The sequence below is a fragment of the Lissotriton helveticus genome, chromosome 5_1 (genome assembly GCF_964261635.1).
Source record: "Lissotriton helveticus chromosome 5_1, aLisHel1.1, whole genome shotgun sequence".
In the NCBI taxonomy this organism is placed as follows: Eukaryota; Metazoa; Chordata; class Amphibia; order Caudata; family Salamandridae; genus Lissotriton; species Lissotriton helveticus.
The window spans coordinates 1,265,177,346-1,265,449,201 of record NC_136065.1 but is presented as its reverse complement, the minus strand read 5'-3'; the positions used below and the strand labels follow the sequence as shown (position 1 = coordinate 1,265,449,201).

Below are 271,856 nucleotides of genomic sequence, written 5' to 3'. Positions count from 1 at the left end.
TTATTCCTGCAACAGTTCTCTCTTGTAACGTAACTGGTTCTATTGTACAGTGCTCTGACACCTTCGGGTAAAGTCCGCGCTTTATAAAAATGCATTAAATAAAAAAAAAAAAAAATATAAATAAAGTGGGATGAAAAAACCGGGGGGGTCTCTCAAAGGGGCGTGGCCAATGCAATAAAGAGTGTGGCTTAAAAACTGGTAAACTAAAAATCTGTGTTTGTTTACCATTACCATAGTGTGCCGCCCGACTTGTATTTTGCTGTTTCTATCACTGCACCCAGATATATGTTACAACAAATAAAATCATACCTACAAGAAGTCAGGACTGATGGCTTTGTCAATGGTTGTTAGTTACATAAAATAAATAAGCAGCAACTATGGCTTGTATATAATATTGAACAAGCTTTGGCATAGCCAATAGGTCTCGCCTTTGGGACCGTATAAGTGTTTAGCCATGCAACGGTTGATGTTGTTGCACCAAGGATATTGTGCTGCATAACAAAATACTTATAAGGTCCCAAAGGCGAGACCTATTGGCTATGCCAACGTTTGTATTAATTTTGCACCGCATCTGCCAATAGCATTAGGAAAGCCAATAGGACTGAAGTAGCAAAGGAAAAAGATGTGACTGATTGACTTTGCCAGTGCTTGTTTTACAAGTCCATGTTGTCCGAGTGAGACTGGAACATGAAGCACTGAGGAGTTATCCTTGGCGGGTCCAAGGTACATAGATATGAGCCACATTCCGCAGTTGTCCCGGGAGGAGCCGGAATTGATGTGTGTAAGTAAGAGCACACAATCAATCAATCAATCAAAGCATTTATAAAGCGCGCTACTCACCCATGAGGGTCTCAAGGCGCTAGGGGGGGGCGCTGCTACTTCTCGAATAGCCAGGTCTTGAGGTGCTTCCTGAAGCAGAGATGGTGCTGGGTCAGTCGTAGGTGAGTGGGGAGGGAGATCCAGGCCTTCGCTGCCAGGTAGGAGAATGATCTTCCTCCGGAGGTGGGTCTGCGAATTCATGGGACGATGGCGAGGGCGAGGCTGGTGGAGCGAAGCTGGCGGTTGGGGGTGTAGAACCAGAGTCGGCTGTTGAGGTAGTCGGGGCCCATGTTGTGGAGCGCTTTCTGTGCGTGGGTGAGCAGTCTGAACGTGATCCTTTTGTTGACGGGGAGCCAGTGAGGTTTCTTAGGTGGGAGGATATGTGGCTGTGGCGAGGGATGTTGAGGATGAGACGGGCGGAGGCGTTTTGTATGCGCTGGAGCAGAGTCTGAAGTTTGGCGGTGGTTCCTGCGTATAGGGCGTTCCCGTTGTCCAGTCGGCTGGTGACAAGGGCCTGGGTGACTGTTCTTCTGGTTTCGGTGGGGATCCATCGGAAGATCTTTCGGAGCATTCGCAGGGTGTTGAAGCATGAGGATGAGACGGCGTTTACTTGTTTGGTCATCGAGAGGGAGGTGTCCAGGTTGAAACCCAGATTGCGTGCGTGGTCCGTGGGTGTTGGTGCGGTTCCCAGCGCCGAGGGCCACCATGAGTCATCCCAGGCAGATGGGGATTGTCCGAGGATGAGACCTCCGTCTTGTCTGAGTTGAGCTTGAGACGGCTGCGCTTCATCCAGTCTGCTACCTCTTTCATTCCTTCCTGGAAGTTGGTTTTGGCGGTGGCTGGATCCTTGGTGAGGGAGAGTATCAGCTGGGTGTCGTCGGCGTAGGAGATGATGTTGATGTTGTGTTTTCGTGCGATTGTGGCGAGGGGGCTCATGTAGATATTGAAGAGTGTTGGACTGAGTGAAGATCCTTGAGGTACGCCACAGATGATCTCGGTGGCCGCGGACCGGAAGGGAGGGAGGCGGACTTTTTGGGTTCTGTCGGAGAGGAACGAGGTGATCCATTCCAGGGCCTTTCCTTGGATTCCAGTGTTGCTGAGGCAGTGTATTAGGGTGTGGTGGCATACGGTGTCAAAGGCTGCTGAGAGGTCCAGAAGGATGAGGGCGGCTGTTTCTCCATTGTCTATCAGGGTTCTGATCTCGTCGGTGGCTGCGATGAGGGCGGTCTCGGTGCTGTGGTTGGCTCGGAATCCGGACTGGGAGGGGTCGAGCGGGTTGTTGTCCTCGTTGAAAGCAGTCAGCTGTTTGTTGACGGTCTTCTTGATGACTTTAGCCGGGAAGAGGAGAAGAGATATGGGACGGAAGTTCTTGAGGTCCTTGGGGTCTGCTGTGGGTTTCTTCAGGGGGGCGTTGATCTCTGCGTGCTTCCAGCTCTCAGGGAAGGTTGCTGACGTGAAGGAGCTGTTTATGACATTCCGCAGGCGGGGTGCGATGGTGGTGCCGGCTTTGTTGAAGATGTGATGGGATAACAAGAACCCTGTAACTAATACAGGTAGGGGCCCCCTGAGACGAATACAGGGCAGACCAGCAGGGGAAAGAGACCAACAACTAGTAAAGAAAAGTCTGCCCTATGTACTTTAATTAAAGGCTCATAAAGAGTCCAAGGATTTCACTCGACACAACTTTGAGCTCACCACAATTCAAGTCCGCATCACATGATTAACCAGCCAGGAAATGGAAAAATATATCAATTTCTTTTCTTTTTCAGGATATATAAATTTCTCAGAAGATATACAAAAACATCATCATCAATACATAAACAAATGACAGTAATTCAATCACATAGACATAGATGAAATGCCCCACAGCACCCATTCATCTTTCATTCATCATCACAGAATCGCTCCTCTTACATATCCTCACACATTCCATAATCACATCCAGTTTAAAACCAATTCATACAACAACCTCAGTACACATCGTACACTAATACACTGAGGGCGTCCTGCGGTGTCCTCTCAGCGAATTGCTGGGGAACTAAGATGGTAATAGCAGGACGGGAAGTAACCACGCCGACGCGCGCTTCGGTGCAAGGCCCGATCTACGGCCGCACCTTCATCAGGGCATGTATACAACGGGAAACAAGGGGGCAACACAGTATCAGGACAGCGGCCACTCTCATATACGGGAGGCACGTGACTCTGTCTGACGCACTTCTTACATCAATGTTATAGGAGTCGCGTTATTTTCAACGGTGACACACCTGTTAACAGGGACACACCCGATCAACTCCAAGTGGGAGAGGATCTTAAAAACCGGTGAATGTAAGCTAACTCTTAACTTCGAATTTAGGCTGGAGACAGCTTCCTACGCACAGACTCGGGGCACGGACTGGATTCCGGGATCGGCCGCAACGGCAGCAAGCAGTGAGCGGGGCTCCGGGTAAGGTCGTTCACGGCTTCGGGTAGATTAAACCGATATCAGTGGACATCATATGTTCGGGCGCTTGAAGGCTCTTGAGACCAAAAGGCTCCCTCCTAGGCTTCTCAACAATACGTCCGGGCGCGGACACGGGAGTGCAGCTGTTCGCTTGCATTAAGAGCCTTTTTTACGCCTCCAGCTGGTATGAAAAGACGTGGCTGGATGAGGTCCCAGAGTTAAGGTGTCCAACATTGGTGCAGTGACTAAATGGTGAGCCCTGACGAATCTGCCAGAAGTTGTGAAGGCAGTGAAACATGTTGGCTGCAGGTATTGGTATGCATAATTAAGCTACCAGCCTTTTTAGTTCATCAGAACACACCTCATTTAAGAATAAAAGTGCGTGACAGGTGTGTCTGTTGATTTTAATCACGTTGTGTGTCACTTTAGGGAGTGAATGTTATTGCTCCTGTACTTTCTACTTTACACTCCTAGTTGGGTTATTTTTGGACACTCCTTGCTTTCTTGTTTTTTTTTTAATTGAATGACTACCAATGATGAGAAAGGGAGCATAATTTGGTAACATCTGCCATTTGCCCCAAGGGTGGTGCGCCCGTGAGGTGTCATTCTTTTCTTCACACATTTTTTCACAGATATCAAGTGTGGGTGGATGTACTGTCTCAGTGAAGCAGTCATCGTTTAGTGCTCTGTGCGACTGTTTCTTTGAATTCCACCAGGAAATTCTCTTATTTTTACAATCTGGACGAAACACATATAACACACCCAGCTATACATAGAGGGGTTGAGGTACTGGATTGTGACACTGCACCTTTCCAGTGCATGTAAAGAAAAAGAGTGATATTAAGTATTAGAGTGTTATTAATCGTCCTGGGTACAGGTTTCTTTTATTGATACTTGTTGAGTGGGGGGCTACCCTGGCGTTACCCTTCTTTCCCCCTTGGCTCCTTTGTGGATTAGAAGATGTGATGGGGGCATGGGTCGGTGGGGGAGCCGGAGTGGATGGTGCTCATGATGTGGATGGTGTCTTCACTGCTGATGGGGGTCCAGGAGTTGATGGTGATGCTGGGGGTCGCTGGTTTGGTGTCCGGAAGTGGAGTTTGGGGTCCGAAGCTGTCGTGTATGTCTGTGATTTTTCAGTGGAAGAACGTGGCGAGGGAGTCGCAGAGGTCTTGCGAAGGGGTGAGGTCGTTGTTGCTGGCGTTGGGGTTGGAGTGCTCTTTTACGATGCCGAAGAGTTCCTTGCTGTTATGGGTGTTGTTGTCCAGTCGCTCTTTGAATGATGTCCTCTTGGTGGTCTGGATCTGCTGATGGTATTCGCGGGTGGCGGCTTTGAGGGTTGTCAGGTTTTCAGTCGCCCGTTCTTGGCGCCAGGTCTTCTCGAGTATTCGGCAGGATCCCTTTGCGGCTTTGAGGGCGTCTGTGAACCAAGAGGGTCTTCTGGTGGTGGTCTTGCTGTTGAGGTTTTTCAATGGAGCGAGGTTATCAGCGTAATTGGTGATCCACTGTGCGAGGTTGAGCGCTGCGTCATTGGTGTCTGGTATGTTAGTGTTGGCAGGATGGGTTCTGGCTCAGTGACGTGGTGAGCTTGTCATCGGTGATTTTGCTCCAGCATCTGCGGGGGATCCGATGCGTGTTGTGGTGAGATGTAATCTTCTTGAAAGTGAAGTGTATGCAGCTCTGGTCGGTCCAGTGTAGTCCTGTGGAGCGGTTGAAGGCGACGTGGTTACTGGCGGAGAAGATGGCGTCGAGGGTGTGGCCAGCGAGGTGTGTGGGGGTGTCCACCAGTTGCTTGAGTCCGAGGTTGGCGAGGTTGTCGAGCATGGTGGTGGTAGCGTTGTCGTTGCTATCCTCCAGGCGGCAGTTCAGATCACCTAGGAAGATGTATTCTGGTGAGGCTAGGGCGTACGGTCTGATGAGGTCGGCGATGGTTTCACTGAATTGTGTGCGTGGGCCCGGGGGTCTGTAGATGAGTGTTCCTCGGAAGGTGGTCTGGGGGTCGATGTAGATCTGGAAGTGTAGGTGCTCGACGGAGGAGATGGTGTCTTCGGCGTTGGTCGTGACGCTGATGGTGTTCCTGTAGATGATGGCGATCCCTCCTCCTGTTTTGTTGATGCGGTCCTTCCGGGTGATTTTGTAGCCGTCCGGGATGGCTATGGCGATGTCGGGGGCTGAGGAGGCGTTCATCCAGGTTTCCGTGAGGAAGGCGACATCAGGTGTTGTTGTCTCGAGAAGGTCCCAGAGTTCGATGGCGTGCTTGTGGACGGAGCGGGTGTTGAGGAGGATGCACTTGAGGTGGTTGTTGTTGCTGTTTGCTTCGGTGGGCGGGGTACGGGGTCTGAGGCAGGTGAATTTGCAGGCTTAACAGGTGAAGGGTACGTGGGTGCGTCTAGGGGTGGCTTGGTAGCAGGCGGGCGGTCGTTCGGTGTTGAGTGCGTTGAGGGCGGCGCTGTCGTATGTCAGTCGGTTGGTCTGTGTCCGGCGGGGTGTAGGGGTTCTGGCGCTGGGCGTGGTCCAGGCGCGAACAGGCGTAGACGGGCTTGCCTTTGGCACACCTTCGGTGCGCCATCGGCGCGCGCCTCCGCTGCGCTTCCGCGCGGTCTCCTTCATATATAGCGAAGTGGGAGGGAGGAGCAGCTGGGAGGCAAGAGCAGGGCGGCGAATGGGCATAGGGGAAGTGGGTACAGAAGGAAAAAGGGGTGGGGCCGCAGGGGAGCAGTGGCGGGGAGCGAGGGGGCACAAAGCGGGAAAAATACAATCACGGGCATAGCGAAATGAAAATAAGAAACAGGCAGAGCAACAGTGGGCACAAACAGATGCAGGGGCACAGAACAGCAAACACAAAATACTTATGGTGCAGGGGCAGCGTCAAACTAGCGGAAGCAGCGGTGAAGTCCCCGGAACACACAGGGAGCCGTGCGGTGCGTGGAGCGGCCGGCCCTGCGAGCAGGGTCAGAGGATCATGTAATCCCTGGCTGCATAGGCTGGCTATGCAGCCAGGGATTACATGATCGGCCGCTGTAATTCTTAATGTTGCTTGTACAGCGGGGCCATGGATGTAAATTCCATTCCACTTGCACAAAATTCCAAACGAAAGTGCGTGCGAGCGTGCGTGCGTGTGTGCTTGCGTGTATTTGTTAATCCCGTTTGGCAGGCGTTTGCTGTCTCTGTGCCCTGCTTCGTTTGAATCTAATTGATATGAAAGTAAAATTAAGACCACGCTTCTCTGCCTTTCCTGGAAGTCCTCACCACAAGGTGGAAAGTCACTAATCCCCGGCATACCTCAGTCCTGCCGTCATGAGCAGGTGCGTGCTGGAACCCCGGGGCTCACAGGGAGTGGTGAGGGAGAGCACACTGTTGTCTGAGTGGAGTGGTGTGGCTCACTGGTTAGAGGCGGCAGACCCGAAGCCAAGAACGGCCCGGGACCAGGGTTCAATTCCTGGCGCGGCAGGGTCGTGGTCTAGAGTCAGCGGGCTCGACAATTCTCGCCTCGGTGCCTACTCTAACCAGGGATCACACTCGGCAACTCTGGGCATTAAGCTTGCCTCATCTCTACAATGGCCCCCCACAGACGCCGGGAATGCCTGGTTTCACCTTGGAGATACCCAGAAGGGACCATCTCACAGGGAAAGCCAGGACGGGTTCCCCAGCGGTCTCCAGCGCCGGGACGCTTACGGGCAGCTGTGCGCTTTACAAGTCCAACACATTTACATTACATTGACATTTACACATAGGGAGTGAGTGAGGAAGAACAGCTTTGTGGCACCCAGGAGGAGTACAGGCGTCTCTAGCAAGCCATGCTTGTGTATGTACACGCCTTTGCCCATGCTTAATTTGTGCCGGTGGTGGGCCACCTGCAGTCATGTCTAGGGATCAGGGAGTATTTATTGTTATCATACCTGGTTCCAGAGCAAGAGAGAGGAAGACATATAAGGGAGAAAGAAGACAGAAGAGTACGATAGAAAGACAGGGACGGGGGGGGGGTTAGTGGAGGGGGCAGAAGGGGTGACAAGGGCCTGCAGGAAGCAGACGTGCAAGGTTGTGGAATTTCACAGCATCCCAGAAGAAACACCTTGGAATCCTGCATGGGGTTATTTATTCATTTACAATGCAAGTTCAGTCTCAGCAAAAATGAAAGGTTGGAATGTTCTAATTATGCCAGGAAAAATCACTGGCAAAATTGACTGATGGACTGTGCCAGTGGCTGTTTTACAAGTCCATGTTGTCCGAGTGACAGTGGAGACATGTAGCAGCGTTTGCCTTGCCGGGTTCAAGGTATATAAATATGAGCCACATTCCGCAGTTGTCTCGGGAGGAGCCGGGAGTGACATGTGTAAGGAAGAGCACACGGTTGTCTGAGAAAGAGCCGGGCCTCACAGGGAGTGGTGAGGGAGAGCACACTGTTGTCTGAGGCAGAGCTGGGCCTCATAGGGAGTGAGTGAGGAAGAGCAGCTTTGAGGCACCCAGGAGGAGTACAGGCGTCTCTAGCCAGCCATGCTTGTGTATGTACACCCCTTTGCCCATGCTTAATTTGTGCCGGTGGTGGGCCACCCGCGCTCATTTTTAGGGATCAGGGAGTATTTATCATTATCATACCTGGTTCCAGAGCAAGAGAGAGAAAGACATATAAGGGAGAAAGAAGACAGAAAGTACGATAGAAAAATAGGGACGGGAGGGAGCAGAAGGGGTGACAAGGGCCTGCAGCAAGCAGACGTGCAAGGTTGTGGAATTCCACACCACCCCTGCAGAAACACTTTGGAATCCTGCTTGGGTTTATTTATTTATTTACAATGCAAGGTCAGTCTCAGCAAAAATAAAAGGTTAGAATGTTCTGCTTACGCCAGGAAAACGCACTGGCAAAATCTGTACGGGGAAACGAGACTGGACGAATTCGAACTATTTAATAATAACCCAGTGCGCAGAGTTCAATACCGCATGTTTTGTTATATTATGATAACATAAATTTCTAAAGCGCACAGTCACCAGGAGGTTTCATGGCGCTGATCTTGGGCAGTGTCAAGACGGAGGCGGATTACACATGGGCTTGCTCAAACAGCCAGGTCTTTAGCGCCTTTCTGAACCCCAACAGGTTGTCACACATCCGGATCACTACTGTTAGGGAGTGCCAGAATTTAGGGGCAAGATAGGAAAACCTACACCCTCCCTGGCGTTTGAGCTTAAAGGCAGGGGTAGTCAGTAGCTGAAGATGGGCTGACCGCAAATTGCGGAGTGGGGCATGCCTTACAATCATGCAGCTGATGAATTTGGGGCTCCTGCCGTGCAAGGCTTTAAAAATTACGCACCCTGTCTTGAAAGCTGCTCGTTGGTCAAAAGGTAGCCAGTGAAGTTTGGATAGCAAGGGTCTGGCAGATTCCCATCTAGGTTGTTTGTGGATTAGTCTTGCAGCCTGGTTCTGTACCATTTGGAGGAGTTTGAGTAAGAACAGTGGTAGGCCGAGGTAGATGGAATTGGAGAAGTCGAGACAAGAGAGTACCAGGGCTATCACAATCTGTATGAGGACTGAGTGGGTCAGCAGGTGGGCAATCTTCCTGATTTTGTGCAGTTGGAAAAAACAGGTAGCGATCACTGCCCCTACTTGTCCTCTGAGCGAGAGATCTGCATTTATAGTGACCCCAAGGCCTTTCACGGAGTGGGAGGGAGTGGGGGGGATCCTAATTTCGCTGGCCAGTACTGTGGGCCCCAGGAAATCTCGCTCTTCCCTGGCAGGACTAGTTCATTCTTGCCCGGGTTAAGTTTAAGATGGTTAAGGTCCATCCAGCGCTGGATGTGGAGCATACTGGCTTGAAATTCATGGACAGAGTCTGGAGAGTTGTCCAAGGTGAAAATAAGCAGAAGATCGTCAGCATAGTTGAAGGTAGTTACCTTCCTGTCTTTTAAGGAGTGGATCAGGGGCAGGAGGTAAATATTAAACAAGTGTGGAGATAGGGACGAGCAATGTGGGTCCCCGCACCTGGTGGCGATCTTCGGGGCAGTAAAAGGGGCGAGCCGTAGTGCTTGGGTTCGACCTTCAAGAAAGGACTTGATCCAGTTGTAGGTGGAACCACGTATGCCGGCCTGTTCAACACGGTCCATCCGAATTTTATCGTCGACCGTGTCAAATGCAGCATGCAGGTCCAAGAGCACCAAGGCCTGAGAGGCGCCCTTGTCTGCATTTGCTCTCAAAATGTCCAGTACCGCGAGGATTGCTGACTCAGTCAAGTGAGCGGGCTGAAAACTAGCTTGGCGAGGCTCTAGGTGTTCTGACTGTTCGATAAAATTGGATAGGCACCTGAAAACATGAGCCTCTAGAATCTTGGCCAGGAAGGGGAGGAGAGAAATGGGCCGGTAATTAGAAGGATTCAGGGGGTCAGCCCCAGGTTTCTTTAATAAAGAAAACACTATTGCCTTCTTAAAGGCACTGGGGACCTTACCCTGAGAAAGAGACTTATTTAAGAAGGGTAGCACTCTATGTGGTAGGACGGAGAAGGTGTCCCTCAGGATATGAGGGGGCAGCAGTTGTTAGGGGAGCCGGATTTGACACGGGTCAATAGGTCTGATAGAATCTAAGGGCATATGACAGTGAAGTGATCCATAGTAGTTGTATTAGTTGTTAGGTAGTCCAGGGGCTCCGTACTAAAGGTGGTGGGAATACTAGCTTTAATAAAACTGGAGATTTTATCCAAGAAAAATTCATTCAAGGAGTTACATAACTCTTGGGTAGGTGTCTGTTTGGGGAGTATTCTCTCAGCGTTGCAAAGGTCATTGACTAATATGAAGATTTCCTTCGACTTATTATGGGCGCTTAATATTCTGGCCGAGAAGTAGGCCGTTTGGCTTCCAAAATGGCATTTTTATACTCTTTACGAGCTAGTGAGAACTGGAGTTTATCTTCAGGTTAATATCTTAGCCTCCATTTTCTTTCTTTTTGACGGAGCTCACCCAGAAGTTGCAAGCAGTGGCATTGTAAGGGCGCCTCTGCCCTAGTGCGAGCAATGATAACAATGGTGCCCTGGGTCATGAGTAAACAAGCGGTCTTCACTTTTCAAGCACAGCACTCATGCTTGTGGCGTCATCCACCTAGCGGGAGCGAGCAGCAGCCACAGTTTGTAATTAACGTGGCCGCGCCGCTGCTCGCTTCTGCAAGGTGGATGCCGCCACAAGTGCAGTGCTTGAAAAGTGAAGACCGATGGCTAAAGGCCCTCTCCTACAGCAGCGCATGCGCGCTGCCTAGACGAGACCTAAAAAGCTTCCGCAAGCCCAGGCGACACCACGACAATGTTGCTGCTCCTGCGTTTCAAAAAGAGAAGGGAAATCCAGAGTGAAATGACTCTCTTTAAAGGATTTCCCTTCCCCTACAACGCTCACCTGGCTCATCAGGCATGAGAAGTGAGCAGTATGAGCACAAGCACATCGATGTGCCTGCTGTCACTGCAGTCTGGGAAAAAACGGACCGCCTGTGCCAAGGCAGTGAACAGAGCCCAATAGAGACCCGTTTCGAGGCCCCTATAAAAGAACTGCAGCTGTTCAGTACCGGTGGGACCCAGCCCAATTAAAATTCCTGCTGGTAACTACTGAATGAAGGTTAAAGCTAAAATCTAGGTGTAAGCCATTACCTTTCCTCTATGGGTTGCCTTAAAACTTTGCCTGTCTGTGAGCAGGTTTAAGGGAGCAGTGCTTCTGACAATATAGCATAGGTACCATACATGCCAGTATTTCGAAACAGAAAAGAGAGGTAGTAAATAAAAATCCTGGAATTTATTTTCACCATTTGCTAACATTAAAACTAAGGCAATTTTAGGCAGAGACAGCTCAAAATGTATCCATATTTTTAACTCAAAAAATGGCGAGTCTCCCGCCTGAATTGGGTGTCTTGACATGTATGGCCGTTGTTCCCAAGGGGCCAAAAGGTGTGGTGTATACATACCAATCCTCCGGATTCCGGAGGGAGACTGCTGATGTGAAGGGTAGTCCTTCGCATTCCAATTCTTGCATGCAGAAAGCTGACATGAAGTTTTGAAAACGACCACAAAAAAAAATGTGCATGCCTGTGTAGCATCGTGCTACTAGTAAATACAGACACTGGTGAGGTTACAACTGGAGCTTTATTCAATACATCCAGTGCCTTCCCTGTCCCTACACTAACTGCCCCTTTCCTGTCCTGTCCCCTCCTCTTCCCCTCTGCCCACCTAACTCCGCCCATCCCAACTACTAGACTGCTAACTCTATTACATCTCCCCCTTTCTTAATAAAGCAACAAGTGAAAAAAACTAGAGATTAGTCCATCTCTGCAATCAGTCTCTTGGGGGGCCGCACGTGACGGCGGGGTCTCGCTGGTGTGGACACGCCAGCTTCAGGTGAGGGCTCTTCGGCAGATGAGGGTCCGGTGTCGGGTGCGACAGTCTCAGGATTGTCTCTGTTTTCAAGTGTGGGGACCACAGGTATATTTCCATGGGTTTCAGGAGAACACTTCTTGAAATGAGAAGCGTTGCGGGTGACTCTTCGTGTTTCGGATTCGGCCGTCACCATGGTGCCCTTTTGTTGGGTAATCGTTAGTGGCTCATCTTTGAAGCGACAATCAGTCTTTTGACGTTGCTCCTGCTTGACAACAACTCTGTCACCTTCGTTCAGGGAGGGGGACCGGGCCCTTCGCTTGCGGTCCGCATACTCCTTCATCTTGTCCTTGCGGTGTCGATCCGTTATGGCCATGTCTCGGCGTTGTTGATCTGACAGGGGTTTTCTCAAGGCTCCGTCCCATGTGGGGATCCGATTTCTCATTGTCCTCCCAAGCATGAGAGTCGCAGGGCATTGGCCCGTTGTAGAGTGGGGGGTGGTCCGATAGGCACTAAGGACCTCGTTCAAGGCTGACTGAAGATCTTTCCTTTCAGCGGTGGCTTGTTGGAATGTCCTCTTGATGGTGGACATGAATCTTTCCACAGTGCCGTTGGCCTGAGGCCAGAGTGGCGTGACTTTGCGATGTTGAAAGTCCATGTGTTTCGCAAAGTCGCTGAACTCATGACCGTTGAATGGGGGCCCATTGTCCGTCTTGATGATCCTGGGGACACCCCAAGTCGCGAAGACCTCTTCAAGTACCTTAAGGGTGCATGTGGCATTGGTTGATGATATGAACTGGGCCACTGGGAATCTGGAGTATTCATCCAGGATGACAACGACATACTTCCCAGATTGCAGGGGGCCATAAAAGTCCATGGCAACTTCTTGCCATACCCCATCAGGCAACGGGGTCATCTGTAGAGGAGCAGGCGGATTGCTGTGGCTGGTCAATTGACATGGGTGGCAGTCTTTCAAGGTGTCCTCGACCATCTGGTCGAGAGCTGGGAACCAGACACGTTCTCTCAGTGCTCTTTTGGTGGAGACGACTCCTCGATGGCCTTCGTGGGCCAAATCGATTACTCCTTGTCTCAGGGTCGTTGGTATGACTAGTCTGTGATCCCTGAGGAGGAGGTCGTCACTGGTTACCGATAGTTCGTCGGAGACATGCCGGAAGGCTTGTAGTTCTTTCCTGACAGCAGGACTTTCTTCTTCCTCCTGCGGGTGATATCTCCACCTATTGGTTCGGGTGCGCTCAATCACTGTTTGTAAGGTGCTGTCGTGGCTGGTCGCTTCCCGAATGGCGTGCATGGGGATGGCTGGTGGACGAGCATGGTTGGTCACAAAGTGAATGTATTCCTCCGCAATAGAAGGCACAGTCTCTGATGAGTCTCGGGGGTGGCGAGACATATAATCGGCCGGATTCTCATCCTTCCCCGGTTTGTGAATGATGGAGAATGTGTACTCTTGCAGCCGCAAGCCCCATCTCTCAATCCTAGGAGGCATTTTGCACTTGGGATTGCCATAAATCGTGACGAGGGCTTGATGGTCAGTTATGAGCGTGAAATGTTTCCCATAAATGAAAATGTGAAAATGTTCGCACGCCCACACAACGGCCAGGCTCTCCTTTTCCGGTTGGGAGTACCGTTTCTCGGGGTCTGTTAAGCTCCTGCTGGCATAGGCAATGATTCGTCTCTGATCCGACTCATGGTCGTACTGTGCCAGGATGGCCCCTAAACCCACCGGGCTTGCGTCCACAGTGATCTCTGTCTTTCTCCCCGGATTGAAGTAGGAGAGGCACTTGGCTGATTCCACAGCGTGTTTGATGTCCTTGAAGGCACGCTCGCACTCCGGAGTCCACACAAATTGTGCACCAGCTTTCGTGAGAAGCCTCAGGGGGTGACTCACCGTGGCGTAGTCACGAATGTAGCGGGCGCAGTAGCTGGCCATCCCGAGAAATGAACGCAAGTCGTTGACATCTGCCGGACTCTTGGTGTTGTTGAGCGTGGCGATTTTGTCTGGGTCCGGTTTCATGCCACTCGCAGAGAAGATGTGTCCGAAAAACTTCAGGGTTGACTGATGAAACTCACACTTCTCTTTGTTGAGAGTCAACCCGGCCTCCATCAGAGCGAGGCAGACACGATCGAGGGCGGTGTCATGTTCCTGCGTGTTTGAGCCGTAGACCAGGATGTCGTCGCTGTAGTTAAGCGCGTTGGGGATGTGGTGGATGACAAGACGTATGGCCTCCTGGAAGATCTCGGCGGCCGAGGAGACGCCAAAGCTGAGGCGTTTGTAGCGGAAGAGACCAAGGTGAGTGGCAAAGGTCGTGATGGGGCGGGACCTGTCGTCAAGCTCGAGCTGATGGTAGCCCTTGTTCAGGTCCAGTTTCGAGAACACGGTCGCCCCGTTAAGAGCTGCGATCATGTCACTCAGGAGCGGGCCTGGGTGCCGCTCCCGCTCAATTGCTTGGTTTGGCAGGCGCATGTCCACGCAGAGACGGACATTGTTCTGTGAGCCTTTCTTGGGGACAATCACCACCGGGGACACCCATGGGGTGGGGCCCGCCGTGCGCTCAATGATATCTGCGTCTAAGAGCTCCTGCAGTTCACGCTCGACAGCGGATTGCAAGTGGAACGGCACTCTTCTCGGGTGTTGGGCCACTGGTTTGATCTTCTCGTTGATATGCAGGTGGATCTGACGGCCCTTCAGCTTCCCCAGGCCTCGGAAGAGGGAAGGGAACTTTCCGGCGCAGTCCGAGATGTCATGGACGTTGAAAAGGATGTGCACCAGCTGAAGACGTTCCGCCGTGGGGAGGCTCAGCAGACAGTCAGCTTCAGGGCCCTTGATCACGTGGATAACTGCTGGGATGGAGAGGTCGCCATATGTTAGGGTGGTGTCAAATTTGCCCAAACATTGGAGAGGTTTCTTTGCCATCCAGGTGTAAACGCGGACAGGTGCGAAGTGCAAACGTGGTTTGGGGTCCATGCGGTCATGTTCAGCAACAGATATGTAGTTAAGTGATGCCCCGCTGTCCATCATGAACTTAGCTGCATGATTTCCCACTTTGATGTTAAGGCGTGGATAACGTTTGAACTGATCGTGGTCAGCAAAGTTGACATACTCGGTGGTGTAGGATGAGTGCCTGGAGGAGGACGATCTTGAGTCTCTTGAGGGGGAACGACGGTCCCATCGGGAGCGCCGAGAGTCATGACTCGAATGTGAGGACGTGGGAGATCCAGGAGGTTCTTCCCGAACTGCTCTGATGTGATGACGTTTGGCCTCCGAGCGTGAGGGCCGCTGCGATCCTTCCCGTCTGCCGCCATCATTGTGTTTTCCTTTGTGGTAATCCCCACACATGGCCTCAAAGTGGTTGGACCGTCCACATTTCCGGCACCGCTGGCCCATGGCAGGGCAGGAGTCAATGTGAGGATAATCGTACCCGCACCTGAAACATCGCCTCGTGCGTTCAGGTCGGCGATCTCTCCTGTCAGATTCCTTTCTTCTGTAGTCCGGGCGTCGCCTGGGTGAGTACTTGGAGCGCCTCGAACTGTCTCGCGGGTGACGCCGTCCGCTGTCGCGCCGATCCTGACGTCCCTGCCGTCTCTCAGTGATGCGGTTGGCGTGCTCACGGCTGGTACTCGGCCCTGTTTCAATTTCCGCCGCATTCTCTTCGGCCTGGTCGTACAGTCGGGAGTTTTCTTCGATTTCTGCAAGTTCTTGAGGCTTTCTCAGCAGTCGCCGTCTCAGGGACTCTGAGTGGCACCCCGTGATTATCTGAGATTTGATGGCTGCATCCGGCGAGAAGTTGGTAAAATCACAATGTAGGGACTGCCTCCGCAGCCGATGTATGAAGGAGCTCAGTGGTTCTTCTTTACCTTGGCGCTGCTGGTGGAATTTATGCCTCTCATAGTCGACGTTTCTTTTATGCAGAAAACGATTGTTCAGAACAGTTCTCACTTTATCATATGTGTCACCATCTGTGGCTGGAATCTCTCGTACAATCTTGCTTATTTCACGCCCCCCTAGATTGCGAAGGGCTATGATCTTATCCTTGTCTGGTTCAATTTTGGACCCCTCGATGTAGTCCTCGAAGTCCTCGAGCCATTCTTGCCATTTTAGTCCCATGCTGCTTCCTGTTGTGACTGACAATGGCTCCGGGGCGCGCAGGTGGGTGCCTCCCGTGACATCCTTCTGCGCGCGAGGGTTAGACATCGTGGCACTGAGCTTTGACGCTTGCGTCAGCCTCTTGCGTCAGCGACTGACGTGCGTTTCCAAGTTTTTTTTTTGTCACTTGCAGTTAGCAATGCTTGTTTGTTCCTTGCGACTGTCAATGCTTGTTTTCTCTCTCTTCTTCTTTTCACTGCTTCCAATGCTTGTTTTCCTTTGTTCTATATATTTTGTTTGCTGCCTGACTTCAAAATGGCCGCCTCCACTTTGCACAGGGAGGCTGTCCCAATGGTCGCCTGACTCCAAGATGGCCGCCGTGGTTGTCTGCAGGCACTACTTTCTCTCTCTGCACTCAACTCCTCTTCTACACACAGGGCTCACCGGCGATGATCTTCAGGGGCAGCACCCTCCTGATTCAGCTCCCTCTGGTCACTGCTGCAGGCAGGTGAGGTTGGGGTGGGCTCCCTCCTTATTTTGCAGGGTCCTCGGCGTCAGCATGCCAAACCTCACGCATCCGGCGTGAGGTTTTCAATGTCGGGACTCCCGCGGTCATTCAGCTCACCGCGCTCGGCAGCGCTTGATGGCAGACTCTCGTGGGGGTGATCCAGGCTGGAATTCACCACTCTCTGGCCACAGCAGGTGTCAGGTGAGGTTGGGGTAGGCTCCCAACTCACTTCCTCGGTTCCCGCTCTTCAGCGCCGATCGCGTGCTAAACCTCACGCATCGGGCGGGACTCGCGCTTTCGGCGCGAAAGGCTTCACACAGCAGCGGATTCTTCTTCTCAGCGCTGCAGGGGACAGGGTGCTCTGATGGGGTTCTGCAGGCTTCAGTTATGCAGATCCCACCCTCGTCGCCAGCTGTAGCATCGTGCTACTAGTAAATACAGACACTGGTGAGGTTACAACTGGAGCTTTATTCAATACATCCAGTGCCTTCCCTGTCCCTACACTAACTGCCCCTTTCCTGTCCTGTCCCCTCCTCTTCCCCTCTGCCCACCTAACTCCGCCCATCCCAACTACTAGACTGCTAACTCTATTACAGCCTGTCACGCACACTCCAAGATCCCCCTCCAAGAATGACCACTGACATCCAAAGTAAACACTTTCATTCTTGGAGGAGGAGATTAAAGCATGTGACAGGCTTCAACATTTTATTTTTGGCAGTTTTACATAAGGGAAACAAAAACAGAGTTTAGAACTCTGTATTTGTTTGCGCTATGTTATTAATCTGCCAAAAATGAAATGCTGATTGTCGGCACCATACATACCAGTAGATCCAAATGAGACAGATTGTCTCTCCTTAAACGTCAGTTGTGAAAAAAAATGCTTCTCCAGACTATTTTATTTTAAAAACCCCTACTTGCCTGCTCTAAAATCTTGACATGTATGGTGGTGTGACCAAAGGGTGAACTGATGCCAGTAAAGAGGAGTGGGGAAGGTGATAGGTGTAGGCAGAGTGAAGCATGTATATAATGTCGACTTTGAGTCGTTGAGTTACTTTGAAGGTTCAGTCCATACTGCCGTCAAAATTAAATCCCTGTTATCTAGAAGAGATACTGATTTGACACTACTGCCTTATGCCGTTTTGCGAGTTGCTGTCCCTCTACTGCACACTAGAAGGCTTCTTTGCTTGCCTTACTATTGCTCCCTTTGGCGAATCAAGAGTACAAAAGATGTAACTTGCTTTTTGAATTATAATAAATTAGAACCTTTGGCCTCTATATCTCATTATGCCTTGAATCTAATATCTGTAAACATTAGGAAAGCTGAAAAATTGGCTTTGTTAAGATAACATGCTATAAAAAAATCCTTGTCAAAGAACCCCCAGCAGGACGTGCAGTTCACTGAGGTGGGCAGATACTGATACCCAACCTCCGCTGCTAGACATGGTACAGTGGAATAGGTTTAGAAATGGCACTAGAAGGCTTGATGTTTAATTCTTGCTTTATCATTTAGCCAAAATATGCTGGTTGTAATCTATATTTAAAGTCTAAGCAGGTTCCACAACACAGTAGCATTTCGTTAGTCAGAGTAGTCCCCGATCCTCACCATCAGAATAACTCAAACTCTTGTAGATGCGCAATGGAATCTATGGAAAGAGAAGGCATTTTTTTTTTATTAATCCCAGCTTCCCCTTGTGACATAGTATGATCTTTGTCTATCACTTTTGAACATATTTCTCAGCTTCTTTTTGTCTTTTTTTTCTAAGTATTAGATAAGACGTCAGGACTGTAACCCAACAATAATTTGATTTTACCCATGGAGGAAAGAACACCCAGTCTCACACTATACTCACTAAATGTGATGCAGTGTTTAGGTTATGGACCTTGAAACAAGAAATCCAGCACTGTGGTGTTGGCGTTTCTACTTCACCAAATTTAATACTGGAATAACAAGTATTTTAATGTCCCAAGGCTTTTGACTACGGGTGTAGGGGGAGGATGTGCACCAAGATTCTCAAGCCAGCAAAGTTCCAGGCAGTGAGAAGAGTTGTTACTGACAACTAATACCTCTGTTTCTTCAGTTTCATTTCAGGCAGCTGGCAGATATCCAGTCTGTTACCTGTTTCTAGCAGGCATTTAATTAGTCAAACTCTCCACAGGGTTCGCAACAGTTGTTAAATGATTTGATTTAATTTTGCGAGGAGGAGGGGCTTGAGCTGAATAACTCAAAAACAAAATGTATGACTTTTAGCTCAACCCGTAAAAAAAAGTGGGACGGCTACAAATGCATGTTGGCTCCAGCCAAATTGAACACGTGTCCAGCTTTGACTACCTGGGTATAAGATTATCACCTTAGCTAAATTGGGATTTGAAAATTCAAAAAGCATATGTATCTTTTTTTTTCATGGCAAGCTGCTAACCAAGCGGAAATCCAATGGAAGACCCTAGGAGGGTTTGCTTTGGCTCTTAGGCTCTATAATGTGAAGGTACTGGGTGCGGTTCTCTATTGTGTGGAAATCTGGGGCTGTGCCCATACCAGGTGTGATATCTTCTGTTATAGGGGAACCCTGGCTTTGCCACCCACCCCCTCCCCTGCGTGTGTAGTGGTTCACACCACTGTGACCTGCTGTTAGAATGTCACAGTGGCGAATGTTCTGAGGCGAGCTCCGAGTGAGACAGAGTGAAGGTTCTGAGACGAACAGATGTGGCTGGTGTGCTTACGCTGTGATAGCATCAGTGCTTGACCCTGTATGACAGAGACAGGATCAGTGCTTCCTTGTCCTAATAACTCCCTTTTGGCCATCCCAAGCATGGTTCCCCACCACTCTAGAACTAGTTTGCAACCCTTACTTCTTAATTCTTACCCTAGAGAATCTTCTTGCAGACGTAGACGGAGAAGTTCAACCCCTAATTCAGAACAGAAATTTAACCCTTCTTGCCTGGAGAGTGTCAGGAGATCCAATGATATCTCAGGACTTTCGGCGACGGCTGCAACTCTCCTCAAGAGAGTCTTGGGCCACAGGCACTCACTACAGATATAACATATGGAGAATCTGGGTACGTTGGTGCCTGGAAAGGAACCTGGATTCCTTGGAAGCACCTATTGTTGACATAGTTAACTTCCTTGTTAAACAATTTGATAAAGGCCTCAGCTATAGAACTATCAATTGCTATAGATAGGCTATTTCTGCTGGTCATGTCCTTGTCAATGGTAAAATGGTAGGTAAAAATGTCATTGTTTGTAGAGTGATGAAAAGCATTCGTTTAAGAAGACCTCCTAAACCTAAATATGAAAGTCTGTGTGATGTCAAACTAATCCTTGATCTTTTCAATAACTGGTCTGTTAATACTCTCCTAAAAAAAAACTTTCCATTAAGCTGGCTACTCTACTATGCCTAATCTCATGCAGAAGGGTCTCGGATGTCAAAGCCCTGGAGATTATGAATAGATATTTTAACATGTTCGGGGTCAAATTTGAGATTTATAGAAGAACAAAGACTATGTCGGATTCAATCTTTTACCCACGTTTTGATTTATGTCCAAAACTTTGCGTTGTGGACTGCATGAGAGAGTATGATCGCTGATTGTTTGCTCTTCGCCCTCCGGATGTTAACCAATTACTTATATCCTTTTTTAAACCCCACAAAGGCATAACCTCGACCTCTATTGCTAGATGGGTTAAGACTGTTATGAGATTAGCAGGTATTGACTTACAGAAATTTCAAGCTCACTCCCTTAGAGGGGTGCTATGGCCAGTAAATCTCTCTGGTCTGCTGGTAAGCTGGACGACATTCGCAAAGCTGCTGACTGGTCAAATGCTAGCACCTATGCAGGTCATTATTGCAAGCCTATTGAACATATGTCTGATGTTGTCTTACAAAGCTACCAACATGCATAATGTAGCCTCTGTTCTTGTAATGAAATTGCGATTCTCATACTAACATGACTATAGAATCTGGATTTCATTAAAGACACGGAGTCTGACATTATCCCTCCCACACCACCCCTTGGTGGTCTTACAATGATTTAATGCTGTTTTTGTTACAGATTATTACTGTGCTTTTTTATTATCAGTACTTGTTTCCTCTCTCGTTCCTTTTAGCTTGATAAGCTTGACACTATTTTTTTACATTCAAGAGATATTTACTTCTTTCTCTTTTCAGGTAACGCTCTTTAACTGTGTGTCTGGCCTTTGGTTTTACCTTCTTTCTTCCTTCTCCTTCATCCTGCTCATCAGAAGATCGTTTTGATATTTCAAGTTTCATGAACTTATTTTCCTCCACATTTAAAAGAGGCAGATTATTGATGCCTAATGCCTTTCATGTGTTGCTATTGTTCTATTCTGGAACCTTTTAATATTGTGATGTAAGCGGCTGCTTGGACTGCATTAAAGGAATAATGCATAATGTCAGCCTCCGTGTCTTTAATGAAATCCAGATTCTCTAGTCATGTTAGTATGAGAATCGCAATTTGCATATGGCTGCGTCCTAACTGGAATGGCATGGTGAGCAAAAAAACGATGGATTTAGGCCCAGATCTCTTTACTGGCGAAAATGTAGGACTTTGTTCTGCATTCTGTCCATCAATTGTTCTTTTTGCATTTGTCACCTCGAGTTGGTCTGGTATGCCCAGACGTGGGTCCCGTGCTCTCCATGCCACTGGGGTCAAGCTATCCTGGCTGATGAGGGCTGAAAGCCCGAAACCGGTCCTAGGATGCTTGTTTCCAGTCTAGGGAGGACCAGGCCTGGCAGTTCGGACTGGACTGTTCCCATTGGGAACAGGTTCAAGACTGATTTGCATATGGCTGGGTCCAAACTGGAATGGCATGGTGAGCAAAAAAACTGATGGATTTAGGCCCAGATCTCTGCACTGGGGTGAATGTATGATATTGTTCTGCATTCTGTCCATCAAGTCTTCTTTTTGCATTTGTCACCTCGAGTTGGACTGGTATGCCCAGACATGGGTCCCGTGCTCTCCATGCCACTGGAGTCAAGCTATCCTGGCTGATGAGGGCTGAAAGCCCGAAACCAGTCCTAGGATGCTTGTTTCCAGTCCAGGGAGGACCTGGCAGATTGGGCTGGAATGTTCCCATTGGGCGCAGGGTCAAGACTGATTTGCATATGGCTGAGTCCAAACTGGAATGGCATGGTGAGCAAAAAAACGATGGATTTAGGCCCAGATCTCTGTACTGGGTGAATGTAGACATTGTTCTGCATTTTGTCCATCAATTGTGTGTCTTTTGCTATTGAAATAAATTCTCAACAAAGTCCACCCAAGCCTGGTGGGGCAGCTTCTAGCTGTCCCTGAACTTCAACTTGTAATTCTCATGGACAAGCCCATATTTTCTGACAAGGGCCTCCTCCTTTAGAGGACAATAAATCATGTCAGGCTTCCCCAGGACCTCATACAACTTGTCTATATCATTCCCCACCACAAGCTAGGTACCAGGTCTTGAGATATGTGGATTCTCTTTTCTCCATGGGACACTGGGATATCGCTGCCACCAGAGATGATGGGCCCAGTGAGTTATTTAGCTCTTTCTTATCCGTCTCATTAGTCAGTAAAAGATTATTCTCCTCCAAGGCCTTTCTGCCTCAGCCTTTTTCTCAGACACGTTTTTTTTGCTTCAGTTTTTTCCTTGGCTAAGGCTTTCTCTACCTCAGCATTTGTTTTCCTCCAGGGCCTGCTTTCTCTCCTCCTTGGCAGCCTCCAGTTTCAATTTGGCCAGCTGAAACTTTAGCTCCCCCAGCCCTTCTGAGCTCCAGTTTCTCAGGAGACACATTGTTGAAGGCTACACTGCTCCTGTCAGGAGACCTTGCTCTTGTGGGTAAGGGGTCCTCCTCCCCAGGTTGCTGCAACTCAGGACCGGTGCCCAGGCCTATTCCTTCCTCCTCCTCCATGCCCATATTTATCGCCTCAGGGTCATCCTCTCCATCTGTTTCAGCCTCCATCATTCTGACTCCCTCAAAGACTATGAGGGCTATTTGAAAGTCCATCTTGGTGGACCTTTTGCCCCCATTCCGCCCCTCTCCTTGCAAAGATTCTTCAGTTTCGTCACCCGTAAGATGTCAATGTTGGCTAAATCACAAACTAAGGAAAGTTACAAAAAAGATTCAACTCTGATTCCAGGTTATTTTGGGGGATTTTTAGCTTTGCACAAATTACTGAGTGGCACTACGCAAACACAAGTTCTGTATCCCACCATTGAATACTAACGTAATAAATCAGGTTATTGGTTGAGAGAGGTGAAAGCTCCACTCAGCCAACAACCACAATCCTTTTCAGGGTAAACCACAAAAGAATCACCAAACTGACCTGTGCTTAGCTTTCAGGTAGCTTGGCAGAAAAGCAGTCAGGCTTAACCTAGAGCAATGTTTAAAGTATTTATGCAGCACACAAACAGCATAAAAGTGAAGACAGTGAAAAATCCCAAACCATTTTCAAGCAATAAAGTACATTTTAATGAACAAAATGAAACCAGATAAAACAGTCAGGCTTAACCTAGAACAATGTTTAAAGTATTTATGCAGCACACAAACAGCATAAAAGTGAAAACTGTGAAAAATCCCAAACCAACTTCAAGCAATAAAGTACATTTTAATGAATAAAATGATACCAGATCAATCAGTAGAATCAGAGATATTAAATTGTTTCATGAAAACAGCGTTAAGAAGCAGAAAGCGCTACTTGCAATTATCTGGACACCAGGAACTAGAAGAAAGTAATTAGTTCAAGCTGACTGGGATGGAGTGCGGGCTGGGTACAGAGACCAGGTTGGTCCCAATGACAATTACCATCTCTAGTCCTGGTGCATTCTGTAGGAGGCCGCAAGGAGAAAGCGGTCAGCGTGAAGAGCAGGTTGAACGTCGCTAACAGTCGTCAATGTAGTAGGAATAGGCAGTAGTCAGTATTCGCCGCAGGTGGCAGTCTTGGCAAGAACTGGCCCATTTGTGGTCTCAAAGAGCCCAAACATCTAGGTTTTCACCTTTTCTTCTTGGAGGAGCTCTCATTGATGTCAGAAGAGGGTCTAGTACCAGGGTGGGGGTGAAGGGGTGGGGTGACGGACCTCTTCGGGATCAGGACTCATTCCTGCCGAGGCCTGCAGCAGGGCTCAGGCAGGTCCCGTTCCAGCTGGGCAGTTGCAGGGAGGCCAATGGAAGTTTGTAGTGTCCCTTTGGCTCACACAGAAGGCCACCAAATCAACCCTTGGAGTCACTCTGAGTATCCTGGGGCCAAGACAAGCAGGTCCTGTCTTCCTTCCTCAGACAGCAGGACACCAAGGAAGTTCATCAAGCAGCACCGCAGCCCTTCTTCTGAATTTTCAGCAGGTCCAGGAGCGAGCTGGTTTGGGTCTGGAGTGTGGCACTTTTTATCGCCAGTGCCAGCCTGTGTGTGAGGGGCAACCCCTAGCCCCCTCCGAAATAAGTTCTGTCCAGTCCCCCTGCCCTTCCTAATATTGGCTCCTATTTGTCTGGGGTTACAAAAGTAGAGGCAAGTCTGGTTCCTTTGTGTGTGCTACAATGATGGCGCTTTGAAATGTAATCAGGGCTAGGTTCAATTCCTTTCCCTGCCATCCTGCCAGAATGCCCATCTCGTTCCCACCTACGCCACTTTGCCCAATGTTCAGAAGGAATCAACAACCCACCATAGGAGAACCATCCAAGGTCATGTGACCCCATTACCTAGCACAAAGGAGCAGTTGGTTTGGACACTAAATTTCTAAAAGAGGCATTTTTAGAATTGTAACTTAAAAATTTACTTTACCATTAAAGAGAGTTTTAATTTACAATTAAAAAGGGTCCAAGAAGTACTTCTCTATTTGCTCACAATCTGAAGTTAGCACTTTATTAAATGTAATAGGTAACCCAGTGTTTGTCAAAGGGGGAAAAAGGACTTTAAGAGTTTTCACTGCCAGTACATCTACAACTTAATCCCACATGTCCTACTTTTTAATTACTGTGCACTCTGCCCCATGGAGATTTTGAGGGCTACCTAAGGCGTGACTTGTAAGTATTAAAAAGAAAAGATTAGGCATGGAAAGGTGCATTTTGCCAAGTTAAAATGGCACTTTACATCTGCACTACAGGCTGCAATAGCTATCCCGAGCCATGTTTTAAAGTTCTGCTTTAGTGGGTGGCATAATGAGAGCTGCAGGCCCACTAATAGCATTTAATTTACAGGCCCTGGGTAACTGTGGTACAATTTTCTAGAGATGTACAAGTACATTAAGTGTACTCAATCAGGTGTATTGATTGAATGATTGATTGATTGATTGTGGGTTTCTAAAGCGCTAGAATCGACTCCCGAAGGAGTATCTCTGCGCTGTAGACCGCTGGGGAACCCGTCCTGGCTTTCCCTGTGAGATGGTCCCTACTGGGTATCTCCAAGGTGAAACCAGGCATCCCCGGCGTATACAATTGTTAGAATATTTTAGGGAGAGAGCACAAGCACTTTACCACTGATTAGCAGGGAGAATGTGCACAGAGTCCTAATGCCAATAAAAACGAAGTCAGCAACATAAGGCAACAATGTGGGAGAGACCTTATCAAGAGGCCTAGAATCCCACCTTCAGCATTTCTCATCCACGTGCGCTTGGCAGCCTGTCCATCTTTTTCAACTCTCACCTGACCAATCCATCAGAACACTGTAGTCCAGACTTTCCTATAATCATCAGAAATTAATGTATGGCCTTTCCTTTTTGACTTTGCCACGTCGGTACTCTCAGGCTTCCGTCTTTGTTTAATCTTTCACAACACTGAGCTCAGGGTCCAAAATATATGCTACAAGCCATGGAAGTTTATGGAGGAAAGCACGCTTGGTTAGGTGCAAGCTGACTGACCCCCACTGCAATAGAATACAGAGCTCATGTGAGCTGGCAGGGCCACTATGACAATATACACAGCTGCAGTGTGTTTGCCTGCACTAATGTTTCTTGTGATTAGAAAAGGAAATAATGAGGCACTCAGATATATATACTTTTGTTGTTAATGTTCCTTTAGTGCAAAGTATGCAGTAGTGTAATAATGTGAATGATATAGTGTGCTCCAACATTGTTTCCACTGTTGTCCTACAGGTGCCAGCCTGGTCCACACTCCACTGATTTACCACATAGAGGTTCAGATTCCAGAGGTGAAGCACACTGACCACACCTTGGATGCAATGATTGCGTTGTTTATTTGCGTACCCAACATTGAAGTGTATAGGTTGTGACATGATTTGTCATCTGGAGCTCCACTCAATGGCGTCTCCTCGCAATGTTGGGAATGCAAATAAATAACGCAATCATTGTGCCCATCATTACAGCTTGTTTAGGGGACCGCCCCAAGTAGAGATGTACATCATATGCGGGATGGATCATTTTGAACATTTTTGCTCAATATCTGTGCTTAAACCTTCAGTCTCAGTAGTAGATTTAGTTAAAGTAGAGAGGAGGTTCTTGGTTCTGAAGAATGCCACAGACACCTTATTAAAGAATCATGGAGGCAGAAACATGTTGCCCTCATGTAGTGGGTAGAACTATTCCTCACTCAGTTTTAACTCTTACCACTGGAACATTTAATAAAATCATGTATTCCACCCATGAGGTAGTTTTAATTGAACTACACCATCCCCTCTGCATGTAGACACTTTATGTTAGGTTCTACTAGCAATACATACATTAATTAACATAAATCCCCCCTGGCTCCCCCTACATTAGCTACATTAGTTGGGTAGTAGCTTACACCCCATCCATTTGGAAGGGTATCAGGAAGGAGCCGATGATCCAGGATGCCACCCACTGGGTGGGTCAGGGCTTTCGTCCTTAAACAGAAAAAGCTCCCACAAGTGAAGTTCCTTATTTCCAGTGTTTATGTCTTACATACTTCTCAAATAAAGGGAGCAAGAAAGAGGATCAACAAGGCTCGTCCTCCTTCCAAAGTGTGAATGAAAAACAGAGGGCCAATTGCTTCCAAAAAGACAACCCGCAAGAGGGAAGAAAATGATAGGTTTTCTTGTAAAATCCTCACCCACCAGGGTTACCCTTTGGTGGCATGCTTCATCATCGTGTCCATCCCGCTCCGCTGCGGAACAAGGCGTGCTGCGACCTATGTGAAATATATGGGCGATGCTCAAATAGGTTGTAAGGAGGAGGTGAAACTTTGGAGTGAGTGTGATTACAAGTTTCCCTCATAACCGGAAAACCCATGATGCGGCAATTTCACATCTTTTATAGTTACAGACAATAATCACCAAGTAGGTGCAGTATAAACAAAACTATTACAATTTAGCATGCAGTGTATATGCGACTAGCTTTAAAAGAGTGGAAGAAGGGAGTTGATTTCCATTGGTCCTGAAGAAAAGCCTTCGGGGTACGCCTTGAAACATGTTGAGCTCATAAAGAGGCAGGCACATTATAGCCTTTCCTTTCAATGTTATCCCATTGTTTTTAACCAATACCGACTAGAGGCCAGAATAAAGAGTGGTTTACCTACTAGGCAGGTATTTTAAATCTCACTTTCCCACTCCCTTTGTTCTCTACCATTTTGATACACTTAAAGTGCTCCCATGTATCTCGTGGTCACAGCACACCCCGTTCCGCAGCGGAATGGGATGAACCCAATGATGAAGCATGCCACCAAGGGGTAACCCTGGTGAGGGAGGGTTTTATAGGCAAACCTATCATTTTATTCCCTCTTGGAGGAATGTCTTTTTGGAAACAATTGGGCTCTCTGTTTTTCATTATGTCCTACATTCGACATAAGGTCAGTTCTGTGTGTTCTTGTTGTAAATACTAAGCTAGACATCAAAATGGTAGAAGTTTCATAAATATGTTTTATGTATATATATATATATATATATATATATATATATATATATATATATATATATATGTAGTGCTTAGAACACACCCCTGACTCCCGTTGGTAACACTGATTGTACAAGTAGGCATAGGGCGGCTCTCAAGAATGATCCAACGGTCTTTGGCTGTTTGTCCTGGTATGTGGCTGGCCTTTCTAATACATTGTGGAATGATGACAGGCTTGTGATAGAAAAAGGGCTCCACTGTCATTTGTTTGCAAGAAACCTGGGCCAGGGAAGCCGTTTACATAGATGGCTTCGTCTCTTTCCACACCGCTGCCGGACATGCTCTGGGCGGTCACCATAAAGGGGACCTACTGACACTAGTAGCCACCACCCTAGGAAATAAGGTATCTAAGACAGCCCTCTGTTCCAATTTATTAACATCACACTTGAGCCAAATGTCACATATGTTATTTTTAACTTTTACCACAATAATTTTCTGCACACAAACACTGAAATAGCAGCGAGGCTGGAGTACTCTTAAAGTGAATGTTAGGAACATCAAGACCGACTATATTATATTTTGGGGAGGGGATTTTAATTGTAGATTGTGCCCCTTATCTCAGACATCTGCTTGTAGCTTGGGTGTTGGGAGTTTGGAAGAAAGATGCCACTTCGAACACAACCCATGTGGCGATATTTTTAATACTATACTGTCAATATATTCTCTTCTTTTAACCACTGATTTTCTACGGAGTATATACCAGACCAAATTACATACATGGGCCGATGCCAAGGCAGCCTCATTGATTTTATTGCTATTTTTGACTATTTTAAACCACAGTTAGTTAGAAGAATGTTTCAGTGGCCACTTTCCATTATGTTATGTTATGTTATGTTATAGTTATTTATTGTGCGCACAGCTGCTCCAGCAAAGGAGCGTCCTGGCGCCCGACAAGGTAAAACATAACACTACTAAAAACAGGAACTGAAAAGAACAACTAAGGGGCAAAGCTAAAACAAGAAGGTTTTAATGGCTTTTCGAAACTGCATGAGATCCTCCAACAAACGAATCTCCACCGGGAGAGAGTTCCATAGCCGCGGTTTTCACACGAAAGGATCGGCCACCGGCACGACAAAGCTTAAACCGGGGGACTACGGCAAGGGCCTGGCCCAAGGATCGGAGAGAGCGTGTCGGGACATAAAAGGACAAAAGATTGGACAGGATCTGAGGGGCAGTGTCTTTCAGGATTTTAAAGGCCAAACATAGGACCTTAAAATGAATTCTCATCCTCACCGGTAACCAATGCAAGGAGCGAAGAGCGTTGGAAATGGGACAAAATCTGGGCAAGCCAACTATCGCTCTAGCTGCGGCATTTTGGACACGCTGCAGGCGGGTGAATTCTGCCTGGTTGGCCCCCACCAGGAGGGAGCTGGCGTAATCAAGCCGGGAGATTACCGTAGCCTGAATCACCAGCTGCCTGGTCGGGGCATCAAAAAATTTAAGAACAGGTCTTAAGCCCCGAAGAACGCCAAAACAGCAGGCCGCGGTTTTCTTGGTATGGCCAACAAAGTTAAGGCTAGAGTCCAGCCAGACTCCCAAGTTTCTTAGTTCCGAGACCGGAGTCGGAGATGGTCCCAGCTCCGAGGGTCACCACCTGTCCCCCCAAAGCTCCGCTCTCTTACCGACAATCATAATTTCTGTCTTTGTTGCGTTAAGCTGGAGACAGTTCGCCGTCATCCAGTTGGCCACCGCCTTCAGTCCATTCTGAAACCTAGGGGCATCAAGCTCCGCATCCCCACTGAGAGTAACCGCCAGCTGAGTGTCGTCGGCATACGAGACCATAATCAGGCCCCACTGCCTTGCGACCTCAGCCAGCGGTCTCAGGTAAAGGTTAAACAACGTGGGACTCAGCGAGGATCCCTGCGGAACCCCCATGGCCAGAGGCTGGAATTTGGACTGAAAGGGTGGGATGGCCACGCAGAAAGAACGATTGTCGAGAAAGGAGCGAAACCACTGCAGAGCCTGTCCCCCAACACCAATCTCCTCCAACCGGTGCAGCAGAATGCTGTGAGAGACGGTGTCAAAGGCGGCGCTGAGGTCTAATAATACCAGCGCCGCCGTCTGACCAGCATCCAACACCGCACGCAGGTGTTCCACCATAGCAAGAAGGGCCGTCTCCGTGCTGTGCCCAGCATGGAAGCCATTCTGCGTGGAATCTAGGACATTGGCCCGAGCAAGGTGGTCTGACAGGGCCAGATTGACATGGGCCTCCGCAACCTTCGCCGGCCAAGGGAGTAATGAAATAGGGCAGTAGCTCTCGGGTTTCGAAGGGTCCAACGAGGGCTTCTTCAGAATTGGAGAAACCACCGCCTGCTTACATTTAGTTGGAACCACACCCGAGGCCAGCGAGAGGTTAATTAGGGAACACACCGTAGAGCGCCCCAAAAAAGACTGGTCTCTAAAAAGAGCAGGTCTTACTGGATCCGAAGGAGAGCCAGACTTAATTTGCAAAGCAAATTTATTGAACCCCCCCGAAAGTAACGGGGGAAAAGAGTGCAGGATGGTGTGACCTTGAGCGCCGTCTAGGTCTCCCGGAGCAGGCCCCATACTAGGGAAGGCCTGGTAAATAACCTGGACCTTCTCCAGAAAGAAGGAAGCCAGAGCCTCACAATGGGAGATGGAACCGGTTACCAGGGAGGAAGTCCTTTTCGCCATAAGATCTTTAACGGCTTTAAATATAGTCTTAGACGGATTCGAGCTGTTGCGGAATTCCAAAGCATAGAATGCCGCACGAGCTCTGCAGATAGCTCGATAGTAGATCTTGACGGAAGCAACATATGCGGCTTTCATATCAGCCTTATAAGACTTCCGCCACGCTCTTTCCGCCCGTCTACATATACCCTTCATGGCACGTAGTGCACTATCATACCAGGGACTCGACTCTCTAGAGCTTAATTTGCTCGAGACGATAGGGATCAGAGAGTCCAGCGCCCTGGAAATCCATCTACAAAACTGATCGTAGCCCGTTTCCACGTTGTCCAGAGGGCCTAACGGCTCTTCCTCTAGGATGCGATGCAAGTCGTCCAGCCTGAGTTTGTTCCAGTGCCGCCTAGGGACCCGTCTGACCGATGGAGTGGGAGGGGCCTCAGGCAGAGGGTACCGAATGGACACAAGAAAATGATCCGTCCACCCTAATGGGGAGATGGACAGAACACTAGCCTCGACCAAGTTGGTAAAAAGGGGTCTAAAGTGTGGCCCCCTACATGGGTAGGCTGAGATACCTGTTGGGAAAGCTGAAGGGCCTCTAGATCAGCTAAAATACTACTCACCGCCGGGATGGTCTGAATATCGAAATGAAGGTTCAGGTCATCCAAGATGGAAAAGTTAGCACAGCCCATAACTAGGGCACTAACGGCATCTGGGAAGGCGTCTCTGAACACTACATCGCTACCCGGAGGTCGGTAGACAACCATCCCAGAGAGCGTAAATTGGGGGCTGATTAAGATCTTAAAAGAGGCACTTTCGCAACCAGCGATGTTAAGGCCATTCCAATTGCAGGTAAAACAGGACCTAACTATGAGGGCAATGCCACCACCTCTAGTAGGCCGATTCAAAGTGTACATAGAGTACTCAGGGGGACAGGCTAGGTTGATAATAGCCACATCCGCCTCCTGAAGCCAGGTTTCTGTGATGGCAAATATGTCAGGAGACTCATCCTTAATGAGGTCATAGATGGCTTGGTGATGTTTTACCACAGATCTAGCATTCAAATTCAACACCCGAAGAGTGCACACAGAGCCATTGCTCCGGGGGACAGATGGAATGTCCCTCTGGCGAATAGGCACAGGGGGGTCGAGCATCCACCTCTTGCAGGTACATTGGTAAGGACCGCAAAGAGGATGGATAGGTGCTAGCTCACATCTCGGGACGGCCTGCCCGATAGACCAGAGACTCTCTCTAGAGTAGGTGAGCATCGCGATACACGAGGGAAATCTTACCTCAAACGGTTCACTGGCCCACAGCGCCCCGCGCGGTCTTAGCGCGGACGTGCGCAGACGGGCAGGACTCTGGCACGACTAAGGGTAAGCGAAGGCGCTCCCGCTGCGCTAGGCAGGGAGCTTTAAGTAGGCGTCCCACTCAGGCTTCTGCGCACTCGAGCGCTCGCTGAAGATGGCGCTCAACAACTACCCCACTCCAAGATGGCGGCTAGTGAGTGAGCCTACCCCAGGAACCGGACCCGCTCGAGCAGCGGTGAGCTCCAATTAAGGTGCAGGTAAGAGGACTCTAAAAACCAGGGCTAACGACAAAACTAAAAAAAAAAAGTAAATACAAAACAGGTTGTTTTAAAAAACGCTATTCAGTAAAGAGAGCGCGAAGCGCTAGCAGCAATATCGTTTCTTGTCAGGGCTAACCCTGAAGCAGCTCGCCTTAAGTAGGCGTCCCACTCAGGCTTCTGCGCACTCGAGCGCTCGCTGAAGATGGCGCTCAACAACTACCCCACTCCAAGATGGCGGCTAGCTGTAATTCATAATAAGAAACCCAGTGAGATATCAAAATTACATCCTATATCACATCATAACAATAAGGGAATATTACGCAAATGGTCAACTATAAACACAGATGTCATCTTGGAACAGATAATGTCTAATGACAGGGCTTGAATAGAGGAGTGTCTGAAGAGCACTATTAGTCCAAATTGTATGCTTGCGGCCCTTGCTGACAGAATTGGGTCAATTAATGTAGCAGTGCAGGGGGATGGGAGTTCAACATCAGGAAGTGCCTCCAGATGGTTTGACAACAATTGCACACAGACACACAGTAATCTTATAGTGGCCCTGAAACAAAAGCAGAGGGACACTATGCTAGTCCGAAGCTGTGTACTTATATAAACAAGCATGTGCCAGTCGCAAATTGACCATTAGACAGGAAGCCTGGGAGAAACTCCCAAAAAAGCCAGTGTTAACAAAGACTCAAGACTTCTCTGGGAGATTGTAAATGCCCCCTTCTTTCAGGAGAGTCATAATAGCTTATTGACGTTATTACCCCAGAGAAATGGGTCGAGCATTTTTCTATAGTATATAGAAGTTGAGGGGATCGTCTACTGGATTATCTGTGTTTGTGGCTATTTCCTAGATACAATCGTGGGGGGTATGGCACTACCAACTTACGAGGAAGTCAGAAAAGCCCCATGTCAAACCGTTGCCAATAAAGTAGCGGGACCAGATGGTTTCCCGGCCGATCTCTTCCTGGCTAACCTTGCTCTGGGCTACAGTTTAAACTAACATTTTGAGTTGTGTGGCTCATCTAGGCCCCCCAAAATCCTGGGCCAATGTGACAGTAGCTACCGTCTTTAAGAAAGGGGACAGGGCGGATCCTAAGTGTTATCACCCAATCTCGCTGATTGACTGCACTTGTAAGATAATGGGCAGGGTTTTACTGGATCGACTAGAAAACCTGGGTAACAGAGAGAGGGAAACTCTCTGATATCCAATATGGCTTCAGAAGAGGCCTGGGAACGGTCAAGCAGTGTCTTAACCTACACTTGCTCATAAGCAAATACACGTTAGCCAAAAGTGGATCACTCTACCTGGGATTTCTGGGCTTAACATCCGCATTGGACTGGGCAGACAGAGGGAAACTGTGGACAAAATTGCTAGCTATGGGTTTAGACCCACCTCTAGTTCATTTTTAGCACAAAATCACCAAGATGTAACCTGCAGAGTTAGATACGGAGTGGATGGGGAACTTTCCTGCCCTATCAAAATGGATTGTGGAGTACGACAGGGGTGTGTATTAGCCACTTTTTTATTCTACCTATAATGATCAAGAGAATCACCTTGGTAAAGGGGAGGCTGATGTTCCGAGAGTTGGCTCTAGAAATTTGCCAACATTACTTTATGCTGATGATTCTGTTTTGAAAACCAGAACTGGTGTGGTTTTGCAATTTTTTTTAAGCAGTTTTAATAATTTTATGAGCGATCTTGGACTAAAGACCAATACGGCGAAGTCCTATGTTATGGTTGCTGGGCGCACCCTTCGTCTATTAAAATCCTGTTGTATTAATAGCAATAAATTACTCTATGTGCCAAACGTATCTAGGTATACCTTTTGATGAGAGGAACATGGTGGTGTCACCTTATGAACATCAAGATGAGCTGCTTTGATCGAAAGGCAGAGGCACTATTCAGGTTCGCTAAGAAGCTGGGCTATAAGCAGATAGACTCCTTAATTACCATCTATAAGGGCCGCTGCAGTGCTGTTATTCTGTATGGGGCAGGAGTGTGGGGCACCTGCTATTCAATGTGTTTACAGACAGCAGAAAATCTTTTCCTTAGACGTCTTTTGGTGGTTCCTAGCAGCCTACCAATTGATTTATGCCACACGGAATTAGGTTTAATTCCATTATCGCATTGTGTAAAAAAGCTCCGCTAATGCTGTGGCACTCAGTGTGGGCCAAAGAAGAGCCCGCTGTTAACCGTGCAATAATACTAGATTGTCTCAGCCTAGAATGCAGGCAGGAGATCCCATGGCCTTGCTACATCAAGAAACTGTTAGAACAAGTATGAAGAGGAGAATGTTTTAGAACTCCGGAATCAATAGCAAATATTTCAAAATATCAATTGAAACAGGATTTGTTATCCATGTTAAAACTGGAAAATGACCGTACAGAGTTGGGTAAGAAGAAAGTTCAGGAGTACATGCCACTGGTTTGCAGTGAAAATATAGAGCCTTATTTATTGTTCCCTCTAAGCCACACTGTAAGATTTGATTTGGTTAGATTTACGTTAAGCATAGCTCACTTTTTGGTTTCTTATCCCCGTAAGATGTATTGTGATGCTGAGCTCCAACTATGCCCGGGTGACTTTGGGTCGAAACAAAATATGGTGCATTTCCTATTTTTCTGCCAGCTGTATTCGGACCACGGAGAGCTTTCATTATCCCACTATTAAAGGCCTTGAATATAAGGAAATGTATACCTGCTCTGTATTATCTACAGCTTTTGAAAACAGATAAATATGTCAGATGGTTTATAATTTTATCCCTTCTACGGTTTGCTTACGTAATTTAGTGGGAAAATGATTCATGCGCTGTTCTGCTTTGATAATGAACAATACTTTTTTATGTATAATGTATTTTATTTGGGTTTTTAACTGTGTGGTAATGGGCTCAAATGATGCTTATTGACTTATGGTGACTTTTTTTTTTTTTTGTTCAAATCTGTTTGTATTGTGAACACAGCGATAAGCCTACAACCCCTTATCGAGGCCGGCCGCGCATATGCAAGTCTGTAGATGTAGTTGACCAGGGGAGATGAGATCCTTAACACAGCGCCCTGCCTACAACCCCCGGGGGGGCCGGCCGCGTGGCTTAGGGGACAATATAGCAGAAGGTGGTCATGTGCTGGCAACGCGCCGCTGTACGGGGGGGGGGCGCGTATGGGGGGGAGAGCAGTGGTGTCACATTTTCAAAGGCCCAACAGGGGCCAAACTGTCCCAAAGGGGGGCGGAAGCCAGAGTGGCAAGCAAGAAAGAAGAAAAAGTCGGAAGTAGAAGAGCAGCGGTGTGGCGGAGAGGGGTTAGGGGGGCATAGCTACGATCGCCTACAAGAGGCGTAGAGCGCGAACCAGCACTGGGAGGGGCAACTAAGGGCCTAGTCTGCTTGGGTCAGCAGGAATGAGGGCGTCCTCGAACAATTGCAGAGCGCGGAGCCTGGGGGGCATGTGGCGGGCATAACTGATGGAGCACAGGTGACGCACGAGGGGTTCCCACACTGCCTTGAATCGCACCCCCCTTGATTGTATCCGCGCCGTGAGCAGCTCCATGGTCAGGACCTGCCAGAGGCGCACGAACCAGGAAGCGATCGGCGGTGCTTCAGCCCGCTTCCAGTACAGAGCAATGAGTTGTTTGGCAGCGCCTAACATGTGGAGGGTGAGGATCCAATCGCTGCGCGTGAGTGCTCTGAGTGTGGGGGGTCGGACGCCCAGCAGGAGTGTGCAAACCTCTTCAGGGAGGGGAAAACCCAACACCTTCTTAATGTGGCTAAGGACCTCCTTCCAAAAGACAGCCAGGGCAGGGCACGACCACCAGATGTGTATGAAGTCACCAGTCGCAGTGCTACACCTCCAGCACAGCGGTGAGGAGGCGGGGAACATTTTGTGGAGGCGCAGGGGGGTGTAGTACCATTGCGTTAGCATCTTGTACGCATTTTCCCTCTGCGGGATACTGCGGTAGATTTTGGGAATGTCACTCCAGAGCCTAGACCATTGAGATGGCGTGAGTTCAGTGCCAGTCGCCGTCTGCCACTGCCCCTGGTAGGGATGCGCGGGAGGGGTGAGAGGGTGCTGCAGGATATTGTAGATTTGGGAGATAAGCCGTTTCAGTCCCCCGAGGGAGCGCGCCAGCTTCTCAAACGGAGTAAACTCCCTGGAGGCAGCCTGGGACATGTCGTCTCCCGAGATCCAATGGCGCAGCTGCGCATATTGTAAGCCAGCGGTTAGGGGGAGGTTAAATTCTTCCCTGCAGTCCAGCCATGATTTAGGGGATCCACCAAGAAAGAGGTCCCCTGCAACCCTGCAGTCTCCCTGCGTCCAGCTCTCGAAGGCTCGGGTCCGGGCAGCAGGGGGAAAATGCGGGTTACCAGCAATGGGGGTATGCGGAGAGGGGAACGTGGTTAAACCCTTGGACACTGCCACTCGGTCCCATACCTCAAGCACCGTCCTCGTGGGGACCGCCATATACGCACTCCTGGAGCGCGCTACCCGCGGTAACCAGGGCAAGTCCCATATGGTGCGCCCCGTGACCACTCGGTCCATGTGGAACCAGTGTTTGTCGCTTTCGCGTGCACCCCATTCGATCACAAACCGGAGATGCGCCGCCCAATAGTAGTGGAGGAGATTCGGGCAGGCGAGGCCACCCCTGTCTCTCGGTTCCATGAGGACTTTTTGCGAAAAACGAGGCCGCTTACCTCCCCATATGAAGGACGTGAGGTCGCGCTGGAGGTTCCTGATGCAGTGGATCGGGATCGGAGTGGGGAGGCACTGGAAAACATAGAGAATGCGGGGAAGGACCGACATCTTGACCGCATTGAGCCGCCCCAGCCAGGATATCATCAGGGGCTTCCATTTCCGCAGGTCTGCCAGGACTTCTTTGCGGCAAGAGGCCCAGTTTCTGGGGGACCACGAGTCGAGGTGAGGCGTGATGTCAAGACCCAGGTATGTAATGTGATCATCCGCCCAGCGGTAGGGTGCGATCTCCTTCAGGAAGGAAACCTCCTCCTCGGGGATGGTGAGGTTGAGAGCCCAAGATTTGGTGTGATTAATTTTAAGGCCGGACGCCTGCTCAAACAGTGAGAGGGCGTCGTGCACTGCTGGGAGGGAGATCCGAGGGTTCGTAAGGGTAAGGATCAGATCGTCCGCGAATAACGCTACCTTGTTGGTGCGTCCCCCGTGAGGGACACCGTGAATGTCGGGAGCGCGTCTAATCAGCTCCGCCAGCGGTTCTACCGCTAAAGCGAACAGGAGCGGCGAGAGCGGGCATCCCTGGCGTGTTCCCCTGTGGATTGAAAGCGGTGGCGTCAGTTGGCCATTGACCCGTATTCTGGCCTGTGGTCCGAGGTAAGGGGCCATGCACCTGGAGATCATGGTAGGGCCAAGACCCAGTTTCCTGAGAACCGCCCGCAGGAAGGTCCAGTCGACCCGGTCGAAGGCCTTTTCCGCGTCCAGGGAGAGGAGGCAGGCCGGGATTTTCCAATGGTGCACCTTTCCCACCAAGTGCGCCAGCCTGCGGACATTATCAGCCCCCTGTCGATCTCGAATAAAACCCACCTGGTCTGGGTTCACCAATCCCGGCATAAGCGGGTCCAGCCGTTTGGCCAGGATCTTAGTGTAGATCTTGAGATCGGTGTTAAGGAGGGCGATGGGGCGGTAGGAGGCGCAGAGGCCGGGATCCTTCCCGGGCTTGGGGATCAGGGCTATTTCCGCCAGACCCATATCGGGGGACGGTCCAGTGTCGTCAGAGAAGGAGCCGTAGAGCCGCAACAAATGCGGGCGGAGCTGGGTCAGGAACAGTCTATAGAAGGCCAATGGCAGGCCGTCCGGCCCCGGGGTTTTCCCCACAGGGAGGTCCTTGACAGCTTCCGTTATTTCCTCTTCCAGCAGGGGACCCTCCAGCGAAGCGGCGCACGCCGGGGACAGTGGAGACCCCTCGAAGTCCGCGAGGACGGCCTCCCGTGCCTCCGCAGAGGTGGGCTCCTCAGCATACAGAGAGGAGTAGTAATCGACAAAGGCAGCCTGCTTGGCCCTCTCGGAGGTGACACTAGTGCCATCCTGCCGCTTGACATTGGCGATGTGGGCCCGAGCGGCACGCGCCCTCAGCCTGCCGGCTAGTAGGCGACCTACCTTGTCCCCCCCCTCGTAGTACCGCTGCTTGAGCGCTAGCAGGGAGTGCTCTGCCTTGTTGGTGCGCAGGGCGCGGAGTTGTCCCCTGAGGTTGGCGAGAGTCCTCTTTGACGCCCGCGAGGGGGTGTCCCGGTCCCGGGCCTCTGCCAGTTTGATCTCGGAAGCCGGGTCGGTCTCCACCTTGAACGCCTCCCTCCGCCGTGCCACCGCCAGGGAGGTGATGTGGCCCCGAATGGTGGCCTTGAAGGCATCCCAGATCGTGTGGAAGGGCAGGTCGGGGGTGTCATTGACGGCAAAATACGAGTCTATGGCGTCACGGATGCTAGCGGCGTCGTCTGGGTCCCGAAGGACCCTCGGCGGGAGCACCCACCTGCGTTCACAAGTGGCGCGGGCCAGGGGATCCTGGAGCAGGAGTTCCACATGGGCGTGGTCCGACAGGGAAATGTCGGATATAGCGGCTGCTAAGGAGTCGCGAGCTAAGTCAAGGGAAGTGAAGAGGTAGTCGATCCGGGAGTACGTCCGGTGGGAGTGCGAGTAGAAGGAGTAATCCCGGGTCCCCGGGTTGTGATAGCGCCACACATCCACGAGTCCCAGGTCGAGAAGTTGCGTCCTAAGGGTAGAGGACATCGCTCCCGCACCGTTGAAGGGGGCCCCCGCACGGTCTAGCTCCGGGTCCCAAACAAGATTGAAATCCCCGCCCAAGATCACATTGGCCTCGCCCGGCGGGAACTGATCCCGCAGAAGTGCCTGGAGGTATTTGTCCTGCGACTGGTTGGGCGCATACACACAGCCTAGAGTGAACCGCGCACAGCCCATCTGTACCGAGGCTCGGAGGAACCGCCCGTCAGCGCTCCCGAAGGGTCTCACGGGTCCCCGCCGGATGCCAGCCCTGCAGAGAATTGCCACCCCCGCTGTCTTGGTGTCAGAGGATGCCCAGAACTGTGTGGGGTATCTAGGGTGCGCCATGCGTTTGATGTCCCCCCTGAGAAGGTGTGTCTCCTGGAGGAGGATAATGTCAGGGGAGTGGTGTAGGAGGTAGCGCCATACTTGCTTCCGCTTATTAGGGGAGTTGAGCCCTTTGACGTTGAGGGAGAGGACCTTCAGGGGTGTAGGAATGTTCGCTGTCATAGCACTAAGGGGGAGTGAAGTCGCGCAGGCCCCAGCTTAGCAGACACCCCCGCGGAGAGAGCAGCGGCATCCTCGTCCCGCCCCCAGCGCGCCAATCCCCGCAAGACCCACCATGCCGCCCCTCCGTAAGCGCAGAGGGAGAGTAGTAAGAGAGGGCAGTGTGAAGGAGAAGTAGGAGAAGGAAAGAGAGAAAAAAGAAAGGAGTCACAGGGAAGAAACAGAACCAGAACAGGCCAACAGGGCCAATACACAATGTCCCAGGTACCGGACATCCTCTACCCGAGGGTTTGGATGAACTCAGGAATGTCACTTCCTACAGGACAAAGGGGGGGGTGAAGATGCGGGTAGATGGAATGAAGTTGAGTCATCTCAGAGTCCGTGCATCCCGCTGCCTCAAGGTAGTCCGGAGGGGAGTCGAGCCGTGGGGTGTACATGGTCTATGCAGATGCCTATAGAGCGCTGGGGCTCAGTGGTGCGGCTCATGACTTGGTAAAGGTAGGGGGCATCGTCCAGCCCGGTAGTACCCCACTAGTGAGAAGGGGGGGCCCTACCCCCAAGAACAGTGGGGTGAAGTCACCATAGTGCAGGAGGACAGACCAAAGTGTCCAGGGGGGAAGGGCGTGTTTAGGGCAGCTCGGGTCACCGTAGCGATGGTCAGCTGTCTTCCGGGGTTGAGGGGCGACCCCCACCTTCAGAGCCAGAGGCGACAGGCTGGGAGGACTGCTCCTCGCGATCGCCCTCAAGAGAGCGGATGTGCGCTATGATGTCCTGCTTGGTCTGGGAGGCAGATAGAGCGTCCACCGGGGGCGACCGTCTACGTTTGCGCACAGTGGACAATTCTGGACGCGGAGGTGCCTTCTCCGAGTGGGAGGGGCGAGTCGGGCTGTGGTCCGGGGATTCCGGCATGCCTAGCAGTTGTGCCGCTTCACGATAGGACCTGAGGGCCCTGCGTTTGCCCTCCCACCTGAAGATGAGTGCAAAGGGATGTCCCCACTGGTAGGAGATGTTGAGGGCCCGGAGTCTCTCGGTGACCGGGCGGAAGACCTTCCTTCTATGGAGCGTGGTTGGGGCTAAGTCCTGGTAAATCTGGATCTTGTGGCCCTCATACCGCAGGTCCGGGTTGTCCCTAGCCGCCTTCAAGATGGCCTCCTTCTCGGTGAAGTAATGGAGTCTGGCGACGATGTCGGGCAGGAGGCCCGCTTTACCTCCCGCTCCAAAGACTCGGTGAGCGCGGTCGAGGCGCGGCGGGGGGGCGTCTTCCTCACCCCTCACCGCTTGCAAGAGTAGGGCCACGTAGGCCATGGTATCAGTCTCCTCTTCTCCGAGTGGCACACCCCGGATGCGGAGGTTGTTGCGGCGCCCCCTGTTTTCCAGGTCCTCCTGCTTGATCTGGAGCTGGATATGTTGCTCTTCAAGGGTCGCCACTCTCTGCCAGATCAGCTCCAGGTCCTCGGTGCGGGAGTCGACCGTCTTTTCCAGGCCGTCGACCCGGTCGCCAAGGTCGGTGACTTCCCTGCGCAGTTCTTTGACGCACGTATGGACCTCCGTCCTGAGGGATCCAATTTCCGTCTTCAAATCGGCCATGAAGGAGGACATGAAGGCCTGGGTCACCGGTGGAGAGTCGGCCGGCGGCGGGGGATTCCCCCCTGCCGGTGCGGGGCCCCCAGAAGAGGACGGCGAGCCCGTCTTGCCCCACATAGAGGCCACTGATGTACCCCTTGTTGTCGTTGGCGGGGGTTCCGGTTTGTTCCCCCTGCCGCGGGTCATGGTCCACGTAGGGCGTCGAGGGATTGCGGAGGACAGGGGCAGCTGATGCTCGTATCCCTCGTACCTTGGCGGAGTAGAGTCGAGTAGCCCGAGCCGCTCGTTCAGGGGGCAAGGCCACGTGGTAGAAGATGGCGATGGGGGGTGTAGGCTCTACAAGCCCGAGGCGGGGTCAGAGCATGCTGCTGAAGGCCGGGGTGCTGGAGTGCTGCTGGTGCAAGGAGGGGGTGAGTCCTCTGGGCAGGCAGGGCAGTGCGCAGGTAGGGAGCCGTCCGCAACAGGCGTCTCAGGGCTCAGGGCTCACAGGCGGAAGGTCCCCGATAGCTTGGGGCGGGATGCGACCACCCGCTCCCACCTGGTGAAGGGTCTGCTCCCAGCACAATGTTCAGGTGGCCCCCCAGTCGTGGCCCACGAGCGACCAGGAGGGTCCCCTTAAGTGTCCCAGCAACAGCAGGCCCAAGGCTGGGGTAGCCGGTGTTGGCGCTGGCGTTGGCTATGGCGGGGGCCCCCCGGAGTCTCCGCAAGCCAAGCGGGGGGATTGCCCCGATGGTAGATCGCTAGGCCCAGCAAGGCCTCAGGGGCGGATCAGTGAGTGGTTGGATCCTGCAGTGCCGGGGTCCTCCGAGGCCGGTCTCACCCACACATGGGCCCCGGTCAGCCCCTCAGCCCGCCGGGATGTCTAGGGCAGCAGGGGGCACTCAAGCGGGGGCCACCTGCGCCAGGGAGCCGGCCCTCTGCCTCCAGGAGCGCCGCCGCCGGGGGTCAGCCAGGGGAGGTAAGCGGCGGGCAGACCCGCGCCCGGGCCTCACCAATGTCGGGCCCCTCCAGGAAGAGACAGGGGGAGGGGGGATGGCGCGCCGCTGCTCACCGGGGTGTCCCGCGTCGGCTGTGTCGCTGCCAGGCCTCTCAAGCAGGGGGCCTCCGAAGATCTCCGCAGCCCAGGCCCGCCGCCTCCACCAAAGCCGGGGCCTCGCGCGTGTGCGGCGTCCAGGCAGCCGCCGCGTTCCCCGCCGGGGGTAGCCCGGCCCCAGCTCCAGTCGCCTCGGTGCGCAGGGCGGTAGCAGGAAGGTCCGCCAGGGGAGGATGGCCTCAGGCGGGGTCAGGGAAGCTCCGATGCCACACTCGGACTGCCCCGCAGGTCCACTCCGCAGGAGCCGGCCAGGACGTCTCGGCAGCAGACCTGCAGTCAAGATGGCGGCCAGGGAGTCGATCACGGCGGGCCCGGGGCTTCAGCTCCAGTCGCCTCGGTGCTTAGAGCGGCAACAGACAGGTCCGCCAGGGAGGTATGGCCTCAGGTGAAGTCAGGGAGGCTTCGATGTCGCATTCGGACCGCCACGCAGGTCCACTCCGCAGGAGCCGGCCAGGACGTCTCGGCAGCGGACCTCAAGATGGCGGCCAGGGAGCCGATTGCGGCGGGCCCGGGGCTCCGGTCACCGTCCACACGAACTTGCCCAGCCGCGGAATGTCACCAGAAAAGATCGTTGGCAGTGCCAGCAATGGTTGGAGGGTCCCCAGGGACAGAAACCCCCCGGTATCCGCTGAAACAGGCTCAAGTAGGCAGCGGGGCAACGGAGCTCGCACGAGATGCGACTGTTCACATCGCTGTCTCGGCCACGCCCCCTATGGTGACTTTTTGATAAGTTGAACGGGATTGATATATGTTGTTCATTTGATATGGATTTTATTAAGACTCATTGACTTAATCTGTATGCACTTTGGCACTTATCTTCTGTAAAGTTATCATGAATTGTTCTTTGTCTTAACTATACACAGTGACTAGTTATGATTTTAATTGTATTTTAATTCCATGCTTTACTCTTTTATGGTTAAGGAAATAACCGAATAAAGGAATTTGATGATATAGTGCTTAGAATCAAGCCTTTTAAGCTCACAGTCACAAAATGCTAGGGATGTAGGTTGGTATGGTAGAAAGATAAACACTTTGGAGCCTATTCACAAACTGAATTTTAAAGTGCATTTTGGAGTGCTACAATTGTCTTTAAAACAAACTAGTAAAATGCTATTCACAAACCTAGATGCAGAGCTTAATCCTCTGCTCCTCTTATTTTTTTCTGTGCGGGGACAACGCCACAATTGCAGATTCTCTGCACACGTAAGTGTACATTTTAGAAGTAAATGAGGGAGTGGCAGAGGGATTGGTATGGAAATGAGAAATACTACTGAAGGGGAAGGGTTTAGTAAAGAAAAAGGAGAGGTTAAAGGAGGGTCACCAAGGGGTTGAAGGAGGGATTGTACCCACTCACAAAAGAGTAAGCCCATTGCTATACAAACTGCACTTCCAAAGTTACTAAAGCGGAAAATAGACCCAAAACAATAGTAAATTACTCCAACTCAGAGCTGAAGTAAGTCCAGCACCACACATGGCCAATCAATGGTACTGAAACACCCTCCAACAGAAAATAATGGGATGTAAGGTGACTGACTCAAAATAACACCAAAAGTAAACGCCACAACTGCAGAGAGTCCCTGTGGTAAAATATAGGCAAAAGTAAAAAAAAGATTATTTAACTTGGAAAATGTTTGTAAAAATATTTTATTTTAAATATTAATGTAAAATAATTTTGTATATTTATTTAAACTGAGGAAATAACGAAAAAACACAAATTTGATTATTTTAACTATATTTCATTATATTATAATTATTTTTTTCACGTTTAAATTAAAAATAAATTCCAACCTAAAGCAAACGAAATATGCATTAATATTCATTAAAAATTATGTATAAAAGTAATTTCATTATTTTAATAACATTTATTGCATTCATTTTAATTTGTAAATAGTAACTTATTGTAGAATTAAATTACAAATATGTACTATTTATATTTATTTTTTAACAATCAGTTACATGTATTGATGGTTTTAACTATTCTAAATAATTTTAATTAAATTATTTCTATGGATTTTACATTTAAATACCTACCTCCATTTTCTAATTGGTGGGGACGGGGGGGGGGGGGGGGGGGGGGGGTTGTTGCAGTACCAGTGCCTGGACAAGTGTGATGCTGGACTTACTATGTTTTTTTAGTGGTAACTAACACTCAGAAATGTGACTCCACCACCTTTGTTAGGAGTTAGAAAGGTGTAAGTCCACACTTTGAAGTAACTTTCCACTCGGATCCTGTGAATAGCCAAAACTAGTACAGCTACTCCAAAGTGTAGGAGTAAAGTTTCACGTGTACATTAAGCAGTAGTGTAACTTACATTTGAATAGCTCGATACATTCAAAAACAGTATCAAATATACCATTAATTTGTGCATACAACAGAACAGGACACAGGACAGAATCAATGAGTTCAGAGTGCTTATATTCTAAATAAGGCCGAATGTTGCGCTTCCTTATTAAAAAAACTACCGATCCCATGTTATTTTATGCACATTTTTCATAACAATTTCAAACATCAAGATAGAGCCTCAGAATTCTAAGATATAACTTCATCCCTATTTTTAGTGCAAGTTTTCTTTTTAGTGATGATATCCCCTTAGGGATGCTACGACTATCATGACTATTTTGTGAAAGATTGGTGTTTTCAGTCGAGGTTACATTTTTGCATACATGCAATGACAATGATTCAATTCACTCTGTCTGCGGACGTCCCTCGGAGTGAAACAAGTCATTTCTTGTGACCACAGATTTTTCACATTAAGACATTAGATGGTTGGTTTGTAGGTTAATTCGTCATGTTGGGTTCCTTGCAGTGATAATGTTCTGAAGAGGAGTAGTTTGAAACGTTACCAGATGCGTTCTCTGGTGCCTGCTGAGGTTTTGTTGAAAACTGAACCGTTTCTTGCACTCCATACATTGATAAGGTCTCTCCCCCGTGTGAGTTCTTTGGTGTCGAATAAGATGGTGCCTCAGACTGAAATTATGCCCACACACCATGCAGTGATAAGGTCGCTCTCCCGAATGGGTTCTGTGGTGTCTTGTAAGCTCAGACCTTGTTTTGAAGAATTTCCCACAGTGAAGACATGCATAAGGCCTGTAATTCATACGGGCATTTGGCTGATGAGTGAGAAGATTTTCATGCCACAAATTTCTCTCAAAAGCGTTGTATTCGTTCGAGCCCTGAATGCTGGAGGTACTTTGTTGGAATAGGGAGTGTTTTGGACGCATGGAAACATTCTGGCAGTGAGCGGTTTTCCCGCTTGCCAGGTCACGATTGCCTCTTAACCACAAGTGACTTCTGGAACGTGTTCTTTCCACGATGCTTCTGTGAAACTTTCCTTGAGTTGCCTCGTGCAAAACGTTCCCTTCTCTTCTTATTTTAGTGTCTGCTACTGAGGAACCCGGTGTTATTTTCCTGTTCCTGCTTTCTTTGCCTAGTGGATTAAAAGTAAATGTATTACATTTTTGACACGTAAAAGAAAGAATATAAAAGCCCTGTTTATATTATCAGGCCCTCTGCTCTAGAAAGACCAACCTGGTAGAACACAATAACATCCTGACTTAGTCATGAGGCCTGGTGAGTTACACAGCCTGAACACTCTACAAGGCGGAATTTGTCTGTTTTAGACTAGTGCAAAGCAGTTTGGTAGCAGTTACAAAATTCAGAAATTAAGCATCCACATAATTAGAGATGCATTAGTACCTCAGTGTAAAGCCATTCATCAAATTAAAAGCTATCGAATAAGACCAAGAAGTGGTGAAAAGAACTGGTACAAATGAAAAGCCAGTGATAAACACTTAGAATAATACCAACTATGTCAAGGATAAAATCCAATACATACTGACACAGTTCAGACAGTGGGTGTTACCATTAAATGTCCAGACACTACTGCACACTCAGATGGTGCATTTGAAGCAGACTCTAATGGTGTGAGGGGGTAATGTCTTATTACTTACCGGTAATCTTCATTACCCCGATTAGGGTCCTCCCCGTCCCAATCCTTACCACGTGAGGCAGTCCTGCCTCCACCCAGCCAATCAAAACGCCAGAATCCAAAGGTCGAAGGTGACATAAGCCCCTCCCACCCACCGCCATGCCTGTTATCAACAAGACTCAGACACAAACACAGCGGGAGGGAGGGAGGGAAGAGGACTGGGACGGGGAGGACCCTAATCGAGGTAAGGAAGATTACCGGTAAGTAATAAGACATTACCCCCTCATGGGTCCTCCCCGTCCCAGTCCTTACCACGTGAGGAACTCACAAGCAGAGAACCAAGAAGAAAAAATGCAGGACACCAGGGATCCATGCTAAAGTACAAAACTTTAAACAACAAAGCATCAACGAACAGCAGCGTACAAGACGCCAACAGAAATCGTCAGAAGAGGCAAGAAAAACATCAAGCCGAGAATGTCGCACAAAAGTGTGACGGGACCGCCAAAAGGCCGCCCCACAAAGCACCAGGATAGAGACCCCGCCGCATCAGCACAGGAAGCAGACATAGAACCCACAGGAGACAAACAGGGCAGGAGAAACCCGAGACTGTAGCGAACAGAGGAGGCAAAACAGAAGAGCCCCGCGAACACCCAAAGAAGGGGAACAGGAGAAACCCCCACAGCAGGCAAAACAGGAAGCAACACCTCCAGCCGCAAAAGGAAACACGAAGAAACAGGCAGAAAAGCCCGATCTAAGCCGCAAAACAACTCAAACCTGCAGAAACTGCAAAGAAGGAAACAAAACGAGCAAGGCACCCAACCCACCCAACCGACAAGCGGAAGAGAAGGCCAGCAAAAAAGCCACCGCAGTGGACAACCACAACAAGTCCGCCACTAACAAGGACATGAAAGGGGCAACCGCAGACCATGCAAAACAGCAGGCAAGGCCCAAAGAAGAAACAAGCACAGGAGAGCCCGGACAACGAAGCAAAAGCTCCGAAGAAGCCGACTCACCAAAGGGCAACAACCACCGAAGAAGCCCCAAGGCCCCGACAAGCACAAACCGCCGTCAACGAGCAGACAAAGCGGAAGGGGAAAAATCCCAACAACAAACCCAAGCTGGAGAAACCAGCACAGAAACAGGAACCCCAGCACGGATTCCGACCAAGAAAAGAGCACCAGGAAACAAAAGAGCCCCAAAGTGCATCACAGCTCCAAAGAGCGGAAGGCCAACGCGACCAACACATGCCACAGGCCACCACAGAAGAACAGCCCAAATACGCTAAAGACAGCCGCTCAAGAGACAGGCAGTCAGAAGCAAGTGCCAAAGACAGGGCAAAGACAGCTGCGGACCCAGAAGCAGAGCCGGAGGCAAGGGAGGCTGGCCGAATCCGACTCCCACCAGCAACAGCAGGAGCGGAAACCAAAAACAGCCAGGCCAACCCAACAACACCGACACCCCCCAAACCTCCGCAGAACGCCCGGGAGGAGAAAAACGGGAGGGAAGGTATACAGAAAACCCGAAGGCCAAGGAAACGAGAGAGCAACCCCCGAGGACACACCACCCCGGAACAAAAACCGGGGGAGAAGAGCAACAGGAGGGGAAGCAAAAATGACCAAACCAAGAGTCCCAAACCAAAGACAAAAGGACCCGGAACAGAGGAACAGACAGAGGGAATGCTACACGAAGCAGCAAGACATCCCAGTGCAGGGCCATTCCAAGCACCAGCGCACAGTCCCAAGCACCCACGCAATGTCCCAACAAAAGGACATGTCCTGTCGAAACGAGCACCAGACAGCACCAAACAGAGGACGGCAGGAAGCGGCCCAAGCCACCAACAGAAGGCACAACCAGAGTACCAACCCAATAAAGAAAACAACCCCCGTAACAGGGATGCCTCTCAAGTCCCTCCGAAAGACAACAGAGAAGTCGCCGCCCAGACACAAGACAGGGAAGCTCGCAGGAACAGAGACACGTACCGGGACCCCCCAAGAAGGCCCAAAAAACAACAAGCCCCCGGAGCGCCAGCCCGAACAACAGACAAGCCGGCCACCAAGGACCCCAACGGGGTCCCCAACCCAGGGACAGGCATCCAAGGACAACAAGAGGAGAGAGGGAAGCAGAAATGCACCCCCCACACCAGGTCGGGAGAGCAAAGCCACCAGACCAGGGGAGAGAGGAACCAGAGCCCCGTAACCTGCAAGAAAAAGGACCCAACGAGTCAACAGAAGAAACACCAAGGACACGAGGTGCACAAGAGCCCAAGGAACCACAGCAGAGGAGGCAACCACCATCCGCCGGACACAAAACCAACCCCGAGCCAGGGCAGGAGGGAGACCCAGTAGGACCCGCAGAAGATCCAACAGGACAGAGAACAGATCCGGAAATACGGAACGCCTCACGAAATGCGTGTCACCCTAGCGCAGGGGCCACGACAACCCCCACCAGTAACGCTCAACAGAAAGCACATGAGCCGCTGAAGCGAGCACTGAGAAACAGCCCCCAGCAAAGCGTCAAACCGGTCCCGAGGAACTGAAGCCCCCGAACAGGAACCAGATGAGGAACGGCCAGACCCTATACGACCCCAGAAACCGGAACCAGGCCAGCAAACCCCCACAGCAGGAGCCAGCGCCGTGGAAAAAACCAGAGAAGCATGAGAGAGACCGAAAGGAAACACCTGAAAACAGGAAACGGAACTCAACCACCGCAAACCTCTGAGCAGCCGGATGGAGGGGAACGAGAAAAACAGGCGACTCCCACACCTAGGGAAGCCAAAATCACCCACCAAGAAGAGGGTAAAACCGGGCCGCAAGGGGCACAACCGAAAGGGACACAGCCGCACCAACCCGACCAAAGCCCCGGGAGGCAGAACCGAACAGAAAGACCAACGGGAGCCAGGACCAGGAACAGAGAGAAAGAGGACCCCCGGCCCCACACCGTCACCGAAACCAGCACCACAGAGCGTAGCGACAAAAAATAGGCCGACGCCAAAGAAGACGGCAGAACGCACCACAGTGCCAACGGACAATGAAGCGACCGTGAAAACAGCCGAAAAGGGGATAGGCGACCCACAAGCAGGTCAACACCAGGAGCGGAACACATAGCCTGAAGAGGAAGAGAAGCAACCACCAGGCCACGGAGACTCTTCCTGGGCACAACATATCCGACAGACACTCAGGGGCAGCAGCAGGCGCCGCAGAGGCAGGGAACCAAACGAAGTGCAAAAAATGCAGGCATAGGACCAAGGCACCAGGGGAATGGCAAAGCACAAAAACGCAGGCCAGAGAGAAATCTCACAAGCCCCCGCCGCCCCGGTAGCCGAGGACAAGGCCCAACCAACCGGGACTGGAAGGAGGGACCCCCAAGAAAAGAACCTGCGAAGCACAGACCGAAAAAGAGCAAGCATACACCCCAAAAAGGAGAAGCAGCATACGAACTCATGAGAGCGGAATCCACCAACCGCCCAACCTGGACCTCCAGGGAAGAAGCCTCCGAAGACAGAGGGAGAAGGTGCAATAAAGAAGAAAAATGGAGGATACCAGGTGACAAAGACCGCCAGGCGAAATCGTGTCCCCAGAAAGAGAGGAACACCCTGCATGGCAATGCCAAGTCACACCGCAGCCAGTACAGCCAACCGGACAGCACGAAATGGCCGGTAAAAAACGGGAATAAACCCCGCCGGAGCAAATGAATCAGGGAGAAAGTCCATCCCCGAAAGTATACCCCAACAGGGAAAAATGTCCACGATCCCACCAACAATAGAAGATGGCAAAGCCGCATGCACCAGCAGCGCAGACAGCGCAAAACAGTTCAAGAAAAACTGCAAAAGACGCTACGTGGACAAAGAGAATGCAAATTTCCAAAGCACAGCACGAAAATGAACATCCCAAGCCACATTGACAGCATCGGCAGGACTTGAACCCTCAGCACATGATAGCCTGTGACACCAGAGGCAGATGACATACCAATGAGCAACAGCTCCGTGGATGCACCGGAGAGGAAGTCCCCTCAAATATGGCGAGCAAAGGAGTAAACCCCATAAATGGAACGCCTCACGATATTGCATGTCATCCATGCGCAGGGGCAAGCCAATCTTCCCTGTAATGTTCCAAGTATAGTATAAGTGCTGCCGAAGCGAGCACCAGGAAAACACCCAACACACCAATAAAGGAAGTGCCCAGCAACCTCCAGGAAACACTGCCCCAAACAGTAATCACGTATGTGAGATCAGAAATTAAATAAAAAAGGGCAGCCCTGCAGTCTCCACCCACAGCCACATATGAAGAACATGGCTGCAGGGGCCGGACGCTGCACTAAAGCACCAGCGCTGGAACGACCTGGGGCCAGAACACCAGGAGGGCTCCCCGCCCCAGCCCAGCACATGAACGGGGAGCATCCTGACCCCAGAACAGGAGCGTGGCCGGCCGGAGGACCGGAGCGGCCACGCCGGTAAAAACATGAAAAGACCATAAACAGAAGCATTTAAAAATGCAAAAGAAACACTCACGGCACCGCCAAACCATCCAGAAGGAAACACGAACAAAGGCAGGAACCGGGAGCACCAGCGTTCCGACAGCCGTCGGAGCAGAAAAAAACAGGCATGGCGGTGGGTGGGAGGGGCTTATGTCACCTTCGACCTTTGGATTCTGGCGTTTTGATTGGCTGGGTGGAGGCAGGACTGCCTCACGTGGTAAGGACTGGGACGGGGAGGACCCATGAGGGGGTAATGACTCCAGGCTCGATTTGCAGAATGCACCTTTTTCACTCCTACGTAGTAGTACAACTAAGGGAGAGATTCTCAGAGTGAAAAATCAATAAAACCTTGCACCACTGTGGCTGTCTTACCACTACATTCCAAAACACGTTAACTTGGTTTCATTACATTTTATAATTGTGTTTGTTTGTATTTATTTTAAGTAACAATGCATGTGCTTGGATAAGTCATTTCACTCATACGAAAGCTTTGGTTGTGAATATTCAGTCAGGACACACCTACACATTTGTCCATTTGTTAACTATTCTTCTTAATGCTTTTATACCAGTCTTTAATGTGCGTCTCTTTATAAATTACATTACATATCACTGCATAGTTCTGCAGACAATGGCGTTACTCAAAAAGATGGGCCATCCTCAGAATGTTATGAAGAGCTTTCATGTCTCCAATATCTCAAAAATGCTAATAGGTTTTAGGCTGAACGGAGGCAGGCTGAAGGGGTGGTGGCCCCCCATCCGCCGCCTGATCAGGTCTCAGGCTTCCCACCTACCTGGACTGGACCTTTAACCAATCAATGAAGGCCCTTTCAGACCCTGCTCTCCACTACATCAGCAACCGCTGCTCTTGCCCGCGATCTCCTCTCTCCTCCTCTGCTTTTTCACTTTCTCCTTCTTTTTCACACTCACATCCTTGTTCTCAGCACTTCTGTGTCTTTTTTTCCCTTTCTCTCTCTCTCAATCAATGCCATTTCCTCTCTCTCAATCACTTCTTGTGTTTCCCATCCTTTTGCTTTATTTTCCCACAGTTTATGTCATCATCTTGCTCTGTTACCTCGTGTCTGGCTGCTTTGACTTTTTTCACTCTTTTACTCATTACCCTTTTCGCTTGCTCATTCACTTCCTTTTTTGTCATTTTTTTTTGGTCTGTCTCCTTGTGCTTGGTTGCTTTGCCCTTTTTCACTCTCTTGCCTCTGTATTGTTACCTGTTTGTGCTCAACATATTTTCCCCCTTCTTACCCTTCGGCCCCTTCCGCCGTTTACCTGCTTCCCCTCCTTCCACCCACTAACTGCTCTCCTGCGCATCTTCCCACCTCTTCTTTCTGCCATAGAAAATCCCGCCCGCACTCCTCCCCTCTTCCAGCACCTATTTAATGGAGGTCGCACAAAGCCGCCAGAGGTGTGCCAAAGGCAAACCCGTCCTAGCCTGGACTGTGCTCAGCGCCATGACCCCTGGTCCTTCAACCCCCCCAGGGCTACACCATGCCGAGCTATGCACCCTCGACCCTGGATGCCCCAACGATTGCTGCTGCTGCACTGATCCATACTCCTTGACCACTGGTTCAAGGCCAGCACTCTCCCCAGCAGCTCCACGTGTCTGCCGGTCTCCAGCCTCCAGCTCTATGCCCTCCGTTCAGGGTTCAAACCAGCAGCCCATCCCTGCGCCGATGCTCCACCACTGCAGTTCGCCCGTTTGTCTGCTAGAGCCCCTCGTCCCTCATCGTTGCCATTGCCCTTGTGTGCCTGTATTCTGTGCCTGTACTTTGTTTATTTGTATTTTCCTGTTTCACTTTAGTGTTAGTGTGATTCTTGTTTCTTTTAGCCTCCCTGTGTGCTTGCGTTGTTTTTCCTGCCGCTGCTGCCCCTGCGGCCCGGACCCGCGACCCGGCCTGCTGCCGTCCCCCTACCTCTGCTCCCGCCTCCCTCCCCTTCATATGGCAACCGCTGCGGGAGAAGGCGTGTGACTTCTTGACCACTGGTTCAAGGTCAGCACTCTCCTCAGCAGCTCCACCTGTCTGCCCGTCCACAGCCTCCAGCTCTGTGCCCTTTGTTTCGGGTTCAAGCCAGCAGTCCGTCCCTGCGCCGCTGCTCCACCGCTGCAGTTCGCCCGTTTGTCTGCTAGAGGCCCCTCCTGTCCCTCATCGTTGCCGTTGCCCTGGTGTGTCTGTATTCTGTGCCTGTACTTTGTTTATTTGTATTTTCCTGTTTCTCTTTAGTGTTAGTGTGATTCTTGTTTCTTTTAGCCTCCCTGTGTGCTTGGTTGTTTTTCCCACCGCTGCTGCCTGTGGCCCCGCCTCCCAATACGGCCCGCTCCCACCCCCCTACCTCTGCTCCCGCCCCCCTCAACTTCATATGGCGACTCGTTGCCGTTGCCCTGGTGTGCATGTATTCTGTGACTGTACTTTGTTTATTTGTATTTTCCTGTTTCGCTTTAGTGTTAGTTGGATTCTTGTTTCTTTTAGCCTCCCTGTGTGCTTGGTTGGTTTTCCCACCGCTGCTGCCCCTGTGGCCCCGCCTCCCGATCCGGCCCGCTCTCACCTCCCTACCTTTGCTCCTGCCCCCCTCAAAGTCATATGGCGACGGCTGCGCGGTCGTGCCACGCCAATGGGGCGTCTAATGCAAGACCGTCTGTGCCCGTCCGCCCCTCATCCGCACCTAGCGCCAGGCACACTGGCCCCTGCGAGCACCACAACACCCAACACTGCTAGAACGGCAACACCCTCCAAGCACTCAACGTCGGCTGACCCGCCAACTGCTTCAAGGCCACCTCGAAGCTCACTCACGGACCTTTCAACTGCCGAAACTGCAGCTACACTAGCCAGCACACACCTACAAGTCCTGCCCACTCCACCAAAGCAGGCCACAACAATCTCAGATGCATACTACTCAACACCCGCTCAGTCCACAAGCATGCTGTCGAACTCTTGGACCTTCCCGATTCATCCCCCCGGACGTCGCCTTCCTGACAGAGACCTGGATGAACGCCTCCTCGGCGCCCGACATAACCATAGCCATCCCGGACGGCTACAAGATCACCCACAGGGACCGAAACAACAAACCAGGAGGAGGAATCGCCATCATCCACAGGAAGACCATCAGAATTTCGACCAACACCAAAGACTCCCTCAGCATAGCCGAACACCTACACTTTCAGATCCACGTTGATCACAACACCACCCTCAGAGGAACCCTTGTCTACAGACCCCTGGGACCCCGACAACAGTTCAGCGACTCCATCGCCGACCTCATCAGCACGCATGCCCTCGACCCCACAGACTACATCCTCCTTGGAGACCTGAACTTCCACCTCGAGAACGCCAACAACAGCAACTCCACAACCCTGATCGCCAACCTCGGACTCAAACAGCTCATCCTGACACCCACCCACTCTGCCAGACACATGCCCGACCCCATCTTCTCCGCCAGCAACCATGTCACCTTCTACCATACCACCGAACTCCACTGGACCGACCACCACTGCATCCACTTCTCCTTCGAGAAACACACCGCGCACAACCAACCGTAACAAATCCCACACCGCAGCTGGAACAAAGTCACCAAAGACCAGCTCCTCACCACCCTCGCCCGAGACCCCATCCGAGCCCTCTGACACCAATGCAGCTGCCCACAACTTCAGACAATGGACCAATGACTGCGCCAACACCCTTGCCCCGATCAGGAAACCCTCTAACAGGCGCACCAACAGGAGAGCCATCTGGTTCACCGCCGAACTCCAGACTTCCAAGCAAACATGCTGAAGATTCGAGAAGCAGTGGTGCCGAGACCAGACATCAGACAACCACGCAGCCCTCAAAAACACCAGACGCAAGCACCACCAACTCATCTGATCCGCCAAAAGGACCTCCTTCAAGGAATGCATCAACAACAACGCACACAACAGCAAAGAGCTCTTCAACATCGTGAAAGAACTTGCCACCCCCAGCTCCAGCCACAATGACATCATGCCGTCGCAAGAAGTCTGCAACTACCTGGCCACCTCCTTCCACCGCAAGATCACAGACATCCACGACAGCTTCGACACCCAGACACCGATAACAGAAACCGACACCCCCAACTCAACGCCCACCAAACACACCGACCTCCTGCTCTCCTGGAACAACGCCAACAACGAAGACACCACCAAAATCATTAACAACATCCACTCCGGCTCACCTTCTGACCCCTGCCCCCACTACATCTTCAACAAAGCAAGCGCCATCATCGCACCTCCACTCTGAAAGATCATCAACAGCTCCTTCAAGATCGCCACTTTCCCGGAGAGCTGGAAACACGCCAAGATCAACGCCCTACTCAAGAAACCCCAAGGCGGACCCAAAGGACCTCAAGAACTTTCGTCCCATCTCCCTGCTCCCATTCCCGGCAAACGTCATTGAGAAAACTGCCAACAGACAACTGACCCACTTCCTAGAGAAGAACAACATCCTGGACTCCTCCCAAACGGGTTTCCGCAGTAATCACAGCACCAAAACCACCCTCATCGCTGCCACGGACTACATCAGGACCCTGCTGGACAACGGCAAAACAGTGCCCCTCATCCTCCTGGACCTTTCCTACACCGTCTGCCTCCCCACCCTGCGCCCGCGCCTTCACAAAGCAGGGGTCCGTGACAAAACCCTGAACTGGATCACCTCCTTCCTTACCGGCAGAACCCAGAGAGTCCGCCTCCCCCTTTCCGATCCGAAGCCACCACGATCACCTGCGGCGTAACCCAAGGATCATCCCTCAGCCCGAGCCTTTTCAACATCTACATGGCACCACTCACCTACATTGTCTTAGCGCACCACCTCAACATCATCTCGTACGCAGACGACACCCAGCTGACCCTCTCCCTCACCAAGGACCAGGCCATCGCCAAATCCAACCTCCATGAGGGAATGAAGGCCGTCGCAGAGTGAATGATGACCAGCCGTTTGAAACTGAACTCTGACAAGACTGAGGTCCTCATCCTCGGCTCCACTCCCTCCGCATGGGATGACTCCTGGTGGCCAGCCACACTAGCTAGGAGCCGCCCTGACACCCATCAATCACGCACGCAACCCGGGGTTCATCCTGGACTCAACGCTCTCAATGACCCAGCAAGTCAACGCTGTCTCCTCCTCCTGCTTCAACACCCTCCGCATGCACCGCAAGATCTACAGATGGATCCCCACCAAAACCAGAAGGACGGGCACCCAAGCCCTCGTCAGCAGCAGGCTGGACTACGGAAACGCCCTCTACGCAGGAACCACGGCCAAACTCCAGAAAAGACTCCAATGCATACAAAACACCTCCGCACGCATCATCCTTAGAATCCCTTGCCACAGCCATATCACCGCCCACCTGAGAGACCTGCACTGGCTCCTGGTCAACAAGAGAATCACCTTCAAGCTCTTCACCCACGCTCACCAACGCCAGACCAGCATATCTCAACAAACGACTCATCTTCTACACTCTGAACTGCCAGCTTCGCTCTGCTGATCTCGCCCTCGCCACCGTCCCATGCATCCGCCGAACGACCACCGGCGGCAGATCAATCTCCCACCTCGCCGCCAAGACATGGAACACCCTCCCCATCCACCTGCGACTAAACCAGAACTGCCGACCTTCAGGAGACTCCTCAAGACCTGGCTGGTCGATCAGTAGCTGTTTCATCCCCCACCCCCTGTAGCGCCTTGAGACCCTCACAGGTGAGTAGTGCGCTCTACAAATGCTTGATTGATTAGGAGCATTTCCCTGTACTCACTGCCAATTCACCTAGCACTGCACGCACGCCAGCACACCACCAGCACTGCAGACTGATCCAGCACAAAAACACCAGCTCACATGCTCAACCCAACATCCTCGCCCAACATCGCCACCACAGTACTTGAAGGATATAAGATCACTCACCATGACCAAACCAAGAAGCCACAACACCAGATGTCTTCACCTCAGCCATGGAACACCCAAACTACAAGCTCCAAACGGACGACAAGACTACCATCAGGGGCACCCTTGTCTACAGATCCCGGGACCATGCCCAAGCTTCTGCAACTTCATCACTGACCTCATAGCCCCACCTTGCCAACAGCTAAATATTCCTCAGTGACTTCAATTTTCACCTAGACGACCACAAAACCACCACTAACCATCTCAACAACATGAGCAACATCGGCCTCACACAATTCATCCATGATTCCACACACACCGCAGGTCACAAGTTAGACCCAATCTTCACCTCCAGCGACTGCATCAAGTACATCCACGTCACCAAACTCACCTGGACCGACCACAACATTGTCCACTTCAACGTTACCAGACCACTGACCTCCTCCACCACTCTTGTTGAAATTGGCAATGTATATACACATAAGCGGCGTTCATTTGTGTTCACTGTACCTCTTGTCGTAAGCAGAATGGACATTGCAAAACACTGACTGTGTTATCCCGCCAGCATAGACCCATGCACACATATATACAACAGCCATTTCAGGTACCGTGGTCTCTCTGTTTGCGATCGATCACCAGCGCCCTTCCCTGACCCTGCAAGCTTCCCCCATGCACCCTGACCGCCCCCGCTCTCACATGCACAAGTCATGAGCCCTCCCCTCCCGCATGACTCTGTCTCTGAGAATCACACCCCGCGCCTGACCAACACCTCCTTTCCCTCCATGAATACCCCTCCTTTGATGACCCCGACCTCTGAGCCAGATTGTCTACACGGACCGCTGGTCATCCCTTGGCCTGAGGATACAGTTTATTGCCCACTACTGTATGCACTCGCCTCTCTTGAAAGGAGCCACTATTGATCATGACCACCCCACCCCCTGAGATTCGATCAGGAGCACACATTCCAAAGGAATCAGCAGAACACTCAGCTGCGTGACAGCCCCCTCCTATTGTATGGAGGATAAGGGTCCCTACTGTAGCCACGTGTTGGAATATCTTCATACTTCACAATGTCTTGATTGTAATGAAGGATGTCTGTGTGCCATAAACCTGTGTATAAAAGACGAAGCCTCAGAGAAACTTGTTAGAGCACCTCCTGAAGACACTATGAGAGTGTCCGAAATGACATGCTCTCCTCATGAGAAATAAAACTCTGTTCTTGTTTTCCTGCCTTCAGCGCCCGTCTCTTTATTTGGTAATTATTCAAGATGGGAACTAAGAGTCGCCCTGCACCAGCAGCCTGGGCACCAGGTGCGATATGGGCTGACTTTTCCACAATCTGCCCAGCACCACACCCCCATCGCAGCTGGAGAACAATCTCAGAGGTCAAATGTATTTACGCTCTCAACACCACTCACATTGCCTCCTTCAGCAACCTGGACCAAAATGTTAGAAATGGATCACAAACTGTGCCAACATTATCAACCCCATCAACAACAAAACATACAAAAGGTCCACCAAGAAGGCAAGCTGGTACACCGAAGAGCTCGGAACTGCTAACCGCCATTGTAAACAACTTGAAAGGAGATGGCGCATGAGTAAGGGCACCACCAACAGGACCTTCTTCAAGGCAGTCCTCAATCTCTACCACCAACAGTCACAAGAGTCTAAGAAAATAGCTCTAGCTTCATGCATTGAATCAAACTCTTCAACATCGTCAAGGAATTCTCAAATCCCTCTGCTACAACATCATCACCATCTAATAGGAACTCTGTGGCAACCTCCCGAATTATTTTTACCACAACAAGATCACCAAAATCTACAGGAACTTCAAACCCCAGCTCAAACCCACTGGCTTCTTCAACCAACACAACTGCCTAGCAACCATGGCAGACAATTGACTGATCACATGGAACCAACTTGCCACCCAGGACATCACTTCCATAATGAACTTGGTACACACGGGGGCCCCACTGACCTGTGTGCACACTACATCTTCAAACTAAGTGGAGCCAGGATCAACCTTAAACTCACCACCCTGTTCAACATCTTGATGGCCACAGCCACCTTCCCTGAGGATTGGAAGCATGTAGAGGTCGTGACCTAGTAAAGAATACTAAAGAAACCATCAGCCGACCTCAGCGAACTCAACAACTACCAACTTGTCTCCCTGCTCCCATTCCTGGCTAAAGTCTTCAAAAAAGCCATCAACTGACAACTTACCTCGCATCTGGAATGGAACCATCAACTCAACTCTACCCAATCCAGATTCCACAGCAACCACAGCACCAAAACAGCCCTAATTACAGCCACCGACAACATCCGAACCCTCCTCGACCAGGGAGACATGGCTGCACTAATCCTCATGCACCTATTGGTGGCGTTCAACTCATTGTCTCACTGCACAAGACTGCCCAACATCGGCATCCAAGGATCCACTCTCAGATGGATCGCCTCCTTCCACACCGGAAGAACACAAAAAGTTTGCATACCACCATTCGCATCCAAACCCAAAAAACCATCTGTAGAGGACCTCAAGGATCATCGCTCAATCCCACTCTCTTCAACACGTACATGACTCCTCTGGACAACATCGTCAGAGACCATGGTCTCAACATCATATCCTACGCCGACAACAAGCAACTCATCCTCTCCCTCTCAAAATTTCCACCAAAACCAGAACCTACTTCCACAACTGCATGACCAGCATTGCCAATTGGATGCTGGACAACTGCTTGAAGCTCAAGACGAACCAGACAGAGGTTCTGATCTTCGGCAACAATAACCCCCCATCAAAATGTCCCCTTGTAGCCTACAGAAATCAGACCAACACCAACCCCAACTCCAAACAACCATGCTAGAAATCTAGGCATCATCCTGGACAACAAACTAACCATGACGTCTCAGGTCAACTCCGTCTTCTCCTGCTTCTTCATCCTATGAATGCTGTGCAGGATCTTTAAATGGTTACCCCAGAGCTCAAGACACACCATCACTCAAGCCCTCAACTCCAACTGACTAGATTATGGCAGCGCTCTACGCAGCGATCACAGCCCACCTTCTCTAAAGGTTTCATACCGAAACACAACGCCGTAGCCAGACTGGTCCTCGACCACCCACAACAAACTCACATCACTTCTTACCTCAGAGTTCTCCACTGGCTCCCAGTTCAGAAGAGATGCCAGTCAAACTACTGATCCACACATATAAGGCCCTAAACAACTGTGGACCTGCCAACATGAACCACAACCTAAACGTTCACCAGACACCCCAGCTTTGCTTCCCTCTCATTCACCAGATGTAGCGGAAGCGGAGGTCGATTTCTCCTACTTAGCAGAGACGATATGGACTGAACTCCCCCCTACATCTCTGTACCTTCCCGCCTCTATCAGAGTTCCAAAAGTCACTAACCACCTGGCTCTTCTACTGAACAACTGGACCCTGCCAGAGCCTAGATACCCCTTTGGGTGACAAGCTGCGCTCTACAAATCGACTCAATGATTGATTCATTGATTGTGTTACGCCCTTGACTGCAGATGACTAGACAGCTATTCAACACATCCTTTCCCTTCTCTGATATCAAATCCATTGCGGAGCACTAAGTGCTGTCCAAGTTAAAAGGACAATTTTACATAGACACTTTCTTTGCATGTAATGACTGTTACTGTAGCAGGCATTATATTTTACTGTTTACTTCTATTTTATTAAATACTCAGATCAACACTGGATGCCTCAGAAATGATAAAGATATTTTATTGAAAAGGAGGAAATAACAGTATTGCCAGATTGCATGTTCTCCCGTTGCTTATTCAGACATTTAGTTTAGTATTTTGTTTCACCTATAGAGGGGAGGAGATGTTGCCTAATTGCCAGAACCGTTGAATTTAGAACTGGGGAACCAGGCTTGAGCCCCGGCATCAGCTCAACATCCTGTTATTCGGAGGAAATAACCTAATCTTCCATAAAATAACTCATACAAACAAATTGAAGACAACCCTGTGTAATATAATGTGGTGCTCATGTAAAGCGCTCGAATGCCCTTGGGCCAAGTTCTTGCTATAAACAAAAGATACCTCAGTCCGGGTTAAAGTCATTCCTAGATGATCCTAATGGGCCAACACAGCCCTACATATACCCAATGACCAGAGGCTCCTAATTGATGATGGAACTGAAAGAGGAATTGTTGTCTCTGTACAGACATCACACACATGCGTTTCCCATTATCAAGGTTCCAAGTACCTGCTGTTTTCCCCCGATGCTCTGTAGCCTCATGGAAATATGTTCTCTCTTCCGGCTCAACATGTGCAAAGGCTGGAACATAGGAGAACATGTGATGATGGTAAGTGTAAATTCTCTCCTTCTTGAAAATGATTGAAGGCAACAAATGTCAGTTTAAACACAGAACATCAGCACATCAGGAACGTACAATGTGGCATTTAAATTTGGTGAAATAAGAGCAATATGTATGAGTTCCACCTTACAGTGCTAATATTTGACACTGCAGGGGTTGCCAAACAGGACATTTCAAACTGTGTGCACTATTTACATACACATGGTCATTCAATAAAATGGCAAAGTGCCAGAACACAGGTTCAGTACTGATCAAGGTGAATTATGGTTTCAGTTTATACATACTGTATACATCATTATGACATTTTGAGTAAATAAATGTAAGCTTACTAGATCGAAATCTAGAAAATTCTGTGTGTAAAACAGAATGCAAACTCCACCAGCAAAAGAAACAAAATAGTTACTTGCCTGTAGGAGTGGTTTTGCAGTTTGAAGAGTTTTCTAGATTCATACGCTATGCATTATTTTCCCACCTTGTGGTCGGGTCTCGAATAAACTATTTTTTTCTTTTTTTGTTGAATGGGTGTCCCTGTCAAATATTTGATATTTTGTTCTCCCCCTGCTTGACGTTAAATGTAAGCCCTGGATGTCCCTCTGTGTGGTCACCATCTCAGGTTCTTTTAAGGGGAAGAGGGAACTCATTGAATTTCACTCAGCAGAATTCCACGGACTTTCCTAAAAACTCTACGAGATTCCACAGAAGTCTATGAGAGATTGAATTTTGGCACGTCATGCTGATTTTTAGCACCAGGAGCTTGTTCTGAAGTTTAAAATCAGCGTGAACTGTACCGCTCGAGTAGATTTTCTACTCGAGTGCCAGCTTTCTCACCACAAGGAGCAGCTCTCTCAAAATGAACAGTAGCGAGCTGCAGCGACCATCATGTTGAGAACTCTCACCAGGAGGCGTTGTAGCATTTGAACATATCGCTAAGGGGTGCAAATTCTTGCTTGTGCTTGCCAAAGTAATGTTGGCGAGCCGTGCGCGAGGAAAAGCTCTGCCATGCGGCAGTTGGTGGTATTTTGTCAGAACTCCGTGCCACAAGCAGATCAAGCAAAACTCCACGAACTCTACCAGTGGAGCGGAATTGTTTGCACACCCCTAGTTTTTTCCCCTCTTTGGCAATCCTCTGTTGGGACTTTTTCAGCTTTCTTCTTTCACAAATATCTCTCATCTTTTTGGAGAGAGGGAGGGTTGCTTGTGAATTCAGAAAAGTCTTCCAGTTGCAAAACTACTCCTACAGTTAAGTAACCACTTTGTTTTGCAGCATGAATCTTTTCTAGATTCCCATGCTAGGCTTTAATTTGTAGCAGTCTTTACTTCTCAGGAGGCTGGGTTACAATTGATTTGTATTTGCAAACAGATGGTGGAGTACTTTTTCTCCCACCTGTGCTTCTTTGTTTGCTTAGATATCTACACGGTAGTGTTTAGTACAGGTGTAAGTGGAGGACCATGTGGCCGCCCTGCATACATCCGTAATGGAAACATTAGCCATGAAGACGATTTTTGCTCCGTTGTTTCTTGTGGAGTGTGCCTGTTTTGTGCCTTCCATTATAACTACTGCTGTGATATGGCATCTTTGGATTGTGTGGATTATCTATCTTGCTATATAGTCCCCTTGCTTACTGGAGGCCCTTTTGTGGCTGGTGCAAAAGAAACAACTTTTGGTTTCCTTTCTTGATAGTTCTTTGTTTACCAAATGTAATACAGGACTACTCTTCTGATTTCAAATGTGCGAAGAACTCTTTCTGCTCGAGATTTTGGTTGCTGGAAATAATTTGGTATCTGGATTGTTGATTGACATGGAAGGGTGGGACCACGTTTGGAAGGAAATGTGAGTTTCTTTGCATTACCACTCTGTCTTTGTGGAATTGTAGGTAAGGCTCTTGCTTTGAAACTGTTTGAACTTCACTCACTCCTCATTAAGGCATGATAGCTACCAAGAAATCAGTCTTCAATGTCAAAAATGTTAGTCCTGCATTGTGATAAGGCTCAGAGGCCTGTTGCATGAGTTGGGTAAGCACTAGATTAAGGTGTTACATTGGTGTGGGTGCTGACCTTACTGGCGCCAATATCTTTACACCATCCGGAAAGCTTTGAATTACTGGTGCTTGGAAGAAACTGCTGCCTATTACATCTTTTGAGTAACCTACTATGGCGCTCAAATGTACCTTAGGTGAAGAGGTGGAGAGCCTTCCCTCGATTAGATAAGAAATGAATTTTAGTACGATAGTGTCCTGTGCCAAGCTAACTTTGGGTACACCCCTGCTGCACTGCTGTCTGAATGTGATCCATTTAGCAGTGTTAGTATCACCATGTACATGGTCTTCTAGCTTCCGTTAAAACCTCCGTGGTTCTATCAGAGAAAAGTAAGTGTCCAAACCCAATGTCCCCAGGGGCTATGCTACCAAGCTACATGAGTATGTGTGCTTCAGATGGAACACTTGTTCACCTTGCAACGTTAGCAGGTCATACTGTGCTGGCAGTGGTAGTACCTTGCCCTGCGCAATCTCCACGAGGTCAGAGGTCCAAGTCTGTTTTGCCCTGTGAGAGCAGATTAAAATCAGTGTCATGGTCGTTTGTTTGCATCTCTTTATCACTAATGGTATCAACGGTACAAAAAATAAAACAATTTCCCTGACCATTCTATCGATATAGCATTCCCCGGTGACTGGTGGTTTGGGAACCTATCTACAAAGCTTTGGCATTTCGTGTTTTCCTGAGTCACAAAGAGGTCTATTAGTGGTATCCCCACCTTCTGAATACCAGATTTTACCATAGGTTTGCCCGCCTCTGTGTTCAGTACTCCTGGTACACTGGTCACCAGTGTGATTTGCCTATTGATGGCACATGTGCAAATCTCCTGTGCTAGTATTGACAGTTCATGTGACCCTGTCCTCTGCTGTGGTGAAAAATGGTTGTTGCGTTTTCCATTTGGACTTTTACAGTTCTTCCCTTTATCTGTGTTTGAAAAGCTTTCAAATCTAAAAATACTAACTTGAGTTCTAACACGTACGTTGTTTACTGCTTCTTACAGGCTCCAATGGCTTCTAATCTTTAGATTGCCTGTATGGGCCCTGCGCCCTGTGCGTGAGGCGTCTGTTGTGATGGTTACAAGGGGAGTTGGGTGTTTGAACGGTCTGCCTGTCATAACGTTTATCTTGCTCCCCCAATGCAATTGTCTGTCAACTATGTCCTCTACAACGACTAATTCCCCCAAGTCCCTGCTGCCTGTTACCATTGTCTTGTTAGACACCCCTGTAGTGGTCTTATGTGCAGTCTTGCATTGATAATTATTGGTATGCAGGAGGCCATCATGCTATACGTAGTTTCCACTGCCCTTACTGTTAGAGCTTGCCCCTTCTGGTAAAAGCAAACGTGTTCTATGAAGGCCAGGATTCTTTTCAACTGTATGCTTTTGCCACTCTTGAGTTTAACCTTACTCCCATGAGGATTTTATTTTCGTTCTGTTGGGTGGGGAAAACGTTTTGATGTTTATAGAGAAAACTAAATGGTGTCAAGTTTGTAAGGCAGTGTTTATACTGTGCTGACATTTTTTTAAAACTATTTTGCAGTTACCAACCATTTATCTAAATAGGAGTATACATGAAACCCTTTTCTCGTTGGGAGAACTTAGAAGCCGCTACTGCAGCCAAACATTTTGCAAACACCCTGAGAGCAGATTTTATTTTAAACAGTAAAACTCTGAATTCTTAATGTACCTTGCCAATGATGAACCGAAGAAATCTATTTTGTCCACTGTTGATCAGCACATATAGGTAGCCTTGAGGTCTACCTTTTGCATGTAGTCTCCATTCCACCGGCATGCAATGACTTCTTGCAAAGTTCTTATTTTGATTCTTTGAGTCTTGCTATACTTCTTTAAGACCCTCAGGTCTAACATAGATCTCAGAGTCTTGTCTGACTTTCCCATTCACTAATTGCACAATAGATTTTCCACATCCTGTTTGAAGTGACTGTAATCCTCGCTGTTGATTGTCCTTGGTTTTGGTTGGAGTTTGGTGGGCGTTTTAATGATTCAGTACATGTGTTGGATAATGTTCTGAATATCAATGTTGGAGGTTATGGGACTCTATTGATGCAAGAAACCTCTGATTCTACCCCTCACTGGTGTTAGATGTAGCGGGGCCTTTGATGTAAAGTCACTTGTGATACAGTCCTTAAGGTTGACCCTCTACCCCTTGCACTCCCACGAAGGGGCTGCCTTGGTGGTTGGTGTTTTGCCTCTTCACTGGAGTAGTGTGAGAGAAGGTCTGTGCATTAAAGACAAGCACATGTCATTGGCTGAACCCCTCCCCTTGTTTGGGTTGTTTTCCTTGGAATTGGTGCTCCCCTAAGAGGACCTTTGAACTGAAGGGCTCCAGTGGAATTTGCGGTAGAATTTCTTCCTTCAGAGCCTAATCCACTACACTTCCAAACAGAGTGTCTCCAGAGAAGGGCATTCTGATAACTTATTGCTTGATGTAAGTTTATATAATACACTCCATATGTAAATTAAATTAGGTAGCATTAACCAATGACTTCATGGGAAATAGTGGAAAGTGCTCTGTCAATGAACACTCTGTGCAAATCACAAAACATAGCTGCTTCCCGAAACTGGAAGATGCCCCTCTATGCCCAACCTTGCAGCTCCTCTGAGCCTCAACTTGAATTTAACATTTATGACAAATTGGTAATTTCGTTAATTCCTTATTTCCTTTTTGCTTGTTGTCAGTCCATTTAATAACAAAATAGTATGCGCACGTGCGCCATTGATGCATCGGAATTTAATTTCCACAAAGACAAAGAATATCACAACAGTCCATTATTAAATGTTACAATTCAATAAGTCCCCAATGCATTTTGGGCTATACTATCCGTTCACCAGGGGAACTGAATACAAACAAAACAAAAATGATAGTTAAACACACAATCAGCCAAACCACATTTGCGCTGAGCATATGCTTACAACGATAAAGTGCTAGGTCGCTCTCAGTAGATCTTGTCACCAAATGCCAACCATTAAAATGCTTCATGAAACCCTACCAACAGTACACCACATTGACTACGGCTTTAACTGAATGATGCTATGAGACCACAATACAACGCTTAGGTTGTCAACTTTACTGAGCATCAAGAGGGACTCTGTGCAATACAGATCCCGCATTATATGCCACATAGACGTTTATCACCATGCTCCACCAATTTTTAAAAAGTCATGCATCCCATTATTTGTTGCACTCACCTAAATATGTGATTGAACCACTTCTCTCAATGATTAAACAGAAGTGCTCAATGCCCCCACCCAACACCAACTGTCAAACCAGGTGTTTAACACCATAAATCTGTTCCCAAGAACGTACTTAAAGTCAAAGTAAGCACCAACATGGCCGCCATATTAGATGGTGAACTACAGCATATTCATTGGTCATTTCCTTACCCAGTGCAGAGCTAGAAGCCTATTGTGAGTTGATCAATGCTCAACCCAAAAGCCTAATAAAAAGTCAGAAACCAAACCATACAACGTCAAAATTATTAATTCAAAACCTTATCAGATTAAGTAATGCAAACTTGAACAAAATATCACTGAGGACCCGAGTCAAATTGTAATCAATATAAGTATACCATTACATATTGTTGTAGCGTTCTCCCCAGTCTAGGAGCATGCAACAGACCACGCCACACACTGAGCTCGTTTGCACGTCTTTATTCTCCAGCATGCAACATTTAACTGAACGCACTGGGTCACAGACTTCATTAATCACATCCAGTCAAACCCACAAGATTCCGAATACTGGTTAGGAGTCTGCCAAGGACCTCTAGAGTCCCCTTTGTTAAATAAAAAGTACGAACAAAATATATACACATTATAACTCCTAGATGATGCATTCAGATGCTCGCACCCGCCTTCCAGATCTAGTTGTACGAGATGGAGGAATGGCACCTTCATCTGGCATCTCTGGAGAAGAGTCCGATGCTTGACTTGGGCACTTAGGTAGTCTTGCCACACTCATGAGGTCTGGATCCGAAGAACATCGAGGAAAAGGCTTAAAGCGTAACAAGTCTTTGGTTATGGACTTTCCAGGCCGTTGGGCATGTACCATATGTCTGCTTGCCACATTTCTTAGCAGTTCAGCCTCAAACGAAGCATCAGTCTTGTGTTTCCGCTTTTGCTTGACAAGAACTCGGTCTTGTTTCTTGAAGACAGTGTCTCTAATGCATTGGCGCTTATCGGCGTAAGCCTTCATTTTGCATTTGCAAGAGGTGATGGTGAGACGAATCTTGTGACGGTCTATTGGCCAACTGATGGTGTATTGTGGTATCTTTGCTCCAAGAGCTCTCCCAAACACTAAGGTGGCATAACTTTCTCCCGTCGTGGAATGGTAGGCACAGAGGGCTGGACATAAAGATGACTTCAAATTGATGCCTTCCAACGCAGCACGCTGAAACACCCTTTTCAAAGTGTTCATAAATTGTTGAACAACTTCATTTGCCTGTGGCCAGAGGTTTAGTTTTCTGATGCTTGATGTTCAAGCAATTGAGAAGGTCTTTGCACTCTCTGATATTGAAGGGGGGCCCATTGTCAGATTTGAGAGTGGAGGTGTTAGAAATGGGGTTTCTGGTTGGCTAGGGTATACACCTAAGCCAGGCAGAACCCAGCACTCTAGTCACAGTAAGGGAGTTACATACCCAAGATAGCCCCTGCTCAGCCTCTTGGTAGCTTGGCAGAACAGTCAGGCCTATCCCAGAGGCAAAGTGTAAAGCGTTTGCGCAACACACACACACACACCTGTGACACACTAGGCATACCACAAAAAGAGACTCCACACAAACTTATATAACAATATCCTTGGTATTGTACATAAAACACATTATCCCACAATCACATAAATCACTTTTCCAACCAGGCGATTGTCATGACATCACAGTTAGTGCACTCACATAAATACTTCTAAATTGCACTTGTCATAAAACCACCACTACTGCACATATAACATATACTCTGAAATGATACTCATTATCCTGTCGTGGTAAGGCATAAAACGACCTGTACCTGGGAACATGAAATGCAGCATGTAAGGGCACATAGAGCACCACTACTGTCCACACAAAACACCACTACAATATGCATTGATTATTGCAAGGCATGTCTTTTATACAAGAATCACAATGCTTCAATAAATATTGAAACTACATTTCTTCTGTACTTCTTTGGGTATGCATGAGTAACCCAATGAAAAGGTTTTAGATCTTTTACCACAATTTCTTTGGGGAGTCGGGGTTATCATGCTTTGAGGTTGCACATTACATTTGTTACCTTGTCAGGTTAGGGGTACAGATGGTGCACTGTGAGCTAGCAGGAGTTAGGCCAACACATTCTAAGGGTGTGCGTGGAATCAGTCTCACATAGTTCTGAAGTTTATGTTGTCCAACAAACGCACAGTTTTACTTAGGAAAGTAAAAGATGTATGAAAAAAGTCTGTCTTTAAGGTTTTGTGTTGCATTTAAATGCAAATATCGATTTCTGATGGAAAATTGTATCATTATTCAAAAAATTCAAATGTTTATAAATGTCTAGTTGGAGCATACTCGTTTTGGTGCCCTGTACACTAGTATAAATTGCATAACTTGCTTTCCTGCTTTCAGTTTTCCAGTACGCGAGGTGACAGTGGAATGCTACCGCTAGATATTTCAGCAGAGGTAAGATGAACTATTTAGCTTCTTTCAGCATAAGAATTTACATTCTTTTAGGACTGGCCTAACATCTGGTTATATATTACTTCCCTAGCCTACTGTAGTAACCCCTCAATCTCAAGCATGACTATATATTCAATTTGCCCTTTCCTGATTCACTGACTCTGGTAAGTGGGCCTTTATTAGTGATTTCAATGAATTGATGTATTTAACTATTCTACAATTAATCTTAATCCTATTTCTTACATTTTCTCATATCACCAGTTTATTGTGAACTATTAGCATAAACTGACTAGTAACAGCTACATGTGAGTATACCTTAAATCCATCCTTGGTATCTCTCCATAATAAATGAGAATAAGGAGTAGTAGATCTCTTTCTTTAAGTTTTTCTATATGAATACTTATTGTATAACACCTTTTCAACACCTTCACCACGCGTGTGCAATGCAATATGTGTGCATCCCACTTAATTACACGGGCACCTATAACAACATACAGGCATACTTTCATTAATTTTATTAATTGTTTCTTTGTTGTTATAGTTGTTTAAATAGTTATTCATTACTGTAAGTCATCAAGAAAGCCCATTATCATTTATGGTTCAGAGGATTGTCTCATATACCTGTGAAATTAGACACCGAAACGTTGACGTGCCACTTCTCTCATGTTAATAATTCGAGCCCTGAATTAATGGATTTGTACAAAGGACTTATTCCAGTCATCAAGAGAGTGGACTTAACAAGCATCAATCTATGATATTTTAATGGTTTTATGATTGAGTGTACATTATTATTGTATGCTGGGTTTTCGAGTCTTAATGTACACCACAACTCTGACTTATTCACGTACAAATTATATAAATATTTTGGTTGAATTTCTTTGCATACTCCAGTTGTTCCTTTCCTGCACTGATTGACTTGATTTATCAAGTTCATATGTATTTTGATGAATTCCTTTTGACAACCAGTTAATTTATGCCCAAATAATGTCGTAAGCTATCTCCTTGTGCCCTCGGCCTGGTTGCCCCCACGCTCCCCGCCTGCTGCCTGCCTCCTAACTGCTGCCTGACTGCTGCCTGCTGACGCCACTCCAGCCCGGCGCCCCAGCCGCCGCAGGGCCGCCCGCCTCGATCGCCACTCCAGCCCGGCGCCCCAGCCGCCGCAGGGCCGCCCGACTCTATTTTCGCGCCGGTTTTTGCCGCGACCCCGCCCCCCCGCCTGCTGATAGGACAACGCGCTCCCCGCCTCACAGCTGACCCGCCCTCATGGATCCCTTCTTATGACGCCCCCTCAGCGACCGCGCAGCGGGAGCACCGAATGAGCGCCGAAGGTGCGCCAAAGGTAAGCCCGTCTGCGCCCGTCCGCGCCTGGCCCGCGCCCAGTGCCAGGACCCCTGGCCCCCGCAGTTCCCAGCCCACCCGCCGGACGTACGACGCCGCCACCCTCAACGCACTCAACACCGGCCGATTTCCAGGATGCTACCGAGCCACCCCGAGACGCACCCACGGACCCTTCTGCTGTACCGCCTGCAAGTTCATCTGCATCCGGACCTGCCTCGCACCAGCACCCGCCAAGACGAACACCAGCAGCAACCACCTCAAGTGCATCCTGCTCAACACCCGCTCAGTCCACAGACACGCCATCGAACTCTGGAACCTCATCGACACCACTGCTCCTGACGTTGCCTTCCTCACGGAGACCTGGATGAACGCCTCCTCAGCGCCCGACATCGCCATCGCCATCCCAGAGGGCTACAAGATCACCCGGAGGGACCGCACCGCCAACCAGACAGGAGGAGGCATCGCCATCATCCACAGGGACACCATCCGCATCACGACCTTCACCGACGACATCCTGACTACCGCCGAACACCTACACTTCCAGATCCACACCGACCCGAAGACCACCCTCAGAGGCACCCTGATCTACCGACCCCCGGGACCACGCACCCAATTCAGCGAGGACATCGCCGACTTCGTCAGCCCGCATGCCCTCCCCTCCGCTGACTACATCCTCCTGGGGGACCTCAACTTCCACCTGGAGAACAACAACGACCGCAACACCACCACCCTGCTGGACAACCTCGCAAACCTCGGACTCAAGCAGCTGGTGACCACCCCCACCCACTACGCCGGACACACACTCGACCCAGTCTTCTCATCCAGCAAAGACATCGCCTTCAGCCACGCCACAGGACTCCACTGGACGGACCACAGCTGCGTCCACTTCACCTTCAGAAGAACGACGACCCACCACCACCAGCAACAGGTCGCCCGCAGAAGCTGGAGCAAGATCACAGCCGACCAGCTCGCCGCTTCCCTGAGCCAGCACCCTCCCGCCAGCTCAGCGAACCCCAGCCAGGCCGCCAACAACCTCACGAAGTGGATCAGCAACTGCGCGGATGAACTCGCCCCACTGAGGACCCCGCCCAGCAGACCCGGCAGCAAGAAGGCCCCGTGGTTCACCGACGAACTCAAGAGCTCCAAGAAGAACTGCCGAGCCCTCGAGAAAGCCTGGAGAAGGGAGCCAACACCGGACAACATGACCACCCTCAAGCTTGCCACCCGGAAGCATCACCAACTGATCCGCGACACCAAGAAAACCGCATTCAAGGACCGGCTGGATAACAACGCACACAACAGCAAGGAACTCTTCAACATCGTGAAAGAGCTCTCCAACCCCAACGCCGGAAACAACGACATCACCCCATCGCAAGAACTCTGCAACTCCCTCGCCTCCTACTTCCACAACAAGATCGCGGACATACACAACAGCTTCAACACCCAACCGACGAACGCCACGTCCAACTCGACCGAACCACCGCCCCCCACCACCACCCTCCGCGCCTGGACTCCGATCTGCACCGAAGAAACCGTCCGCATGATGAACTCCATCCACTCCGGATCTCCGACCGACCCCTGCCCTCACCACGTCTTCAACAAGGCCGACGCCGTCATCGCACCCCACCTGCGTGACATCATCAACACCTCCTTCACCACCGCCACCTTCCCTGAGAGCTGGAAGCATGCCGAACTCAGCGCTCTACTCAAGAAACCAACAGCGGACCCCACCGAGCTCAAGAATTACCGCCCCATCTCGCTGCTCCCGTTCCCAGCCAAAGTCATCGAGAAGACCGTCAACAAGCAGCTGGCCGCCTTCCTCGAGACGAACGGATCCCTCGACCCCTCACAGTCTGGCTTCCGAGCCAACCACAGCACCGAGACCGCCCTCATCGCTGCCACCGATGACATCCGAACCCTGATGGACAACGGAGAAACAGCGGCCCTCATCCTACTAGACCTCTCCGCGGCCTTCGACACCGTCTGCCACCGCACCCTAGTGCATCGCCTCAGCAACGTCGGAATCCAGGAGAAGGCGCTGGAATGGATCATCTCCTTCCTCGACGGAAGAACACAGAGAGTCCGTCTACCACCGTACAAGTCAGAGGCCACCGAAGTCATCTGCGGCGTCCCTCAAGGATCCTCGCTGAGCCCAACCCTCTTCAACGTCTACATAAGCCCCCTCGCGGCCATCGCACGCCAACACAACCTCAACATCATCTCCTACGCCGACGATACCCAGCTGATCCTCTCCCTGACCAACAACCCCGCCGCCGCCAGAGCCAACCTTCACGAAGGAATGAAAGAGGTAGCCGAGTGGATGTCGACCAGCCGCCTGAAGCTGAACTCGGACAAGACGGAAGTCCTCATCCTGGGATCCTCGCCCTCCGCCTGGGACGACTCCTGGTGGCCCCCCGCCCTGGGCACCGCACCCAAACCGACAGACCACGCACGCAACCTGGGCTTCATCCTGGACTCCTCCCTCTCCATGACCAAGCAAGTCAACGCCGTCTCCTCGTCATGCTTCAACACCCTGCGCATGCTACGGAAGATCTTCCGGTGGATCCCCACCGAGACCAGGAAGACTGTCACCCAGGCACTCGTCACCAGCCGACTGGACTACGGCAACGCCCTCTACGCCGGAACCACCGCCAAGCTCCAGAAGAGACTCCAACGGATCCAGAACGCCTCAGCCAGACTCATCCTCGACATCCCACGACACAGCCACATCTCCGGACACCTAAGAGACCTGCACTGGCTCCCGGTCAACAAGAGAATCACCTTCCGACTCCTTACCCACGCACACAAAGCTCTTCACGATCAAGGCCCGAGCTACCTCAACAACCGCATCAACTTCTACGCTCCCAAACGACACCTCCGATCAGCCAGTCACGCCCTCGCCGCCGGAGGAAGGTCCTTCTCCTACCTGGCCGCCAAGACCTGGAACTCCCTCCCGACCCACCTGCGCCTGACCCAAGACCACCTCGCCTTCAGGAAGAAGCTCAAGACCTGGCTGTTCGGGCAGTAGCAGCACCCCCCCCCCCCCTAGTGCCTTGAGACCCTCCGGGTAAGTAGAGCGCTCTATAAATGCCTATGATTAATTGATTGATCCTTGTAAGCAATTTTCTAGTTTTAGATTACTGAAACTCAAGGCCAGAGGGATTATTGGGTTGCCCATTCTGCTTGTAACTGGACAGGAATTCAGATCATGCATCGCAGCCCTCCAATTGATGGTGCCTCAGGAAACACATTACACACCTTGTGACTGTATTTTTGGGAGAACCTATGGTTGCAATTAGGGCAGAACCATAAAGGGGTGTTCTCCATACCCCTTTTCATTCTCTGACCCATGCAGTCCATTGGTAATTGAAGGTGTTTCTGTTGATTCGGTTGTGTTTTGTGTTTTCCTTTGAAAATTAGCTAAAGAGGAGTACTTTAAAAGCACAGCAGTACAGAGACTAAGCTACAGGATCCTACAACATACAATGGGGCTCTAACCAAATCTTATAGATCTCAAACCAACCACAGCGCCATAGTCCAGTTACTAGAGTGCTGCGCCACCACAGGATACTAGCACAGTGGCTGAAGATCCCACATAACTATAGTGTCATAGAAGTAAAGGATATTAATGGGCAAGAATCAGCACAGGTGCAAGTTCACTAATTGGTTTATTTGAGCAACTGCTTTATGCGGTGACCTATAAGTCAGTTCAGTTGGTATCTTGCAAATGTGTTCTTTACTGGCATTCGTTACTCCTTTCAACATGCATATCTCTATCTTTAAAGCAAAACACAGTATATCAGACTCTCAATACTGCCTAATATTTACCTACCAATGAGAATGCAGCTCAGCGCTGCGATGGTGCCCCCTTCACAGTCACGTGGGCAGCATCTCTGCGGGCGCAGGGTCGAAGCAGTGGCTCTGTCTCTAGGATTGCACTCATGAAACGAGCAACATGGTAGGCCATGGCACCAGTCACCTGTCTTTGGCAGCTGGGGGGGGGTCAAATTCTCTACAACAGCAGTGCTCATGTCCTCGTCCACAGCACGTCAGGCAACAAGTGAACTTGTCCCCTGGGTTGAGGTGGGGATGTCGGATGGCACATCGTCAATCAGGGGTTTATGTCATTTCACACCCCCATATCATGGGTTGGTGCCAGTCACACTTAAGATCACAAGTCGGCTCTTCTGGGTGCTCCACGCACCGGGAACACAGCTGGGCCTCTCCACCTTCTGGACCACAAACACTCTTCATCCCTACGCAGACAGGCTTCTATGTACTGAGCATATCCTCATCTCCCAGCAAGTGCACAGACATTAGGTGATGTTGCTTCACCTCCAAGAGACTTGCTGTCAGACTGACACCAACCCAGGATCGCAGCAGCTCTCTAAAGAGTTCTTTTTTTGGACAAAAAAAACCTAGGAAATGTAATAAAGAGGGGTGGTTAGGAGTCCACCTTTTTACAGTATTTCCATACAGAGGATGTTGATCCAAGCTTAGGAGTACAGAAAGTGGCTTGGGGTGGTTCCTTTTCAAACATCATTTTCTGACTGCAGTGTAGTGCAGAGACATCCTTTGTACAAGGTGGTGGCTCTCACAATAGGTAGTGATAATGCTGGCTTCAAGCAGGGCTATCCCACGACATGAACACAATGAAGTGCATCTGGCTGTCATCAGCCCTTCTTATGTGGCACTCTGGAAAGATCAAAAAGACCCGCTGAGAAACTTCTTTAGCCTTAATAACAGAATCAGCTCACTCACTACCATTCTCCTACTATCCTCAAAATGGCAGTGCTCAGGAAGGATAATCCTGAATCTCCAGCTAAAAGATCCTAACAGAATTTCTAAGACTAGCCCTATCTCTATGCCCCCCCACCGAACGTAGGGAGCTGCGTCCCATCCTCCATCTCATGTGTTGTCAAACCAGATGCAGTCCAAAGTGATCCTGCTTGTCCGAGCAAACATTCTCATACCACTGCACAGCCATGCCATTAGCCATACCTCACACGATGCACTCAACACATACGGGGGATGCCAGAATAGAAGGCATGCCTGGTGTACCTTTCCAGGTAACAAGGCAGATTCTGGACCTTGGAATTATCAGACCATATGATAGATTGACATTTCAGCTCAGCCAACCAAAAGTCAGGACACCAGTCAAGTCATTCTGGGCTTGGGTGCAAACCTGTTTCCAATGAAGGAGGCATTCCCATCCCAAAAGGCTTCTTTCTAATTGGTATGTCTGAGTAGAACAGCATTTAGTAATGTGCAATATTAAGTTCAACAACACAAATAGGATCAAAAAGGGATTTTCCTAGTCTTAAGAAACCGAAATACACTATTAAAATTTCTAAAAATACATCATGCACAATTACAACCACGTATACCTGTAAAAAGGGCAACACTCAAAAAGGAAGGGCAGGAACACTGCTTCTAATATGCAGAGCTATTTAACAGTAAGAGAAGAGGCAGTCAGCGTTTGTAGAAAGTAAGTTCAAGGGAACTCTTATGGTCCAATAATGATAATTTCAATAAAAACAATGACCAATATTGACCAATTCTGTAACAAGTTTCGACGGATTAAAGAAGCGTTGAAGTCACTTGTAAGTCTCCTACAATGTGGCTTGATCACAAAGTGACTCCTGGGTTATTTACAGCTGGCATTGTGCTGTACCTTTGTACCACAACACTGCCCTTGTTGTAAGGTCCCTTTGGTGGATGATGTACATTTGTTCTTCAATTGTCCCGTATTGAGTCAGTTTTGGAAGGCATTAGGTAAGCCATATCAAAGATCATATCAACACCACTTTATTCGGTTAGTAAAAACCATAAAAATACAATACATATATCGACATACACTACATCATAAAAATATCTAAAATACTAATCATCAATGAATGTGGGCAACCTGGTAAAAAAAGAATTATTACAAGGACAAATTTCATTACGTCACCTAAAGCCGCAACGTCCAATAGTTCATATATAGTGGTAAATCACCCCTTAAAAAGGAACACACGTCACAGTTAAAAATGCCAGCATAAAAACTATAAAAACGATAAACATGTAAGCACAGTGAGTCCTCTTTAGATATTTATCATGGGGTGCCGTTTTTTCCTGAGTCTAACAGCTGCGACTAAGAAGCTTGCAATATTAAAAATCTCCCATGCAGCAGCTGAAGATATAACAAGGCGGGTTTTACCTGTATAAAGCATTTTCCCCTTAAAATAGGAATTAAAAACCTCCTGCGAATATCATTATAGTGCTCACAGTGTCTTTATTCGAGAAACTGTCACAAGTGCAAGGACCTAAATCAGACACACTACTCCAGCCTTGTTGAATACCTAAAGTGAATTAAATTAAAACGAAACATAGTTAAAAGCAGGCGGTGGAAGGGCTTTGTGACAATTCTCAGATAAGGTTCAATATGAGGCGAGGTTTTCAACAAAAAAATAGGCTTTTACTGAGGGTTTTATGATCTCAGTCTTGCCTCTCTCCGCCATCACTAGGTTCAGAAATTGTGTTTTTAACAGATCAAGTCCTCTTTTTTATTTTTCTCATAAGTCATTTAGATCTGGCCGCCCTAGTTTATTTAGAGTATGCTAAATATAATATAACCACGGGATACGGTTGGCTCGTTCCAGGGCAACACAATCCCTAATGATCTTGTGATTCAGGGTTAACTCAGGGTTAAGCCAGGTCTTAATCCAACATACCACCGGGACCAATCTCAACACGTCTTACACATATCTAACACCTGTCTCATGATGTATCAGAAAAGTTGAGGTAGGTTGAGGGAATGCCAGGAGGGTGCATAAAAACGTATTTCCCACTGTCTGAATACCCTCTGATGGTTTGTAACCCCAAATGGACGATGCATACAAGGCAATGGCTATACATTTGCCCCTATAGATGTTGAACATGGCCTGGCCCCTCAGCTCTGTGCAAAACCATGTACTGCGGCCGTAGACCTTGCCATTGTGTTTATTATTACTCTCTGTTGGTGAACCCAAGAGCCCCTTTCATCAAATACTACCCCATGATAGGTAAAGGTGGTCACCCTGGTCAGCTCTAGTCCTTCGCAGTAAAAAGATTTGGATCCTTAGTGTTTCTGGCCCATAATTATAATTATAGTATGTGATTCAGCTATGTTGACCACTAGGTACAATTATTTCATATAGGCCCCAAAGGAATCCAAAAGCCTCTGGAGCCCTTCAGCTGTACGGGCTAATAAAACAGCGTCATCCGCATATAGGAGCACAGGTATAACCCTGTCCCCTACACATGGTATGTAAGCGGGCCAAGTGTAAAAACGTTCCTAAATTATTTATATATACAAAGTAAAAAGCAGTGGCGACACATCCTTGACGTACTCCTCTGCCAGACTTAAAGTGCTGTGTGCAATTTCCTTCTTGGTCGACCCTCACCCTTGCGGAGAGATCCCTATATAAGTCCGCCAAGAAGTAAACTAAACTAGAATGCATGCCCATGGCAAGTAAAATATGCCACAGTTTAGATCTATTCACCAAGTCGAATGCAGAGGAGAGATCCATAAAAGCCAGCTGTAATGTCCCTGCTTTCGATAAAGTATATTTTCCAGCTATTGAAAGCAGGCCCGGACTGGCCGTTGCGGGCACCGGGCAATCCCCCGGTCGGCCGCAAGGGTGGGGGCCGTTTTTGGGCCCCTGGGGGGCGTTTTTGTTACAGGGCCGATTTTGCAGCATAGCTGCAAAATCGGCCCTGTAACAAATTCGGCGGAAAAGCGGCCCTGGTAAAAAGCTCGCTGGCATCCCCCCTCCCCCCCGGGGGAGGAGGGGGGGGGGGGGGGGGGGGGGTGGCCTAGCACTTTGCCAGGGCCGGTTTTGGTTCCCAGTCCGGCCCTGATTGAAAGTAAATTTAGGCACTGATCTAGGGTGCTCCTCCCATGTCTGAACCCATATTGTAGATCCGTTAAAACCTCATTCTCATTTAGCCAGTCAATTAATTTGGTTAAAATCACTCCCCCTAGGATTTGTACTGCTGAATCGATTAACGATATTAGCCTGTAACATCGTGGGTCTCCTCTCTGCCCCTTTTTAAAAACGGGGATAGCGACCATGATGACGGGAAGCCCTGCTGACTGGACACATTATAGACATTTGTCAGAATTTTGGCCCAGAAGGTTGAATTTTGTTTATATAAATCGTCCGGGACACCATTAGGACCTGGGGCCTTATTACTGGACACTTGGTTTATTGCTAATTCTACTCCATCCTCATTGTACACAACATTAGGTAATTCCCTGCTATATTCTAGACCCACCAGTGGATCCAGGGTGGCAGTGGCCTCGTATAAGGCTTCAAAATGAGACCCATTGATCTTCTGAGATGTTACTCTCTAGGGGGACATTCTCTGTTACAGAAAAAATGGTTTATTCACAGTAGCCCAGAATCTGGAGCTATCTTTTAGGACCTCCACCGCTAATAATTCATTCTATGCGTCCTCCTTTATTTCCTTTTTTCGCTTGGTTAAGGCAAGCTCATACTGTTTTCTTAATGCAGCTATCTGAGCCTTTTGTCGAGGGACCTATCAGATTTTGGTGAGCTTTTGAGCAATTACTATCGAACCAGCTCTCCCCATTATTATGCTTCGGTATAGAAGGTATGGAGAGGCCAGACGCTACCTGTGCACAGATACCTTCAAAGGCAATAAAGACCTTCTCCCCCTTTGTAGCGGTAGCTAGACAACTTACAATCTTGTCATCAACCTTCACAAAGAGGTCCCGGAAGAAAAGGTCTGGGATTACTTTGGACCATTTCATCCTCCGCCCCAGGGCGGAGGTTTTCAAGCTTAAGTCACCATCCAACTTTTCTGCTTTCCCTTTTAGGCCACACCCCTTGTCCAACACTAGGATTACTGCATTGTGATCGGTAAAATTAGAACACCTGGCATTATAACAAATTACTAGAGATTGTAAAATAGGGGAAATAAATATATCATCTATGATAGTGTCACGCCCTTGTGCTTTAAAAGTAGGAATCCTCTCTTCTGGAACGATAAAACCTGACTCAAAAAGGTCAACTGTGGCCAAAAGCTCCTCCGGGCATTCCCCTTGCCGAGTATGCTCAAAATGGAGAGTGGAGGTGTTATCTGGCCCATGATTATAATTGAATAAAAAGTGGGTTGCTTCATACTGTACTCCTTTAAAAAGTATTTAAATTCATATAAATGTTCATTTAAAAAACTGCTCTCTCCAGAGTTATAAAAATTAACAAACAAAAAATGGCCTCGGTAGGATTGGTGAATTCAATTGCCAGACAATTATGGGTCCCCACATCCACCGTCCTATGTGATCCTGACAGTTTGAGTGAAAATAATATAAGGAGGCCCCCTCTTGCTCTACCTGACTGTGAGGGTCAAGCGGGGAGACTGTATGATTTTTAAAAAATCCACCCAGAAGATATTATTCATGTCCCAGGTCTCCTGTAAGGAAATTATGTCAAAATGTTTTAGGGAATTAATCCACCTTGGGTCATCTCTCTTACTTCTCAAGCCTCCCACTCGTCTAGCCATTATAATATATGGGGAGACCTTGTGCCTGCTACCGGTATGTTGATCACACCAGTGTTTTGTTTTACGTAGCAGCTCCATAGTGGTTTCTGAGCAATGCTCTCTAAGTGGGGGAACCCCTGTAAGCATGGCGACTAAAGGAGTGGCCTCTGGAGGCAGGTTGGGTCTACAGCCATTTATTAGTCACTATATTATCACAAGGACTACTCCGACGCTCCGGCTCCCAGCTCCCGGTTCCTGGCGCCGAAAGACGGTGGAGCAACTATGCAAGTATGGGCCGGGTTAAGAGCACCTCCTGGCGCAAAGCGGGTCCGTCGGCGGCGTCCTCGCCACTAAGCTACCTGGGAGCTGTAGTTCCTGCTCCCAAGCATTGCGCTACGGCTGGCTGGCGGTTCACGGCTCCCAGCTCCCGGTTCTTGGCCCCCGAATGACGGTGGAGCAACTAGAGGCAGGTATGGGCTAAGTCAATCAATGATATGTTTGGCCACAAAGCGGCACTCAATCTTGCCACAGTTATCACTGGTATTCCATCGGATCATGCCTGATACACTGCTTATACACAAATGTTTTTATTCAGTTTGGCTATTCAGGGATTCACCCATTTTTATATATGGGTGAAATGGATCTAGAAGGTTCCTCCTTTGCTGGATACCTGGATCTCCGAAGTTAAACGCACAATGGATGTGGAAATTGAATGTGGCACTCAGTAGTAATCTGTTATGTGGGGATGGTTTCACCAGTGGCTGCAGGAGTAGTATGAGGTATAACTATCTTTTACCTTTCGAGAGGGAGGCTAACGGTCTTGGGGCCAGATGTCCTGAGAGACAGGTCGCAAAAAGTTGTTGCAAATTGAACACCAACTTCTTGCGGCCTGTCTCTAATTTTGCAATGTGCCTCCATACCAATAGGTGGCAAACCTCAATCTCCAGTCGCAGGGCGTCACAGAATGACCTGCCTGATAAAGATTTATAAGGCAGGTTGCTATTTGAGACTCTCCTTGATTGGCTATGAACACAGGGATTGTGGCCGGCAAAGAACAGTTGACCACCACCTCTGTGTTTGCATTCCTAAATAGGAAACTTTATTTTTTATTTTTTTATCTGTTTTTTTATTACTAAAGCAGTCGTATTTCTTAAAGGAACCAGGGCTGCTTTTAAAATTCAGCATGGGTAAACTTTGAGGGGAGCAGCCAGTAGTCCCCCCGAGATCACCCGACACCATTTACAAAGGGGTAGGTGTCATACCTTCCCCTTTGCAAATCACTTATCACCTTCTTTGACGTGTTAGTAAATGATCAATTGTTTGTGACCACAATTACGGTGACAGACAAATGATACATGCCATAATGAATCGCAATTAGGATGGGATACCCCTTTCGTGTCACTTTCCAATGGATACTCAGTATGGGTAACTAAACCCATTTTGTTAGTTTGAAAGGCTTGCTGACTCGTAAAAGGGGTTTAATACATGCAAGCACTAGTTTTGCAAAGTACAGGGTTTTGTTGTACGACTGCCATTGAAGCGCCTTATGGCCCTATGATTATTTAGCCCTTTTGCATTGACAGCTGGGCCAATATATATGTTCCCAAAGAAAGATCCAACTAATTTCATTTGGGTAGTAATGTTCTACTCCGCTATGGTGGCAACACAAGATAAAAACAATATGAGAAAATACAGATTTCTACATTCTTCCAAGTTCAGTGAAGTTTCAGAAATACGAGGCGACACATTACTGTACATGTCAATTTGGTCTCTAGGGATTTATACTTCAATGTGTATCCATTTCAGTAACTAAACCAAGGGGTAATGAAATCCTAAACAGCGTGAACCTTTAAGTACAAATGGGGTCATCATGAAATATACATCACCCCAAGGAGGGGACAAGGAAGAACCAAGGTGTACAGATATTAGAACAAGCATTTGCAATGCAATAGGTCTCGCATTTACACGAGTTTAAGCTATTGACATTGTAAATGACAATGCCTTTTATTTATGTTTGCAAAACAAAAACAAAAATAAAAGGCATTGTCATTTGCAATGTAAATAGCTCAATTGCTTGTATAGCGGAGGATGCGCCCTTGTGGTGAAAATGTACATGAGAACACATTTCATGCTAAAATTTAGTCCTAAATGCCGGTTTTACACTTCGCTTAGTTATGTGCAATTGTAGGTACTTTTCGCAAAATGTCCCCTAATTATGAGAATTTCGCAGCCCTACTAGCAGCCTTGCATGGAATGTACATGTTTGCTAGCCAACAAACTACTGTAAATTATTGTTTTGTGGCGGCACCATCACTGAATACACTAAAGAATTCTGGTACTGCAACTGCGGAGTGGCTAGGGGTTGGCTGATGTGTACTTGGGTGTTACCCGAGCCTCTAACACAGCAGGCTTTAAAGACAGAGACCTTGCGTCATTGCAGAACAAATACAAGTGAACCCTCTCAGAATGAGGTATATGTTGTGGCACTGAAAATAAAGGTGCTGACATATATGTTCTTACTGATATCACACGCACACAACTTTGATGCCTACAAGTGATTTAATCACATAACCTGAATGATCCCAACGTTCATAATTATAGCTGTGAACCACTTGATTAAGAAAAGGGGAGTGATATTAGACATTTGAGAGTAGGAGACCATTTAGGTAAATGAAGAATGAACACGTTTTTTGGATTGTGACGTAGGTTTGAAAAGCAAGCGACCACATTAAACTCAGCGGAGACTTTTTTGTTCGTCAGGCCAGTGAAAGCAATTAAAAGGAGAGAGACACTTGTAAACTAAGGATAAATTAGCAAGGATGATTAAGTACTATTTACACTACTTTAAAATGACACGCCCTGACGCACTATAAGGAATAATTTGGAAGCTTAAGAACAGCCGTGGGAATGCACCCTGGCCATTTATGGCCCTTCACCTGGCTGGCTCATATTTTTATGTCCCTAAACAGTTTAAGCCAGTATTTTATACCATATGAAATCTATACCCAAAACAGTGTGAAGAAATCAATTAAAAGTGTTTGCTAAAGTTGTCTAAATAATATCTAGATGATTATTAAAACAAATAGAAAGATGATTGCAATGGTGCAAAAGAATATTTTGAGTTTTATAGAATTTGTTTTCACATTCCAAGAGTTGGCACTTCTACTGCAGCAAATGGCAGCTGTTTTTCACAGAAAGGTGACAACTTCGGTGTGAATAAAGTGTAGCTGTTTAGCTTTGCGTCTCAGATTTGGAGCATTACAGATATAGCCCTCGAGGTTCACTGTCACAATGCAGAGACACATATTCGGCACTGAGCCTAAGGAGAGCAGGAGGCAGTGCTGACCCGACTTGAACTTGTGAAAGCAAAGAAAAACAAGCGCACGCGCAGACAGACACGCACACACATACCGTCAAACTTAAAAGCACACACACACACAAACAGTCACACAAATACACCCTGACACACACACAAATACATTCAAATACATTCAAAATTAAGTACTCAAACACACACTGGCGCACACACACAAAGACACAATACAGACACGAAGACAGCTAAAGAACTAGCATCTTCCGAGGACCCCCGCCTGAACTGCTATTTATCTGTCTTTTAACCCCCACAACCCTGCTCCCTGCAGAAAGTGCTGGCGGTGTTTAATGGGAAGCCAAGTGTCTGGCTGGCCCCAATTAACACCCCTTGATTAGCTGGCATTCCTCTGCAGCGTGTCAGACACCGAAAAGAGAATACATTGCATTTAATTAATGCTTCTCGGTGACTTCGATGGCTGGGCTGCCATGATGGGATTTGGGGGGGGGGGGGGGAGCTTTAATGTTTGTTTCATTCACCACCACAGAAGTTTGTTTCATTCACCACCACAGAATTTAATTTCAAGTGAGCCGTCCTGTGCCGCAATTAAACAATAATAGTGTGGCTTAGGTAACGAATGTGTGTACCTGAACTGGTTTAATTTGAAGCTGTATACAGCTCCGCTTATCCCCGGTGAGCGCATCCAGGCGCTGTACATGGGCACGAGAAGGTTAAGTGAATTTCCCAGACTCTCAGGACGTTACGAGTTTCGAACCGGGACCCCTGGGTCCCGAGTCGGCTGGTCTGGCCGCTGCGCCACACCGTCTTTCAGCTGTACCACCTGAAATATATATCTATTTTTAACGTTGAGAAAAGTGCCCGATCGTAAATGGTGCGTGCGTCGTACCAGGGTTTGGGAAAGCCACTGAGCAAAAAATGCATTCGAAAGCAGGGTCAGCCTGTTAAACTGTAAATTAGTCCTCTTTAAGGCACTACGAATAAGTGTTCACAATGGAAGACCCCCTAAACTCGCCCCCTCCCTCGTATCTAAAATATCTGAATTGGGGGAGTAATTGCGCTGACATCATCGCCAAATCGGTGTGCTAGTGGAGTTTGATTTTGTAGGCAGATTTATTCCTTGTTCAGGTTCCATGATGGACCCCTTGCCGGGGTTCTGGGGTGCAGCAAATACGTTCTCTACGTCACCTCCCCAGCGCCTACATCCTAAGTATTTAAAAGCACTGCAGTGAGTATACGTCGAGGGGGGAGACCAAGTAACACAGCCACAGCACCCCCTATGTAACCCTCCCTGCTGTTTGGAAATGGCCAGCCCCGCCCCCGAAATCAAGCACTACTCTTGCTGAAATCACAGCGGCGTACACTCTAAAATGTGCTAATTACTGGAAGAATTTTGGGGGCAGGGGGTGGAATATCACTTTTTATTGCATCACATGTCAGCAGTGTACAATAAGCGCGGGCTTTGTGGAAATTAATTGATGGCGGTGTCTCTGGGCGATCTGAGTTCGCTCTGTCATTTTATTTGAAGCTGAAGCAGAAGTGGGAATAGCAGCTGCAGTTCCTTTTCTGCCCCATTCTCACAGTGCTCAAAGGGGGATCTGAAATTGAAAGCACACAATACAAACAAGTTTCAGCGAAAATAGTGCCCACGCATGTGAAGCCCAGTTTCCAAGGCCACGCTTCTCACAGGGGCCGCAAGATCGCCACACAACACGGGCGATTCCTGTTGTCTGCCCTCATTAAAAAAAACATTTAATCACAAGCTAGCAACAAACAAGCAAACAAATCCCCCCCCGGCCCTCACTTACCTACCTCCGGCCGCTGGAACACGCTGTGACGCACACCGCAAGTCGGCCTGGAGCGCGCCTCGGCAGAGACGCGGGAGGACAGGAGCGTGATGCGCGTGAACGTGCACATTGACGTTCCCGCGCGTTCACGGACCTGAGTCGGCTCGTTCACAGGTCTAGAGCTGCTCGTTCACAGCTCACACTCCCTTGGCAGGGAGGAAGGTGACTATAGAACTCGCTGGCGGGAGCGCTTCGCGCTCCAACGCCAGGCGAGCCCTAAAAAGAAAGCAAAACATTGGGGGCCAATACGCAAAGTCACTTGAGAGTACTTAATGGCACTACAGGAATGCTACACAGGAATACTACTTTCCAGACACATAAATGACTGTGAATTGGCCACAAAATGTCCAACTGCCTGTTAGTAAACATGCAAAGGGTGCACAGCACAGTCCTAGCTGGTTGCAGCACTGTATGGGATTATTCCCTGAACATTTTCATTTTAAGTCGTTGATGCAAAATCACGAAAGGCACTTGAGTTTGTGAAGTATTAAAGCAAGGGTAATAGTTCACATAGTTGTAAATACCCTTGTAAACAGGCCCAGCTGTTTACATGATCATGGGACACTAGGTCTTGCAAACAAGGACGAGGCATTTTTACTCACTTGAACAGCTGCCAACGCTTTCCATTGTCGCATGTTGGTCCATTGTGTGTGTCTCTTCATCATCTCTTTTGTGAAGGGAAATAATCTCATGTCCTGTTATATCAAAATAATCAGTGTAAGTACTGTTTATAGCATGCTGAAAAGGGCTAATTTACTGTAGGGTGTGCGCCAGATATCATTTACATTCCTATGATAGAAACCTAAACTAGACAGAGCGATCTGGTCATGTACATTACACTGACAGGAACTGCAGGTTGTCATCATCTTCAGTAGATCGTGAAATAGGCTGTCATTATTCGGGGGTTACAGAGATTTAACAAGACAAAGTAAGAATACAGGTAGAGCATTCTGAAAAGTTTAAAAGAATATTAGTGTACACGTTATTTACCCCTGTAAATAAGGAAAGCAAAATGAATTATCTGTGGCATGAAATAGCTGGAGGTGATCTGACTTTGAAAAACTCACTGCATCAAGAACACTAGCGATGGATAGATTCCAGCAATTCATATACAGCATGTTTACAAACACTGTCCCAATTAGAATACAGAGCTCATTCCAAAAAGCGCTTCTTTTTTTCTTCACATCTAAAACTCTGCGTTTTCTCCACCTTGGAGACGCAATAGATGGCATTCATCTGTACTTTGTTTTTAGTTCTATTGTATCTCTATAAGTATTTGCTAGTCCTAATTGTTAGGACACTACCGCCCCATCATAATCCAACCATCAAGTGTATTTGTAGTTGGAAAGGGGAATATCCATGCGGAACCAGAAATACCAGGCCTTTTTCTGATAATCTTCCCCGATTACTGGGACAAACTGGCTGACACTTACCTCCAGCTCTGAGCACGTGGTACATTTTAGCAGGAGGAGCCACAGCAGGCCAGATGTGTAGAATTTGGCCTGGCTGGACTAGGGTGTTACATGGGCGTAGCTAGCCCTATGGTCGGACAGTGGCAGTCCCAGCGTTTGCCACCCCGTGGTGGTCCCGGTGTTTGCCACCCCGTGACAGCCGTATTAAAGAGCAGGGGGGCAGGGAGGTGCAGGCGAGATTCGGCGCAGGTTGCCAACCCGCGACGCCCATCATTTTAAGCGGGGCGGGGGCAATTGCCACCCGACAAGGCAGGTAAGAGGGGGAGAAGGCTGCCGCCGCCAAAACTCATGCCGCCCAGGGGGGACCGCCCCGCCCCCTTCCCCACCCCTTGCTACACAACTGGGTTGTTATGCACTAACTACCCCAGTGCAGTACTAATGGGCTACGCTCCCTGCCTAAGTCCCCTAGTCTTTGTTGTTTTTATCAGTTGTGAGTCTGCGTCTAATAAAACCAGGCACTGTGTTTTTATTCTCACTATGGGAACACTGGAAAACTCATGAGGATACTGGCACTGTCACACTCATAATGAGGCCCTACGTGTGTTTTGTGGCTAATTTCTACTTGCAATTATACTTTTTGGAGTTATGCATTGTTTTGCTAGCAAAAAGAGGGGACATACTAAAAGGATTAGTGGGGATGATGGGGTGAATATATTCATCAGGAATCTACAAAGATAAAAAACATATCTAATAAGGTTACATCAGATTTCATATATAGGTGAAAATATCTCCAAATGCACACTATGTGATTGTCTACTAACAAGGTAGTGCTAAATAAAACCTAGGGATGTGGAATTTCTATAGCCCGACGACCAGGACATATTGTTTGGGGTCAAGGGCAACAAGTTTTCATGTGTACTTTGTCCTTGGGACAAGTAGGCCCAGCCCCTGCAGCAAAAACCTTTTGGCTGCCAGTTTGCAGTACCGCATTATAAATCAGGGAAGGGCACTGTCTGCAGTTAAGGTAATATTTTTCCCCATATGTTAATACTGTTAAAACGTGTATTTATGGTTCATTAATTGAAAACCTATATTTTTAAGGTGAGCACTCTAAGTAAATGTTGTAAGCTCCGACTGCACAACTGACAGTGGTTCCGGTATAAAAATGTGTACACACGTTTTCAAAGAATATGACTCGTTACAACGCGAGTCATTACATCGCGTGCCATCACAATACAATACAATACAATACAATACAATACACCAGCATTTGTAAAGCGCAACAGCTACCTCAACCAAAGGTGTCCCGGCGCTAGCGTGATCCTGCAACAAAAAGGTAATGGGTCTCAAAAACTGAAAGAGTTCACTAGTCCCGGCTAAAGAGCCATGTTTTTAGGGTTGTTACAGTACAATACCCTTGTAAACAGGCCCAGCTGTTCACATGATCATAGGACACTAGACATTATCATGGGACAATAGGCACTAGACACTTTACATGTAAACAAGGTCATTACCACGAACGCGTTGTTACCACGCAAAGCCATTAATACGAAAGTCATTACATCGACTTGCAGTAGATGGCGCGCTGACATTAGAAATGTATAATTTACTATTCCAATTCCAGCCTACGTAAAAGTAGGGATGGTGTTGGAATAGTAAACTATACTATTCCTAGTGTTAGCGCGCCATCTACTGCAAATCGACGTAATGACTTGCGTAGTAATGGCTTTGTGTGGTAACAACGCGTTTGTTGTAACAACCGCGTTGTAATGGCATCGGGGTGTGATTACCGCGATGTAAAGGTCGTCTCCCTTTTTGAAAGTTTGGCAATATGAGGCTATGTAAAATGCTCCCAGAATGCTCTCTGATTTGATGCAAATATTTGCAGAACCTTGAAAGCAAGATTGATGATTCTTTGCTTTCAAAATGTAATGTTCATATAAAATTGGGGCTAAACTACTGTAAAATGTCAGGTACCATTTCTTTGCAGCATCATTTAGTAACGTGTTGATGCATGCTAGTATTTCCCAATAATAATCATAATGGAAATCAGTGTAACCCGTTTCAATAAGAATATGGGAAATACAAATAAGCAAGCATTGGCAAAGCCAGAAGGTCTGAAATTAGGTGGTCAGCTTTTTAGTTTTTTCAATGTATAACTTGTTTTGGCATGGTTTTTGTAAAACCTTATTGGTGTGGGAGATGCTGGGCTCTCACCATTATAATAAACACTGGCAAAAGCAAAAACATGTTTTTGGTCTCAAAAAGCACACACTGCCACAGTAGTTACTGGCACTGAAAAAAACTACTTTGTTTGCCGATATGCTCCTTGTGAAAGCGCAGAATGCGGTCACTCACAGTGAAGCCAGCTGATACAGAGAGAGAGAGACAGCATTTTAATAAACACAAAAGGTTACGGTCAACGCCAGACCAAATTAGGCACCAAATTATTAAAGAAAGTCTCAAAAGTGCACCCATGGTATATGTCCTTGCATTAAGTGCATCTATACGGCTTTTGTGAACCCCATAGATTTTACAGAAGTAGGACAAGAAATATAGTCCAAGAAAATATTTGTGAACTGCATTTTAACATGCGCAAATATGCATGAGTAGATTTGCTCATAGGAAAATCTGAGTGTTTGCAAGTTCACTTTCCCTGCAACCACTTTTTTTCCCCCAACTCATTCTAACGCTGGAACTATTGCTTACCACTACCTTCAGCCCCAGTATGTAGATCTGCGGAAATGTGGCAACATAAAGGGATTGCAAGTATTCAAACAGTACAATGTATGGGCCCTGGCATAATCAAAGAGGTTATTTCAGAGCTCTTATATAATAAGATTGCTGCCATAATTTGTCGCTGCACTACACAGCACCACAGGGGCAAGTGGATTTTGTTACAGTACAAGTACATTTATGAATCAACCTGCCCCATGGACAAGTAGATATTTTATTAAATTCCACACCCCTGAAAACCCTTAAAACAGATCCTGATAGGTAAACAATAACAAATGCAGAAGAGAGTTAACTTTCACTTTGCACATGTAAGCATTAAACTACACTGCTACCAGTGTCCACTTATGAGAATGCAGCCCATCACCCCATCCTCCCTAATGGTCTTTTTAGTACGTCCCCAAGAAATGATAGAATAGCGTACACTGTGAGGACACTCTCAAAAGTAATGGTAGAACTAATGTGATCCTGGCGTCCTTTAACAGGATCTGGGCAAAAAGATATTGTTCACTGTTAGTAGAAATTGTATTTGATATATGGCAAAGATCCCGCCCTTCTGCGCCTACAAGGACGCTTCTGTGTTTTACCAATGATTGTTATTTAAATTCATCTAGTCCTGGTGATGGGACCCATATCATGAAAGTTAGTGACTGCATAAGAGGAAAATGTAAAAATCTTTAAAAGACAGTTTCCATCAGGATTTACCAGCCTATGTATTTCCCAGAAAGACAGCAAAAAACATCAGGAGTCAGCCCTAAATATAGTATTCATGCAGAGTCAGATGGTGAGCTGTTATACAACAACATTGGCTCTTTCTGTTAATAGGAAAGTAGGCGAAGTCTTCTATCATGCCCTCCAAGTTGGTGGAGAGCATCATGTGGATAGAAATGATCTGTAAGCTGTGATACAAAAAAATGTGGATAGCCAGATCCATACTGTAAAGTGGTTGTGAAATTAGGTCAAAGAATCGAGATAAAGCACTTCTTATGTTGCAGTAAGCATGGTGTAAGCATGTTAGTAGCGACAAGAGCATTGAGTAGTTGTGTACAGCTGCTCCGAATGTCCCAGATGAATGTTAGCTTAGGGAGGCAGTGGACATACATTTACGTGTAATTTAATGATGTATGATAATCATTTGTTAGTTTATTCAGTTATCAAATAATATATATTATGCGGGAGTATATATCTTTTGAAAAGCAATGTTGTCCAAGGAAGGGCTAATGTGCAACACAATTCCAAGTGTTGCAGTGCATTTTTATCAAGGATGAATCACCAATATTTTGCTTATGCTGAAAAGTAGGGATCACTACTCCCGCTCCAAATTACGTTACACCTGCAACATTAAACACAATAATGGCTGAAACTACTAAACGTGCTGGAAAGCCAACTTGGTTTCCTCCTATGTTATGGGTATCTCTAAAATTACAGCATTAAGGGACTTTAATATTTGGCCAATATTCCAGACTATTCAGCAGCCAGAAGGCCTCTTAAAGCAAGCTCAACTCTATGCTACAGTCTACTAGTATTAGAGCCTACTCATGAGACTTGGAAATCTCTGGACTCACTCTGTGCCCCCAGGGAATCTGTCACCAATACAGAGTACCCGCCAGTTCAATAGTCTGATCGTGTGGCCATCATCATTTCGCTGATCCATAATGGCAACTCCAGCATTTGGCTTTTCTTGCCAACCTATAGAGCCGAACAGAATTTTTCAAAAATCAATAACACTATGTTTCATCCCATGTTGCAATGACTGCTTGCTTACTATGTGACGATCCCCAAATTTATAACAATAGCGTCAATGGCTCACGGACTTTAGCCTTTCATGTGGTGGCTCTCATTAAAAACGTAGTTGAGCAAAACTCACTGCTCTATAATTTCCTCATCCTCTTGCAGAGATCAAACAGGACTGTAAGAGTTTGGAAAGTATCTGTCAGCGTAATTACTATGAGCCAGTACAATGCCATATTTAGGAGTTATAAGAAGTTTAGAGTCGCTTGGATGCACTTCTACACCTCATGCATCACAAAAACAAGTGATATCTCTCAGGAGATGTTCAAGATTGTATGGAACTCCGTATCTCTCTTTCAGTCTGTGAATCTCTGTCTACAATTTTAGGGACAAAGTACAGGCCATCAATGATGCTTTTAAAAACAATGATTCTCCTGGCCTGGCAGAATTGCTACAGTGTTGACCTCCTGGATTAAGTCATTAATAAGTTCTACGTACACTTCAGCCTTAGTTTCTCTTGAGAGGAAAAGAACATGTGTGATCCCTCTTCTAAAATAATCTACCTTGGATGCTAAGATGTTAAGTAGCTATTGTCCCAGCTTGATACTGCCTTTTCATGCCAAGGTGGCAGAAAAGGAGGTTCACACCTAGATATCTTCTTTGCTTTGTCCATGTTTGCTGTGCAGAATGAGTTCCACATGATCCTTGATCAGAGGGCCTGGTGACTCATTATGCTCCATCTCTCCATGGGATTTGAAACTATGTCCCATGAAACATTGATTGTGAGGCTGCATAAAGCAGGGCTTAGGGGATGACTACTGAACCAGGCCTGCTCCTTCTATCTGATCGGAGGCAGGAGGTCTTGATACCACATTTTCCTTTCTCTGTAAAAAGAAAACGTGATTGCGCAGGGTCTTGGGGCTCACCTCCTAGGCCAACCATATTTAATCTTTATGTGACTCCATTAGCAATGCTCATTCCATCATATGGCCTATCCTCTGTGTGCTACACAGATAATATTCAGCTCATCTTGAGATTAGATGGGAACTTTAAAGCTGTTCAAAACAATATTCAAATCTGTTTCAGCTCTTGCAGTTTGATAAAGTGTTACTGCCTTAAATTTAACACGGATAAAGTATAGATGGTGGTTCTGGATGTCCCCCATTAACCTGGTCTCCTGCTTTGCGGTCTGACGAGTTATGCCGAAGCTCACGCCTACGTCTACTGTAAAAACATTTGGTGTCCACTTACATGACATCGATTTAAGCCGCAGGTGTTTCACTTATCTGCCTTCTGTTTTTATTCTGCTTAAAATCTTAAAGATAATCTTCTTCTTTCCAGATCACACAAACTATAACATCATCTAGGACAACCTTGGTTTTTAGCTGGATTTACTGACACCCACTATTTAAGTCTTCTTGCATCCACTGTTCACTCTACAGCAGGCACAAAACGTTGCATCCTGGTTACTGCTTAAATACCAACTTCAAACATCTATACCTCAAGGCGAGGGTTATGTGTAACTTCTTTCACTAGTTAGTTCAGTAGCAATACATATAAATAAACATTAACATCAAAAGCCAATGTTCCAGGACTACAAATCCAATGGGTCAGTTGAAAATAACCAATAAACTTTCACAGGCTTCAAATAATGGGAACAGTGCCCTCTGTTACATAATTCCTAAGGCGAATTGGCATACCTTTTTCATCGATGCTCAGCAGCCAGATAAGTGCTTTCCTCCAGTGGAATAGGCATTTGTTAAGTGCTCATTCAAAGAAGTTCAATGGTGCTGAATTGATTATTGAAGAAGATGGCACATATATGCTAACTCTGATGTGTCTGAGAATATTGTTATAAATTAAAAAGGTACATTTCTAAAGCTTTTTGGGTCAAACCTACAAGACAAACACGCTGTTTGGCTGAGAAAGACATATTGTTGGTTTACCAAGAACATAGAGGGGCTTGCAGCCCACCCATTGCTCACCATTGGTTGGCTTCACTTTCACTCATTTGTCAGCTTCTTATTCAATGGCATGTCATGTCCATCTTTTGTCTGTCCCTCTCCTGGAGCATGTCAATTTACGATCGAGTATCCCTCCACTGCTCATTTTAGGGAATTACTTTTTTCTTTAGCATTCCACAAGAGTGCTTTATCAATCAATGCTTTATTGTTTAAGCTAATAAAAACCATAGCAATGTCATAAAAGAAAAGAGTCTGTCGACATTTAAATGTTTTTTTTATAAAAGGCAATTTTTGTATCATATAAAACAGACTAAAATGGAGTGAGTTTCTGTGTCATAAAATTATGAACAATATTGGTAACACATCGGTGTTAATGTAAAGGTGCATTTGTGCAGCAGCTTAGGGTTTAGAAATAGTCAATGGATCATTGGAGTGGACAGGTCTGGTGGTGTGTATATCCTTGGGACGTGTTATTTTTTCGTGAAGTGTCAGAAATGTCATCATCTTAAAAGTCAATTGAGGATCTGTTGTGCCCAGACCTTTAATAATGGCAGATCTGCAAGTTCAAATGCCCCGTTATTAAAAGCTTTTTTAGGAGCGAAACCCAGATGGTTTTTAAGAAGGGGCAAACACAGATAAGATGAATAAAATCTTGCCTTACTACACCACATAAGTTACATGTTTTAGGGCCATCATACTTCCATGTTGGTTGGTCAGCCAAACTTGATAACTCCACGAATCTGATAGCCATTAAAATTCGTATCAGATACGATGAATATGTTGAGCTTAGGTAATCCGCTGGGTGTATTGATGTATAAGACTGGAAGACCATCCAGGCATGGGACCACTTAGCTAGTATACTTTTATCTTCTAATAATGAATGAAGTTTGGCCGCTTTATTTATCACTCCGCGAAAGGCTTGGAAGGAGAAGTCCTGCGCCCAGAGTTCTATTGTGTTAGTTTCCTTCAATGCGGACTTCAATGTAATTTGAACTTAGATCTTCTGCCTGGGCTTGCCACAAGGCATTGTGTAGGACATTGGATCGATTCAACCAAATTGTGTACCAAGTTTTAATTGCAGCATATTTTCTCCCAATCTCCTGTTGGATGAGACCAAATTCAAATCGTGCTTGCGCCGGGAATGCGTTCCGAGGTAGACTAACACCTTTTTTATACGTCTGTTTGTAGAGAGTCTAGAAGTTTTGCATCTTTGCCATTTAAAGTAATGCTTGCGTAGGTTACTGTCGGCAATCGTTTATTGGCCATCACTGCTAGCTTAACAGATGGTCCCTGTAGATTTTTTGCAAGGGCGCAGAAAGCGTAAATGACGCCATTTCCTTTTTTTTTTCAAGATATTGTTTGTGAAAATGAAAACTCAATCGATTGTCTATATATATACCCCCAGATATGTGTATGTACTGACTTGTTTCTCCCAGCTTGACTGGATGCTGATGTCGATTCATAATTGACATAGGTTATGTTTTTAGGACAATAATTTTCAGAGTATTAGCCTTAGCGAAAGTTAGTAGTTAGTTGAGTGCTCTTTGAAGACCGACTCTAGTTAACCTAAGCAAGACTATGTCGTCTGCATATAAGAGATGTGTTATGGGCAGTGGACCCAGGGGGATGTGAATTAACCTGATCCAATTGTGGTGAGAGATTTGCCATAAATAGATTGAATAGATGGGGGGCTAATACACAGTCTTGCTTTAATCCTATATGAGTTTGTATTTTCCTTGACAGTCTTGTACCATTTGCTATTTTCACACGGACCCACGTGCACGTGTACAGTTGTATTATGGCTCGTAGTATTGTTTCAGGGAGGCCCAGTACCTTTAATTTACTCCACAACAAGCCACGATTTACACGATCAAACTCTGCTTTAAAATCTATAAAACATAGTTGTAATTTTCTTTGCAGGCGTTTGCACTTATCCGCTATTATGGCCAGAGCTAAGATGTTTGTTGTTGTACCAAACAAATTGTGAAAAGCTGTTTTATTGAATGGGATCAGTCTGTTAGTATTAGACCATTCTACCAGGTCGTACAGGATTAATGAAGCATAATATTTGGCTTCAACGTCAATAGGTGAAATTAGCCTGTAATTTGCTGGATCCGACCTATCGCCTCCCTTAAAGATCGGGTTGATTATTGACCCTTTCCAACTCATGGGAAGGGTATTCGTTGTGCCTATCTGAGTATAGAGCTCCGATAGCGGAATTGCCCACTAATCCGATCATTCCTAAAGATGGTCTGTGGGATGCCATTTATTATTCTGGATACCTTTTCTACTGCATGGTTTTGTCCGTCTGGGGCAATTGGCGAGACAAAGGAGTACTTGTGCCTTAAGCTTTGATTATGTTGTTTCCAAATTGTTTGCACTCCAAAGCTTTGTGGCTGTTGTCTATCTCTCTATTGACGCTTGGTGTAGGATCTTCAAATGTTTTGTTTAGGTGAGCTGCCCATCCTGGTTCCGTTATGCATGCATTATTTATTATTTGTGATGATCTCATTGTACCAATAACTTATTCCCAGAAGAGCCTGTTGTCGGTTTGTTTGGCACAGGAAAGTAGATGTGTCCAGAATATCTCCGGTTTTCTTTCTGATCAATCCAGATCTGCTTTTTAGGTTTTGCCTGGCGAAAAGATGCGCTCTGCGCATCTTTTTCGCGCAGGCGAAATCCTGATGAGTTCTGTAGTGTGGCTTTGGTTCGGCCCTCGTCATTCATTGGCTGGCTCCATAAATGGAGCCTAGCCATTGGACAAGGGGCCTGTCCGTCAATGCCGGACCAGATTCGGGGGCGTTCCCGACATTCTTTGGCTTTTGCCGACGTCACGCGACGTCAGCCGAAAGCCGGGAACGCCCCCGAATCTGGTCCGGCATTGCCGGCACCTGCCTCTGCCTTCCTGCTCGGGACATTGCACAAAAGTCGCTCGATAGCCCCTCCCTCCCGCTCCGTGGCAGCCCGTCTCCCTCCCTCTCCTCAGGCCGGCCAGCCGAAGGAAGCAGCCGTCCGCCTCCAGCCAGGGCCGCGCTGGGATTGGCCCAGCCGGCCGAGCCTCCACCACGTCATCGGGAGGAGGAGTGGAGAGCAGGAAGCAAGAGATCTGCCGGAAGATGTCCAGGTGAGTGCTTTGTTTTTTAGTTTGTTGCTTTGTCCGTGTGTGTGTGTCTGTTCCCGCCCCTCACCCTCCCGCTGTCAGTGTGTGGCCGTTCCCGACCCCCCTCCCGCTCTTTGTGCCTTTCCAACCCCCCCTCCTAGCCGGCACCCGCCTTCCTGCTCCGGCCAAGGGTCGCCTACAATCCCTGACGAACCCCAACAGCTCTCTTCCACCAAGGGAGAATGTGCACCAGCAGAGGCAGGCAGTCTCTGACTCAACTGTCTCGCACACAAGGCTCGTGGTTCAGGCGGGGAGTCTCTGGCCTACTCTCGGCCTACTGCGGGCACCGGAGCCGGTCGATAACGTAGCCCTGCAGCCCAATTCCTGCCAGCTCCCCACTGCATCGCGAAACTCGAAGTCCGCTCCTGTTCGGACTTCGGGACAAGCAGTCGCGCCCCCCCTTACCGGGTACAGTTGTTCACGCTAGCTCCTCAGAAGGGCAGCAGGGGCAGCCTACGACGCCAGCAACAAGAGGGCACTCGCTGGCTTTGTCCCAGACTTTCCAAGGCTCCGGCGTCACAGTTGGGTGCCGCCGATCTCTCTGCGCGGCGGCCTCACAAAAGGTCCAGCAGTCAGCCCGATCGGCGATGACAGGTGTCCGTAGACCGCTCCCCGTCCAGAATTTCGGCAGCTGACTCAGGTAGGGCAGGATATTCCGCGGTGGCCGGCAGAGCAGCACTACAGCACTGCCATCTTGCCGTGCGCCAAGCCACGCCCGCGGGAAACACTGAATTAGGTGTTTGAATACACCATGACCCCAAATTGATGACATGTGAAAACTATGGCACTGCTCTCACAAAATTGGAAAGCCAGGTTGTGAGATGGGTCCTATTGCCACTATCAATAGCCGACAGAATTGCAATCCAACATACCCACAGCACTCACACAACAGTTTTTCACAAGACTGCGCTCCTGTATACCACCCCTACATGGGCAGGCAAACAACCCAAGGTAGGGTGGAAGGAGCTTACTCTGCCATATACACAAGGTAGTTTCGGGGCCCCAGACTTGCCGCTTTATTATCTTTGCACCCAAGCACAATACGTGCATTATTGGATACACCCACATGCATATCTATCGCACGAGGCACTGGAGAACGATAGTGATCATCCACTGCCATTTTATTGCTCCCAAAACGGTGCACTCCACGGGCCGAAATTAACCCAGTGCACAATACAATTACAGCATGGTACAAGACGGGCTAATAAACTCCCGGCATATGCCACCGGCCCTGCCTTACAACACCATCCTCAAATAACAGTGATGCAGGAGAATAAAACGCAAAAACTTCTGGGCGAAATGGGACTGCATACAATGATTGAAATATTTCCCAATGGCTAATTCATAACACAATTGGACGTTATCCCAGCTGCTAACCGCACGCCGCTAATGTTATTTGCATATTTTAGATTACGAGCTGCAGTGAGATATTTATCCTACATTTCCTGAAGAACCCCCAACGCACAATACCCTAAAGCACTCTAGAGCATCGACTTGTAGCAAATATTTATTTATTCGTTACTTCTTTATAAAAAAACAAATTAATTAATTACATTTCCTTGCATAAAGGAATAATTCTGGACATGATTGGCAATCTATTTATCGTGTACAAAATATATACTATTAATTCCAGCTTTGTGTGCTATGGAACACCCTTGTTTGTAACGAAAAAACATACCGGTAACCTGAATGTGGACTCATCTGTGCATATGGTGTGCATTATTCCTACAAAGTAAATCCAGCGCAGCTCAGACACGCATCAGCTCGAGAGCGCAGACCTCAGAGGCGGCGGCGCCCTCGGCTCCGAACATGGGCCTTCTCATAGCCACCCTTCAGGGGGGCATCATGCTGCTGACCCTGCCAGTGCACCTCTTGGCTCTCTTAGGAGTATGGCAGCCACTAGCCAATAAGATGTTTCCGTACGTGTTGGCCACATTTAGCCACGTCTACAACCGGAAGATGCATTCCTTCAAGAAGACTCTTTTCACCAATATGCTAGACTTCGCCGGCCCCGGGGGGAAGCTCAACATTTTGGAGGTCGGAAGCGGAACGGGAACAAATTTCCAGTTTTTCCCGCCAGGATGCCGAGTCACGTGCACGGATCCGAACCCAGACTTCGAGCGCTTCCTGGGCAAGAGCGTTGCAGAAAATGACCACGTCCGGTTCACGCGCTTCCTCGTGGCGTCTGGGGAAGACATGTCGGCGGTGGCCAGCGGCTCCGCGGATGCTGTGGTCTGCACGCTGGTGCTGTGTTCGGTGCGGAACGTGGAGGGGGTCCTCAAGGAGGTGGTGCGAGTCCTCAGACCGGTGAGTATTCTGTAGTGCTATTTTGAGATGTACAAGTTTAATATGGCAGCTGACTTTCACTTTCTCTGAGTCACTATTTCGAAGCGCAGATTACAAGGGAAAACTCGGCAAAGCAATAGCTACGACCTATATATTGGGCAAATGGCACTGGTTTCCTGACCCACACTTCACATGAATTATGTCAAAGCTGAGATTATTACTTGTTCACAAATTACATATTTTAGCCAATAGAACGTGTGCACTTTCTAAACTTGTAGGATTGCACATTCATAAAGGTTAAAATTTACAGAGACTTTATCTGCCAGCCTATGGCGTTACTTACCCAAGCGAAGGGTCGTTTATAGGAATTCCATTCCATTGTTTGATCCTCTACCCCTTTCCTAAACAATTCCATGTTCCGCATTTTATGCAGTCTATGCTTCATAGCATGTATGGAAAACTTGGAATCACTGAAAAATCATAAAAATAATGCATGTAGGAGGCAAGAAATGATCCAGGCTTTGTAGGCAACAGGCACCTCTATGTAGGATCCTGGGCAACACCCACCCTCTTGCTGAGGCAGATCTTTATCTTTTTGTTAGGAATGTCGCAAAGCACACTTTTGAAAACACTGCACATCACGTGCACAACTCGACTTGTGTCATTTGTATCGGTGTAAACCTACGATTTTGTGTACTTGACTGTACGCTTCTCCACATTTTAGTAAGTCAATGCCAAACATACTTTTATGATGCTAGTAATACAAAATATATATATCTCTCTCAAAAAAAATATATATATAGATAGATACACATAGAGAGAGACAAATTGTGTTTATAATTTTTGAACTACAGTAACTCATTATTCCTCTAATAACTAGTATATCTTTTCCGGAAAACCAACTGGCTCTGCAGATTTTCCTTTATTTATTCCAGTATTTTCTAAAGTGTTAATTTAGGGAATTGGATATCCTTAAACAAAGTAGCTTAACTTCCTAGTTGAAATATTCTCTCTATAGGTCAGAACTATGATCTTGAAACTCCAAATATATTTCCCTTACATTTTCTATTGTTGTTGAAATATTATTTCTACTTTTTTTGGCCTTTGTCTTCTACAATAGAATGACATTCCTAGCATACAATTCTCCAAAAGCAACACCACCTCAGCTTACTCAAATTATGATTCAGAATGCCTTACGCCTAAGAGATGTTTACGTGCCTCTGTTGCCTGCAATGTGTGGGGGCTCGCAGTGTGTGTGGGGGCTCGCAGTGTGTGTGGGGGGGCTCGCAGTGTGTGGGGGGCTCTGTGTGGCTGTGTGTGTGGGGGGCTCTGTGTGGGTGGGTGTGTGGGGGGCTCTGTGTGGGTGTGTGTGGGGGGCTCTGTGTGGGTGTTTGTCATTTGCGAGAGATTAAGCTATTGGCATTGTAAATGACAATGCCATTTATTTATGTTAAAAAAACATAAATAAAAATAATGTCAAGAGCAATGCCAATAGCTCTAACTTTAACAAAGGCAAAACCATTGCATTGTAAATGCTTGTTTTATATAGCTTCCTGGTATTCTTTATATGTTCCCTAAGCGTGATTTGGGACACTGGAGTCTTTTTTTTTACCGCCCTTCTCAGTTCTTTTCTAAGCAAAAAAGCTTTTCTGGAGAGACTTACAGTGTGCTTATCCCTTATTTTCCGCTCATAATCGATTTTGGGTACCTGATTTAATAGGTTTTTGCTTCGTGGAGGGGTGTTTGTTTCAAGTATCTTTTTTAGCTAGCAATGTTAGCTCTGGGAGAGATTCTGCTGACCATCTAATGCGTTTCCAAATGAGTGTAGTCAGGTTGCCCGTGTCCATGGAGGCTGGCCGGTGTTTTGGGAAGCTTATTTTTAGTTCAAGAACCAGGTATGAATGTTCACTTCGGTTTGAATATTTGATTGTATATTTCCCCACATGGGCCAGTAGTGGAAGCGGTAGAATTGTATAATCTAATATGGACTGGGTACTTGCACCCTGATAAGTCCATCGAGGGGGAGTATCATCTTTTGTTCTGCCAATTACTACTCGCAGACCTTAGTGTTCCAAAGCTAGAGCTAGCTTTTGACCATTCAAATCCCATTGTTTGCTACCAAGGGCAATTGTGGAAGAACTGACCAGAACTCATTGGCCGCTGCTAATTTCTCATCTTCATCCGGGGTATAGCTTAAGTATGAATTAAAATCACCAGTTATTATTATCTCCCAAGCTGGGTTCTCAAATCTAATAGTAGCTATTATCGATAGAAGTTTTTCATATTGTGTTTCTTTTTTCTTGCATTTGGATGCAGGTAGACATTAATTAGTATAAAAGTTATTGTTGGGTAATTGGACCATTGGTCCATTTTGATTACTTGTGTATCTGGTGTCATGCTAGAAAGCTGCTCTGATTTGATGTTCAGTGCTGTTGATATATATACTGCAAGGCCACCCTTTGGTCTCCCATATGTGTTTTTGTTGTGGTTACGGATGGTGTATATAGTTGGCCACTTCCTTACGCTCGGCCAGCCAGGTCTCTTCTAATGCAATAATCTCATAGTGCTCCCAATGTGCGGGAGGGACATTGTCCTTTATTACTTTTTTTGCACCTGAAACATTCCAGGATAGAAGCTTTAAAGAGTTGTTATGGGTACTCTTTCTTTGTATGGCAAGTCATTTTGTTCTCGGAGCATTGAGAGTTGAGGCCATCCATTTCCAGCTATTGGAATCCTGTTGTGACTTTTATCTACAGTCTATTTCTTCAGAATCGCTCATTCATCCTCTGGCATTCTGTAATACTGAATACACTGGACTGTTTTCTTAGTCTATGCTATACCTCCAGGGTGCCTTTAGTAGAGGTGCAGGATAACGTGGTCTTAGAGGTTTTGACAGTGTAATACCCCAGACTTCAAACTGTTGTCTGGCGTTCATAATTGTATGTATGCAGTACTAAAACAATCGTAAAGTCGAAGTGCAAAACATTAAAAATCCCAAAATTAATGAGAAAAATAAAGTATCCTTTAGTAACTAAAATGTCACCAAAAATCCAACACTGGGAAATGGAGTTATGATTTTTTAAAAGTTTTGAGCAGAAATATGGTATGAGGGAACCTTTGGTTTGCTCCCTTTCTTGCAACTGGCTTGGCATGTGACACATAAGCGACAGAACCCGTTCACCTTTTCAGACATCTGAGGCCAACAGAAATGGTTGAAAAGCTTTGCCCCCTTAGCTGGACCCAGAAGTCCAGCTAAGGGGATGTCATGGGCCAGGCTAAGGAGAAACTCTCTATATAGATGGGGGACCACCACTCTCTTGGTTGCCCTTGGTTTGGCGTCCTTCCCTCACTATACAGGAATCCCTCCTCCCAGTATACCTAATGGATTCCATTGACATCACCTTGTACTTGCCTGATAGCTAGCTGTCTTATGCCTTCAAAAATGAGACAGGTGTTTTGACCTTGGCAGGACCTCCTGTTCCTTGGAGGTCCACCAACTCTGGCATGTTTCCTAAGTAAGCAGTCTCTGCTTCAGGAATCAGGCTTTCCCCCTCAGGGTTAGGCTCCTTCTGGGACCTGGGACCTTTGCTCATCAGCCTTCCTGCCCATACTCTTGACTTATAAGCAAGTAGTTATGCCAATTAGGCATAGCCAAGTTAACATTACACTTTTAAGGGTCAAAGTTAGCAGGACTCCGTACATACTGAAGAGCAAAAAACCATCAGGATCAATCCAAAACTTTGCAGGTGATCATGAAAAAAGAGGCTTTTCCTTTTAGTACACATCTGTTAACAATACAGTTCTTCTGGTGGACTAGATGGTCAGGCTCGTTCTGAAGGATGCTAATTAGACTGTTCCCTTATCTCCTTCCTCTGGCGTATCCTTCAATTCATCTGGCAGCAGCATGGTTTTTTTTTCAGAACAAAATTTTATTAGAGTTTTGCAGTTGATAGAATACAAAGAAGCACTGCTCCCTAGAAGTCAGAAAGACAGTGTGCATATAAATATCTGCGCAATCCAGTTATTCAATCAACATTCTCCCAAACTCCCACCCCAGAACTCCCCACCCGGTACCCACCCCCAACCCTGCACGGTGTCTACATGGTCCATAAAGAAGAGCTTAGTGAGCTCAGTATCTACGTGTGTACCAGTTCACCCAGAGTCAACTAGTAAATGATCTGCATCAGTGGTGGCTCGCTGCGCCGGAGGGTCCAGCAACAGGCCTCTGTAGTCCGCCCATCTTTTCCAGATTAGAAAGTGTTTTCTGGGGCAACCCCTGCCCTCAAATACCGGGCATTCCAGCCCCATGTTAAAGTCCATGCCCCTTTTCCACACCTCCACCAAGGGGGCCCTAGGAGCCGTCCAGGCCCGAGCAATGTCCCTTTTAGCCACCGTAAGGCCCAGCAGAAGCAGATGACGTTTGTATATATTTCCCCCCACTTGTTCCATGACATGGAGAAGGCCCAACTTCGGTGAGCGGGGGAGATCCCAGCCCAACACCTCTGTCAGGCAGTCCCACACACCGGTCCAGAATCTCTGCAACCCCGCACACTCCCACACCGTATGTAGAAAGGAGCCAACTGAACAGCCACACCGCAGGCAATCAGGGGAGGCTATCAGCCCCGCCCTCCACAGGCGCTCCCTAGTATAGTATGCCCTATGCAAGTACTTAAATTGAGTGAAGCGCAAGCGCACCGCAACCGCTGCCCCCCTTGGGGCCTCCAGGGCTTCTCTCCAGTCCTCCTCTTCCAATCTTCCTACCTCTCCCTCCCAGACAGACCGCAATTTATCAAGGGAAGAGGAGCAGTGTGTGACAAGCGTTTGATATATGTTAGATATTTTCTTAGTTTCCAAGTCCCCCATGAATAGCTTTGCCTCTAGGGGGCTGAACTCCGGCAAAGAAATTAAGCCTACCAATGCGGGGGATAGGGTGTGTCGGAGCTGCAAGTATCTGAAGAATTGAGATTGGGGCATATCATATTCGTCTCGCAGAGCTTGAAAGGACTTAAGGGCCGTGCCTTTCATGAAGTGACCCAGCGCCGAAATGCCAATCGCATCCCAGCCACCGAATCCCCGCAGGGACGCCAGTGCCGGCAACCTCCCATTATGCCACAGCGGGGTTTCCCCCGTCAGCGTATTCCACCACCCCATGCGACGGAGAGCGCCACGCCACACCTGAAAGACCACCTGGGTGACCATCGGGAGCCTCTTTCTGATGGCTGCCGAGTACAAGATAGTATGCAGTGTGTCTGGGTCCATCAGGTATCTCTCCAGGGCGTAGGCCGGGTCATCCCGGTCCCCATACCACCACTCATTGAGGACCAAAAGGTGTGATGGTTGGTAGTAGGACAGGACGTCGGACGTGGCCAGTCCCCCACAATAGGTCGAGAGGAAGCAGGTGCGGAGCGCTACCCTTGCCGCCCCCCCAGCCCACAAAAACTGACCCAGCGCCGAGTTTACCTGTCGAAACCACTGCGGCGGTATAGGATACGGATGATTTTGTAATTGATATAAAAGACGGGGGAGAGCTACCATCTTGAATATGGCCGAGCGGCCATAGATGTTCAAGGGCATCCTGGACCATACTTTCATGTCAGATCGTATTTTGTCCCACACAGGTAGTACATTGCGTGACCAGGAGACTCCGGGCACATCCGTCAGAAAGACGCCCAGGTACTTAATGCCACCCGCTGCCTCTTGTAGGGCCGATGCCCAGGAACCCAGGTCGCCGCGTCTCCCCAGGACCCACAGCTTCGATTTCTGTACATTCAGATTAAGACCAGACACCTCGCCAAATATTCGCATTATTTCAAGGACCCTGGGCCCCGATCTATTCAGGTCAGTGAGAAAGAAAAGAACATCATCGGCATAGAGCGAAATTCTATCGGTCGGTCCCGCCTCCCACTCAACGCCACGCAGCTGTGCGTCCATCCGCACCCACGCCGCCAGCGGCTCCATTGCCAGGGCAAACAAGGCGAAAGAGGGCAACCCTGCCAGGTGCCTCGGCCTATAGGGAACGGGCTGGAGACTGCCCCCGCCACTCTCACAGCCGCCGGCAGGTCAGTATACAGTAGCTGAACATAGGACAGGAAGTGCGGACCCAGTTTGAGGCGGAGTAGGAGCGCCCGGAGATATGTCCAGCTCAGCGAGTCGAAAGCTCTATCTATGTCGGCCAATAGAAGTGCCGCCGGGATTCCCGCCGCTTCCACCACTACCTGCGCTCGTCTGATGTTGTGCCTCGTCGCCCTGTGGGGCATAAACCCGGCCTGGTCTGGGTGGACCAAGTCCGTGATATAGGGGAGAAGGCGATTGGCCAAGGCCTTCGCCAAGATTTTCGGTTCGACATTAAGCAGCTAGATCGGTCGGTACGATTCAGGGCGGTCCGGGGGCCTCCCAGGTTTACAGAAGACCACGACCTCCGCATGTCGCCAGTCCGCCGGCAGACGCCCACAGTCCCTGGCCGCCTCCAGTGCCTTCCTGTAGCGCATCCCCAGCTGGAGATGAAACGTTTTCATAAATTCGCAAGGGAAACCATTAGGCCCAGGGACCTTGCCAGTATTCAGTTCTCCCAGAGCCTCTCCCAGCTCCTCCGCCGACAATGGGAGTTCAAGCCGAGCACGACCCTCATCCGAGAGTGTCCGGGGCGGAAGGTCCGCTAGGAATCTATCAACCTCCTCCGCCGGGAGTGCTTCCCGGGGGGCGTACTGAGTCGCATAGTATTGCGCAAAGGTAGCGGCCAGGACCTCAGGGGCTGTCACAGGGTCGCCCGCCTCATCCTGGAGTCCCGGCATGGACTGAGCATGGAAAGTACCCTGGCAGAGCCTGTACAACATCGTGCTGGATTTGTCCCCCCACTGATATATTCTACTCTGCGTAGCCAGCCATAGCTGACGGGCCTCGTCCAGTAATAAGGAAGCGTACGACTGCTGAAGGCAGAGCAATTGCCCTACCGCATCACCACTCCCCCCCCCCGAGGTACACTCCGCCTCCAGGTCGTGGACCCGGTTCGCCGCCTCCTCAATGGCCGCCCTATGGGTCCTACGATTTGCTGCACACCAAGCGATATCCACGCCACGGAGCACTGGTTTCAGGGCCTCCCACTGGGTCATGGCATCGGTGTCCGGCCTATCATTATCATTCCAGTAATGTGCTATCGCCTCCCTCATATGCGACTGGTAGTCGTCCTGCTGCAGGTGCCACGTGGAGAGGCACCATCGAAATGGCTGCCGCCTCCTATCTAAGAGTAAGTCCAGTGTTATCGGGGAATGATCCGACAGGCCTCGCGGAAGTATGGAAGTAGAGTCCACCCTCCCAATCCAGGGCTGAGGAATGAACAGGTAATCAAGTCTAGAAAAGGATTTATGGACCGCAGAGATATAAGTGAATTCGCGACTATGTGTATGTTGGTACTGCCATGCGTCTACCCAACCCATCCCCTGCACCATTCTGCTCAATTTAGTAGAGGTGTCAGCTAACAGGCCCCCTCCGGGCTTACAGCGATCCAGTCTCCCATTCATCACGTCATTCCAGTCACCGCCCACTATCGTCAACACACTCGGGACCTCAGCCCATACATCAAACAGCCGTTCTATAAGGGCCTCCTGTAGCGGGGGTGGAGCATATACACTGCCAAACACCAGGGGCTCATCCCCCACCATCCCCTTAACAAATGCAAACCTGCCATGGGTGTCTATCCATTGCGTCTCATGTGTATAGGACACCCTACGGTGTATCAGAATCGCGACTCCCTTGGACCCTCTAGCAAAGCCAGCGTGAAATACCTGGTCATAACCGTATCTACGTAAGCTAAGGGTTTTGGTTACCAAGAGGTGAGTCTCCTGTAAGAGCATCACATCTGCCTTTTCTTTCTTCCCCATTCGCAAGACCGCACCTCTTTTAACTTTGTCGAGCATCCACCTCACATTCCAGCTCATAATGCGTAGCGAAGCCCGCGGGAGGCCCGTCTCTAAACCATCAGCCGCCATCCACTGGCCAGAGTTTCAGAATGCCGGGCATCAGAGGCCACACACAGACACATAAGATCGACCACGCTCTCATACAGACCCTGCGTAAACTAACCATGTCTACCCCCCCAACTCCCCCCCAGAACCCCCGCCCCCCCGGTCCCCCCTCCTCCCTCCAGTCCCACCCCTGCCCCAAACTGTGCCAACAACCCCCCCTCCAACCCCCCACCCCATACCTCAGCAACATTGAAGTACCTGTCGCGGTGCAGGCGATCTCAGCCCTCCAACGGGAGGCCAGAGACCCACTACGCCAATGGATCCCACCCAACTACCCACCTGGTTTCTAACAACCCCCCACCCAACTCGCAGAAACGAACTTCGGGAGTAGACCTGCCCTCTCTCGAGCGTCTCCCGACCCATGGCCCACCCACATACAGTTCTTCGTGAAGCAATAGTTCAGGTGGTATGCCCGCAGTTAGCATTATTCCGTCTCATGCTACCACGGTCCCTCATCGACCTCCTGGGTCCTTAACGTGAGTCAGGCTCAATTTAGTAGAAGGCCTCACGACTTCGAGGTTTGAGAGTCCGTCACCTCCGCATCCTCCGCTGCTTCCTCCCGGGGAGGTGGGCGCTTCTGGGAGCGCGATCTCCAGTTGCTCCTACTGCGTGATCTACGAGGTGTCTTCGGAGGTCCCGCCGAGGATGAAGAGTCCGAGCCCCACCTCGGAGGGGTGTGCACCTTAACACGCACCATTTCATCCGTCCATGCAAACACTTCCTCCGCAGAGTTAAAGAACTGGGTGCGGGACTGGAAGACCACCCGTAGGCGGGCCGGGTAAAGCAGGGCATACTGAATCTTGAGTTCCCGTAGTCGCGCCTTCGCTGCAGTAAAGGACTGTCGTTGCTGCTGTACTAGTTTAGTATAGTCCGGAAATATCAGAATTTTGTGGTTCTCGTACATTAGAGGGTCTTTGGCGCGGGCTTGTCGTAGGATAGTGTCCCGATCATGGTAGTTAAGCAATTTGGCGATCACTGATCGGGGGCGAGCCTCCACTGGCGGCTTTGGAAGAAGTGCACGATGCGCCCGCTCCACGACAAAGCAGCGTGAAAGGGACTCCGGAGGGAGCCACCCCTCCAGCCATTGGGTCAGGAAGGCCTCCATGTTACCTTTCTGGCTGTCCTCCGGAAAGCCCACAAAGCGCAGGTTGTTCCTCCTGGCTCGTCCCTCCGCATCCTCGACCCGGAGCGCTAGACCCTTTTGGATCCCCTCCATGGCAGCCATCTTCTTCTTGAGGATCACCACGTCGTCTTCCACCTCCGTGATCCTGGATTCTGTTTCGGTGATGCGGGCGACAGCGTTGCGCAGATCTTGTCGGAGCAAGGTCACATCAGCTCCGACCGCCCCAATTTTTGCATCCAGCATGTCCCTCGATTGCGTAATCGCCGCCATCAGCGCTGCGTTATCTGGTCCCGAGCCTTGTTGACCACCGGATGCCCCTGCACCCCCACTCGGCCCCGCAAATTTGTCCATCGGGCCCTGCTTCGTGGTTCCGCCGCTGTTGCCGCCTCTCGTCATGTCGCGCTTAGGGCAAAATGGCCGGCCGTGAGGAACACAGGGATGCGGAACCAACCTCTGCCGTCTACTCGAAGTCTGAGGAAAAGCACACCCGGTGGTCTGGGGGGGTCGGCGTCCTTACTCTCATCCAGCCGAGGCGCCACTGATTTGGTATCAGCACCTTGTCCCCACAGACCCCCCCGTTAGACAGGAGCGCAGGATCGCCGTGGCAGTTGCGACGGTTCAGCAGGGATCCACTCCGACTCTCCCTGGGTCAACCGGAGGCAGTTCAGGTCTCCCACCTTCCACTCCCGAGCAGAGTCAAAGACACCCTCGGGGCCCCGCTGTCAGCCAAGCGTTGTCTAAGTTCGAGGGGGGGTCTCCTCGTCTGGATCCCCTCTCTGCGGCCCGACGTAACCGCCGAACGGAGTGTCCCTCTCAACAACCGCCGTGATGCATATACCCAGAGGAGACGGACTCGAGATATCCAGAGGAGGGGGGGAGGGAGGGGGGAGAAACAGGATGGCTGCAGCCCCCCAAGGCTCCGAGGCCTCTGAACCCCTGCGGCCCGATCCAGCCGCCGAGCGGGAGCAGGGTACTGCCACAGGAGCGTCCCCTCCCCCGCCTGTCTGCCCGCCAAACGGCGGCCCCTTACCCCACAGTCTCCGTCGCCTGGGCTCCGCTGAAGCGTCTCCTTCGGGCGCCGATCTACGGTCGGGATCAGCAGATCTCTGGCGGTAGTCCCACTGTGCCCAAGGTCAGAGGCGGCGCGCCCCACTCCGGCGCCCCCGGCGCCACCGCACTTCTGGGCGGACTGCCCGTCACGCCAGCTCCGGGCTTCAGCGCCTGGCGCAGGCCGCACCACAATCAGGGCTCCGGACGGCTCAAAAAGGCAGAGAAAAGGCTTCGAGGGCGCCCAACTCGCTATCGGGGCTTCCCCTCCGCTGTCAGCAGGCAACCACTCAGTCTGGGTGTCCCTGGGTCGGGGCAACGCAGGATTTTCAACAGGATACATGCCGGCGGGACGGAGCTCGTTTAAGCTGCGTCCGCCATGCTCGCCGTCTTGGCCACGCCCCCGGCAGCAGCATGTTTTTGAATTTAGGGTCCTGTTGTTGGGCCTCTTGTTGGATCCTTTATGCTTCACAAAGCTTCTGAGACTAGTAATTGAAAAACTGTGTGCTAGAGGATACTCATGATCATTTACCTGGATAATATCTTCTTGGTAGATCAGTACACAATCACACTATGGTCACGTCTGGAGTTAGCAACAAATCTACTTGAAAGTGTCATGATTAACATCGAGAAATCACAATTAGTCCTGGTACACTGCCTAACATTTCTGGAGTTTGTGGTGGAAATGATGGGAATTAAGATGGAACTGAGGAACATGCTTGCCAGGCACAGAGTTACGCTGAGAAAACTGCCCAGATTTTTCGTCATTTGGCCTCCTTTATCCAGCGCATCTTCCCAGGTCCACACCACTAGAGGGTGCTTCAGAGGCTCAAGAGTGCTCACATGAAATGGGGAATTGCGTATCTGAAAATTAAATGACTTTCACAGGAGGCCTGAATGGAAACCCACTGATTCCAGTGGTGGCCTGGAATGGAAGGGTGATTACTGGAGCCACTACGGACCTGCTTCTGTAATAGGATATGGTGCAAACTAACTCGGCTGAGGTGCATGAGGATGTCAGGTGTCAAAAAACAACTTTAAAGATGGCCACAATGTCTAAAACTATTCTTTTTGTAGACAAGTAGACACCACATACCTGGCCGCATTATGACGAGCCTTGCCATGATGCCATCACTCATCACATGAGGAAACACCAAGCTAGGGTGCCTGAGTTGGATGCAATTGACAGATGCTACTGGTCCTGCTTCCACCTCTGAAGAGAGTTGCTGCACCCCTGTATTGGAAACGCAGAAGATAAAAATGTTATTTACTCACTGTGACAGCGTCCTCTAGGGTATGTGGACTCAAAGTTATTCAACAAGCTACAACTGTGCCAAATTTTCTATAACCAGTCAAGTGATAATGGACATAACCTTTGACCACATGCTGGACACCTACCGTATGTGTCAAGTCACCCACATTTGGTGGATGTTATGTATTTACCCACCTACTAAACAGAATGGCTTCATATAGTTTAATTGAGTCACCCCTGTTTTTAAACCTTGAACACCCTACAAAACAGTTTGTACTCAGTTCACATTAATGGAATCACCCTCTTAAGAACTTCACATTACCTGACAATTTCAAGTCAGGAGGTTGCATTTGCCACTAATGAAACCTGGTCTGCCATGATTTATGGACAAGTCTCCAGAGAATGGTAAAATACACTACACACTTTCCTGACAGGAGTACAATGGAATACCACCTCACAGCCATGCTGAAAACCTCAGTGTGAGTTAAACCACCCCTACATTCTACATTATTCAACAATATACAGTACCCAAACACTTCAGTGAACTGCTGGAAATAGCCATCCACACATTCTAAACACAGACTTTGTGTATAGCACTGTATTACAACTATTTAACATAGGCATGTGCCCAAACAGCCACTGGTGAATAATATATTGTCAACTGAAGCTCTGGTTTTTTATCATAGATTGTTTTGCAACAGACTTTTGCTTTGATACGTTTTCTATATTTTCCTCCAGTCCACGGCCGGGATATGGGTTTTCTAGATACCCTGGCAGAAATAACTTGGTCCATTTGCCAATTTGAGACAACAATCCCAATGGACTGCAACCACCCTGGAATCCACTGAGCATTACTTGAGTGAGGTGCTACGTTAACGATCAGTTCTGTGAGATTTCACACAGATGGTCAGTAAAACCCCAAGCCCTCTTTCATCATGACTAGGCACACTCAAGAACACTAGGAAACCTGGAATGTATTTTCAAGATTTATTAAAATAAAAATCTATCCTAGAGCATCCATGAAAATCATGCATCCTCTAAACGGAGTATCAAGGAAAAGAATTGTAACATTGTGATGGTATCATGAAGCTTATTTACATCAATATCCCCAACACCTCCTTCCTCTCTATTAAATATGCTAAATGTAGCACCAAAAGGGGTCTACTTCGAGTTTAATAGATGGTTTACACCTGTATACTTTTTTCTGAATGAGAATCAATGTTCAGCAAAGAAACAGCAGCTGCCTCTGTTTGTCAGTAGATAAGCTGAGTGAAGACACCTACAGCAAGGGAAGTCGATTACGGCTCAGTAGGACTGTGCCAGATTATATATTCTGTCTGAACATTGTTGAACATTTTCCAAAGAAATAATTTCCAGTACAAACCTTCTACCTTCTCACTTATTTACATTTTAGGAAAGCAGAGTATGCCTGTGGTCAAACCCCCGGGGTTGAGGTCCTGCAGCCAAACTCTAGCAATGCATGGCCAAAGCGGGTTCATTGTGCGGGTTTTACTGCCTCTGGGTGGGTTGCCCACAGGCCAGGCCCTGTGGCCAACACCCCGCCACTCACAGCCAAAGAGCCTGCGTTTTAGGGGGTTGGCTTTACATATGATGATAAAAAATTACTTTATGTTAAAACAAAACCTAGACATTTACTGAAATAAACAAAGTTAAGGTAGTGTTATAACTAGGTGAAATATTCGATAACATTTGAAACTCTAAAAAACCACAGAAATACACCCATTCTAGTTCTAGTTATTTCAAGTAACTATAAATCATGCCCTAAGGTAACCATCACTCGCACCCTCGCCATGCACTGCTAATTACCCCACAATTTACATCACTCATAACATCTTCTATGACATCAAGGGATAATATCACTGCAAGCAACATTTGCAATGAAATTATCGATCAGAAAACTTTCTATGGCAGGGGTGCGCATTATAGTTACCTTAGGGTATGAGTTATAGTTACTTGAGATAACTATGACTGGTGAATATCTGTGGTTTTCAGAGTTCAAAATGATACACTGATGCTGAACATTTCACCTAACTATATAGTTACTTTAAGTTATACCTCCTTAATTTCTTGATACAATAATGCTGGTAGCCAACGAGTTATGGGGAAACACCTTCAACAGTTCAACACCGCAACCAGCAGTGAAAGTGTTTTATATACAGTCCTTTCTCTTTACTGCCATATCTAGAGTGGTAACCCTTTAACCACTCTTCCTCGAAGCTTAGGTACCATTTTAGTTGTTCACTAGGTAGTATTTCATTTATTCAATGGCTATGTCAACAGATTACAGAATGCTTCCAACACATTACATCTTTAATTACGATAACCTCCAAAAGTATTCAAAAATCAATATATCTGTCCATCTTTTGCACTAATCATATTCCTATGTTCCATATCACCACTTTTTATTTATATGAGCAAAAAATATGTATCAATTTAATTCACATATACACATTAAATATAGCACAAGCAACCTACACCAAGGTGCTATTTAATCATTTTCTTTACTATCTTCATAAATAATCAATATGATGTCCATTAAAACTAAAGCTAAAACTATCACAGTACTACATTTTGAAAAGTGTAAATATTATTAAGGTCCCTGCTAAAGAGTTAAAATAAGTGTGATAGATGTCGTATAAGTACATCTTATGTTACTCATATCCCTTCTTCAATATCTGTTGATTTTAGTTTTATTTTAGAAATATAGCTCTCGGTTAAGTTAAAATCTTGGGGGATATATATTCATATTTCAGCGAACCAGTGAGACACAAAAATAATCCCAGCTTGAGAGAAACCATCAAGAAAATATCAGTGAATCATGATATAGTGGTCAGGAATGCAGATAAAAGGGGGAACAAACATTGTCTTATGGTCTAAAGCATATATGACTGAAGCGTATAATCATCTTAGAGACCAAGCATGCTACAGAAAGCTGAACATTGCCCATGTTGAAGAAGTTGAGAAGGGTTTCAGTGAAAGACTAGCTCATTGGAGAAGTGAAGGGCTTATCAGCAGCGATGAGTATAGTTTCTTAAAAAATGACAAACCAAAACTACCTGTTTTCTATCTCATCCGTAAGACACACAAACATGGCACTAGACCACGAGGTAGGCCTATCATTGTTGCGCAGGGGAGTCTATTCGAGAATGTTTCGAAATATATAGACACCTTCTTGAGATTTTTTGTAGAGGAGTAACCTTCATATATAAAAGACACCACAGACTTTTACTCATGACATTAGATGTCCACTCACTCTATACGAGTATCAAACAAGATGTGGGCATAAAGGGAACACAGCACTTTCACAAGGAGAGGCTCAATAGGTTTTGCAAACACAGTGTGATGCTAACCGAAATGATGAGCAGGTCCCTGAGGCACAACATTTTCTTTTTTATTTATGACATCTTCGAGCAACAGCCGGGAACTGCCATGGGTACTTGCTTTGCCCCAAGTTTTGCTAACCTGCATATGGGGTGGTGGGAAGACCAGGTACTGAACAACCCCCCTCTTGAGAAATGGAGCACAATATTATAACATGGCTATGTTTTATAGATGATATTTTCATCATTTGGCGTGGTGGCACAGACACAGCTGAGAAATTTGTCAGAGAAATTAATGACAATACACTGAATCTCATATTCATCAGCCACATAAGCAAGACACAGGAAGAGTTCTTAGATGTCAAAATTGAAGTGGTGAACAATTAAATTGTTACTTCCTTATTCAGCAAACCCAGCGCAGGGAATGGCCTGTTACATGCATGGAGTTTCCACTCTAACAGTCCGATTCAAAGCATACCACATGGGAAGTACCTAAGAGCCAGAAGAATCTGTAACTCAGATAACAGATTTACCATTGCGAAAGATGAGATGACCCGGAGGTTTCAGGAAAGAGGGTACGACAAACATGCGCTATTCAAAGCCAGGGAGAGCGTAGAGAAGATACCGTGAGAGACCCTACTGTACAAAAACAAGCATTAAATAGAGATGAAATTGGAACCCTGCTTCATTAGTACGTACAATACCACTCATAAACAACTTAGAACGATACTACAAAAAAACTGGCATCTTCTAAAAAGTTACTCTAGGCATGGATATACCCAAAAACCTGAACCACATTTAAAAGAGCAGACTCGATCTGCGACTGGCTGGTGCACAGTGATGTAAGAGTGGAAAAGAATACGACCGTTAGAGGGCTTTTTTCGCAGTAGCAAGTGTAAAGCCTGTAGAAATGGGAAGAATCTAAAAGAATTCTAAAAGAATTCTGTACCAACATTAGAATGCAGAAGATAAAAGGGCACTATACTTGTAAACGTGATTTTGTACTATATACAATAAAATGTGGTTGTGAAAAACTGTATGTAGGCAGCACCGCCCTACAGGTACATACGAGCATCCTACAACACTTGAGAGCAGTCAAGAATAATGACCTCATTTATGCCCTAGCTAGACACTGCATTACTTGTCAAAACAATGATACCAATAACTTCAAATACAGCATGATTAATGGTATAAAAAGTGATGAAAGGAGAGGGGACAGAGAAAAAAGACTTAGGATACTTGAATCCGGATATATCTTGGCACTAGACAGCATTGAGCCAATGGGGCTCAATGCAGATGAGGAACTGTATGTACACCTTTGATTACGAAACTCAGTGATGGTAAAATGTGCTTTCACCTTGAGAAAATCGTGATTGTCCTGAACTGCTAGCAGTTTGAAATAGTTCCATTTTGTTTCGAATATTTTGAAAACATTTATTCTTAGTTGATGACCAGTCGACTTAGTGTATTTTTTTTATTTTTGCAGATTTTAGAGAATGCGTGTGCATTCATAGTAGACATGAAGACCAGGGAGCAGCAAGTGAAACTACTGGCCACTTGGGCATGACGCCACCCACTAGCCATGGGTCTAATAAGGAGGACAATTATGTATGAGCCTTGGATATTGACAGCTTTCTGTATTGGCGTGTTAAGGGTATATCTAGACTATATAGGTATTATGTTACTTGTTTTAATTGGACCTTGCTCAAATTTACAATTTTACAAGCTGCAAAACAGCTAATAAGTCAATCCACGCCTGTGACGTCAACAGGTGCAATTATGAAATGTTGTCGCTTATACCACTAATCCCACTTGGGCTGGACTGTCAAACCTTAGTTTAGGTCAATTGTAAACTCTTCCATGTCTATGGTGTGTGATGCACTGCAATATGCATGATGGTATATAACCAGTCCAAAATTGAGATTTACTTGTTGATGAAGGCATGAAGCCGAAACGTGCCCTGAAAGACCGTTGTTGTGTCGTTGACTGACCCATGAATAAAAGAAACTTGGAAGCACTGAGTGCCCCACCTTCGTTATTTCTAGCAGAAGGCGAATGGATGGATGGATGGATGGATGGATGGATGGATGGATGGATATATATATATGGATATATAAATTCACTGAAAAAAACATAGGTTTCAGGCCTTATATAGTTAGGAATGAGCATTTAAGAAACCTTTAAAATTCACTCAAAAAACTATAAGTTTTAGGGGTGTTATAGTTAGCTGGACATTTCACTCATACAAAACCATTGAAATTGCTCCTATATAGTTAGTTGTACTAACTATATTTCGCGCACCCGCAATCCACTGCTGATGATGTCACATATTACATCATTCATGACATGGTCAGTGACATCACTGATGACATTTCAAATGACATCAGTAGATTTGCTACTAACTTTGGCGTTGTTTGACGAATCTTCAAAACATTATCCAAACAAAAGGTCTATCCATGTTAGCTGCTATCCTGAAAGTTTGGGGGTGATTCGTCAAGCGGGGGCTGAGAAAAAAGGGGGTCCCCAAAAAGTGTTTTCGCAATGTTAATTTTCATAGGAAATTTTATAACAGGCTACAGCCCGAACTGCTTAACGGAATTACACCGATTTTGGCAAAAAGGTAGCGCTTGGTTCAGAAAGCGACTTCTTTTCAAATGGTGTAAATCCATTCAGTAGTTGCTGAGAAATTAAAAAAAATAAAAGCTTCAATATCTGGGGCAGCATTGCGTTCTCGCACGTTCCCGACCATGAGCTTCACTGTGATTGGCTGCCAACACTCCAAACCAGGAAGTGTTGGCAGCCATCTTGTGACTTGGTAGAACCGAGTCACAAGAAAACAATAGAAAAAAGATAAAAAAAAGAAGAAAAGGGGGCAGGGTAGAAACACCTTGACCCCCTAGGCCAGCTCAGGGAGTCCCACAAGGACCCCCAGGCCCCCAAAACATATATATACTTTTTTTAAACGGGCAAATGCGTGCTGGGTGCACGAATCCGGATGAAAAATGTTTTAAAAATTAAGCCTCATTTAAATGAGCCAAAGGGTGTGCCAGGTCCCTGAGGTAATCCTATAATTATATTGTGGGGGCCTGCGGGGCCCCCACAGCCCCGGGGACCGTCGCCTCCCCGGGGCTTGTTTTGTAATTAGTGGGGGCCTCCGAGGCCCTCCTAAGCCCTGGGGCTTTGAAAATAGAGGGAGTAGGGCACACAGCCCCCCTCCTGGAGCCCTTGAGGGCCCTGGGGACTGCCACCCCCTAGGGCTGGCTCATGCAATGTCCCGGTATACTCACTCCCGGGACATTGCTGTTTGCTATGACAGGGCGGGAGCATGACTCCTGCCCTTTCATAGCAAACCCTGCTTTGCTTCAATGAAGCAAAGCAGGACTGCCTTTGGGCAAGGGGAGCGGCATGTTAGCAGTTCCCCTTGCCCAAAAGCAATACCGGTTCCCGCAGGTGGCGGGGAGCCGGCAGGACAGTGGGGTGGGAAGGGGATCCAAGCGGCACCCCTTCCTAATGATTAATAAAAATATTCAAGAATTGGGCATGCCCCAGGGGATGGGATCCTCAGGGCAAATATAAATTTATGGAAGTGGACTGTTTTTTTTTTTAGAAAAGTGTGAAGTGGGGGTCCTAACATGGCGCTCAGCACGGCCCGCTAGTGTGAACGCGCTGGATGCGCGGCTCTCAGCGCGACCCCCTAATGTGAACGAGCTGGGTCTGTGGCTCTCAGCACAGCACCAGAGTGCTTCACCGTTCTTTAAAAGACCATTTACCTGTGAGGCTTTGTTGTGTTTTCAACTCTTCTTAAAGCCTCTGCATCTCCACTCTGCCTATGACTGGAAGAATTATCCCCCCCCCCCGAAATTTTTATCAGCCTCCCCCGAAATGTGGCTCTAGTTGAGCCCCTGACTGGCGTATGCCGGCTCTGCCCACTCCGCTTACAGAATTCCATAGATTCTATCCGCTGTATGTCAATGATCCAGCTGTGGGGCTGGGAATTTCTTGCAGGCAGGAATCTGGGCCTTTTATTACCGGTGCTCCACAGACCTTAGCAGCTCGCTTTAGGGGATCGAGTGGAAGGACTCCGGGGATCCAACAGTCAGAATTCCTTGATCCAGAGATTAACGAACTGGCAGGGTATCCACTGAATGAGAATGCAGTATACCACAATGAGAATTCTAAGCTCCTGGACTCGGTTTTCCAGGCATCCGTGCGGTATTCCCGCTAGCCAGTGGCCCAGATTTTAGTGGGCGAGTACCCAGGGTACTAGAGCAAAGGCTGTGGGGATCCCGTAGCAAAGAAGGCGGGTGCCTCAGGAACTGGTGCGGTGCCTACTCACGCTCCGTGTGTAGCGTCCGCTCTCCCGTGGCTTGGTTTGCAAACCTGATGCTCTGCCGGGGTTGCCACTAGTTAGCAGTCAATTAGAGCCAAGCTTGTGCTGGGGGTTTAGGCTCCGCCAACATATGTACTTATCCAATCACTCTGCCAATCCCCAAGCACTTATAAATTCACCACTCTCCTTCCAGTACTCTAATCATCCAATCTCTTCCGATGTACTCATAGAATGACCCAGACAAACCAAGGTCTTCCCCACTGCCAGAGGTAACATGGTTGTGTGTGCAGTCAACAGCACAATATAATGTGGTAGGGCCCAGGGCCATCATGCATACATAATGAACACACAGACACAGTTAGATAGATAGTGTAACTGGCTATGGGCACGTGCGCTCGCCCCCTTTTTATTACCAGGGTCACATGTCCAGTGACGTCTTTGCTGGATGCGTGTGGGGTGAGTGTAGGCCAGCCCTCAGGGAATGGTTGGTGCTGGTAAAAAATACAACAGTGATCATCGGATCACACACACAGATTAAATCATAAAGGGCCCATGACTTGTGGTGCACTAAGGTAGGGGCACCAGATCTTAAATAACACACAAAAGATTGTATCGTAAAGGGTCCATGACTTGTGGTGCACTGAGGTAGGGGCACCAGAGATGAGCATGCTCATGTGAAGAAATTGTTAATGTCCCTTCGGGATATTCCTGCTGCCTGAGGTGACATTGTTGCGTCCGGTGTCTACAGCACGAAAGTCAATCATAAAGGGTCCATGAGCTGTGATACACTGAGTTAGTGGAACCTGAAGAGCTCAGCGTGTGCGCAGCCAGAAATGATGGCGTGTCCTTGCAGGACAGGATTCGATTGGATATGTGTAAGACCTGCTGACAGCAGTGTAGGCCGGAGGCAGCGGTCAGCAATGGCCCACAACCATGTGGTGTTGACTTGTGGTGCACTGAGTTAGTGGCAACAGTGGCCCTCACTGTGTGCGCAGCCAGCGATGATACGTGGTTCGGGCGGGTCGCACTGGGAGCAATGTTGTTTGCCTAATTAATTCTGCCTCAATAAGGCCACGTGGCGGTGACTTGTGGTGCAGTGAGTTAGTGGCATCAGAAGCATTCAGCGTGTGTGCAGCCAGCGATGATGCGTGGTGCGGGTGGGCTGCACTGGGAGCAATGTCTGTTGCCTACTGGACTGTGTCATCTGCAATCGCGACTCGATCTGAATTGTAAGCCCTGCTGTCCAAGTTTAGATGGAAGGCAGTAGCCAGCGCAGACATCGAGGAATGCTTTTTGTCACAGCCCCTTGACAAAATCCGAGGACATAGAGTACAATTCACTCTGTAATTAATAAATCAAGGCTGAATTCAAATTGTGAGCCCTGCTGACCGCAGTGTAGGCGTATGGAACAAACAATGAAATATGTATGGAATACATTGTCGAAATATGGAGGTTTCAGAGACGTTATAGTTAGTTGCCTACTGGACTCTGAAATTAAATAATCAAGACTCAATTTTAATTGTGAGCCCTGATGACTGCAGTGTAGGCCGGAGGCAGCGGTCAGCAAGGGCGCACAGCCATGTGACGTTGACTTGAGCTGCACAGAGTTAGTGGCACCTGAAGCACTCAGCATGTGCGCAGCCAGCGATGATGCGGTGTCCGGGTGGGCCGCACTGGATGCAATTTCTCTTGTCTACTGGACTGTGCAATAAATGAATCAAGACTGAATTTGAATTATGAGCCCTGCTGACCGCAGTGTAGGCCGGAGGCAGCGGTCAGCAAGGGCCAACAGCCACATGGTGTTGACTTGAGCTGCACAGATTGGGGGCATTTGGTCTTCTTAACCGATTATACTCTCTTACACAATTGGCATCGGCACTAATCTTAAACTGTGAGCCCTGCTGACCGCAGTGTAGGCCGGAGGCAGTGGTCAGCAAGGGCCCACAGACATGTGGCGTTGACTTGAGCTGCACAGTTAGTGGTACCTGAAGCACTCAGCGTGTCCGCAGCCAGCGATGATGCGTGGTCCGGGCAGGCTGCACTGGTAGCAATGTCTGTTGCCTACTGGACTGCATCATCTGCAATCCCGACTCTATCTGAATTGTGAGCCGCAGTGTAGGCCGGAGGCAGTGGTCAGCAAGGGCCGACAGCCACGTGGCGTTCACTTGAGCCGCACAGAGTTAGTGGCACCTGAAGCACTCAGCGTGTGCGCAGTCGGCGATGATGTGTGGTCTGAGCGGGCTGCAATGGGAGCAATATCTTTTGCCTAATTAATTCTGCCTCAATAAGGCTACGTGGCAGTGACTTGTGGTGCACTGAGTTAGTGGCACATGAAGCACTCAGCATATACACAGCCAGCAATGATGTGTGGTCCGGGAGGGCCGCCCTGGTAGCAATGTCTGTTGCCTATTGGACTGCGTCATCTGCAATCGCAACTCGATCTGAATTGTGAGCCCTGCTGTCCACAGTGTAGGCCGGAGGCAGTGGTCAGCAAGGGCCCACAGCCACTTGGCGTTGAGCTGCACAGTTAGTGGCACCAGAAGCTTTCAGCGTGTGCGCAGACTGCAATGATGCGTGCACCGGGCGGGCCGCACTGGTAGCCATGTCTGTTGCCTACTGGACTGCGTCACCTGCAATCGCGTCTCGATCTGAATTGTGAGCCCTGCTGTCCGCAGTGTACAACAAAGGCAGTAGTCTGTACAGACATAACTGCGGTGCTGTGCTGCTGGGTTCGCAGGGGGACCTGTGTCGAGGCATGGTGAGGGCTGATGCTCTGGCAGACGCGTTGGCCTTCCCAGAAGTGAACCACGCTTAGTGCCCTGGCCTATTAATTCACACTCCTATGCTGGAGTGGCGCACGTTGGACCAGCCCACTCCGCTTCCGCTTACGGGGGGGGGGACACAGCTACATGATCTGAGGTAACATTGTTACGTCCACTGTCCACAACACTACAAGCACCAGATGTATATGTAAACAAGTAGAGGTCCGTGCTCTGCATAGTGAGGTCTGTCCAGCACATCACCGCTACACTTGGCATTGTGTGCATTGTTATTGATGGGTGACTTGCCTCCTTCACACATACTTGGTTCCCACTGAGGTTCCGTGAGAATCATTACGACGTTTTGGGCATTCTCGGATATGGACGAGTTTGGTATCTATGAACCGTAAATGACGAGATTAGTAGGTGTATGCGTTTACGCTACACTACTTAGAAGGGTTCGTCTCCTTTACGGGTTTTTCTATCTGAACCCTCGGGTTCCATTTTAGATACGGCATCCATTTTGTTTCTTGCCCTCACGTAGCCAGCGAAGGGACAATGTCCGCTTCGTGACCCTGGGATTCCCAAGCTCTGGCGGAAGATGAATATTCTTTAGGGTCGTCTTTACGACCGGGGGAATGACACGGCAAAGGCAGATGGCTCAGCTTGAGGCTTATTCTGCCGTGTTGGTCTATTGTTTCAGCTTTACACATGTTAGGTTTGAGTCCTTTTGATCCTGTGATCACGCTTCCGATATTGCCCCCACACTCTTCTGTTACGGTTGTCTGTCTTTCTTACACCTGTTCCTGTCTCTTTCTTTCGCATGTTTACAACTAGAGTGGAATGTGCCTTATGGCGAGATGATGTGCTTTTACAGTTGGGAACCGGCAATGTTACTATAATCATGTTCCAGGCTTCTGAACACATGAATGAAATCCTTTTGAAGTTTACTGTGGGAACTGAGTTGTAACCTTTTGTTCGTTATGTCGAGCAATGACGAAAATGTGTATAAAAGGAGCGATTCCCTTTTGCAATTGGAAGCAGACTCTCAGAACCTACACTATGTTGTACTTCTTGCGATTTCTGTATCCCTGCAGTAATAAACGCTGATCTTTGACGCCGAAGGAAGTGTCCCGTGTCTCTGTCACTTGTACGCCAGAGCAGGTAACCCACGAAGGTTTCAGGTGTTGTTCCCTGGCACCGCTGGGCCTTAAAGAACCCAGTCCTTCACCACCTCTCCCAACATTCAGCTATTGTGTGGCTGAGGGGCCATGTTCTGCGCTGCCTCGGTGGTAGCAGGGGGGGTGGTCCGGGTGGAGGTCCTGGGGGTGGTGGCAGTGGGTGTTGTGGCATTCTTGGGTGTCGGATCTGCATGATCAGTAGCTCTATGACATGTGTTGGTCTTCAGTTGTGGCTCTGGGCTGGGCTCCCTTTCATAATGTAGGTAGTCATCCTGCTTTACACCAGTAAAAGGCAGATGTTAAATTCTTACTGCTAACGCGGCTTATCACCTTTTTTTGGATCGCAGATCCGGCTGGTCGTTGAAAATATCGGGAAGTGGTGGTTTCATGTTTTTTTTGCACAGGAACACCTACTCTGCATATCATTAGCGTTAGTTGTCGCTCTCATTCTGGCCGATTGTTTTTGGCAGAAGCTATTGATGGAAAACTGGCGAGAATGGGATGATAATTCTTTCCTGGCGAGACCTGGGAACAACCAGATCTGTGAAGTGCTCAAATGTGTCCCTAAGGTTTCAAAATGGTTACAGACATTTATCCAAATAAACAATGTTTTCAATGAAATTCTGCACAATTGAAATTCTTAAGCAACCAAAATTGTATTCAAATATATATGCACAAACAATCTTTCTGTGAAACTGATTGTACAAGCTTGATTATACACAAATCTACAAACGTCGTAAATGAAAATATGTACATTTTATAATGTCTTTGTGAATGTTTTAAGAAAACGAAAAATCCCAAGGCATTTCGGGTTATAGAAAAAACTCTTCTTCAGGGGAAAACATCTTTAAACATAAGTAATTTCTTCTCTGTTGTGTATCTTGTTCATCAGGTTGCCACTACAACAAAAACATGGTAGAATACTCATTGATCATCCCTATAACCATTGTGGTTACACATAGAATGTGTACATGAGGGGAATCGACTTAAACGTGCAAAGCCCCTGGTTGTGGATGAGACAGCATTCTAAGTAGGTTTCGGCTTTCAAATGATTTTGGGTTTCTTCGGAGTCTATTTGGTTTTTGTACATTACTTTCTTATAGCTTTGGTGAATTAGAGACTGAATTTGCACCGGTCTGGGAGCACTGTTTTCAACGGGGGCAGGTGAAAGAGACGGCATGTTTTAAAAAAAGACACATTTTATTACTCACTTATCAGTCACGCACCTACTAAATCCTCCATCAAGACACTTATACACCCACTCATTCTTTAATACACCTTGGAATATATACAAAACATATTTAAACTTTGCAGAAACACACAGTCACTGGATGATGTCATCAGGGATGCAATTTGAGATGTCATCAGTGATGTCACTGAAAATGTCATGGATGATGTAATATGTGACGGCATCAGCAGTGCATTGCGGGGGCGCGAGTTATAGTTAGCTGAACTAACTATAACAGTTGAATTTCTATGGTTTTGTACGAGTGAAATGTCCAACTAAATAACATTCCTGAAACCTATGGTCTTTTCAGTGAATTTCTAAGGTTTATTAAATGCTCATTTCTAACGATTACGTCTGTAAAACCTATGTTTTTTTCAGTGAATTTCAGAGGTTTTTTAAATGCTAATTTCTAACTACACTGTCCCAGAAACCTATATTGTTTTTAAGTACATTTTAAAAAGACGTGTATACTTTTTGTAGTGAAAAACTAACTGTAACAGTAGTCTGATATAAGTTCTAATTTAACAATGTTTAAAACTTAATTAACACTAATATACCTGACTTCGAACAACAGCGTTCACAGTTCGATTCTGGGCTCCAGCGACACGTTAGCCCGTTAGCCCACCACTATACCACTGTGAACAACACCTTGCTTAATCATTCCGATGCCCCCAAGCGCTGGGACACCTCTCCAGAGGTAGCTGTACGCTTTACAAATGCTGGCATTTTTTTTATTTGAAACCATAGTGATGAGAAATATTAGCACATACTTTTTTTTTCTTCTATTCTGAACGATATTATATCTTCTATTTAGAATTACGGCAATTAATAGATGTTTTTAGTCACGAAAAAGGAAATGACACAGTTCGCCTGGTAACAGTTTTTAAGCTCTCCAATGTATGTACATATTAAGGAACTTATACTTGTGAGGATCGAAATCGAAACCTTTACAGCTTTACATTTTGTAACTTTTCGTGCACAAGTGAAACAGTGAAAACGGGATCATGTGTCAACTGTAAAACGTGACATCTAAATGGGCGGAGCCGCATCTTCCTTCCATAGACTACTCAATAACCAAAAAGTATATAAACCACACCCGTTGTTCGTTTAGTTTCATTTTTGCGAGTTATTTACGCGTGTCCATTATGTAATGCAGGTTCCCTTTTCTAGCGCCGGATTCTCCTTTTGGGGCAACAAAACATATTACGAAGTTGTAAGTTGTTTGATTATGGCATAGTAGATATTTATAATAAGTAGCTATTTGTGAATATTTAAAGATTTGTATTTTTTTATATTTCAAAGTATTTTATAAAATTTTACACACAGGTACATTCGCTTTACCGTTACGGGGTACCAGCCAAGCTTGGTTGGTGTTGCCATGGTTACAGGTAGATGGTATACATGTTTGGCTGCACCCCTTTACAATGTCTTGCTAGGAGATTACGGGCAGATGAAAAAGAAAGAGAGAGAATAGAAAAGAAAGGGAAGAGATAGTTTACAAGACAAGTACTTTATCAATGGGCCTAGTCTGGGTTTGTAGCGCTTTGTTATGTGGACAGCCGTCCCACTCAAGTGATCTCACAGGGGTTCATAAGGATCCAGATGCTCGTCCAGCAATTTCCACATATTAAGAAAAGTATTATTGGTTGTTTTTGCTATTTATATGTAACGTCAGCAGCTTGTATTGAGAAACAGACAGAATAGAGGAAACACTGTTCCTTTTCTGGCTCCTTTGAGTTCATATAGTGTGACTTTGTGTATTATAATATTGACACTTACTAGACCTCAGAGGTGTTGGGGACCCGTCGGCGCGAAGACTAAAGATTTATATGTAGGGCTCCCGGTTTTATGGTATTTATTTTTGGGCCTTTTCTGTCTGTATTTATCCATATTTATTTTGGGCCATTTTATCTGTATTTATCCATATTTATTTTGTGGTTTGCGTAAAAATGAAGTTGTAAAACTGTACATTTCCATATCTATTTTACCAACAGACGCGCACTCATACTTTGATGTCTGTTTTGTTTTTGCTAATATAGCTACCAAATATTACACAACAATACATCCACTGGTAAATACTAGCATTATACCATAAATGTATGTTGATTTATACAATTATTTAAAGAAATTTCATCCTGTATTTTAATTTCTCATGCTGTTGATCTGCTCAGCTGTTGCCCTATAATTCATTAAAGACAGCACAGAGAATCACTTAAAAGAAGCACAATTTACTGTATTTATCCACTTTTAAAAATAAATACAGACAGAAAACACATTGTTTTCTGTCTGTATTTATCAGTAAAAATCCGTACAAACGGAAAACAGGGAGCCTTATTTATATGTAATGGCACCAGCTTCTGCTTCTTACTTTGTTTCCCCCCAGGGATCATAAAGTGTGAATATATATATTATAATATTCACAGTCATTATGATCTCAGAGGAGTTTATGAGAAGTCGGTGTGAAGACGAAAGATTTCGAAGTTCCGGAGAACAAAACCTTTGAACATATTCACCTCTGGAAAATATTTTTATTGATCTTGTTTTGTGTTTATGACTTTATTTTCCTTTATCTTTTTTTGTGGCATCAGTGACACTCCCTATATTGTAGAAGTGTCATATTTTCACACAAGAGGAATTGGAGATTTGTTGCCGCCAGGAGTCAACCATCGGAAATACAGCTTACTGACCTTTATAACTTACTTGATCAAATATTTTTACAGTGAGAATATTTTTCGAAATTGCCGTTTAAAAAAAGATTATTTGCATAGATACTTTTTTACTGAATGCCTTTGATAAACCCCAAATTTCTTAATTAATATTTTCGTATTTCTCTTTTTCTCTGTTGTGGTTCCTATTCTCGTTTTCCCTATAGAATATATAGAAATAGTAGTGCATATATTACTACTTTCCTATATGTTCTTAAAAGAGAACGTGATCTTTTAACAGAGCAGTGAGCGACCTCTAAGCACTGCGAGAAAACTTTCCCGACTTCTACAGAACAGAAATTGTAAACATTTTGTTTTGTTGTGCTCCTTATTCTTCTTCTCCTGTGGAATACTATAAACTCACCCTGTACATTTTAATACTGTGAATTTATAGTACTTCAAAGGGTCTAGAGATCTATCTGTGCGAGACATTAACAACATTTACTACAGTTATTCCCGTTGACAACTTACTACCTCATAGTTTGTAACACTGCTAATATTTTATAAAATAATAGTCACTAAAAAAATAATTGTATACATAGTGCTTCATTTAATGTTTTGATGAAGCGTACATTTCTAGGTAATATGATGTCATTTGTACTTAACTGTTTTTTACTTGTTATTGTTGTTGTGACCTAAGATGATGTAGTGCGGTAGTGTTTCTTGCAGCACTTCTTTTCTACTTTATCTAAAAGTAACTGATGCACTCTTATATTAACAAGAAAATGGGGCAACACTTTTACAAACTATAGGCCACAAAAAAAAGGAGGGTGTAGCCACGCTTAAGGGATATTTTATGAATTGCGTTTTTATTTGTCACCCCTCTGATATTTACAGCTACACTTTCCTAAGAAAGTATATTTGTGATTGTCTAATAAAAACTGTTTCAAACCTAGACTTAATTTTCTGCAGCTCAACCACACCTACTATTTTGCTGCAAGGATGTAGCACTACCCGCGACAAAAGTAAGGACCGCACTATAACTATACATTATAAGAGTGGAGTGGTGTGGCTCACTGGTTAGAGGCGGCAGACCCTTAAGCAGAGAACGGCCCGGGACCAGGGTTCAATTCCCGACGCGGCAGGGTCGTGGACCAAGGTCAAAACTGACTCGATAATTCTCGCCTCGGTGCCTACTCTAACCAGGGGACACACTCGGCAACTCTGGGCATTAAGCTTGCCTCATCTCTACAACGGCCCCCCACAGACGCCGGGGATGCCTGGTTTCACCTTGGAGATACCCAGAAAGGGACCATCTCACAGGGAAAACCAGGACGGGTTCCCCAGCGGTCTTCAGCGCCAGGATACTCCATGGGGTCGCAGTGCGCTTTACAAGTACACCCACATTTACATTTACATTTACATTGCTCCCAAGAAGTAGCCTACTCAGAACCCTTTTTAAATGAAGACCGCAACAGCGCGCTTTCTTTTTGCAACCCCCTCCTCCATATTATAACATTTGCTCTAAAGATGTAGCACTCCCCGTCAGAAAAGTAAACACCACATTATAAGAAAATACTGCTCCTGTGAAGTATGCCACCCGCTGACTTAATAAAAAGAAGACCGCAACACAGTCTGTTATTTCCTTGACGTGATTTGTAGGCCCCACGCAAATTATATAAATGGCCCTTAAAATATATAAAAAACAATTTTTACCTTCACAGTCACTGTCCACCACCTTGTGACCACTATACAGAGTTAATAGTGTTCCTACCCTCCCCTCTACTACTTTTTTTTCCTATACTCCTTTGAAGTGTATCACAAAATGGCTGACAACAGTGAACCGTTCCCACCCAATAAGGAGCAAACTTGTACTCGGAACACTTTAGTCAATAAGATGTGCATGATGTTCCACAGAAGGGGAGGGAATGGCTGCCAACACTTCTACTTTTAATGCTTCACAGCCAATGAACATTAAGCTTGGGAAGGTCCTGCTTGGAACACGTTACCCACTCAGATGTCCCTGATACTCCGTGGATGGGGAGGGAATCACTGACAACACTTCTACTTTCAATGGTCTACAGCCAATGAACATTAAGCTTGGGAAGGTCCTCCTCGGAACACGTCAGCCAATCAGATGTCCCTACTACTCCGCGGAGGGGAAGGGAATGGCTGGCAACACTTCTACTTTCAATGGTTCGCAGCCAATGAACATTAAACTCTGGAAGGTCCTGCTTGAAACATGAGCCAATCAGATGTCCTTGCTACTCCGCGGAGGGGAAGGGAATGGCTGGCAACACTTCTACTTTTAATGGTTCGCAGCCAATAAACATTAAGCTCGTTGTTGGAACACCTCAGCCAATTAAACATTAATATTTGTTCCGCGCACAGGGAGAGAACACTCCCTCCCACATAATATTAAATTTCCTCTAACAAAGTGACACTATCCGTGATAAAAGTGAACCCCACATTATAAGTAAACATTACTCCGCATTATATTAAAGGAAGGCCACAATACAGTGCATTGTTGTTTTCCTAATATGATTTCCACACTACTGAACATTGCCGCAATACCGCGCATTGTTCTTTTGAGGACGTAATTTCCACGGCCTACTCAACATTCACACTACCTGTGTGTGCACCCTACACACTCCATGTCGCAATACGGCGCACTGTTTTCCCGGCGGGCTTTCCAGAGCCTACGCAACCTTGCGGCAATACCACGCAACGTTGTTCTGCAGACGTGATTTCCACTGCCAATGCAATATTCAAACTCCCTGCCTCTGGACCGTACAGCCTGCTTAAACTAAGTCCACAGTGTTCCTACTATACCCTCTTATACAATGTTTATCTTTTTTTCCCCATACTCCTTTCAACTGAGTCACAAAATGGCTGCCAACACTTTCTAGTTTAAATAATTCACAGCCAATGAGCCGCAAGCTTGTGCTTGTAACGCCTCTGCCAATCAGATGTCAGAATTCTCAAATATCGATAGCTGTAAAATTTGATATTTCTCAAAAACTACTGAACGGACTTACCCCATTAAAACAAAAGCTTGCTTTCTGGACCAAGACCTTTCTCCCTCTCAAATTTGGCGTAATTCCGTTCAGCAGTTTGACCTGTAGCCTTGTCTAAAGTTTCCTATGGAAATTGCATGGAGAAAACACGTTTTGGGACCCCCCTTTTTTCTCAGCCCCCCCTTGAAGAATCACCCCCAAACTTTCAAGATAGGAGCTGATCTAAAAAGAGAAACTTTTTGGAAAATTTCGTAAAGATTTGTCAAACAACAGCAAAGCTATAAGCACATAAAAAAATGATTTTCCTATGGAAACTTGGTCCTAACTAGAACTACCTACTGGCGATCGCCAGTAGGTGATATATATGTATTCCGAGAGACAAAGGCGCACTCTTAATTCAGCTTTCATTTAATTAGGTAAACACAATTCCGGTGTGAAGTTCATCAATGTCCATGTTTCCTGTTGCATTTTGGACTAATGACAGTACTTCATCACAGGGATTTATTAGGACAAAATGCTTGTCAGGCTGTAACTCTGTCACATAATACATGTCTTTTTGCATATTAATCATTTTGCCCTCTAGCGAATCTCAATGGGCTCTTCCTAGTAATACACGCTTGTAGCAAGTAGCTCTGCACAGACATCTTTTCACCCTTCAGTGGGCCAGCCTGAACAAACCAGATGGATTTGTAAATGAAAAGACTTGGAGCCACTAAGTGTTCCTCTTTGTGACTACTCCAGTGCAACCACACGGACCCGCTACTTAACTTCAGCGGTGGAGCGCATTCACGGTGGGGCAACCGTAATACCACAAAAATGGATTTGTCCGAGAGACGAAGGCACACTCTCAATGCAGCTTTTATTTAATTAGACAAACACAATTCCAGTGTGAACTTCATCAATATCCATGCGGGGCCTTTTCCCCTAGAGGGAGTGACAGGGAGAAGAAGCTGAGGATCCCTGAGTCAGAGTACATCATTCTACTTGACAGCAAATCTCCACGTGGTTTAAACAAGGATGACGAGATGTTTGTGCATATACATATACAAGTACTTGTTTACCCTTGTGTTTCCTGAAACTCTGGTCTGCCCTCGTCCCAATGGTCCAGTTGTTTTTCACTGCTCTTACTGCTATATGGTTAGAAAAGTTTCCTTACCTTCCTACAGTTAAAATATTCTTTGGAAGTTACACGCTGATTATGTCCACCCTCATTGAGAGCTGCGTAACCGCAATGTACTCCTGTTTTTTAATTCCCTTTCCACTTTAACATGGTGGCCCAGTCCAAATGATAAATCTTTAGTACGTATAACTCACATTTCTAGAGAGTAGCATACCATTTGCACCTCATTTCACTATACATTGAAGTACCATAACAGTATATGTTATGATTGGACATTTTCTGTTCACATTTGTTCATTTTTTTTCCCTTTATATTGACTCCGGTTAGAGGCTGAAAAGGAGAAATATGTGATTTGCTGGATGGTCACTTGCCCTCTATTTATGTTGTAAATATAGCTCCTGAATACAGGTGATCAGGCGGTGTGCTATCACAATATGATCATTAAATCTGATTTTTAATAAATGTTTGAAATTATGTGCTTATATGTGCCTTGGGACACTTGGCTGACACACGTGTAGAGGGGCACTGTGATAAACATTACCATGTGAATCATTTTTGGGGTCACTTGACCTACAAGTGTGCCGCAATGCGAGTCAACAGATGTATGCTCAGAGAGACTTGATTTGTGTCTTATTTTTTTCTCATTTACTTTTTCTATAATGCATTTATGTGGCAGCAATTCTAATTATGCACATCTAACATGCATATAATGAATTAATGATGTATAATGTGAATAACCATGAGTATCCTTTTGTTTACATATATTTGGCCGTCAGTCGGTTTTCAACCCCTTATCAGGGTCTGTTGTTAATGTCTAATGAGGCGGCAAAATGTGATGTCTGTTTGTTATTTTAATTATGGTTTAGAGCAAGTATGGTGGATTGACACTTGGTAAACTTAGGCTGTGCAAAAGACTGTAAGGTCAGAACGCATTGGCAATGAAAATAAACCCGACTTGAGAAGGCGATCCTGGAGTGCGACTATTCCTATGTCCCGGACTGGGGGAGCAGTGCTTCTTAACATATTTAATGGGCTCTTGCACCTGTGATTCGCACTGGCCCTGCGAGTTGGATGTAACAGGCACTCGCCAGTAGGTAGTTATAGTTGTTGCAGGCCACTCACCTGAACTCCAGGAGGATCTGACGGGGTGACGTTTGTCCCAAAATCCCAGTGAAACCTAGAGCAGTAGCAAAGAGTTCACACACTGGGCCCATGTGAGTTCCCAAGGAGAATGGGGGTTGGGACAAGAGAGAAAAGAGAAATACTGTTGCTTCGAGAAGGCTATTTCTCTACGCCAGGATCTGCTGGGCTCAGGATAAGGCATGGTCTTGACTCAAGACATCGAGGTCTGAGATCAGTGGTTTGAAAGGATGCTATTGTTTCAAAATACTAAGTACAGTTTACATAACAGCTCTTTCTAAAAGGTTGTCTTCATCTACATCTGTTCATACTCAAGGATAATCAACTGTTCGTTAGCAGTACCTTTGGAAATGCTATAACACAAAAGAATGCAATTGAAATCTGCAGGTTTGACTCAGGTGTGTGGGATTCAAATGTCTTTGCTTTTTCAAGCTCGTGGATTGCAAATGTTTCATTCAAATACCTGTGCTTTCTCTTATTTACAAGGCAATACATCTTTCCTGCATTGGTAATGCTCAAAGTCTCTAAAGTTATCTGTACCAGTATCCAAATGCTTTCAAAATCCAAGTGCTGGATTATCAAACAGTCAATCAGGATTTATAAAGCATGACTAATCACCCGATAGGGTATCTAGGCACTTACAGTCCCCGGAGACTTATTCGAACAGTCAGGTCTTAAGGGACATTCGGAATTCCAGAAGTGAGGTGATGTTCCGGTGGTGCATAGGGAGGATGTTCCAGATCTTTGCTGCAACGTGGAAGGAGCCTCCTCCATTTCTGCCTCAGTAGGTATGGGGAATATGGGCAAGTGAAAGGGAGGTGGAAGTTAGTCTTCTCGATGGTTGGTGGAAGTTCAGGCAGAGGTTAATGTAGACAGGGCCTTGGTTGTGTGGAGCCTTGTGGGTGTGGGTCAGCAGCTTGAATTGGCATCTCTTTTATACAGGGAGCCAGAAGTTTTTCCTGAGATGGGGTGTGATGTGGGTTTGTTGGGGAAGGCCGAGGATGAGTCTGACTGCGGCATTCTGTATGGTCTGAAGTCTCTGGGTGGGGTGGGTTCCTCACTGAGTGGTAGGTTAAGTTGGGTGTGCTCTGCGTAGAAATTTATGTTGAGACCGTGGGAGCTAACTATGTTGGCCAGCAGAGTCTTATATGCGCTGAAGAGTGTGGAGCTGAGGCAGAGGTAAAAGGTGGGAGGTGGATACTCTGGGTTCTTCCAGTGAAAAAGGAGGTGATACATTTGAGCGCGTCCCCTTGGGTGCCGATGTGGTAGAGTCTTTCGATCAGTGTGTGGCCGGTTACGGTGTTGAAGGCTGCTGAGAGGTCAAGGAGGATCAAAGCTGCTGTTTCTCCTCGCTCAAGGAGGGTTCGGATGTCGTCGGTGGCTGCGATCAGGGCGGTTTCTGTGCTGTGATCATTGTGGAATTGGATGGATTGGGAGACGTTGAGTAGCTGGTTCTACTCCAGGTATGTCATGAGTTGATTGTTGATGATCTTTTCCAGTAACTTCGCTGGGAATGGGAGCAGGGAGATTGGCCAGTAGAGTTCACTGGGGTTGGCGTGGGCTTTTTGAGTAGTCGCCTGACTTCGGTGTGTTTCTAGGCATCAGGAAATATTGCGGTGGTGATACAAGTGTTGAGTAGGTTGGTGAGTTTCTGGCGAAGCCATTGGTTTCGGAGGTTGAAGATGCGGTGAGGGCATGCATCTGTGGGAGCTTCCATGTGGATGTTGTTTATGGTGGAGGTGGTGTCCAGGGGGAGAGGTTGTTCCAGGTCAGAGTGTGGTTGGTGTCAGTTACGGTGGTGGCGTATCTGTTGAGGAAGTCTGTAGCTGTGGATTGGAGTTTGAAGTTTCCATAGATGGTTGCGATCTTGTCGTGGAAGAAGTGGGCGTGGTTGTCGCACAGCTCCTGTGAGAGTGTGATGTTGTTTTCACTGGCACCTGGGTTTGGGGAATTCCTGAACGATGTTGATGTTGGTGCTGTTTTTGATGCGTGTGACAAGGGCAGTCTTCTTTGTTGCCCTTAGCAGGCGGTGGCAGAGGTTGAGGGAGGTTTTAAAGGCTGTCCTGTCAAAGGTGTCCTTGCTGGTGTGCCATCTTTTCTCCAACTGTTCGCTGTCTCATTTTGCTGTCCTCAGTTCTTGGGTGTACCAGCAGGCCTTGTTGGTTGGACTTTCTCTGGATGCTGTTCTTGATGGGGACAATACTGTCTGCGCAATTGGTGGTCCCAGCGTTATGTTTTTTCCTCCCTGTTCGAGGTTAGTGGCAGTAGCAAGGTTGGAGGTGTCGGAGGCATTCGCCCAGCTATTTTGTTCCACCTCAAGTGGGGGGGCGTTGGTCATCTTGGGGGTGGCAGTGAGTGGGCTGAAGATTCTGAAGTGGAAGATGGAGTGATCAGTCAATGTGAGACCTGTGACATGGCTGTATTTGACGCAGTTGCTGGAGGTGAAAATTGGGTGTCGCATGAGAGGGTGGAAGTTAGGTCCCATAATTCAGTTTAATGCTTGCATTGTGAGCGTGTGTTGAGAAGGGTGCTTGCGAGTTGGTGTTTTTGCTCATGGGGTGTCAGGGGTGTCTGTGGTGTGTTTGGAGTGGGTCTGGTCAGTGAGCTGGTGAGAGTGTAGTGGCAGTTAAGAGGCAGTGGATAGAGGTGAAAGGTCATACCATGGAGCATGGGTTGGTTCCGTGGCAGTGTTTGGGGCGGCATCCGGGGTTCAGAGTGTAGAGGTCAGTGATGGTTATCTTCGGGGTGCGGGAGGGCCAGTGGTCGTGGCAATGGGCGGGGTCGAGGCACAGACCGGCTTGCCTTTGGTACGCCAGCAGCATGCCCACTGTGCACGTCCGCTGCACAGTCCTGCTGCAGCCTGTATTAAGTAAGTCCTGGGTTAGGCAGGGCTTCTGTTGGCGGGAAGAATGGTGAGTGGGAAAACCTGGTCAGGAAAACCTCTGTGGGAAAAACCGGGGAGCTGCAGTGTTACTGTATCAGTCTGGAACAAACAGGAACTAGAGGCCACAGGCAAGTGGGAGGCTAATCGTCCAGGTGCTCATCACATGCAATATAATTGAGAATCAATGTTTATTACCTTGATATGGTTGTTTTACAAGGAATTGGTTTCAGAGCAATGCTGCCCACAAGTCACTTTCTTGTGCTTCTTTTATAGGGATTAAGGTGAATGCTGACAGAACAGCGGAAGCAGGGAGAGAAGCGCCGAAAGAAGACTGGAGATGCTTTGCTGGAGAGGGCAGGAACTGGATCCGAGAAGGGCCGATGCCAATGTCAATATATATATTTGTGACAAATGAAAGGCGGGACCTTTCATTTGTCACTCGTCCATGGTGTGACAAATGAAAGGTCCCGGCCCCTACCACATGAGCAGTCCATGGCTGGAACATAAGTAGTGCAGCGCAAGCACAAAAGCAGTCCAAGGCTGGCATATGAGCTGTAGTAGGCTGGTAGATTGCTGTTGCAGCCATAGACACATGAGCAGTCCAGTTTGCACATTGGAGCAGTAGAAATAAGGCAAATGTTCGGTAAAGCCATAGCTCATGAGCAGTCAAGACTTAAACGAGAAGTCGCATCCCGGCATATTAGAAGGACTTGCACATTAGCAAACCTCTCTCTGGTCCTTGATTTTACTTGTAGGACTCAAGGATCCCTTCTTGGCACCCTCACATGTAGTGTAGTAGGCATGTATATTTCCTGCTTAAACTGCCTTCCTATTACTAGTGAAAGTGTTCATGTCACTTCTGGGACACATTATTGGCTTAAAAAGAGAGAGACTTCCGCAAAAAAGAATTGTTGTATTAAGTGCACTAAATGACGCCTCTATACCCACGCCCTCCTGCCTCTTCTGTTTGATCACTCTTCCATCGACTTCTGAAAACTCCCCCTCCCCCCCTGGTATTGCCTCAGTCTGTCTCTGGGGACAAAACATTTAAAAATGACATCAAAGAATAGCTTTGCCTTTGTCATTAGTCATGCCTGTCTGCTTCCGACAAACAGCAATGAGCAAAAAGGTAATAGGATGACCACACAGAAGCACATTAAAAATAATCCAACTGCAAAAGAAGCCAAGTGTTTGAAGGCACTTCACTAATTCGGAATACATGAAATCATCAATTACCTAATTGAAAAAATAAGGAATGTGGAACACATCAATAAATAAAAGGTTGGTTGTTATAATACAGTGAGTGATTTTGCATTGGCCTACAAACTTCAATTGCTGGTTTACAAAGAACTTTTAGGTGTGGAGAGGAGGTTGAAGTAAAATCTTTTCAGGAGGTTCTTATCGGGGTGACACTACTCACCTGCAGGAGTATTACTGCTTTCTCTGCTCTCTGAGTCCTGATGGTCCATTGAGTCAGATGTTTCATCTTCTTTAATTACAAATGACACTATTTGTGCCAATGCATCATGTTCTGCATAGGAAACAGAAACAAAGTATATAGAAATGTGACCCCAAAGGACGGGTTTAGGAGATAGATACCTTCGACAGACAGAGGGTGTCCAGGTGCTACATACACATAAATACACATTGTTTTATACTTGCGTACTTTATGTACAATACCTTTGATACTGAAATTTTACCGTTTATGTTTAGAGAATTTGCTAGCATGATAAGTTATTTTCTTTTTTCTCATACCCCACAAAAACACACCACCAAGAGCGTTTCAACAAGGATCATTGCTCACTAACGTATTATGTGATCCATGGCCCATGACAGACTAGGCAGACCACCTTTATCTGTTCCACTTTTTGCCACTTATCCAAGGGCTACATACAAGGACAAGAGATTCGGAGGGCGGGGGTCTCTGTTCCTTACATTTCTACTGAGGCACAAGTCACTGTAGAATATCAGGAGATGTGGATTATTCTCATCTTCCACTGTAAATATAAACTTGTTCAGACATCACACATCTGTAAATTTGTCTAAGGCTGTCTACTCACCCGTGGGGCTGTCAATGCTTTCCTGTGTTTCAGAGATCAGATAGTCATCAAAACAGGAAGCCGTTTCTTCCTTGATTCTGAATGGGACAACAGATGTGTTAACAGCACGTTCTGTTAAAAGAAAATAATGTTATAAATACACGATTTAAGTCTGTCTGCAATTTCCCTATTAATGAAGTTCGAATGTCTCACAAGTCGCCAACCACAGGAGCAAAACGTATCAAGTTTCAATAACTTTAGTATTTCTAATCATTTAAGAAATTTACCTATACCAGCTGCTGGAATCCCCACTACCATCTAGTGCCAATACTAGAAAATATAGCAGGAAACATTAAGCTGGGGGTCTCACTACGCATCCCCACTATATGAGCCATACATTTCTGGTGCCCTCCTCCATCCTCATGTACCTGTCAGCTGCAGACGTTCATTCCTCAAGGTACACAGCAGTGAAACAACCTAGCTCACTGTGACACATTAAAGGAGAACAGGAGGCTATCACCAACCGTACGTCCTCCAGACAAGATATTCAACTCACAACAAATACAGTAGTAGCATCCCCACCCTGCATTTCAGGTGTGACTAGTCCAAGCGGAGCCAGCCTTCAAATTATTGAACAGAAATGCTTCACATTTATCAGTGTGGCATCCTGCACCATTGGCCAGTCTGCTCAAACCAGCAGTATTCCAATCTGTAGCATCCCACTATCAATCACTCAATCAATCAATCAATCGTTTTATTAAGTGCGACTACTCGCCCGTAAGGGTCTCAAGGCGCTGGGGAGGGAGTGGGGGGGAGTGGGGTGTGCAGGTTCCAGTCCATCAAGGAGGGGGCTGATCGTAGGGTCCTTTGGGGTGCGTGGAGTTTGATTCGGCTGTTCCAGTATGCTGGTCCGGTATTGTGGAGGGGTTTGTGTGCATGGGTGAGAATTTTGAAGGTGATTCTAGCCTCGATGGGGAGCCAGTGGAGTGTGACCAGGTGCTGGGAGATGTGGCAGTGTCTTGGCAGGTTGAGGATCAGTCTTGCGGCGGCATTATGGACCTTTTGTAGCTTGCGGGTGAGATTTTAGTTTTTTCTGGCATAGAGTGCATTGCCTTAGTCGAGTCTGCTGGTGACAAGGGCGTGACGGTCTTTCTGTGCTCGAGGGGGATCCATTTGAAAGTCTTAAGTAGGAAGCAGAGGTTGTAGAAGTGGGAGGATGCAACAGAGTTGATTTGGTGGCCCATTTTGAGCTCGGAGTCCAGGATCATTCCAAGGTTGTGTGCATGGTCCGTGGAGGTGGGTGGGCTTGCGAGGGCGGGGCCACCAGGTATCATTCCAGGCCTTTGATTGTAGGTCCATGATGAGTACTTCTGTTTTGTCAGTGTTGAGTTGTAGGCAGCTGCTTTTTATCCATTTGGCGATGGCTTTCATGCCTTCTTGAAAGTTGTGTTTAGCTGCGCTGGGCTCTTTGGATAGGGAGAGGATGAGTTGGGTGTCGCCTGCGTATGAAACAATGTTGAGTCTGTGGGTTCTGACGATGGGGGCGAGCGGAGCAATGTAGACGTTGAGAGTATGGGGCTGAGGGAGGACCCCTAGGGGACTCCCCAGATGGTTGGTGTAGGGTCAGAAATGAAAGGAGGGAGTCTGACCCGCTGCGTTCTGCCGGAGAGGAAAAAGTGAAACCAGTAGAGGGCCTTGTCCTGGATCCTTGCGTCGTGGAGGCTGTTTGTTAGGGTGCGGTGGGAGACTGTGTCGAAGGCCGCTGAGAGGTCAAGGAGGATGAGGTCTACTGTCTCTCCTCTGCCCAGGGGGGAGCAGATGTCGTCAGTCACGGCGAGGAGGGCAGTTTTCGTGCTGTTTTTTTTCTGAAGTAGGATTGGGAGGAGTAAAGGATGTTGCGCTTCTTCGATGAAGGTGGCTAGTTGGCGGTTGATGGCTTTCTGGATGATTTTAGCTGGGAACAGGAGCAGGGAGATGGGTCTGTAGTTTGTGAGGTCAGTGGGGTCCACCAAGGGCTTCTTGAGGAGAGAGTTGATATTGGCGTGTTTCCAGTCGTCGGGGAAGGAGGCGTTCGCCAGGGAGCGGTCGATGGTGTGGCGCAGCCTGGGTGCGATGGTGTCAGCGACCCGGAGTGGATTGACTTCATCGTTTCCAGCGTGTCTTCGGTGGTGAGGGCTTGGAGGCTGTTGATCGTTGGCTTCAGGGTGTCGGGGGTGGCTGGTGAGGGTTCAGGTGATGGTTGTCTTCATCAAAGTTGTCGTAAATTTTCTTGATTTTGTGGTGGAAGAAGGTTCAAGGCTATCTTGACCCTGGATGAGGAAGCTCAAATATAATGATACTGGTCAGGTGTAGGAACTAGACAACAATTAACTGTGCTTTCAGATATTCTATGTCTTGGGATGAGCACCAGACAACCAACTTCTCCCCACATCCTGCATAAATCTATTTGATGGATGGATGCTTGGCTGCCAAATTACGCCAACCCCTTGGGTGGGAAGATTGAAAGCCATTAACTGTTGACGCGCAATCTCCATGCATGGATGTGTAGACTGTGCAGGCTTAAGAGCAGGATACAGCCCTGCTGCTGCTACAGACGGTTCTCCCGAAGGGGCAGCCAGTTCGGAGGATCAGGAAAATGCTACTTACCAGTATGCATCTGTTCTTGGAATATAGAGCTGTAGATCCGTATACTTTTGCATAGATCGCCATCTGGTGTTAGGCTCGGAAGATAGCACTTTGCTATTATAGAAGTATTGTAGTCACGAGATAGGTGACTCCTTCTATGGTTAATAGTGCGTATGGGCATCGACTCAATCTCCAGATTGTTTTCGCCATTAAGGGTGATAATGGAGTTAGTTAGAAATAGAAATTATGTCCATGTGCAATGTATCTAAGTAAGATAATACTGCAACATATAAAGGTGTCCCGGGAAGCCGGTGGGCGTATGCGGATCTACAGCTCTATATGCCAAGAACAGATACATACTGGTAAGTAGCATTTTCTGTTCGAGGCATATGAGCTGTAGATCATATACTTTTGCAAAGACTATATAGCAGTTACCTCGGTAGCGGTGGCTACCTGTATGTGTTGCAGCAGTTTGAAAAAGTGTTCTTAGTACAGCCTAGCCCACACTAGCTTGGTGTTTTGCCTGTTATGTTATGTTATATATTTGTCTTTTATAGCGCACAGCTACTCAAAAAGAGTGTCCCGGCGCTTTATTTAAAACCTGTATCAAGGTAACACAACACAGCAATGAAAACACAGATCAGACAGAATAATAAAACTGAATAAAACAGCCTAAAGGGCAAAAAGCCAGGTTTTAAGGCCCTTCCTAAAGGTAAACAGGTTAGTAGCACCACGAAGAACCAGAGGTAAAGTATTCCAAAGCTGTGGCGCTAGCAACCCAAAGGAGCGGCCTCCAATACGAGCCCTTTTTACTCGCGGGACCACCGCAAGAAGTAGAGATTCAGATCTTAGAGATCGGGCCGGGTGGTAAAAGGCAAGTCTCCTTTGGAGATACTGTGCTCCCACAGCATGAAGAGCCTTATAGGCCAAGGTCAAGGCCTTAAAAGCTATCCGCTTCCGGATAGGCAGCCAATGAAGCGACTGCAAAAGGCTAGCAGCACTAACTCGCCTGTTTAGGCCATAAATCGCCCTCGCAGCCGAGTTCTGGACGACTTGCAGCCGCTGCAAAAGATATTCCGGCAGGCCCAGATAAAGGACGTTGGAATAATCCAGTCTTGAACCAATCAGGGCCTGCACTGTCGTCTTCCTATGCTCCTCTGAGAGTAGAGGTAGAAACTTCCGGAGCATCTTGAGGAGACCGAAGCATGTTCCCGTTAAACCAAGGATCTGAGATATTAATGTCAGACCCTTATCTATCTTGACCCCCAAGTTCTTAACCAGCTGGGAAGAGCAAGACGGAGGGAACATGTTTTCAGGCCACCATGCCTGCCAATCCGGATCAGAAGGACAGCCGAAGAAGAGTACCTCAGATTTATCTGAGTTGCACTTGAGGCTGTTCAGCTGGAACCATTTAAAAACAGCCCCAAGGCACTCACGGATACTCTCTCCATCGAAATCCTCTCCTTTCCTGCACGAAAAGAGGAGCTGGGTATCATCGGCATAGGATACGATCCGGGCCCCAAAGGACTCAGCCAATGCCGCCAAAGGGGTCATAAAGATGTTAAAAAGAGTCGGGTTCAACACAGAACCCTGCGGAACTCCAACTCCCAGTGGCGGCATCACGGCCGAGCTAGATGAGGCCCAGACCGTTTGACGGCGGCCAGCCAGAAATGATCCAAACCAATTGTACACCGTCCCCCTCAGACCGATGTCATGGAGTCTGGCGAGGAGACCCTCATGGGCGACGGTGTCAAAGGCCGCCGACAAATCCAGCATGACAAGCATGGCTTTACCTCCCGAGTCCAGTACCTCTTTGATGGCTTCAGACACCTCCAACAGCACCGTCTCGGTGCTTAAATTGGGGCGGAAGCCAGATTGAGTAGAGTGCAGTACATTATGAGACTCCAAAAAATTGGAAAGCACAAATGCACATGCTTCTCCAGAATCTTCGTGAGCACAGGGAGGAGAGAGATAGGCCTATAATTGGCCAGGACTTCCGAATCAAGACCAGGCTTCTTAAGCAAAGGGATGACCATTGCCTGCTTCCAGACCTGCGGAACCACACCCTGACTCAAAGAGAGATTCAGGAGCGGGTTCACCAGCGGATTTATGACTTCCGCCATTTTTGCCAAAAATTTGGCACGGCATGGGTCAAGAGGTGACCCAGATTTAAGATTGCCCATAAATGCCAATGAAGCAGGAACTGAAATAGATGGAAAGGCTACCAAGGCTGGACCCGTAGGGGCCTGTGGAACTGATCCATCTTCGGGACTGGCTGAGACAACCGCCGCCAACCGAGGAAAGGAATCTTGGATCAGCTTTATCTTGTTGGTAAAGAAATTTGCAAGATCGGAAGCCCAGGACTCAGGAGGAGCAGCCTGAGTAACATTAGATCGGGGGACCGTAAATTCCCTGACGATTGTAAAGATCTCTTTACAGGAATTAGAAGCGGCCTCAATCCTCTTTGCAAAATAGCCTTTTTTCTCCCGGAGGATATCCCGATGATACGTTTTGACCGCAGTCCTATAGGCAAGCCTTGCCTCAGGGTCGTACTGTGAGCGCCAGGCTCTTTCAGCTACCTTGCATTGCCGTCGAGAAACCGATAGCGCAACAGTAAACCAAGGAGCCGAGACCCGCTTAGGTGTTAATCGGGGAGCCATCACTGGGGCTAGATCGTTTAGCCTATCCAATAGCCATGCTTGCAGGGAGTCTACGTCCCTCTCCAGATCTCCCGTGAGGGGGCAAGGATGGTCCAGAGCAGCCTGCGCTTGCATGTCTGGCGTCACCCGATGATACGCCCTAGGAGCACGTCCCTGCTGCTTAGGAGCGGAGCTAGATGGTTTCAAAGTGCCCCGAATCTGGAATTTGACCAGTCTATGGTCTGACCAAAGCACTGGTAAAAGAGCCGTCCCCTCCAAGGGGGACGTGGAAAAGACCTGATCTAGAGTATGGCCCTTATCGTGCGTTGGTCCAAAGAGATAAGGGACAAGGCCAAGAGGTGAGGAAAATGAAATTATGCCTGACCAAGATGCCCCCTACGTATACCCTATGTTACATGTGTGTGCATGTCATCCATGCATATTTCCTTGTAGTGGCCTGAATCACTAGGCCTCTGCATTCATGTCCTGCATTAGAAATGCCAGTCATCAAAGTCTCCCAAACGTTAAGGTAGCATAAGGCCCATGTATTTGCATTTCATGACTCCTGACACACTGAAAGCCGCAAGAAGCCCAGCAAGAGGCATGCCAAAACAGTTATCTGTTGCTTTACAGAATCACATTACAGTCTGGTGAAGAAGGTACACAGAACCCATCTGCATAGATAGGGCCCAGCCATTCTGTCTCTGTTTAAGTGGATTACAGTGCTTGCATCCATAGAAAGCTCATGCAATGAACGAATAATCAGATAATACATCCCCTGACTCTAGATATCAGTTGTACTAGATGTGCTGGTCGCCTTGACACAAGAGATCTCTCTACTAGGTTGAAAGTCAGCTTCCTCCCAGTTACACGTCAATTGCACGTCATGCTCAAAGTTGCACAATTAGGGCATAGTTCCAGCTAGCTATCCAAACTCCTCCTCTAAGTACCCACCCACCTATGACACCTACCTATCACCTACCTATGACTCATCAAAGTGTACACCCACATGTTCTTATCTTTTTCTTTCTCTGCTCTGCCTCGTTCCTTCCTACGTCCTATGTACAAGATAAAATGTATATAACCCATGTTCAGTAAATAATTGTTAGATGACCCTTCCTGAACCTCTGTGGTGATGGAACTGATTCTCCCTTTGACTCGAGTTATTGGAATAAAGCCCATTTAACTTGGACACCACGGATCCTGTCTCTCAATTTATGCATGATACTTTGTTAATGCCTAGAAATTCTGCCAGGGTAATATTTTATTTACCACAGAGGGGCCGTAATAACAAGCAATCTGTTTGTGTCAGGGTCCAATCGCTCGTCCATATGAAAATTAAAATCCCCAGCCAAAATACAATGTTCCACTTTCAAGGCCAACACCGAGATTACCGACTGGAGCTCATCAAAGAAGGTACCAGCCGGTCCCGGTGGCCTATAAACTAAGAGGCCTTTAAAGGATTGATGAGGCGCCAATGTAATGGAAAAGGTAAGGGATTCAGACCCTGTAATGCCCTCCATAGGCAGAATCGCGCATGTGGCGCATTTATTCACCACCACTGCCACTCCGCCACCCCTCCCCTTCAATCTATCCTGCCTAAAAATGTTATAGTCAGGGGGAATAGCTATAGCTATATCAGGGTTCGAGGATTCTCCCAGCCAAGTCTCCGTCAACATCAGGCAGAGCGGCTTTTCTGTCACCAAAAGGTCATAAATATCCAACGCGTGTCTGCATACTGATCTAGTATTTAAATGCAAACAGGGATACTTCACGCAGTCGATTTCTCTGTTTGGTCGAGGGGCCGGGGCATAGCTGGGAAACCATCCACACCCAGGGCATCGACTCTTGCCCCTATAACGACCCGGAAAAACCTTAAAACAGCTACAGGACATCTGTTTTGTGAAAGTGTGCGGTGTAGACCATGTTGCGGCTTTGAAAATGTCCTCCATGGAAATGTTTCCTAAGAATGCCATGGATGCACCTACTTTGCGTGTGGAATGCGTCCTAGGGGGAATGGATAATGTACGCTTTGCTTTTTAGTAGCATATTTGAATGCATTTAACGATCCACCTGGCAATCCCAGCTTTTGATATAGGATTGCCCTTATGAGGTGGTGAGAAAGCTACGAATAGTTGTTAAGTTTTCCTGAAACTTTTTGTCCTTTTAATGTAGTAGATAATAGCTCTTTTGATGTCAAGCGCGTGAAGAGTCCGTTCAACTACTGAGTCAGGTTGAGGAAGAGCTCAACAGGCTGGTTAAGGTGAACGTCTGAAATTACTTTAGGAAAGAATTTAGGGTTTATCCTAAGAACCACTTTGTTGTGATGGATTTGAAAAAATGGTTCCTATATGGTTAATGCCTGGAGTTCACTTACTCTTCTGAGAGATGTGATGGCTACAAGGAAAGCTACCTTCCATGTGAGGAACTGTAACTCACATTTATGTAAAGGTTCAAATGGGGGACCGATGAGCCTTGTTAGGACAATGTTTAGATTTCATACTGGAGAGGGTGGAACTCTAGGAGGAATTATCACTTTAAGGCCTTCCGTGAAAGCTTTGATAGGAGGCATCCTAAACAATGACAAGTGTTGTCTGTTTTGTAAATAAGCTGCTATAGCAGCAAGATGTAAGCGTATAGATGTATATGCCAGTGAGAGCTTTGCGCATCGATGGGGAATCGAAACAACACGGACCCGGAGCGCAGCAAATCACATCCGAACCCGATGGCTGAAAAAAACAATCTGGAGATGGAGTCGATGCCCATGCGCACTACTAACCAAAAGAGGAGTCATTTATCTCGTGACTAAAACAAATTCTACAATAACAAAGTGCAAACATCTGAGCCCAACACCAGATGGCGATCTATGCAAAAGTATGACATTTACAGCTCATATGCCTTGAACTAGGTGACTCCATGAGTTCCAGGTAGCACACTCTCCTTGCCCAGTCCAAAGTCACAAGGATGACTAGGATCCAGTTGCTCCTGATTTTTTTAGTACACTGGGCAGAAGAGGGAAGGATGAAAAGTATACAGGGGTCCCAATTCCTAGAGTAGGAGAAAGATGTCTCCTTGAGAGGACTATCTTGGTAACTCAAATGTGCAAAATGTTTGACACTTCATTATCTGCGGAGAATAGATCGAATCAAGGTTCTCCCCACTGGTGGACGACGCCCTATGCCACCTCCAAGTGTAACTGCCATTCATGATCCGCTTGTGGCTGCGGTTGCCCGCCCTGGTGTTCAAAGATACTGCCAAGTGCTGTGCAATCAGGGAATGTCCTGTGTGTTCATCCACTTCCAGAGATGTAGAGCCAACTAGCACAAGTCCCACAACCCAATACGGCTCTGTTTGTTGTAGTACCACATGGTGGTTGTGTTGTCTGTAAGCACCTGTACCCGTTCCTTAATGGTGGTCAAGCAAATTGCTCTCAACATCAACAATTTGATGTAGCCGAGAGCTTTCGCTGGAGACCAGAATCGTCTGATCTCCACTTCTCCCATGTGACCTCCCCAATCCAGTAAATGTGCATCCGTCACCGGAGTTAGTTCTGGGTGGGGTAGGGAGATGAGTCCACTGCTGGTCCAACTGTAATCAAGCAGCCACCACTGCAGGCATTTTGCAGTAGCCTTCGACCCCTAAATGTAATCTAAGAGAATGCCTCAGCGTTGAGCCCACTGAGACTTTAGATCCCAGTACAGAGCCTGCATGTGTCACCTAGTGTGGTCGACAAGCAGGATACAGGAGGCCAAGAAGCCTCAGAGCCAACCTCACAGAGACCTAGGATGCTGTCTGAAACATCTTGATCATCACATGAATGTCCTGGACTCCTTGAGGCGAAGGGATGGCTTGGAAAAGCATCGTATCTAGGATGGCTCTGATAAAGGGGAGCCGTTGTGCAGGAATCAGGTGTGAATTGATGGAAACTCCCAACCATGACACCTGGTAGGCTGTTGTCTGGGAGTGGTTTATAACTGATTGAGGTGAGCCGCCTTCAACAGCCAGTCTTCTAAATATAGGTAGACTGGTATGGCCAACACCCACAGATAGGCTACGACCACCACCATCACCAATACCTTTGTGACCACCCGAAGTGAACTGGTAAGGTCAAAAGGGAGTACAATGTACTGAAAGTGCTATTGGCCTACCGGAAACTGCAGGTAACAGCTGTGAGACTGAAGGGCGGGGATGTGAAAATATGAGTCCTGCACGTCCAAGGTCACCATCCATTTTCCTGTGTCCATGGCAGACAGGACTTTGCCTTTTGAACTTGTCCTTCCACAGGAAGAAGTTCAGAGGGCAACAATCTAGGAGAGGGTGGAGCCCTCTGTTCTTTTTGGGCACCAGAGAGTAATGGGAGTAACAACCAATCCTCAATTCTGATGCTGAAACACTTTGTATTGCTTCCTTGGTCAAGGAAGCTTGAACGTCTCCACAGAGTTTGGACAAGTGGTTCTCCAGGAGATTTGGGTGGCATGTCTGAGGTTAAGGTAGAAACTGTAAATAATATCCATTTTGCACGATCTGGAGCATTCATTGATTGAATATGCTCCTCCAGCACAAGAGGTGGAAGGTGAAGTGACTCCCTAGTGGGCGTGCTGCCGAAGTTGAAGCAGTTTTGCTGTGACTGCGGGGGAGGGCCTAGGCCCCACACTAGTGTCGACTGCTCTACCCAGTAAGTATTTTCCAGACCCAACTTAATAGAGTATTTCACTGCATCCTGTCAATCCAAGAGTAGCATTTGTAAGGTTTGACTGACTTCATCTGAGAACATTGGCAAAATATCCTCTGCTTTGTGCAATATTGTGTGTTATAATCTGCTCAGGAGGCATGTGGTGTTTACCGACCTGAGGGCCAGGCTAGAAAATGACAACATCCGTTTGGCAAATGCCTCCATTCTTTAGGATTCTTTGTCAGACAGGTTGTTGGGTACACATTTGAGTTCAAGTGGCTAGTTGATGCTTGGACAACAAGGCTTCCACGGTGGGATGCTGCAAGAGAAAGTCTGGATCCCCGGGAGCAGGTCTTTGCCACCTCGCCCCCTGCCTATTGACTGAAGGACAACATCCTGGTTTAGGCCAGGTGCCCCTCGTTAATGGGGAGCAGAGTCTTCTAAGTTGGTTGTGAAGGGTTAATGACTTGTATTAGGAGGGTAATTTGGACCTCCAGGGTTGGCAGGATGACGTCAAGGGTCACAGCAGCCATTTGAATCACAAAAGGTCAACGATGAGTACTTATTAGTAGCCATGGCAGGTGTGGGTGTGGGGAGGTTACTGTCTGAGGAGGTGTTTAGATTACTGGCACCCTGGAGGTCATCAAAGATATTGCTTTCATCATATTGTTCCTGGTCATCATCAGCAAAATTGCCTAATTGGTAATGTGGGGTATAATCTGGCTCAGAATGGGTATATGGTCTGGATAGTAAAGAGTGGGTCTCTAAATCCAACACTACAATCTGTTCCCCTTCTGTTGTTGGTGACGTCGAGAACGGCGTCAATTCACATGCCAGTGTGTCGTTTATGGCACCAACCACAGCGTGAAGTATGCTGCAGAGCGTGAGCAGTGGGTGGCATTGGGTGGATTTGGGTGGAGCCAAAGTCAGAGAGGATATCAGCCCCCAATGCTACACCTCAGCCAGGGTGCCTAGGGCAGAACACGACTTTGAGTGGGGGGACAAAGCAGACCCATGCTTAGATTTCTTGTGGGACTTCCTTGACTTACTGAAGGTCTACAACATCGAAGGTAGCCGGTCAAGGGAGCAGCCTCTGTAAGGGGAGAAAGTCCTTGCCTTTGATTTCGACCAGCAACATTGTGCCTTTGACTTCGACTATGAGCACATTTTATACTCCGACTGCTACCATGGCTCACTGGTTATAAATTGCCTATTTGTTCATTTTTGCACAGCATGGACACAAAACTGAGTAGTGTTTGAAGCCAAGGCACTACCATAGATAGACGTCATGGGTGCCCATCTTTCAACAACTGCTGGTGACAGTCACAACAAGTCATAACCCCTGTTGTTGTAGGTGGTGAAATTTGCTGCACACTGACAAAATTTGAGGGAAAGAAATCTCTATGAGGAGTGACCGGTTTTGAGAACTTCGGATCTGCCACAGCAGGTGCAGAAAGTAAGGAACTGAAGTCACACAGAGATGGCGCATATATAGTGGTTATGTTGTCATGTCCAGGACGGGATGGACTAGATACAGAGCCGCACAACGTCACGTGTTGCTGCATGAGGGAATTACTATGAAAGTTTCTGGTTCCAGTATAGCGTCTGTGGAAATTCACAAGTTGCGGAATCTGCAGTTCTAAATCTCTATGAGAAATGTAGCAGTTTGTTTATGTTTTGGGCACTCAATTAGTATACTCTTACTTTATGAGATAAGATACCACTCTATTCAGGATTATATTTTGCAAATACGATCATGTGAGTGTGGGGATTGGTCATTAAATTATTCTATATATTTTGTGATGGATTAATGTGTTAACATAAGTTGATATACTGAGAAATCATACTGTGTCAAAATATATAAGACTGTACATTAGTGGTTTATAAGTGACTCTGTTATTCTGTATTCAACAATATGATTCCAAGATGGACCTTATGTGTGTACGTAAGTCATTTGTCTACATTGTGTACTTTACAGCAGCAACCTGCCTAATAAACTAACATTCACTGAATAAAACAAAGGTTACAGGGACGTTATAGTTAGGAAATAGAATTAAAAAAAAACTTGAAATTCACACAAAAAACAATGGTTAAGGGGATGTTATAGTTAGGCTCAGTTTTTACTCGTATAAAACCAGTGAAATTCAGCCGTTATAGTTACCTGAGCAAACTATAACATACGCCCTTGCAATGCACTGCTTATGACCTCACATATTACACTATTCATGACATTACATGATGACATCACTGAAACAACCGCTTACTTGCACCTCTATTCACGCAGACACTGGAAGTGAGGAGGGACACTTCCTGCTTGGCCGCCATTCGGGGAAGGGCGCACTCTAGCAGCTGGGGGAAGGCTCTATAAAGCATGCGCATTGCGCGGACGCGTCGCTGGTGCGCCAAAGGTGCACCAAAGGCAAGCCAGTCTGCGCCTATCCAGGGCCCAGTATCGTCCAGCGCCAGCCACGCTGGTCGGTTTTCCTCTGATGGCCATTCTGAACGTTGGTCTTGGAGTAGGAAGCAATTGGGGGTCCCTAAGTAGGTGCACTCATGTTTGGGAGGTGTTCGAAAATACAGAGAGCATTTGTCCTAGCTGTAATTTTAAATTCCTTCATTTGAGGGGGCCTACCCCCAATTGTCTGTCTACTATTCCTGTGGGTGAGCAAAGCATCAAAGCCTCCCTGATTAATGCATGTTCTATGGCCAAACATGTGTCAGACATTTTTGAGCTTCTTGTCGATAACCAGCATGACCTCTTATTTATAACAGAGACGTGGCTGAATAATTGCTCCGGCCCGGTCATTGCCTTGGCTATTCCGACTGGTTTTAAAATTGGCAGGGTAGACCGTAAAACTGGGAGAGGGGGAGGGGTTGCAGTAGTTTTAAGGGAATACTGGACCTTTACACCGGGACTTTCCACTGATTTTATGGAGGTTGAAGCGATATATCTCTCACTTACCATTTCCCTTATTTTCTTTTGGGCACCACGCTTTTATATCGCCCCCTGGGCCCTCCAACTCTTTTCTTAAAGTGCTGGAGGAAATAATTGTGCCGTAAGCTCTAGATTATACCAATTATCTATTCCTCGGCAACTTCAACATCCATTTGGATTGTAGGGAAACTGATGATACACGTAACCTCAATGAGTCTCTGGAGCTTGCCCAATTGACACAGTGGATTAGCATGCCTACCCATAGAGGAGGCCATATCATTGATGGAATCTGCTCTAATTTTCCGCTAACTGTTGGGGCTCCCCTTCCGGTCACCTGGTCTGACCATTTTTTAATTTAGTTTTCTTGGTCCATTAAACCCTGTGCCTCTCCTATGAGTAAGACAGGGGCCAGACCCTGCCCACGCATTGAGCCAGTGGCGTTTGGTAGGGCCTTGGCGGACACACGGCCTAATATTGCAGGGAATCTTTTGGAAGCAGTGGGTAGCTTAAAAAATTGGCTGACCGACACGGCGGAGAGTGTTTCGGTTCCACCAGACCAAAAAAGGATGTGAATGTCCCCTTCCCAACCCTGGTTTGCTAAGGAGCTTAAGGAACAAAAATCGGCATGCAAGAAGCTTGAACGGCAATGGAGATTAGACTATTGCCCTCTTGCCAAGATAGCTCTTAGGAAATCCCAGAATATCTATTATTCTATGGTGAAGGTGGCCAAGGGTCACTTTTTCTCAGAACATATTGCTTCATCGAAAAATAATTCGAAAGAAATATTTTCCATTGTTCAAAGTTTCTTGGATCCCCGTGCTGAACAGAGGACTCTGTGGGGATCTAAGCTGTAGTGTGAGCAGCTTTCGGGTTTTTTTATTGATAAAATTAAAGATATTCAGAATAGTTTTGGGCCTTTTAATCAGTCTCAGGGGGTCTTTCTCCATCATATAGCTGGCGCACCGGAAGTAGTACACCAGTGTTTGGCGACGTTCCTCCCCGCCCTGTTGTCCGATACCCTGACTACTCTTAAATCATTAAAATCAGGTTCTCCAACTGACCCCTGCCGCGCAAGGCTAATGGCGGCAGTTGCGGACGTAGTCAACTCAGAAGTTAATAAAATTGTTAATATGTCCCTCCTGACAGCTACAATACCACTGGAGTGGAAACAGGCTAAACTCCTCCCCCTGTTGAAAAAGTCTTCACCCAATCCTACCACCCCGACTAGCTACCGCCCAATCTCACTCCTCCTGGCTGTGGTGAAGGTGTGTCAGAAGGGCTTTAGAGCCACCCATAGCACAGAGATGGCATTGTTTGAGATGGTGGAGGCCATCAGAGAGTGCCTGATTTCCGGCGGCAGAGCAGTGCTTGTGCTTTTAGATCTCTCTGCCGCGTTCAACACCGTGCCCATTCAACAACTTATGGCACGGTTGTCCCACATCGGCATCACGGGGCAGGTATGGAAGTGGATTGAATCTTTTTTTAGCTAATAGATCCCAGCAAGTAGGGCTGCCCATGTTTTCTTCTAGGCCTAGAAGTCTAAATACGGGAGTCTCTCAGGGCTCTAACCTGAGCCCTCTTATGTTCAATATTCATATGACACCATTAGTTTACCTGGCAGAGGAGCTGGGTGCTAAAATCATAGTGTACGCCGATGATACCCAGCTCCTCTTCACTTGGAACAAAGTTGACTCCTCCCATCAATAGGTAAAAACAGCCTTGCCAAAGTGTTTAAGTGGCTAGCAAATGCCCAATTGAAATGCAATGAGGAGAAGTCGGAGGTACTCACGTATGGCTACTTCCCCCCGCACTTTAGGGAGGACATATGGCCTATGGGTTATCCTATGCCCAGCTCCTCTGGGTGTCCGACGAAAAACCTGGGTGTCTGGTTTGGTGAGGATTTGAAATTTTCCTTTCAGATTAATAAGCTGGCAGGTGTGTGCTTTTGGCACTTTGAAACATTTAAAGAAGTTCCTGCCTCTTCTGCCTCAGATGGCCAAGGAGATGGTGACTCAGGGTCTTATTTTGTCAAGTCTAGATTACGCCAATGCCTTGTACATTGGCCTCCCGGCTTACCAGCTAAAAAAGCTGCAGATCGTGCAGAACGTGAAGGCGTGAGCGTTGTTGGGGTTGCCTGGTAGATCTAGCGCTAGCCAGAGCCTTTGTGACCTGTATTGGCTTCCGGTTGAGCAGCGAGTTTTGTTTAAGGCTCTCACACTTGTTCATGGCGCCCTGTATAAGACAGGGCCTCACTATCTCAGGAGACGTTTTTCATTCTACGTACCGTCTCGACAGTTGCGATCCACTGGCCAGTGCCTTGCTGTTGTTCCTAGGTATCGCCTGTCTAGATTGGGCAGCAGTTCCCTGTCGGTTAAAGCGACCATGGCCTGGAATGCCTTGCCTTTTGGACTTCGGAACACTGAGAGCCTTAGGCTGTTTAAAAAGCAGCTGAAAACTCTGCTGTTTAAGTAATTATTCATCAGGGCATCCTTCCTCTCCCTCTTTTCACCTTGTGGAATCCGCGTCGGGACACTTCCGAGAAACCGTGCGCACTATAAGTGGAGTATAACATAACATAACATGACATCATCCAATGGTGTGTTTTCCAAGAGTTTATGATTGTTAAACATATACTCTAAGGTACGATAAAGGTTAAATTAGCAAACTAGGTGTACCTAACATATATTATGTGAGTGGTTGTGTGACTGTGTGTATCCGTGTGTGAGCTGAAGTCTGAGTGGTTGCATGAGTGTCTGTGTGTGTGAGTGGCTGTATGGGTTTCTGAATGGCTGTGTGAGTGAGTGACTGGGGGTGTAAGTGGCTGTATGGATGAGTGAGTGCATGTTTTATTTTCGTTAAGTGAATAGGTGTGTGAGTGGCTGTCTGGGAGAGTAAGCGTCAGTGTGAATGGTTGTTTGGGTGAGTAAGCTGTTTGCTTGCATAGACGTGGCAATAGATATGTGAGTGGGTGTGTCAGTGCTTGTATGGGTGAGTGGCCATGTTGAGCGGCTGTGTGGGTGTGTGAGTGGCTGTATTGAAGAATAAGTGGGCGTGTGAGTAGCTGTATGGGTGTGTGTGGGTATGTGAGTAACTGAATGGGTGATTGATTGCAGGAGTAGCTGTATGGGTGAGTGTGTGGTTTTGTGAGTGGCTGTTTGTATCAGTGAGTGAGTGAGTCACTGAGTGGGTGCATGAGTGCCTGAGAGGATCTGTGAGTGGGTGCCAGAGTCTCTGAAGGGGCCTGCGAGTGGGTGGACGAGTCTCTACATGGGTCGGTGAATAAGTATGCGAGTCTCTGAGTCGCTGTGCAGGTCTCTTGAGTAAGTCTGAGGGTGGGTGTGACAGAGTATGAGGACTTCTGTAAGTGGTTTCCATGAGTATCTGAGTGGGTCTATGAGTGGGTTTATGTGTCTGAGTGGGTCTGTGAGTGGGTTTATGTGTCTGAGTGGGTCTGTGAGTGGGTGCATGAGTGTCTGAATGAGTCTGAAAGTGGCTGAGAGTGTCTGAGTGGTTCTGTGAGTGAGTGTATGAGTGCCTGAGTGGGTTAATGAGTAGGTGTGAGTGTCTGAGTGCATCTGTGAGTGGGTGCATTAGTGTCTGAGTGGGTCCATAGCGTGTGTGAAGGTGCCTGAGTAGGTCTGTGAGTGGGTCTGTGAGAGTCTGTGAGCGGGTCAGTAACTGAGTGTATCAGTGTCGGAGTGGGTCTGCCAGTGGGTGTGTGAGTGGGTGTCTAAATATCTGTGTTGGTGTGTCAGTAGATGTGTGAGTGACTGGGAGACAGAGGAACTGCACCTGCCCCTTTATCCAACAAGAGTCCCCAGTTCTGCACAAAATATCTTCCTGAGTGGAGTACTTTCTATTGGTTAATTACTAAGTGCTACCTCCTTGAGTAGATGTCCAGCACATATTTTAAACTACAGCTGCATAACGGTGCACACTGAAATGTCACCAGTGACCTTATGTGTGTTTTGGCAATGTGATTGTTTCTGATGCATCTTTATTCAGAAATAGGTGAAAACATGAATCCTGATACAGAGGAGATAACGAGACAACAAAGCAGTAAATCTCTACCTAACTATATGAAGTAAATGCTTCTTTGTTGGTTGGAGATATCTTCATATTCCTCGGCATCAAGGATACCTCACCAATATTGACCGAACATGTGCTGAGGGGCTGTTTGCTAAGCTGTCTATCATCCTGGTAAAAACCGGGAAGACTAATGCATTCTAGTAAGGTGGATGGTGCGGGGCCAAACCGACAGAGCTTCAGGTGATTTGCACATTTGCAATTACTTTGCAAGTAATTTAAAGTGAGAACCATAGACTCTGCTCTCACCAAGAGAGGTGAAGCCAATGGTATTTTTAGACGGGAATGGAGGCTGCGTGGCCCCCACTACCTGGGCTGATTTCTGCCCATCTCCCGGCCTCTTCAATCTGGGTGCCCTGGAGCCCACACAGGGCACCTCGTCTCTAGCGCTGGGGACCGCGGAGGAAGCCTCAATGCCCCCGCGGTCCCTACTGGCTCGCAGCCTTCAGCGAGAGCCTGCATTGCTACCACATGTAGGGAGCAGCCAAATATACAGCTCCCTGTGTGTGGGAGCAATCTTTTCTTCTGGAAACAGATGAACACTCCGCTTCCAGCAAGCGGGAGCAGTTTGACAGCACCCGCTTGCTAGTTAGTGTTTGCTCTTGCTTGGCAGGAGCTGTAACAGATCTTGCCACGTGAAAGCAAACTGCTATCTCCCAAGGGTGGGCAACTCAGGAGATAGCAGGAGCCAGCCACAGGGGGAGTAGCAGTCCCCAAGGCCATTTATGGCTCCAGGAGGGGAGCCCCCCTTCTTTTGTACGCACAGGCCGGCCCCAGGAGGTGGTGGTCCCCGGGCATGAATATGACCTAGAAGGGGGGAAATGTGGCCCCCCCTCCCAGATTTAAATATACAATTGGCCCTGGGTTGGTGGTCCGCATGCCCCTCACTCCGCTATTTTTTCAAAGTCCCCTGGAAAGTGGTAGTCCTTGGGGCTCAATGACCCCAATGGCCGGGGCTTCGCATGGCCCTCCCGCCATGCCTAAATGATGCCCCAGGGAGGTGGTGGCCCTCGTGGCTAAAAAGAGCCCTAGAAGGCGACTGCACTCATTTTTCTTTTTTTGCTGTAAATGATTGCTATTTTGCAACAAATCTTTTTTTTTTTAAATGCTCTTTGCCCTTGCATGGTTCTTGGGGACCCCAGCATCAGAGCAAGGAGCATCAGGGTATTCCTACGTGCCCCCTTTTCTGAATATGTTCGGGTTTTTTGCTGAAATGTCTGCCACGCTTCTTGGCTACAGTGTTGGCAACTAATCAGATGTCTGCAAATGATTGTCATAATTTGCAAACGTTTTGCGACCCTAGATGTACACATTTGGATTTCCTCTAGTATCTCAAAACTAATGAACAAAGTTTGCTTTCTAACCCGAGAGCTACCTTTCTTCCAAATTTGGTGTAATTCCATTTAGCGGTTCGGGCTGTAGTAATTTCTAAAATCTTTATGAGAATTAGCATGTGAAACATACTTTTTTTTACTCTATTCTCTTTTTCAACCTCCACTTGACGAATAATCTCAAAACTTTCAATTCACATCTAGAATCACTGGCACGCTTTTTTGGCAACGTTTTGTGAAGATTCGTCAAATGAGGCCAAAGTCATAGGCAAGTCAAAAATACGCTTTTCCTATGGAAACATGATCCCAACTATAACCACCTATATGATTTCATTATATATTTATTTTTATGGAGTGTTAGTTAAATTCCGTCTTTATAAATTTCAGTAGGAAGGTGTTGCAGTGCCAGTGTATGGCAATGTGTAGTGCTCGACTTACTGCAAGGGTGAGCTGGAGTACATTCACGCCTGTTTTGACACCATTATGCCTGAAGTAACTTGAGAAGTGTATTTTAGGAATTGCAATGGCCTTACTTGTTTGTGGATGTATATTTTGTATTATCACGTTTCTCCCAAAAGAACCTTTAAGTTTCCTTAACCTCACCCCCTTTTGATTAATTAATACCCATTTTCTCTCCACTCTCCCTGTGCCACTCACATTTACTACACAACAGTATACTTACACGTGCAATATCTTTGCCACTGGATCTCCACGCACAAAAGATAGGATTAGAGGAGGTGAGGATATCTACTAGCAGGTTTGGGAACTGAAATGCGTTGCAAGTAGTGCTGTTGGAGTACTAATTTAGATACCACAAAATCCAGTTTGCAAATTTGGCCCACTGTTTTTATTTCAATCCAACATGTAATGGCAATTTACTCACCTGTGAAACGGCCACTGACTTGGCCTCCCTCTGAATCTTGGTTTTCCATGGAATAGGCTTCACTCTCATCATCTTCCTCACTGAATGATGGTATCGGTGGTGCAGGCCCTGGTATTAAAAATTCATGTGTAACAATATAAGATTTCAAAAGCAATGCATTCACATCACACAGCTGACAATAACTAAAAAACTACACTTTCATTCATCATGATTTATTGTAGAATAGGTTACAGTTACACCTGAACAAATCACAAGCAGGTTTTAGACATTCCTAAAATGTTACATTTATATGGAGTCTATCATGTAATACCAACCAGTAGCTGACGTCTTTGCAGGTTGGGAGTAAGAAGGAAGTGGATTAATGAAGCACCTTAAATCAATGCCATGAGAACAGCAAATTAGGTAAGGTGTAACTCTGCTTGTGCTGAGACAATTTATTGCGATCCTACCTGCTGCCGGTCATTTCCGCGGATCCCGCTGCCTGCCCTGCCGCGATAGCCCGCCTCCCGCTGCCTCACACTAATCCCATCACAGTGTGGCCGCCGAGTGGAGGGGGGGCCCGTGGCAGGAGGAGACTACAGATCCCATCAGCCTTTGCGGCCGGAAGCCGCACCTGGGACCATCGCGTCAAGCGGCGCTTAAATCACGGCCTCATCTCCCGCGTCGCGGGACTTGCCTGGCACAGCCCGGGCAAAGGGCGGGCCGTCTATGGCCATCCGGGGCTGGCCAGGCTGGGCTGGGCCACCCTCCTTTGGTTTGTCTTCCACTCAGGATCATGAAGCAAGACTCTAAGTAATATCAGTAAGGCTTTTCGCTCCTCATTCCCTTGCCCATCGTGTTGAAATCATTGTACATATCATGACTAATATCCTGAACTTAGGCCGAAGATCGTTAACAGGAGGCTCTGTCCAAGGGACCTTACCTCAGTATTAGAAAAAGAAATTGTGTTAAGTGAGCGGCGTATATCCTTAGAATGGCAGAGAAACGTTCATCCTTAGGGACTATTCAATCAGCAATGACCCCCACGTATGCCATTACTTGCTCCGAACCAACTAGCGTTATAGGTATCCACCCACTGCTACAAGATCTTCCAGTATCCTTACCGATCCAACGGGATCCCTCTAGCACTGACATTAGGCTGGGTTTGAAATCTCCTTCTTAGCCGAAAGATTCACTACTAATAATCTCTAGTAGCCAAGTTCTAGAAAAGCCTATCAGCATTAAAAAATTAGGGCCGGCCATCCCCATGAAAAGAAAGAGGGGTGGGGCAAAGCAAAAAGGAAGTCGAGCTAAAGCTTGCCGGGCTGACAGGACTCCTAATAAATCTAAAGGCTCAGAAATAAGTGAAGCTATTCAGGGCCATTTAACAACACGCCTCGAGCAAGTGCTAATGAATAACTTTGAGCAATTAATTAAATCGTTGCTCTTGCCTCTAATCGAGAGGGTTAAACGCATGACTGAGCAATTAGGGTCCATCTCAGATATGGGGATTGCAAACTCAAATCTACTTAAAGAGATGGCAAATAAAAGATACACCCCGATCGTATTAGAGCCGAGGATAGCGTCCAAGGCCCCCAATAAGGTAACCAATAGTAAACTGCAGCCTAAAGCCCTTGACAATTTCACTATGGGTATACACACTACGAACACAACTCCTGAGCTCACTAATCCTAGGGAAACATTAGACAAAAGGCGAGTAAACATGAAAGGTCAGGAGATACTGGGTAATTCACAGAGGACTACCCACAAAGACAAACAGATCATAGGGCCTGCCCAGCATATAGATCTCCCACCGGAGGCTGAACCTTTTGTCATTGTTCTAACAGGGATACCAGAGTTGACAACAGGAACATTCGAGAGTGATCAGACCCTTAAGAATAAGGTCATGTACTGGCTAAGAGTTAACAGGCCATTACCTCCCAGCTTAGACGGTGACATTTTACATGTTAGAAGGTTAGATTGGGTGGGAAGAAGACCGAAGGATGTACCTGGGGACACAATCATTATAAACTTTAGGGATCACAGGGCAACAAATCATATCCGAGACTGGTTCTCGGGAGGTTATGAGGGAGGTATATCCACCAGAGATCTAAGTTATTTTTATCCAAAAGCTCTGGTGGGTAATCCCTGGAGACCGGGAAATCAAAGTACCTGTATTGATGTGCCTCCCATGTTTAACATTGCCACCTCAAATCGCTTCTCTTCACTTATGGGGATGGAGGAGGTCGACTGACTGCCATCTGGTAGTAATAAGATTGTGAGGGATCGTGAACTTTTTCCAATCTCAGGTTATAAGAAATCAAGTAAGAAAAATAACCAAATTGACATAAATAGTACCACGGGAGGGGCAGATACCACTGATAATAGTACACATAAAGGTCAACTAGTTATTTCCTGGAACATTGCGGGTCTAAGTAATAAAATGGATGATCCTGAATGGCAAGAGACAATATTTAAATATAACATTCTGTGTTTCCAAGAAACATGGCTGGTCCATGAGTTACATCTGAGGGGCTATAGAACCTTCAATACACCAGCCACCCCAAGTAAAAATGGTAAAAATGGTAGAAATAAAGGTGGGCTATGCACTTACATCTCAAACACATCTGACATAACAGTTTGTTACATCCTGCTTTTCCTCTTTCTCTGTCCTACTTTAGTGTTTGTTATATCTTGCTCAGCATGCATCTATGATGTCACATAGAGTTCTGATTGTGTATGCTTGGATGGAGAGTCAGTTACATCTAAGGCTGAGCAGAAGCCATTTGCTCCCGGTGGGGTTTTAATTGGATTACTATTGAACCTACATATTTCTGTATTATAAACTAATCTTCAATAAATCAGATCTATTTCCATCAACTGGATTCAAGGACCATCTTTTAATTGCTACAAATTTGGCGACGAGGTACAAACCCATGCGTGAAGGAAAAGTCAGATACTATGGATTACTGCAACTAAAGAAGTTAAAAATACTGCAACTGCAACTGAAGAAACTTGAAAATTTAAGGTAAAATAAGCAAAGCGCCCTGGTAAACCCCATCAGTGTCTCTAGTGATCTGGACAGCTTCTTTCCCCAGGGTGTATGAGTTCTTGCTACATGATTTAAACTATATTGGCCTGAATTTTAAAGAATTTACATACATGACTTGGATGTTTGTCATGTTTAAATAGGAAAAGGCGTCAGCTATCATCCATGTGTTAAAAGGGAAAAGGCGTCTGCTATCAACCATGTGGAAATGGATGTGCAACATTTTGCTGCTGTTAAGGAATCAGCTTATTGTATTGCTTCTACATCATTGACTGGTTTTCAATCCTGTGAACAAGGCACCGTTAGTAGTATTTTTTTTAACTGTTTGAGGTCAAGTGGAGAGACCAGTTTACACCGGTAAGCAATTTGTACGACAGTGCCTTTACCTCAAGAACTGCGCACAATTGATTTAAGAGGCCGTGCGGAGAGCAAGTGTGGGCTTTAACAACGTTATTGTAAGTTGCTCAAATTAATATTATTTCAAATCAATGTAATTTTAACTGCGCAATGTAATGTGCGCAAGAAATGCTTAACAGTCATCTTTAATTTGAAGGAAAAGAAGTGCGCGAGAAACGCGCAACGCCTACCTTAGATGCACAGCTCCTTGTGACGTAGTGGGAGTTTGTTATGCTGCATCTTCACGTTTTTGAGCAGCGGTGTGCTGAGAGCCACCCGGTGCGACGTGGTATGTGTTATACATTATTCCTATTACTACAGTATGCATGCCACCATTTTAGTAATTACATCGTTTTACATTGGATTAATGCAATGGAGTGTAGATTGTTACTATGGAAACGATCCTTTTGCCAGAAGTGGAAAAAATGATCTTTTTGTCAGAAAAGGAAAGAACTATGGAAACGATCTTTTTGTCAGAAGAGGAAAGAACTGGCAGACAGTGTTCTTTCTACAGCGACATGCAAGCAGTTTTTAGGACATTATTGTTATGTTGCAACAGAGGGAACTGACAGACAATAACTACAACGTTAAAGCCGTTCCGTGGATTATTTGACATAATTGTTATGTTGCAACAGAGGGAACTGACAGACAATAACTACAACGTTAAAGCCGTTCCGTGTATTATCGTGAACATTGGAGGCTGTTACTGGCTTATGGAGAACGGTGATTTCAACTTCTGTGGCAACCTCGAGTGAGAGATCGCTCACCGGAGTGTGTTTATTCATTTTATTGTAATTTTTTATTTGTGAGGGAAATGGTGCAGTTTGAGATGTGCTTTGTGGAAAAGATTGTGCATGTACATTTTATGTTGTGATTTTTACCATGTTCATGTGTTTCATATATTTGCTGCGTATTGGTTTTGGAGGTTGTGAGTTATTTACTTCGGTGGTGAATTAGTTTGGTTTATTTGAGTGAGCCATTTTTATGCTCAACTAATGTTGAGGTGCTCAGTTGTTTTAAATTCAAATTTCAGGTGAGTTAGTTTCTTTATTGGAGTAAGCCATTTTTATGCTCAACTTTGGTTGAGGTGCTCAGTTTTATCTCATTCAGTCTATTGATTGCAAGTTTGTTCTGATGTTTGTTTGCAGTGACTTTCATTCAAATATTCATGCTTTGGGATGTATTGAATGTGTATTTTGACGGGGACACATTTGGGCTCAATTTTGAGGTGCTCCTTTCTTTCAATTTGATTTTATAGTGCTGCAATTGATGTTCGATTAATTTTACAAGGTGTTCTTGTTTTACTGAGTTAATGTGTTTAGGTTGCATCCGAGGATGAGCCTTAAGAATGTTATGTGAGGAGTTATAGTGCTTCTAGATTTAATGTGTTTGAGGTTGCATCCGAGGATGAGCCTTAAAAGCTTAGTGCTTTGCTGAACCACATTAGTACTCTACTATGTTAGAGGTGTTCATTTTGTTCAAGGTTAAAAGAGCTGCATGTTGCTCTATTTTAGGTTCTGAACCACTTTTGTGCTCTAATATTTTAGAGGTGTTCAAATTATTTGATAAAGAGAGGATGGTTGCTTTATTTTGGGATGTGAACCACATTTGTGCTCTGATATTTTAGAGGTGTTCACATCGTTTGATGTTTAAAGAGTCATAGGTTGCTTATTTATTGAACCACGTAAGTGCTCTAATATTTTAGAGGTGTTCAAATTGTTTGATGTTTTAAGGAGAAGGGAGGTTGTTCATCCAGTTAAATGATCTAACGTGTAGAGAAGTTCTTATTTATGTATCAAATCCATCTTTTTCCATTCTTGTGGATTTGTGTTACAGATGTATTTAATTTGATCCGAAGTTAATTTATCAAATCCATCCTTTTCCATTCTTGTGGATTTATTTTACAGATGTATTTAATTTATCAAATCCATCCTTTTCCATTCTTGTGAATTTGTTTTACAGATGTATTTAATTTATCAAATACATTCTTTTCCATTCTTGTGGATTTTGTTACTCTAATGTTTTTAGAGAAGCTCATATTTTATTTTAACCCATTCTGTTTACTTGTCCAATAATTTTTATGGTGTATGTGCTGTATGTTCTATCTTCTTCTTTTCCACACTGTTTTGTGTTCTTACTTTGTTTTTATTTTTGTTAAGAAGGGAGATGTGTTACATCCTGCTTTTCCTCTTTCTCTGTCCTACTTTAGTGTTTGTTATATCTTGCTCAGCATGCATCTATGATGTCACATAGAGTTCTGATTGTGTATGCTTGGATGGAGAGTCAGTTACATCTGAGGCTGAGCAGAAGCCATTTGCTCCCGGTGGGGTTTTAATTGGATTACTATTGAACCTACATATTTCTGTATTATAAACTAATCTTCAATAAATCAGATCTATTTCTATCAACTGGATTCAGGGACCATATTTTAATTGCTACACAGTTCTCAAATTTATCTCAGCAGAGTATTACCAAGTCTTATTAGTGAGCTGGCCGGGACTAAAAAAGCTAGCCATCATAAACTTTTATAATAATGCCCATGCTCCTTTATGGGATGGCATTATTTTTAACCTGCGAAGGCACATAAAAACACTAGAACAATTAGGCGGTGGAGATTTGACTCTCCTATGGGTGGGCGATTTTAATTGTCTCATTTGCACTGGTAATAATACGGGTATATGTCCTCTGAAGGAAAACAGGGAAGAAGCGCTGACCCATTTTACTCATTCAGGGATAGGGGACTCGTTAAATACCTTGATTTATGAGTTTGATATGGGCTTTATTAATGAAAATTGTACCCCAATGGTGGACTTCAAACCTACCTTTAATGGAAGAGGGGTGAACTCTACAATCGATTTTACTCTTCTCTCCTGTAGGCATAGGCTATTAGTCCGGTCTTGGGAGACATTAGATCTTGCTTTTAGTGATCATTACCCAATAGTGGTCTCTTTGATATCACAGGCACAGGTACAACCCAATGAGATGATTTACCACATGCCTATAAGCCTAGGCAGTACAAATGGTTACTCCATTAAATGGGGGAGAGAATAGACCCAAAAATCTTCTTGAACAAACTGGCGACTAAAGTTCTTGATCATTTACTAATTTGTTTGTCTGTAACTGAAAGCCATCAACAAGTCCTTGATTCCTTTGGGGAGATCACCGGTGAGATAAAGAAACTGTTGACTACCGCTCATAAAAATCACTCCGGTAAAGGGAACGGTTGGTTCAACAAAGACTGCTCAAAGGCACACAAAAAATGTATATCCGTGTTACATCGTGTGCTATTCCTAACCAGTGATGCGCACACTATTACATTCTTTTAACAGCGCGTTTTCAGTGATGCGCACACTTTAATTACATATTAACAATTTGATGACTTTTACTTAAGTACAGGTTCAGTTTAATGCTCAATTTAATTGATGTGCTGGTCTTCCGTAGTTGTAACTATTTCTGTGATTGGCACATTGTTTACTCCTGCAGTTTTTCTGAGTAATTCTGATTTAGTTCCTGTCACAAACACGGTCTCTGTGATTTATAATTCCTTAGGAGGTGTGTGCTCCTACTAACTGTATTTCTTTATTCAGAGTTTCAGTGACTTGTAACATGGCTAATGCTCAAATCTGCAATCAGCCCACAATTTTTCTACAAATTCCAGGTAAGCCTAAATTGGAATGGAAGAAATGGTTTGAAAGTTTCGAAAATTATATTGTGGCTATCGATGGGTCCAAATTCCCAGCTGAGAGATTAAAAGCCATTTTATTCAGTTTTTTGGGTTCTGCAGCTATTGAGATTTTTAAAAACTTGATTCCCATTCCTCCACCCAGTGGTGGTGGTGATGGTTGGAACATTTATAAGGAAGCAGTAGCCAGACTCGAAAAACAATTTCAGGATGAGCCTAATGTTCTTATTGAAAGGCACGCATTTCATAAGAGGAAACAATTTCCTGATGAAACAATTGAGGAATATGTGGCTGCTTTAAGAGTGCTAGCTGCTAATTGTGACTATGGGGCAACTGTGGATTATTGTATTAGGGATCAATTGATTTTTGAATGTGAGTCAAAAAAGGTCCAAGAAAGACTTCTGGCTTGTCGAAATCCTACATTAAGCGAAGCTGTTGATCTAGCGAAAGGGATTGAAAGATCCATTTTATCTTCTAAAGTCATTTCTGCTGAGAATGCTAAGTCTTTCAACGCTTCATCTTCTGTTTCATCGGTATGTGCTGTGCAATTGTCCAACAAAGGAAAGTCTAGTTCTAAACAGGGTTCTGTCAATAAATCTGCCTGTTATAGGTGTGGTTCCAAAGCACATCTAGCCAACAATGTCAACTGTCCTGCTGTAAAAAAAAGATGTGTAAATTGTGGGAAAGTTGGCCACTTTTCTTCTGTTTGCCATGCACCTAGGAGGGGTTCTAGTTCTTCAAGCTCAAGTGTCAATAATGTTGACGTTGTTGAAGAAGACTTACAGAACATGTTGTTAACCATTTATGACTGTGTTTTTGACTATTCTGTAAACAATGTCAGTTTTCCGTTTAAAGCACCGTTAGGCATGGTTTTAGTTGGTGATATTTCTTTTCAAGCCATGGCTGATTCTGGCTCACCGATCACCATCTTGTCTGATGTGTTTTTCAGGGACAATTGGAAAAATGTTGTTCTCCATAAATCTGACATCAATCCCAAAGCATTTGGGAACTTCGATATTACCATGTTAGGTTACTTTGAAGATTCCCTTGAGTTTGAGTCTAGGAAAATTTTCACCAAAATTTATGTTGCCATTGATGGTAAGAATTTGGTTGGGTGGTTTGATTTAGGAAGGCTGGGGGTAATTTTGTGTCCTGGTTCTGATCGTCCCCTGCAACTCATAGAATTTGATGTTAATAATATATACATGGACAAGTATAGTTTAGATATGATTATAAAGAAAAATGCCAATGTGTTCAAAAATGTGGTAGGTCAAGTGAAAGGTTATATGCATAAAATTAAGCTAAAGAAGGATGCCATTCCCATTCAACATAAAGTGCGTGTTGTTCCTCTGGGTATTCGTGAGAAACTGAAGGTCCATCTAGACAAGTTATGCTCAGAGGGCATCATTGAGACTACTGATAGTTCTGAGTGGATGTCGGCCATAGTTTTGGCACTTAAAAAGAATCAAGATTTGAGGCTATGTGTAGATTTGAGGTCCCTTAATAAGAACATTGTCGTTGACACGCATCCGTTACCTCCTATTCAGGATATGTTGTCAGCGGTCAATGGTGCCAGGTATTTTTCTATCATAGACCTCAAATCTGCATACCATCAGGTACCCCTGGATGATTCTTCGAAAGATCTTACCACTTTTACTACTCCCTTTGGGTTGTATAGATTTAAAAGAATGCCATTTGGGCTGGCATCTGCAGCCAGTGTTTTTCAAAAGCTCATTGAGAATTTGTTTCAAGGCATCACTGGTGTTCAGTCATTCCAGGATGACATTTTAATTTTTGCCGAAACTTGTGATCAACACAATGTTATTCTCAACAAAGTTCTTAATATTCTTGGTAGTAAAGGCATGACTGTCAGCAAAGAAAAGTGTAAATTCCTTGTTGAAGAACTTAATTACCTTGGGCACAAAATCACGGCCGATGGCATTTTTCCAAAAGAAGATTTAGTCAACACTTTAGATAACATCAGTACACCCCAGGACAAAGATTCTTTGCGCTCTTTCTTAGGTTTGGGAGAGTACTATTCAAGGTTTGTGAAAGGGTACGCTTTAGTGGTGAAGCCTCTTAGACAACTTCTTAGAAAGGGTGTTCAGTTTATTTGGGACAAGAGCCATGATGAAGCTTTTGTCAATGTAAAGAAGCTTATTTCTAAAGCACCGGGTCTTAAGACCTTCGATCCTGAGGGCAAATCCTTCGTCACTGTGGATGCTAGTACTGTTGGCCTCGGTGCTGTTTTTTCTCAAATGGTTGAGGGTAGAGAGAGAGTAATATCTTTTATTTCAAGAGCTATTCGGGGTGCTGAAAAGCATTACAGCACTATTGAAAAGGAGGCTTTAGCGTGTGTCTGGGCCGTTGAAAAATTCAAGAGTTTTCTGTGGGGCAGGCCTTTTGTACTTGTCACGGATCATAAACCGCTGGTATTTATGATGGATGGTGTGAAGAGCGGCAAAGCATCTTCTAGACTGGTGAGGTTGATTGCCAGACTTCAAGAATACAATTTTGAAACGCAGCACATTCCTGGTGGGAAAAATTTCACCGCTGATTGTTTGTCCAGGCTTCCTCCCAGTGAGGAAGACAACAATGATATTTTGGATGAACATGAATGTGTAGTGGCACTGGTCGATGCTGTGAGTACGTTTGAATCAGGCATTTCAGAGGAAAATTGGATTGAGGCCATGGACAAGGATCTGGTACTCAATAAAGTTAAAAATTTTGTAGGTAATGGTTGGCCTCCTATTAGGAATTTGGAAGAGTGTTTAAGGAGTTTTGCCCAGGTTGCTGATGAGCTTAGCATTGAAGGGAATATTTTGTTGCGTCAACACTTGTTTATTCCTCCTGATGGTTTAAGGAGTAAACTCATCAAGCTTGCTCATGTTGGTCATCCTGGTGTTTCTGGTACCAAGAAGATTCTCAAGAACCACTATTGGTGGCCTGGCATGGATGCTGGTATTGAGAAGGTCATTGACAACTGTTCTGTTTGTGTCAGAGCAGATAAGCACTGGAAGGTTTCAACCCAACCTTTGTCTCTTAAAGAAGGAGCTGTTGGTCCTTGGGATAGAATTTCTATTGATTTTTCTGGCCCCTTTGAATGTCTTGGAAGGGAGAGAAGATTCTCCATTGTACTGATTGATAATTTTTCCAAATGGATATATTACACCTTTGTGGAACATCCCAATACTGATTCTGTCATTGATTTTTTGAATTTTGCTTTCAGTTTGGAGGGTGCTCCAAATTTCATTTTATCTGACAATGGGGTACAATTTGTTTCCAGGAAAATGAAAGGATTTTTGGAAAAGTTCGGAGTAAAGTCTGAAACCACTCCTTTGTATTGTCCCAGGGCCAATGGCCAAGTTGAAAGGGCCAATAGATTTATTAAGGAGGGCATTCAGGCTGCCTTAGAGAGCAAGTTGGATGTTTTGCAATTCTTGAAGGAGAAATTATGGAGTTACCACATCACTCCAAATTCCTCCACGGGTTTTTCTCCCTATCTACTGATGAGAGGCAGACAAGCTAAATCTGTCTTAAGGCCCAACTTTGTTAAAGATGTTGAGGAGGAAGTTAACATGAAAGTTATCATTGATGAAGTCAAACAAAACATTCTAGAGTCTCGCATTGCTGGTAAAAGTTATCATGATGCTTCTCTCAAGTCCAAAGATAAATGCATCAAGGTTGGTGATTGGGTACGTGTGGTGAAACCTACTTTATCTTGCAAAGGTTCTTCCAAATTTTCCAATCCGTCTCAGGTTGAAAAGGTAACTGAGTCTGCTGTTCTGCTGGCTGAGAAGGGTTGGTGGAGCAAGGGTTCAGTTATTCTTCTTAAACCTGGGCAAGAACGTTTTTTTGCCAAAGATGAGGATGGTGGTTGCACTTGGAATGACCTTGATTGTGGAGAGAAGTTTCATGCTGCTGATGTGGCTGATGTGTTCTCTGATGACTCTGCTCACGATGCTGGCACTGGAACTGTTGTTTCTTCAGAGAGTTCCAGTGTTTGTGAGGGTGGTTCCAATCTTCAGGAGTCTATTGAAATATCTCCTCAGGTTGATCATTTACCCCTCAAGAGGATTCCTAAAGTTCCTAAGAAATTTGACGATTACATCTTGGATGTTTGATTTATTTCATTCTGTTACTTTTGTAAAAAGAGACATGTGGTAGTTGGTAATATCCTTTAGTTGTGTCTATGTAAATGTAATGTCCAATCAAACTGTAAAACATGTTTATGTCACAGTTAGAATGTAGTGATGTAACTTAGAATGTTAGGGCTTGGTGTATTGTGGTGAGAAGGCGGTTGGTTTCTGGAGAGTCGGGACGTTTGCCCAGCTGCTCCGGTGGGTCTATGGATTGAGGAATTAATTTGACCACTATATCCGCCTCTTCTCTATCTTTACAATCCGCCCTACATGAATCTCCAAGATCATTGGAACTGGTTAGACAGACACGAAAATCTTATCGAGATGCTGTAGCCAACAGGAAGTTAGAACTAAAACATAAAATTTTGCAGAGCCTCCATGAAGCCTGTTTAAAAAATGATAATACTGCGTTCTGGAGGGCAGTAAACGCGCCCTTCCTTTCAGAAAGAGATATAGATATCACTGATGTAGTAGTCCCAGGAGATGTGTGGGTTAAACATTTCTCTAACTTGTACAAAAACCCTAATATAAGGGTGAACAATAATCCCATTGACAATAAGGAGAGCTCAGAGTCATTCCCTTTGGGGATTGTCTTTCACCACAATGAGTTAACGAGGGCCATCAAAGAAAGCGCCCCAGGGAAGGCACCGTGACAGGACGGTGTCCCGATTGACATATACAAATCCGAACCAGCGTTGTGGTCACCTCTTTTAACAAAAGTTTTTAAAATAATGTTAACGCCTCAGGCTTTATTCCAACTTGGTCAGAGGCTATAGTGGTGCCGATTTTTAAAAAGGGGGACAGAAACGACCCTGCCTGCTATCGACGAATATCCCTTCTAGATGCTCTAATGAAGGTAGCAGGCAGGATCATTCTTACCAGGCTACAGGAATGGGCGGATGAAAATCAGATTATCTCCACCCTACAATACGGTTTCCGCTCAGGTAAGGGGACGATAGAACAGGGCCTCAACTTAGCATTGCTGACCGCAAAATACATCCAAGCAAAAAATGAAACTCTTTTTATAACGTTCGTGGATCTAAGCTCTAAGAACTATACAGGGACACAGGAGCGAGGGTAAGGTACGGGAGGGAGGGGGCATGTTCTGATAAATTTGTCATCAAAAGAGGAGTAAAGCAAGGGTGCATCCTGGCACCCTTTCTTTTTATCCTATATATTAACAGTGTGGGACGGTACCTTAAGTCCTACCACTGTGATTATCAGACGGAGGGGGGAAGTCGTATGCCCATCCTCCTATACACGGATGACGCTTCAATTATATCACGTACTGTCATTGGTCTGCAAAGGGCGATGGTTAAATTCTCAGACTACATGAGGGCGCGGGGGCTAGAGATCAACGTCTCGAAAACATACTCATGAGATGCGGCACCTCTTTAAAAACTAACAAGGCAATCTTCTTAAATAAGAAAAAAATTGAAAATACTACCAGCTTTACTTATTTAGGAGTAAACTTCGATAGCAGGGGAAACTGGTCTAAGGCAGTACAGGCCAGAAACCTGGCAATCAGTAGAGCAAAGGGAGCCTTGATAAACTTCTCTAGGAAGTTAGGTGGCCGCCCAGTAAAAGAACTCTTGCAAATATACAAAGCCAAATGTATCCCTACTGGCATCTATGGTGCGGGCATCTGGGGTTTCGTTAAAACCGACCAGATACAACGTACGGAAAATGATTTTATTCGTTCCCTATTGGCGACACCGAAATCCATGTCTATGTTTTTTAGCCATAGAGAACTGGGGATCGCATATATAGAGGACACGATTAAATCTTCCCCACTTCTCTTGTGGCACAAGATCTGGGTTACCCCAGAGACATCGCTTAACAGAGATGTTATTTCGGATTGCTTACAGTTAGATGGAGTGAGAAACATTAAATGGCTGCAATACATAAAAACCATGTCAATAGACATTGGTCATATAGAATATTTTGAGAACCCAACGTGCTTAGAATCTGTCCCAAGGCGTGTGCTTAAAAAGTTGATTATGGATTTTTTAGATAATAAAAGATGGCTCACTGTAAAAGATAAATTTACTGCCAAGATGGGCCAGGCTTTTACCTTTCATACAGGCATACATCCATATTTACTGCTGGACCCTAGTCCTCTTTCGAGAATGTTACTGACTAGGTTTTGGACGGATACTTTTTACCGCCTGGTAACATTTCCCAACCGTAATGATTGGTCAAAACATCTGGTCAAAACATCTGGTGAAATGCCCTTGTGACGGCCTATCAGACCAATCGAACATTCATTCGATTCTTTTCTGTAAATTTTATGAGGCACCCAGGAAATTGTTTTTTAACCAATCTTTATTAAATGGGGAATCAGAGGATGTAGGGCAGCATATTGTAAACTAAAGTGGCTGGAAACAGTTCTGGAGGTCAAAGCAGTGGCTTCTTACTTGAGAATTTTAATTGTTTTGAGGAAGACCATGTAACCTATGGGAACTGCCTGTAATGCCTGGAAATTGATGCCTGTAAATTGATCTTTTAAACTTTACCCCTTTTCATACTAGAAAATTTACGGATTTTATGAAATGTAATAGATTTTTTCTGTTTAAACTATGTGTCAACAGAATCATTTTATTTGTGCACCACCTGATCTGCTAATTTTTAAGTATGGTTTGTTACTAATAACATAATGCCTTTATTAATATTTCTTTTATGCTTGCATCACATTTTATGAACTTTGGTGCTTAAATGATTTTATTAAATGTATCATATATCTGTGCTTTTATGATTTTGTATAAAAATCGAATAAAGCTAAATAAACTGAAACTGAAACTAAACAGGTACCACCAAAAAGTGATAAAACACTTTTCAGGCAGAATTAAGTAACAGCCAGAGAGCTTGCCATTGCACTGACTTGCTGAGTTTCCTGCTGTGTAGTTATGATCCATATAAGCGACCTTCAATTCAATTAGCAGTAACCAATTCAGATTTGCGTAATATTTGCCTGCCAGTAAAAAAGTGATAACTCCAAACATAATTACCCAATCACAAAGTTCTTGGCGTTAAATACATATAAAAATATCTGTTGTTTTACTAAATTTGTCTCAAATTTCTTCTTGAGTGTGTGTCTCAGATATTGACTCTGTGTGTTAAGCAATGCTTAACGCTACCCCCATGATCACCCAACACTGTGTGCCCACACTACCACAAAATAGAGCATTTAGAATACGTCATTTAAGGCCTTAAAGCTAATAAGGGTCATCTGGACTTTCTACATAGTGTACCTTATTTTGGTACATTACATAAAAAGCCAACTTCCTATAAGGCGTGTTCCAGAAACTGCCAGGAGGATGGGATGTGTATGTACCCTTCGAGTGTACGGATGTGAACAGCTAGTAATTGATATAGATATGTGCCATGTTTTGGGATACCTGCAACAAATGTTTATCCTGTACTGTAAACACGTATATGATGATTATCTGAAGCTTGTTTTCATGTTTAATAAAAAGAATTTTAAAAAATGCCAACTTTCTACAATATTGTTTTGTCTATTTTGAGAAAACATCATTGAAATCCACAAACCACCAACATCACTCCCTGAGTGTTAGAAAGTTTTTCAGGATACAAAAGAGAATAAGTGAAGTCTTCACACTTGTCCTGCAGCAATCTCTGACTTGCCATTTAAATGTTCTCTAAAAGCCTTGAAATATCTTTGTATTTTAATTGAAAAAATCATGAAAGCAATCATTCATAAACATACTGCTAAACAAGACATCAGCAGGCTTTGCACTGTCGACCTGATTACTATTGTCTCTGAGGCAGGGCACAGACTGTAAAAAGCATTAGCCAAGCCAATAGGTCTTGCCTATGCAACCTACTGGCTTTACCAATGTTTTTTTAGCCACGCTGCATAGCATCCATGATGCTGGGAAGTGTGGCTAAAGTTTAAAAAAAAGCCATTGACACAAGCATTGTGCTATTTTGTAGTCTCACACAGCACACAAACTACAAATTGACTTAGGTGTTTTTTTTCTTCTTTTTAGTTATCGATTTAAGCTGGGTGGGTAACTAAAAATAAAATACAACACAAAGCATTTCTCCTTTTTAAGCGAGCAGATAGGTGATGGGTGAATGGGAACCGATGCAATGGGGGGGGGAGGCCAAGCAACATGGGGGCAGGCAGATAGGGATGGTTGTGTAAGCCTAAGCAACATATGTGAGGGCAGGAGGGAAGCGAAAGCCTATGCAATATGGGGGAGGTATGAAGGGAGGGGCGAGAAACCAACATGGAGGGTGCAAGGAGGCACCTGGGAGAATAACTCAGTTTGAAAACAGATGCAGAAAAGAAAGAATAGTGCTTGAAAAGCAAGCACTGATAACATCAATACCAGTAAGGCCTTGGAAAATTCACTCCAATTTTCCAATTAGTATTTATTATGATTTAGAATTCCGAAGAATTCCACATAAAGTACATATATAAAACATCATTCATTAGATACAGAAATACAAAGTAAAAGTACAATTTTATACTACAATCCCAATACTTAAAGGAGAGGACCTTTCCTACAGTAGACTAAACTATACACTGGACTACATCATATCAATATAAAAGATCTTTTTTCAGTTAGAAACACAATATGGGCAAAACGGAGAACCTAAAAAAGAAGTACACAGAGGAGTTAATAAGGAGTACCTGAATTTAAAAATGCACACACGAAACAATACCAGATGTGATCCGAGTTTAGCGAAAGGGGGAAAAACAACCCATTGACATAGAAAAGTGCAAATGCTCTGTGCAAAATTTGGCAGAGATATTACCAACGCTCCCCTAGCAGCTATACAAACATTTCAACCCCAAAATATTAAACGACTATTTACATGTCATACAAAAAAGTGCAAGTGCTTAGTGCAATTTCATTTAACAGATATGGCAGCAAATGAAGATAAATTACCTTTGAGGTATTTCAAACTTTCAATTCACTTAAAAATATTACAATCCTACAATCCTAATAGACATTTAAAAATTCTTTAAAAAACCGACATTTTTTAAAACACATCAGTTCAGACGGAGGGGACAGAAGACAATTAGGGGCCTGTTCAGCTGTATAAATGTTATACTTTAAAAAAGCAATCCTTAAGTATCTTCGTCATATTGCGTGGAGTGCGGGACACGCAATCAAAACATGATTCAGATATTGTATCCCACAATTACACAGATGACAAAATCTTTCATTTTTGGGAATACCCTCCCAGGCACCTGTTACAACTCTCAGGGGTAATAAATTCAATCTTAGCAACAGAATAACTCTACGAACACCATGTTCCAGGTTCAACAGAACATATGGCTGGGGATTTCTGACAATAGAACTCCCCGCAATACAGTCCATCCTCCCATTCAATGAACATAGTATCAGATCTCTTTCACGAGAGACCACATAAATTGACTTCTTAATTATCTGCTGTAACACGGTTTTACATAGAACTGCTGCCCCTTCCTTATCTATACCGAACATACTTAAAGCCTTTATGTAGTTTCTAAAAATTACACTTTTCCCCTTCATATTTACGAATATTTCTCTGTGCAATGCTGCCCTCAATAGTTATCGGGGCTATTATTCAAAGCATTGCACCATCTTAAACAGGCAGACATTGATAACACATATGTTGACAGTAGACCAAATTCGATCCTAAGTGCCGCAATTGGCGCAGCATAATTCAGATGACATATTTGGCGCCAAATCTTTCCTTCCACTTCCACAAATTTGGCCCATTCACACTCATCTACTATTTCACTTGCATAATTCAATGTCGGAGGTATTTTTATTTTGTACACCGCAATGATGTGGGAAAAATGTTTTTTCCCACATTGCATGTGCAGGCGATTAATTGCAGATGCTTGTGAAATAGCTTTCCCTTTACAATGGACCATATGTCTGCTAGCAGAGCACCTGTTTGTATCCATATTTAGGAAAAATATTCTTAATTTCACAATTTCAAATTTTTCCCTTTCCAGAAACCAACTCAGGTTTTTTCTCACTTTACACCCTTGATAACTAAAAATCATGACTTTGCTCTTTAAAATATTTATTTTAAAAAAATGCTCCTCTGTGTACCAGCTCTATCAATCTTCTTTGTAGCCCAATTGGTGTTAGATCCATTATTATTGCATCATCTGCATACAACAAACAACTTAATTTAAGAGGAGCAAATGGGGGGGGGGGGGTCACCTTTACTCCGTCCCACACTACTCGGCAGATCATTAATATAGATAGAAAAAAGTAAAGGTGCCAAAAGGCACCCATGCTTTAGCCCGTTGTGGGTACATATTTTCCTTGATAGGCTTTGGGATCCCCCCAATAATACTTGTGTCCACGTAGAGGAATGAAGTGCAATTATTAATCTTAAAAGGTTCCCTGGGATCCCCATTGTCACCAATTTCCTCCACAGCGTCCCCCTATCAACCCTATCGAACGCTGTGGAGAAATCTATAAAAGCGGTGTACAACGGGACCCCTCGGCTCATAGGATATTTTTCAATTAAAGTTTGTAAAACAGAAATGTTGTCCAGAGTGCCACTATTCTTGCGAAATCCTGTTCGTTCCAGAGGTATATGATTGTTTCCAAAATCCCACTCTTGCAAGTGGCCAAGAATACTCTTCGCAAACAGTTTCCCCATTGCGTCTAAGAGGGAAATTTGTCTGAAACTAGACGGGGAATTTCTTGGACACTTCTTATATAAAGGAACCAATATACTTCCTTTCCAGGAATACGGGATGTTTCCAGTGTCATAACAATAAGCAAACAATGGATGTAAAAATTGTGCCCAATCTTCACAATCCTGTTTTATTATGGCTACTGGAACATCATCTGGTCCCATTGCCCTAGAGTATCTTGATCCCTTAATATACTCTACAATTTCCAATTCTGTTGGTTCCCCTACGTCAACCCTCAATTCTGAGTTCTTAAGAACTCCCTCAAACTGATCTGCCAATTGATTAGGGGCATACAGTTGGGAAATATACATAGGCCATTCAGATTCGGAGATTAAAATGGGTTGGGATTTTTCTCTACCATCACAAAACTTCGCTATCAATGCCCAGTACTTTCTGGTGTCACCGGATAAGGACACTTCACGAAGAGTTACCCACTTTTCATCTTCTACTTTCCTCCGATCTGATAATTTTTTTCTATTCCGTACCGGTTTAAGTCTATGAATCGCTCTCTGATTTTTTAAGCTAAGGGCTTTGAATTGGAGTCTAATCAACTCGTTAATCTCCTTATTCAGTTTTTTAATATCCCATGAGACTAATACTGTAGGGGAGGTTCTCATCTCTTTTTTGTTTCTTCCCAATTTTCTGATTGCTGCCAAAACTCTCTCATACCTCACAATCGGAGTCTCCAGACTAGGCCTAAATGCAATATTCTTAAAAACCCTCTGGAAGTTCGGCAGTGCCTTATATGACCAATAGGTACGGCCATTGTTTCGGGAATAGGTGACATTTTCCTTCCTCCGATTCCAGAGTTCGGGCTTCTCGGTATTTATAACCATCTGTACTAATAAAATGTTATGGTCACTCATCGTAGACGGGAGCACCTTAAACTGTGTACACGCACTAAACAGTTGAATGGAAACTGCCATGTAATCAATAAGGGTCTGACTATAGGTACCATTGAAAGTATAAGATGCAGGTGAGTCCTCTGGAAATCTACGATTTAAAAATATTAAATCAAGATTCCTAAGGTTTTGTAAAAGGGAAAGGCCTTGTTTATCAGATTTTAACTGAGCCGGAAATACAGGCTCTGGAATGGCCCACACCTCCTCCAAATCCGTATTAGAGTACACTATAGAAGCATTATTATTTATTTTAGCGATAAAATCCTCTACCATCAATATACGCGCATTTTCTTCCGTATTACACAAATTATGCGCAAAACTGCAAATAGAGTCAACCAATGAATTGGATGCCCTCCCTGGGGGGATGTACACATTTACCAGAAACAAAAACTTTACATACCCTAAATTATCATTTCCTAATTTCAGCTTTGCACAAATGCAACAATTTGAGGGGTGTTTGTATATCACGGGATCCCAAGCTATATCACTACTGAGCTTGCATGCCCTTTTGTGGATTTTGTTGCTAAACTGCAAAACACATAATAATTCTTTAGCTGGAACTCTTCCATGGCCCAGGTCTCTTGGAGACAGATGATCATGGGGTTTATCTCAACCAATGATTTGAGCTTATGACAAGATTTTCCTAGCCCCGTCATGTTCCATGAAATAAATTTCCCCACTTGGCTACCCTCGTTCTATGGAATTTATACTCATAGTTTTTACCCCATTCAAGGTACCAGCAACCCAACCCCATTTTGTCACCTCATCATCCCCATCAGCTTTGGGTGCCTCCTGTCCCTTGAATGTTGGAAGCTTAATTTCTCTTACTCCTGTTTTACTTCCTACCGTTATTTCCATGGCATCAAACTTTACGAGTGCATTTTCATCCTTGTACTCAGTACAACTCCTCCCTTGCTCCTGATGACATACTCCAGAATTTTTAATCAGAGTTCTATCCGGGACAACACTTGGTAAGATGTCTATTCCTCTTTTCCTGAAACTATCAATATTTGTTAGAACAAGAGCTGACACTATACTAGAGGAAAAAGTGGCTATAGTGCTAGGGGGGAGCTCCTCCAATCTAAGTATACCAGTTTGATATCTTTAGTGGCGATTAACCCCAGGTCCTCTATCTCAGAGAGAAGTCTAAGGAGGGCACTTCTATTCAGTAACATTGATTCGTCATTAAAGAGAGAACTAAAAATTAAAACCTTGTTCGCTTGCCTGGCACTTATATCAATGTTCCTGGTTATGTTCATGCCTAATTGGTCCGTAAGTGAGTTACATTTTGGCTTACCCCCCTTATTGTTATCAACCAACATTATTCTTAGACCCACATCCAAATCCTGACCAGGTACTGCACTCGATAGGGGTAAAACGGGCCCACTGGGGTGTTGGAATACCCCTCCTGAGGCTCCAATCGGGTCTATTACGGGGCTGTTTGAATTACCCAACTTTCTCCCTGAACCAAGGTCACTCAATAAGCCAATAGTTTGAGGACTAACTTCCTTATCCTCTTGAGACAAAGGGGCATTCGGTTCTATGGTTGAACTATTACCTTGAGGTTCATTTTCCTGCCCATATCTTTGACTCTCTTCCAATATAGGTTGCGCCACGGCCCTTTTTATTTTTGTTCCAAGAGAGAGGGATATGTCACTAGTTCCAATTTCATTTTCGGGATGGAACCGCAGTTTTTTCTGTTTACGTTTCAGTAACCGACGGTTCTTCATCTTCCTTTTCTTTCCCCTACGGCCATTTTTAGTATTTCCTTTCCTTGCGAGAGAGGCCTCCCCACAGGTGGACACGCTAGGGAATTGCATAAATCGTCAGATGGCAGTGGACTTAGATCTTTTGAAATGATTTTATTAAAGATTGGGAAAAGACGTACTGGTTTTAAAGCTGAGGAAACCTCTATCTTTATCTTTTCCCCAGAACAAGGAACCTTGTCACATTCCTTAAGATTAGAATTGAGTAAATCGGAACTTAAGTTCCTTTCAAGGGAACCTCTTTCAGAACTATCGATAGGCTCTTTTAGACCCCCCACCACTGAGTTTGTACCCATGTTATGTATCCCCCTATATAATTGATCAACTTGACTGGATACTGGAGGGGCCTTTTCTGGAATTAGTGGGGCTTGTTTATACTGCGTAAGATCTTGAACCCCTATCAATATAGGTGAAAGAACTTCCAGTATATGATCAGAATTTAAAGTACTTTTCTCCAACAGGGACAAAATTGCGGACATAATCTTCTCCAATCTCAAAAAGAACTCCAAGATCCCCCCGGACCAAACATTTTCACTCATATTCAGAGAGTTCAAAGAGTTCACTACACATTTGTCCTCAGCCGCTGAAACTCCCAATATCCTTTCCACTGAAAAATCTAACAAATCCCCAGCCAAAGATAAGTTAGTCGGTGTACTACTGTACATGGCTGGCATATGTGTTTGAGCTCCTGTGGGTGGCGGGCCTACTTGAGTATCCGGGGACAATACAAAATCCGTCTTTGAAATCCCCGGCTTTTTCAACTGCTTCAATCTTTCTACGTTCTTTTCTATTTGAACAGCAATATCCGGTAATGTAGGATCCTCCGATTTCAAATGCCCTGGGTTAAGGCTAGATTCCAACCGACACTCCGTCCTAGGCAAAGGATCAGATCCTGTTGTGGGTTGACAGATCAACACCGATCTCTGAGTCATTTTTGTATTGTCCATAAGGGTTACCAAATCAGCTAGTGGAGATAATAATGGAACTTCCTTTTTTTCAGTAATCATCTCCCGGAAGTGACCGCCTTCTTCCACCCACAATAAAGCTACTTCAGTTTCCATTTCCGTGGTATTACCCTCTCTTTCTGCTTGACATGAATCTACTTCTCCTGGAGGAAATACTGCTCCAGATTTACCTCCATTGTTCCGACATATGATTACGGCAGGGTAAAGCGCCTCTGATTTTATAGATTGGCAATCAACACTAGACCCGGGTACTACATTTGTGTCCATTAATTCTTCACCTATCTTCCCCCTATTCTCCTCATCCATTGAGCCTTTACCACGCTTAGAACTTCTTATCCCTTTTGAGAACATAGTCAACACCGATGGATAGGATTTAATAAGTGTGATATGCTCACCGTGTCTCCGACGGCGAATAGTTTTCTGCGGCTTCAAGTTTTTATCTCTCAACTTACTGCCTTCCTGGTTCACCGCTGAATTCCCTTTTAATTGTGAGCGTAAAACCATATCTGGCATTACCATTGCATAGGAGACGTCAGGATAACTTATACTTAATGCTTTTCGGTTATTAAAGTCTGGGAAATGGAGGATTGGAGAGAGGCGGGTAGTGGTATAACAACTGGCCTTCAGCAACTCCTACCGCCTTCAAAATCCTTCAAAATCCAACCAGTCCCACTGTGTTTTTGATCTTGTTGGTTCGTACTACGCTACCACAGTTGAGACACTCTAGAAACTTACAACGGGCACTTGTTCTGAACCACGGCCACGGCCACGGCCACCACAACACCTCCGGCAAGTCCAACTGCCCCCGGGCTTTACTCTGGCAGCACTCTCATCCCCTGCTCAGCTATGGACGGCTTGCTTTTCTCGTTACATACGTGCCCCCTCTCCCATACGTCCTCAGGGACCAAAAGTGAACTTTACTTGCGGCTTGTGAATCGTGACTTAAGTGACTTAATTGTCCGCCACTCACATTACTCGCATTACTCCCGCTGTATGTCACAAAATCTCAAATTCTCACAAAATCCGCTAAACAAACCAACAATCCAACACAATCCACCACGGCCGTGGAGGGGCAGTTTCTGAGCGCTGTGTTTGCCAATTTTTTACCAGTTTTTAGCCTTCTCCTCTACTCCTTCGGCTGCCTCCGCCTTCACTTCGTGGAGCAAAACTTCAGTCCACTCCACTCCTTTATCCTTTAGCCTGCACCAGCTCCGAAGGCGGACCTCAGCTTCACAACTTGCCTCACAGCTGCCTGATAACTTCACTTCTCCCCCAGAGCTAGGAATGCACAGGAATGCACAGGCTCAAGGCGCAGGGCACAGGGCTCCGGCTCCCCGCCCAAATCCAATCCGGACCGCCGACTGCCACGGCTGCCTCGGCCCGGTCGCCGCCACGCCCGCGCCTGACTCAACCCCTGTCTGCCTTGGGCCTCCGACGGCAATTCGGCAATTCAGCCGAAACCGTAGCCACTTAACCCCCTTTTGGACCTGGGGGAAAGCTGAGGGTCCCGGCTAGGTTTCCAGGCTTTTCTCCCGCGGGCGTTCTTCACACGCACTGCTGCTGCCGTTACTCCGCACCTACGCAGCTCGTGTCGTGTCGTGACTCCTCCTCCTGTGTGATCACCAGTCTCTCAACCACTCACTCGACCACTTGCAATTGCGAGTGAGATTTAATCAGGTCAAGCTATTTTTAGCACTTACTCGTCCCTGCTGTCGAGTAAACATAAGCTGGAAGAAACAGGCGTTCTGTTCATTCAGAAAGTGAATGAGCAATTAAGACAACTTTTAATCTTGTTTTTAACTTGACACATTTGCCAACTGCTCAAGGACAGAGGTCAAATGTCAGTTTGTATTTTTACCAATTCCTGCTCAACAGTTCCTGGAAAATAAGAGGGCCACTTGCTGGAGTCAACTATGCAGGCACTGGTTACATCTATACCTAAGCCCGGCCGTGACATACTAGACATGGCCAATTATAGACCTCTCTCCTTGCTTTCCACTGAATACAAGATCCTCAGTAAAGCTCTGGCCAATCGTATACAATCCCACCTCCCCATACTTATACATCAAGACCAATGTGGCTTCCTTCCCGGACGCAGTACATCGCTAAATACACGTAGGCTACATGCTTTAATGACGGCTGCTCCACGGGAGTTCCCCCGGGCAGGGTGTATAGCGCTTGATCTGAAACAAGTGTTTGATTCTTTATCCTGGACGTTTATGTTCGAGTCTCTGAAACGTTTCGGCTTCCCGGATACCTTCTAAAGATGGGTTTGTTTATTATATACTAATCCCACAGCTAGGGCGCCCACGGGTCGACACATCTCAGAACGTTACAACGTACATAGAGGAACACGACAGGGCTGCCCCTTGTCCCCGATTTTATTCGTCCTGGCCATTGAACCCCTGGCTCTGGCCCTCCGTAGTAGAGCAGACCGCGAGGGCATCCCTATAGATGGGACGCAACACTTGATATCCATCTATGCGGACGATATTCTGTTGTATCTGCGAGACTTGAGAGCTGATCACACTTCGATTTCTGCCATCTTTGAGAGATTCGAACTCTTGTCAGGCCTAGCAATCAACCCGGCAAAGTCGATTGGTTTCTTCTTTAGGGAGGGACCACATTCTTTCCATATACGGTTTGGTACATATCTGATCCCGGTGGCCCAGACCTCTTTTAAATATCTGGGTATACAGGTGTATAGGTCGCTGGAAGACCCAATAGATGGCAATATCAAACACGCTATAGCACGGCTTCGCAGCAGTGTAGGGTTCTGGACTTCCTTACCCTTGTCAATCATGGGAAGAATTGCTATCTCCAAAATGAATATGCTTCCTCGCCTTCTGTATTATTTTGTGAATTTACCAGTGACCCTTCCCCAAAATATTTTTAATACACTGAATACTATTCAGATCCACCTTATCTGGGGTACCGGTCGGAGACGGATTAGCCTTCGTAAACTCTAATTAGAGACTGGGTCGGGTGGCTTCAGGGTTCCAGATTTCCGGGGCTACTACTATGCTAGCCAACTTCAATGGCTTTCTTATTAGACCGCGGGCAGGAACCTCCACAAGATTGGCTTCACAAGAGAACGACTTGACCGAGGGGAACTCCTCTCCTTGTTACTGCCCAAAGCCCAGATTCCCCCGGACTGTTCCCCTCTACTGCGTACTGCCTTGTTGTGCTGGAAGAAGGCCCTTTCTTATACTTCTGCAGTACCACCGTACGCGGCAAATATTCCTTTGTTAGGCATTCCTACACCACAGGGCAGACTCACATGGCATACACTTTGCCATTGGAGGGATAACGGGATAGAGGAGGTTGGAGCCTTTTTCGGGGATGAGATTTTACTCGATCACGAATCCTTTATGCAGATCACAGGTGCTCCTCCACCGACTGTACCTATTACATGCCACAGTAACACATTACATTAGGAATACATGGGCACCACAAAGGCTCAAACCTACACAACACAAACTTGTTCATTTACTGTACTATATGGGAGCGGGTGGACATCTTGTACACTGGCTATACACCGGAGTTAGGGAACTCGCAGCAATCTCGCTCATGATCCTTAGAACATATTGGGCAGAAGACTCTGATACTGAATTGACGGATAAGGCATGGCATCTTAGATTAGAGCATCCTAAAAGAGTGTCACATAATGCCAGGTTTAAATTTATCCAGGCTATGGTGCTCCATAGAGCATATCTAACTCCCAAGAAGATACATCGTATGTTCCCAGACTCCCGCCATTGCTGCCCTCGCTGTAGAGGGGATGAAGCTGACTTTATACACATGTTGTGGTCTTGTCCACGGCTGCGGGGCTACTGGGTCGAAATATGTCAAGTGCTCAATACTGTGACACAGCTGCCGGTTCCGGTTGACGCCTTATCTTGCCTGGTAGGATTACGTAAAAGATCAGGGAAACAGAAAGTTAAGTTAAAATTTCTGGACCTTGCTCTCATTCTGGCGGTTAGGGTCATAACGATGAGATGGAAGTCCCCTAGGCCCCCTATGGTTACTAATTGGCAGACGGATCTGGTACAATGGGGTCAAGCGGAGGGAGCGGCCCTCAGGAGGGAGGAAGAGAGAGGTCACCGAAAACAACCCATAGCGTTGGAGTGGGAAGCCATGTTGTTGGAACTGGAAGGGCTCGACTTGGTCCCATCTCAGGTGGAGAGGTCCCAATAACATGCACGATCTAGGGGAACCCATTTAGGGATGGGTCCCTGCCTGCATGACGTGGTGCTTGATACTTACTCCCATGCTCTACAGACTGACAGCCTCTATTGACTACCCAGGGGGAGCTAATTCACTGACAATAGATCGACCAGAAGTGGGTGGGAATGGGAGGAGGGATTGTTGGGGTGGGAGTTTATTAAGTTCCAAGATGATAACTGATCTCAACTAATTTACCTGCGTTGAAGCGTTTACCTATAGAGAAACCACCAGATGTCTGGGACCATTAACCTGCCCTTTAATAAGTTTATCTGTACAATGTATGGGATGAAGATATCCAACTTATGTAATGAAAGGGGGGGGGAATTCAAAACAGGCTGTGATGATTGTATGCATTAGTTTATGATCGTGATTCCTCTGAAGTCGATAATAAAGAGATTTTTTTTAAAAACAGTTCCTGGAAAATGGTGTTTACTCTTTTTTCTCCTATTACAGTTAATGTTTTTTGTCAAGGGAGCTATCTGACAATAACTGTGAACCAAAAGGTGGTAAAATGTCTGTTTTTTCCTCTAACACAACATTTAACCAGCTTGTAAATGAGTGGTGCAAGTATATCAGGAATTATGAAAGAATTTTTTTGTTATTCAGATGTGTGATGCAAACAAAGATTTAAATTGGAGCAAAACAAATCAGACCACTTTATTTGGTGATGTGCAAATGAGAAATATTTGCAGAAATTTTCTATCCAAACATTGTACACTATATCGTGTTAAAACCACATGTCCGTTTTTGTTCTGAAAAAAAAAACCACATGTCCGTGTCAAATTCTGTGGCATTTTAATGTAAAATCTGCTAATTGCAAATGACAGTGGGCTGATACCTTTTGCTTCAGTTATTAATTTATTAAAACTGATAGTTTTTAAACATGATGTGAGAAAGATTCCTGCCCAAGCTCTGATGACAATGCAACTAATGAACTAAGAGGCAAGTTTGCAGTCATGTGTATACTATATGTGGCTAGATTTGTATTCTATATGGAGCTAATGTTTGGTATATTAAACCAAACAAAAGTGTTTTCTGTACTGCAGACATGCTGAACTTGTGTATTTGAAGGTGCTCCAATATGTGATAAAGTAGAAAATGGCGTCTCAGTAAATTAAAATACTTGCCCTGGATCACATAATTTGAAACCAATCTATGGGTAAAGAGCATTATAATTAGGGCAAGTAGATTACATAAATCACTAGACCTGCAGGTCTAGTAACATTTTGAGTATTTTTCGAGTCCTGAGTAAACAAAAACAGTAAAAAAAGATGCAATGTTCCATGGGAGGGGCAAACAAAAGATTGACATGCTAGGGTATGAACAAGAAGTAAGAAACAGAGATTGACGAGGAAATCTAACGAGTGGTAAGCAATGGGTGGGCTCCATGCTCATTTATATACTCAGCAAGCAACAGTATACCTCCCGACGGACAGCGCATGTGCTGTCAAGAGGCTTGACCTAAAACTGCTGGCATCACCCGTTTCAATTTTATCTTTAGCTTGCTGCCACTAATCTTTCTGAAATCCCTCCTGCTGCGTATTGATAAGTTAATAAAGGAGTAAATATAGGGAGCCCAAGACTTAGCATGTCAAAGCTATTTGCAGCTACAATCTCAAGGACTATCTACCTACCACACATGGACCTCTACCACAGAGATCACCACCTAGCACACTTGGCTTACATTTTTTTTACATCTCTGGCCCATCACTGTCATACGAGAACATATGAACTAACTGCAATGGGATCACCTTAGGATTACACAGCACATTACTAGAAGAAATAGAACAACTCGTCAAAGAAGAATGGCAATAAAGCAAGGAAAGAATCCTCAGAAGAACACTGCTCAACCGTACTAAAAACCCACTGACAATGGTTTCCAAGAGGAAGGTCTTAATTGTAGCTTTTTCAAGCTATTAAATGATTTTCTGCAACGAGTTCATCTTCACACCACCTCTAACCCAAACACAGTCTCGAAAGTACCTATACTTCATGTCCTTTCTCTTTAATTGATATTTTTACTATGGAAAGTTTAAAACAGTTTTACAATGCACAGCAGCATTTTGTTAATAACTGATAGTGTATGTAGGCAATTCGGTTATTAGTTGTGAAGGATACGAGTCCTTCCCAAGTAATAAGTCACCTAACAGGGAACTAGGTATGTCATTGCAGCACCTGACTCTCTAAGGGTAGCTAAGCAGAGCAGCTCAAGTCCTACTCAGGAGAAATGGTGTGGGTTATTAATCCCAATTCAATGGCACGCAACACAATTCAATAAATAACTGTCCAGTCAGTGTTTTCTCCTTTAGGGAGGATAGGTACCTTTTAATACACACACACTTTACTAAATACTGCGTGCTAATTTGCAAATATGATGGAAGTACCTTTGTCAACACCGTCATATCACACTAGTGTGTTCTGAACCCTATATTCACCATACCACCCTTTAAATGGTAAATACAACACCATAATATACACACTGTCAGTATTTATATGGTAGGCGTACTGTCTTTGTCAGGGGGTCACATTCACAATAACCTCGTATACACACACACACAGGGCAGGCCTACTGGCTTTGTAACCGTGTCATCACATTAATAAACTCAACATGTCATGCTGGAATATAGCATCACTATTAAAATTAGTAGGCACGGTATTATTAATCAATAGCATTCATTAAACATTCATTGTTCAATATCAATGTTCTCAAAAAATCATTTTGAATTTAAAAACATGTGTCCAAGTCTTTCTTTACAGGATACAGGACTCAAAATGCAGCCACATAACTAACTACAAGGGGTCATCACACTGCAAAGCCCGAGAACAAAAGCACCAGCTCTGTAAATGATTATTACGATTTGTTTTATTTCAACAGAGAGAAGTAATATTAATTTGTTTTAACTTTATTTAAGAAAATATGACAAGATTTAGTACCGAAAATCTCCAGAGCTCACACCGAAAATCTACAGAGCTCATATTGTCTCTCTAAGTCCACAAGACTGTGTACCGGAGACAGGTTTTAGGAGGACGAGGTGTGATTAATCATCTGTCTCCGTGGAATATAGCACGTTACAACACGTGCTATTACCACGCAGTAGGTGACAACGCGGTCGTTACAATGACAGCGTTAACGACCATGTTGTTACTCTGCGTGGCTTTACATCGCAAGTCGTTTCTACAATTTACGATAGGTGTTGCGCTGGAATTAGGAATAGTATAAATTACTATTCCTACTCCAGTTAGTGCAACAGCAGGGACGGTGTTGGATTTAAAATCCAACACATTCCCTGGTGTTGCACGCCACCTAGCGAAAGTCGTAGAAACGACTTGCGGTGTAAAGCCACGCGTGGTAACAACGCGGTCGCTGTAATGACCGCGTTGTTACCTACCTGTTTGGTAATAGCAGCATTGTAAATGCTGTTTCCCGTCTCCATGGTGGTACTACAATATAGATTGCTAGCAAGGTATTCAGCTAACACTGTTCGAGAGTTGGTTTCCCTGAAAATTCAAAATAATACTATCAATAATATCATGCTTTCTACAAAGATTTGCTATACTCAACCAGGATTCTTCGAATTGAAGTAGAGGGAGATAAAGAAGACAGAATACTAAAATACCAATTTAACAGATAACTCCAGGTTTAAACTAACGTAAGGTTGTTTATACATATATAATGAATCAATAGTAAATTCTGATCCCACATCAGCTTCAGTCTAGGATCACAAGCAAATTGCGCATTCCTATGCTTAAGAGCCATTGGCCATAAATCTTTACATGAATAAACTTGAAGTCTTTTCATACCATTAAAAAATACATATGCAACACAGACTTCTTTGAGGTATTTAAAATCGATTGCATATTTGGCAACACATCCAGCGGTGCGTTGAAGCATGGTACTATGTAAAACATTGATCTTGGGTGCACTAATGCTGAGGGAACATTCAAGCCTAAATCTACGTGTAATTTGCATTGTGGGGTGAAAGAGCTTTAGGTCAGAAATAGCTGTAACCAACTTCAACCTACAACATACATCTGAGTAATTATTTTATAAGACAACAGACTCCTATGCTAAGGCTGCCTCAGTTCACCAAAAACTCTGCCCCCACGTATAAAAATACAATCAAGTCGCAAGACTCCAGTTGAAATAATACTTTCGATTTTCAATGTGTTGCTTACAATTAAATCTGTTGTTAAAGATGAAGCTTAAATATTGTTAATAATATATCTTTGCTGTGTTTATAACCCAGGTAAATTTAGAGACCTCCTTGGAAAAAATCATCATAGGCATTGTAGCAAAGTTAACTTAACACGAATGTCTTGTTTATAACTGTGTGGCTTTATCAGGAGCAACCTTAACTAAGTGACACAGCTAACAGCTAAATCCAAACATCTGCGCAAGTTTAATTACTGATAGGAGTATATCTCATTCTTTTGGAAAGCAGCCGACTGTTCTCAGATGTTGCAGACATTTTTTCAAATATGGGCATATCAAGCTGAGAGCCCCAAAATAAAGCCCTGCTTTGACCAGATCAATGTGTGCATTTTGGACAAATGCCCAGATCAGACAGTTTTCCAATGATCCATATCTGGCTATACAATTCAGAAGTTATATTTACTAAAGATCAATACATCTATCGCACATCTAGCTTGGTTCGCAAAAGTACCATTTTAACTCTGTTTCATGCCTCCATGAAGCCGACTTCTCAAGCAATAAAACAACTGTTTGTCTTCAAAAGGGACTTGTTCAGATAAACCATTTCTATTTTGTTACTTTTATAGACTTTTATTAAAACAGCTCTACACCCCCCAGTTCTATTTACAATTATCATTCAAGTTAAACGTTTGTTATTCTACAGACAGCAAAATAATTAGATATAGAGTGACTGCAGACAATCAAATCTAAGTCTACAGACTGGATCTCCTCAGCAGATGTTTAACTTGCTGAGGTATTTTTACAGCACCAACAACCCCAATTGGACTGCACTGGAGTCCAAGGTAGAAACACTTACACCATAAACATCATATTGCTTACAAAAATGGGAAAACTCCGATGGCCTCATAAAAAACTAGGACACTTATCTCTAGGGTAACTTTCTAAGACTTCAGCCTGAATTGCTGTTTGGAGCAAGATACTGTTGCATGCTTTTTAGTTAACCCCTTGTCTGCGGGGCACATTCCCCCGCTGTGCTGAGGGGCGGGGGGCGCGTACAGCGCCCCGGTGCTCATGACGAGGTCAGCTCGTCATGAGCTACGGCGCTCCGGTGCTCATGACGAGCTGAGCTCGTCATGGTCACACCCGTTCCCATGGAACGTTCAGCACAGCAGGGGAATCAGCCTAGCGTGCGAGCGTTCCACGGGACGGGCGCGGTCATGACAAGCTCAGCTCGTCATGAGCACCGGAGCGCCGTAGCTCATGACGAGCGGAGCTTGTCATGAGCACCCAAGGGGTTAAAGCAAGCGTTTGAAGTGAAGGCATAGAGGACAGGTACAGGTCAGCAAGTCTGGGGCTGGAGTACATGGATGGTTCCTCAGGGGGGCAAAGCTGTTTGACAGAGACCCAAAGCTGAAGATCCAGCAGAAGTTGTCGTCCTGCCCTCCCACTCTCAGACAACCCAAGTTCTGAAATGGAAGGGTTGTATTGGGTTTAAGTCTGCGATGACTAGATACTGAGGACCTATCCTTGAAGGATATAATCTATAAAGCGGCAATGTTATGGAGTCCTCCCAATCAATGTTGAATGTAAGACTTTACTGTAGACTGGAAATTAGAATGTATTCAATATCTCTAAGACTAACTCAGATACTAATGCACTAAGGACTCTGGTTTCTTTGTCAGACTTGAACTATATGTGGGCTGATGCCTCCAAATCTATGAAGAGAAGATAAGACACAAATCCCAAGCCAGGATCAACATTTAGTTTTTGTCCTGAGTCCACGAAAACTGAATAGAGGGATAAGGGCATCATTATAGGATTGTGAGTCAATGTATGTCATGTCGGAGCTCTTTCTGCTGCACTGCTGAGGGCTTACCCCGTCTCTTCACTCTCTGACCTGCTAATGTGTACTCCAACGTGGGGCCCCTTTATTCATTCAAACTTTCTCAAAAGCATGTGGCTATACATTATACAGCATGCTATAAACAACGAGGATTGAAATTAGGGACTAACAGCCTTCCCAAGGCCAAACCAATGCAGGATTGCCAGTCACAGGGGGATCCAGTAACAGAACAGGCCACATACCATGCCAACTGTCTGCAAATCTAGCCAACCCTCTGTCATCCAACATACAGATTACAATTACATAGGAAAGTGTAAATTCTGTAATAGACATGCTAGTAATAGCCCTCCAAATTTGTGGACAGGACAAGGCAGAGGGAAGATGGTGCTTATGTATTCCGTTTTTAGTTTAATGTTTCTCCTTGAAAATTGACAAAGGTGCAATTATTAAGAGCTAGAGGCAGCAGGTTCTAGCTACGCGCAACAAATACTGACATGGTTTTGCCATGCAAGGAACTCGTCCTTAATCTATAAACTTTGAATAATGATTGAGAGATGAATTTCAAGCATCTATTAGGCTGACAACTTTTAAATAATTCTTCCCAATGTAACAGGCTTTTTTGCTGGGCTAAGGAGACAATGAAGTCATCTCAAAATGGGGGTTTAGTGTTCATATCCTTTTCAAGCCCTTAACTGCATTAGCACATTGGAAGTTTATACCTTTTGAAGGTAGCCCAGCAGTTACCCTGGGACACCTACCAATAGGCAATTTAAATATTGAATATGGAAGTGAACTAATACACTCTCTCACCCCTTCAGTAAGGCCATTCGTGTGACCAGATGACGGATGTAAAACTCACATATTAGTATCAGTTTGTTTACCTGGTCTTCGTTTTAGGGCCATGGGTCAAACCACTTTACTTTAACATTTTTCAGGAGTGGTATAAACTTCTTCTGAATTGTCATTTTCGCATATTTCCCAACTTGCCTAGTTAACGCCACTTCAGATATAACTACACCTCACAGCAGTTTAACACCTGTCAATAATGATGATACACCCAGCATTTGAAGATCTTAAAGTGAGCTTCAGGGAGTCAGATTATCAGTAATGAGAAAGAATAAAGAGTGTGGTTAGCAAAGCATAACAACGTATTTTTTTCTAGTCTGGCAGGTTATGCAACACATTTATATATAAATTAAAAATAAATTTGATTTTACAGAACCGTGTCGAACTCCATACTTAAAAACAACGTGATGCCACAATTGTAGCTAACGTTACCTGGGATTTTTTGTTAACCGCATGCGCGCTAGCGGTTTTCCCGCTGCGCGCTGCGTTTTTTAAAAACCCGCGTTACATGACGAGCTCAGCTCGTCATCAGCGTACGACAGGCGTACCTCATGACGAGCTCAGTCAGCGTCGAAGGGGTTAAAGAGATTTGATCTGAACTAGGAATTCCAGCGCAAATACCTGAGCTGCGTTCTGATCCTTTGCAACAGGATTTTGTTGTGGCGCACTTGAACTGTTGCTTACAAGACCACCATGACACAGCAGCAACTCCCTTTTCAGGGGCCATTAAAAGCTGCTGTGTAATGCCCATTAAGGAGGGCTTTGTACTTCTAGGAGACCTGTCTCTGAGAGCTCTACAACTAAAACAATCATATAATAGATTGGCAGTAATGGAAGCCTGCAATAACTGTATAATTCATGGATGTCTGAACACTTTTCAGACAGCCATGGGGCAAACTGGGGCTACCGGGCCTTACTGTGGGGGTTGTGGCCTTTCACCTCCGATGTCTGAGAGCCTGACCTGCTATGGATGGGTGCTGAGGAACTGGGCCAAATACTACCCTTTCGTCACTTACTGTAAAGTGAAGTACTGGCTTTTGGGATAAAAGTAGTATGTGATATAAAAAATACAAAACATAAAAACTACACATTAAATAATATCCACGGTTTCTTAATGTTTGCACTTAGCATCATCTTGGGAAGCATCCCCTAGTCCCCCTTTCCTTCTAGGGGGCTGATTATTCCCCATTCATTAATAACAGTGACTTTTAGATGTGGCCCAAGCTAGTCACCAAATGAGTCGGGATTTGGTCTTAGGACTCAACTTCAGCTGTGCTACACACAAAGTTCCTCTAAATCCCTGGGAGCAACTTGGACCAGTCTTAAGGGACCTGATGGCAGCCGGCAATTGCAGGGGGATGGTGGCGCTTCATCAGAGTTTCCAGCCCCTCAATGCCGAAGGACCACAACATCTCATGGTCTTTTTTGATGTCACGTCAGGGCGGCCACAGTCTCCGGACAGCCCACATCACAGTTAGATGTCTTCTATGCATCTCCCTCGAATGCTGATTGAGTGCTACCATGTCAATTGTCTTCTAAGGCAGGTCCCTCATGGATAATGCCCTTGATGCACAAGTTAATTACCTTCAGTAACGATATATCTGTAAGAAACATTGGTAGTGATAGATTGCTTACCTTAGAATTACTCCCAGGCGTCAGGATCCAGAAGGTTTTTTTGGCAGCAGTACCCCTGCGTGTCGGCAGGCGTCGTTGTGCGGCTAAGCGTGCGTCGTTGGCGCCTGGATGACGTCGCTGGAGCTACTTAGACGCGCCCACGCATGCTGACGTCAGTTCTGTACACAACTTATCGCGCGAGGAATGCAGAGCCATGCAAGAAACTGATCACTGGTGCCATGAAACTAGGGCCCTGAAAGGGATGACCTTAACCCTAGAAATGCGGGGAGGGTGGGTGGGGCGGTAACGAATCTATCACTACTAATGTTTCTTACAGATATATTGTTACCAAAGGTAAGTAACTTGTGCATCCAAAAGGAACACGTAGTGATAGATTACTTACCTTAGAATAGATACCCCAGCAATACCAACCTCGGTGGTGGATCTGCGAACCAAGATCACACCTGAAAGACCAGGAGAATAGATCGGCCAAAGAAGCCCTCTCTCCGGACTTGGCTGTCCAGGCAGTAGTGCTTGGTAAACGTGTGCAGCGAGGCCCACGTAGCTGCCTGACAGATGTCATACAAGGGAACTCCTCGTCCCAGAGCAGTAGTGGCTGCCGTCGCCTTGGTAGAGTCGGCGCGCAACCCCACCGGAGGATCCTTTTTAGCCAAGGAGTAACAAGCCTTTATGCACAGAACAACCCACCGAGAGATGGTCCGCTTGTGCACAGCCCAACCTTTCTAGGCGCCCACGTAGCCAACAAAGAGCTGGTCATCCACCCGGAACTGTTGTGTGCGGTCCAGATAGAAAGAGAGCGCACGTTTTGGGTCAAGACGATGGAGCCTCTCTTACTCTTTTGAGGGATGCAGAGGGGGAAAGAAGGTAGGCAAAGTGATGGTCTGCCTGATGTGAAAGGCAGTGACAACCTTTGGCAGAAAAGAAGGACGAGTCCTTAGAACAACTTTGTCCGGATGGACAGAGAGAAAAGGAGGCTTAGAAGAAAGAGCCTAGAGCTCACTCACTCTTCTGGCAGAGGTGATGGCAACCAGGAAAGCAGTCTTTAGAGTGAGGAGATGAAGAGGGCAATTTTGAAGTGGCTCAAAGGGAGCACACATCAGAAAAGTAAGAACTAGATTCAAGTCCCACTGAGGCATCACGAAAGGAACAGGAGGAAACAGGTGCGTGATGCCTTTCAAGAATCTATTTACAACATGGGACTTAAAAAGGGAAGGCTGATCTGGAAACCTTGAAAATGCGGAAATGGCCAAGAGTTAGCCCTTGATAGTGCCCAGAGCAGAGACCTGCTGGGCCAAAGAGAGAAGAAAATGAAGAACCTCTGAAAGAGGGGCAGAAAGGGGATCCACAGCCTTTGCTGTGCACCATGCCACAAACTTATTCCACCTGCAGGTGTATACCGTCTTAGTGGAGGAACGCCTGGCTGCCAAGATAACATTACAGACTGTGGGAGGCAGGTCGATAGACGTTAACTGCTGCAGCTCAATCTCCATGCAAGGAGGTGGAGACTGGGCAGGTTTGGGAGGAAGACCGTTCCCTGCTGCTGCGACAGATGATCCTCCCGAAGAGGCAGACGGATCAGGGAATCGATGCTCATACTGAGTAGCTCGGGAGACCATGCACTTCGAGCCCAGTCCGGAGCCAGAAGGATGACTTGGGTCCAGTCGCGCTTAATCTTCTTCAGCACTCTGGGCAGAAGTGTTATAGGCGGAAAGGCGTACAACAGACCGCAACTCCACTCGCGACAAAAAGCGTCGCCGAGCGGGTGCCACATTGGAAATTCCAACGCAAAGAACTGATGACATTGCGAGTTGCACGTTCTCTTCAGTGGCGAATAGATCTAACCAAGGCTCTCCGCATTGCTGAAAGAGACCTTGCGCCACGTCCGAGTTCGGACGCCATTCGTGATCCATCCTGCACTGGCGGCATAGTTCGTCTGCCCTGGCGTTCAAAGAACCTGCCAGGTGTTTAACCACCAGGGACATGCCCTGATGTTCCAGCCAAGCCCAGAGGCGCAGAGCCTCTTGGCAAAGGGTCCACAACCCCACCCCGCCCTGTTTGTTGCAGTACCACATGGCAGCGGTGTTGTCGGTGAACACCTGCACTACTCTCCCTATGACAGAAGGAAGGAATGCCTTCAGTGCAAGTCGGATCGCCCAAAGCTCCAGAAGATTGATGTGGAGCTTGGACTCCGCCGGAGAACACAGGCCTCTGATCTCCGCCTCTTCCATGTGGCCGCCCCATCCCAGAAGGGACGAGTCCATCACAACTGTATGTTCCGGTTGGGGAAAGGAGAAGGATCTGCCATTGACCCAATTGCGTTAGTGAGCCACCACTGCAATTGCCTTTCAGTGCCCTTCAAGATCTGGACGTGAATGGACAGGTTGCCCTGATGCTGTGCCCACTGGAACTTCAGGTCCCACTGCAGAGCCCACATATGTCATCTGGCATGATCCACCAGCAGGATGCAGGAGGCCATCAGACCCAGTAGTCGAAGGGCATTCTGACCTAAACCCGGGACATAAGCTGAAAGATCGGAATCGTAGCCTGAATGTCCCGGACTCGCTGCTCGGGAGGATAAACCCGAAACTGCGCCTAGTCCAGAACCGCTCCGATGAAAAGGAGCTTCTGTGAGGGAATCAGGTGCGACTTCGGCACGTTGATGGACAACCCCAGCAAATGCAGGAGGTCGGCCGTAGTCTGAGGTGGGAGACAACTGCCTGGGGCGAGCCCGCCTTCAACAGTCAGTCGTCGAGATAGGGGAAGACTGAAACCCCTGATCTGCGCAGTTGAGCTGCGACCACCGCCATCACTTTCGTGAACACCAGAGGGGCGCTGGTAATGCCAAAGGGGAGCACGGTGAACTGAAAGTGCTTGTGGCCTACCGTGAATCGCAGGTAGCACCTGTGGGCATGCAAGACGGGAATATGAAAGTAGGCGTCCTGCAAGTCCAACGCCACCATCCAGTCTTGAGGGTCCACGGTAGGCAAGACCTGAGAAAGTGTGAGCATCTTGAACTTCTCCTTTCGGAGGAAGCGATTGACGTTCCGAAGGTCTAAGATAGGATGCAGGCCCTTGTACTTCTTTGGAACCAGAAAGTAGTGGGAATAACAACCACAACCTACTTATGGCGTTGGAACGCGCTCGAAGGCCCCCTTGGGGCCGCACCTTTCTGCTGGAGAAGCGCCAAGTGATCCCTGGACATGCTGTGGTACTGAGGTGGCATGGCTGGAGGGGTTGACTCGAAGGGGAGGGAGTCGCCCCTTCAGACAATTTGCAGCATCCACTTGTCCGAAGTGATGTTGCGCCAGTGGTGGAGATGATGGCGTATTCATCCACCCACTAGCGTCTGATGGGCCTGAAAGGTCAGACTAGGAAGGCTTTGTAGTGGATGCTGCAGGGGTGGAGGTGGACTGACCAGCCGGCTTGGCCCCTGAACTGCCTCAACGGTTCCCACGTCTGCGACCACGCTGAGGTTGTTGCTGCTGTGGTCTGTGGCTCTGTGAACGCTGTGGGGCGCCCCTTCCGTGGTCATGAAAGAAACAAAAAGCAGAAGGCGGAGGAGGCCGAGCGACCGACAGGCGCAAGGAATTGGCCGTAGCCCGGGTGTCCTTGAAGCGCTCCAATGCACTATCTGCCAAAAAGGCGAATGCCTTCAAAGGGCATGTCCATCAGAGTGTTCTGGACATTCCCTGAGAAGCCAGTTGTCCTCAACCAGGCTTGGCGCCGAAGCGCCACCAACGTGGAAATCGACCTGCCCAGTGAGTCGGCGGTGTCTAGTCAACAACGTATGGTGAGGTTTGCTGCGTCTCTCCCGGCCTCAATCGCCTGGGAAAGAACTACTTGGGCCTCCTTCGGGCAGTTAGGCAGCACCTGCAAAACCGTGTCCCACAGAGGCCTGTATGACGGCCCAAGAGGCATGCAGGGTTCACCGACCGTAGCGAGGGATCTCATCACCTCACAAACATTTGGTATCTCGCACGTTGAGAACACTACCGGGTCTAGGATAAGGATGAGTTCACTTTCTTTTTAACGGTTTTTGCTCCAATGCTGTGAATAATTTACTTTCTAGGTACAATGACACAACCTCATCACTCCGTAATACTGATGAAGCATGCAGACCCTGCAAGATTGTCTCTACACTGGGCCAAGATTTCACGTTTTTAGAATACATTACCCGGTATTGTCTCCTAAGAACAACCTTATACTTTTCAGATCGCTGTGCCTAATCTGATTGAGTGAGACCCAACTTATGGTTTACCCTCAAAATGTCAGAGGTAAGGCCACCTATAAGTTTATTTTCACATGATGTCTTTTATGAATACACTGTATTACTGAACAAAGAACTGATATGTTCTTTGTTGTAGGTGTCTACATTGTCTGTCCTGTTGAAGAAGACTCCGTCTTTAAATTGACATTTTTGGGGTTAAAACATTGACATGTTGATCACTGACTCTGCCAAATAATTGCCATAGGTGAAACCCTGAACCAAGGCTTCCATAACCTTAATTCGTCGAACACGGTCATAATGCGTTTTTCATTGAGTATGTTCCACTGTGCACCTTTTGTTCACTAAATATCACATAAATCACCTACAGTGAGTCATTCACAAAGAGCACCTACAGTGTAAATGTGTATACCTGAAGTCTCCACAGGACTGTGCACACTTGATTATATGGGTATTAATTAAATAGATGGTCAATTGCTAAACACCTGCTTGACCTGGCGCTTATCTTCAAGTCTAGGAAGCTATGGAGTAAGCTTCCCCCAAGGGAACCTATTTTTTTTTGCTTCTAAATATCCATCCGGGTTCCTAGGGATACAGGGTCGCTCCGTATTTTAGTTAACAAATTCTTCTATTTGGTCTGTGAATTACTCAGAGAACTGCAATATCCTTATGATAACAGGGGAAAGAGATTTCATGCATTATTCAATTATAATCGTTGGACATGACGTGAAATAAATCAGCACAACGCTGGCCGTAATTAAATAACCTGTACCAAAAACAAATCATACCACAACAGAAATGAAAAACACAACAACATTGGGCAGAACAAGCTACTAAAAGGGGTAGTTATGTAAGGGTTAGGTAAATCAAAAACAACTAAAACGTGAGGCATGATGGTCTCTTCATGCCCAACCAGTAAATTAGTGCTTGGTTATGCAACAGTTGGATCTACAGTAGAAAAAAGAAATCACTTTGAATTAAAATGTGTTTCATCTGATACCAATGTACAAATATGAATTTAAAAACATTTAAGAAACATAGGGCCCGATGTAGGTAAATCTAATTTACCACTTCTAAAATACCGAATCATACCGATTCGGTATTTAATTCGGTATTTAAGAAGTGGTAAATTAGAGGGGGGGAAATGTAGGTAATTCTGATTCGGTAAATACCGAATCTGTAAGATTCGGTATTTACCGATTCTGTAAATACCGAATCGGTATCCCCCATTGATTCCTATGGGCCTTGAAGCCCATAGGAATCAATGTGGAATACCGAATCGGTATTTACCGATTCGGTAATTACCTATTCTTGCAAGGGTGCAAGGGGTGTCACTTTGACACCCTCTAGCACCCCAATTACAGGCTTGTGTGCCATGTGGCACACATACATGCCCTAAGGGCATGTCTGTGTGTCACATGGCACAGGTGTGCATGCACAGATGTGCATGCACACCTGGATTCGGTATTTTACCACCCAATTGGATTGGGTGGAAAAATACCGACTCTTGAAGGCCTGTGGCACTCTTCAGAGTGCCACCTACATCTCTATTTACCTATTCTTACATTTACCGATTCGGTATTTTGCCGAATCGGTAAATGTACAGAATCTGTAAAATTACCGAATCTGTACTTATGTAGCCCCCTACATAAGAAAACCGTAATACCGGTCGGAATTCGGCCGTTTCCGACCGGTATTAGGGCTCCTACATCGGGCCCTATATAGGGAGTGAAAATGTATTAAAACAATTATAATTTTGAAGTCATTATTGGTACCAGTATTAACAGACACATTTGTATCACTCTTCTAATTTAGAGCTACACCATACCTGTCAAGTGTGTCAAAAGGTCTAATTTAATTGTTTTTTATACTTTAAAGCAAAAATTCATGTTTTTGGTAAATGATTATACTTAATAAGAATCCTATTTTTATGAAGTGCTCATAAATGCAGTTTTGCTGTTCTGTAGCACTGTGATAGGTGTTACATCTACATTACTGAATGGCATTAATTTGACCTATCTATGCGTGAAGAAGGATAGGATTGAACCAGTGACCAGAGATTCACACAAATTGATCTTAGCAGTGCAAACTTTCCAATCTCCTCCTTACTTCAGCCTGGGAATAGATTTAATTCTGAGTCAGTGAAATGCGATTATGCATAGAGATTATTTTAACATACTTTTTCACACAACTGAAAGTAGGATGTGTGTGCTGGTGGCTGTGCACCCCTGTGTGTATTGGAGTACCAGTTTGTATGCTTAATGCATGAGAATGGTTGTGCTTGTGTGCGTGTTCAGGGAATCTGTGGCAAGTAACCCTAACGATTTCTCAGATGTTGCCCAAACACATAATTACCATGACTTACTTAGAGAACAATCAGTTTTGTTTTTCATCTCAGAGTCTTGATGATCCGTATGGAAAAAATCTTCCTTTTCTTTAGGTTTTAATGCAAAAATAGAGTTGGAAATCCGAGGGGCTGTTGTTAAAAGAAAATAAACATGCATAAAACACATGCAGCTTACAGTCAACCAACAAATCAATCAATCAATTTAAAGTTAAAACCCCTAAAATTATCAACGACAAAAGTCAATGATAATTTTTAATAAGATACAAATACAAACAAGAACACAAAGAAAATGTTCAAACCAAAAAATCTAGGAGATCCAAGAAGAAGTCAGTCACTGCTACCTCTTGGACTCACACCTAGTAAGCTGTCATGCTGATGCAATATAAAGTTGCAGCAAAGGGAAAGATAGATGCCATATATGTCCAAAAAAATAATAGCCGAATTCTGTGAAAGATAACCAACTTTCACTAACTGCGCGCTGATGTTTCACTTGAAACTTTTAAATGTTTCTTCTCCTTTTTTAACAGTTCATTGACACAAATTCATGACTCCATTTTTTTCCCGTCAATTTCTGTTTTTATTGATTATACAGTTTACTTTTTTCATTATAACGAGTTTGTCAATCACTTTCTTTTGATTATCAGCATATATCCATTATAGCTCTACCCAATGCATTTCGGGTCAGATCATGTGACCCTTCGTCAGGGGCCTGTGAACAAGACGAATACAGGACCTTAGCCAACATCAATATATAAAGTAAAGTTCAAACATATGCATTAAGGTCATGCAAATGAAAAATCACAGTATTAGTTAAACATCATGAAATCCTATGTATTGTCGCATTGTGAGGCGAATCTAAACACAACAGTGCATAAAGTGGTGTGAAGATAACTTACAGAGCATAACAGTGCAAGAAGCGGTATATTGGTGAAAATCAAAAGGGTAGGTGAGGTGAAACGCATGAAATGCGGAAGACAGGTTTCAAATCGCGCACATGAAATCTGGGAGCACTTACGAGAGTAAGGATAACGCATTGAACACGCTCTCTTCAGGCGGGAGACTCGGGTAGCAAAGGTCAATGCCGGACGGGTAGGGGAAACTAGTGTACGGCTGTGTTTTAAACAAGCACGCTCAGTTCCGATCACGTGATCGGGTGAACAATGGAAGTCGAAGAAAGACTTCTCGGGAGTATTATAAATAATATACCAGCTCGAAATACAGAATACTACTAGTGGTGTTAAAAAATTTTTGAGGTTAACAAATATGGAAGAAAAGGAGTGGAAATATGTTGAGTGTGATCAGTCTGACATACGAGTGCTGAAAAGGAATAAAAATAAACAGACATAAGAATGGACATGGAAAATATACATGATGTGTGACCCAGCAATATAACTTCAATACTGGAGATATATTAGCTGTAACTTTCATTACGGTCATAGAAATGATAGTCAATGGTCATAAATGGTTAGATCAACATTATAAGTGTCGAAGAGGGGATCCTATACATAACATGTTGAATCTGATGGGTTCAAGAGGGGGGGTTGGAAAGGTCCTTAAAGATGCCATTTATAGAAAACATGAATATTCAATCCGGTCATTCATTCCGGATGGCTGCAGACTGTTCAGTTTTTTGATCCAAAAATATTCAGCTCTTAGTCTTTGTTTTGTGGGGTCCATATCGCTGCGATGTGGTATAGTCTCCAATACCGTAAATCTCAGTTGGGAGATTTGATGGTTTGCTTCAGCCCAATGATTAGCCACAGTTGATTTCTGATTGTGAAGTCGGATATTTGATTTATGTTCTGTTATCCGTACTTTAATTTTTCTTTCGGTTTGACCTACGTATAACTTGCCGCATGGGCATTTGATAGCGTAGATAGTGTTAGTAGTATCGCAGGTGCTGGTATGTTTGAGATCAATTTCATAGCCTTGAGTCGGATGTCTTAATTTGTTGCCCACTATGACGTTGTTGCAGTGAGTACAGTTAAAACATTTACACATTCCTTTGAATTTCTTCATTTTCTTAGGTTTGGTTGTTAGGATTTCTTTCAGATTTTTTGATCTTTGAAACGCAAATGTAATATTGTCATTGTACAGATGCTTCAAGTCTGGTTCCATTTTTATTAGGTTCCAGTGAGTGTTGATAATTTTTTTGATTTTCATAGCTTCAGTAGAGTATTTGAGGACACATACTGTTTTTTGTTCTGTTGTGTTAGTCTTAGGTGTGAAAAGTTTTTCTCTTGGGATGATGTTGATTCTTTTCATGGATTCATCTAGAACAGTTGTAGGATATCCTCTTACCAAATATTTGTTGATTTGATCTTTCATGGAAATTTCCAATTGTTGTGGATCTGAAGTAATGCGTTTCAACCTGATTAGTTGAGATGTTGGTAAATGTTTTTTCAAAGTGATAGGGTGAAAACTTTGGAAAAGTAAACTTGAATTCCTGTCAGTGGGTTTAATGTGGACTTGAGTGGAAAAATGAAAATCGGTGATGTTGACTTTTACATCCAAAAATACAATAGATTCTTTATGAATGGTGTGTGTGAATTTGATTCTTTCATACCTGGTGTTTATGAAATTGATGTTGTTTTCAAGTGATTTTTTGTTCCCTTGCCACAGGAGAAAAATATCGTCTATGTATCTTCTGAATATAATTAGATTCTTGCTCCAATCTGGGTTGTTGAGGATGAAGTCTGTTTCGAATTTAGACATGAAGATACATGCATATGCTGGGGCTCCCCCAAAGCCCATAGATGTTCCGATGCTTTGGTTGTAGAAGTTCTGTTGCCATTCAAAATAACTGTGGAATAGGGCGAATTGCATTAATTCCAACAGAAAAACTTTTTGACTTTCTTCCATCTCGTCTCTTTTTAATAGGCTCCATTCCAGGGCTTCCATTCCTTTGTTGTGAGGGATAGAGGTATATAATAGCATCACATCTTTACAACACTAAACCATATACTGCTTAAGCATATGGAAGAGTACCCACTTTTGCACATCAGTTGTTTTCTTGCCGAAAACAAAACGAGGCTGATCAATTTCAACAATCCCATATTACCACAGCATAGGTCATCTTTATTCTCGTTAGGAAATCATAAATGCATGTATTGATATGTGACAATGTTTTTGTTGGCAATCTTTTGCTCCAACAGCTGATTTATAAAAGCAATATACACATACCTTAGTCTGGTAGCAGGAACATGTAGTGTTTGTTGGTTGTACAAACGTATGCAATGCTCAAACCAATGAACTTATCTATAGTAATTATTGATTTTCTATTGAGTGCTTACTTTGCATCAATTCAAATTCATTAAATGAAAAATGGGTATGGAGGAAATTTATAAATTTTTCAAATGTGCGCAAGACACCTCTAAGAATAGTGGTTATTATAAACTCTGAATTTGGTGTTTCGCGTCCTAAGTGAAGAGGGCATTTTGCAATATGTGTTCTTTCTTGCACACTGGCTTACTTATGGAAAAAAATAATGGAGTGTACGTCAATTGATAATACCAAATGTCCTAATATTTTGTGTTTATAAATTTCAACTGAGAAAAACGGTACCCCAGTGATGTGCTTGAGCATCTCACCGGCGACAGTAAAGTCTTCAAAAATGCAACAATCATGATTTTTCTACAGATTCACTCATTCTGACAAGGTTGGTAGCTGGGGTATTTGGCCCTGAGCTTGGCTGGTATCCAGGGAAACCTACTAACCATATACATTTCTGAAAACTATACACCCAGGGTAGTCCAGGATGGTGTGACGTGAGTCAATACCGCTACATTTTCTTATCTAGAATGCCCTGCAAATATCAAACTTTGTTTTTTTACTTATATTTCATCAAGGAAAGTTCAGGAACCTGGGGAGATAGACAAAAATCCTACTACCCAGTTTACCGACACTTCTTATAGAAACACTATCCCACTTATTGGGGTGAATTTATTACATGGAACAGGAACCGATCACAACCTGGACAGTGTGAAGGAAGTCTGACGTCAATGTGGTGTCAGTGAGGTCTTCAGATGGTTATTTTTGTACACTGCTGTAACTGGCGTTCGGTCCACCCACAAAGGGGAGGCAGCCTTTTGGTAAGGAGTACGCTGGGTATGAAAAATTGGCTAATGGCTGGTAGGGCCCACTATTTCTTAAGGAGTACGCTGGGTATGAAAATGTGGCCAATGGTTGGTAGTGCCCACTATTTCTGTAAGGAGTACGCTGGGTATGAAGAATTGGCCAATGGCTGGTAGTGCCCACTATTTCTGTTACATGAATATGGAAAACACCTGCCAACCAGGAGAGTCAGAATGGGGGGGGGGGGTGGCTTTGAACCCCTCTCAGCCACTCCTCATTTTAAAAATACACCCAAAAGAATACCAATTACCTCACGCTTACCATGGGTATGACTGAAATGTTCAGGCTCAAGGTCCATGGGGCAGAAAGACTGGAGAGGCTTTATTGGTGGGGAGTATAGCTCGATGTCAGGATGGGCTAGCCCCCATATTTTTTTAAGCCATCCTGGAATCCAGTGGTTTCTCCCACCTCGGCGGGGGAGGCTGATCTGGGAGTGGTGCCATTTGATGGCAAAGAAAAGACTATCATATTACCTCAAGGATACAGAAGGAACATTTAATTATGAATGGAATTCTCTCTGCTATTCAACAATATAGCAAACAAATTATGTAAGTATTGTGTCATAACAGCTTGAGAGGTCTGCTCCTCCGGCACATCGATCTAAAAGTCTGCAGGGAGAGGAGCTGCATATGAAGGGTACCAAGATGAAACTACAATATCCACAGTCATACTAAACGGAAGAAGCCAACATGGGGCGGCCTCCGAGGAGAAATGAAAAGTCAGGGTAGGTGCAGTAAGGTTGTACCTTTCTTCATGCCTAAGGTGAATCCTTACCTGATATGTTGCACAAATGCACAGTACTGATGTGATAGTAAACTATGAACTGTTTGGCTTTTGTGAAGACTCTATTTTATCAATGCAAATAAAACAATATTTGAAGTTTAACTTTAGATGCAATACGTTTTGGGGACGCTTGCATGTTAGCGTTTTAGAAGAATATGAACACAATTAAAAATCATTTTTGTCAATAATGTTCAAACGTTTAATCATAAAATATGTCAGTACCAATTGAAGAGAAACCATGCCAGTTATTTAATGTCATCCAATCTTCATAAAATTTAATAATGTAACTTTACCCAGAGAAGTCAATGCTTGTTGGATTTCCTTCATCACCATTTCATAAAGTTCTCGCTGCCATGTATGCAAAAGCTTCCACTCCGCTTTAGAGAAATGAGCAGCAAAATCATTGAATGAACTTGGTGCCTGAAAAAGCAAACACAACTGTTACAATAGAGTTAGCAGTGTGAACAAAATGCTGGTCATATAGTTTGGACTAGCACAGCACCTCAAGTTGTGACAGTGATGATGGTCACTAGCATCGCAAGAGACTTGAGGCTAAAGTCAGGCACAGTGCACAAATATGCAAGCCAGAGGTACAGTACTAACTAGAAGGATGAAGAATGCCAACCAACCTCTGTGACCAGCGGCCTTCCTTCACGATTGGACTGACAGTGCTTTAGTATATTAGAAAGTATATTACATAGCCTATCCAGGCCAAGGTGGATTCTCCTTATGACTACAAATTCCACCTCTCATGAAGAACTTGCACAGGCTGTAAGAACTGATGGGTATGCACAGGTTTGGTATCCTAGCAACTCCATCAAAATCGGAGAAGAAAAGGAGAATTTATTTTTGAAGAACAATAATGGTGGCGAGCAGCCCAAGGATAAAAAGTGATCGGATCAATACTCACTAAACAATACAGAATAAGGACAGGCAGGGATCTGCACAAGGAGATCTCTATGTGGTGTAAATTGTGATTGACAAATATACTGGAATTGTGATAATGTAACATGTATTAATGTATTGGAAATAAAAACGATTATTAAAAATATAGTGATCGGATCAGGCTAACCAAGTTTTAATACAATAGACTAGAGAATGTGGTAAAAGACACAAGTCATTCAAAGGCAGGATAAGCAGCCTGATGGGAGATATTCCACTAGAAGGGGCATTATGCATGAGGCAGCAGGAGAGAGACGGCTTCTAAGAGGACTGTCAACAGCCACAGAGAATATATCTGTTTCACAGGCAGTCCCGGCTGCACTGCCATGGCTGATTTACACACGGATGCTCCCTACCTAGAGTGGCTGGGTCAGCAAAGAAAAACTGGACTGGACTGTGGCCCAGACTAATGACCTGTGACAGGAGTTTTTCAAGCATTCCATTCATCCCGTTGTTTTCTGACATGACCCAAAGTGTGTTCATACGTGGATCCCGTAGGTCAGTGTGCCATGGCACCCAAGCTGCACCTCACTAACGAGGCCCAACAAGGCTGGAACTCTCTGGGGTTGCCTGTGTTCTCGTTCAGATGACACATATCGTTCAGAAGATGCATAGTTTGACACTCAACCTGGACAGTGCCAGGCCTAATCTTTAAGGTACATGCGCTAGAATAATTATCTGTCACTGAGATTAATTAAAGCAGTCCATTTCCCACCTTTCGGTTTTTCGTACTAAAAAACAAGCAATACTTGTAGCTGAGATTAACTCACGTATTGATTTCATCACATTTCTGTTTTTATACACAAAAACAGAGAAAGTGAGTTCCAAGAAATCTGACTGGCCGGTACATTCTTGCTTTATCGCTGTCTTCTTATCCTTGCATTTTGCACTACTTGCACTATGCAATATTGGGAATTCCGCTTAATTTCCTGGGGCGTTTTCTGCATCTAAATCTGTCGAACCGTCTGTGTAATTTCCTATTTAAAATGTCTTTTCTGAACGAGTTCTGCCACCACCATAATATGCTGCCTGCCACAAGGTCCCAATTTAGAATGCACAGATTGAAAGCAAGGCCCAATGGATGGTGGTGCAATCCATCACCTGCTGTGTTTTACTTCCTTACTCCCTTCCCTTTGCCAATCAGGTTACGCCTTGCACATTCCTCGCAGTGGTAGATTTTAGATTATTCAAGCTTACTCAGCCCACATTGCTTAGAACCCTTTAATGATATCATATATATGCAATCACACACCTGCAGTCATACATCTGTCTCCAAATACCTGCAGTCATGTACCTGCGTTCACACATCTTCAATAAGCAGTGACATGATACACACCCCCACTGTCACATGAACAGTCACACATTCATCCATTGAGTCATTCCCACACTCAATACAAACACACTCGTTCCACCTAATGAAGAAACATTTTCACTTGTAATATAACCACACCTGTTGGCTTTAACAATGCATGTTTTTTCCTCACTTCTACATTTAGCACCCTCGATGCCTCTAGCATTTCCTTTCAGACTTTAATCAGAAATGAATAAAGCAGTTTACTCACCTCCCTGTGCATTACGTACCTTGCATTTTCCTGAATACTCCATTATTAATATCCAATTTGACCTGTCTCCTCCCTCGTTGTCTAAAACAAATCCTTCATTGGTCTACTCTGTGACCTGGTTAGTCTCCACCACAACTGTCCTGTAGGTGTCCAATAGTACAGCAGAGTAGGAATTCCCACAGCCTATCTCTTACCTGGGACAGACACAACCAAGTTTACTTATGTAGTGTCTAATGTATCTTTGACTTTGGATATGGTTGTAATGCTCCATGCTATATAATACTGGCCCCTTATATACTGCCGTAAAACAATTGCTGTCTAGAGATTGAATTTTTTGGTTTGTGTTTCTGGATCATTAGAGAAGTAATTAGGCTAAGGTAGACATTGCTGATCCAGGACGAATTTCTCTGCCTGACATTAGCCTAGAGTGGGGCATAGTGGAGTAGAGAGGTATAGAGTGGAGTGGTGACTTGTAGAATAGAGTAGGTATCGGTATACAAGGGAACCCGTCAAATTGGCCAAGGACCACGGGTGGAACTGGTTATTTTTGTTTAACAGAGGTCCTAGGTTTTATGAATAATACTTGGAAAGATAATTTACACAGACTCGTGATGAAGGCTGCGTTTGTCTTCTTCAATGTCCAGCCGGACCGAGAAGCATTTATTATGAAAACAATTTTAGTATAAGCAGAATAAGGCGAAACAGGTCGCACATTGATAACTGGGCACAAGCCTGTACCTAGTCAGAAGAAGACAATACAGGGGGAAAGAAGGAGGAGTTTACAGGCAAACAAGGAGAACAGGGTGGCTTATAATATAGTACAAACAATTTTTGGATAAGCACAAACCCACAGTAACTGCCGTAAAAAATATATAATTCATAAAACAAGCAGTACTGCTAAACAGTCGACGAACGTTTCGATCCCTATCTCCTAAGGTATAGTGGGATCATCTTCAGGACTACAATTGACTTTGCCTGATTAGTCGAGTGAGCCTGTAGAGTTAAAACAGGAAGGAAAAAGAAGAAAAGAAGATTCTTCATCAATTCATTACATTGGAAGGATTAAAAGGTTAAAATGTCAGTCAGTGACCACTTTCAACATGCAAAGTGCAACACGTGCAAATGCAATTGCTTGTTCCAAAGGGCACGGGTGCTTTTGTGCTCATATTTGGGCTTGAAGGAGACCGAGTGGTAGTGAGGCATACCGCATTTACAAAATACAAGGTAGTGCTTAATGGCAGGTTGTGCGGGGTGTTGCTAGAAGGGTCCTAGTGAGGGGGTGTTGGCCAGAAGGTCGTGAGGGCGTGAGTCCTTAGTGTATACTATAATTACCACAAGCGGGGCAAGGTTGGCCCTGGAGTGGCTGGAGACACTTGGAATGCGCAATAGCTTCCGGTGTAGCTGATGCCTACAAAGAAACATTTCTGTCATACAAGGCAATCAGCAGATTCAAGTAGAATACAGAGAATTAAAAGGAGCCGGGGTTACCGTGTCCAGTTCGTGGTCGAGCGGCATCAGGGATTGTGCGGATCTAAACCCGGTCGGGTCGGTTCAGTTCAGACCTGAAAGGAGGGTTTTAACAAAAAGCAAAAGTCAGGACCCACTAGGTGAAGCCGGGGTGGCGGATTAGGTGCAGTGAGGAAAAAATTATTCTACTTGAATCTGCTGATTGCTATTGCGCATTCCAAGTGTCTCCAGCCACTCCAGGGCCAACCTTGCCCCGCACAACCTGCCATTAAGCACTACCTTGTATTTTGTAAATGCGGTATGCCTCACTACCACTCGGTCTCCTTCAAGCCCAAATATGAGCACAAAAGCACCCGTGCCCTTTGGAACAAGCAATTGCATTTGCACGTGTTGCACTTTGCATGTTGAAAGTGGTCACTGACTGACATTTTAACCTTTTAATCCTTCCAATGTAATGAATTGATGAAGAATCTTCTTTTCTTCTTTTTCCTTCCTGTTTTAACTCTACAGGCTCACTCGACTAATCAGGCAAAGTCAATTGTAGTCCTGAAGATGATCCCACTATACCTTAGGAGATAGGGATCGAAACGTTCGTCGACTGTTTAGCAGTACTGCTTGTTTTATGAATTATATATTTTTTACGGCAGTTACTGTGGGTTTGTGCTTATCCAAAAATTGTTTGTACTATATTATAAGCCACCCTGTTCTCCTTGTTTGCCTGTAAACTCCTCCTTCTTTCCCCCTGTATTGTCTTCTTCTGACTAGGTACAGGCTTGTGCCCAGTTATCAATGTGCGACCTGTTTCGCCTTATTCTGCTTATACTAAAATTGTTTTCATAATAAATGCTTCTCGGTCCGGCTGGACATTGAAGAAGACAAACGCAGCCTTCATCACGAGTCTGTGTAAATTATCTTTCCAAGTATTATTCATAAAACTTTGTAGAATAGAGTGGCACAAAGTGCAGTGTAATAGTGTGCGGTGGTGCACAGTAGATTATAGTAGGTTGGATTGTATTGGCGTAGAGTGTAGTGGTAAAGAGTGTACTGGTGTAGAGCGTAGTGGCATTGGGTGCCCTGGCACAGAGAGCAATAGAGTGGGGTAGAGTGGAGTGGTGCAGAGTAGAATGCAGTATTATAGCGTGTAGTATTGCAGAGTAAAGTGGTGTCGAGTTGAGTGCCTTAGAGTGCAGTGGCGTAGAGTGTTGCTGTGTTGCTTATTGTAAGTAGTCTGTTGTGTACTCCACAAGTTAGAAGGGACGGTGTCACTGAAAAGAGTAAATCACTATCCACTGGTGAAGTATGCTTCTAATAGGATAGTGTGATTGGGTGAATTTGTCTGTCTTAAGAAACCTTTGCATTTTGCGTACAGTTGAGGTCCGTTTTGTGTCAATGTATGCCAGAATGACAAAAAGCGACCTAATATTGAGACAAAATGCACTACAAAATGCAGTATAATCTACCCTTTCTTCACTGTAATTTAGTCAGCCACGTAATTTGTTCTTTCAGTGCTGGGATAATTCCAAAGGCACCAGGTACTACCTCTGCGTTTGGTGCATGTGTATAAAATATCTAATAAGTTGTGTATCCTCCTGACTATGATATTCCTGTAAAAGTGAAAAAGGTAAATAGTTTTTAACAGGCTGGTTATTTAAAAAGTCCGTAATAAGCTGGAACTATTGTGCCAAGTGGCACTTCGGTTGTGTAACCGTATCTACTTTGTTTACAAAGACAGCTTAAACCTCAGCTCGCCAAGTTTCCAAGGAGGAGGGTAAAAGCGTGAACAAGCACACACCAGAGAAGTAAATAAAAGCAGGCTAACGCACTAGAATGATAGCCAAGAGGTGATCTTTATTAAAGAGACAATGGTGATAAAAAACAGAAAAGTAGGAATTATACCTGTGCGCATTACAGATGTCCCTAAAAATGCTGCGGCTGGTCGCAGGGCATGTGACACCATGTCAGGGAGTTGGCGACGTTGGCAGAGTCTTTGGCATCCACCTCACGCCGCTTTCTTATCTTTGGCACGGTTTTCCTATTTTCCGCTTCCTCGCTCTTTTAACCTGTTCTGCCTTTCTGAGCTTGCCCAGGGTTAAAGTCTAATGATGAAAAATAATTATGAGAAATAAGTGCTGGTCGCCAGAAATGAGTCCTGGTGTCCACCACCTGAAACCACATGCTCAAATTAAGCAGTCACACCAGGCTCCTCTGTGCTCTTCAGAATCTGGGTCATGCTGGTCATTATTTAGAGGTATTGGTGTGTACCAAGAACCTGTGCCCTTACCCTGGTTATTCATTGTCTACCCAGGGCCTCTCTCTACAGTTCGGGATGTGCACCAGGCACTGCAGTACTTTTCAGAAACCATATCACTGCGAGGTCACTGTGTTCAGGAAGTGGTGCATTAGGGGTCCTGTGCTCTTCAAAAGCAATGTCACACCGGAGCCGTTGTGTACAGTACGAGGTCACTCCAGGCCGCCTATCTGTAGTTATGAGTTATACACAAGAGGCTCTGTACTTTCAAATAAGTCACCCAAGGGCTACTGTGTGCAGTGAGAAGGAGTGCAACAGGGCGCCTGTGCTTTTCAGAACCAGTGTCACACTGTCCCCAACATTGCTGTGCACTTGACAGTCAATGTCATTACACAGCTTTCGTCTAGAGTGACGGGGTGTACACTAGGGGTCCTGTGCCCTAAAAATCGGAGTCACTCCAGGGTTCCTGTCTACTGTGAGTGGGTGTGATCTTTAGAATAATTGTCACCCCAGAGCTCCTATCTACAGTATGTGGTGTACACACAGGGGCACCAGGGTCTTCAAAATCACTGACACTATGTACAGTAAGGAGGGGTACACCGGAGGGGTACACCAGAGGAGCCTGTGACAGTCAGACACAATGTCACGCAGGGGCTGTTCTGTACAGTGTGCAGTGCACACCAGGGGCCCGCTGCTCTTAAAAATCTGTGTCACCTCAGGACTCCTGTTTAAGTCAAGGGTATGCAAAAGTGAGGCTTGTGCTCTTCAGAATCTTACACATTCCACGTTTAGCCTGTGCACTTCTGAACACGTGACAAGCAGGAATCAGTTAGTCATTTGGTTTTTTTTGCCCCTTATACAAAAAACCGCGTGCAATGTGGGTAATACCGATTTGCAAGTTGTTAGGTTTCAATAGGCATAATGAGGCCTTGAGAGTTTTATCTACGAATCCAACATTACCTATAGCAATTGCAGTGGCCAAATTTTTGGGTTGGGCCTGGTCTATTCGTGCCACGGAGTTTTCTGTAACAATGTTGAGTTAATTTTATGATGTCACCCTCCTTTTATTCTCTGTATTGAATCACCTATGAATTATCTGGGATTATCTGAAAATATAGATCTATGAACTTAATTGGTTTTAAAGTCCATTTATCCGACAGTGTGCTGGTGTTTAATATATCTTTTAAGGAGTAATTGTTTTAAGGCAAACAGATATTTATAGATTTTAAATTTTGTGTGTAATGTATATGTTTGTGCTTTTATGACAAAACTGTCGAATAAAGCTATTTGAAATACGTGTTACCTTAGGGTTCCTGTCCACTGTGATATCGGTGTACCACGGGCCTGCGCACTTCAGAATACGTGTCACCTCGTGCTCCTTTCACAACAGTGCAGGATGGGCTGTGCGCCCAGTGTAACCGCAGGGTTCCGGCCCTCGTGAGAAGTAAATGTGAGAAGTGTTAGTAAACTGATGAACGTGGGTCACCTCACATCTCCTGTCAGTGGTATGGGGTCGGTGTAAAGGTATGCCTGCAGTTGGAGGAGGGGATTACCAGCACGGTGCAGGCAACAGGGAAGAAAAAGTCCAAAAGCAGAGGGCAGATTGGAAACCACTTACGTTATCTCTACAGAAACAATGCATAAAAGACAGCGCATCATTCATATAAAAATTAACGACCCAAGACATTAGCGGCATTGGTACTGTTGATTCACAAAATATGTTTGAAAACACTATCTTGCTCTTTATTGTTTTTAGTGTAATGCACCAGACTGCACATTGGGATTGCGTGTGCGCCGCTGCTCATACCTACGGCAATACTCCATGGGAGTGAACTTCTCAGAAAAGGTGGGACATTCACCCACCATTAGCCATTTGTAGGCTACGAATCTTAAATGACACACACAAAAGCCAATCCAAAGCGTGGGAGGAGTTAGACACCACAACATACAGGCAACAGATCGCCTAACAGCACAAGAGCGGTTTAGGCTCAACCTAGAAACGTAGCCCCAAACGTAGCCCCTTTGCCAAAGAAGTGGAGATAGGTGAAAATGAATGCTTGTTTAATCGTTAGGACCTCCCTGCTTAGACCCTGGGAGCGGGTAACAAAATTGGTGGCTTTCCAGGAACAGATATCATTCCAGCATGAACAGCTCTGCTCATTATGCCAAGCCAATAAACCAACTGATGACAAATCACTTAAGAGGGCAGGGCAAGCATGGGCAGAAGGAAGATGAAAAGCATACATGCTTACAAACATACATGCTTACAACCCTCCCGATTCAGGAGGGAGACTACCGCCTTCTTGTACTGAGAAACCCGATTCCATGCGGATTGCCAAATAATCGGCTTGAAATACGGTAAAGAGCTAAACTGAGCATGGAAATTATATTGGCTCTCTGCCCTTTCCTCTCCAACCTCCCGTAACTGTCAGTATATTAAAGCCTGAACCCGGCCTAAAGCTATTGGTTTAAATGTGAGCCTGGGCAGGCCAGGGGCGAGGACACCGGGTAAGAATTCATTATCTTGCCTATGCCCTACATAAAGGTATTCCTCAGCGGGGTTCAGCAGGCCCTAGGGATTGGTCTCGTGTGACGCTAAGCATGCACTGCACAATATTGTCTTGGTCCGCCTGACTCCCATAGCTTTTTTTCCATGCTCGTCACGCTGGTTGAGGTAAGAAAAAAAAAACATTTTGTGAAACCCAGCAATAGCCCTTGGGAGTAAAAATGTGTTTCTAACAGGGTTTAACTTTGAAAAACGACCAAAATTAAAATGTTGATGCTAATCTCATTCATACACTCTATAAATCTCCCTCTCCAAGAATTGCCTCAAAAGTTTAGGGCGTTGTCCTTCATTCTTAGAGGTATAGATTAGGGTGTGACAGGAATCAACATTTTTTTGGCAGTTTTATATAGTGCATAGTAAAAGCAGAGTTTACAACTCAGTGTTTGTGCGCACCAAAAATGAACGGGGGTTTGGGGGGCAGCCGAGCCCGCGAGGTCTGCCCCCCGGGCAGATTTGGGAGGGGGAAGGAGGGGGCGAACAGAGAGCGGCCATTTTGCTGCTTTGGGCTGTATGGGGAATAGCCCAAAGGCAGGCCAAGTGCAAAGAAGTAGCCCAAGGGGTATTTAATGGGGGTCAGCGTTTCCCAGTCACCATTTTAGGTACTGGTGGCCTGGTGGCTGGGAGCGCTGTAGTTAGGTGTTTTTTGAGGCAGGCAGGTTTTCAGGGTGTTAGACTTACTTGTCTGGCGTGGCGAGGATCATATCTGCGCACGACGATATGCGCGTCATTAAGGCCATCCGCCTGCTGAGCGAAGCGGGGCGGATAGACATGCTGGTGGGCCCGCAGGGTTCGGCGCGCCCGGCGAGGCGCGCGTCTGCGGGCGTGGCGGCGGCAGTCATAGCCTGCTCGCCGCCGCGCAAGACGGCGCGTGTTCAGGTGGGTGCTCAGGGCCGCGCGGGTGCCAGTAGCGCGGCCATGGTTCTGGGTGCGGGGTTGGGCAGTGGTGGGCCGGGGGCACGGGCAAGGTGCGCTGCCAACGGCTCCTCGCCGTGGCCCCAGGAGAGTGCTGTGAGGCGTCCTGGGAGCGGGGTAGCGGGCGGGAGGAGGCCGTGGGCTGGGAGCGTGTCCGGCAGCTCCTCGTGGCAGAGCCGCGGTGGATGCGACCGCCCCGGTACCTCTGGGGCTGTCCGAATAGAAGGGGAGGGGAGCGGGGCCCTGAGAAAGACTGCGCGGCTGACGGGGAGGGTGGGCGGGAGCCGGGGAGAGAGGCGAGGCGGGTGGGAAGGGGAGGAGGGAGCTCCCTCGGTCAGCACACATGGTTTCTGGCCGCCCGGGTGAGGTGGGGGCGGCTATGAAGGACAGGGAGGGGTGTGGTGAGGCAGTGAGTGGCAGAAAGCCCCGGGGGGGAGGGCTGGTGGCTGCTGGGAGGGGGGGCAGAGGGGGTACGGAGCAGGCTGGGAGACAGGAGAGCCCTTCCCCCACACGGTCTGGGCCTAAACAGGACAGGGGGAGGGGTAGGCAGGGGGTCAGGGGAGGGAAGACTGGGGGTGGTCTGTATGGGGCGGTACAGGGTGGCAGGGGGGTGGGGTTGGTTACTGGGGATCAGGGTGGACGGCAGGAGGAGGGTGGGGGGAAGGGGCCAGTGGGACGTCTGCGGGTAGGAATGGGGAGAGGGTGGAGTCGGGGGGGGTGTCCCCTTTGCTTTTGGATTCAGAGGATAGCGAGAAGGAGTGGGAGGGTTTGGACGTTTTTGACTCGTGGGGGGAGGGGGTGCGGGAGGCGCAGGGTTCTTCGGAGGGGCGGGGGGTGGCGTGACGGGAGGTGGCGGGCTCTTGGTGGAGGGGTGGGGAGACCGGGCATGCTGGGGAGGGGGTGGGAGTGGGAGGTGGAGGGGGACTCGGCGGATGACGGGGGGCCGGAGTAGGGGGGTTGGTGTGGAGCGACGACGAGGAGGTCATGGAGAGCGGGGGCGGTTGGGGGTCGGGGGGAGGTGGGGCATCGCAAGAGTGGGGGGGCTGCTCAGTTTGGGGGACCCGGCACGCCAGACCTACCTTTTCTTTTGCAGGAGGACAGCCGGCGAGGGGCTGCTGACCTGGCAGGGCTAGGGACGGCCCGCGACGTCAAGGTGAAGGGAGGGCTGAGCCTCCCGCGGCGTGCCCGGCACCGGCGGGGGATCCCGTCGTGGCCGGTCCAAGAAGGCCCGTAGCAAGCTCACCGACCCCTCTACCCACAGGGCCGCTACAGCTTGGGGAGCACCAACGGGCGAGGAGCGCCGCCACGGATGGTTTTGATGATTTGAGAGGGTGCAGGAGGTGGTTGAGGCCTCCGGAAGGTGGCAGTCGGCACCGCCGGCCAGCCGGAGTTATGTGTTTGGTGGGGTGCAGTTGATTGACGATGGGGACAGTTTGGAAGAAGGGGAGTTGAGAGATGACGAGGGCGTTAGGGGTCCAGTAACAGTGTTGGTAGTCTTTTGCAGTTGTCACGGGGCCTGAGGGAGAAGACGGACAGGACACACTATTGGGAGAGGACAGCGTCCCTGGATCGGAGGGGTGAAGTACGGCGAGCGGACTCCTTAGCGGCAGGTAATCAAACGGGCGCAGTGCGCATGGTATCGGTGGGGGGAGGTTGGGGGGAGATCGGCTGCGTAATGCGAAATATGTGGTGGATAGAGGTGTGGGGCCGGATGAAGCAGTGTTGGGTCCTGGTGGGAAGGTGTTGGAGGGTGACCACAAGAAGGGAGGTGTGGAGTCCTCGGCGCCAGGGCGGAGAGCACTAGCGGTACTGGTACAGGGGGAGCTGCGAGCGGGTCGGACGCGGCGGGGGCGCAGGAGACTGCGGAAGGCGCAGCGAAACCAGAGAGCAAAGAGTTAAAGATTAAGCGGCTCCCGTACATGGGGGTAACAAAGCCACTGGGGGCGCATTTGATGCTGTCCACTAAAGAGCGGATATGGAAAGGAGACTATGTTGAGTTGTTGAAGCTGTTGCACCAGGAGGTACGGGCGAAAGAGGGCTCTAAGGAGGAGCAATACGAACTCCAGAAGAGGCCTAAAGTTCCTCTCACAATAGAAAATTGGACGGCGGCGTTTTTAATTTTCGCCAGCGTTTATTGTGAAAAATTTCCTGAGCGTTCCGTGTCCCTGTTTAAGTACATGGACGTCATTAGAAAGGTGCAGATCACAGGGGGTGGGTACGCGTGGGCTCAGTACGACGAGGAGTTCAGGGAACGGATGGCGTGGGACCCCGAGGTGAATTGGGGTGAGTTAGATTTCGATTTATGGCAGCACATGATGGGGCTGGCGGGGTCGGGTAAGACCATTTTTACGGCAATCGGGTTGCCCATAATTTACCAGCCTTTCCAGGGACACCCCACCAGAGGAGGGGTGGGGGCAGGGGCCAGAACCCAGCCGGCCACGGGGCCATGTTGGGACTACAATAAAGGGGCGTGCACTAGAGAACACTGCAGTTTTCAGCATAAATGCTCGGGTTGCGGGAAGTCCGGGCCACCCCCTGGTTAGATGTTGGGGCGCCTCGGGGCAGCAACAAGGGGGTCAGCAAGGGCAGGCGGGGGGCTTTCGGTCGGGGAACCCACAGCAGGCTGGAGGGGGTGGAGGGGGTAAGGGGTCTGGGACAAAAGGCTCGGGCTCCGGTTAGGATGGATCGATTGGGAGCAGCCCTGCTGGACTACCCAGACAGGGGGGCTGCAGATCGGTTACGGACCGGGTTATGGTTGGATTGGGTTGGGTATGAGGTGCCGCGGTTTCTGAGTGGGGGCTGACAATCTGAGAGGGAGTAGGCCCCCTTTTTTGAGGACTGCCATTTTGAGGTATACCAGGGAGCACCCTGAGGTGGTGCGGGGCAATTGAGGTATGCCAAGGAGCACCCAGGGGTGGTGCGGGGCAATCTGGACCGGATGGGGTATGCCACTGAGCACCCTGAGGTGGTGCGGGGCATTCTAATTTGTAGTAGGCCAAGGAGCACCTTGAGGTGGTGTGGGGAGGGCTGGTTACAGAAGCGGGAAGGGGCTGTGTGGCTGGGCCCCCTTTGAGGTCTGCCGATTTGAGGTATGCCAGGGAGCACCCTGAGGTGGTGCGGGGCAATGGAGGTATGCCAAGGAGCACCCGGAGGTGGTGCGCGGCAATATGGATCCGGATGGGGTATGCCAAGGAGCACCCTGAGGTGGTAAGGGGCAAACTGGATGAGGAAGTGGGTGAGGGCCGTATGGTCGGCCCCTTTTGGAGTACGTCAGTTGCATCAGCCATGTCCTGGGTGGTGACCGTGGGCGCGACAGCGTGGAGGGCAAGCATCACGTCGGTGGCTTTCCGGTTGCTTTTAGTCCCCCCAGACGATTGGGGCCTACTGGGGGATCCAGCTTTGCAGCCACTGGTACGGGGACGAAGCGTTGCCGATGGGCCTTCAGTGCGTTCTTACAATGGATGTTCACAGGACACAAAGGAGTAACGCATTACTTGGATGACTTTTCTTGGTCGGCACCCCAGGCTCCGCGGACTGCCAGGTTGAGCTTGACAGGTTCAGGAGATCAAATAGGGAGACAGTAGGGCCTTGCATGGCACTGTCAGCTTGGTTGTGGAGCTGGCCTCGGGGCAATGGAGTGACGTTTACAGCGGAGGAGGAGCAGCAAATGTTGGGGCTGCTAGAGGTTATGTTGGCACAACACAAGGTCACGGTTTTGGAAATACAAGGATGTTGGGTTACCTCACATTTGCTGGCACAATGTTGGGCGTGTTGCGGGAAACTTTGGATCTGCTGGGGTAGATGGGGGAACTATGGCATGCACTCATTTTGCATTGGCGCAGCGTCGGAGGTGCACAGTCAGGGGGGAAGTCATGTGCTTGGGGAGGTGGTAGTTCGTTGGTTACAAGCGGTACGCGCGTGGCGAGACTTCCCTATGATGGTGCGGTGTTTGCGGTGGACTGGGTATTTACTCTTGTTTCTCGTTTCAGGTTCCGTGGCTGGTCCCCTCGCCCGCGACATGTTGGTGTGGATAGTGGGCCACGCCGTTGTGAAGCGGGCCCAGGTGCAAGTGTAAGATGATTACTTTGGGTGAAAATTTTGGGGTTTACCCCTGCCCTGTTTAAGGTTCCTTGGTTTGGGAGAGGCGGTATGCGGTGGAAGGAACTGGTGGGTACGCTGAATAGTTTGATGGAGGCGGGACGGTGCCCTGCCGTGCGGGTTCTTGGGGGTGGAGGAGCTCCGGGGAGATGATCAGGGTGTGCTGTGGTTTGGACCGAGTTGGTTCCGTGAAGGGTCTGGAGAGGTGCGGTGAAGCCTCAGGCGGTGGATATGCATGCGGAAGATAAATGTGGAGATGGTGCATTTTTGTAGGCACTTGGGGGGTTTCCCTCATCTGGCATCGGGACACCAGATAAAACGCACCGGAAGTGTTTCGTGGTGATGGGGTTCACCTTTCCCGCATGGGCATGGACCTTTATTTGTTAGAGCTTCGGGAAGTTTTGTCCAGGTTGTTGGGTGTGCGGCAGGGGTGAGAGGCAAGTGGGGGCTGTGTACCAGGGTTCTGGTTGCCGGGACGGGGGGGGCAGGAAAAGGGGGAGGTGGTGTAAACACCTACCCTTCCACCTTTTCCTGGGTGGCGTAGTTGTTTTCGAAGTTGGCCAAGTTTGGCTGGAGTTTGGTAGTTTATCGTTAAGTTTGGGGAGTTGGTGAACAGGAGCGGGGAAAGGTTAAGCAGTTTGGAAGGTTACATTAGAGGGTAGTTAGTTACAGTTGCAGGAAAGCAAATAGGATTGTAGGTCTTGGGAGCATTGGAGTTATAATGAATGTGATAAGATTGTGTATCATGTAATGTATTGGAAGTTAAATATTGTATGTTGAAGGGTGGAGGGTTTTTATCATGTGGGGATCATAGGGGTGGGGGAAGAAAATGTAAAGGGGGTCAGGTAATTCGATGTTTAGAGAGGTTTTAGTTTTGTTAGGCAAATTGCCAGTTTAATAAATTGTGATGTGCACCTGTTTCAATAAAGCGGCCTTTTACACACATAAATGGTTGTCGGTGCTGCTTGCCCCCTCTCCTCCCTCCCAAATGCTGATTCTCCCAATACTCAGTTAGGGCCAGAGTTGGCAGACTTTGGAACTAGGTAAACTAGGTTCAATTCCAGTGCTGGCTCAACATCCAGTTTTTCTTTGCAAATTACTTAATCTGCCTGTGCCAATAAACAAGGATTGGTGACACTACCGCCCATTTCGCGTTATTCAGGCCGGTGCACCCAGGCATATCTCTCCCTCTTATGGAAGTTGAAATGTTGGCATGTATGGCAAAGGGCGAGAGAGAAGGTCAAATGAACTTGCAAAACACAGCCTTGCAAACTTCAGTCCAAATTATTAAAGCTATGCTTGGGCGCTTTCGTGACAAAAGTACGCATCTATTTACTTACAAATGTTAAATTGTATATTTTCACATTTGTACCAAACTGGTAACAAGCAGGAGCTGGTAAAAGTCCAGGAGTGGGAGCAGTGAACAAGCAGCGGAATCTCTGGTGAGCATGAGCATGCGTGTTTTGGCTAACTGAAGGGGTGTAAGCACATTGAGGGGATCACCAAACCAGCACTGAGGCCGTCTTTTATCACCGAACAATGCAAATAGCATTTTATGAATAAGTGACACATGAAGGAAGGAGTTGTTTACTTTTTCATCTGCTGGTACCAGTGGCTTCCTGGGGGGGTGAGTGGTTCGCTCTCGTGTACTCACACGTAAGAATAATAATCAACAGAAAAAGAATACATTTACAATAAAAACAACTTTGATAGCAATACTAAACCTACCAATAACAGTAGTGGTGGTGATGGTGGTAATAATAAAAATGAATTGATAATCAATTAATTACATCTTTAATGCCAACGTGTGACCATAACCTACACACACAGCATACATGACTTTCGCCTGTATTTTCACGAAAGCCTAGAAAGCCCAGGTGAGAGACAGGGAGATGCATATCAAGCTACCATGTTGTAGTAAGCCAAGGGAAGCAGCTAGAAGAGGCGGTCACGCTCCTATTCACAACAAAAACAGCTCGGCTACCGTCTGTCTTTATCCGCTGTTGCTGTGTTTTGTACGGGATGCGTACACCAGCAAATCTACATTGTGTTGGGCAAGCCAATGACAGAGGCAAGAGGGAAACAGCCTGAATAAAAGGACAGTCTACTGGGGATGCCATGCATCATTCACGTATGCGTCATCTGCATGCACGCCGCCGCCGCAGCAATACTCCATGGGAGTGAACTTGGGAGAAAAGGTGAGATAGGCACCCACCGCAACCATTAGCCATTTGCAGGCCAATATTCTTAAATGACACAAACAAGAGCAAATCTAAAGTGTGGAAGGAGTCAGACCCCCAACAAAGTCAGAACAACAGATCGCCTAACAGTGCAAGCACTGTTTAGGCTCGACCTAAAAACGTGTGATTCAATTTGCTTTTATTGCCTTTTTAGGGCTCGCTCTGCGATTGCAGGCCAAAGGCCTGCTGTCGCAAAGCGAGACTATTGTAATCATTCCGCCTTTCAAGGACTAAATAGGAGAGGACAAAAGACTGGCACGCGCACGCAGCAAACCTGCCGGAATCGGATCAGGTCGCGCGTGTCACCACGCGCTCGGATTCCGGCAGGCTCTTCACAACACACATACAGCCCCCCCCGCTGCGCATACACACACCACCGCCCCCCCTGCCGAGCATACACCCCCGCCGAGCATACACACACACACACCCCCCAAGCATGCACGCACACACATACACAGAGAACCCCCCCCGGCGCTTACACACACAACCCCTACCTCGTATCGGCGTCTTCGCGCTCCCTTGCCCCCGCTCCTCTGGTGCGTGCGCACCACTGGTTTCGATTCCCTCGTTGGCTCCTCTGTGGTGCGCGCGCACCACAGGTTTCTATTCCGGGTTTATTTAAACAGCCAATCAGGAGGCAGAACTCCTTTAAGACATGCTCCCTCTCTGGTCCGCTATCATTTTAACTGCACGGTGCGTCGTGCACCCCAGCAAAAACGGCAGCATGGGCCAATCACCATTGTTCATGAACAAACCGTCTTTATTTATTCTTTATGTATGGTGAGTCTTGTTTACTTTTATGTTTGTTGCCGAATTAAATCATATCGAAATGGAAGAAGGCGGCTAGGTACCCGGTTTGCCGAATTTGCAACTTGTTTTGTGTGGTGGGAGGCTGGGGTTATCCTTTGCTTATTTCATTTTCACGGCTCCTAGTTTGTAACTGCTTCTCTGATCGGGGTTTGCCCAGCAGTGAACAGCACGTATGGGGTAGTTGGTCGCCTTACGATTTTGGAGACACCATGGGTCTGTTGGCAGATCGAAAGTGATCTAATAAAACAATGCAGCGTCCATCCCTTCCTTCAGCAGCTGTTTGTTCCAACACTGCACATCCGTATGGTTTCACCGACTCATAGGTAATGATCTATCTGATGCATTGATCACATCCAGGATATTAATATGTGAACACTCACAACTTCCCATGGTTATACAATACTTAGACAGACATGCCCAAAAAATGCTGATGGATACTAGTCGGTACTTAACAAAAATAACAATAAATTCAAGTCTTGGGTAATGATTTAATTCCTGGATTATTGAACCCCACAAAAATAGTTCCTGTAGTTCCTTTTCTTGCCTCCCTATTGTGGCTGTAATGCCCCTTCAGAGCGGGGGTGGACTTTTGCAGCCTCTCATCCTCATTGTGCGCATGAGTTGCATGAGCCGTGTACTTATCCCTAAGAACTTTGTCCAGAAAGACGAACATTCCAGAATCGGGTAGATAAGCTCGGGAATGTGTCTTTTCTGTATTCTGCCATTAATTATGTGAAATACGTTGATTCTATAGCTTGGTCTCCATGTACCAGACTTCTGCACAAGCCCGCTGAATTTTAAAGTTGTCACCTGCATTTCTACTCATGCCATTACAACACAAGCGTTCAACGCATGCATCGTTACAACTTGTAGACTTTACTACGCATTTTGTACTACGTATATGCTTTTACTATGCTTGCTTGTACATCGAATTTCGTTGTAAAGGAATGTATGGTAAACGCCTATGTGTAGAAAAAAAAATATAGGCATAATCGTGGAAACAGCTGTGTTGTTGGTAGGCGATCCCCGCCGTTAGAGGCAACTGAGAGACTCTTCCGCTTCCTCATAATGATGTGCACCAACCCCCTCAGACAAGCTGCCTGCACCGCACAAACCCTGAGTAGAGAAGATAGGGGTGGGGTGGGGCTACTATTTTAGGGGCTGGGGGGCAGAGGAGGTCATGAACGGGTAGTATTTTAGGGTAGTGAAAGGGCTTGGGGGTCGCGCAGGGTTAGTGTTTTAGGGTTTAGGGTAGGGAAAGGGCTGAGTGCCAGGGCAGGTCACACAGGGGTAGGGTTTGGAGGGTTAGGTCAGGGGAAGGGCTGGGGGTCAGGGGGAGTCGCGTTTGGGTAGGGTGTAGGGCAGGCGAAAGGTGTTTTATTTTATTTTTTAGAAGCGTTGGGGGCTAGGGGTGGGGGTGGGGCTGAACCAGGGACTTGGATTAGGATTTGAGGTGGGGGGTCAGGAAAACCTTTACCTTGGGTATAGTTTTATCAAACATGCTTTTACAACAAATTTTGTTGTAAAGGCATGCATGGGTAAGGCGTATTAGTTGAAAAAATATGCGTGGTAAAGGTATCCATTGTAATGGCATTTGCATTGTAACGCATGTGTGGTAAAGGCATGCGTTACAACGGAATGTGATGGAACTACATACTACCGCGCGGTGAAGCAATATGACTGGTGTACTTCCAAAGGTAATCTTGGAAAGTAATTTGTGTACCACAGATGCATAGAAGCATGCTACTGGGTATTGATCCTCGTGTATGCATGGAAACAAAAGGCCCCGCAGATTTTACGGCAACAGAAAAACAAGCTAAGCAGGTTTAGTGCCCCAGAGACGATTCTTCAGGCCACGCGATAGCTATTGTTTGTTTTGCTTATGTCAGATGGTAACAGATACCTTATGATAAATGTGCACAGCAGGAAAGAACAAGGCAGATTTTGTCCGCCAGAGATAGGGGTTTGACTAACTGGAGCAAAAACCACGACATCCAAAGGCCTGCTGTGAAGGGTTTGTGCTACTTAAGTTCGTGTTTGTGAAGAAAAGCAATCTAGCACTTTGATGTGGAGGAAAATCCGCTCTCGGTGACAAGCCAGTCCAATACTTGGATAAAAAACAGCTTGAAAGTAGTTTAGCTGCACGAACACTTTGTAGCAACGTTTTAGTTATCTTACAGGTGATCTATTTTAATAATCATTGAGCTAAAAAAAACGGATTCTTTATGCAAAAGTTACTTTATTACGGATTAAAAATCATTCTCAGAGCCTAGTCCTTATCAGTCAAAGTGCTCACTGCTAGAATGTTTTACTTCATTTCGGAGTTCTGTCTGCAACTCATAAGACACAGTGTTCAGACAAGTGTCACAGTCAAATGTTCTTGAACTGTCCTTTTGGGGAGGACTTTCTTGCAGTCATTCCAAGACCCGGCAATAGTGATCATTGTGAAGGCCCATCTCCCCCTCCTCTTAGAAGTGATATGGGAGAGCCTAGTCACCATTTTTTATCGATTAGATTTTAGTTTGATATTGTTGAGGCTGCTGGAAAATCGATGCCATAAGGCAGAAGCCAGAGTAATAGTAAATTCACACGGTGGGAGCATTGTTAGTTAGTTGCGGCACTCTTCAGGGTTGCCCTATGTCCACTGTGCTGTTCACACTTTCTATTGAACCTTTGACTATAGCTTTGTGGCAAGGTCCTCAAATCAGGGCACCTCTTCAGGGTGCACCTAAAATTAAGTTGTTCAATGATGACTTGATGTTGTATTTGAACGCAGAAGAACAAAATGTCGCCATAGCATTTGCCAAAATCAAAATATTCTCTGATTTAGTGGGGTAGAAAATTAACCATATGAAGTCAGAAGCTCTCTTGTTCAACTTCTCCGAACTTGTGCTACCTATTGACATGCAGCCACAATTTCAGCCCTCAAGCTCTAATAGATAACTGGGTATTCATGCATCTCATGATTTTTCAAAACTATATCAACTTAACTATCTACCAACTCTTACTAAAGCCTAGAATTTACTAGGATAATGCCATTATTTTCCTTTAACAATTATTGGATGCATAGCATTAATCAAAATGATGATTCTCCCACTTTTCCATTTTATCTTCTCCAATGTAATGATCAAGGTTCTCCAGAATTTTTAGGGTGCAATATACCAGATAGTGCCGCACTTTGTGTGGTTGGGGAAGAAACCTCGCAATAAATTGTAAACATTACAAGTGAACATTGGGGACTGGGGACTAGCATTGCCTCATTTTAAAAAATACTACCTGGTCGCATTTCGAGATTGGATTGTTCGGGCAGTAGCGCCGCAGAATCTTTGGAACAATTTTAATTTTGAGCAAATACTCTGAGAAGATTATATTCAGCTCTCCCCCTTTCTCAAAATGTCTAAACTTCCGAAACGCAACAGATATAAATTCCCTCACGTAGTGCTTTTCAGGCACATTCAGCTGAAGGAAGAATTCCACTTTTCCCAATTCCACCATACTATGCCAATTAGGGACTGCGGTTTTTTGTGTTTCCAGTTAGAAAAGAGGAGTATCAAGGACTGGAAAAAGGTAGGGATCCATCGATTTAATGACGTCTTAGTAGATGGATTCATGAAGTCCTGGGTTCGGTTGAAATTGAGCAATCCGGCAATTCCTCCTACATTGTTTTTTTCTTTTCTTCAATTTCATCATTTTATGTAACGAATCCAACCTCAAAGGGATGCACTAGCTTCTGCTATTATTCAAGCATGCTATATTAGTTGGTTAAATGGAGTGGGCAATATGTTTTGCATATTGCAGCAACAACTCAACGCTAAAAAGGTACCAATAGTTCTGAATAAGATTAAGACCTCCACCGGATGTAAGATCGAGCTACGCACCTGGAAACAGTATAACGAATGGGCCCATGAAGCCATTAGAGGCCAACTTTAAAATAATGGCTTTTTTCTCAAAATAGATGCTCTTTTATATACCATCCCTTTTGCGCAAAATGTTCCCTTATATATCCTAGGAAGGCTTTAGATGTGGACAAAACGTAGGAGATTTGCTCCATGTATTCTTTATCTTCCCAGTTTTAGCAGGTTTTTGGAGGAAAGTCTTCCAGTAGCTTAGTACTAAATTCCAGGTGCCTTTACTTCCTGACCCCTTGAGAGCCCTTTTTAGGTCTCGGCTAGTAACGCGCTGAAAGCGCGTTCTCGCCAGAGAACTATAGTCGGCGTCTCAGCATTCTGAGAACGACGAAGGGAGACAAGATCTGGCCGCGCGCAGCACTTCCCCATAGGTTAACGTTGTGCGCGCGGCCAGGTCTGGTCTCCACAGCATTGCATGGCAGACCGGATCGCGTCGCGCGCCTCTCTGGAATGCAGGGGGAGTCTTCAGAGAGGCGCGCGGCACTGATAAGCGTCGAAGGTTGTTGTTGCTCTGTGGTGGATCTCGGGTTACCGGTGCCTCCAGCCCTCGCTCGCGCCTCGTGGAAAGCAGGGGGAGCCTGCAGAGGGGCTCGCGCCCAGCATTCTCTATGGCGGCATCGGATTCCGACGCGCGCCTTCGCCCCCTGAGTGAAAACATCAATGCTGTCGCGCCTCCTGCAGTTCAGAACATATTCCGTTTCCCGCCCCTCCATTTCATATTACACCTGGTGTTCGGGTCTTCCCACTGCACTTTTAAGCGTACACGTGCCCTGTCATCTTTCCTACAATTCCATCCACGCCTGTTTGTCAAAAGGTGCGGTACCCTGGTGTCAGCAGGGGGAGGGCCGAGCAGGGAGGCCGCGGCTGCACCTAGGTGTCTGCTGTACCAGTCCGAGGAGGCACGAAGCACCGGAAGTGCACGGGGCACGCGCTCCTTTTATTTTACTTCACTTTCCTGACTTATTTGGATGGGTTTAAAAGGAATAGAAGCGGACGCCGTGTGGACTCGTGTAAAGAGGTAAGCGAGAGATGGCAGCGTTGTGGGGGGTAAGGGTGGTCGCGCGGTGGCAGGCAAACGAGCAAAGCTTTAAAGCGCTGCTGCAGAAGTGCAGAGCACTCACAGCCGATGGGCACTTCGACCATTCCCATTGTGCGGCGTCTGGGGCCACTTACTAACATCGCGCCATGAAGCTTATCTTCTAGGCGTGTCGCGCCCGTTCTGTACCATGTGAAGGACACAGTAGTTGTGTGCAGGAGTTCTGTGCGCCCGAATGAATGTTTTATTTCCCCTTCTGTTTAACACCCGCAGTAAAATACCTCGGTGAAGTGTGCATTAGAGCATATTTACAATCAGGGTAAGATTGCTGCCAAGACCATAGGCAATTGTAGGCAGTGTGACTTGTTCAGGAGGCCCCCGGGAATAAGTAGGATTGCGTACTCGGAGGGGTCCCTACACAAAGTAGCTCGGCACACAACTTTCGGGGATCATTTCTATAGGTCTTAACAAAACATGTCAAATCATTGTTCGCTATTTTGCTGCTTGTGCACTACGGAATGGGACAAACAGATTGTGCCCCACTTGCGAAAATCTCTTTTTGTGTCTACTTCTTAGAATGCCAACATCAGAGATAGTGTGAAAGAAGTTTGCTCCCTATACTGTATTCGTGTGAATTTTCAGTATTCCACAAGCCAGTGGACTGGCACGTTTTTTGTACCAGTCCAAAGTTTCTGGGATGTGACCCAGGTTGACCGTGCTGCAAATCACGTTGCTGAATTTGTAAGACTGAGTTACAGAGTCCCGACCCCCCACTTCAGCCAAGGGTAGCAGTGCAGAGAGGCCATCGCTTCTCTAGCCTCCTGCCCATGCATTCACCCCAGAGTTTATTCAGAAGGCACCTCCCTCAGAGTGCCAGACTCGTAGTCAGTAATTGCCAGTTGCATTTATTAAATCACATGCAGTTCTCTATCATGTGGTGCAAAATCGTGTTAGCTGCACCTTTGACGAATCTGTAAGAGTGTTTTATGTGCCTCTCTGTCTGTGTGTCTGTGTCTGAGTGTATCTGTTTGTGCATCTCAGTTTCTGTTTGTGTTTCTGTCTCTGTGTATGCATGTCTGTGTCTGCAACTCTGTCTCTGTGTGTCTGTTTCTGTGTGTGTGTTTTTGCCTGTATGTGCAACTTTGTCTTGGTGTTGGATCTCTGTCTAAGTGTGTGTTTCTGTCTTTTTGTGGGTATGTCTTTGTCTTAGTGACTGTGTGTACATCTATTTTTATTCCCACTTAAAGCCCTGCCTCACCCTGCATCTCTGACTGCCCATAGCAATCTTGGCCTTCTAATTCACAAGAGCTTGTGTTTTCTGTACTGTTTCCATACAACTCCCCCACTCCATCCATCCATCCATCCATCCATCCTTCCATCCATCCATCCATCCATCCATCCCCCCACTCCATCCATCCATCCATCCATCCCCCACTCCATCCCTCGCCCCACACTCCATCCCTCACTCCATCCCTCGCCCCACACTCCATCCCTCGCCCCACACTCCATCCCTCGCCCACAATCCTTCCCTTGCCCGCCCACACTCCATCCCTTGCCGTCCCTCTATCTCTCTCTCGCCCTCCCTCTATCTCTTGCCCTCCCTGTATCTCTTGCCCTCCCTCTATCTCTCGCCCCCCTCTATCTCTCGCCCTCCCTCTATCTATCTCTCGCCCTCCCTCTATCTATCTCTCGCCCTCCCTCTATCTATCTCTCGCCCTCCCTCTATCTCTCGGCCGCCCTCTATCTCTCGGCCGCCCTCTATCTCTCGGCCGCCCTCTATCTATCTCTCGCCCTCTATCTATCTCTCGCCCTCTATCTATCTCTCGCCCTCTATCTATCTCTCGCCCTCTATCTATCTCTCGCCCTCTATCTATCTCTCGCACTCCCTCTATCTCTCGCACTCCCTCTATCTCTCGCACTCCCTCTATCTCTCGCACTCCCTCTATCTCTCGCACTCCCTCTATCTCTCGCACTCCCTCTATCTTTCGCCCTCCCTCTATCTAGCTATCGCCCTCACTATCTATCGCATCACCACAGCACCACTCAGCACTCAGGGGCATCACAACATCACTATGTGCTACCAAAATGCTTATAACTACAACAGTAACTTACAATATTATTATAATATAATATTATTGCGAACATTGCTTAATATTTTTCAACAGCTATCATCTTGCAAATCATCTTTATACACCAATGCAGACTTTGCTAAAAATTTAATGCAACACATTGTCATATACAATGCCAATAACTCAAACTTTAATGCTGCGAGACCTATTGCATTGCAAATGCTTGTTTTAAGTTTAATTATCACGGCTGTCTATTCAACAAGATGCTAGGGATAATGAAAACTGATTGTGTACGCCCTTTACCTCACATGGTTTACCATTTATCCTACCTTTTGTTCCGCAATATTCTCTTATTTGCTGCTTAGAGTCAAAGCGAAGGGCTACTTGGATATCACAGAGGTTAAACAGACCATTTACTTTCCATTCAACCACCCTTTTAGAGAGGACTACAACATTTCACAATTTTGCCATTTGTTAACCAGAAAATGGGCAAACAATTATGATGCCCCAATATTTATTTTGCTTTGTTTTTTTTTTTAACATTTCTTCATTCAGATTTTCAAAGGTTTACAGGTAGCAACTGCCAAAATCTTAACACATGTGCATATGTTAGAAAGAATACGACAAAGATCGTGTGCGAGAAAACCATCAGTACAAACAGGCAAGAAATAAAACCACATACATTAGTAAAGGAGCATATACAGTAGCAAAAAAAGAGAAAAAATCCCCAAACAAGCAGGGCGCCTTGCTAGCCATAGTCCTGCTAAGAATAAACCCCAAACCAACCAGCACAGACAAACCCAAACACCAGCCCAGCAGCACCCTGCCCGTCCAACCAGATCCAGCCATTAGTGAATCCTGCCCCAGTGCCGCAGTGAGCATAGCCAAGCACTGTTACACCCCTCAAACAGGAGCAATGTACAAACACACGTCATACAACCCAGCAGCCTGCCTGTCTTCTCCCCCTGTTCATAGTGCTACCACTGCAGAAGAACCAGGACATACTCTACCTGAGAAGTGAAATGGGCATTCAACTACTATTTGGCATGCTCTAAGCAACTCAAAAGATCCAGGCTGGGACGCCTCCACTAAGCCTCCAAGAGGGACCAAATGTTGCAGTCGAACCAGGCCTGTTCATCCCGTGATAGATGTTTGCAGAGTGCCAAGTCTTACATCAAAGCCCCCCTCGCGTTGGTCTTGCCCACCGCCAATAGAAGCTGTGCAGAAGATGTGAAAGGTTCATAATCATCAATATATCTGCGTAGGAGCTCCCACAACTCTTGTTTGGCCTCCGGTGTCCGATAATTAGAGCGGTTCAACCACTGGCGCTTTAAGGGAGGGGAGACGTAGCCAAGGTCGAGCTCCAGGAGAATGGAGGCATGGTCCAAGGTACCCCCACCACAATATCGCAGCAAGGGCATGGTAGAGTGAGAGAGAAGGAAGAAGTCAATCCAAGAATGAGTCCCCATGTACACATGACAGGAAGGTGTGTTCCCTGTCCCGAGGGTGTGTCAAACGCCAGGGGTTAAACAGCCCATGATCTCCTATCCAGAGGACTAGATCGGTCCAGTGCCATATTCCAGGCACCTCCAAAATCGTCGCAGAGCACACACAGTCCCAGAGTGGCAGACCTCCAAAACCAACAACAGGCAGAACGAACCACATGCAGTCAATAGTCCTCACAGGGCTACAGCCGGTCCCCACACACAAAGTATGGCCGAGATCCCCAGCAGAGAAGGAGGGACCAGAGGGCAAAGCAGAATAGACCCCAGGTATCAGTTCATGCCCTTCAGGGCACGCCCATCAGCAGCAGGACTAACCAGGTGCAGGGCCCAGTCCTCAAAGGGCCATAGCTGGTCTACCCACAGCAAAATAAGGCTGAGATCACCAGTAGATAAAGGGGGGCCAGAGAGAAAAGCAGAGTGGGCCCTCAAGCGCCCGTTCATACCCTCTGGGGGGTGCCCATCAGAGCAGGCCCCAAGGCCAAAGGCCAGTTTCAGCCGTTGGCCGTGCTGGGATGCTTCGGGGTAGTTCAAGGGCTGGGCCAATGGTCGAGTGGGAGCGGTGCTACCGTTTTTAATAGTAAGCCTCACCTAGCATGCAGCCTGTTGCGCTGCTGCTCGGGCCTCCTAGAGGGCATGTGGTACACTCGAAGTCCACAGCATCACAGGCCACACCCATCGCCAGAAGAGGGCCCCCGCACCCCCCACACAGTTCTGGCTCCCATGCCAGGGGTAGGGTGCTGGAGCCTGCAGATATCCTTCGTGGAGTGTCGGGCAGCCCAGGAGCTGGTCATCTTCCTTCATAGCTATACTCGGCCCCCTTATTTGGCTTTGTTAACACTTACTTCGTTTTGCCATGCTTTTTATAAAACTTTATTGGTTGGAGAGCTGGCAGGAATGTGCAAATGTAAAATATGAACGACTGGCTAATAGCAAAAATCTTTTTGATTGCAAAATACACACATTACGATAGTAATCCCTGCTACTGAATGGAACTACTTTGTGGGCAGATTTGTTTCTTTTGAAAGAGAAGAATGCCATCATTGACAGCAAAGTTAGCAAATGGCTTAGTGGACCGACCATTTATCCCATACTATATGCTAGTGGATGATGAAAAATGTGAATGACAACAACCGCCCAGCGGATGACTGACAGCCCCCATAAGTTAGTATATAATATGTAAAATGTTAGTAAAATCAAAAGGTCTTGGACAATGACAGACTTAAAATGAAAGAAAGCAATCTCAGAGGAGTGAAAGTAAACACAGTTTCACACGTGTATGGACATTTATTCACATTTGCTTCGCTGCTGACTGGCCATTGTCTGCACAAGGAGCACATCATAACATGCCCCTGAATGCCGCCTTTTAGTTGTGGTGCTCACTTCCTTTGAGTTTGCAGCAGAGTTCAACCTGAGAGGAGAGTGGTAGGCGTGGAAATTGAGGGCCCTGGGTCAGACAGAAACACCCTTGAACAATGGATTGGAGCAGACGGCATGGAGCTGAAATGAGTTCACATCTTTTTTTCACAACCGCTCTCAACAAATCAAAATAAACAATGCAACTTCTGACACCTCTACTATAACCAAAGGTATCCCACAGGGCTCAGTCCTCTCTCCCACTCTCTTCAATATCTACATGGAGCCCCTCACTAACATAATCAAACAAACCCACATAACCTTCCACCTGTATGCAGACAACATCCAGCTCTACCTGGAAGTTTCCTCCCCAGAAGACATACGCCGTCTAAACGATACTCTAACAAAAATCCAACACTGGCTATCACACAACCACTTAAAACTTAACCAAGATGAGACGGAAATTCTTCTCCTCTCAAATGACGGACAAACTCACCAGGTCTAAGATTTATAAAGCTTATGGACTCCCTAAACATTGACCGAACCCTGGACTGCTCCGCCAAATCCCTGGGAATCATACTGGACCCAAACCTGAACATGAGCTCACACATTAAGGCTTCCGCAAAGAGTGCCCACTACAAATTAAAACTACTTAACAAAATCAGGTTCTTCCTCCCGCCTAATGATCTCAAAACCGCAACGCAAGACTTGGTTCCTACCAGACTAGACTACCGGAACGCTACCTTCACAAGCACAGCAAAATCCCACCAAGCCCCCATGAGAACAACTTTCAATGCAGCAGCAAGGATGGTCACCGGAGCTAAAAGGCACGACATCTCCCCCTCCTTGAAAGAGCTCAAGTGGCTTCCACATGAATCTCGTTGCCATTATAAAAACTGCCTATCTCACCCACCAAGTCCTTCACACGGGTAAACCAGTCTACCTGGCTGTTAAGCTCACAAAGGCAGGCCAGGCAAGAAACCCGAGGAGCACCAACAACCTACTTCTCATTCCCCCAAAGAGGCATAAACAAAAAGCCCTGGCTTGCTCCTTTTCGGGCAATGCCCCCAAAATCTGGAACTCCCTACCAGCAGATCTCAGAACCAACTCCTCCTTTGTGACCTTCAAGAGAAAAGTAAAGGATCTCCTCCTCGCTCTGCACCTTTAACCTTCTGAACTATACACCGTAGTTACAATCAAGGAACTCTCAACTCTACTACCTGCCTTCCGAATGGCTGTCCATTTGCTCTGTCTGTTGTGTTTGCTTATTACCTGTGTACTTGTTGTAAAGTACTCTGATATCCACGGGTCCTGCCATCGCAATATAAAACTCTCTAAATAAAGAGAGGCCCATGGTTGAACTTCGGCTCAGAGAGGCCATCCTTGGAACATCCCAAAATGGAGTTGCTGAAGCCCAAATGGTCAAAGAAATGGTGCGGAAGATACTGTGGAGATGTAGCAGTGTGGTGTGTAGCAAGGAAGGAAAGGCAAGGCGATCAGAAGTACAAAAGTAAAACTGTATTCAAGAGGATTTTCAAAAACATGATCCCATTCACTCTAAGGAAATATCACACTTTACACACTGCAACTTTTTGTAAATGATCAGACTTCAAACGGAAACAGATGTTGCATACAAAGACTAAGACATTGTCATCAAATGGGCAGCAGGAGTAGTGGATCTGTGGTTCAGCCTATAATAGTGCCCACCAAGCCCTCATTTTTGCTCATTAGTTCTAGCCAACCAGCAGTCATGGGCACTGTAGGACGTGGCCTTTTTGGCTAAAGTTCCCTAAACTTTTTGCTTTCCCCCTAGACCGTTTTCCTGACATCGAGTGGCCACTTTAGATGCTTTGGGTACTTTGCCACTGCTGATCAGTGTCAAAGTACAAGTGTTCCCTATGTAAAATACAATGGTAATTAGTTGGCCATGATTGGTATGTTTGCCTTACTAGTAAATTCCCTAGTGAAGTACACTGTCTGTGCCAGGGCTAGTAATGCAAAGGCGCGTGGAGAAGGGAACTCAGGCCTGCAGGATAGGGCCTGCGCGCAGTTTGCTAAGTTAGCATGTTGTCCTGACAAGTGCAACTACTTGTCAGGTCTTACTTTCCCTTTTTCATACACATTGTGCACCCTTGTGGTAGGTCCCGGGTAACCCTAGGGCAGGGTGCAGTCTAAGTAAAAGGCAGGACATATACTAAGGTGTATGTTATGCCCCGACAGTGAAAAACACTCTATTTCGTCTTTCCCTACTGAAAGGCCATCCTGCCCATAGGACAGAATGGGGGAGGCTGGGTGTTGTGTTTGTTAGCCTAGTTTCCTATAAGTTTAAAATGGAGAGGTGAAGTTTAGTATGTATGAACTCACAGTGTCATGACACATCTTGCTGTGAAAGTGGTTTTGTCAGTGTGTGTTCAGAAACCACTCTTTTAGAAAGTGGATGAGTTTTGTACTTCAAGCATTTCTGTGTGTCTCTTCTGAATGTGGATTCTCTGTCTGGATCTGATAGGTGAGAGGAGCTGGAAGAGGTCCTGACCCGGGGAGGGGTTGAGATGGCACCAGGCTGCCCCTGCATCTGAAGAGTACGGGGAAGTGAAAAGGCCTGGGCTGGTGCTATAAACTAATTGACCTATCTCCTGCTGAGTGATTAAGGATCCAGGCCCACAGTGTCAAAGGGAGAAAGGTGACACTGGGAGGGAGAGACCCAGTACTGATTTAGGGAGGGGTCAGGGACCCCTGAGCACAAAGAACTTAAAAGACATGAAGGGGTATAACTAAGAGAACTGAAACCCCTAGAATTTGGTGTCGTTTTGAATGGCGAAATGGACAGGTTGAGTCTGCAAAGGCTTTGACCTCTTTCTTGGTCAAGAAGAACCTCAGCCAAGGAAGAAGTTGCTGAAGAGACAGCTAGATAGGACTGACCCTTGCTTTGTAATCTGGGGCTGGCCTGCAGTTTGTAGCTTTTACTAAGGAAGAGACTGAAGGGATATTGCAGTGGGTGGTGTCCCCCCCCCTTCTTGAACAGGACTGTGCTTTGTACTGTGTCCTGAATCCCAAGGGGCAGAGGTGAGCTGGCTCCCTGTTTGGAAACACAGGAACATAAATATTTCCGGAGAAGTCCCAGGCAACGCGGTGTGTGCGTGCTTTTGCAGCTTGAGACCCTTGGAAGTTGTGCCTTGTGATCGTGGGCACACAGGAGTAAGTTGAGTCTCGGACACGCATGTTGCGTGTCATGATGCAAGCCCGCGCCTGGTCATTGTGTGCACCGGGAGAAGAGAGGAGACTCGGAGGTGCAGGGTGCGTGTAGAGGTGCAAGCTGAGGCGTTCATGAAGAGAGCCCGGTCACCGTGTGCACCAGAGAAAAGCAGAGTCTCGGACGCACAGAGTGCATGTCGAGGTGCAACCTAAGGCACTGGTGAGGAGTGCCTGAGTAGTGTGTGCACAGAAATCGAAGTAAGTCTCCACAGTGCTGAGTGCGGGTCTCAGTGTGAGACCACCAGAAGGAGGGCCAGGTCATTGGGCCCTCGGTGTGAAGCAGCCCAAGACGCTGAAGGAGGAGAGGAGAGTGGGGTCATGCCCCACCAGGCAACGTGGATCACCACCTGGGGTGGGGTGTGGCTCAGAGGGGAACTCTCTCGGCCTCTCGCTTCTGCCAGCTACGCGAGCCTGTTGCTTCGGCTCAGATCGCAGCCCGTTCTGACCCAAGGAGAGGCAGTACTGGGACCGGAGTGAGAAGCAGTACTTTTGCGTCATCATTGATCCATGTTGACGGCAACTGTTACCGGAGCACCTAAACGGTTGTATTACACTTTGCATTATTGCTGCTAACGAACTATCGAACTGTCGTATGATGCCTGACCTTATTTGTGCCTGATGAACTACATGCTTGGTGCGCTACGCACTAGGTTATTTTTCCCTTGCAGAGTACATGATTGTAACGTGGCGCATTGCATTATTTCTTAATCGCACAGTACATGATTGTAGCGTGACGCATTGCTTTGTTTCTTCCTTGCACAGGGTATGCTGATAGTGATACGCATTGCATTATAGCTTCTATTGTAAAGTACCTGACTATGGCGCTACTTATGGCATTGTTCTTCTATTGCACAGTACAGGAGTATATTGTTACGCATTGCCGTATTTCTTGTCTTTTGCAACATGTGTGATTCTAGCAATACGACCTGCCTAACCTTGTGGAAACAGTTAGGAGTAAGCTTAACTGCTGATTAGAAGCGGTTGTTGGGATTAGAAACTACCAATCCACCGGAAAGAATACTACACATTATTATATGTTGGTTTTATATCGTGTGATCATAACGTATATCTTCTTATATAAAGATTATACTCGTTTTATAAAAACTCGTTTGGAGTCTATTTGTGGTAGCATCATTGGGTTGCTGTGAGTGTGGTTGCACATACTGTACACTCATGCCTTGGATATAAGCCTGGCTGTTCGTTCCAAGTTACTAAAGGGGGGAGCAGGGCTATCTCAGACAGTGTCCTTACTTAGCTTAACGTTGAAACGAGAGGTCTGGATTTCACACCTGGCAACAGCGGTGTGGGACAGGGACTCCCGCCTCCAGCATTTGGTGGCAACGGTGAGGGATAAGGAGCCCCACTTCCAACAGGCACATATTTCTGACTTGCTTCAGGGTTGTTGCTCAGCCACGGTCTTCACCATATGTGACATCCAATCTGGTGTGAGTGAAAGGTTAGCCCAACTTCCGAGAGTGGCAGTCTCACTCTAGATGAGTAACACATGAGGTCTGTGTCATAATTAATACATATAACACAAATTCAGATGTGAATAGTAAAGAGCAATCCTCTGAAAAGCTAAGTCACGCTATGTGCTACTCAGCATGTTCCTTTTAAAGTAACTGAAATCTGTGCAGCCATTTCAGTCAGTGCTTTCTTGCATACTAACTGTTTGTTTAGAAGAACAGTGACTTTTTGCACCTTGCGCTTCACCCACCTGTGTGGATGCTCACCCTTAGCTTACTGAGGCTGCACCTCCCAGCCTGCATCCTGCTGTTATTGACCGCCTGGTTCCTCATAGTAGAGCTCTCAGCAGCACTCCATTCAGACATCTACGAACTCCCTGGCAGAATTTGTTTTTGTGGGGAAGAAGTGGTGGGCAGGAGCCACTGTTTTGTCTTGATCTATGCATAAGAACGTAATGCCTAGTAATGTATAGCACAGATGCACTCCTAATGAAACATATCTATTGTAAAATGCAATACTCCGGTAGAGCAGTTTCTATTTTTTAAGGCTAATGAGGAATGGATTTATTTAATATATAGCGCTGCAAAAAAAGCTGCAAAAAATGCAACTGTTTACCCCAAAAGTTCCATTTTTGTTTCGCCAAACTTGCAAATCCTGGGAGTGAATGTCATTAACCCAACCCGACTTGTCCACTTCACAGTCATAACCTATGAGCTTTCCACAAGAATGGCAGATGCAAGTTTGCACCCCATAGCTACGGTTTAAAAAAGACTGTCTTAATCTTAATTACTGCTATCTAAAATGACTTAGCAAAGCTAATGGCCATAAAGTAGTCTGAAGCTCCTGAATACCATGGTACGCAATAATCTTTTCCAGCTCACCAGACAAACTTATTTTCTTTAAAATAATCATATGCTCGACTGATAACTGCATAGTGTTCACTGCCCCATTTGAAACTGGCCGTACGTTCAACAAAGCAGCTCCTTGCACTGTTGAAGAATCACATTTGTCTATCCCATGATATTTTTTATTGTGATTTTTTATAACATTTGAGTCTCAGATATCTTGGTTTACTCTGACAGTCTTTCACAAAATGACCCGACCTTCTACAGGACGTACACGGAAATTGTGTATGTCCTCTTTCTCTTCCTTATTTTGAAATTGGACCTTTAATACTTCCTAATTGTATAAGTTCAGAGGGTTCTAAAACGTAGCTTTTTTTCTAATTTGAGGTGCACTAATAATACTTTAGTCTCCATCTCATTTGTCTCTGATCGACGTTCACCTAAGCGATGAGCTAATTCTACTATCAAATCAATCTGACCACCTTAATAATAAGGTGGGTTGACAACACGTCCCAGTACATCTTTTAACTTACTTTGTAAACCCAGATAAAATAAGGTGGATATTCTCTCGTCAGTCTGATCAGCCTCAAATGCTAAATGATTTATTTATTTATTTGTATCGCACTAGGAATCGACTCCCAGAGGAGTATCTCCGCGCCTTTGGCATCATCTGAGAGCAAAAAAGGGCCCAGTCACTTATCCTTCCTCCCTAGATGGTTAGCTTAATCGCGAAAAAGGAAAGTTTTTAATTTTTTTCTGAAAGGAAGATGTTCTCCGCATAGTCTGATCTCCATAGGGAGATCATTCCACAACTGCGGGCCAGCCACTGATAAGGCCCTTCCTCCTTGTCTTGTCTTCTTGAACCTTGGGACACATAACAATTCTTGATCTCCTGATCTCAGAGATCTGGAGGGAACATATAAGTTGAATTTTTTAGTCAAGTAGTCTGGTCCTTTCCCTGTGAGGCATTTATGGATGATGCAGCATGTTTTAAACCTCACCCTTTGTTTCACTGAGAGCCAGTGAAGTTTAGTTAACAGGGGTTTCGATGGAGTACGAGCCGGGACGTTAAGAACAAGGCGTGCAGCAGTGTTTTGCACAACCTGCAGTCTTGCAATAATCCCCTAGTTGGCGGCTAACAGTAAACCATTGCAATAATCCAGTCTACTCAGCACGAGCGACTGCACCAATGTTCTTCTGGTGTTATCAGGTAACAGGGGGAATACCTTCCGAAGAAGCCCAATAACGTGGAAACAGGAGCCGACCACTTGATTAGCGTGTTGTTTGAGGGCGAGCTCCTGATCCAGTTTTACTCCCAGATCTTTCACCACCAATTTGGGCTCAGGGACTGGACCTAGATCTTGAGGCCACCAGTCGGGAGTCCATAGGCGTTTTGCTTCCCCGAAAAGCATCACCTCCGTCTTGGAGACGTTACACTGCAGAAGATTTGCTGCCATCCAGTGGGCCACTTCTTTCATCCCCCGGGCAAAGGAGTTGCGTACTTCAGGTGTCATCGTCTTGAACGGAAAGAGGAGTTGAGTATCGTCCGCATACGATACCGGGATGAACCCGTGGGATCTCATGATGTTAGCTAGGGGGGCCACATAGATGTTGAATAACGTGGGGCTCAGGCAGGAGCCCTGTGGCACCCCCTTTGAGATCTCCACCTCCTCTGACTGGTATGGACCCAAGATGACCCTTTGGGTACGCTTTGTGAAAAAGCTCCTTAGCCAGGCCAGCGCCTTGCCTCCCAGACCGATGTCAATTAGTCTGGAGGTCATGATGTCATGTGACACAGTGTCAAACGCCGCTGACAGATCTAAAAGCACCAGGATAACGGAAAAGCCTCTATCCTGTAGCATATGAAGATCGTCAGCGACGGACAGCAAGGCGGTCTCAGTGCTGTGCCTAGGTCTAAACCCACACTGGGAGGGATCTAGCCCCCCAGCACTTTCGATGTATTTTGATAGGTGCCGATTGACAAACTTCTCAGTAAGCTTCCCTAATAGAGGGAGAAGTGAGATGGGTCTCAAGTTTGTCAATTCGGTCCAAGGGATGGTATTGTTTGATATTGATTTGGTATTGATTAAAGGGGATTATGTAGATAACTAAATCCGTATGGCCCTATTTCAAATTCAACAACATATTATGCAGAGAGATAGTATATGAATTCATATTAAGTAGTTGCTGCAGTTCTTCTCAGAACACAGAAATACTGAACAGCAAAGGAACAATGTGTTACACTAAGGGAATTTTTCAATGTGCAGCGTTCCAACTTAAGACACAACAAAAGCCAGTGTATTGTGGTCATTTTGGAAACACGATTAGTTATACAAAAAGTTCAACTTACATTGATTGAGGAATAATGCACGTCTTTGGCTCCCTGATAAATTCCTCAGAAGGTGCTAGAGGTATGATGGGTGCTGCTAATGAATGTATATGCAAATTAAACAAGCATTGAAAATGCAATAGGTCTCGCAATAGAAGAGTTTAACATTTTCCGTTTTGCAAATGGATGAGTGGCGTTGCATGGATGAGTGGCGTTGCGTGGGCGAGTGGCGTTGCGTGGGCGAGTGGCGTTGCGTGGGCGAGTGGCGTTGCGTGGGCGAGTGGCGTTGCGTGGGCGAGTGGCGTTGCGTGGGCGAGTGGCGTTGCGTGGGCGAGTGGCGTTGCGTGGGCGAGTGGCGTTGCGTGGGCGAGTGGCGTTGCGTGGGCGAGTGGCGTTGCGTGGGCGAGTGGCGTTGCGTGTGCGAGTTGCGTTGCGTGTGCGAGTGGCGTTGCGTTTGCGAGTGGCGTTGCGTGTGCGAGTGGCGTTGCGTGTGCGAGTGGCATTGCGTGTGCGAGTGGCATTGCGTGTGCGAGTGGCGTTGCGTGTGCGAGTGGCGTTACGTGTGCGAGTAAATGAAGGGAAGCGAAAGAGAGAGAGAGAGTTAAGGGAGGGAGGGAGAGAGAGAAAGAGAGAGACGGGAGAGAGAGAGAGAGAGAGAGTTATGGGAGGGAGAGAGAGAGAGAAAGAAAGAAGGGGGAGAGAGAGAGAGAGAGAAAGAGAAAGAGAGAGAAGGGAGAGAGAGAGAGAGAGAGAGAGTTATGGGAGAGAGAGAGAGAGAGAGTTAAGGGAGGGAGAGAGAGAGAGAGAGAGAGAGAGAGAGAACAAGTGATACCAAAAAAAGTAAGCCATGCACGAGTGATTAACGAATGCTGATATTTTTAAGCCCACAGCAAATGTTACTTTGCCCAGTGGGAGAATATAAAAAATTGTTTGTAAAAAATTGACAGAGTGCGCAAACCACAGAGTTAATGGCCAATAAAAATAAATCCAAGAGCGACCATGTGAGTTTTAGGCAAAGGAGACGCTGAAGAGCCCCCGCTGCCTTGGTTTAAAACAAGCATTGAGAGCCTGGTGGGTGTTATTTATTATATTGCACACATTCTAAACGTAGTGTCCACAAGAGGTCTCGGATTCGACTCTCGAGTAAACCGATGCACGGTGAAGCAAAGTCATTTGACAAAGATCACACATTTTGTCAAGCTGGGAACCTACGATGATTTGAGTGCAGTTTTCTTGATTAAATGTTGTTTTGTTGAGTCACTGGATAAATGTTGAGTCGGACACGCTGAAGAGCCCCCGCTGCCTTGGTTTAAAACAAGCATTGAGAGCCTGGTGGGGGGGGGGGGGGGGGGAGGGGGAGCCAGCAAGTGGGAGGGAAGGAGCATATGGGGATGGGGTGTGAGACGGTGGTCGTCCCTGGAAGGAGGGGGGGAGGAGGGGAGGAAGGGCTGGTGGCGCCAAGCAGAAAGCGGGAGAGTGTCAGCGTCTCAGCAGCAGCTGGCCTGCAGAAGTTACAGGGACTGCTCATGCAGTACACGGAAGCGGCCCAAAGTAATGGTTTTTAAACATTAACTTGACCCCACCTGCAATGTCCTGACAACATCGGCATGAGTGCGCCAAGGAAAGTCAGTGTGTCATGTTCACTGTATGTACAAGCAATATTGTGTATCTGGAGCAACTGTCTAGTCAGTCACTCACAATTGTTATTTATTATATTGCACACATTCTAAACGTAGTGTCCACAAGAGGTCGCGAAAAGCACAGGCTGGGTATTTAGTTATTGATTGTTATGAAATGCTGTATTGATGGGGTGACCAGACGTCCCAGATTTCCCCAGACAGTTCCGGTCTCGGGAAAAGACGGGAAATTGAGTGTGAATGAGTGAAGAAGGGGTGAAATGGCGGGAGTGTCGTGGAGATGGGAGGTGAAAGATGAAAAGATAAGCAGAAGCGTGTAAAAGAGAGATAAGAAGAAAAGAAGGGGTGAAGAAAGAAGGTGAGGCTGCCAGCGACGAGGAGAGACTCTGGGGGCAGAGTGTAAGACATGGGCAGGAAAACAGAGTGCGTGTGAAGAAAAGTTTGTAGGGCTAACGTGAGCGAGAAAGAAGGGTGAAGAAAGAAGGTGAGGCTGCCAGCGACGAGAAGAGACTCTGGGGGAGCGTGTAAGACATGGGCAGGAAAACCGAGTGCGAAGGAAGAAAAGTTTGTAGGGGCAACGTGAGCAAGAAGATGGAGAAGAGTAGGGCCGGAGATGGGTAAATATAGATAGGACGAAGTGTGAGGAAAAAAAGAAATGAGAGGAAAGGGGAAAAGACGGGAAATTGAGTGTGAATGAGTAAAGAAGGGGTGAAATGGCGGGAGTGTCGTAGTGAAGGGTAGAATTGTTTGAGGTGAGAGCACATAGAGGCTATAATAAGACGGAAAAGAAGGCGGGAGATCGGGTGTGAGTCAGGGGGGCAAAAAAAATGGAAAAAGCTGAAGTAAAATGGAAAGAGTGGGCGAGGAAAGAAGGAAAAAATATAAAAAGCAGATTGCGAGTGGAAGAAGCAGAAGAGAAAGAGCGAAGCGTGTGTTTAATAAATAAAGAACAAGCGGGATCCTTGCGCTGAAAGTTAAAATAAAAAAAACAAGACGGAGGGCATTGCTGTGGGGAGGGGGTGGAGGAGAAATGCACACGGCGGGCAGGGGAGGGGGCGGAGCGGGGAGAGCGGCATGTGGGTGTGAAGAAGCCGGGGCCTTTGAAGTGAAGCTAAGCTTCACTTCAAAAGGTGTCGGAGGAATGCGGCTGAGGGAACAGACGGCGATTGCGGCTGAGGGAACTGATGTGCACGCGCTTTTAAGCTCAATGCACATGCGCATTGAGCTTAAAAGTCACGGGCACTGCAAGGAATCGCCACGATTCCTTGCTTGTTAGTTAAAGCGTGGTTAAGCCGCAATAGGCTCGCAAGCTCGATGCGCATGCGCATCGACAGGCGAGACCTAATAAACTATTCTTGCATAGCACCAATTTCTTGTTTAACTGAACCTAAATATTACTGTAATCCGTTATTTTTAGACCTTTCTAAACTAATCTCCTGTTGAAACTGAGTTACCATATCTGAAATTCTAGATTGATTACCACGGTAATTCACAACTCAGGTTGGAATTATAACATGAACTAGACAATCAGTCAAGATGACTAACCTTGGAATTCATATCCAGCAGGACTAATGTGTGTTTTCACACTTCTCCGGGCCCATTGCCAACTGTGTACTAACAACACATAGGTTGAAGGCAGATTATGGGACAGGAGAGAGAAAAAGAGACACTGTATATCGTCACGTTGCCTTCTTGCACAGCTGGTCTTAACCATTGTAGGTGAGTTGAGATCTGCCAACAATTTCTGTATTTCAAACTCTCAACAGTGGAAGGAAAATTAATAGTTTTCCCGAGCCTCAATTTAATGTGATAACTTTCTATGGTTCCAATCACATTCATCATAAATGGTTGAGAAGTTAATATTAATGATCAAATAAAGGATATACAGCCTGATTCATCAAGCTAAATTGCACTTGCAAAGGGCAAGATTCTCAGAATCTTGCCTTTTGCGAGTGCAATTTTTGCATTTGGGATTCATCATCCCAAATGCAAAATTCGCTATTAAAGAATTCGCACATTTGCGAAGAATTGCATTTAAGGAATCTCTATTTGAGATTCCTTAAATGCAATTCATGAATTATTTTAAAATTGCGAAATTGCAATTTTGGGCCGCTATTTACCGAGAGGTCAGACCTTGTGGTAAATAGCAAAAACTTAGAAAAATGCATTTAAATGCATTTTTCTAAGTTGCATGTTACACACACACATGTCCTTTGGACATGTGTGTGCGCAACACCAATGTAGTTTACATTTCAGGGGTGCTACAGGGTGTCCTTTGGACACCCCTGCACCCTTGAAATCGCATCCTTATTTGCGATTAGCTAATTGCTAATCGCAAATAAGGAATAACTCCCCATGCATTCCTATGGGCCTGTAGGCCCATAGGAATGCATGGGGAGTTATTCCTTATTTGCGATTAGCAATTTGCTAATCGCAAATAAGGAACATGTAGGAATCGCAATATTTTTTGCAATTCCTACATGAATCCCGTTTTGCAAGTCCTTAATAGCGATTCCTTATGAATCGCTATTAGGGGCTCGCAAAACGGAACAATGATGAATCAGGCTGTTTGAGCCTGTGCAAGATGAGGTTGTTATAACTGCTCTTGTGGAAATTCTGAATGTACAATATACAGTATGTAATCCCAACGGACGGTGGCTTTTAAAAAAACAAGTGCAAATAGTTTGTAATGCTAAAGATTGACTACTTCTGAAATAAGCATTTGCAATGCAATAGGTCTCGCATTTACGCCGGTTCGAGCTATTGGCATTGTAAATGACAAGGCCTTTTTTAAAGTTTTGGTTTTTAAAACATACATAAAAGGCATTGTCATTTACAATGCCAATAGCTTAAACTCGCGTAAATGCGAGACCTAGTGCATTGCAAATGCTTGTTTATTTTGAAGCTGGAAAAAGAAAAAAAGATGAAAGCAACCATGCATGTACCGCTTGTTCAGCTATTTAACAAACTATATGCTTGTTAAGATATGCTGTTGGTTAGCTTAGGTGAAATTTCTCTTGTCCAGTTATCAGGCTGGTTATTGTTAACAGTTATATAGTTTGACTACCATCCGCTCCACCCTGCCAAAAACGTAAGTAGGGTTTGAGAATTTTTTTCCCGGCAAAATCTACTCTTTCAGGATTTGTTACTTTCAATCATTTTTGTTAATGCTTTACTTTCCTAAGTTTCGCAGGTTTTGCTAAAACTCTTCAGGGAACTTGCAAAAGGCAACTGCACACATTTTGTACACACTGAAGAGCAACGAGTCACTTTTCCTACATTCTACTACTCGCACATACTCCTCATAAACAGGAAATATTCCATTGTGAGTGCCAATATTCCATCGTAAAAGACAATATCCTTGTGAGTGCCACAATTTCATCGTGAGTGCTGCTTGGCCTAAAAAGATATGTGCTGTTTTCTCATGTTTTCTTTCTTCGTGGCCTTGTTACTTGACTATAGACCGAGTTTGGGTGGTGGGGGTGAGAACTTGGCACTGTAATCAGTCTGTATAGTCAACAACATAAACTTGGATGCAGATAATTACTGGTGGTTCGAGCGGCACTTGTGATGGCGCCTCAAGCCTGAGTGCTGTCGTCTCACAGGAGGAGGTTACTGAGTTAGGCGCTAGGCGCCTGGAGCGTTGCACGAGCCCCATAATTCATTCACGTCTGTGGTCTAGAGAATAAGTCTGTGTTATCTTGGTAGAACCAGGAGCTCCCTCCCAACTCCGTTCATGTGGACGCTCTGGCCTGCTGTTAATTGGGATTTAGTGAGCGCCATTACTCACCGCCAGGTGTGTGTATACATCTCCCAGTCACCAAGTTAACACAATGAGAGGGTGAGGGATGACGCTTTCGAGGCTCCCTCTGTCTGCCCCTCAGGATGTACTCAGTCAAGAGTCTTGAAGCATGGTTATTATTGCTTGAGCGTTGGCAAGGCACACACAGGGGTTACATGCTGCTCCCTCCACGACACTGGGGAGCAATGAGAATGACAGCGTTTTTCCGGGTTCCTCCCTCAGTAAGCCCCGCCCACAGTCAGGCTTGGTTCCTGCCTGGGTTCCGCCCTCTCCAAACATATCCCCCCTAAGCATACAGAAGAGGACATGCCAGTAACCTATCTTAAATAAGTGAAAAGTTCTCACACACGTTGCTGTGTGTACCCCCTCATCTAAACACACTCTCAGCGCCCTGAAAGCACCCCCAAGCGCTATGTGCCTAGATTTTGGCGTGCACTTCCGAACTGCTTTCCAGTGAACTTCTGTGGCTCTCTCAGCTTGTGTCTAACACTGAGCACATGATGGGCAGCACTTCTAGTGAAAAAACAAACAGAGTGCAACATAAATGTAAATTATAAATTAATAAAGTGAGCACGGTGTCCCTTGCGGACATTGCACTCAAAGTAAAAAATAAAAAACACACAATTTAGAGCGTCTAGAGCTACAGCCGCCATTGTCCTCATTTTCCAAATAGTGCGTGCCAACCGCCTAATAAAGGAGACAGTGTAACGCCACAAATAAACGATCCAGTCTGGGTGGGCTGGGCCAAAAGGAGACAGGGCGGTAACAAGGAGGGACTAAAAAGCCTCACTTTCAATCGAAAGCCAGCGTTTAGCATGAAGGATGACGCAAGCCAATGAAAAGAAGGGGCGGCGCCTACACTCCACTTCTTAAATCTAATAGATTACAAGAAGCCTCGCAGAGCGAGCAGCGCATGCGCACTGCAACGCTAGGCGAGACCTAAAAACTAACAAGATCAAAAGAGTTCACACACCATAATGAGGAGATCCTGAAAATGTTCAAATGCAATGTCTATTTCCTTTTACTCAAGTGCTGTCTCTTTTACACAAGTATGACTCCAGTTATGTCTTTCATTTGCTTCCAAGAATAAAAAATTGCAAGGATTCCAATGTTCTGAACAAGAAGTCCCAACTGCAGCAACTATGTATCATGTCTGCCTAGCAAAAGACTACGGACGACTAAGAATGATAAGCTAAGCACTTCAAATTGCATCCACCTTTTGCAGGTCTAGTGAGAGCCTGTAGCTAAATGAAACATGTACTGCTTCTGATCTTTGCATTGATCGGGTAGCATGTCCATGATATGAGATGCAAAGTCTCTTTCCAAGCTGTATCTACACTCCATGCACCTAATCATAATCTTCTGCTCCTGGAGCCACAGGCATTCACAAGGGTCAAATTACCGCAACTCCACCATGACTTGTTTGTAGATGTACAGCGCCTTCATTTAGATCCAAGATATTGCTCAATTTCCATTCGACTCAGGATATTATCCATCCTACTCACTACTTGGTATATGAGGCCTCTGGTCCAGCTGGACTAGAGATCACGCTCCTGATGTTGGGAGTATAGCTTTCTTACCCAGAATCAATTGGAAAGAATGATTCTTTGTTTGATTCACGTGGTCTTAGAGCATGGGTGAAAAACCTTTAGTACCTGCTACAAGTAAGTGAATATGTTCTGATATTATTCCGACATATTCCATTGCTGAGACTCCTCTTCCTTTTTCTGTGCTGAGGCATTCAACAATAAAGAGGGCTGCCTGTTGGGCAACATATAAAGGTTTCACATGACTGACAAGTGCACAGAGGCCACTTAGGCTTTGTCTAATGCTGTTTTGCGATCTCATTTGGCCAGATCTGCCGTTGCGGTTGGGGAAGCTCTTGTGAGTGTTGCATCATTTAGTGCTCTTTAACCTGCAGCTTTCTTTTAGTAGACTCTTCGATGCTGTGGACTATGTCCTTTCCACAAGTTTTTCATGTTGATTCACATGTCTTACCATTTCAAACTGATACTTCTGTGCCGTATTGCCCTCAGACATAATGGGTGTAAACTGAAATGTGGGAGACGGTTCCACCTTTTCTATTTGCTGTTCAGATGGTACACCAGTCAGAACAGACTCTTCGCTAGAAATCTTACACTTTGGAAGCACTTTTGCGACTTCTTTCAATCAAGGAAGAACCAATTAATAAAATTTGCTCTTACCAGGATTGGATCAAACCAAGGACTTTTCTTAATATACACAGAGAGCTGCTAGTCTATTAGTGCAACAGTTACAGAAATAGAACTTGCATTTTTCATAGGAGTATCTCTCCACCTTGGATGCCCTGAAGAAGCCCGCCATGGGTGAAACGCGTTGGCTGTACTTGCTTCTCCTCAAAATATTTGGAATGAAGGATTTGAAATCTACTTCTCTTGTTCAAAGTGTTTGTGTCCAGCATTTGTGCTGTACATACTCCGGCAATTTGTTTACGTTGCCTCTTAGAGCCTTCTGTTTGATGCTCAATATTTGTGGTTTAATGATGGCAAACCAGGTTCATAGGTGGGCAAATGTAAACCATTTGGTGTCTCATTTGAAGAACCATGTTTTGTGTGTTCGGTTGGGCACCCAATAGATACGTGCCACAGCCTCCTAGGTTATAACTGTGATGAGAATGAATGAATGTGAGGGTAGTGCCCAGATTATTTACAGGTAATCTACACCACACTCTCTCCTACTCTTCAGTGTCAAAGTCCTGCATAAGGGAGGCAGGGCCCTATATTTGGTTTTACTGAGACTTTCTATTTACATGACATTGGGTGGGCATCCGAGTCTTGTATAGGTAGCTACTTAGGTGGAGCAATCAGTCTGCCCTTTTAGATTGGTTTTATTATGCTGGTCAGGCTCCTTCTCCAGTGGAGGTATATCCTCATAGGGTATGACTGTAACAATGAAGAGAAGGAAGGCTTAATGTACATTACTGGTAAGTAATCCAGGCACTATTGTCAGATCATATTACATATTTTGTTTCACATTAACTTTGTGTTCATTCATGGGACCCCATTCATCAAGTCCATTTGCAAAACGTTAATTTAGCTCCACCCTCTAAAGTAATCCTCACAACACAATTGAATAAATCACTGACCACTGAATAAATGATACACTCCTGTATTCAGATGTAATATGCAAATTAATCCAGTAGCTCAATGAAACAATTTAATATCCAAATCTTCATTTCTTTTTTCACATTTCAAAGCAATCCTTTATATATAAACCTCTTTGATTATTTAATATTCATAATACAACCGTCATACTCAGAAATTTAACAAAATAATTGCTGTAACTGAAAACAAAATACTTTATAATACTGACAAAACTAAATTAACAAGAAATTCATATATGTTTCCCTGTTATTCCACCAGATGTTTACTTTCTAACATTTATCTGCTGTTGCTAGACATTAAATTCTTTATTTATAGCGTTTGCTCCATACTCACACCAAAGACTTCATGCTTTATGGCAGTCTCTGCACTGTTGTGGATCCAAAACATGTCTGATCCTTAGTCTGTTCTCACTTTATCCTAGTTCTCTCTTGGTGAGTTTGCTATGTACTGTGCCTACTAGTCTTTCTTCCATGCCCAATATCATCTCTGCAAAGAGCATTTTAATGTCTTAAAAATCCAACAGTTTTTTTTACTACATCCACTGGATCTCGTGATCTTGTAAATATTTCATTCTTTCATCAAATAGACAAAAACCATTCCACTTTTTAAAACTCACCCACAGAATTTTACTTTATTCAGTCAAGTGTAAAAATACTTCCATGATAAGTTACTGTACTGGCAATTACATTGATTATATAACAATAATAAGCACTCTGCGTCCAAACTGCATGGTTAGCAGCGCTTTTATAAAAAAATAAAAATAAAAACTTTAACTAACTAAAATGATGAAGAGCAAAACATGGCAAATACAACATAATGATATTGAGATAGTGACAACGAGGCAATTGCATATCAACAGTATCACAATGATATCAAGGAAGCTCAGACAAACTACTATGAAGAACGGATCGGTATGGCTGCCAACTCCCCCAAAGAGCTTTTTAAAATCGTGAAGTCCCTTACCACATTTGAACAGAGTACCCCTATGTTCCAATTCTCCAAGGAGAGATGCAATGAGTTAGCCACCTTCTTTAAAAATAAAGTGGAATATATATATAACTCACTGCACCTGAACCCCTTGGGTGATTCCGAAGATGTGCAGGTCTTCTCTGGGAGCACAGGCCTGCATCACAGTCTAGATCTATCCGCCCTCTCAACGACCCCAGCTCTTGACTCCTTTCCGGTCCTAAGCACAGAACACCTGGGTCTTCTCCTGAAGAACATCAAATCAGGCTTACCACTCGACCCAGTCCCCCCTCACATTCTTCTCCAAGATGAGGGGCTGGTTCTCTCCACAATGGCAGACCTCATCTCGTTATCCTTGAGCACAGGGATAGTGCCAAAAAATGGAAGCACGCCATCGTGAAGCCCTTGCTTGAAAAGCCTAATCTTGATCCCATGGTATTGGGGAATTTTTGCCCCATTTCACTGCTCCCCATTTTAGATAAAGTCGCTGAGAAATATGTTAATAGCATAATCTCATAAATCCTGGAGGAGAATAACATTTTGCACCAGTCCCAGATGGGGTTCCGTCCTGAACACAGCACGGAATCTGGTCTCCTACTAGTCACTGAGAAACTTAAAATGATACTGTACCGGGGGCAGCTGTCGGCATCCTAATCCTTGATCTAAGCACAGCGTTTGATACTGTTGATCACAGTATCCTAATAAACAGCCTAGGGGAGATCGGAATTCAGGACAAGGCCATCTTATGGCTGGCCGACTTGCTAAGAAAAAGATCATTCCAATGCATGGAATCTGGCTTACTCTCAGACACGCTCGCTGCCCCATACGGAGTCCCTCAGGGTTCGGCACTCAGTCCTACCCTGTTTAAAGTTACATGAGCCCACTTGCACAAATTGCAAAGGTGTTTGAACTTTCAATTGTGTCCTATGCTGACGATACACCATTGGGAGTCTCAGTGTCTGATGCAACTAACTCAAATCATTTGCAGCTAGTCCCATTCATGGGAAAGATAGCAAACTGGATGGCTAACTGTAGTCTAAAGCTCAACGGTGAGAAAACTGAGCTTATGTTCCTGGGCAACTGCACAGGCCCTTGGAACAGGCTCAGCTGGCCTAATAACTGGGGTGTGCCCCCCGCCCCAAACACTCTATCAAGAACTTGGGGATGTGGCTAGACCAGATTCTTACTATGAATACCGAAGCAAAAAAAAAAAACTCTCAGCTACCTACTTCGGGATTCTACGCATGATGTGTAAGATCATAGACCTTCTCCCAGATCGGGCTCGGAGAACAGTGATCCAGGCACCGGTGGTCTCAAGACTGGTTTACGGTAACTCACTGTACTTAGGGGTCCCCAAACAGGTAGTCAACAGGCTTCAGGTTTTCCAAAATGCGGCTGCAAGGATGCTACTGAAGATACCCAAGCAGGAGTCAATGAAAGCTTCACTTAGCAAACTCCGCTGGCTACTTATTCAGTTGAGGGTCAAGTTCAAGACCCTCTGCCGAGCCCACAAAGCTATGCATGCAGGGGTCCTGCCCTGTTACAGGTCCTCATTTCTCCATAGGTCCCCAACAGGTACCTCAGGTACTCATCAGATTTCCTTATGAATACAACGAGGCTTAAAAGAAGCAGTTGGGGAGCGAGATCCTTCTCTCATTTCGCCCAAAACTTTGGAACTCTCTAACCATGGAATAGAGACTCCTAAAGGACATGCATAGTTTCAGGAAGAAACTCTAAACCTGGCTCTTTCCATGATTGCTCCGCTACACCTCCTCGCCCCCATTTCTGCAGCACTGGGAAGCCATTGTGCAGCTATTCGCTCTATAAATCAAATAAACATAAATATATCAAATAGTGGATATTATAATAATTTATTCATTATTATTTGTACAATTTCATTTGTTTCTTCTCTTTCTTCTATTAATATGCAATGGAGACCGCTCCGGTTTTTTATCTGAATGAGGTCACTGTCTGAAGTGTTGTTCGAAATTGCATTTCTTGTGAGTATTCATGATACAAAAGTAGGCCAGCTTATGTCCCCTTTCAGGAAAGACCACTAGAAGTCTCTAAGGACCTCTTAAATGCTTATGTTATACTATGCTGGAAATCAAAAAAGGCTACCTCTTATAGCAACCTATGAACATCCTCAGAAGACTTCAGTATACGGTCATATATTAGCGCATCAGTCTAACCTATTAAAAATTTTTGTGGCACGGTATGGTCATCCAAAAGCATTCAACCACATGAAAGAGTTTATGTATTTGTAATCATAATTTTACAGCACACGTCTTATTTTCGATGCTCCTGCAAAAAGGAAAACATTCTCGCTAAAACATTCTGTTTCTTGTTTGACCTAAGTCTATGCTACAGTAAATGAATAAAATAAGCTCAACATTCACACACATTCAATTTTATCAAGAGAATACACCGTGCAAGGCACACATATTGTAAAATATGCCTACACTTAAAACTAGTGGCCAAATGTAGAATTTAATTGGCGTGCTCTGAGTAAAAACAGCAAATTTGGACACCCATTTCAACATGGCTAAAAGGGTGCGATTTAAAACCTCCAGGCTGCATCGGCTTTATCTATATTGGCATCAGGCCTACATCTACCTTAATTAAGTATATGTCTCTAATTCATTGGGCAACTTTATTTGTCTTATGATTACCAAACAAAAAGTGTTCCAGCTTAACCTTGTATGTAAAAATGTACTCCTAATAGCTGACTAAAAAGACCGCTATCTCAATGAACAAGCAGCAAATTAGACTGTCAGAGACTGTAAAGTAGACAAAGTAGCAATAAGGTCAAGGGTGCAAAGCTTCTCGTTAAATCACACTGTCTGATGCCACATTTTTAGGGAGTCAGTGTGCGCGATAATTAGCAAACACCCCCACCTGATTTATGACTTGTACCCTATCAACAATTTATAAAACACAGTACTTATGGCCAAGGCACAAGTCCTTAAAAAAAGAAGTGGGGGGACTAACCAAGTTAGGCAGTATACAAGTGAAATTTTGTGTCAGGGTTGTGCAAAAAAAGTGGCACACCCCGAAGCAAAATCTGTTACTACATTTATACATTTTGTTTCTTTTAACTCTGCCACATGGAAATTGGCAACACGTAGAAACATGGCAGCATATCTGTTCTGCTTAATTGCCTGCAAAGTCTTTCTTGTAATATATCTTAAGGGGTTAAGGCACTGCCGAGATCTTTGTAAACCCAGTAACCCTCAAGGAATAATAATATGTTAAAATAACTCTGGAGGTTAACACATTTTCTGGAGTAATCTGTATTTTATCTAGTCCCAGATTTTAATCAAAGTAGCAATCGGGTTGGTCTGCTACAAAGCACATCATGTAACATGCAGATGACTGGTTTTTATTTTATGTAGATAGGTAAGTGGGTTTCTGCTTTTAACATAGAGCTTTTGTTGTTACTTATAGTTCATAAATTGTAATTCTAATACAGAACAGATAGCTTTGAAGGACGTAACTCCTACACCTTTTAACCCTCATTGTCTTATGCAGCACATCCTGTACATTGATATAATGTGTAAGTGTGATGTAAAGTGCTCTGACACACTGCATTGGGATGAGTCGTGTCATAAAGTGATAAAACAAAATAATGGTATTTGAATTTGTATTTGTATAACTACTGGGACAGATAAACACATCTGGCATACCTAAGGTGTTTGCATATCTCCTATACGTATGAATACAGGTACTGAACAAAGTCAAACGCAAGTGTGCCTTTGTTTCCCCTTTGTTGCATATGCATCTAAGTGTGAGACTCCAAACAGAGCGCACTCAGGATACAGGAGCAAAAGGAGGCCTGATTACCACTGAACTTGGGCCCAGCTGGAGGAGAAAATAAAATCCCCCTCCTTGCATGTTGCAGCTAGGACTAGAAAGCAGACAAGGTGCAGGCACTGCTGAATGTGTCCGGTGTCTGACAATCATACCAGGACAAGTTCAGCTTATTTCAATGGGGTCAAACTTCTTAGCAGGGGAGACTAGCGTCCAACCTGTGAGAATAGTGGGCGGACGCCTTCTACCAGAGTGCAACCCCGACTTGTGCCCTGCTTATGGTGTATTTGGAATAATCATAACCGTGCCCTCATGCAAAACATCCTACTAACCTCCTTCAAATTCTGATGTGGTATCCCGTTCCCGATTTCCATTTTGATTTCCAGTGGTGAAAATATGGCGCAAGAGGTAACAACAGACAAAATGCAACAACCGGCACAGAGAAGCAAATACTCAGGCGCGGCTCTCTGAATAGTTTTACCATATAAATATTATTCCAGCGATCATGCTGATGTGAATTAGAGTTTGAGTGTTCGGGATGAACAAGCTCTGTTGTGATTGGGCATGTTCGGATACGAGACACTGCTCATTTGTACATGCTCAGTAGGGGGTCATTTGTCGTCGTTTTAGCATATGGAACATGCATTAATCAAGTTTTTTCTTGATGGACAACATTTTCACGGTAGTACCCTTTTCTTGTGGAAAATAAGATTATTTGCCGCTCCCTTCTTCTTTACAATTTGGGTCGATTCTGCACGGGAAACGATTTATTATTATAAGCCGTTCCTCTTCCGGGTTGTCCGGATACTGGCGTACGGTAAGAGCAGCTGATATAAAACTTCCGGTCCATGCCCTTGTGGAAAGTTTATAGGCTGTATGTAACTAGAGGAAGAAACTCATGGAGGCTAGTGTTCATTTTGTGTTCAGTAGAAGATGCAGTCAAAGAAATTGTAATGTACTTGAAGAGGGCGCTCAGGACTCTCGATGCAAATAAAAGAGGAGCTGGTATTTTCTCTCTGTTTGTATTAGGGTCTGGAACCAAGGTTGCCACTTTTTGAAGTGAAAACAAGCATTTGCAAATCAACAGGTCTCGCATGTGTGGTAGTAAGAGCTATTGGCGTTAAATGACTATGGGCCAGATGTAGTTAATTTCCATTTACCGATTATAAAATACCGAATTTTACCGATTTGGTATTTCGGGATCGGTAAATGGGATGTAGATAAAGATTCGGTACATTTTACCGAATCGGTAATATTCGGTATTACAGATTCGGTGTGTTGAAGTGCTTTTTCGGTGAGTAGAACGCTATTCTGGAACCCATGTAGTGTTCATGGTGAATTAGTATAGTGAAATATGAAAGTAATTTGAATGGTGGATATGTTAGTTATTTGGATTGAGAAGGATGGTGAAGGGGTAGAAGAGGTAAAAAGGTTTGCATTTATATAGCGCTTACTACCCCTAATGAGGCGTTGAAGTGCTTTTTTTGGCGAGGAACATGCTCTCCAGGACCCATAAAGGATTAGTGGTGAATTAGTATAGTGAAATAGGAAATTAATTTGAGTGGTGAACATGTTAGTCTGTTATATGGATTGAAAAGGATAGTGGAGGCATAGAAGGAAAGGATTTCAAATGTGTAGGTTTTTTTTGTTTTGGAGGATATAGCAGTAGGAAGAGGCTTTGGATGAGTAAAGGGGAGGTGGAGGGGGAAGAGTCAGAGGGAGGGTTTAGAAAAGCTTGTTTTGGGGGATCGGAATAGTAAAACAAGCATTTGCAATGCAATAGGTCTTGCATTTCTTACATTTAGAGTTGTAATGGTATTGCTTTTTAGGGCTCGGGCGGAGCTCCGAGATCCTAATGTAAAAGAAAAAAGAAAAAAAAGTTTCTTTAGGGCTCGGGAAAGACAGATTCCTTAGTGCGCGTGTTTTTTTTGTATTATCTGAGTGTTGATTGGTCCTCGCGGTGATGTGTTTTTAGTAGTCGTGATGCGATTGGGCAGATGTAATTGTCGGGCGCCATTTTGGGCATTTTCTCAGCGGTTACGTGCTCGGCAGTGCATTAATCTTAATTAGGAGCTGTCAGGGTGGCCGTGTAATGCATTCCAGATGGTGTGCGCGCGTTCACCATAGAGCAGTGCGTTTGTCGGGCGCGCGTCCTCCTCACGTGCACACAGGCATAGCGAATCAGTGTCTCTAGCTCTCGGCCATCTGCAACGTGAAAACATTGTCCCATTAACGAAGCAGCGAGAGCGCTCCTGGGCACAAGGGACACCGCTTCCCCTCGGGCCGGCCGCAGCGCACTTCCAAGGGCGAACAATGCAGGGCTTCAGGCTGCCCGTGAAGCAGCTGAGTTTACGCTCGGGAGGGGTGCGGGGAGGCGCCGAGCAGGCACAGTCAGCTCCCAGTGTCGCGCTCTTACAGGGGAGCGGCACCAGCCGGGCCATGCTTCAAAGGCCGGGCACCACGCACGAGAGCGGAACTACAGCAACTGCACGAGAGCGGAACTACAGCATCAACACATGTCAAGGGAATGCCATTAGCTCTAACTCAAATAAATCCGAGCCCGATTTTTTTTGGGTTGGAAAGAAGCCTAAACCTCTATGAAGGACTGCTGTTTCATCAGTAGCTAGCTCTCGGCCATCTGCAACGTGAAAACATTGTCCCATTAACGAAGCAGCGAGAGTGTTCCTGGGCACAAGGGACGTCGCTTCCCCTCGGCCCGGCCGCAGCGCACTTCCAAGGGCGAACAATGCAGGGCTTCAGGCTGCCCGTGAAGCAGCTGAGTGTACGCTCGGGAGGGGTGCGGGGAGGCGCCGAGCAGGCACAGTCAGCTCCCAGTGTCGCGCTATTACAGGGGGGGAACGGCACCAGCCGGGGCGTGCTTCAAAGGCCGGGCACCACGCACGAGAGCGGAACTACAGCAACTGCACGAGAGCGGAACTACAGCATCAACACATGTCAAGGGAATGCCATTAGCTCAAACTCAAATAAATCCGAGCCCGATTATTTTTGGGTTGGAAAGAAGCCTAAACCTCTATGAAGGACTGCTGTTTCATCAGTAGCTAGCTCTCGGCCATCTGCAACGTGAAAACATTGTCCCATTAACGAAGCAGCGAGAGCGCTCCTGGGCACAAGGGACGCCGCTTCCCCTCGGCCCGGCCGCAGCGCACTTCCAAGGGCGAACAATGCAGGGCTTCAGGCTGCCCGTGAAGCAGCTGAGTGTACGCTCGGGAGGGGTGCGGGGAGGCGCCGAGCAGGCACAGTCAACTCCCAGTGTCGCGCTATTACAGGGGAGCGGCACCAGCCGGGGCGTGCTTCAAAGCCCGGGCACCACGCACGAGAGCGGAACTACAGCAACTGCACGAGAGCGGAACTACAGCATCAACACATGTCAAGGGAATGCCATTAGCTCAAACTCAAATAAATCCGAGCCCGATTGCATTTCTAATGCTTGTTTATGTGTTTGTTGTGTACTGTTGTGGTTGTATGTGGAGTGTAGTGAAATTATATTAGATGTAATAGAATGGTTTTTGTTGTAGTGGTGATAGACTATGTGTTGTGTAGTTTATTTGTGTAATAGAATTATGTGGTATGGTAAATAGATAGTGGTAACAGTTATAGAGAAGAAATAGATAGGACAGTTTGTACATTGCATCACATAAACGCGGAAGTCCATGCAAGCCCAGTCTTGGTGTTAAACCTGTTGACAAGCCATCCTTGACTTCATGCACACAATCCTGCACTTTACTCTATGCCAGTTCGTGAGCGTCGAGAAATCTGAACCCAGAACCTATTGATCCATTACACAATCACAATACACCTGGTCTGTAGCCTGTTGGTATATAATGTCCTAAATGTGTATTACATTGTAGCCCTGGTGGTCATAAGATCTCTGTGTATACAATATACTATGAATGCAAAGAGGTTAATGTAGCCATGATATGCACTTCTGTAAATGCGACCCAACTTTCCAGGCTGCAGTTTTACACAATATGGGGCCCACAAAACAAAAGAAGCAGGAGTTTAGGATCACTTCGTTCTCCAGGAGAAGGCTTTGCTCGGCAGGGATGGGATGAACCGTGATTTGCAGTTGTCTGGATTAGGCTTTACAATTGATGTGCATGTAGCTTTCACATGCATATATAAATATACGCAGAACTTCAAGTCCCATAATGCAAAAGAGAAACGGACTGGACAGCATGCTCATATAGATGGCATAAAGACATGGGTCTGCAGCTACAAGCCTCTTATCTGGTCTGTCTTATTTACAACTCGGTAATAACTGATCAAAAAACATTTTCTCACAACAATAGGATCTTGCCACACAAAGGACTTGTCTGTTTTATATTTGTTTATTTATCAGAGCTTAATATTGTAGTTATTTTTATTTTCACCAATATTTAAGATTCAGTTGTATAGGCATAGCAATTATTACGTAAAATCAACTCACTGTATTATTCAAAAAAAGAAAAGGAGAGAAACGTTTTTTTCACCTTTTGCAAACAATAGTATGTATTTACAATCACACCCCAAAAAATCAGCTCATCATACTTCCATTCACTCCTATTGTAGAAAATAAAAATAACTACAAAAAAAGGCTCTGATAAAGAAACAAATATAAAAAAGACAAGTCCTTTGTGTGCCAAGATCCTATTGTTGTGAGAAAATGTTTTTTGATTAGAATTATTACCGAGTTGTAAATAAGACAGGCCAGATAAGAGGTTTTTTGCTATGTACTGATTGCTTTTTCCCCCTCCTCTTGGGTCTAAAAGTATTAGGGGGATACCTTTGTGCCCTTCTGCAGCTACAAGCAACATGTGCTAGAGGCAGAACACTATAAAACAATCTCCAGACTGGGCAATGCGCTAGTTGAGACACTAATGGCTTGAACCAAGCACTATAAGCGGTTCACTTTACAATATTTCAAGTCCTTTTGGCTGTTATTGCAGGGTCTTATTGTGGCGTCACTCTGTCACGGCCATGCAGGAGATTTAAAAGTTGTAAAACGTTGGCCAAGCAGATGTCCGCCAACAGTCATGCGTCCCATGAGGTAAAAATGTAACGTAACTGGAAAAATATGTAAAGCGCTCTGATATCTGATTCGGTTCGGGTCTAGTTCGCGCTATATAAAACTCTGCAAAAAAATAAAAAATAGAGCGGATTGTAAGGAAGAGACCTGCGGGCATGGCCTGCAAGGGAGCAGGAAGAGAAACAAGAACAGGCAGTAGAGGGTCCACAAACCTGTTTGAGCCATTCTATGTGTTGAAGCACATGTTGCTCCAGGAAATAGTCATGTTGCCAAAGTACAGGCAACAACAATATCCTTACTTTTTGCAAAACCTCCCTAAAGTCAGTAGTGCATATAACGCAGTAAGCCGCATACATGCTGTATGTTTAGGGTAAAAGACTTTCAGTGTATAGGAGCACATGTTGCGCTGCAAAATATAGACGAAAGCAATATCCCTAGTGGGTGCAAGACCTCCCTTAAGTCGGGAACGTGTGTAGCCAAGTGGACAATCATCGTAGTCAATTATAAGCGTAACTATAGTAGAGTTTGAGGTGACAAGCCGCTCTGTATAAAAACTCTTAAAAGCAAGGTTTGTATATAGAGGCTAAATACTCTAGCAAGAGTGGGCATGATGTGCCCTCTTACCTGTTGTGGGTTAAATCCCACCATCCAAGGTCCGTTCGATAGGCAAGCAGCGTTCTGTCTGGGAGCAATTTTTGAAGGGAGGGGATTAATTAGTACAGTATCATAAGAAGAGAACAGGACTGTCTTCAGTTGCGTGTGCAGGGGTTCCTACGTTGGCACTAGGGAAACACGGGTGTGCTATATTGTTGTAAATAAAGCGCACCCCTGGGTTTTGGTGATGTTGGAGCACAGCGCTGCCAATTTTGGTGCAGCTCCGCGCTCCGACATTTTCTTGTACATATGCCCCTCTCTGTCTCCCAATCAGACCGCTACTTGCCAGACAAGCATTGATATGGTAATAGTTTGACCTTGGCATGCTGGTGCAATGGTTGTTTTTTTACATTCTTATGATGCAAGCATATGCCACAAGAATAACAAATACATTTAAAAAACAGCACCTAAATGTGGCTGCCATATACTTTCAATGTAAAGGCTAAATAAAAAAGAGCCATTCACTGATGTGGCTGTTTTATTAGTGATTTAAAAATCACACCCTTTCAGTTGTGCATTGCATTATGCCATTGCATTTTATGAAGGCGAGGAGAAGAAGCCATCACCCAAAGAAGAGTCAAATTACCGATAGCTACAAGGTCATTTAAACACTTTTTATTAGTAAAGTTTTAAAAGGAAGAGAAAATAAATCACCATGGACATAAAGAAAAGGGAGGTTAGCTCTGTGCGGTATGCAATGGCGCCTGCTCAAGTGCGCTAATGGGTATGTGCGATATTCAGTAACCTACGGTGCTACAGGCTAAGGGATAACCCTGAACCCCTGAAACTGACACAAGGCCTACAAATTTATGTTTACAAATGCCTATGCACACGTTGTATTATAACTTGCAGAAAACAGTACTGCACAGTCTTAATTCACAAATAGTCGAGTTACAATTTACTATTCATACGGCAACAAGAAAAATTGAAATAACAGCCGAACATTCCAAGTGTATCGTGCTCTTTTGGTTTAATAAGGATCGATTGCCCAGCCAACAAGTGTTTCGTCAGGGTATGAACCCACAACATCTTCAGGGCTAGAGGATGTACAATAACAAGGTTTCAAATACTAAAAACCAACATATAATGCAGTTAAGGTGACAAGTGTTTTGAGTGAAATTGCACCCTGGGTGACAGCCCAAAATCCTGCATATTACTACTACTGCTGTGTCGGTACTATGCATGTCGAGTGGACCCAAGTGATGAAGGAGTGTCAGGTGACATACTGATTTGGTACCACATTATTCCTAGAGCAGATATCTCACTTCGGCTATACCTATCATTATAGTTTGCCGACTGCCATAAAATCAACACACACATGATCAAAAATCGGATTCTCCAGTCTCACTGGATATAATCTCACACCCTCATATTCATGATCTAGTCATTGCAAAATTACATATAGAGTGGACTGATCAAACAACCTTCGAAGCGAGTCCTGTGAATCAGGAATAGATGTGTTCAAGTGTTGGGAGAGTAAGCAAATCAAAAATAAATAAAAAATATGCGAGAGGGGGGAATGAGCAAAAGAGAGAGACCCAGAGCGAGTCCAGAGTAAGGATCTCATAATCTACCTTAACAACTATCCAAAAGATAAATTTGTGGTACTCATGAATCCATCCATTGACCCTATCACTCATCCATCCTATCACTCATCCATCCTTTCACTCATCCATCATTTCTCTCACCCATCTACCTTCCCATCTACCTTCCCTTTCACTCACTCATCCATCCTTACATCCACCCTTTCACTCATCTGTTCATCCATTCTCCCTTTCACTCATCAATTCATCAGTCCATTCATCCATCATTTCACTCATCCATCCACTCATTCACTCGCCCATCATCCACCCTTTCAATCATCCATCCATCCTTATACTCATCCATCCACCCCTTTACACATCCATCCATCCTTTTACCTATACATCCACCATTCCACCCATACGTCTATTTATATACCCTTTCTCTCATCCATCCTTCCACTCACTCATCCATTCTTTCTCTGATTATCCATCCATTCTCCATTTCACTCATCCATTCATCCTTTCAACTAATCCAGCCAGCCGTTCACCCATTCCTTCAGTTATTTACTCACCCACCTTTTCACATTAATTATGAGCTGAGTCTTTGTCTGCAGAGTTGCAGACAGAAGAGGCACATCACAAACTTCACCCCTGCTGTAGTTCCTAACGCAAGGGTTGGGGCAGGGTAATAATAATAATAATAATAAAGAAATGTATAAAGCGCATGGTTACGCAATCTCGGCGTGTCCCCGCGCTAAGTGAGAGGGAGGTGGCATTTACCACAACAGAGGGCCACACCGTGCTAAGCAGGGAACAAGTAAGTATTCAGCAGCCTCCGAGGTTTCTAGCCTAAGTTTTAGAGGGAGCTTATTCCAGTTCTGAGCAGCCAGGACCGGGAAAGAACAACCTCCCATTTTGGCCTTCTTTACCTTAGGGATTACCAACTGCCCAGTCCCACTGGATCTAAGAGACCTTCTTGGAACATACCTGGAGACCAAGTCTCTCAGATATGCCTGGCCAACATTCTGAGAAATGCGATGACAGGTGAGTAACGTCTTGAACATATCTCTTTTCTTGACTGGGAGCCAGTGCAATGAGTCAAGGGCCCTTTTTGAAGCCGCCCTCCTGGGCTGCATAAAAAAAACAGCCGAGCGGCAGCATTCTGTAGGACCTGTAATCTCCCAAGGCCCTTAGCCGTGGCTCCCAGATAAAGTATGTTCCCATAGTCAAGACGAGATGTAATAAGAGCATGTATCATCGTCTTCCTAGCCCCTAATGGGAGGAGATCCAACATTTTCCGCAGTTTTTTTAGTACTCCAAAACATTTCCCAACTACGCGTCTAATATGTCCGTCATAGGAGAGAGTGGAGTCCACCCAGATCCCCAGATTTTTTGCCTCGGTACAAGGTGTTGGGATAGGGCCCAGACTCGGAGGCCACCATTCCGAGGTCCAGCTTGAGGTATCACCTCCCACCACCATTACCTCGGTCTTGCTGCCGTTCAATTTCAGGCAGTTCTTATCCATCCAGGAGGCAAGCTCCGGCATGCAAGCTCTGAAGTTAGAGGCCGCAATCTTTGGTGCCTGGGATAGGGAGATCAGCAGCTGGGTATAGTCAGCATAGGAGACTACATCTACTCCAAAGGCCTATACTATCTCCGCCAAAGGAGACATATATAGATTAAACAGGGTGGCACTGAGGGCTGAGCCCTGAGGAACTCCCTGCTCCAGTTTAATATCATCGGAGTAGTGTGCGCCCTGTCTGACCTGGAAACTGCGCTCTACTAAGAAGGATTTTAACCACCTAGGGTAGGGTTCACTATGCCCCTGCACATAGATAACCTGAAAACTTGGAAGTCATGAGTCATTCATGATGCCCAGTGCCAGCACGTGAGGTGACTGTGACATGGTGTTGTTTCCAGGGTTTAAGTGGGTTGAAAAAACTTGGGGTCTCTCCATGGGGGCGTGTCCAATGTAATTAAGGGCATGGCTTAAAACACAAGGTAAAAATCTGTGCTTTGCATAGTGTGCCACCCGACTGGTATTTTGCTACTTCTGTTATTGCATCCAGACATATAATACATTACACCTACAACGAGATAGGACTATTGGCTTTGTCAATGATTGTTAGTTGTATAAAATAAAAAAGCAGCAACTAAGGCTTCATTGTATATAATATTGAAAATGATTCAGTTCTAAAATGATGAGACTGTGAAAGAACCATATCCCCATCTTTTTATCTTCTTTTGCTGGCTTCTTTACATGAACTGGATTCTGTACATCTCTTCCGTCTGCTGAAGTGCACCATTTTTCATTCTGTACTGTTAAAACAGAATGCCCTGCCGTAGACCGAGGCTGGAGGAGGCCACCACATGCTGTAACAGCCCAGACTGGCCCATTGTCATTCTGTATGTGACATTCAGCTGGCAGACTGAATGACAATGGGTGGGGTGGGGCTGCTCTTGTGCTCAGAGGATGAGTGTGAGGTGACCCTTCCAGGGAGCTGAGGCTTCTTGCAGGGGAACAATGCTGCTCCCCGCAATGCCCACAATTATGGACAAAAGGCGCCCGTAAGAGGGATCTTCACAGACAATGGACATGAGATCCAAATCATGGACGGTCCGTGAAATTTATGGACGGTTGGTCACCCTATCAGAGTACCGCTTGGTTGTCCCCAGCCCCTCCGGGCCTAATGTAGACACACTGGCTTTCATCCTGGCTTTGAGATACTGGGCAGCACTCGTCACTAATGACGTGCTGTGAATGTATTAAGGTGGATATGCCAGTAGGGTCGCCGCGATTCCCAGGAAATAAATAATAAGGGCACTTTGTTCATGTTTTAGGATTCCGCAAAGGCCCAGACATGACAAGCAAGACTTTATACAAAGTAGTCCGTATTCATTTTAACAGTTTTTCTACATTTGTTTACTTTACTTTAGCAGTCAATCAATCAATCAATCAATAAATTCTTTATGCAGAGAAATGAAACATCCACAAATCATCTTGTATCTTAATTTCTCTCGAAGACGTACTTTATCAATCATAGACCATTGAAACAACCCTGGAACACATTTTAAAAAGCTTTACTCTTATGTTTGCTGTTTTAAACATGCACTGATAAGAGGGGAAAATACCAGGTTAAGTGAGTTTCTTAATTGTTGTAGTGGGACATTAAAATACTGGTCTGTCCAGATAAAAATGACCAGATAGCCTAGCCATTTTTTGGTTATGGTCGATTGATGTAGTTGGGGCTAGGATGGTTTAAAATGACTGGGTTGGATATAAACTCACTGGCTTTTAACTTTACACGTTGTGATGTTTCACCGCAGGTCACGAGAACCCTACTCACCCCACCACGAACATCACCCCTCCTCTGCTCTCCCTTCCAGGACACAGAGAGGAAGTACCACTCTCCGCCCGACACGCAAACCGAAGCAACCACGACAGCGTCCGTGACAACGGAACACCCGCCCCTCTCTCTGTTTCGGGATTGAAAGTAATTGAATTGAAAGTAAACTTATAAACACGCAACTTTGCCCGAAGGCATAAAGGCGCCTACCAAAGAAAATCACAAAAGAAAAAAAAAAAAAAAAGGCTGAACCAAAAGCTAAGAGTATGCTTTACCAAAGAGCCATGTTTTTAAAGCTTTTCTGAAAGAAGGCATTGAGGGTAAAATCCTGATCTCCAAGGGAACGATATTCCACCATCTTGGAGCAAGATTGGAAAAGGCTCTGCCTCCCCATTTAGCTCTACGCACTCGAGGCACAGTAAGGAGCAATTTAGCCGAGGAGCGAAGGTTCCTCGCAGGAAAATACGAGGAGAGGAGATTTTTTATAGCTCCGGTCTCTTTCCTGTTTAAGGCACCATACACCAGGCATAACACTTTAAATGAAATCCTGGCGTCAATGGGAAGCCAGTGCAAAGATTTCCTGGCAGCGGTCGCAGATGACCTTTTCGGAAGGTCCAGGACAAACTTCGCCGCAGCATTTTGCACCGATTGAAGACCTCGCAACAGACCTTTATTGGCTCCGGCATATAAAGCATTGCAATAGTCGAGCCGAGATGTTATCAAAGCTACGACAGTTTGTTTCCGAGCTTGCACAGACAGATAGTACTTGATTTTGCGCAGGATTGCAATGATGCCCCAGCAGGTGGAAATAGTCCGCCTTACTTGAAGAGCCATGTCAAGGGAAGGATCGATCATAACCCCCAGATTTCGTGCTGCCCGAGTTGGAGCCGGACAAGTCCCCAGGGATTCGGGCCACCATTCCGCCGACCAGATGTCTTCCTTCTCGCCGAATACGAGGATCTCCGTCTTTTCGCCATTTAGCCGCAATGAATTGTTAATCATCCAGAGGGCAACTGCCTCCATACAGAGTCTAAACTTGGAGGCAGAGGAGCTGACAGGCTGGGCGAGACACAGTAAGATCTGCGTATCATCGGTGTACGACACTACCTCCATCCCGAAAGATCTAATAAGCCTGGCCAGGGGGGTCACATAGATATTAAACAGGGTCGGACTTAACGCCGACCCCTGTGGGACCCCCCAATTCAGCGGCAGGGATGGAAATAGGAACTCTCCCAGCTTCACTCTCTGTTCCCTCTGGTCCAGGAAGGAGGCCAACAAGCTTAACGCGTGCCCCTCCACCCCTATCTCCCTCAAACGAGATGTTAGAACGAGGGGAGACAGGGTGTCAAACGCAGCTGTGATATCCAGAAGGATCAGCAACGTACTTCCGCCCCTATCGACCGTGGTCCGGATATTATCAAGCACCACGGTCAGGGCGGATTCCGTGCTATGACCCCTCCGGAAACCATGCTGCGAGTGATCCAAAAGACCAGCGGAATCCAGAAAGGAAGAAAGATGCTGGTGTAGATTTCCAGCATCTTTGCTGGGGCTGGGAGCAGCGAAATGGGGCGGAAGTTTTTCAGCACTTCAGGGTCCAATGACGGCTTCTTCAAGAGCGGCTTCACAACCGCTTTCTTCCATTGGGAAGGAAAAATGCCTTCACTTAAGGCCTTATTCATAATTTGAAGTAGCGGGGGCAGGAGAGTTTCCTTACATTGTTTAAGGATAAGAAGAGGACAGGGATCGAGGGGTGAGCCGGATTTGGTCTTGGTCAAGAGGACTACTAATTCCTGTAAAGAAAGTAGAGGAAAGCAAGACAGCGAGATCGAGTTTACAGGTCCGACTGGCTCAGTAGAAGAGGAGATCTGAGGGATGGGGAGAGCAGGTGGAGATGCAGAGATCCTTTGGAGCTCAAGAGTCGAAACAGTACCATCAATTTTATCTTGGAAGAATTCGGCTATGTTATCACAAAGCTGCTGTGAATTAGTAACAGGATCAGGGGTCTTCAAAGTGATTAGAGAGTCGACGATGTTAAAAAGCTCTTTCGGTGAAGTAAGGGCCCCAGTGAGGTTTGAAAAATATTCTTGCTTAATTCTAATGAGCTCCGTCCTGTATTCCCTCAAAAGTTTTTTATGAGATTCTCTATCCTCCATGCTCCCACTAGATCTCCAACATCGTTCCCGCTTTCTGCAGGCTTGTCTTAATAGCCTTAGGGACTCAACATACCAGGGAGCCGATGGCCTTTTTCTAGCACTATAGCGCAAAGAGAGAGGTGCAAGCACATCCAGCGCTGCAGAGGTAACATCTTCAAACCTCTGTACCGCGGAGTCAACGTCCTCATCTCTTAGAATTAATAAGGTAGAGGTTAATGGCGCCAAAGAATCATTAGTCACCTTCCTCAGATTCCGCTTAAGTTCCATTTTTCTGGGGCCTTTCGGTATATTATTAGTAAGAGTGGTCTCCAATAACAGTGGAATGGCGAAATGATCTGACCAGGAAAGCGGCATAGGTGCTTCAACTGACAGCCGTCTATCATTTGTAAAAACTCCATCCAGAGTATGGCCCGCCTGATGGGTGGCACCCTTGACTAATTGCTGCAAGCCACAGGCAGATAAAGTATCTAGGAGGCAGAGGGTGTCATTTACCTCTGAATTTTCCAAATGGAAATTCATGTCTCCCAGAACTGTAACAGACTCAGATCCGAAATATGGTTCCAGAATAGTGAGCAAATGGTGAGTAAAATCCGCTCTGGGCCCTGGGGGTCTATATATAAGCACCCCCTTGAACGGGATGGAGTGAGATGCATTGATGGAAAAATGCATGGCCTCGATATCCTCACCAGGAACAGATAAAGGCGTCGTGTGACACGAATAAGAGTCCCTATGCAGGATACCAAGCCCTCCGCCAACACGTCCCACTCTATCAAGCCTAACCAAGGTATAGCCATCTGGGACCGCCTCAACGAGATCAGGCCCCGAGGATTCCCTGGCCCATGTTCCCGTTATGAAAACCCAGGAGGGGTTGTTTACCCCAACAAAGTCTTTAAACGAGACATTATTCCTGATCAAAGATCTAGCGTTAATCAGATAGCCAAGCTCTCTGGTTGTATCTGAAGGACGGTCCGCCAAAGGAATTGTATTAAGATATCGGCATGAGGGCCCAGCAACAATGCAATGGGACCTAAAACATCCACACGAGCGTACAGCCTCAGGGGGAAGCGTATGATGGCAAGGTAGACGAGCCGGTTTCAGATCTAACAATACCTGGAGAGGATACCAGAGTCGTATGGCGTGGCTCTTAAAACCGTTAGGCGTCCCTTCGTCCAGCTCGTCCTTAGCGCGGACGGGCGCAGACGGGCTGGACTCTGGCGTGACTCCGGCGTTACTACGGCACATACGCCGTGCGCATGCGCCGTGCGCTAGCATCCTTGCATTGAAATAGGGCTCAGGCTAGTCAGCCTGACTGCTGGAGCGCTACCCTGCACTGGCCTCAAGCGTCCCTTTCTGACCCCTAAGATGGCGTCAAGGGTGACGAAGAGCACACAGAAGACCCGCTAAATCGCGGTGAGGACCCAATTTAACGTGCAAGTATGTGGGCGGCAGTTTTAAAATCAAGGTTACATTAAAAAATAGTCAAAGCAAATACAAAAACGGGAGTTTAAAAAATTACAGCGCTTTAAGCAAAGCGGTAACACGCAGCAATGGGTAGCCTTATCAAGGCTGACCTTACCTCTAGACTGCCCTTAAATACACTACACGCTTCGCGCTTGCCTCAGACCAGTCAGCCTGACTGCTGGAGCGCTACCCTGCACTGGCCTCAAGCGTCCCATTCTGACCCCTAAGATGGCGTCAAGGGTGACGAAGAGCACACAGAAGACCCGCTAAATCGCGGTGAGGACCCAATTTAACGTGCAAGTATGTGGGCGGCAGTTTTAAAATCAAGGTTACATTAAAAAACAGTCAAAGCAAATACAAAAACGGGAGTTTAAAAAATTACAGCGCTTTAAGCAAAGCGGTATGACGCAGCAATGGGTAGCCTTATCAAGGCTGACCTTACCTCTAGACTGCCCTTAAATACACTACACGCTTCGCGCTTGCCTCAGACCAGTCAGCCTGACTGCTGGAGCGCTACCCTGCACTGGCCTCAAGCGTCCCTTTCTGACCCCTAAGATGGCGTCAAGGGTGATGAAGAGCACACAGAAGACCCGCTAAATCGCGGTGAGGACCCAATTTAACGTGCAAGTATGTGGGCGGCAGTTTTAAAATCAAGGTTACATTAAAAAATAGTCAAAGCAAATACAAAAACGGGAGTTTAAAAAATTACAGCGCTTTAAGCAAAGCGGTAACACGCAGCAATGGGTAGCCAATCGGAAGAGAAGACAGACCGGAAGGACCTCCCCTGACCCCGGAAGTCCCGCCTCCCTGCCGACGGCCGGACACAGAAAAGACGGAAGACGAGAGTCAACAGAGGTCGGAGTATCGTGGCAGGAGATTTCGACTGGCGTTGAGACGGAAGGAGAAGACGGGAGCGGAGAAACCGAGGAGTGGTCGGAAGACTGGTGGAGTCCCACGGAGGTGGCTGAAGAGCGGCCGTAACTCGGAGGAGAGTTACGGTGGAGCGCGTGAGTACCTGTCTCCTTCCTTTAGCACGCTAGGTGCACTGTGTACATAGTACAACCCCCCTCCCGTGTAAATTACTCCCTCTATCATAGACACGTCCACTGTAGTGATAGGACACCTTGTATATAGAATACAGCACTGTGCACTGTATAGAGACCGCCCCACACGAACCCTCTCGACCACCATTTCTATTTCTCTACCTTCTTCATCCTTCCCTACCCCTTCCTCGCGGTCCTTTCTATCTCATCACTCCGGGTTACAGTGAACGGTATCTGCCTCTAGCCCCTGGCTCCTTCTCTTTCTCTTACTGCCCTCCGAGGTGCCTTCCCGGTTATCTACGGACGCCTGCACCCAAGACCCGAAACACCACTGGACCCCCTTAACATCCGGAGGCGACCAAAGAAGAAGAAACAGCCCTCAAGAATCCATATCTGTGTTACCATTCTTGTTATAAGACTTTTCGGTGTGCAATAAAAGAACACTATTGCCCACTATATCCGGCCTCCTCGCCTGATTTTCCAGTCCGCCGACAACCCACGATCACATCTGGTGTCAGAAGTGGAGGCATGGAGGCCGTGATGAAGAGGATGGCCGAAACCCAGGAACAAATGGGAAAACTCATGGAGCAGTTCTTGAAGACCGCTGAGGACGACCGCGGCCAGCTCCACGATGTGCTGAAGGGACAGGGGGACACGCACGAGCAAGCCATGGGAACATTGACCGACGTACTGGGACATCAGAGGCCCATGACATCCCTGCCGTCCGTGGTTCTCCAGAAGTATGTGCCGGGGGAGGACCCGGACTTCTTCTTCACTAACTTTGAACGGCTAGCACAGGCCGCCTCATGGCCTGTCGACCGGTGGGGCCACTATCTAGGTCCCTTGTTGACCGGCGACCTACAAGCCGCGTATCAACAGGCGAACATACAGGGCAACAATCCATACGCAGATATCAAGAAGTGTATCCTTGAACGGCTGGGCATAGACGACGAAACGTACCGCGTGAAGATCCGCCAGGCCAAAGAAGGACCCCAAGAAACTCTCAGAGCCCTTTCGTTTCGGATCAAAGATTTGACCAATCGCTGGCTGAGGCCCGATGCATCCACCAAGGAGGAGATCCTAGAAAAAATATACCTCGAACAGTTTTTAGCATCTTAGCTTCCAGCCACTCAAAGATGGGTACGACAGCATGCCCGTCTTACCCTCGAAGCTGCTGTGGAAATCGCAAGTGCCTATAGCCGCGCCCAGGAGGTACAGCGAGGAAGAGAGGAACACCCACATAAAGCACATCCTTCCACGGCCATCCGGCCTCACCGTCCACTTCTCCCACGAAGACCGGAGCCGACTCCCCTGTATCCCACCCCTTTGTTGCCGCGACCTCCCAACCCAGGACCCCAATGCTACAGCTGTGGGGGATTTGGTCACATCGCTCGAGTGTGCCCCCACAAGGAAGAGCCGATGGAGGTTGGCCTCGCCCGCAACTATGTATGCTCGATTCCTGGTGCTGCACCACCCCCGTTTCATTGTCAGGTGAACATTGATGGACAAACCCTTATGGCTCTGGCGGACACAGGGTGTCGACAGAGCGTACTCAGACCTCAGGAACTGAACCACCCTGTTAGTCCTCCGTCTGGTATGGTCGCCATTCAATGTGTACATGGCGATATGAAGAGATACCCCACCACCCAAGTATGTGTCCGACACCCCAAGGATCCCGGAACCACCCTCACCGTAGGTCTTGTACCAGCCCTGCCAGAACAGGCCATACTGGGGAGCGATTATTCCGGTCTACCGGGTCTGTTGCAGGACACGACCGATTCCCTGACCCGATGGTGGGAGAAGCGCCTTTTCCTCAGGGTGTTTCCGCCTCTGCGAAGCAACCCAAACCCCAGAAAACCAAAGCCCAAAAGAAGAAGGAAAGGATAGAGCACACCGGCGTCTTCCCCGTGGTCCCGGATGACCATCCCTGGCAGACCGACAGTGACTTCAGGGCAGCACAGCGAGAAGATCCTGTCCTACAGGAAGCGTGGGAAAAAGCATTAGACAACGAGGATCTCCTTACCGTAGGTCCCTACTTCTTCAAGAAACATGGGTTGTTGTACCGCAAGGGAGGGACCCAGCAAAAACCCCAACTCCTGATCCCTGGTCCCTTTCGAGATAAGGTCCTGTTCCTTGCCCATAGCCACCTCCTGGGGGGTCACTTTGGCGACGAAAAAACCAGTCAGACGATCTTAGACAAGTTTTATTGGCCCGGTGTATATCAACACATCAAGACGTATTGCAGGGAGTGCCCAGTGTGCCAAAAAAACAGCAGGTATTGACCCCCTAGGGTACCCCTACGGCCCCTTCCGGTTATCGATGTCCCGTTCAGCAGAGTAGGGATGGACATTATAGGGCTGTGATGTATTCCTATAGGTTCTGTATCGATTCCCCTATTCCCGGCCCTGTTCTGGTTAATACTTAACTAGCAGCCGACCCACGGTGCAAAAAACCGTTATCTGATTAAGCCACACCACGGCACAGAAACGTGTTATCTGATTAGGTAATAACGCATGCCATCTAATTAGACAAGCACTATTCCTCCAGCCCCTAATAAGGCATACGGAGTTCTCAAAACAAATCAAACCTATGACAACCTGGGAAAATCCCTGCGGCCATTGTTTTGATTTCACCGAGAACTTCAGCAAAAGAATGTGCGAACAAACCCGTTCGTATGACATCCTTATTGACGTATCCATGTCCATCCTTACGTCAATCTCGACACCTTACAGGTATAAATATTACCGACATTGCCTTAAGCAAACACACGCGGTGGTGACGAGATCGGAGCAGCGAGACGCGCTGAGGAGCCCAGCAGAGAGCGAAGCCCACACGCGCTGCCCCGCCTTCCTGACGCGCTGAGAACGAGAAGCTGTTTTTCTCCTGCAGAGAAATCCAGCTCCGGCGCTTCCAAGCGGCCCTCGCAGGCAGCTGGAATATCAAGACCAGAGACGAGAGATACCAGCCCTCAACCATTCTAGATCTCAGGTACAGAACTGAACAACCCCTTGCAGAGAATTCTTGAGTCAGTCACTTGGCAAAACAAACTTAACTTAAACTGCTACTTATCTACTCCCGCCCACGTATTAGGCTTAGGTCAGGTACACTGGGGTAGGCGTGGTTAGAAGCACCAGTTGAGTACGGTTAGTCAAATGTATATATGTATGTATCTATTTTATCAATTTTAACTATCATATGGCTTAGAAACCATATCAATGCTTCTGCAGTATTATTTTATACTTCTGCTTTTATTGTATGCACTTTACTTAACCATAAGTATCGCAATAATATCGATTCATTTCTCTTGTACGAGAAAAGAGACTGATCAATAAATAACATCTTTTATTGAACACGCCCGTCTCTTCCTTTTCTCTACAAACTGGTGAAACTAAGAATGCACGTACTGACTGAGTAAAATAAGTTGTCTTTTGTTTTCACACGACTCTAGAGATACACTCTTGATTGGGGGAGAGCAAAGTTGTCATGTTCTATGGTTGTCAGAAACTAAATCCCTTCTTGTCTATCCAGGGAAGTTAAACTCCTCCTTGTCTATTCGAGAAAGTTTCTAGTGAACTCTGAGCTAGCTGGCAAAACCAAAAACTTTAAGTCTAATATCGTCAGTAGAAGACCTAGTTAACCTCTGCCCTAGATCTATACTATTGAAGATATTATTCCAATGCGCAGAGCCTATTGGGATAATAGGAACTACACTACATGGCGCCCAAACGTTTGGATAGGCGATAAAACTAACGCAAGACATTAGAGTAACTCAGTCGTGCTTTTTCACACAGAACCCCTTTTTCCCATAATACTCCAAAGACGTCTGGAGTGGGTAAAAGGTCATATCCGCCAAACCTCGCAGGAGGAGACTCCTATGTATGGTTCTTGGTTTATTCAACGTTGAAGGATACACTGTTCCAAAATATTGTGCATCTAATCTTTGTTTCCATAGAAACCTGATCTGCAAACAAACAGAATAACCTTCCTGTCGGTAAAATGATAGACAGTGATGAAGAAAGGGAGACAGCTAGAATAGCAGCTGAACTCCTAGTAGCAGACAATACTCTGCTGGAAAATGACCCGGATGCAAAACTCATCCCGGTCAACATAAGAAAATCTATAACTTTAAAATTTATAGAAAATGGACTGACATCGAGAGGTGGTACAGTCATATTCGTAATTGAGGCACACGAATATCGGCAGACAGAGGTATTCTATTCATGGATAAACTTTCCAGCAGCAAACGCTGTAACACAAAGAGTTCCACTATTATAAAATAGAGGAACCACCGGATACCTACACTCCTTTCGAGGAGGTGGAAGTACCACTCAAATTCCAAGAGCACCTGCTCTTGTTTAATGGCGCCCTAAAACATAATAATCACATCACCAGGCTCGGTCCACTAGGTAGACCAGGAGCAACGTGGCCGGTCCTAGCCGGATATACACCACATCCAGACATTGAAGAAATGTCTGCACCAGATCTTTTAGCACAGCTAAAACAACTAATCAAAATACATAGACAATTAGTCCAATATGTAATGCGGACTTCAACAATCCAACCAGCAAATAAAATTCCACAGCCGACCCCTCATCAGGGTAACACAAATAAAATTACACCACAGAACATACAGTCCTGTCTAGGTAAGGTACCCGCAAAACGGGAACAAATACCCTTCTGGCTAGCACAAAAAATCACTCAAATAGAGGCGGTGTTTCCAGACACCACCCCTGTAGATAAACACAGGATTCTGACTATCTGTCTTCCAATGGGAATCGCACCACACGTGGAGGACTGTGACACTTGGGGTACAGTCTTTGCTTCCATATACACGAAAACACATGGTGTACCATCCATGTCAGTAATACCAGATGTGCTAAAACAAATTCAAGATGAATATGGTCCAGAACCCGCTTTAACTCTCAGTATGAAATTACTGAAGGACTTCAAGCAGGTCTCGGCTATATTATTAGCCAACATAAAGGGAGAAGCAGCAAACGTGGCGATCCGCCAAAGGTTAAAAGGGACAGATATAGCAGACCAACCAAATGAAATTGCCAGAATCATAGAGAAATCCTATGAAGAACTAGGAAGAGATAGTCTGGGTGGAATACCGGTAAAACCTCAACTGATTGAAAGTCCTGAAAAGATATTTATTAAAAATAATTTAAACACTCAAAAAAAGAGCTGGGATGGAAACAAACAATCCAATCCTAAAGAAAAAAGATTCCAGTCCAGAGGAAGGTCTCCTCGGCGGAGAGAACGATCTCCGAACCAAGGACGCAGGTCTCCCCAAAGTGAGCCCTCTGGGAAAAAATACAACCTTAGAAATAGGGATAATATAAAGAAACCTGATAGATATCAAGATAATGATACACGTCCCTCTCAATCTTTTCAGACTTCCTCGCAGAAATCGGAAAGAAGAGGACGATCAGAACACAGGGAAGAGCACGTCAAGTCCAAAGACAAGTAACCTGCTCATCCGAATAAAAAGTTACAATTTCCAAAAAAGAAGGTAGCCAGTATTAAAGTAATCAAAGATGCCGAGAATACTGAGGACACAGCTTAAAAACGGAGAATGGGCTCAGACAATGCTAGACAGCGCAGCAGAAGTGAGCATAGCTCGCAAAGTCCTTATGAATCATCTGGAGACAGTGGACACGAATGAATATATTCAAGTGGAAACTGCCGACACCAGAGTTAGCAAACCTCACAAAATATATGAAATTACATTGCGTATAGAGGGGGATAAGACTAGAAAAATAAGGGGACTATTTTGGGATAATCTCTCCCAGGGCTATGACATCCTTCTAGCTGAAAAAGACTGGCCACCCGAGTTCGTCAGAGAGTGCCCTCATGGCGAAGAAATAATTATGCCTGCCTTCTCAAATCACATTCCAATTCATAAAAAATATACACTTGCTAGAAAGTGGGCAGTAGCTCAAGCTCCTGCTTTATATAAAAATCATGTAGGAAGGGATGAGGACTCTCCTCCTCACAAAATCCAGTTAAAATCACAACCTACTGCACAGAGGCAGTACCCAATTAAGCAAGAAGCTAAAAAACAGGTAAAAGAGATCCTAGATCAACTTGAATACCAGGGGGTGATTGAAACTTGCACCTCACAAATGAACAATCCTTTGTTTCCTGTCTCCAAACCAGACAACTCATATCGTCTAGTTTTGGATTACAGACACCTTAACTCATGTTGCAAAACTTTTGCAGTGCAAAACTCACATAGTGCTGCACTAATGAATAACATAGTACGCAAAAAATACAAAACAACATTAGACATCTCTAATGGATTCTTTTGTCAAAATAAAGCACCAGAGAGCAGATATTTGACTGCGTTCTCGGTAAATGGCTCGCAAAAAAGTTTCTGCCGTTTACCCCAGGGGCACAAGAATAGCCCAGGATTATTCTCAAAGAGAGTAACAGAATTACTACAAACATACGATGACGAGGCATTATCATATGTCGACGACATTTACCTAACAGATGATGACTTGGATACTCACTTGAAGAGAGTGAACACCATAATACTTGGGTTCGCAGCAGAGGGTTACAAATTCAACTTTAAAAAATCAAGAATTGCCCATCTAACGGTCCTGTTTTTAGGATATGAATTATCAAGTGAAGGCAAAAGCCTGGCTGCCAATTTCCTAGAGAAATGTGCTGTACTCCAAGCTCCTAGAACACTAAAAAACTTACAATCAATTCTAGGCTTCCTAAATTTCGGAAGAACATACATTGCAAATTACGCAGAAAGGATCAAACCCCTTTATGATCTAATAAAACCAGATTTTAAAAGAATCAATTGGACTCAAAAACACACAGAAATTTTGAGATCTTTACAAACAGACATGCTAATGAAAACAAAATTAGAAACACGGGATAACTCACGCAATCTTGTGATTCGAGTCATCCCAGGAAGATGCGGATTCACATACCTGACCTCTAATGAGGGAGAAAAGGTACCAATTGCATACAAATCACACTTGTACACAAAGGCTGAAATGAAATTTAGTCCAACGGAAAAAATTCTGACAGCGGTACAGACTGCTGTAGCAAAGGAAAGGGCCCTAGCACAAGGTAAACGAATAATCATCGTGACACCAATACCAGCCCTGGAGGCGGTAACAAAAGCAAGCATTCCGAATGCTAAAGCACTCCATCCAAGGTGGATACAGTGGGCTAATTCTCTTGCTGCAACAGACGTTGTATACGAATTTGATCCCAACTTAAAAACACAAGAATTTCTCCAATACGAATTTGAATGTCCTCCGCCAATCGAAATTCTGCCTCTAGAACACTACGGCTGTATAATATATACAGACGGGTCAGCACAATCCGCAGTAGGGGGTAAACAAGCTTACAGTGCTGCGTGCGCGATTGTTAAAGGTCGCTGGCACGAAGGGAAATTTAAACCAGCGGTCACTAAAACACAATCTCTAGGAGATTGTACAGCTCAAAGAGCAGAACTACTAGCATTCAAGATGGCGCTTGAAAATACCGATCGAGAATTCCCCACACTTATAGTGTGCGATTCGTATTATTGCGTTCAGTCTTACAATGAATACTTGCAGATCTGGCTTCAGAATGGTTTTAAGGATGCAAAAGGAGGCACAATCAAGCATAAAATGCTTTGGGAACAAGTAGTTCATTTGCAAAAAGAACTACCAAAGACTCACGTGATACATGCACTGAGTCATCAACGTGATGGCGTTCACGTTGCAGGGAATTCATTGGCTGATGAGGCAGCGAAGGCAGCTGTGCAAACGGCTTCCGTAGCCGCCATCACACGGTCAAAAACAAAAATAGACAGCGATATATTACAAGCTGTCAGCGCTACAGGAAAAGATTCGATAGAAACACTCCCAAAAGGCTTTCCAGTGAAATACTCATATATGACTGATACAAACAATGTTCCGTTTGCTCGAATCCCTGGAGTGGGGGATAGAGTGATTCCAAACATGGAACATAGGTTAGGACTTATCATAGCGGCACACGAAGGACTTGCTTCTGTACATGCTGGCGTCTCAGCCACAGTATCATTATTAAAACAGAGATACTGGTGGCCGCAAATGAGAAGACAAACGCGGAACTATGTTCTAGAATGTGAAATTTGTCAAAAAATGAAAGTATCAACAGTGAGACGACCATCTCAGACGCCCCTTCTAATCTCGGATAAACCATTAGCTTGTGTTTACCTGGACCACTGTGGTCCCTTACAAAGGGATGGTAACTATAAATATATCATGGTCGCAGTGGATTCCTGCACGAGATTCATTTGGATGTGGCCCCAGCGATCGGCTGACGCCAGAACTGTTATAAGAGATTTGCGAGTCTTTATCGGCACATACGCAATTGGCATGCTGCATTCTGACCAGGGTCCTGCTTTTAGCTCTCGAGCTTATAAGGAGGCCATGACCAGCATGGGCATTGCATTGCGGTATTCTTGTCCATTTCATCCCGAGGGAAACGGAATCGTAGAAAGAAAAAACCGTGACATAAAGCAATCTATAACAGCGAAGGTATTAGGTTCGGGAGCTGGGTGGGTCAAACATCTAATAAGTGTCCAACGTAGTCTAAATAACCTGCCAAGAAATTCTCTGAGGGGATTCAGTCCGTACGAACTATTGTTTGGAACTAGAATGATGGTCTTAGATCTTGACAGTCAGACTTCAGTGGTTAAAGAAAAAAGCTTTGATATCAAAGATCGTTTGGCATTTTACAGGACTTAAACGAAACAAGGAAAGACCTGAGCAACATAAAGTTGAAACAACAGCCAACGACCACTGAAGAAATACCACCTGTCCCAGCAAGACCTGTCTGGATTCCAAAAGTCGGGGATCTAGTCAGAGAAAAGATCGCGGTAAAGAAGGAATTTGGGCCTTCTTACAGAAAAGCAGTTCCTGTCTTGTCTATCTACGGGACAAGATCAGTAGTACTACCGCCCCTTGCTGGTAAAAAGGAGAACCGAGTTGTATCCATCGACCTGGTTAAACCACAATCATGTGGCCGATAACAAACAGTAGGCCAAGTGGACTCCCGTTAAGTAGTAGAACACCAAGGTTTGCTACAAACACAGAGGTTCAATCTAAGAGGCTACTCACGTTTGAAATGCCAAAAGAACAACAACAAGGTCTATGCAACAATGCTATGGAACTTAAACCTCTAAAAACCCAAATAAAAACATTTAGCAGAGACACACCAATCTACAATGAAGTAATGAATGACTATGCTGCTGCAACAAAACACACGGATAAAGCAAATATCAATCCTGAAGCTATTGGAAGACAAACACGGAACTATGTTCTAGAATGTGAAATTTGTCAAAAAATGAAAGTATCAACAGTGAGACGACCAGCTCAGACGCCCCTTCTAATCTCGGATAAACCATTAGCTTGTGTTTACCTGGACCACTGTGGTCCCTTACAAAGGGATGGTAAATATAAATATATCATGGTCGCAGTGGATTCCTGCACGAGATTCATTTGGATGTGGCCCCAGCGATCGGCTGACGCCAGAACTGTTATAAGAGATTTGCGATCTTAAAGAAAGGCCCAAATTCCTTCTTTACCGCGATCTTTTCTCTGACTAGATCCCCGACTTTTGGAATCCAGACAGGTCTTGCTGGGACAGGTGGTATTTCTTCAGTGGTCGTTGGCTGTTGTTTCAACTTTATGTTGCTCAGGTCTTTCCTTGTTTCGTTTAAGTCCTGTAAAATGCCAAACGATCTTTGATATCAAAGCTTTTTTCTTTAACCACTGAAGTCTGACTGTCAAGATCT

At 46.2% G+C, this 271,856-nt stretch overlaps 1 protein-coding gene, 1 non-coding gene and 1 pseudogene across 3 annotated transcripts; 1 reads left to right on the top strand and 2 right to left on the bottom strand.

Annotated features, from left to right (window-relative positions):
• Positions 1-43,576: 43,576 nt before the first annotated feature.
• On the bottom strand, positions 43,577-247,412 carry LOC144755281 (uncharacterized). 2 transcript variants are annotated; one of them, XM_078644053.1, is made up of 10 exons: positions 247,189-247,412; positions 199,183-199,309; positions 193,991-194,101; positions 153,137-153,244; positions 133,987-134,097; positions 133,347-133,457; positions 108,126-108,263; positions 84,155-84,247; positions 59,705-59,776; positions 43,577-44,605 (listed from the first exon to the last, which is right to left on the bottom strand). In XM_078644053.1, exons 1-10 carry the CDS (start codon positions 247,228-247,230, stop codon positions 43,965-43,967), a joined length of 1,554 nt encoding a protein of 517 aa, XP_078500179.1. In that variant the 5' UTR covers positions 247,231-247,412; the 3' UTR covers positions 43,577-43,964. The 2 variants fall into 2 exon arrangements, with proteins under 2 accessions (XP_078500179.1, XP_078500178.1); XM_078644052.1 differs by having other exon boundaries at positions 199,183-199,327; positions 247,189-247,380.
• LOC144756903 (U6 spliceosomal RNA) lies at positions 49,143-49,248 on the bottom strand. The gene has a single exon (XR_013595391.1). It is a non-coding gene; the product is annotated as a U6 spliceosomal RNA (small nuclear RNA).
• Positions 95,839-97,355, top strand: LOC144753577 (thiol S-methyltransferase TMT1B pseudogene; annotated as a pseudogene).
• Positions 247,413-271,856: the final 24,444 nt, after the last annotated feature.

Excerpts from the sequence above, each read along its gene's own strand:
- LOC144755281 (XM_078644052.1), bottom strand. The coding sequence starts at position 247,230 with ATGGAAATCGGGAACGGGATACCACATCAGAATTTGAAGGAG. Across the intron at positions 194,102-199,182 it reads ACAAGCATTGACTTCTCTGG|CCCCTCGGATTTCCAACTCT; the intron begins GTAAAGTTACAT and ends TTTTAACAACAG. Across the intron at positions 134,098-153,136 it reads AGTCAGTGGCCGTTTCACAG|AACGTGCTGTTAACACATCT; the intron begins GTGAGTAAATTG and ends TTCTTTTAACAG.